Genomic DNA, 288,358 nt, shown 5'->3' on the forward strand with positions numbered 1-288,358 from the left:
TTTTACACATTATTACATTAATGTTGTTTCGATACCGATACCCGATACCACAAAAGTATCGGATCTCGGTATCGGAATTCCGATACCCGCAAGTATCGGCCGATACCCGATACTTGCGGTATCGGAATGCTCAACACTACTGATGACAAGCCCACAGCATCATCCTCCTCCGCCATCTGTACAGGGAGCACAAAGCAGTCAGGGGGTAACGTCCTCCAAGAGTCACCAAACCCAGACTCCTCCATCAGACGCGGATAGAGAAGTGCGGTGGTCACTTTTCTGCCCTCTGCTCCTCAACACTCGGCCCCCCTCTCTCTGTAATGTTACTGCAGTGCCCCAGAGTCCTGGTCGTTGCAGTAATGTCGTTCATCCACCAGGGGGAGTGATATTACGCCTGAAGGCAAAAAAGGAGATCTTTTTACCAGATATCACAAACCACACAACACACTTCACACTCCAGGCCGCCAGGGGGAGCTACGCTACTATCTATTAGGGCACTCCTCACAATTAGGTAAAACTGGTGGTCTGGACAGGAAGTTAAGGCAGAAGCGAGCTGGGCTTCACCCAGCGAGCTGCTATCTGAGCTCCTCTCAGGTAGTGGGTCCCTGACAGGGGTGGGATCCTGTCAGAGGCCTAGACAGAAGGCCACGGAGCTGCACCTGCCCCACATGGGGCAGCATCCTAAGGAAGAGCCATTAGAAGGGAATTGCATTGCGGAGGGTGAGAAACGAAGTCATAGCAAAAGGAGAGGAATCCAGGAGTTCTGCCCTGCAAAAGGCTGCCTCCTTTTTGAGGCGCAGGAATCCGGTAGCCAGAATACCGAGGGAGTAAGGATCTCTACGCTTTACTTCAGAGACTGGAAGGAGAGTTAATTCCACATTAGCTGCCCGACCTTATACCCAGGAGGCACGGTGGCAACTTGTGGCGGCTGGGGCATGATAGAGTCCCTGTAAAAAGCATCAGGCCATCAGTCACACGGGTTTGTCCTATCCTATCCATCAGGGGGACAGAGAGAAAGAGAAATAACATCTACAATAGTTGTGAGGACCTTACCGAGAAGCTTAGCAGGGAGGTACTACAACACCCAGGCGCTAGAGGAAGGCTACTGATTTCCACCTGGATAAGGGGACTCTGGATTTGCCTTCAGACCGGCCGGACTCTGCCTGCCCTGTGGTCCGTACCCTGGAGTGCGTATACTGAAGCCTTCAGTAACGGTAAAGAGACTGCAACCTTGTGTCCTCGTTCTTCACTGCGCCTCACACCATTCACCATCTACACTCTGGGAAGCCCTGGGGATACACTTCACCTGTGGGAAGGTATACCATCTAACTGCCATTACATCACCCCAGCGGACCCCTAAGCAGCATCGGTCATCCTGACCAAATACCACAAGTGGCGTCATGAACATTATCCCTTTAAAGACCTTTCCCCCATTAACAACGGACGTTCCTAGGGCCACGGACCGGGTCAGCCACGGTAACATCCCCGCTGAGAACCGAAGGACCCGGTACCGAGTACCCCACGGTCCTACGGAGGCGCTCCATTACGTGGTCTCCACTTCATGGCTGAGTTTCTACAGTTCCTTCCACTTGACAATAATATCACTCTACAGATTATCTACAGATGATGGAAGAAGATTCAGGAAGAAATGTCATGGACGGACTTGTTACCCTGGTGACTCCTATTACAGGACTGCGCTGGTATCCTTGAGCTCTGTACCACCGGCCGCCCTGTCACATTGGAGTAAAGGCAGACGGCAATGGGGGGGCACAGGTTATACACGAAAAACCATTAAATTCTTGTACATAGGGGCAGTATTATAGTAGTTATATTCTTGTACATAGGGGCAGTATTATAGTAGTTATATTCTTGTACATAGGAGCAGTATTATAGTAGTTATACTCTTGTACATAGGGGCAGTATAATAGTAGTTATATTCTTGTACATAGGGGCAGTATTATAGTAGTTATACTCTTGTACATAGGAGCAGTATTATAGTATTTATACTCTTGTACATAGGGGCAGTATAATAGTAGTTATATTCTTGTACATAGGAGCAGTATTATAGTAGTTATATTCTTGTACATAGGAGCAGTATTATAGTAGTTATATTTTTGTACATAGCAGCAGTATTATAGTAGTTGTATTCTTGTACATAGGAGGCAGTATTATAGCAGTTGTATTCTTGTACATAGGAGGCAGTAATATAAACTGCTAAAAAAATAAACAAAGGGAACACTAAAATACCACATCCTAGATATCTCTGAATGAAATATTCCAGTTGCAAATTGTTATTCACTGCATAGTGGAATGTATTCAGAATAATTAAACACAACAATTATCAATGTAAATCAAAATTAATATCCCATGGAGGTCTGGATTTGGAATGATGCTCAAAATCAAAGTGGAAAATCAAATTACAGGCTGATCCAACTTCAGTGGAAGTGCCTCATGACTAGGAAAAGATGCTCAGTAGTGTGTGTGGCCTCCAAGTGCTTGTATGACCTCCCTACTGTACAACGCCTGGGAATGCTCATGATGAAGCGGAGGATGTTCTCCTGAGGGGTCTCCTCCCAGACCTGGACTAAAGCATCCGCCAACTCCTGGACAATCTGTGGTGCAACAGGACGTTGGTGGATGGAGCGAGACATGATGTCCCAGATGTGCTCAATCGGATTCAGGTCTGGGGAACGGCCGGGCCAGTCCATAGCTTCAAAGCCTTCATCTTGCATGAACTGCTGACACACTCCAGCCACATGAGGTCTGGCATTGTCCTGCATTAGGAGGAACCCAGGGCCAACCACACCAGCATATGGTCTCACAAGTGGTCTGAAGATCTCATCTCGGTACCTAATGGCAGTCAGGCTTCCACTGGTGAACACATGGAGGGCTGTGCGTCCCTCCAAAGAAATGCCACCTGTGAAGGAAGCCCCTGTTCCTCCCACGTCACCAATCTGTGACGTCACTACACAGGCACAGCTCTCCGGCGCCCCCTTTGTCTCTCAGGTCAGTAAGGGAACTGCACCTAGAGCAAATGTCCGCCGGGGAGACTGCCCTGTCACCCACACTGGGTATTCTAGGATTCGCAATCAGAGTAAAAGGATCAGCCCAAAATTAATTTATGATTTAATTGCCTTAAGGGCGCACTAGGTAATTACAAGAAATATACAATCACAATATATCAAGAGTTACAGTCAGAGTACAATACAACAACAATGATACAAGGCTTAAGGTATAAAGCTGGAGGTCACTTTACCAGGTTAGAGGTCGCTTGTGAAAGCCGGGGGGTGCAGCGTTCCGCAGGTCCAAAACTTTAGTTGCCGGGCAGCCCCCAGAAAGCGTGTGCTTGCTCCCCTCTGGCTGGCATGCCCTGTTTCTTAGCTGGTCATCTTCTGTGTGTGCCACTCTCCACATGTTCCAGCTCTTAACCCTGCCGTGTCCCTCCCCCTGTAGCTGGGTGGGCTTAGCAATCTCCACCCCTCTGCCTCCCTGCAAGATTTATTCCAATATCTAATAAATGGGATAACTTCTCTCAGGATGATCGGATCAGTACCCGGGCAGTACCAGCGCCTGTGGTTTGTTCTGCCGGTCGGACAGGAATCAAACCTGGACCCATTCGGTCCCCGTGGGAGGCTGATCTCTATATCTCGGGTTTCAGACCCCCCCACGGACACAGGAGTCACACTATTAGATGCACAATTTCTTTAGGACAAGGGGAATATTTTTATGAGCCGGTACCTCGGATTATGCGTCCATAATTCATGATTCCCTGTTGTAGACGGTTTGACTGGACAGCCATAAGAGATGTGTATCCAGTGGCCACTTGACATGCGTGGTTTAATTAAGCCCCCAGGCATTTCCAAGCCCCCTGCTGGTGTGGCTTCCTCCCTGAGCTTTGAAGTACCTTCTGCAATCTACACTGAGCTCAGCCGATTACCATACTAATAGGCACTATGTTCATTAGAAAAGGTGGGGGCCAGGAGCACTCCTCTCTGCAGACCTGTGACCAGGAGACAAAATGGAGTCACGCCAATCTGTGTTAGTATGCCCGTCCAAGATGGCGGCTGTTCCCTCATCACACCTCCCTGCTTTAGAGGGCGCTAGGGGGCATCACATTCCTGTGTTCCTCCGTGCGCCCTTCCGCACCTTCTCCTTGCCGGGACAACCCATCAGCGTTACCATGGTCTCTGCCACTTCTGTGGCGAATGCTGAAGTGATACTGCCAGGCTCCAGCGTAGCAACCTCCCATTCGTCCCAGAGACCGAGTGTAACCAGCTGAGGGGGTTGTGGTCTGTTTCCACAGTGAAGTGGCGTCCGTACAAGTACGGCTGCAGACGCTGCAGGGCCCATACAATTGCCAGACATTCCTTCTCCATCGTGGAATAGGCCACTTCCCTTGGCAGGAGCTTCCGGCTCAGGTACAAAACAGGGTGTTCATGTCCCGTAGTGTCGACCTGGCTGAGCACAGCACCGAGGCCAAAGTCACTGGCGTCAGTCTGTACTACGAACGGCCGCGTGAAGTCGGCTGCCTGTAGTACCGGAGAGCTAGACAAGGCGGTTTTGAGCGCCTGGAAACCTGTCTCACAGGCGACTGTCCAGTCGACTGCGACGGGCAGCTTCTTCTTGGTGAGGTCCGTCAGGGGCTTGGCCAGGGTGCTATAGTGTGGAACAAACCTCCTATAGTACCCGGCAGTCCCCAAGAAGGACATCACCTGCTTCTTGGTCCTAAGGGAGGGCCAGGAGGTGATGGCATCCACCTTCCCGGGCTCTGGCTTCAGAGCTCCCCCACCTACCCGGTGTCCCAGGTACTGGACCTCACTCATACCCACCTGGCACTTTTCCGGCTTAATGGTCAACCCTGCCCTCTGGATCCTCCCCAACACCTGCGCCAGGTGCTGTAGGTGATCCTCCCAGGTGGGACTGAAGATGGCAATGTCATCCAGGTACGCGGTCGCATACCCTTCCAGTCCCTTGAGCAGCGTGTTGACCATCCGCTGAAAAGTGGCAGGGGCATTCTTCATGCCGAAGGGCATCACCGTGGACTCATACAGTCCAAATGGGGTGATAAAGGCAGAGCGTTCCCGTGCCTTAGGGGTCAGGGGAATCTGCCAATATCCCCTGCTCAGATCCATGATGGTCAGGTACTTGGCCCCGGCCAGTTGATCGAGCAGGTCATCGATGCGCGGCATTGGGTATGCATCGGTGACCGTCACAGCGTTGAGCCCCCGGTAGTCCACGCAGAACCGCGTAGTTCGGTCCTTTTTTGGGACGAGGACTACCGGCGAAGCCCACGCGCTGTTAGAAGCTTGGATCACCCCCAGCTTCAGCATCTCGTCTATCTCTTGGCGCATGTGCTGCTGCACCTCGAGAGAGACCCGATATGCTGAACGCCGGATCGGGGGGTGATTGCCAGTGTCCACATCATGGACGGCTGCCTCAGTCCTTCCGGGCAGGCTGCTGAACAGCTCCCAAAAGGGGTGTAGGGTGACCCCCAGCTGGGAACGTTGGTCCTCCGAGAGCTGGTGGCCAACCCCCACATCCTCGATGGATCCACCCGCCTTGGCTTGGGTGAGCAGATCCAGGAGGGTCTCTACCTCCCCTTCCTCCGGGAGGTTGCACACTGGGTGGGCACAAGCCTCCCGCTCATGATGTGCCTTCATCATGTTCACGTGGAAGGCCTTCCTCCTTCCACGGGCGTGGTCCAGGGTGACCAGATAGGTGACGGCGTTGAGCTGCTGGTGCACAAGGTATGGACCCTCCCAGGCTGCCTGAAGCTTGTTTTGTGGGACGGGGACCAGTACCCACACCTTTTGACCCACCTGGTAGGTCCTCTCACAAGCATTCTGGTCGTACCACCGCTTCTGGTCAGCTTGGGCCTGGGCCATATTGTCATGCACCAGCCGTGTCAAGGCCGTCATTCTGTCCCGGAAGCGCACAACATACTCAATGGCCGACACTCCAGGGGTGGCCAAATCTCCTTCCCACGCTTCCTTCACCAGAGCAAGGGGCCCCCGTACACGTCGCCCGTACAGGAGCTCAGAGGGGAGAACCCCGTTGAGGCCTGTGGAACCTCCCGGTAGGCAAATAGAAGGTGTGGGAGATACCGCTCCCAGTCTCTCCCGTGGGAGTCGACCAACATCTTAAGCATCTGCTTTAAGGTGCCGTTGAACCGCTCACACAGGCCATTGGTCTGTGGGTGATACGGGCTGGCTACCAGATGTTGCACCTGGATCTGCTTACAGAGAGACTCCATCAGCTGTGACATGAACTGGGTCCCTCGGTCGGTGAGCATTTCCTGGGGAAACCCCACTCTGGAGAAGATCTCCAGTAAGGCAGTGGCCACTTTGTCAGCCCGAATGGATGACAAAGCGACCGCCTCCGGGTACCGAGTGGCATAGTCCACTACCGTTAATATGAAGCATTTCCCGGAGCGACTGGGAGTGGACAGAGGTCCAATGAGATCCACAGCCACCCTCGAGAAAGGCTCTTCAATGATGGGCAGAGTTACCAGTGAGGCTTTGGGGCGTCGCCCCGCCTTCCCCACCCTCTGACAGGTGTCACACGAACGGCAGTAGGCAATTACCTCAGTCCTCATTCCAGGCCAGTAGAAATGCTGCGCTAGCCTGGCCCTGGTTTTAGCGATCCCTAGGTGTCCGGCCATGGGAATCTCGTGTGCTATCCGCAACAATTCCGCCCTGAATGGATAGGGTACCACTAACTGTCGGTCCCTGGGCCACGCCTCCGGTGAACCCTGATGGACCGATACCCGGTACAGCCGTCCCTGGTCCCAGACCAACCGCTCGCGGTCTGACTCCCCAGGAGGCTGTGCCGCCTGCTCCTTGAGAGCTTTCAGGCTAGCGTCAGCTTCCAACGCTGCCTGAAATCCCTGACTCGATGTGGCGAGAATGGACGACACTGCCACATCCGCTGTCAGCTCCCCGGGATCTGTCTCCTGGCCGCTGTCTGACTCGGCCGCCACTTGGTCAGAGAGGGGGAAGCCTTCGGACCTCTGCAAGGCTCCTTGGGCTCCGGCGCTCCCACTCCTGGTGACAGCGGCCACGACCGCTGTGCCCATGGGTAGCGCCTGCTTCCCCCCGACTCCTGACCAAGTCGCCGGGTCAGGCAGACTTCCCTGCCCTCCTGACATCCCAGGTGTGGGGAACTCCTGCCCTGGGGTCTTACCTGGTGGCTCCTCTCCTGGGACGCCTCCTCCCCCCATGGCCTGTTCCTCTTCCTGCAGGGGCCCTAGGCTCAGCAGGCTGGATTCACTTAGGGGCCCTACACTGCCCATAGCAGCCCCTCCCTCCACCTCTGAGCTCTCCCCTAAAGTCTCCTCACCTGTCCTCTCTGTGAGCCCTGTGTGTGTGGTGTCAGTGTATGGATTACCCTCAGGTTTCAATCCCTCCTCCACTGTTGGAGGCACATTCAACACATCAACATTCACAGTAGAGTCATGACATTCTTGGGGAGCCGAACTTGGGGGTTCAGTGGCCACATACTGAGACACTATCCGCCCCAAATCGGTCCCAAGTAATACATTGGCAGGAATATTTGACGTTACTCCCACCTCCCGCACTCCCCTCCCGGCGCCCCAGTCCAAAAACACCTTGGCGACAGGCAGCGCCGGTTCCACGCCTCCAATTCCGGAGACGGAAAGGGTTTTTCCCGGTACCAAGTCTTGAGGGGACACCACCTCAGGACGTACCAGGGTTCGTTCAGCGCCTGTGTCCCGCAGTCCCATGACCGCTGTGCGGCCGATAGTGACGGGTTGGTAATTGTCCAGGGACCTCCCACCACCCCCTCCCACACATAAAACAGTGGACGGTTTTGGGGACAGGGATGGGGCCTTAAGACGCTGGGGACATGCAGACTTGAAGTGTCCCAGCTGGTTGCAGTGGTGACAACGTCTGGGTTCTGCGCCTGGCCTGGAGAGGGCAGCAGGGGGGTACACCCCTTGCACTCTGGGGGCTGGGAAAACAGGGGCAGGATTGGGCTTACCCCCTCTCCAGGTGCTGCTGGCAGGCTTCTTCGGCTCAGGCACCCTGTTATTGGCATACTCATCTGCCAGGGCGGCTGTAGCAGAAGCCCCCTTCGGTTTCCGGTCACGAAGGAACTGCTGGAGGTCCTCTGAGCAGTTCCACAAGAACTGCTCCGTGACGAACAGTTCCTGGACCTCCTGACGGGTGGTGAGCGCTAGACACGAGGTCCAGTGCTCTGCAGCTCTCAGCAACGCCCGCATGTGGTCGGTCCAGGTGTCCTTTGGGCCCCGCTGCAGGCTCCGGAACTTCTTGCGGTAGGACTCCGGGGTGAGGTTGTAGTGTTGGATCAGGGCCCGCTTGATGCTGCTGTAGTCCTGCTCCGCCCCGGCAGGTTAGGCCCCCCAAAACTTCCAGGGACTTACCCCTCAAACGGGGGGTCAGGTATCTTGCCCACTGATCCGGGGCCAGATGGTGTTGAAGGCAGGTCCTTTCAAATGCCAGCAAGAAGGAATCCAGGTCTCCATCCTTCTCAAGCAGAGGGAAGTCCTCGGCCCGGACTTTGGAAACCCTGGACTCTGGTGGTGCTGGGGCGTCCAGCGGGAGCCCGTGTTGAGCCATCTCCAGTCGGTGCTGGCGCTCCGCTGCTCTCTCCGCCACTGCTCTCTCTGCCGCTGCTTGCTCCGCTGCCCGCTCTGCAGCTTTTTTGGCCCGCTCCGCTGCCTCACGGCGTTCTGCACGCTCTTGCTCCGCCGCTTCACGGCGTTCTGCACGCTTGGCCTCCGCTGCCTTCTCTGCAGCTGCCATGAGTCTCATATAAGCATCTTCATTACCCGCCTCGAGACGTGCCACTGCCGCTGCAACAAGGGCCTCTGATGTGGACAGGCTGGGGCGGGTAGGTGGTGGGTAGTCCCTTGCCGGACTAAGCACGGGTGGCTGGCTCCTTGGGGAGTCTGGGCTGAGCTCCCCCTCGCCTTGAACAGTAAAGTCCACCACCACCTCCTCATCGACCATAGCACTGGCCTGCGCCCTCACTGCACTCCTGGTGCCCTCTGCCATCTTTGGAACCTCTGGTTACTGACACAGCTGTAACCCTGATTTTGCACACAACTTATTATATTTACACTCTGACCGTCTAGTGCTGGGCTGACCTTAAGACCCCAGCAGTGAAAGTTACCACTGGTAGTCTTTAGTGTCTGGGAGTAGGAGTCCCACGCACACTATTACTCTGATTCCACGTACGCTGCCACCACTGTGAAGGAAGCCCCTGTTCCTCCCACGTCACCAATCTGTGACGTCACTACACAGGCACAGCTCTCCGGCGCCCCCTTTGTCTCTCAGGTCAGTAAGGGAACTGCACCTAGAGCAAATGGCCGCCGGGGAGACTGCCCTGTCACCCACACTGGGTATTCTAGGATTCGCAATCAGAGTAAAAGGATCAGCCCAAAATTAATTTATGATTTAATTGCCTTAAGGGCGCACTAGGTAATTACAAGAAATATACAATCACAATATATCAAGAGTTACAGTCAGAGTACAATACAACAACAATGATACAAGGCTTAAGGTATAAAGCTGGAGGTCACTTTACCAGGTTAGAGGTCGCTTGTGGAAGCCGGGGGGCGCAGCGTTCCGCAGGTCCAAAACTTTAGTTGCCGGGCAGCCCCCAGAAAGCGTGTGCTTGCTCCCCTCTGGCTGGCATGCCCTGTTTCTTAGCTGGTCATCTTCTGTGTGTGCCACTCTCCACATGTTCCAGCTCTTAACCCTGCCGTGTCCCTCCCCCTGATGCTAGGTGGGCTTAGCAATCTCCACCCCTCTGCCTCCCTGCAAGATTTATTCCAATATCTAATAAATGGGATAACTTCTCTCAGGATGATCGGATCAGTACCCGGGCAGTACCAGCGCCTGTGGTTTGTTCTGCCGGTCGGACAGGGATCAAACCTGGACCCATTCGGTCCCCGTGGGAGGCTGATCTCTATATCTCGGGTTTCAGACCCCCCCACGGACACAGGAGTCGCACTATTAGATGCACAATTTCTTTAGGACGAGGGGAATATTTTTATGAGCCGGTACCTCGGATTATGCGTCCATAATTCATGATTCCCTGTTGTAGACGGTTTGACTGGACAGCCATAAGAGATGTGTATCCAGTGGCCACTTGACATGCGTGGTTTAATTAAGCCCCCAGGCATTTCCAAGCCCCCTGCTGGTGTGGCTTCCTCCCTGAGCTTTGAAGTACCTTCTGCAATCTACACTGAGCTCAGCCGATTACCATACTAATAGGCACTATGTTCATTAGAAAAGGTGGGGGCCAGGAGCACTCCTCTCTGCAGACCTGTGACCAGGAGACAAAATGGAGTCACGCCAATCTGTGTTAGTATGCCCGTCCAAGATGGCGGCTGTTCCCTCATCACACCACCCCACACCATTACTGATCCACTGCCAAACCGGTCATGCTGAAGGATGTTGCAGGCAGCAGATAGCTCTCCACGGCGTCTCCAGACTCTGCTACGTCAGTCATATGTGCTCAGTGTGAACCTGCTTTCAGGGTGCCAGTGGCAAATTTGCCAATCCTGGTATTCTGTGGCAAATGCCAAGCATCCTGTATGGTGAGCACAACCCCCATCTGTGGACGTCGGGCCCTTTGACCATCCTCATGGAGTCAGTTTCTAATAATTTGTGCAGAAACATGCACATTTGTAGCCTGCTGGAGGTCATTTTGCAGGGCTCTGGCAGTGCTCCTCCTGTTCCTCCTTGCACAAAGGCAGAGGTAGTGGTCCTGCTGCTGGGTTGTTGCCCACGGCCCCCTCCACATCTCCTGGTGTACTGTCCTGTCTCCTGGTAGTGCCTCCATCCTCTGGACACTACGCTGACAGACACAGCAAACCTTTTTGCCAAAGCTCGCATTGATGTGCCATCCTGGATGAGCTGCACTACCTGAGCCACTTGTGTGGGTTGTAGAGTCCATCTCATGCTACCACGAGTGTGAAAGCACAACCAACATTCAAGAGTGACCAAAACATCAGCCAGAAAGCATTGGTACTGAGATGTGGTCTGTGGTCCCACCTGCAGAACCACTCCTTTATTGAGGATGTCTTGATAATTGCCAATAATTTCCATCTGTTGTCTATTCCATTTGCACAACAGCATGTGAAATCGATTGTCAATCAGTGTTGCTTCCTAAGTGGACAGTGTGATTTCACAGAAGTTTGATAAACTTGGAGTTATATTCTGTTTAAGTGTTCCCTTTATTTTTTGAGCAGTGTAGCAGTTGTATTCTTGTACATAGGGGGCAGTATTATAGTAGTTGAATATTTGTACATAGGGGCAGTATTACAAGTTATATTCTTGTACATTGTGGCAGTATTAAAGTAGTTGTATTCTTGTACATAGGGAGTAGTATTATAGTAGTTGTATTCTTATACATAGACAGAGTATTATAGCAGTTCAACGTAAAATAATATAGGGCAGTATTATAGTAGTTATATTCTTGTACATAAAAGTAGTATTATAGTAATTATATTCTTTTATATATAGCGGGCTGTATTATACTAGTTTTATTGGTCTACATAGGGGGCAGTGTTCTAGTAGTTCTATGCAAAAGAATATAGGGCAGTATTATAATAGTTATATTCTTGTACATAGAAAGCAGTATTACAGTAGTTTTTTTCTTGTACATAAGGGACAGTATTATAGTAGTTATATTCTTGTACATAAGGAACAGTATTATAGTAGTTATATTCTTGTACATAAGAGCAGTATTATAGTAGTTATATTCTTGTACATAAGGGACAGTATTATAGTAGTTATATTCTTGTACATAGGTGCAGCATTATATTAGTTATATTCTTGTACATAGAGGCAGTATTATACTAGTTATATTCTTGTACATAGGGGCAGTATTATAGTAGCTATATTCTTGTACATAGGGGCAGTATTATGTTAGCTGTATTCTTGTACATAGGGGCAGTACTATAATAGATATATTCTTGTACATAGTGGGCAGTATTATAGTAGTTGTATTCTTGTACATAGTGGGCAGTATTATAGTAGTTGTATTCTTGTACATAGTGGGCAGTATTATAGTAGTTGTATTCTTGTACATAGTGGGCAGTATTATAGTAGTTGTATTCTTGTACATAGTGGGCAGTATTATAGTAGTTGTATTCTTGTACATAGTGGGCAGTATTATAGTAGTTGTATTCTTGTACATAGTGGGCAGTATTATAGTAGTTGTATTCTTGTACATGGGGCAGTATTATAGTAGCTATATTCTTGTACATAGGGAGCAGTATTATATTAGTTATATTCTTGTACATAGGAGCAGTATTATAGTAGTTGTATTCTTGTACATAGGGGCAGTATTGTAGTAGTTATATTCTTGTACATAAGGGACAGTATTATAGTAGTTATATTCTTGTACATAGGGGCAGTATTATAGTAGTTATATTCTTGTACATAGGTGCAGCATTATAGTAGTTATATTCTTGTACATAGGAGCAGTATTATAGTAGTTATATTCTTGTACATAGAGGCAGTATTATTGTAGTTATATTCTTGTACATAGAGGCAGTATTATAGTAGTTATATTCTTGTACATAGGGGCAGTATTATAGTAGTTATATTCTTGTACATAGGGGCAGTATTATAGTAGTTATATTCTTGTATATAGGGGCAGTATTGTAGTAGTTATATTCTTGTACATAGGAGCAGTATTATAGTAGTTATATTCGTGTACATAGGGGGCAGTATTATAGTAGTTATATTCTTGTACATAGGGCAATATTATAGTAGTTACATTCGGGCAGTATTATAGTAGTTACATTCTTGTACATAGGGGCAGTATTATAGTAGTTATATTCTTGTATATAGGGGGCAGTATTATAGTAGTTATATTCTTGTACATAGGAGCAGTATTATAGTAGTTATATTCTTGTACATAGGGCAGTATTATAGTAGTTATATTCTTGTACATAGGAGCAGTATTATAGTAGTTAAATTTTTGTACATAGGGGCAATATTATAGTAGTTACATTCTTGTACATAGGGCCAGTATAAAAGTAGTTCTATTTTTCTAAACCGGGGGCAGTATTATAGTAATGATAACTTTAGAGAGCAGACAATTAAAATTCAGGTTTGCCATTGTCTGCCTCATATTTTGATGTATAGCATTCTGTTTGTAGTTACGTGTTGCTCTGTATCTTAGAATATTTATACATGGAATCTATTTAACATCCACATCACTTTAAACTATTTGTCATTCTTACATGATCTACAACCAGCCCCATGTACTGTAGAAGATTATACGTTCTCCCGTTTCTGAACACCCTCCACTGCTCTGTTAATTCTTGACGGTCAAATAAATATTTGTGTTGTAATTGATGACAATATGTCACAAAGGAGAAGAAATAAAAACACATTAGCACTTTGTTTTAAGTTAAATAAACTTTGCTCGGAGTCATTACTTTAGGTGTTTAACATCCAAGTATCCAGATGTCTGGCACCATCTAGTGGATGATAAGTTTATAAAGCAGAGAAGTCTAAACTTTTTGGTTATATTTTTCATTCATTTCTTTGCTTACTGTTCCTTAGTTCCCAACAAGTTCCAGAATCCAGTGGGAGAGTACAAATTTGGGTGATCTTTTCCTGGAGGTCAGGTCTACATCAGTTCACCATGCGGTGGTACGTGTGTTACTCAGTTCATTGCTCCGCTCTCTACACGCTTACATTTATTTTTAACCCATTCTTCTACTATCTTTAAGTGTGGTCTGCCCCAGGATTCGAACACACCCAACCTGTAGCATTGGAGGCAGCAGCAATAGCTATGACAAACAGGCTGCGCCAACACATGTAGGAGAATTTTCTGCACTTTAATATGTGTTGTATTTTTCTTCTTTACAGGCATATTGTACTGATACATAAGGAATGTTTTTCTCTGAAAAAGATGCGGCGTTTTAGAGTCAAACATATATGGTTAAACTCTGATGCATGCTGCCCGTGGATCAGGCAACATGGATCAGCTGTCAGGTATCTGAGAAAGGAAAGCTAAAATATAAAACCTGTTACATCACAAAAGTTTCCAGATAAAAGATTCTTTTTAAAGGACAAATTGAAAGATGTCGAGAGCCACAAGTGTCCTTGGAGCAGGAAAAGATGCACAAATTTCCTGAATTGCTACTTGTGATGAGGGAGCAGCTGCCATCTTGGATATCGGGCATAACGCTGGCCTCCTATCAGAGATCGGCCTGACTCCATTTTGTCTCATATCTCAGAATTCGCCTGGTCACAGGTCTGCAGGGACATGAGCACTCCTGGCCCCGACCTTTTCCCTACTTGAATGAAGACCCTTTAGTATGGTAATGAACTGAGACCAATGTAGGAGGCAGATGGCACTTCAAAACTTGAATGAGGAAGTCATGCCAGCAGGGGGCATGGAGGTGCCTGGGGGCTCAATTAAAGCATACATGTCAGATGGCTACAGGAGGACACGTCTATTGTCTTCCCAGCCGGACCGTCTACAAAATAAAATTATGAATTATGGACGCATCGTCCAAGGTACAGGCTCATAAAAAATATCCTCATAGCCCTGAAGAAATTGTGCATCTGACAGTGCAATTACCGGGTCAGTGAGAGTTTTGGAACCTGAGATATAGAGATCAGCCTCCCACAGCGATCGAATGGGTCCAGGTTTGATCCCTGTACGACCGGCAGAACAAATCACATGCGCTGGTACCGCCCGTGTACTGATCCGATCATCCTGAAAGAAGTTATACCATTTATTAGGTATTGGGAATAGATTCAGCAGGGAAGCTGAAGGGTGTAGATTGCTAGCCCACCCAGGTACAGGGGGGAGGGACACAGAAGGACTAAGAGCTGAGGACACATGGAGAGTCAGACACAACAGAAGAAGATGATGATGAAATAAGTTACAGGGCATATGCCAGCCAGAGGGGAGCAAGCATATCCTTTTTGGGGGCTGCCCGGCAACTAGAAGTCTTGTACCTGTGGAACGCAGCGCTGCCCGGCCTCCACATGCGACCTTCAACCTGGTAAATTGACCTCCAGCTTTATACCTCTAAGCCTTGTACTATTATTGTTATATTTTACTCTGACTGTAACTCTTGGTATATTTTTACTGTATATTTCTTGTAATTATCTAGTGCGCCCTTAAGGCAATTAAACCATAAATTAATTTTGGGCTGATCCTTTTATTCTGATTGTGAATCTTAGAATACCCAGCGTGGGTAACAGGCCAGTCTCCCCAGCAGCCATTTGCTCTAGGTGCAGTTCCCTTATTGAACTGAGAGACTAAGGGGGCGCCGGAGAGCTGTGCCTGTGTAGTTACGTCACGGATTGGTGACGTGGGAGGAACCAGTTTTCTTCACACTACTGAGCACCATTACTTACACTTTCTTGCTTTATATGCCTTACTTCCACTTCTTCTAAACCCCTTTGTGAACCTCACACATTGCAAAACCAGGAATACCCCACAAGACCTGCCATATAAAAATGACAGACAAGGTCTACCTTATTCCCGGGACAACCCATGTAACAACTGTATATTGGGAACAGTCCAAAAGATCTTACGTATACTGGGTGCACACCAAAGGAGTTCCTTATATAAGGAACACAAGAAATGACGTACACGGGAACACCCCACAAGTTATAGCTTATACAGGGGAACACCACACAAGTTGTGCCAAATACAGGGAACACCCCAAAAGACCTGCCATATAGCTGGAATAGCCAAGACTTGCTGTATCCCAGGGACATCCCACATGACTGTCGGATACCGGGAGCACACCGGGATGCCATATACAAGGAACAGAACACAAGACCTGCTGTATATCAGGGACACCTCACGTGACTGCTGTATACCGGGAACACTCCTCGAGACCTGCCATATACTGGGAACACCCCACAAGATGTAATATATACTAGGAACACACAAGACCTGCCTTATATCAAGAACACAATACAAGTCTCACAGTATACCGGGTGCACAACCCAAGACTGCATACACAAGGAACACAACACAAGACATGACGCACACTGAGAACTTAGCGTATACCTTGAACACCCAACGAGACCTGCCGTATACCGGGGCTACGTCACAAGACCTGCCTTATACCGGGGACACACCACATGACTGCCATATACCAGGAAAAGCTTACAACCTGCCGTATAATGGGGACCTTCCATATACTGGGAATATCCCATAACATCTGCTACAAGACCTAAACTTTCCAGCTGCTTCAGCCATCACAATCTGGTCCAATAATTGAAGTCGATGTGTTGGATGCAGGAAAAAAAAATGGGCAAACTCTAAATATTCTCATGATGCCTAATATATTCCATTCCTGATAGTCACAAGATCATCACTGCTACTCAGTTTACCAGTCAGTTATTTTAATGTTACGGATGGTCGGCGTATAATGTCTGGTGTTGGCATCTTACCTGATCTACAGTAGGTCTCCAGCAGTACAACACAGCTGACATTATCTCACCCACCTCCTTTTTTATTGAGATCAGAAGCAGAATTTCACATTCTTACATTATGCAAGTGGAATTCCAGTATGCATATTAATATTTGTGGTTTAAACTCTCACCCCCTCACCTACCCTTCTACACTCCGGAGAGATAAGTCCCCCAAGCCCCTGTATGAAAGACATATACATTCTAGGCAGAGGAGACATATCATTGGTGCACAGGGCCGGCCCGAACGTATAGGCGAACTAGGCGGCTGCCTAAGGCGCCGACCCTAAGGGGGCGCCAGAGAAAAAATAGAAAAAATTAAAAAAAATCTTTTCAAAAGGCAAAAGGTGTATGGAGCGGAGCTGAATGTGTATGAGGTGTATGGAGCGGAGCCATGTGTGTATGAGGTGTATGGAGCGGAGCTAAATGTGTACGAGGTGTATGGAGCGGAGTGCGTGTGTACGGAGTGCAGCCGCGTGTGTAGGAGTAGCTATGTGTGGCCATTATACGGTACGGAGTATCATGTGCAGCCAATATACAGTGTGGAGCATCATGTGTGGCCATTATACAGTATGGAGCATCATGTGCAGTCAATATACAGTATGGAGCATCATGTGTGGCCATTATACAGTATGGAGCACTGTGTGGCCATATTTTTTTGTTTACAATTATTCTTTATGAAACAGTGTGATCAGCAGTGCTAAATGGGTGTGGTTGGGATGTGGATATGGGTGTGGCTAGTTATGAATGGGTGTGGTCAGAGGCGTGGCCTAAAATTTGGCCGCGGCACGCTTTGCGTGACGCAAACTTTGTCCCTCTTTCCCATCTTCAAAAGTTTGGAGGTATGTTAAAAGTAGTAGGGGCGCAACAAAATAGTTTCGCCTAGGGCGCCGTAATCTCTCGGGCCGGCCCTGTTCGTGCAACCTGCTCAGGGGCCCAAGAGGTAAGGGGGCCACAACCACCTCCAAAGCAGGTAGAATTGTGCATTATGATGATCCATCGGTCTGCAAAGGGTCCATGTTCTGTTCTTTCACAGGGTCTCTTCTGTGTGTCCATTCCGCAAGGCCTAGACGCTTCATGTCTCCCTGATAGACACAGGAAAGATATATATCTATTGTGCCATGTTAGCCAGTAGATAGTAAAATAATTAGGACTCTAAAATCTAAAGATTTCCCTATTAGACAAGGAGTTGAAGAACCTTACCCTAGGATAGGAATAAGAACTCTTTATCTCTCAACAGGTCTCCTGAAGGGAGCCATGGAACATCTAATCTTGGTCCTCAAATTTTACAGAGCCCACCTTTTAATGATAATGATATGACTCTGCTCATTGCGTCTAAGTCTACACAGCAAAGCTAAAAAAAAGTTAGCTGCAGGAAACGCAACCTCATTGTGACTGCTCTGGGATCCAGTGTGAAAACTGCAAGTTTTCAAGTTTATATGTGGATATCACATCAAAACACAGCCAAAAATAAAAAAGATTTAGAATAAAAATAAATTATATATCCCCCCCCCCCAATCCAAAGATACAATCTCGAGGCAACATCTTTTTTTTAAAGGACTGTCCCTGGCCTTTCTGCAATTACCTTCAATACGAAGCTAGCCATTAAATAAATACAAAAGAAGCCTGTGTTTAATACTGGTGATGTTCTTTATCGGCACAAGCTGGACGGTGATGGATGTTGCCATTCACCTTACTGTATACAGTTCTATAAAACACAGCACTTGGCGCAACAGAAAACTCACCCCGACGGCTGCTCTGTTTACAGTCCGTGACCATAAAAGCTAAACCTATTCAGGAATTATCTCTTCAATTGTTTATCAAGGAACAAAACATTCACTAATTGCCGTCACAATGTTGCTATGCGGACCCTTATTCCGCCGGCCCATGTTTAATTATTATTTAAATTATTATGGAAAATTGTAGACAAAAAATACTGTCGGATTAGTGGAAGACAACACATTCCAGAGCTAAGCCGTGCAATAAAGTTATTACCCAGCTTTTAACACATCATTGTGTAAACACGGCCTTTAATTATTTCTGCTGGCGACGCAGAAAATTATTTTAGTGCAAATATTTTAGAGCACAATACATTTGATCATCTCATTTCATTTTTACTTTTTGTAATAAAAATAACTATAATGGAAAAATAATTAAAATAAAATGATGTAAAAAAAAAAAAAATTGGAGGATAATATTTCTTACTAGTGTACAGGTATGAAAGCAGTTCATAATTTGACAAAATGGCCACTTTTGGTGGCACTGGTTCTTTCACGATTGGAGCTTTTCGGATTGTAAACTGACCCCAGAATGGAGAATAAAATCATGTGATTGCTATTCTGTGGATCATTTTCAGTCTGAAGTCACATTACAATAGGAAAATGCAGCACTCAGATCAATTTTATTCAATGCATTGGAGCTGGAGAAGCCAAGGGATTGATTCAAGACAAAGCTGCCACCCTCGTCGGGTTTTCTCATGCCAACCAAAGGTCAAGGAAAGTTAAGAGTTTACCCAAGACTGACCGTACTTGAGGAAAACTGACAGAGAAAAGAACATAAAAGAAACTGGTCAATTAAAAAGAATATGTGGATGGGAGGAATCGTTCAGATGAAAGGGATCAGAGGAGGATGTGACGAATCATTGAGATGAAAAGGATCTAAGCAGGATGTAAGGAATTTTTCTAATAAAAAGGTGTAGAAAAAATGATGAAGAGGAATCTACTAATGAAAGGCATCAGAGAAAGATGTGAGGAATCATCCTGAAGAAAGAGGTCAGAGTAGGATTTGAGGAATCATTCTGATGGAAGGGGTCAGAGAAGGATATGAGAATTTGTTCTTGCAGCGCCCCAGAGTCCTGGTCGTGCAGTATTGTTGCTCTGCCGCTAAGGGGAGTGATGGTACGTCTGATGGCACTAAAGGAGTTCACCTGACCAGGTATCACAGTCACACATTACACTTCACACTCCGGCCACCAGGGGGAGCAAAAGGTTCTATTTACCAGGCCACTCACACTCTGGTAAAACTGGGGGTTGGATAGAAAGTTAGAGAGAAAGCTGACTGGGTTTTGCCCAGGCAACATCCAGTGAGAGAGGGTGTTGCGGGGAAAGATTCAGGGGGTCCCTGTCAGGGGTGGGATCCTGACAGAGGCCTAGCAAGAGACCGAGCCGTGCCTGCACTTCATTGCGGCGGTATCTTAAGAAAGGACACGAAGCGAAGTATATTGTGGAGAAGTGAGAAACGAGATCACAGCAACAAAGGAGATAATACCAGGAGGAGTCGTGCCCTAAGAAAGTGGCAACATCCTTCTGAGGCGAGTAGCCGGTGCCCGGAACACCGAGGGAGTACTGGCTCTATGCTTTACTTCAATCACGGCAGGGCAGTTGACTTTAGGTTGGCTGTCTCACCTTTTCACCTAAGCAGACAACGGAGGCAAATTGTGGGAGAGGGGCGTCTCTAGGCTCCCTATAAAAAAGCTCCAGGCCTACCCCCATCATACGGGTGCGTCCTATCCAAACTGGGGGACGGAGAGAGAGAACATCAGAAACAGATTTCAAGAGTTGTGAGGACTATCCCGTGGTGCTCAGCAGGGAAGTACTACAACACACAGGCGCTAGTAGGTAGGCTACTGATTTCCACCTGCAAAGGGAACTCTGGATGTGCCTTCGGACCGGCCGGTCTCAGCAAGCCCTGTTAGCAGTGCTCTGGATTGTGGATGCCGAAGTCTACAGTAAAAGGTAAAGAGACTGCAACCTTGTGTCCTCGTTATTTACCGCGACCTAAACCACCGCCACCTACACCTTTAATTGGACGCCCCTTAGCAGGGCCACGGACCGGGTCGGGCCACCGTGACATCCCCAGAATCCTGACAGAGGGACCCGGTACCGAGTACCCCATTGCCCTGCATCTGGGGGCGCTCCATTCTTATGAACGTGCAGGAGGAGTACAGTTAAGAAGACTGCAACTGAATATAAAGGCCATATCCAACTAACGTGTCTGAATGCACAACTCAACATTCTGTAGCACGGATGGACTGTAATGGCAGATGACAAATTCCAGAAGGGTTAGACACCAGTGGATAAAAGAGCAAAAGTAAAAAAGGAATGTAAATCATTGCCTGGTCATAAAAATCCCGATTTTTGCTATACCATGCGGATAAGAGAATAAGAATTTCGTAGAAGCAGCATGTATGTATGAATCCTTCCTATCAGATATGAACAGTTCTGACTGGAGGAGGTGGAGAAATGGTAGGGGGGAATGTTTTCTTGACAAACCTTGGGTCCACTGATACCTGCAGATACAATACCCCTTCTTTTTGGATTGGTGGATGTGGAGTATTGGTATGGGTAAGGTCCTTTTAATGCTCCCTGGCTCCTTTAATACCTGTGGATGGATGAACCAGGCTTGTGGAAGCAGAATAATAGGGTTAAGTTTGCTTTGCACATTATGACTCTTCTGATACCGGAGGATGAAGTAAATAAAGTAATAGTAATGATCGAGGAAAGTTTTTGTTGCCCATCCTGGCTCCACTCATACCTGTGGACAATATTGTAGGGCTTGCCTAATTCTTATGACCAACTACATGCATAGTAAGAGGACCTGAAACCCAGTGGTAGCAGTGGCACAGTTTGTGAATGTCCCCGCCTAATTCTTATGACCAACCACGTGCATAGTAGGAGGACCTGAAGTCCAGTGGTAGCAGTGGCACAGTTTGTGAATGTCCCCACCTAATTCTTATGACCAACCACGTGCATAGTAAGAGGACCTGAAGTCCAGTGGTAGCAGTGGCACAGTTTGTGAATGTCCCCGCCTAATTCTTATGACCAACCACGTGCATAGTAAGAGGACCTGAAGTCCAGTGGTAGCAGTGGCACAGTTTGTGAATGTCCCCTAGTTGTGAGAGGAGACCGAGAAAAAGATAGCATGACAAAGAGCAAAAACGAGGAAAGTGACAGAGTGAATTCCCGGAAGAGGACACCTAGCAGTATGGCCCAAAGTTTGCAACTCATAAAAGTTAACGCAATGGGACAGTATAGGTTACACAGAACAAAGAGAGTTCCCCGGGCAGGGAGTTCCAGAGCACCAGAAAAAGAAAGGTGGTAAGTACCAGCCATACTAACACTATAGTTCCCTAGAGAAGAAAGAAGATGCAGAATTGCTGGTTAAGTATTGGACTCTCGGTAGCAGGAATGCACTAATGAGCCGGGTGGTATCTGGGTGCAGGCTTTAGAGCACCCGTGGTGTTTGTCCAATCTCATGCAGACAGACTCGCAGGTAAATTTGTAAATATGATAATTTTACTGAAAGAGGTAACGGGGCACAGTCTCCCTTAAAAGGCAAAGTTCACAGTATATTGTGCATATGAAAGTAATGGTTCTCTCCTCATGAGACAAGCAAGGTTATGGCCTCTCAGGGCGGCTGGGGCAGAGTACTTTTCACTTGCTATTAGAGGAAATGCTTTGCGCAGTCCAAGAAATATTACACTGATGGAGGGACCTTCGCACATTGTTTCCACGGAGAGCCACAGTTTTGAGCCTTCCATTCCCTTTCGCAAGGGGATAGGTAAAGCAAAGTCAGTGGCGTGGCAGACACGTGGATCTGGTCCTGGCTAGAAGCAAACAGGATAACCAGTATGCAGGAGAGCACATGTGCAGAGTTGTCGCTCTTGGCTGGAAGAAGCTTCACTCCTTTCCGGAGGAGATTATGAGGAGAAAAATGTTCCCTCACTGTGGACTCACATGGAAAATATGCACTGGGAGCAATAGGGTTTGCTCTCTCAGGCATCTTGAACCGCCCAGAACTGGGAGTTACCTCAGGAAGCGTGCGAGCCCTGAGCTGGGAGGTTCCTCCCAGCAGTTTCTATGGCAGCTTGTTGTGAGGAGAATAATCACTTGACTTTCATATACACTCATTGGCCAGTAGAAGGCAGCAAAGTACATTTGAGTCGTTGGTATACAATGCAATGTATTCCATCTCCTAACTCACAGTGCCAAAAAGAATTCTGACACACTGGAACAAATCTACTGCCACACAACAACTGTCTCATTCAGAGGCACTAGAATGGGTACCGGGATTACCAGAGAGGTCATACCATAATGGACTGGTTCCAAGAACATGAAAGTGAGTTTTTCCCTCACTTCCCTTCCCAGCTCCAGTGTCATGACTCCAGCGTCCCAGGGGCTCCTTCGCTGTCCAAAATGCTAGGGGTGCCTTAAATCGCCCTGTTCCCTGGATCACTTCTGATGGTGAAGACACCATGACGCACTTTGCCCTCGCTCTGCAATCAGTCCTCAGTCTGTACCCTTCCCCCACCCAGGCAAGAGGAGCATTGTAATATACCATAATAAACCAGACTAACAAGGTAATACAAACAGGGATAAAGGAAAATGCTAATCATGCAAACAGCAGAGGTTACGCCAGGGAGTAGAGGATGGGGTAAAACCAAAGTAGGACAAAGAGGGGAATTAGCACACACCCAAAACCTAACAACAGTCTCAAAATAAACCCACCGAACACCTTCTCAGACATCCACCATATCCAACAATGCAACATAAGCAAACTGGGGCAATGAGTGCTGGCCAGGGCCCAGATTATATAGGAGTGGTTAACAGTGAACAGTTGAGAGCCATAATGCAGGAAAGCTTCCAAGAGCTCACAACTGAGCAGATTGAGGGTATGTTTCCACGTTCAGGAAACGCTGCGTGTTTGGCGTCAAACACGCAGCGTCCAGATGTTACAGCATAGTGGAGGGGATTTTATGAAATCCCGTCTCCACTATGCGTGGTAACACGCACCCGGCGGCCCTGCAATTCCGGACATGCTGCACGTCTTTTTAGATCTCAGCATGTCCGCATACCTTGCGGTGACGCTGCGCCGCCGCAAGGAATATCACAGGGCCCTATGTGTGGGGTGCGATGATGTCGGATGTGTGCAATGAACACATCCGGCATCATCGCGTCACAGAAGGGGGCGGGGCTTAGGGCGGAGCTGGTTTGCCGCTCCGTCCAAACCGCCGGCCATCCTGAAGGTGGACACGTACCCTGATTCCTGCACTACTAAAAGAAACCTGCATTTAATATGAAGGTGAAGTGTTTCTAACCAGTGGAGGAGAAGGAAAAATTAGACACTGCGGTTTTCTGGCTCCTCTCTATCACAGTAAACCAGTGACACCCTGATCTTAATCTTATAGAGTGGCATTCCTCAACTCAAGAACCACCAACAGATCAGGTTTTCAGACTTTCCTTATTACATGGTCCAGGTGAGAATTCCATTACCTGTGCAAAACCTAAGAAATCCTGAAAATATGATCTGTTGATGAAATAGAATGATTTTCCATATGGATCATTGAAAGAAATCCCAACACTCACAGTTTTGGTTTGTTTTATGGAGAATAGTGCATAAAAAGCATTAAGCTACTTACAGGTAGCGGCGTTTTTCGGAGGCCCATGACAGAACTACGAGAGAGGGGATCCGCCCTTCAGGAACAGGAAACCTACAGAGATACAAAAGGGCGGCACCTCTCCCTATGCATCAGTTGTATATTAGAGCCTGAGAGGACTACCGCGGTTAGTAGCACACAAATATTATATACAGTTTATATACAAAACTAATCCAATACAAATACCACACGTGAGATCTATATATATCTCATTATATACATTATAGGAAGTGCAACCCCCACGTGAATAGGGAGGGAACTAAGGGTGCTGTCATGGGCCTCCGAAAAACGCCGCTACCTGTAAGTAGCTTAATGCTTTATTCGGACTCCCATGACAGCACTACGAGAGAATTACAGAGATGTAAAACTACCTTAGGGAGGGACTATAGCTTGCAGCACCCTTAACCCGAAGGTGAGATCAGAGGAGCACCCCAAGTCCAACCGATAGTGCTTGAAAAAGGTGGAAGGGGACGACCACGTAGCTGCCTTACATATCTGGTCGATTGATACTCCAGATCTTTCCGCCCAGGATGTAGCCATGGCCCTGGTGGAATGCGCCCTCAGATTCTGCGGAGCCGGACCTCCACCTGCAGTATAAGCCAGAGAGATAGCCTCCCTAATCCACTTCGCTAGTGTGAACTTCGAAACTCTAAGCCCTTTCCTAGGACCTTGGAAGGATAAAAATAACGCATCCTCTCTCTTCCAAGCGTTAGTGACTGTGATGTATTCTAACAGGCATCTCCTAACATCTAATGTATGGAGTAGTTCTTCTTTAGCGTTAGAGGGGTTAGGGAGAAATGATGGTAACACTATCTCCTGTGATCTGTGAAAATGTGAGGCGACTTTTGGCAAATAGGCGGGGTCCGGTTTTAGGACTACTCTGTCCTGTAAAAACTCTGTATATGGGGAGAGTCTAGAGAGTGCTTGAATGTCCCCTACTCTACGAGCAGATGTTATCGCTACCAAGAACGCTGTCTTGAGGGACAATAATTTAATTGAAGCAGAATGTAAGGGCTCAAACGGTTCTCTAGTCAAGGCTGACAGGACTAGGTTGAGATCCCAAGGTACCGACCTGTTCTTGTGTATAGGTCTAGCTCTACTAGAAGCTTTTATAAACCTTGATACCCAATAGTTATTAGCAACGTTACAAGAAAACAGGGCCCCCAGGGCTGAGACTTGTACTTTTAGTGTACTTGTGGATAGGTTTAGCTCTAACCCTTTCTGCAGGAATTCTAAAATTTGGTTAATTGGTAACCCTTCTTCAATTCTGAAATCTGAAGAGGCCAAGAACTTCCTCCAGGTTCTAGAGTAGATCTTTGTTGTTATATTTTTTCTACTCTTCATAAGGGTATCAATTAAGTTTGGGGAAAAACCTCTGTTTTTTAATAATGACCTCTCAAACACCATGCCGTCAAATGGAGCCCCTTCACCTGCGGATGGGTGATCGGACCTTGATGGAGTAAATTGGGAATGTCCGGAAGTACCCAGGGGTCTTCCACCGACATGGTCCTGAGCCACGCGAACCAAGCTCTCTTGGGCCAGAAAGGGGCGACCAGTATGACCCTTGCTCGGTCCTCCCTTATTTTCCTGACCACAAGAGGTAATAGGCCCAGCGGGGGAAACGCATAAGCCAAACGGAAGTCCCATTTGATCAGGAAGGCGTCCACTGCCAACGGATTCTCCCTGGGATTCAGAGAACAGAATTTTTTTGTTTTTCTGTTGTCCCTGGTGGCAAACAGGTCCACGTCTGGATGACCCCACATGTGGACGATTTGACCGAAGATGTCTCTGTTCAGGGACCATTCCCCTTGTTTTAAGGTGTTGCGGCTTAGAAAGTCCGCTTTTATGTTTTCTTTCCCTTTTAAATGTAGAGCAGTTAAAGATAGTAAACTGCTCTCTGCTGTCTGGAGAAGGCGGTCTGCTACTTCCATCAGAGATTCGGAGTGTGTACCACCCTGGTGGTTTACGTAGGCTACTGCCACCTGGTTGTCGGAGAGGATCTTGACATGGTGACCCTGTAGATACACGAGGAGTTTTTTAACTGCTAGTTCAATAGCCATTAGCTCTCTCTGATTGGAGGAAGCTGATGTTTGAGGGTCCCATAGCCCTTGAACTACGATGTCATCCATGTGCGCCCCCCATCCCGTAGGGCTGGCGTCAGTTGTTATTACACGAGTCACATGTGTCACCCAGGGAACTCCTGCCGACAGATTGCCTTCCACTAGCCACCATCTGAGAGATGTAAGTACTACTGGATTTAACGTCACCTGACCCTGCAAGGACCCCTGTAAGGCTCTATCATTGTCCAGAACCTCAAACTGTAAAGGTCTGGTGTGGAATTGGGCCCAACGGACGGCAGGAATGCACGAAGTTAGGGATCCTAACAGTGACATAGCCTGTCTAAGGGTCATGGATGGTTTATTAATCGCCTTCAACACCTGTTGTTGAATGTGGAGTAATTTATCAGGCGGCAGACAGCATTGTTGGGTCTCTGAATTTAATAACAGTCCGAGGAATCTCTGAATTTTTAGGGGCTGTAAACAGGATTTGTCATAATTTATAATCCAGCCCAGATGTTCTAATTTGGCTATGGCTGTCTTTGCTTGTGAAAGGCAATGACCTGCTGAATTCCCCACAATAAGGAAATCATCCAGATAAGGTATTATGAGGATATCGGATTCTCGCAAATATGCCATAACCTCAGCGACTACCTTGGTAAATACCCTAGGAGCTGCAGAAATGCCGAAGGGAAGGGCTCGATATTGAAAATGACGAACAATTCCCTCTATAGACACCGCCACCCTCAGGAACCTCTGGAAGTTCTCATGGATAGGAACATGATAGTATGCGTCCTTAAGATCTACAACTACCATAAAGCAGTGTTTGAACAACATCTTTATTGTAGTACTGATAGACTCCATTTTGAAGGTTTTATTAACCAGGAATTCATTTAGAGATTTAAGATTAATGATGGTCCTAAATGACTTATCTGGTTTTTGAATCAGAAATAGAGGAGAGTAGAACCCTCTTCCTCTTTCTGAATCTGGGATCTCAATCAGCACCTTTTTAAGACATAAATTGGTGACTTCAGCTTCCAAAGCCGTTTGTTCAATAGAGGAGGAACGTAAGGGGGTTAATTTGAACTTATCCCGAGGCCAATGGTCAAACTCCAGTCTGATATAATGCCTCGGACCCAGTCACTATTAGTGATGTCAGACCATGCGGAAGAGAAGGCTGCCAATCTCCCTCCCACAGGGATTGCTAGTCATTGGTCTGACTTTTTACGTTCTTTTGAGGAACGGCGGAACATATAGCCCGTACCTCTCTTGCGTCTATCCTCCCATCTGAAATTATCTCTCGAGGGTGAGGACGCGCGTTTCCTTCCGCGACCAAACCTCCTTCTGTTGAAGGGGCGACGGTAAGATGCTGATGGCAGATTAGGGAACTTCTTCTTATCATCACCTGCTTTTTCAAGCAAGTCATCCAGAGTTGGTCCGAAGAGATATTCCCCTTTACATGGGATAGCGCAGAGCTTGGATCTTGATTGGATGTCACCAGACCAACATTTTAACCATAAGGCTCTACGAGCCGCGTTGGAAAGACCTGCTGCTCTGGCCGCCATTTTGACGGAATCCAGTGAAGCGTCCGACAGGAAGGCCGCAGCATCTTGAATCACTGGGAGCGCATTCAGGATTGTATTCCTGGATGCACCTTCCTTAAGTTGTGACTCTAACTGATCCAGCCAGACCATTAAGGATCTGCCTGTACACGTTGCGGCCACCGCTGGTCTCAGAGATCCGGCCGCCATCTCCCAGGTACCTTTAAGGAAGGTGTCTGCCTTCCTATCAAGCGGATCTTTAAGGGTCCCCATATCCTCAAAGGGTAATGAGGCTTTTTTGGACGCTTTCGCCACCGCCGCATCTAGCTTAGGGGCCTTGTCCCAGGTATCAACGGCTGCATCCTCAAAGGGATACCTGCGTTTTAAAGCTGGTGGTAACGAGCCTTTTTTCTCCGGTTTCTTCCACTCACGGAGAATTAAATCTTGAACTTTATCTATCACCGGAAAGGATCTGCGCTTCTTATGGTCTAATCCGCTGAACATTATTTCCTGCCTGGAAGGTTGTGTTTTAGGCTCTTCCAAGCCCATGGTACCCCTGACCGATTTAACTAGTTTGTCCACTCGGTCCAGCGGTAGACAAAACCGGCCAGAGTCCTCTTCCGATGACGAGGAAGAGGGAATAGAGCCATAGGAACCTTCCTCTTTTTCTTCCTCCGAAGATTCAGAGATTAAGGGAGTTTTAGGTTTTGAACTTCCCGCCTGGGATAGAGACCGCAGGGATTCCCTTACTTCCATACGGATCATCTCTTTTAAGTTAGCCGTATTTGCAGATTCTTCCGCTACCTAGGGGAGGACAATAAGGTGATACCATCTATCCGACCTGATGTCCCTTAACCCCTACCACACCTGTAGACCTCACCGTCTGTTGTATACAGGGGGCACATAATTTTTTAGGGTAAGAATCTGGTAAAGGGATTCCACACAGGGCGCACTCCTTATGTTTCGTCTTTGCACTTCTCTTCCCCTAGAATGACAAAGTATAAGGGGGCCCGCGTCACTGAGTGAACATTCACGTAGATCACTTACCAGTGTACGCCAAATCAAGGTACCGGAACACGAGGGGGTTCTTTCCCAGTCGAAGCTCTCGATCCCTGCTTGGACGAGCTTTTGCGGCTGGACTGGTCACTCCTGACATGCTCCTTCTCCAAGGGCTTCTGTCGCACCTCCAGTAGCTGAGGCTGCTCACCACCACTCTCCATGATGGAAGTGTGACCAAAAGCAGGGCTCTAAATCCGACACCTGCTTAAATCCCCCTGGGTTCCGGTCAGCAGACTGCCTGGCGTCATCCCATTGGTTTCTGCTGACCAGACCGCAGCTGGGAGGTCAGCGGTAGTTAGTGGGGAATCCGGTGTCCAGGATCGATGGGCGCCGCCATCTTGGATAGACTGCGCATGCGCAGCCATCCAGTAACCCGGAAGCGCCTGCCGACTCCGCCCCCGGCGTCACAGCATTCCGGAAACGCTCCTGAGAGCGGTGCAGGACGCCGGAGATGTGCGACAGCGCTCCGGTCGGCGCCGCTTTCCCGTCACCGCTACCCCACTCCACCACTGCACCGCCGCATCGCTGCAAGAACCAAGGGGGGCATATACTTACCAACGCCGGCATAGAATGGAGATCAGGCAATCCTCCGGACCCTGCTCCCATACGCCACCGACGTGCAGTCCAGCCAGGACCACCGTGGCGCCTCCAGGGACATCCGCACCGGCCGAGGTAGGAGACCCCCCCCGCTACCAGATTCGGCCGGCCGGCCTGGGATCCACTACGGAGAATTTCATCTGTAGGATCCTGTCCCTCCAGGAACAGGAAACCAACTGATGCATAGGGAGAGGTGCCGCCCTTTTGTATCTCTGTAGGTTTCCTGTTCCTGAAGGGCGGATCCCCTCTCTCGTAGTGCTGTCATGGGAGTCCGAATAAAAGAAGGCAGATCCTGCACCCATGCAGACGAGAACATGGAGCTGCACACAGACTGTATGCAATTTTCCAGCGACCATCTGAACCCAGCCTATTTCTGTATTGGGGAACCGACAAATTTATTGCATTTCTTTGAGATAAAGGTGCCAGAAAACTGCAGGGGTGAGGAACCTCAGGCCCGTGAACTTTTCCACAGTACAGCAGCACACTTAATTTTATTGGAATTTTCTGGGATATACCAACACAAATCAGCACGTATTTGTTCTGGTATTTTAAAAATATAAGTCTGAAAATTGTGAGGTGCATTTGTGTTCTGGCCCCTGTAGTCTGACATTACTAATTATGTGAATTCTAGAGGAGTTTAGCCGCTTAGTATTTTATTTAGCAAATTGAGCCCACCCATATGTTAATTTCTTCTCAGTATAACTACAGCTGTTCTGTGAAGGCCTCAGAGGTTTGTTTGAGAACATTGGGGATCAAACAGCATCAAGAAAACCAAGGAGCCCACCAGACCGGTCAGGGATAAAGTTGTAGAGAAAAGTACAGCAAGGTTGGGTTAGCAAAAAAAATAAAAAAAATAAAAAATCGAAGCTCAGGACATCTCACGGCGCGTTGTTCAATCCATCGTCCAAAAATGGAAGGACTGTGACAAGTGCAAACCTAATAGGACATGGCCATTTACCTATTCTGACATCGCAAGCAATGATTATAGGTGCAGCCAAGAGGTCCATTGTCACTCTTGAGGAGATGCAGAGATCCACAGCTCAGTTGGGAGAATCTGTCCTCGTGCGTGAACAGCCCAGTCACAGTCCAGGCCTAAATCCGATTGAGAATCTGTGGCAAAACTTAAAAATTGCTGTTCACAGACATCTCCAACCAATCTCCCTAAACAAAAGTGTGAGTGCACAAAGAAGAGGGGGGGGGGGGAAAAAAAGTCACCTTGTGAGAAATATGCACCGGTGTCCTTTAGAAAAGCCGGCAATTCAGTGCGGTGTACAGTAAAACACACTGACAGGTCAGACTAGATAAAATAAATTTATACACATAGTATAGGTAGAATATATGTCATTGACACGTATGTATAGGTAGAAGATATAGGTCATTGACTTTTTTTTTTTTTATAGAGTTAGTTAGCAGAATAGCCAATAATTCAATTGTCGGGTTCTGTAAAATCATTGCAGAACCCGACAGGATATGAGTCATGGTTTACATACAGTAAACCATTTCATATCCATTATATTTTTTTATATCCTTCACTAATGTTAGCATGTGTAAAATTTGGGAGCTGAAGGTGTTAAATTAAAGGATTAATTCACAGAAGAAAAAAAAACCTGGTTTGGGCTCCCGCGCAATTTTCTCTGCCAGAGAGGGAAAGCCAGTGACTGAGGGCAGATATTAATACACTAGAGGGACCATGGTTAATAGCCCTCCTTGGTTAAAAACATCTGCCCTCAGCCACCCAGAAAAGGCACTAAGCATTGGCATATTGGGTAAAAAGGGGTTAATGTCACCTTGCTATTGTAAGGTGACATTAAGCCTGGTTAATGGAGAGGTGTCAATAAGACACCTATCTATCTGTTATTAAGCCAGTAGTATGAAAGGGTTAAAAATACACACATTAAGAATAAAGTATTTTAATGAGACACAGGTTTAACATCTTTATTGCACTCATCTTCAAGCGAAGCCCTCGTTCTCCTGTAAAAAAAAAAAATCCAAAATAAAAAAGCAACAATATCCCATACCTGTCTGCCGTACAGTCATGTCCCATGCTGTATATCCATCTCAAGGGGTTAAATAGTTTACAACCCAGAGCGGAGCTAATGCGACCGGCCAGGCTGTAAGCCACGGAGGAGTGAATGAAGAGCTGCATGCGCAGCCTCCCCGCCTGACCGGACATGAACTCTGTAGCATGGGAAAGTTTCTGAATATTTTCCCACGATGTCAGTTCACCGTGGGTCAGGAGAGAAGTCTGCGCCTATATGTTTTCAAGAATATTTGAGGCCATGGATCCATTATATGTCCATTTTGCAAGCCGGTGAGAAAATCGACATACTGATGTCACACGGATGCTTACATGCGAGAAATCGCACCCTCGCATTGCACACGGATGACATACAGATCATGGAAACATTTGTGCGATTCTCATCTGTGAAAAACAGACCGATATTTTATACATTGTGTGTGACGCTGGCCTTAGTGGCAAGTCCAGGAAGTGGCAGAGCCAGTGGAGAGCAGCATGTGAAGTAGCAGGCCTAAGTCAAGAGGCTGCTAGGGGCAGCATGGGCCTAATACTTGGAGCAGTGGATTGCCAAAAATACCCTTCAGTGTGATTCTGTCTAATAGCCTGGGGCAACCTCGAGATGATGTCGGGGACCTGGGGAAATCTGAGCCTGTGAAGCTACGGGGGGGGGGGGGGGTGACTGCAATTGGAATATACAGCTAGTGTCATGGTTAGGACATGGTTAATGTCCCGTTCTCTCAGGGTTGAAATGGTTGGCCTCTCTTTCAAATGGAAGGGGCATTTATACTCACTCCTAGCTGGGTTTCTTTGTCAGCTACACGTTTTGCTTTGGTTTGTGTGCCTGAACCCTGGAGTGTGCGCTCGGTCTGCACTGTGTTTACCTTGTCCTCCGTGTGTTACTCTGTTTGCTATTCTGGATTTCTGACCTCAGGCTTGGCTTCTGATAATCCCCTGTCTCGTTCCTTTGGTACCTCGTGATCTCCTGGCTCCGATCTTTGCTTATTGGTAACTCTAGTGTTTATCCCTTCTCTGTTCCCCGGCATCTGGCTCCATCCTTTGACCTCCTCCCACTGACAAGTCTAAGGTCCTGTTGGTTACCAGGTTAGTACCTGGCATTTAGCTCATCTCCGTTGCTGCTGTGTGCAGCTCTCCCCGCAGCATTAATACCCGGGAGCTGTGACAGCTAGCAGTGGTGAAGACTCCCTAGGGCTAGAGAGAAGTCAGAGGGACATCCTACCTATACTGAGAACCAGAGCGGAGGTTGTACCCAGTACATGTGGGAAAGATGAAAACTCTTTGGGCCTTATCCTCTACATCTTCCTGTAAATGCTGCAATTCACCAAGTAAAAGTTTGGTTGTTTATATGAACCTTGTTTCTCCTGGATTAATTGCTGCCCTGGTTCTAGAACATGGATTTCTGGACTCAGAAGAGGCCTGCAGCCCTATAGTAAGTGTGATGCACCTGACAGCAGCACACCGGGACACGAGATGTCTGGAGGATGCCAACGTGAGTGGGAACCTGAACGGACCCCCAAGGGGCACATGTACATAAACAGCAACATCATAATCTGCAGTATGTTTACTTGTTCCATCCGATTCCACAATTTGTGGCAGTTAGAAAAAACAACAAGCTTCTGATTGTCTAATTGACCAAAGAGTTTAATAAATTTCATGAATATAGTATCCCAATTGGTACCGTCCAGCATTTCAACCATTCAGTGGTCAGGCCGTTATTTCGTACACCGGATCCCCAACTCTTATTTTACCCCTCTTCAAAATCTTGTAATATTGCCCAAACAATGGAGACGACTTGAACACTTTTTTGTCCTCCGTGTCACAAAGGCGATAACTGAAAGAACATTAAAAGCCTCATTAGACCATTGCATAATGTTAAAGATGAAATTGGGGGAGGGGAGAGGTGTAATTAAGATCAAACAAAAACTGGCCTTGTTGTCCATTACAACCAATCATAGCTTTAATTTTTCAGTAGCAGAATATAAAATTAAAGCAGAGCTTTGATTGGTTGCTATAGGAAACAATCAGATCTCCCGCAAGTATTTAAGATAAAAAGTTTAATTTTTTTGCAAAAACAGCCAAATATTAAAAATTATGAAACTCAGGGTGCTGCGTTTTATTTTTATTGATAAAAAAAATTAAAAAAAATGTATACCTGGCCTAAATTATATAGTTTAGGGCCTTCAAAGACATTTACATGCTTGCCAATCGTCCTAAATTTTCTGAAACTCCTAGGCCAAAATATATTATGTAAACCCCACCCAAAACTGGGTGTTTAATGGGGGTCCTGGGGTGCGCAGGAGCATTCCCACAGATGGTTAGGGGAAAACGTTGCTGATGGGATTTGTATGACTTTGTGGCCGAGTGGATGTCTACTGCCATATCAAAATGGGGATTTTCACACACATGGGGTAGAAGGAAACATTATTGTGCAGGGAGAAACCACGGGGGACATATGGCCTTTTTTGTTTTTCACAGATCGTCCATTGACTTGTGACTAGAGCTGGGCAAACCCAAACAGTAAACCCCTACTGTGAGCACAGACCCCAAACACTGACTTGACCAGGAAGTTCAGGTTACTGTGCGGATTCAGTTCTTCGAACACCGGGTGTTTCTCACACTGTCATTTACATAATCATGTGGCAAAACCTGCCTCTTGCTCGGTGGTAAAATCATTACCGCTGTTTAGAGATCCACAATTCTTAAGCTTTGATGGGAGGTATAAAGTTTACCTCCAGTCACTGGCATCGGACTGGTGGGACTACTCCTCCCATCAGCCTACACCTGCTGTCGCTAACAGCGAGAGCACGCAGCAGCTGATGGGAGCATTCAGCCAGCATCTGCACTCAATCATTTAAAAGAAAAAAAAAAAAAAGTGTGGGGTCCTCTGTATTTTTGATGACCAGCAAGGCAAAACTGACAGCTGTGGGCTGCAACCCTCAGCTGTCAAGTATAGCAAGACTGTTATTAAGAATATGAATAGAGGGGTCTCCACGCTTATTTTATTTATTTTTTTTATTTTAAAAACAGCGCAGGATTTCCTCCTTTATTTTTGACAACCAGTCAAGCTAAAGCAGGCAGCTGGGGACTGGTATTCTCAGTCTGGCAAGGGGCCAAGGATATCGGCCCTTGCCAGCTTAAAAATTGATGTGTCAATTCTGGCACTTTGCATAGTAATGGAGGTGCCAAGATGCGACTGTCCAGGGTGAGAACCACTGAGGAATGAGCTACTGCAAGCTCAGCATTGAGGTTACTGCAGGTTACTGAGGCTGTGTTCCCAGCTATGCCCCTGAACTATGGTATCCTCTGTGACATCACGACTAGCACAGTGAGAAAGTTTCATGGTGCAGTGCTGAAATCACTGCAGATCTCCCAGTGATCTCACCACAGTTCAGGTGCTGGCTGGGAATGCAGCCTCAGTGACCTGCGGTAACCTTGATGACATCACCGCTAGTCACTGAGGCCGAGCTTTCAGCAGCTCATTCCTCAGTGGTTCTCAGCCTTGACAGTCGCATTTTGGCACCATCCATGTTGAAAATGGTTTATCCCAGACATGGATTACAGTGGGGGACAGAATGATAGACAGGTGAGGGATTTAGTTTTTTTTTCCCTTTTTGTTTGTTTTTTTACAGGAGACCATGGCTTCAGTGGAATGGGAATTCGGTGAGCATAACTCTTAAATAAAGTGTGTTTTTTATTTCAAATAAAAATACTTTATTCTGGCTGTGTGTTTAATTTACAATATAACTATAGGATTAGTAATGAATAGGCATCTTCTACTTCTATTCTGGTACCCAAACTTTATTTATTTATTTATTTTAACCGTTTGGCTAAACATCCAGGGGTTTGCCTATCATTCCTTGTGACTATTTGGCAAAACATTTAAACATGGCTGCAGTCTTTCTAGACCCCAATGTGATCGTTTGGCCGAAATGATTGCTTATTAAATGTCACTGGATGAAAACATCTATTTTGGTCAACTAGACTATCATGTATGGCCAAGGTACTGCTTGGCTGTGAGATCCCCACTGGCAGGCTTGGACTGGCCCACAGGAGAGCAGGAGGATCCTCCGGTGGGCCGTTGTGCAAGAATGGGCCACCACTTTCTTATATGAGCAGTACTTGGCACAATATACCTGAATCACTATGTACAGACAAAGGCAGAATCTTATTCATTTAACAATCTACCCAGTTCATTGTTATATAAATCTGTGATAGAGGATAAAGTCACATTTGCATCAACCAGAAAAATGGGGGCCTGGATTTGGTTACTGGTGGGCCCTTGGCACCCCTGTCTGACTGCCCACTGGTGATACACCAGCGATTTCTATGGACAAAAACCACATTAGAATTCGGTATATGCCTCTTTTGTAGGCTTACTACTTAGCTACAGCATTATAGGTTTTACAATCCAGACATAGCTAGGGCCTTCAGCACAGGCAGCGACTGGTGCGGATCAAAGGGCAGAGATTTTTCTTCACTAAAAAGTGGTTATATGTGGCTCTAAAATGAAAAGGGAAGAAACTCTAAAAAATAGTTTTGCTTAGGAGTTGTGCAACTAGATTTTTTTTATTTAATGAAGATTGTCTCCATGGGAACAACTACAAACAGTAGTCTGATCCCTTCAATCTGGACTGTACTTTTCAAAGGTTAGCATGAATCCTATACACGTCCCGTTTGTGGACTGTTCCCATGGAGACATTAGCAAAAAGAGCAGTAAGCACAAAAAAAAGCCCCAAGAACTTGTCATATTTTATTGTAGGGAAATATCTCCGTTAGCACCAGTTACCAACCTGCGCAGCGTTTTCAGAGGCTCAGTCATATTAATAATTCCGGTATCAGGATCTATAGTGGTCAGGATACATCTGTCAAACAAAAAAAAGAGGAGTCCGTGATCCTATTGATACCAGCATTGGCTTACCTCGTAAGGGAACATTGGGGACACTGACCTGAAACACGGGATGACGCGCTTCATAGTCACCTGATTGCCAATCTGTATTTCCTTCCAGGTGTCCTGCAGGACAACAAGAATGAACAACAACATCTGGTGACGGCCGGCTGAATGCCAATCAGAAAAAGAAATGCGTGCACACTTTGTAGGATTTTAGAATAGAGCATCCACCCAATGCCAGGAACCCTTCAGGTCTTCAGAAGTGGGGAAGAATTTTGTCGCAGCTCTGAGTTGCATGAAAAAGTTGCCTTTTTTCACTCCCGTTTCTACCAGCTACTCCAAAAATGGGCTGAGCTGGGAGTTATCGCCATGGGTCGTCCATTTCATGACGAGCTGTGACACTACTCACTCATGAAGTCAGATTTTTGACATAAGTGTGACCACCATGCCACCAGGGCCGGTTTTAGATAAAGTGGAGACCGACAAAATGTTAAAGTGGGGCCCTCACATATTGCACCATCACACAAACATTTCGGGTGTATTTACATGCATTAGGTTGAGGCCATTAAACGAGCGTGATCAGCAATATTGTAGTAAGACACTTGTTTCTCCACCTCTTTACACCGGCTGAGGAAGAATGATGGGCACAGAATGATCACTAGTAGATCAATCTGCCCCCTTATAGTATCTTAGCAGCATATCTGAGGTTTTCAGGCGATGTGCCGCTGGGTAAAGTGATTTTTGTTCCAGCATAAACAAGCCAATCACTCGATGAATAGGCAGCATTTTGCATGTTTAGCATAATACACACCATAGTCCTCCACATAGTATAATGAACCCCCATAAATTATAATACACAGCCTATAGTCCTCAATAGATTACAATGCTCCCCCATAGAATGGTAAAGTTGGGAGGGACCTCCTGGGTCATGGTGTCCAAACCCCCCCCCCTTTCAACGCAGGATTCAGTAAACCAGAGACAGAAGTCTGTCCGGCCTCTGTTTGAAGACTTCCATTATAGGAGAACTCACCCCCTCTCATGGCAGCCGGTTCCACTCATTGCTTAGCCGACACTGTCAAAAGTTTTTCTAATAGCTAATCTGTATCTTCCATTCAGTTTCATCCCATTGCTTCTCGTGTTTCCATGTGCAAATTAGAATAAGAATGATCCCTCTACAATGTGACAGCCCTTGAGATATTTGTAGATAGCTATTAAGTCTCCTCTTAGTCTTCTCTTTTGCAAGGTAAACATTCCCAAAGTCTCTAACCGTTCCTCATAGGACATTTTTTGCAGACCGAGACCATAGCAGCCCTTGTGTCCTCTGAGACCTTCAATTTAAATATAAAAGGGTGCGTTTTTGACTCTTGTTTTGACTGATGGTTTGCAGACCAGTCACCATCCTGGTCTCTCTTCTCTGAACTTGCTCCGATTTGTTAATTTTTTTTTTTATTTATTTTTTTTTAAATGTAGTGCCCAGAACTGGACACAGTATTCCAGATAAGGCCTGACCAGAGAGGGGGATAATTACACCAAGTGATCTAGACGCTTTGCTTCTCTTAATACATCCTAGAACGGTGTTTGCCTATTCTGCTGCTTCATCACACTGTTGACTCATGTGCAGTCTGATCTATTAGTATACCCAAGTCTTTTTTCACACGTGCTGTTGCTTAGCCTGAGTCCTCCCATTCTGTATATGATTTTTTCTTGGCCAGATGTAGGACTTTGCAATTAAAACCACCGATAGTTGCTGCCCACAGTTCAATTTGTTTTAGATATTTTTGAATCCTCGCTCTTCTCTAGTATTAGCAGTCCCTCTTAGCTTTGTGTCATCAGCAAATTTAATCAGATAACTTCAATTCCTTCATCTAAATCATTGATAAAGATGAACTACACCGGCCCAGGACAGAGCCCTGTGGTACCCAATTTGAAACTCTTCCAATTAGATGCGCAGCCATTTGTGATCACTCTTTGGGTCCAATCACTGAGCCAGTTATGAATCCACCTAACTGTAGCCTTGTCCAATCCATACTTTATTTCAATAAGGATGGTATGAGATATTTGACTTTGCTGAAGTCAAGATATACTAAATCTACCACGTTACCCTGATCCACCCAGTCATTCCATCATAGAAGGAAATTAAAGTTAGTCTGACAACTTCCTAGTTTCAAACCCATGATAGCTCTTTTTTTTAAAAAAAACAAAACAAAAACAAAAGACACACACACACACACACTTCACTCTCATACATGTTTAATAACTTGGTCAAAGATCTTTCCTGGTATAGAACTTAAGGTCACTGGGTCCACCTTCTTCCCCTTCATGAAGATGGGGACAACATTTGCTCCTCTCCAGTATTCTGGAACTTCTCCTGTTCAAGAATTTTCAAATATTATGGAGAGTGGTTCAATAATTTCCTCTGCTATTCTTTCAGTACCATAGGATGCAATTCATCTGGCCCTGGAGACTTGAATTCATTTATGCTAGTTATGTATTCCCTCGCATCTCCCTGTTTATAGATCATGTGCATTCTTCTATTCTTCCAATAGCGCAGTGAAGATCAGTTGATGTTACATTTGCTTTCTGAGAGAACACAGATTGCAAAGTAGGAACTTAAAAGTTCGGCTTCAACATTTTTTTTTTTAATATAAACACTGGGGAGAGTGAAAATGGGGTCATCTCTGATTAGCAATAAAAACAAAAAGTGTATATATATATATATATATATATATATATATATATATATATATATATATATATATATATATATATATATATACACATACATACATACACACTGAAGATCCCGGCGTTGCCTGGGCATAGTAAATATCTGTGGTTAGTTATAGCACCTCACTTCTCTTATTTTCACATCACGCCTCATTTTCCCCCCTCACATCTCATTTTCTCCCTCACTCCTCTCATTCCCCCCTAACACTTGTCCACTATTTTCCCTCACTCCTCTCATTTTGCACTCACACCTTTTCATTTTCACCTCACACCTCTCATTTTCACCTCAGTATATACATGTTTGTCATCTCCCTTATATATAGTATACACCTGTATGTCATCTCCTGTATATAGTTTATCTCCCCTGTATATATTATATACCTGCTGTGTCATCTCCCCTGTATATAGTATATACCTGTATGTCATCTCCTCCTATATATAGTATATACCTGTATGTAATCTCCTCCTGTATATAATATATACCTGTGTGTCATCTCACCTATATATAGTATATATCTGTGTGTCATCTCCTCCTGTATATAGCATATACCTGTATGTCATCTCCTCCTGTATATACTATATACCTGAAGGTAATCTGCTCCTGTATATAGTATATACCTGTATGTCATCTTCTGTTATGGACCTGGTGGTTAGGAGCACCAGGAATGACCTGATGGTTAAACTAGAACTAAGGACAAGCTCTGGGGAAGTGGGAACTCTGCTGACCGCAAACCCTACTCCTATCACACACACTAGAAATAGCCGTGGAGCGTACCTAACTCTCCCTAGATGCCTCTTCACAGCCTAAGAGCTAACTACCCCTAAAGATAGAAATAGAAGCCTTACCTTGCCTCAGAGAAATTTCCCCAAAGGAAAAGGCAGCCCCCACATATATTGACTGAGTTAAGAGGAAAGTCACAAACACAGGAATGAAACAGGTTTTAGCAAAGGAGGCCAGACTTCACTAAATAGTCAGAGGATAGAAAAGGGAACTATGCGGTCAGCACAAAAAAACTACAAAAACCACGCAGAGTATGCAAAAAGACCTCCACACCGACTCACGGTGCAACTCTGCACCCCCAGAGCTTCAGGCTAGCAAGGAAATATCATGATGGCAAGCTGGACTAGAATTTAGCAGTACTAAGAAATATTTTCAGGCACCAATAACAACAAATGAACTCGCAGGGACTTAGCTTCTGCTGGAGTAGACAGGTCAGAGAAGTCCAAGAGAGATCTGAACCAATACTGAGACATTGACAGCTGGCATGAAGTAACGATCTGAGTGGAGTTAAATAGAGAAGCCAGCCTAGCAATAAATGAGGGCAGCTGAGAAAGCCAACCTCAAGGACCAGCAGTTCCACTCAAAGCCACCAGAGGGAGTCCAAGAACAGAACTCACCAAAGTACCATTCCTGACCACAGGAGGGAGTCCGAGAACGCAATTCACAACACTCCTCCTGTATGTAGTATGTACCTGTATGTCATCTCCTCCTCTATATAGTATATACCTGTGTCATCTCTCCTGTATATAGTATATACCCGTGTGTCATCTCCCCTGTAAATAGTATATACCTGTATGTCATCTCCTCCTGTATTAGACCTCGTTCACACGTTATTTGGTCAGTATTTTTACCTCAGTATTTGTAAGCTAAATTGGCAGCCTGATAAATCTCCAGCCAACAGTAAGCCCACCCCTGGCAGTATATATTAGCTCACACATACACATAATAGACTGGTCATGTGACTGACAGCTGCCGGATTCCTATATGGTACAGTTGTTGCTCTTGTAGTTTGTCTGCTTATTAATCAGATTTTTATTTTTGAAGGATAATACCAGATTTGTGTGTGTTTTAGGGCGAGTTTCGTGTGTCAAGTTGTGTGTGTTGAGTTGCGTGTGGCGACATGCATGTAACGACTTTGTGTGTCGAGTTGCATGTGACAAGTTAGTGTAGCAAGTTGTGTGCAGCAAGTTTTGCGCGTGGCGAGTTTTATGTGTGGTGCCTTTTGAGTATGTGCAAGTTTTGTGTGAGGCAACTTTTGCATGTGTTGCAACTTTTGTGCATGTGGCAATTTTTCCGCGTGTGCAAGTTTTGCGTGTGGCGAGTTTTCCATGAGGTGAGTTTTGCACGTGTGGCGAGTTTTGCATGTGGAGAGTTTTGCGCGTGGCGAGTTTTGAGCGGCGACTTTTGTGTTTCGACTTTTATGTGGCGAGGTTGGTGTATGTGTGGTGAAATGTGCGCTGAGGGTGGTATATGTGTTCGAGCACGTGGTAGTGTGTGGCACATTTTGTGTGTGTGTTCATATCCCCGTGGTGGTGAGTATCCCATGTCGGGGCCCCACCTTAGCAACTGTACAGTATATACTCTTTGGCGCCATCGCTCTCACTCTTTAAGTCCCCCTTGTTCATATCTGGCAGCAGTTAATTTGCCTCCAACACTTTTCCTTTCACTTTTTCCCCATTATGTAGATAGGGGCAAAATTGTTTGGTGAATTGGAAAGCGCGGGGTTAAAATTTCACCTCATAACATAGCCTATGACGCTCTCGGGGTCCAGACGTGTGACTGCAAAATTTTGTGGCTGTAGCTGCGACGGTTCAGATGCCAATCCTGGACATACACACATACAGCTTTATATATTAGATATTTAGAGTATATATATTTCAGATTCTGCTAACCTGATCCAGGATAATGTGCACTTTTGGTTGCGAAATTTAGCGGCTGCAGATCCACAGATTGTAGGTGAGCCACCATATCTCAGTGTCAAGAAGATTTTATGGATCTAATTTGAGCTTCTGATTTACAGAAGATGTCAATCCAGGACTGCATTAGGTTTTTTAGATATGCCTCCTCTTTCCATTTGATAGACATTTTCTTCCTTTTTAACATGTGTTTAAAGTTCTCTTCATCCATCCTGATTTCCTTAATTGCTTTCTATTCTTCCCTCTTTTAGCGATTGTTAACCCCTTCATGATGGAGCCCTTTTTCATTTTTGCGTTTGGTTTTTGCTCCCCTTCTTCCCAGAGACATAACTTTAATTTTTCCATCAATATGGCCATGTGAGGGCTTGTTTTTTTGCAGGACAAATTGTATTTTTGAATGACACCATTGGGTCCTCAAAAATAGAAAAAAAATAAAATAAAAAAAATTCCAAGTGCGGTGAAATTGCTCTGTAGAGATTGTGGCAATTGCGTCCAAAATACAAACAAACCACGAATTGATGAAAAGTGCGACTTTACCGACAGCGTAAAACGTTGTGCTACACTTCTCCCACTAGATGGCGGCACTTGAGCGATTCATAAGCAGTAGATCCTCGTCCTTCACATGAGGCGAGAAACGATTTTGTAAAAGTAATTCCCATTTCTTGTTTCAATGGACAGGAAGGTTCACGGCTTTGGGAGATCTAAGCATGTACCGATTATCCAGAATTTGCACCCATCGAGGGTGTAATCCAGACGCCCTACAAGAGTTTTCAGATTTTTATTTTTTATTTTTTTTGGGGGGGGGGGGTTGTCCATCCTTTACAGTTTCCGGTGGTTCATCTAGTAAAGAATGAATTGTGGATTTGCCATGATAGTCTGCCCTATGTAGCACAGGTGATTGGAAACTGCGATCATCCAGTCTCCCATGGAGACTATTGAAGCCAGGAGGGGGAAAAATAAAATAAAAAATAAGCCTCAAAAACGGAAATACCTCTGGTCCTTAAGGGGTTAAAGAGACATCACTAGGGGGAGCCGACTATATAAAGATTCATACATCCACCACTAGGCAGAACTCACTGCATATGGATTCAAACGGTCACCATTATAGGGGTGGACCGAGGATATGAATTATACAGTTACTAGTGAGCTCACTATAAACCGAATTATACAGCCACCACTAGGGGGAGCTCATGACATACAGATCTATACAGCCACCAACAGTGGGAGCTCACTACATACAGATTTATACAGCCACCACTAGAGTGAGATCACTACATATAGATTTATACAGTCACCACTAGGAGGAGCTCACTACATATAGATTTATACAGTCACCACTAGAGGGAGATCATTACATACAGATTTATACAGACACCACTAGGAGGAGCTCACTACATATAGATTTATACAGTCACCACTAGAGGGAGATCATTACATACAGATTTATACAGACACCACTAGGAGGAGCTCACTATGTACAGGTTTATACAGCCACCACTAGGGGGAGCTCACTACGTACAGGTTTATACAGCCACCACTAGGGGGAGCTCACTACATATAGATTTATACAGCCACCACTAGGAGGAGCTCACTACATATAGATTTATACAGTCACCACTAGAGGGAGATCATTACATACAGATTTATACAGACACCACTAGGAGGAGCTCACTACGTACAGGTTTATACAGCCACCACTAGGGGGAGCTCACTACGTACAGGTTTATACAGCCACCACTAGGGGGAGCTCACTACGTACAGGTTTATACAGCCACCACATACAAGTTTACACAGGCACCACTAGGGGGAGCTCACTATATACAGATTTATACAGCCGTCATTAGGGGGAGCTTACTGCAATGAATTCAAGCAGAATAGTAGAAATCAAGTGCATTGAGCTCCCCCTTGTGGTAGCAGCCGGTAAAGGCTGGACTGGCTATAGAAGTACACCACTGGTAATGGAGGAGTATCAAGATGGAACAACAACAACAACAAAAAAAAAAAAAATGAAACAAAAATAAATGAAAAGCTTACCTCAGCAAATGCCTCACATCCAGAGAACACTACATTAGGGCGGAAATTTCTCATGGATACTTTATTTTCTAGCTTGGCGTTTAGGTTTTCAAGGGATGCTTCAGAAAGTACCAGATAAGGGGCAAGATCAGGATACGCCACCTGCAGGACCAGGATGGAAAAAAGCCAGGGCATTGCTGAAACTCAATAATTGATCATGATTACGAAGATTAACACAGATGCTGGGGGAAGATAACAGGAGGAACTCTGCAGCACCAAAGTCTATAGCAAGATGCCTGGTGTTACCCTTACCACTCCCTCCATGCACTACATGAAGTTATCTGTACCAATAGTATCAGAAGCAGAAAGTCCTGGTGACCAGAGTCAAAGTGAAGTTTTTACCCAATTCACCAGTCTGGTATGGTGGAGGACTGGCATTTTTTTGAGTCTCTCCCCCCCCCCCCCCCCCCCAATAGGTCAGTAGTGATAAAAGCAGGTGAACTCTGCCCAGGCTCCCTTATAAATCAGAAAGTGAGAAAACACTAGATATATGTCACTGTATTTGACTGCATCACTTGTTTTTTTTACCCAGAGTTCACCTTTAACATCAACCATGACACCGACTCACCTGACCGCTCTCGGTATACAGTGGAAACTCATTTTTTGGATTCCTGGTCTTCATATGTTCTTCAAAATAAACAAGACGATAGGTCTGGACGTTCTTTAAGTAGTTGGTTGCCCAGTCTGAGGCTTCATTTCCACAGTCTCTGCCCTGAACCTCATTGCCATGAACTCTGAAAGAAAAAAAAACATAATGGAGTCGTGTGCTGAAAACACGCAGTCAACTTGAATCTCAGGGTCCCAAGTCTGATCTTATACCTGGGAGCAGAATATTGTCTTGGCCCATGTAATGTCTCATAAATGAGCTTAAGGAGGCACTGTATACACCAAGCTCCCCTAATGCGGACTACAGACCGACAAATTCATCTTTTAAGGAGCAGTCCCATTTTCTACTTTTATGGCCTGTGTCATCCAAGCAATGTATGAAAGATGCTGGTCCAAGATCAGCTTGCGCTTTGGGAATGGACCCCACCACTAAGTGGAGAGGTGGTTCTTTAACTTGAGTGAAAGTTTGGAAAATTGTACACGATGGATGTGAGGCAAACGTACAGTATGGGAGCAACCTTCTATCACATACTTGCATGTAAAGACTGCATTTGTTTTCGGCAGTTCTAGCGGGATTTGGAGGACACCAATTTCTGGGGCACAGAGAGTTAAGTGATCCTTGTCAGCAGTCGCAGTTATCAGCAGCAGTCGTGGCTCTTGTCGGGCTGTAACGTGAACCTTGTCCTCCTTTACAACAAGCCAATGTCTGGAATGAAAGATTATTCAGGTGTCAGGTCATAATCATTTCATACACATCCATTTACTCACCCCCCTAGTCAACCTTATGTGCATCTCAAATCCAAGACTCTCAGGAGAATGGTCTTCAACTGCAAACATGGTCCCATGGCTGGGCCCACAAGCAAAGCAGGAACATAGATTCTCCTCGCGCACAACCACTGGAAGATGCAGGGAAAGGTTACATTGGCTCTACAAGAAGGATCGGCTTTATTCAACCCCGCCCCCCCAAAAAAAGAAGAAAAAAAAACACCACTTGTCCATGTCTGGTGTTGCAGCTCAACCCCATTCATATGAGGGGAAAAAAAAAAAAAAAAAAAAAAACACCATCTAGCAATGGAGTGGATGTTTGCTTTTCAAGACATCATGGGTTAAAAAAAAAAAATAATAATTATAATGATATGGCCACCCACGATACACAATACCCTTTCAGATGCCCAAAAAGTAGTGTATGGTGACATTTCCTCTCACTCAAAGAAGAGGTTCTGTAGGAGCCAACTAGGGGTGACCCGGGGTTGGTGATAGACCAGAGACTATACATTCCTGGAAAAGTTCTGGTTTCCATTGCTTGACTTCTCATCTGGGAGCCAGTATATGGTCAGCTCACAATTTGGAGGGCTCCGTGCCCTCCGGATCATATACATATATACATATCTATCCAGTTTAGGGGTGTTCCCAGTCATGGCTGGAGGGCAGTGGCTCAAGTTTAGGTGGCCAGCCGGCATCTCCTCTACTTTAAGGTCACAAAACTCAAAAACCCAACACAATATAGAAATCCTGGACATTGTTCTATAGCGGGGTTCAGTTGGCATCGGCCAGACATTTTGTGAGAGAATCATGGACTTGTTGGGAATCCTCTCGCAAGCCGATGCATGAAACATTAAAAGCAAAGGTCTTAGAATTGCTAGAACGGCCATGTTATATCATGAGTTACTGAGCCTGCCAGGGTTTATCTTAGCAACTGTATATTTGTTATGTGACATGAGTCAGAGTCACCTAATCTGACCCCACTATTGGCATTAACCCTTCATATGACTACACCTATAAACTCCCCTCGTACATCGAGACCCGAGGCTGTATTTTCAGTATAGGAAGCCTTGTGACCACACGTGGCTTCAGTCTGACAGTCAGGTCATTTGATTATTGCAAGAGTACCCAAATCCATCCTCAAACCCCTCATGTGTGTATATATATATGTGTGTATATATATATCCTTCAGAATGTTCAGAATGGAGAACTTTTTAATTAATTATGACAATGCATCTAAAATAGTAATAAAGGAAAAATACAAGCTTTGTTTTAAATGTTTTACCATTTCGTGTTTGCATCTTCTACACAGACCTATGCATTTCCATGGCTACAGACTACAAACAAACCTTGTGTAGTCTGATCCTACAGTCATACCCTGCATTTATACACTATATGGAAATAAAGGACAGGGTCCTACTTAGGTTATGGGGCCGTTATTTGGTGTCAGGGTAGGCCCCTCAGCTCCAATATAGAGAAATCTTAATTCTTTAGCACAAGACATTGTGGACAATTGTAGCATCCAGCTTCGTCGGAACAGTTTGGGGAAAGACCTTTACTGTTCCCCAGCGCACAAGGTCCATACAGACATGGAGGGAGAACATGACCGGCTTGACAGAGCCCAGACCTCAGCCCCAAACAACAGCTAGACAGGCGATTGTGATCCTGGCCTCTCCCCATCATCAGGGTCTGTGATCCCGGCCTTTCCCCATCATTAGGGTCTGACCTCACAAATGATTTTCTGGATAAAGGGGCAAAAATTCCAACAGACCCCTCCAAAATCTTGAACATGGGCCCATAATGTCACATAACTGGCTCCATACTTAGTCTTACTCAGTCCTGCTATGGGCACATTACACAGGAATAATCCAAGTAATTTCCATCAGTGGTCTGCCCCCATGACTGAATACTGGCGGGGAGAATAAAGATCATTTTCTCCCCACTGTATTTGGCTGCGCTGTTAACCTGCAGATTAACCCCATATGTGCAGGTTAACAGCGTTATTACTGGTGACAGGTTCCCTTTAAAGCATACAAGGTGGATTTCCACCTTAAATGGGTTGTCCTCTAAACAACATTAATATCCTATGCACCAGATTGATAACTATATGGCATCTCCGGGACCCTGTATCAGTGGACGAGTGGTCCCACATGTGCCTTACTCCTCCATTCCTGTGATCAGTGGGGTGGGTTTCTGGCTGTCGGCACTCTTGCGTTGATCATCTGTCTTGTTAGATATGGAAAAACCCCTACAGCCCCTTAAAGGGAACCTATCACCCCGTTTTTTAAAGATTAGATAAAAATAGTGTGAAATAGGGGCAGAGCTGGGCTTTACATTAGTGCCTTTTTGGTGCCTTTACAGCCCCGTTAGGCTGCCGAAATACCTTTGTGAAGTGGCCTTTTTGTCCTGTCACTCAAGTTGGTCAGGTCGGATGGGCGTGGTCACAGCGCTGTTTGTCCCCCAGGATCCTGCTCATCATTACGTTGGTGGCGTAGTGGTGTGCGCATGTCCAGCAGGCGAATCCACTGCCCAGGAGATGAATAACAGCGCGGTCTTCACTATTCAGCCGTTTACCGGTGGGCGCGGCCATCTTTCCTGTGGCCGCGCCTGCGCAGATGGAGCGCTCTGCTGCCCGGGGCTTCAGGAAAATGGCCGCCGCGATCTCCATCTGCACACGTGCGGAATCCCGCGGCCATTTTCCTGAAGCCCCGGGCAGCAGAGCGCTCCATCTGCGCAGGCGCGGCCACAGGAAAGATGGCCGCGCCCACCGGTAAACGGCTGAATAGCGAAGACCGCGCTTTTATTCATCTCCTGGGCAGTGGATTCGCCTGCTGGACATGCGCACACCACTACACCACCAACGTAATGATGAGCAGGATCCTGGGGGACAAACAGCGCTGTGATCACGCCCATCCGACCTGACCAACTTGAGTGACAGGACAAAACGGCCACTTCACAAAGGTATTTCGGCAGCCTAACGGGGGTGTAAAGGCACCAAAAAGGCACTAATGTAAAGCCCAGCTCTGCCCCTATTTCACACTATTTTTATCTAATCTTTAAAAAACGGGATGATAGGTTCCCTTTAAATGATGACCACCATACATGTATGGGAAAAACCAATATAATAGCAGCCTATCTCTGCATACATCGGAGCGCTTACAGAGTGCTGCTCCATGCGCATGTTTGGATCTGCAGTCAGAGCCGCTTGCACCTGTTCACACTAGCTTTATTCTGCTCACAGGTGCTGGTCAGGTTTTCTGTGGCTTAGTAATGGAGGTTGTGACTCCTGTTTTCTGATGCTGCATCCCTTCACATGCCCGTATAAAACCGCGGTATGGCTAAAGAAGCTAGAGATCTTCTCCTGTACTTTGCAATGTTAAACACCTACAGCACACGGATGTCATCGGTCTGCTGCATGCATTTTCTACAGACTTTCTTTGGCCCTTTTATCTAAGCTGCTAAAAAATCACGGGCATCTGTTTTAAAAAAAAAATAAAAAATGTCATAGGGATAACAAAATTGTACCAATAAAAGTTACAGCTAGGTTACTTAAAAAAAAAAAAAATTTACAGGAATTTCCATTTCACCCCACTTCACTTTTTTCCAGTATATTATATGGTAAATTGAAATGTGACACTCAAGACCCAACTGAAAAAAGGAAAAAAAAAAAAAAAAAAATTTTGCTGGGCTCTACTGTCCTGTTAGACCACATTCACACGTTCAGTATTTGGTCAGTATTTTACATCAGTATTTCTAAGCCAAATCCAGGACTGGGTGATAAGTGGTGACGTGTTTCTATTATACTTTTTCTCCACTCCTGATTTTGGCTACAAATAATAATGGAAAATACTGAATGTGTGAACGTGACCTATAATAAGCCGTTATTTTCACAGAAAAAAAAAAAAAAAAAAAAAAGTTCCTTTCACTACTAGAAATAAAATTGAACCCAACATAAGTCACTAGAATGGGGTTGTTGAGGGCGGTCAACCCTGGCACAGCCGCGGATCTCAGTGACGCCAAAACACAGGGTCTGGAACCGCAGCGGTGACCCACGGAGGGTGAATACCTGGAGAGTTTCCCATTTTTTTGTCATTTTACAGTTTGGGCCTCACTTTCCTGACAGTGGACAATCCCTTTTACGAACAGTGTGTGCGGTCACGGTGGTCCCCAGGTAACTGGTCTTCTATTTGAAGCTCCGCAGGGGTTGGGACACTCCAACTCCAAACACATCCCGACAGGACGCGACTACCAAAGTGTACAAGGAGTCGTAGTCGGACCACAGTGAGAGAGCCACCGGCTGGAGATCACGGTCCCAGGCCACGGTGCTGTGCAGGTGGCGACATCCCCCGTACCTGTCTCGGAGGGGTCCGTTTTTCAGCCCGTACTCTCTACACTCCGCTTCTTCAAGGGCGTTTCCTCTACACGACTTCACAGGATAGAGGAACAGTTGGGACACCTCGCCAACCTTCCGCAGCTGCTTCTTTTTCCTTCTAACTAGAAAGAGCCAGGTGACCGCCACCAGCCCGGCCGCGCACACCAGGAGACTGCGCTGCTTGCGGACGGCCTCCATGACAAAAAAAAAAAATGCTACAACTAAAGGAAGGGTTCAATTCCTCCCAACTGACCTCTGAGCCAGCGCTGAAAAAACAAGTGTTCACCTCTTCATAAAGCTTGGCTCCAGGCCCAGGCGGAGGCCGCCACTGATCGCTTATTTAACTATTTCCAATCATTAATTTAGTCCATCAGGTCATTTCCTCCAGCCACTCTTCCCTCTCGTTCTGGAACGGATAGAGTTAAAAAAAAAAACCTCTGCGGCTCATCAGTGATTCGGGATCGTTAACCTCATTATTAGGCCGTTTTAACTATTTCCTTTCCAGGTTACTCAGGGAACATCACCTATAAAGTCTCCTTCAGACATCAAGGATTTTCCACATACGAAAAAAACTGGCCGAGTGTTCGTTTGTTTTTATCATCAGTGTTTTTCATAAAGGATGAAAATATATTGCAAATCTCCTATCCAGATCACAGATTGTACACTCAGGCCGTTTTATATAAAAAAGATTTGAAAAGTTGCAAAATTTTGGTGCAACTCAAGACTTGTGCCATTTTTGTCCGGCTCTGACAAAGTTGTCAGGGGTCAAGGCGGGAGTGACATTCATCAAATTCACAAAGAGCTGCAGCGTTCACAAAACCACAAATCTTACTCCATCCAGCAGGGACTGGAGTAGGATCTGCGATGAGGCGCACACAGAGACCCATTGATTACAATGGGGGAGTTTGATCTGCAATTTGGATGAAAAATAGAGATTTCTTTTTTTTTTTTTTAGACGTTTCTAAAAAAAAAACCACCACGGACATGTGAACGGCTCCATAGACTATGTTGGGTGTGTTCTATCTGCGGAAAGAATGAATAGAACAAGGTAAAGGACTAAGGCTACGTTCACACGATCCTTTTTTCACTGCGGATTTTTCAAGTCCTTTTTTGGAAAATCCGCAGTGAAAACCGCGGTGCTTTTTTTCTGCGGATTTGTGTCCTTTTTCTACTGCGGATTCCACTGCAGGTTTCCAACTGCAGTTTCCTATTGGTGCTGTTGGAAACCCGCAGCGGAATCCGCAGAAAGAAGTGACATGCTACTTCTTTTTTCTGCAGGCAAATCCGCGCGGATTTTCCTGGGGAAAAAAGGATCGTCGGCACAGCGGGTTTTGTTTTCCATTGGGTTACATTGTACTGTAACCTACATGGAAAACTGCTGCGGATCCGCAGCTGCAATTCCGCTGCGGATCCGCACCAAAAACCGCACCGTGTGAACATAGCCTAACAGAAACCTGAGGGAGACCTGGCGTGAACTAACGGCCCAATTCATCATCGCATTTTTTGCAGCGTTTTGCCGTGAGTCCCAGTCAGTGACTTTTTTTATTTACAACAAGTTCATCAGCAGATTGTCGCTTTTTTATTGTCGTCTTTTGTTGTTTCACTTTCTGATTTTTACATCAATGTGGCTTTTCCAGATGTTTTCAGCTCATCCAATGCGACTATTTGTAAAGGTGTTGAATTTTTGCACAAATGTAGTCTAGTCCCCTACTAAAGTATTTTATTTTTGTACATTCCAAACAGGGCGCTAATCGTGCACGCTCCAAACAGGGCGCTAATCGTGCACGCTCCAAACAGGGCGCTAATTGTGCATGCTCCAAACAGGGCGCTAATCGAGCACATTCAAAACAGGGCGCTAATCGAGCACGTTCCAAACAGGGCACTAATCGAGCACGCTCCAAACACAGTGCTAATTGTGCACGCTCCAAACACGGTGCTAATCGTGCACGCTCTAAACAGTGCACTAATCGTGCACGCTCCAAACATTGCACTAATCGCACACGCTCCAAACATTGCACTAATCGTGCACACTCCAGTGCGCTAATTATGCACGCCCGAAACACGGTGCTAATCGTGCATGCTCCAAACATGGTGCTAATTGTGTACGCTCCAAACAGTGCGCTAATCGTGCACATTCCAAACAGTACCCTAATCGTGCACACTCCAGTGCGCTAATCATGCACGCTCCAGTGTTAATCGTGCACGCTCCAGTGCACTAATCGAGTACGCTACAAATAGTGCGCTAATTGTGCACACTCCAAACAGTGCACTAATCGTGCACACCCCAAACAGTGCGCTAATCATGCACGCTCCAAATACGGTGCTAATCGTGCGCGCTCCAGACATTGCACTAATCGCGCACGCTCCAAACAATGCACTAATCGTGCACACTCTAAACAGTACACTAATCCTGCACGTCCCAAACACGGTGCTAATCGTGCACGCTCCAAACAGTGTGCTTATTGTGCACACACCAAACACGGTGCTAATCGTGCACGCTCCAAACATTGCAGTAATCGCGCACGCTCCAAACATTGCACTAATCGTGCACACTCCAATCAGTACGTTAATTATGCACGCCCCAAACACGGTGCTAATCGTGCACGTTCCAAACAGTGCACTTATTATGCACACTCCAAACACAGTGCTAATCGTGCATGCTCCAAACACTGCACTAATCGCGCACGCTCCAAACGTTGCACTAATGGTGCACACTCCAAACAGTGCGCTACTCGTGCACGCTCCAAACAGTGCGCTAATCATGCACTCCAAACAGAGTGCAAATCGTGCATGCTCCAAACAGTGCGCTAATCGTGCATGCTCCAGTGCGCTAATCGTGCACACTCCAAACAGTGCGCTACTCGTGCACACTCCAGTGCGCTAATCGTGCACACTCCAAACAGTGCGCTACTCGTGCACGCTCCAAACAGTGCGCTAATCATGCACGCTCCAGAGTGCAAATCGTGCATGCTCCAAACACGGTGCTAATTGTGCACATTCCAAACAGGGCACTAATCGAGCATGCTCCAAGCAGTGCGCTAATCAAGCACGCTCCAAACACGGAGTTAATCGAGCATGCTGCACACAAGGCGCTAATCATGCACGCTCCCACAGGGTGCTAATGGAGCACACTCCAAACAGGGCGCTAATCAAGCCCTTTCCAACAGTGCACTAATTAAGCACGCTCCAAAGAGTGCGCTAATCGAGCACGATTCAAACAGTGCGCTAATCGAGCACGATTCAAACAGTGCGCTAATCGAGCATGATCCGAACAGTGCGCTTATTGAGCTTTATCCAAACAATGTACTAGATGAGGATGTGATTCAAAATGTGCACTAATCGAGCAAGCTCTGAGGGTAGGTGCACACGGTCAGCAAACGCTGCGGGTTGGAAGCTGCGTACTTCCACAACGTCAAACCCGCAGCCTCCAGATGTTACAGCATAGAGGATAGGATTTCAAGAAATCCCATGTCCACTATGCATCCAAAGACACCCGCAGAGACGGACATGCGACGCGTCGTTCCAGACTGCAGCACGTCTATTTCTCTTTTGGAGACATTCAGCCTCTGCAAGATAAATCTCACCTGTACAATGTATTGGACGCGGTGAATCCTCACGGTTCAGTGATCACATGCGGAATCACCTGCGTTCAATAGCCGGCAGCGCTTTGGACGCAGCATCTTACACACGCACACACGATACATATTCATAGTGAACACATACGCACATACACTGCACAAAGGTACACATTACACATACAGACACATTGCACGTTTCCTACATAGTTTCCTGTCATTTCTACTGAATGCCAAAAATCCCTTCATGTGTGAATGTACAATAAAAAAGAACAGATGATGCTGTTTGCCACAAATTTTATAATTTAACCTCTCTGATGTAATTTTAGGCTTCAGTTCAAGTTCTTGTTTTCCTCTTCCACCACCCAAAGCCTTAAGAACGTAACATTTTTATTTTTGCATCAACTTTTTTTTAATGAGATCTTCTTTGTCACACTTTTTTGTGTTTTTTTTTGGATGTCATTTTACCATACACGTATGTGTTACATTTCCATTAACTTTTATTATGAGTTACATGAAAAAAAAAACCACATTTGAACAATTTTTATTTACACCATTTACTAAATGTCAGAAATATTATACGCCTACCGGTACTTTATTTTAATAGTTTGGGACATAAACTGTTACATAGTGTATACAAAAAAAGTGATTATTTACATTGTTTTTCATTCTTTTTTAGTAAGATTATAAGGCAAAACAATATTTATTTTTTAATTTTCACTTTTTTTTTTTTTTATCCCTAACGTACGGTTTACCTCTATGTACCAGTACATTGTGTCACTATAGGTGAAGAAAACTATTTAGATCTTTAGGCAGAGAAGATTCTCCTATACTTGCAGCCTTTGGCTCACTGTTACTGTTTCTGCCTTCCAGGTTAGGGGTCCTGAGTTTGAATTCAGGGTACTAAAAAATTTACCAAAATCTATCTAGGGGAAGGTCAATTCCCACGCAGAGAGGGACCACTTTCCCCAGGCAACAAGGGAGATAATGAACATACTAGTGTCCTGTGTGGTAGGATGTGTATTGTGATTCCTAGGGGTCTACATAAACCATAGTAAGTAATGACACACCACCGCCTCCCTTGTTGGGCCCCACTCCCCCATGGGCCCCTGTGTAGCTGAACTTGAACGTCTGCCTCTCACCAGATCACTTCGGAGACATCTGTTATTTGATTGGTCCACACAGTCAAGAGACCTGTTTGTATTAACAATAGTTTTCCGCAAGATTCTATTTGAAAAGATTGGGGAAAAAAACTTTATTTACACAGAATGTACATTACAAAGACTACGATATACAATACTTATAGGGTTAATTATCTTCAAAATATCTTCCTACAGAACAAATATACAGAATAAACTGTGGTTGCAGGACTCATTCACTATAAAAACCATGGCATTATTTTTGCCAGTCACTGTCCTGGCTGCAGCAGGAGCCTCCCCTCTCACTGTCCTGGCTGCAGCAGGAGCCTCCCCCCTCACTGTCCTGGCTGCAGCAGGAGCCTCCCCCCTCACTTTCCTGGCTGCAGCAGGAGACTCTCCCCTCTGACCTGTGTGCTGTAGGACAAAATATTACTAAGTCTATGAGAACAGGACTTCATTCCACCAGCAGCAAAAGATGGAACTGATCATCAGCAGATTAACCCCAGGATTCCTACAAGACTGACCATACAGAAAATGACAAACAGCCAGGTCACTTCTATTTCATTTTTTTTTATTTAAAGGGTTATTCCCATCTTCATAAATGTCAGATTGTTGGATAGTGCTTGTAAATAAAAGAAAGTTTGCAATTTACTGCTTATAAAAATGTTCACCCGTTTCTGAGATATTAACATTTTTCTTTCCAGGCTGTTACCTTGGAAACCGACCACTGCTACTAGACAGCAGAACACGTGCTGTGCTTGAGCTTTTTAAAAAAAAAAAAAAAAAATTCTTGTTTTTTTGTGCTTAAGTTTTTAAAACTAGTTATTTATGCCCATGATTGCTGGTGCATGCCTTTTCCTACTAATCACATCCAGCTTCAGCCCAGTGCTTATAAGTTAAATAGCAGCGGCGGTCGGTCTCCTAGGCAACAAGGTGTAAACAAAAGAAAAATGGTAATATCTCAAGAACGGCAGCAAATTTTATGAAGCAGTAAATTGCAAAAGTGCTTGTTTTTACTAGCTCTATCCAACAATAGTCATCTAAGAAGATGGGGAAAACCCTTTAAAGGTTTGTTTAATTAATTTATAGGTGCACTGTTCCTTTGAGAAATGAGCAGCGCTCAGGAAAACATTTACATAATTCAAAATTGGTATTTGACAAGTAAAAAAAATTTTTTCATGAATTGTGAAATGTTTTAAATAGTCGCTCAGCCCATTGGTTCTCAATTTACACCTAAATCTTCATGATAATTAACCAAAATATCCAAAAGTATACAAATCTTCATCAACCTATACAATTGTTAAAAAACATCACACAAATAAGATAAAAATTAGGACAAAATGATTAAAAAAAACTGAAAAAAAAATCATCACACAAATAATAAGATTAAAATGAGGACAAAATGATTAAAATAAATCACCAAAAATTGTGGAATTTACACACATATGTAAAAAAAAGTTTTTTCCTCATTTTTGAGGAGGTCTTCATTTTGATGTGGGAGGGGCGGACTTGATTACCATAATTTCTGGTATTTTTTATTTCATGTCTGTGTTATTATTTATATTGCTTGTACATATATGATATATTAGATAAAAATACCAGTATTATTATAACAAGTATTATCTATCAACTATCATTGCTATATTTTTGGCGTTTTATGAATTGCACCTTCTCCATAATGTGAATGTCTCTATGTGAACACTATTTTGTGTTCTTAATCTTAAGGTTCGGTGCTCTGTATTGATTTATTTATTACTATATCTTTATAGTTATCATAGAATTTCCAATTCATCTGCATAGACATAGAAATAACCGATAAAATAGTGTCTCCCTCCGTCACCACTAGAGGTCACTGCACACACTGTATGCAGTAAACATCTCGGCTCCCTCTAGTGGTGACTACAGGTAACAACATTTTATGATCTTTTACAGGTGTTCCGAAACTCATAAAGGCTCATTTAAAAAAAATTAGCGTAGTGTTTTAGATGAAAATTCAACCTGTTTAAATATGAAACTTTATTTTAAAGAGATGATTCTAATATACAAATATATGCTAGAATAAATTTCATTTCACTTTAAAGGGGTTTATGTCATTAAAGCTGTTTCACTGTATAATATATATATATATATATATATATATATATATATATATATATATATATATATATATATATATATATAATTTTTTTTTTTTTTTTCATAAATAATCTTTTCTCATTTGTAATATCTCTGCTTACTTTTATTGGCTAGAAATGCTTTTATTTGCATCCAGAGGCTGAAAATCTCTTCTGATTATGTCCAACAGACTCAGGATAATGAATAGTTGCAGTGTATCTTTCTTGTAATGAGCCTTTAGCAGCAGGACATGACGGACAGGACAGTTGCTGTTTAGCATTTGGATAAAAATCAGGTTTCCATTCACTAACAGCAAGCAGCAATCTTGAATAATATTAAATCTATTTGAAATATACAGGATGTTTTTGTTTTAGATTATATTATTTCAATTTTGCTCATTTTTGCTCATTAACACATATAGGACGAGGCAGACATCCTCAATACTATCCGGTTACTCGATGGTATAACTACCATTTATATTTGTAAACAGAAGAACAATCAGTGTAATCTACATTCCCGGATGATCTGCGTCTAAAACAGGGCGCAAAACATCAGATCAGTGTATATTCACTGCTTAAAGGGGAAATGTCTCCAGGTCAGAAGTGGCCAGTTTTTGCTCTCATTTTATTCCCACTGCTCCCCTGAGTATTGGAGTTTTTTCGCTTTTCAAATCCGAGATACGGTTCTAGAGATATGGGATTTTCTATTTGCTGTTATTGTTTTTGGTGTTCTGCAAGGAGGCGTGACTCACAGGACAATATAGCCTAAAGACACGCCCCCAGAAAAATCCTGTGAGCCACGCCCCCTTAGCAGTAAACAGCAGTAAATAAAAAGATCCATATCTCTGGAACTGCTTGGCGGATTTAAAAAAAATAAAAAGCGGAAAATTCAGAGGATCAGTGGAAATAAATTGAGAGCAAAAACAAACTACTTTTCACTGGGTGACAGGTCTTTTTTTTAAAGGGTTTTCAGGTTTATACAATTTATTTTCAAGACTATCTTGAGTTAATAAAAGGGGCAGTTTAGGACCATGATGTATGACCCAGAGAGGAGATCAGCTACTACAAAGAGTGCCTCTTTCTGGAGGACCCAGCATGTCTATGTACTACATTTCAATGGGTGCTATGTAATACCTCATTTCACCTGTGGAGGCACTGCAGGGAAACTGATCACTATCACATCTGATCACCAGAGGATCACTTGTGATCAGCTTGTTTTTGAGGGGGTCTTTCTGAAATATCTCGTTGATTCTAATAAGCTTAACAGTCAAAACTTAACCCTAATTCCACATACTCCATCCTCCATCTTCCTCACCACAAGTAATAAAATCTCCTCCTTCTTCTACGCTCTACTATAACACAAACCTACGACTATCCTTCAGCCACATACCAAATCTCTCCGATCCTCTTCCTAAAATGCACATATCTCCTGCGTACCTCGGCCTATGAAGACCCTAGAAATGAATGACGTTATTGAGGCACGGGGTACTTTATGCCTCGGTGTTATCTAGGTGAATTCTAAAAACCTTCACAATAATGATGCGAAACCGCCAGAGACACATCATGAGGCTCTGGAGCTTCCACACATCTTCACCTAAACCTCACACTTTACGGGTGACTGCTTGACATTGAGCTGTCACTGATACATCATTGTTCATAGTCTCTGCATACAATGGAATCATAATGTGAAAACGCCCCATATATCAGGGTGTGTCCTTGTGCCACCACAGATAGTGCTGCTCTCCTCGTAGCAATGGGGACCCATGGACCACTCAAGAATCTGCCCGAGCTGTGACTACAGCCCCTAAAAATTCACTACAGGAAAGTTGATTGACATTGTTTTATACTTAGATCCCCATACACTCGTCTTCACATGAGCATGACAAGTCCTCTAGGCAACCCATTCAAAAAACAATTGTCCCCAATGATGGACAACCCCTTTAAGCAAGGAGCGGTTACTCATTTTCCCTACAGTGGCCTCTAAAGGTGAAATGGAGAATTACATGTCAATTGAAAGTACAAGCTTGGAACTGTTTCTGGGAACCAATATGGCCACCACGACAGCCCTTCAAGGGGTTTGCCATAGATGTTGATAGATGGCAGCATGGTCTAAGTCATGGCAGCCATAGTGGTTGTCACCCAAGGATTCATGTGACTTCATTAAAGGGTAAATGCTCAAAGTCAGTATTTCCAGTTTTAGACTTTGCCGCCATTCTTTGGAGGAGACGGCGGCTACTGTCTAGTGGTATAATGTAAGAGATGATAATGTGCCGCCATGTTCCTTCCTCGCGGTTCTTCATCGTGTCATTTTTGTAACTTCCACTGTTTGGTCCATTTTTTTCTCTTCTGCTATGAAACGCCAGAATACAGTTCTCCAAACAGATTTAGTGAGAAGACGCTGAAAGCACGACTGAGGTGACCCCGAACGGAGCCACATAGGCGTTCGCCAGTCCCTGCAGGCCAATAATCATGTAGCGGCCGGCGGCTCTCACGGCTTTTCCAAAGTTCTAAAAAAAGTATCAAGAAAAAAAATACATTACATAACAATGAAGACCTAAAATGGAGCATAAAGTCAGACTTTGGCTTCAGTGTCCCTTTAAATGACTCTTAAGAGGAGAGCTAAACGCACCAATCCGAGGCTGAGGTTTAGCGTTGCCTCCTAATGGTTCCCTGCACCCCTCTTGATCACTGATCGGGGATGAAAGTTGCATTTGCACCGACTTTTGCTCACTGGTCACATGACACCACATAAAACTTTGCTGGAGTTCTCTCCATTAATGGTGTAATCTGGTGATTATGTAATCCCTGAAATCTGCAGACAGCGCAAGTAACACAAGATACGATAATGGACATTGTAGGTAATCACAGGCGGAGTCACAGGGTGCAGAGAGCAGCCGAGAGAGACAGGCTGGAAAACGTACACCTCCCGGGACATCATACATTGCAGTGCACGTCATGGAGTCCTATTACAATAACATCCACAGTGCCCACGTCGCCACCATCAGTGTCCAAAAGGTGCCTACCACAGTGCCCCTATAATAGTGCCTTCTTATTTGTCCACAAGGTGCCTACTACAGTGCCCCTATAATAGTGCCTTCTGATGTGTCCACAAGGTGCCTACCACAGTGCCCCTATAATAGTGCCTTCTGATGTGTCCACAAGATACCTACCACAGTGCCCCTATAATAGTGCCTTCTGATGTATCCACAAGGTGCCTACCACAGTACCCCTATAATAGTGCCTTCTGATGTATCCACAAGGTGCCTACCACAGTGCCCCTATAATAGTGCCTTCTGATGTATCCACAAGGTGCCTACCACAGTGCCCCTATAATAGTGCCTTCTGATGTATCCACAAGGTGCCTACCACAGTACCCCTATAATAGTGCCTTCTGATGTATCCACAAGGTGCCTACCACAGTGCCCCTATAATAGTGCCTTCTGATGTATCCACAAGGTGCCTACCACAGTACCCCTATAATAGTGCCTTCTGATGTATCCACAAGGTGCCTACCACAGTGCCCCTATAATAGTGCCTTCTGATGTGTCCACAAGGTGCCTACCACAGTACCCCTATAATAGTGCCTTCTGATGTGTCCACAAGATACCTACCACAGTGCCCCTATAATAGTGCCTTCTGATGTGTCCACAAGGTGCCTACCACAGTACCCCTATAATAGTGCCTTCTGATGTGTCCACAAGATACCTACCACAGTGCCCCTATAATAGTGCCTTCTGATGTGTCCACAAGGTGCCTACCACAGTACCCCTATAATAGTGCCTTCTGATGTATCCACAAGGTGCCTACCACAGTGCCCCTATAATAGTGCCTTCTGATGTATCCACAAGGTGCCTACCACAGTGCCCCTATAATAGTGCCTTCTGATGTGTCCACAAGATACCTACCACAGTGCCCCTATAATAGTGCCTTCTGATGTGTCCACAAGGTGCCTACCACAGTACCCCTATAATAGTGCCTTCTGATGTATCCACAAGGTGCCTACCACAATGCCCCTATAATAGTCCCTTCTGATGTGTCCACAAGGTGCCTACCACAGTACCCCTATAATAGTGCCTTCTGATGTATCCACGAGGTGCCTACCACAGTGCCCCTATAATAGTGCCTTCTGATGTGTCCACAAGATACCTACCACAGTGCCCCTATAATAGTGCCTTCTGATGTGTCCACAAGATACCTACCACAGTGCCCCTATAATAGTGCCTTCTGATGTGTCCACAAGGTGCCTACCACAGTGCCCCTATAATAGTGCCTTCTGATGTGTCCACAAGGTGCCTACCACAGTGCCCCTATAATAGTGCCTTCTGATGTGTCCACAAGGTGCCTACCACAGTGCCCCTATAATAGTGCCTTCTGAAGTGTCCACAAGGTGTCTACCACAATGCCCCTATAATAGTGCCTTCTGATGTGTCCACAAGATACCTACCACAATGCCCCTATAATAGTGCCTTCTGATGTATCCACAAGGTGCCTACCACAGTACCCCTATAATAGTGCCTTCTGATGTATCCACAAGGTGCCTACCACAGTACCCCTATAATAGTGCCTTCTGATGTATCCACAAGGTGCCTACCACAGTGCCCCTATAATAGTGCCTTCTGATGTATCCACAAGGTGCCTACCACAGTACCCCTATAATAGTGCCTTCTGATGTATCCACAAGGTGCCTACCACAGTGCCCCTATAATAGTGCCTTCTGATGTGTCCACAAGATACCTACCACAGTGCCCCTATAATAGTGCCTTCTGATGTGTCCACAAGGTGCCTACCACAGTACCCCTATAATAGTGCCTTCTGATGTATCCACAAGGTGCCTACCACAGTGCCCCTATAATAGTGCCTTCTGATGTGTCCACAAGATACCTACCACAGTGCCCCTATAATAGTGCCTTCTGATGTGTCCACAAGATACCTACCACAGTGCCCCTATAATAGTGCCTTCTGATGTGTCCACAAGGTTCCTACCACAGTGCCCCTATAATAGTGCCTTCTGATGTGTCCACAAGGTGCCTACCACAGTGCCCCTATAATAGTGCCTTCTGATGTGTCCACAAGGTGCCTACCACAGTGCCCCTATAATAGTGCCTTCTGATGTGTCCACAAGGTGCCTACCACAGTGCCCCTATAATAGTGCCTTCTGAAGTGTCCACAAGGTGTCTACCACAATGCCCCTATAATAGTGCCTTCTGATGTGTCCACAAGGTGCCTACCACAGTGCCCCTATAATAGTGCCTTCTGATGTGTCCTTAAGGTGTCTACCACAGTGCCCCTATAATAGTGCCTTCTGAAGTGTCCACAAGGTGCCTACCACAGTGCCCCTATAATAGTGCCTTCTGATGTGTCCACAAGGTGTCTACCACAGTGCCCCTATAATAGTGCCTTCTGATGAGTCCATAAGGTGCCTACCACAGTGCCCCTATAATAGTGCCTTCTGATGTGTCCACAAGGTACCTACTACAGTGCCCCTATAATAGTGCCTTCTGAAGTGTCCACAAGGTGCCCACCACAGTGCCCCTATAATAGTGCCTTCTGATGTGTCCACAAGGTGCCTGCCACAATGCCCCTATAATAGTGCCTTCTGATGTGTCCACAAGGTACCTACTACAGTGCCCCTATAATAGTGCCTTCTGAAGTGTCCACAAGGTGCCCACCACAGTGCCCCTATAATAGTGCCTTCTGAAGTGTCCACAAGGTGCCTACCACAGTGCCCCTATAATAGTGCCTTCTGATGTGTCCACAAGGTTCCTACCACAGTGCCCCAATAATAGTGCCTTCTGATGTGTCCTCAAGGTGCCTACCACGCTGCCCCTATAATAGTGCCTTCTGATGTGTCCACAAGGTGCCTACCACAGTGCCCCTATAATAGTGCCTTCTGATGTGTCCACAAGGTGCCTACCACAGTACCCCTATAATAGTGCCTTCCGATGTGTCCTCAAGGTGCCTACCACAGTGCCCCTATAATAGTGCCTTCTGATGTGTCCACAAGGTGCCTACCACAGTGCCCCTATAATAGTGCCTTCTGATGTGTCCACAAGGTACCTACCACAGTGCCCCTATAATAGTGCCTTCTGATGTGTCCACAAGGTACCTACCACAGTGCCCCTATAATAGTGCCTTCTGATGTGTCCACAAGGTGTCTACCACAGTCCCCCTATAATAGTGCCTTCTGATGTGTCCACAAGGTGCCTACCAGTGCCCCTATAATAGTGCCTTCTGATGTGTCCTTAAGGTGTCTACCACAGTGCCCCTATAATAGTGCCTTCTGAAGTGTCCACAAGGTGCCTACCACAGTGCCCCTATAATAGTGCCTTCTGATGTGTCCACAAGGTGTCTACCACAGTGCCCCTATAATAGTGCCTTCTGATGTGTCCATAAGGTGCCTACCACAATGCCCCTATAATAGTGCCTTCTGATGTGTCCACAAGTTGCCTACCACAGTGCCCCTATAATAGTGCCTTCTGATGTGTCCACAAGGTACCTACTACAGTGCCCCTATAATAGTGCCTTCTGAAGTGTCCACAAGGTGCCCACCACAGTGCCCCTATAATAGTGCCTTCTGAAGTGTCCACAAGGTGCCTACCACAGTGCCCCTATAATAGTGCCTTCTGATGTGTCCTTAAGGTGTCTACCACAGTGCCCCTATAATAGTGCCTTCTGATGTGTCCACAAGGTTCCTACCACAGTGCCCCAATAATAGTGCCTTCTGATGTGTCCTCAAGGTGCCTACCACACTGCCCCTATAATAGTGCCTTCTGATGTGTCCACAAGGTGCCTACCACAGTGCCCCTATAATAGTGCCTTCTGATGTGTCCACAAGATACCTACCACAGTGCCCCTATAATAGTGCCTTCTGATGTGTCCACAAGGTGCCTACCTGTTATGGTTTCCAATGGCAAGGAAACATCAGAAGCATAGAATAAACGGACAAGCTCTCGGGTGATGGAAACTAGAGCTGACCGCGATGCTAAACCTACACACCACACTAGAAGTAGCCAGGGGGCATTCCTGCGTTGTCTCTAGATGCCGCGCGCCAGCCGGAGAACTAACTACCCCTGGTAGAAGAAAACACAGTCCTGGCTTGCCTCCAGAGAATGTCCCCACAGGAGATAGCAGCCCCCCACATATAATAACAGTGAGAGCAGATGAAAAGACACACGTAGTATGAAAGCAGATTTAGCACAGAGAGGCCCGCTAACTAAATAGCAGAAAGATACAACAGAGGACTTCGCGGTCAGCTGCAAAACCCTTCAAAACACCATCCTGAAATTACGTTAACTCATGTGACAACTCATGCCACTGGAGTGGTAATTTCAGCCCAACAAGAGCTTCCAGCTGCAGAGATTCACATAAGTGCAAACTGGACAAAACATACAAAAATAGACTTAAGGACTAAAGTGTCCAACTTAGCTGAGCAGAAAACTGGGAGCAGGAACATGCAACAGAATCACTCTGGATACATTGATGGCCAGCATTAGAATGACTGAGGAGCAAGGTTAAATAGGATACTCCCACATCCTGATAGGAACAGGTGAACTGAGAAGGCAAAGCTAGCAGGACACCAGTACCACAAGAGACCACCGGGGGAGCCCACAAACCGAATCACAACAGTACCCCCCCTTAAGGAGGGGGCACCGAACCCTCACAAGAACCACCAGGGCGATCTGGATGAGCCCTATGAAAGGCACGGACCAAATCAGAAGCATGAACATCAGAAGCTGTAACCCAAGAATTATCCTCTTGACCGTAGCCCTTCCATTTCACCAGATATTGAAGTCTCCGTCTGGAAACACGGGAGTCCAAGATTTTCTCCACCACGTACTCCAATTCACCCTCAACCAGCACAGGAGCAGGAGGCTCAACAGTAGGCACAAGTGGTACCTCATACCTCCGCAATAATGACCGATGGAAGACATTATGGATAGCAAAGGATGCTGGGAGGTCCAAACGAAAAGACACAGGGTTAAGAATTTCCAAAATCTTATAAGGACCGATGAACCGAGGCTTAAACTTAGGAGAAGAGACCCTCATAGGGACAAAACGGGAGGACAACCACACCAAGTCCCCAACACGAAGACGAGGACCAACACGACGATGGCGATTAGCAAAACGTTGAGTCCTCTCCTGGGACAACTCCAAATTGTCCACCACCTGCCCCCAAATACGATGCAACCTATCCACCATGGTATCCACTCCAGGACAATCCGAAGACTCCACCTGACCAGATGAAAAACGAGGATGGAACCCTGAATTGCAAAAGAAAGGGGAGACCAAAGTGGCAGAACTGGCCCGATTATTAAGGGCAAACTCAGCCAACGGCAAAAAGGAGACCCAGTCATCCTGATCAGCAGACACGAAACACCTCAAATAAGTCTCCAAGGTCTGATTAGTACGTTCCGTCTGACCATTTGTCTGGGGATGAAATGCAGACGAAAAAGACAAATCAATGCCCATCCTGGCACAAAATGCCCGCCAAAATCTGGACACAAACTGGGATCCCCTGTCGGAAACGATATTCTCCGGAATACCATGCAGCCGAACCACATTCTGAAAAAACAGGGGCACCAACTCAGATGAGGAAGGCAGCTTGGGCAAGGGCACCAAATGAACCATCTTAGAAAAGCGGTCACATACCACCCAAATGACGGACATCTTCTGAGAAACAGGGAGATCAGAAATAAAATCCATAGAGATGTGTGTCCAAGGCCTCTTAGGAACAGGCAAGGGCAACAACAACCCACTAGCCCGAGAACAACAAGGCTTGGCCCGAGCACAAACATCGCAAGACTGCACAAAAGTACGCACGTCCCGAGACAGGGAAGGCCACCAGAAGGACCTAGCCACCAAATCTCTGGTACCAAAAATTCCCGGATGACCTGCCAACGCAGAAGAATGAACCTCCGAGATGACTCTATTGGTCCACTCATCCGGCACAAACAATCTACCAGGCGGACAACGATCAGGCCGATCCGCCTGAAACTCTTGTAAAGCACGTCGCAGGTCTGGGAAGACAGCAGACAATATCACCCCATCCTTAAGTATACCCGTAGGTTTAGAATCACCAGGGGAATCAGGTTCAAAACTCCTAGAAAGGGCATCCGCCTTCACATTCTTAGTACCTGGCAGATACGAAACCACAAAATTAAACCGGGAGAAAAACAACGACCAGCGCGCCTGTCTAGGATTCAGACGTCTGGCCGACTCAAGATAAATCAAATTTTTGTGATCAGTCAAGACCACCACCTGATGTTTAGCACCCTCAAGCCAATGACGCCACTCCTCGAATGCCCACTTCATCGCCAAAAGCTCCCGATTACCGACGTCATAATTTCGCTCGGCGGGCGAAAATTTTCGAGAAAAGAACGCACAAGGTCTCATCACTGAACAATCTGAACTTTTCTGCGACAAAACCGCCCCCGCTCCGATCTCGGAAGCATCAACTTCCACCTGAAAAGGAAGAGAAACATCAGGCTGGCACAACACCGGAGCAGAAGAAAAACGGCGCTTAAGCTCCCGAAAGGCCTCCACAGCAGCAGGAGACCAATCTGCAACATCAGCACCCTTTTTAGTCAAATCAGTCAAAGGCCTGACAACGCTAGAAAAACCAGTTATGAATCGACGATAAAAGTTAGCAAAGCCCAAAAATTTCTGAAGGCCCTTAAGAGAAGTCGGTTGCGTCCAGTCACAAATAGCCCGAACCTTCACAGGATCCATCTCAATAGAAGAGGGGGAAAAAATGTACCCCAAAAAAGAAATCTTCTGAACCCCAAAAACACACTTTGAACCTTTAACAAACAGAGAATTGGTCCGCAAAACCTGAAAAAACACCATCCTGAAATTACCTTAACTCATGTGACAACTCATGCCACTGGAGTGGTAATTTCAGCCCAACAAGAGCTTCCAGCTGCAGAGATTCACATAAGTGCAAACTGGACAAAACATACAAAAATAGACTTAAGGACTAAAGTGTCCAACTTAGCTGAGCAGAAAACTGGGAGCAGGAACATGCAACAGAATCACTCTGGATACATTGATGGCCAGCATTAGAATGACTGAGGAGCAAGGTTAAATAGGATACTCCCACATCCTGATAGGAACAGGTGAACTGAGAAGGCAAAGCTAGCAGGACACCAGTACCACAAGAGACCACCGGGGGAGCCCACAAACCGAATCACAACACCTACCACAGTACCCCTATAATAGTGCCTTCCGATGTGTCCACAAGGTGCCTACCACAGTGCCCCTATAATAGTGCCTTCTGATGTGTCCACAAGGTACCTACCACAGTGCCCCTATAATAGTGCCTTCTGATGTGTCCACAAGGTACCTACCACAGTGCCCCTATAATAGTGCCTTCTGATGTGTCCACAAGGTGTCTACCACAGTCCCCCTATAATAGTGCCTTCTGATGTGTCCACAAGGTGCCTACCAGTGCCCCTATAATAGTGCCTTCTGATGTGTCCACAAGGTGCCTACCAGTGCCCCTATAATAGTGCCTTCTGATGTGTCCACAAGGTGCCTACCAGTGCCCCTATAATAGTGCCTTCTGATGTGTCCACAAGGTACCTACCACAGTGCCCCTATAATAGTGCCTTCTGATGTGTCCACAAGGTGTCTACCACAGTCCCCCTATAATAGTGCCTTCTGATGTGTCCACAAGGTGCCTACCAGTGCCCCTATAATAGTGCCTTCTGATGTGTCCTCAAGGTGCCTACCACAGTGCCCTTATAATAGTGCCTTCTGATGTGTCCACAAGGTACCTACCACAGTGCCCCTATAATAGTGCCTTCTGATGTGTCCACAAGGTGCCTACCACAGTGCCCCTATAATAGTGCCTTCTGATGTGTCCACAAGGTGTCTACCACAGTGCCCCTATAATAGTGCTTTCTGATGTGTCCATAAGGTGCCTACCACAGTGCCCCTATAATAGTGCCTTCTGATGTGTCCACAAGGTACCTACCACAGTGCCCCTATAATAGTGCCTTCTGATGTGTCCACAAGGTGTCTACCACAGTCCCCCTATAATAGTGCCTTCTGATGTGTCCACAAGGTGCCTACCAGTGCCCCTATAATAGTGCCTTCTGATGTGTCCACAAGGTGCCTACCAGTGCCCCTATAATAGTGCCTTCTGATGTGTCCTGTCCTCAAGGTGCCTACCACAGTGCCCTTATAATAGTGCCTTCTGATGTGTCCACAAGGTACCTACCACAGTGCCCCTATAATAGTGCCTTCTGATGTGTCCACAAGGTGCCTACCACAGTGCCCCTATAATAGTGCCTTCTGATGTGTCCACAAGGTGTCTACCACAGTGCCCCTATAATAGTGCTTTCTGATGTGTCCATAAGGTGCCTACCACAGTGCCCCTATAATAGTGCCTTCTGATGTGTCCACAAGGTACCTACCACAGTGCACCTATAATAGTGCTTTCTGATGTGTCCACAAGGTGCCTACCACAGTGCCCCTATAATAGTGCCTTCTGATGTGTCCATAAAATGCCCACCACAGTGCCCCTATAATAGTGCCTTCTGATGTGTCCTCAAGGTGCCTACCACAGTGCCCCTATAATAGTGCCTTCTGATGTGTCCACAAGGTGTCTACCACAGCGCCCCTATAATAGTGCCTTCCGATGTGTCCACAAGGTACCTACCACAGTGCCCCTATAATAGTGCCTTCTGATGTGTCCACAAGATACCTACCACAATGCCCCTATAATAGTGCCTTCTGATGTGTCCTCAAGGTGTCTACCACAGTGCCCCTATAATAGTGCCTTCTGATGTGTCCACAAGGTGCCTGCCACAATGCCCCTATAATAGTGCCTTCTGATGTGTCCACAAGGTACCTACCACAGTGCCCCTATAATAGTGCCTTCTGATGTGTCCACAAGGTGCCTACCACAGTGCCCCTATAATAGTGCCTTCTGATGTGTCCACAAGGTACCTACCACAGTGCCCCTATAATAGTGCCTTCTGATGTGACCACAAGGTGCCTACCACAGCTCCCCTATAATAGTGCCTTCTGATGTGTCCACAAGGTGCCTGCCACAATGCCCCTATAATAGTGCCTTCTGATGTGTCCACAAGGTGCCTACCAGTGCCCCTATAAGAGTGCCTTCTGATGTGTCCACGAGGTGCCTACTACAGTGCCCCTATAATAGTGCCTTCTGATGTGTCCACAAGATACCTACCACAGTGCCCCTATAATAGTGCCTTCTGATGTGTCCACAAGGTTCCTACCACAGTGCCCCAATAATAGTGCCTTCTGATGTGTCCTCAAGGTGCCTACCACAGTGCCCCTATAATAGTGCCTTCTGATGTGTCCACAAGGTGCCTACCACAGTGCCCCTATAATAGTGCCTTCTGATGTGACCACAAAGTGCCTACCACAGTGCCCCTATAATAGTGCCTTCTGATGTGACCACAAAGTGCCTACCACAGTGCCTATAATAGTGCCTTCTGATGTGTCCTCAAGGTGCCTACCACAGTGCCCCATATAATAGTGCCTTCTGATGTGACCACAAAGTGCCTACCACAGTGCCCCTATAATAGTGCCTTCTGATGTGTCCACAAGGTGCCTACCACAGTGCCCCTATAATAGTGCCTTCTGATGTGACCACAAAGTGCCTACCACAGTGCCCCTATAATAGTGCCTTCTGATGTGACCACAAAGTGCCTACCACAGTGCCTATAATAGTGCCTTCTGATGTGTCCTCAAGGTGCCTACCACAGTGCCCCATATAATAGTGCCTTCTGATGTGACCACAAAGTGCCTACCACAGTGCCCCTATAATAGTGCCTTCTGAAGTGTCCACAAAGTGCCTACCACAGTACCCCTATAATAGTGCCTTCTGATGTATCCACAAGGTGCCTACCACAGTACCCCTATAATAGTGCCTTCTGATGTGTCCACAAGGTACCTACCACAGTGCCCCTATAATAGTGCCTTCTGAAGTGTCCACAAGGTGCCTACCACAGTGCCCCTATAATAGTGCCTTCTGAAGTGTCCACAAGGTGCCTACCACAGTGCCCCTATAATAGTGCCTTCTGATGTGTCCACAAGGTACCTACCACAGTGCCCATATAATAATGCCTTCTGATGTGTCCACAAGGTACCTACCACAGTGCCCCTATAATAGTGCCTTCTGATGTGTCCACAAGGTGCCGACCACAGTGCCCCTATAATAGTGCCTTCTGATGTGTCCACAAGGTGCCTACCACAGTGCCCCTATAATAGTGCCTTCTGATGTGTCCACAAGGTGCCGACCACAGTGCCCCTATAATAGTGCCTTCTGATGTGTCCACAAGGTACCTACCACAGTGCCCTTATAATAGTGCCTTCTGATGTGTCCACAAGGTGCCGACCACAGTGCCCCTATAATAGTGCCTTCTGATGTGTCCACAAGGTGCCTACCACAGTGCCCCTACATTGATACTGAAATTATCAACAAAGTAACTACTAAATTTAATACAAAATAAGTTCTGTCTCAACTCTGCCACAGTAAACTTGTAATAGTGCCGCCTTCATGCAACAAAAAGTGGCTGCCAAATTCCATATAATACTGCACTCCAGAGTGGAGGACTTTATATTAGTGTCTGCCCAAGTAATGTAAGAGCCATGTAATGACTAACAGTGTTCATAAAATAGTACGTGACACAGTGCTACTATAACGTGACATCCACGATGCCAATATAATAGTGCCAATATAATACTGCCAAAGACATATTTACAGCCCAAATGTTTACACTTTGAATATTTGCTGTTATACTGTTACATAACCGATCAACCGGAATAATGGCCCAATTGTCTGAATCCCCTGGAAGAAATTCCTTATTTCTCTGCTGTTCGTTATTGGGGACAATCAAACTGCTGATCCCAAAGATCGCAAAGGGCGACTCTCACCTTGTCTCGGAACTTTTATGTGACATTCTCCACTGGACGGTAATATCTATAGTTATACCGCGATGTCTACAGCTCAGGAAAACCCATTAGGAAGTCCCGGCATTAATAATGTGTATGAGATAATGCACCACCTACTGTTATGGGATTTGTAATTATTTTCAGGTCCTAAGGGTATTTATTCTTATAACTATAGTTTTGTAAATATGAGCAGTATTATAGTAGTTTCTGTTGTGCTCAAAAGTTTACATACCCCGGCAGAATTTTTCTTTCTTGGCCTTTTTTTTCAAAGAATATGAATGATAACACCAAAACTTTTTCTCCTCTCATGGTTAATGGTTGGGTGAAGTCATTTATTGTCCAACTACTGTGTTTTCTCTTTGTAAATCATAATGACAACCCAAAATATCCAAATGACCCTGATCCAAAGTTCACACACCCTATTTCTTAATACCGTGTTTTGCCCCCTCTAACATCAATGGCAGCTTTCAGTCTTTTGTGGTAGTTGTGAATGATGTTCTTTATTTTCTCAGATGGTAAAGCTGCCCTCTCTTCTTGGGGAAAAAGCCTCCATCCAGTTCCTGTAAATTCCTGGGCTGTCTAGCATGAACTGTACGCTTGATATCTCCCCAGAGTGGCTCAATGATACTGAGGTCAGGAGACTGAGATGGCCGCTCCAGAACCTTCACTTTGTTCTGCTGTAGCCAATAACAGGTCGACTTGGCCTTGTGTTGTGGATCATTGCCATGTTGGAACGTTCAGATAAGTCCCATGCGCAGTTTCCGGGCTGATGAGTGCAAATTTGCCTTCAATATTTGCCGATAACGTGCTGCACTCTTCTTTCCTTAAATTTGACCAAGTTTCCTGTGCCTTTGTAACTCACACATGCCGAAAACATCAGTGATCCACCTTCGTGCTTTACAGTAGGAATGGTGTTCCTTTCATCATAGGCCTTCTTGATCTCTCTCCAAATGTATCGTTTATGGCTGTGTCCAAAAAGTTCAATTTTGGTCTCATCACTCCAAAAGACCTTGTTCCCGAAGTTTTAAGGCTTGTCTCTGTGCTGTTTTGCATATTGTAGGTGAGATACTTTGTGGCATTTACGCAGTAATGGCTTTTTTCTGGAGACTCGACCATGCAGCCCATTTTTCTTCAAGGGCCTCGTTATTGTGCATCTTGAAACAGCCACACCGTTAGTTGTGATGTATCATTCATATTCTCTGAAACAAAAGGCCAAGAAAGCAAAAATTCTGCTAGAGTATGTAAACTTTTGAGCACAACTTTAGGGTCAGTATTATAGCAGTTATATTCTTGTACATAGAGGGCAGTATTATAAGAGTTATATTCGTGTACATAGGGGCAGTGTTATAGTAGTTATATTCTTGTACATAGGGGCAGTATTATAGTAGTTATATTCTTGTACATAGGAGCAGTATTATAGTAGTTATATTCTTGTACATAGGGGCAGTGTTATAGTAGTTATATTCTTGTACATAGGGGCAGTATTATATTAGTTATATTCTTGTACATAAGAGCAGTATTATAGTAGTTATATTCTTGTACATAGGAGCAGTATTATAGTAGTTATATTCTTGTACACAAGAGCAGTATTATAGTAGTTATATTCTTGTACATAGGAGCAGTATTATAGTAGTTATATTCTTGTACATAGGAGCAGTATTATAGTAGTTATATTCTTGTACATAGAGGCAGTATTATAGTAGTCATATTATTGTACATAAGGGCAGTATTATAGTAGTTATATTTTTGTACATAGGAGCAGTATTATAGTAGTTATATTCTTGTACATAGGAGCAGTATTATAGTAGTTATATTCTTGTACATTGTGGCAGTATTATAGTAGTTATATTCTTGTACACAGAAGCAGTATTATAGTAGTTATATTCTTGTACATAGGAGCAGTGTTATAGTAGTTATATTCTTGAACATGGGGACAGTATTATAGTAGTTATATGCTTGTACATAGGGGCAGTATTATAGTAGTTATATTCGTGTACATAGGAGCAGTATTATAGTAGTTATATTCTTGTACATAGGACCAGTATTATGGTAGTTATATTCTTGTACATAGGGGCGGTATTATAGTAGTTATATTCTTGTACATAGGGGCAGTATTATAGTAGTTATATTCTTGTACATAGGAGCAGTATTATAGTAGTTATATTCTTGTACATAGGGGCAGTATTATAGTAGTTATATTCTTGTACATGGGGACAGTATTATAGTAGTTATATGCTTGTATATAGGGGGCAGTATTATTGTAGTTATATTCTTGTACATAGGGAGAAGTATTATGGTAGTTATATTCTTGTAAATAGGGGCAGTATTATAGTAGTTATATTCCTGTACATAGGGGGCAGTATTATAGTGGTTATATTCTTGTACATAGGATCAGTATTATAGTAGTTATATTCCTGTACATAGGGGGCAGTATTATAGTAGTTATATTATTGTACATAGGGGCAGTATTATAGTAGTTATATTCTTGTACATAGGGGCAGTATTATAGTAGTTATATTCTTGTACATAGGAGCAGTATTATAGTAGTTATATTCTTGTACATAGGAGCAGTATTATAGTAGTTATATTCCTGTACATAGGGGCAGTATTATATTAGTTATATTCTTGTGCATAGGGGCGGTATTATAGTAGTTATATTCTTGTACATAGAGGGCAGTATTATAGTAGTTATATTCTTGTACATAGGGGTGGTATTATAGTAGTTACATTCTTGTACATAGGGGCAGTATTATAGTAGTTATATTCTTGTACATAGGAGCAGTATTATAGTAGTTATATTCTTGTACATAGGGGCAGTATTATAGTAGTTATATTCTTGTACATAGGAGCAGTATTATAGTAGTTATATTCTTGTACATAGGGGCAGTATTATAGTAGTTATATTCTTGTACATAGGGGCGGTATTATAGTAGTTACATTCTTGTACATAGGGGACAGTATTATAGTTGTTATATTGTAGGGGGCAGTATTACTGTAGTTGTTCTTTTACATAGTATAGCATGTAAATTAGTTAGAAAGCTTCGGTGACTGGAAGTGCATACATACATTACGTTTTTTTTGTCATTTTACAGTCCGTTATTAAAGGGAACCTGTCACCTGAATTTGGCAGGACCAGTTTTGGGTCATATGGGCGGGGTTTTCGGGTGTTTGATTCACCCTTTCATTACCCGCTGGCTGCATGCTTGCGCAGGCGTGTACTCCGGAGGACAGAGAATGAACTTCAATCCAATATTGCGGCCAGCTTGCAGCCAGCGGGTAAGGAAGGGGTGAATCAAACACCCGAAAACCCCGCCCATATGACCCAAAACTGGTCCCGCCAAATTCAGGTGACAGGTTCCCTTTAAGGTGGATGAGTTGGGTAATGTTGATCTCACCGTTGACATAACTTAGTTGGTCATAGTCTAGAGTTCACTGATTTGTGTTTTTACGATTGTGAAACATGAGTGTTGTGACTTAATAATGAATTAATGCAACAAATAATGGAAAATGAGCATTGGACAATGATAGATCCACAATCCAATGTATCAGGAGAACAATATAGGCGACCTGATGGCCCCCCAGTCTCATTGGTCCTGGTCACCTGGAGCCCCATAACCAAGTTTACAACAAGCCCCACATTATGTCAGGTTTTGTTAAAGATCTAGGGCCCGATTCATCATTTCCGCCTCTCAATTAGTGACTTTTTGATTTGTAACAAATTCATGAAACGATTTGCTCCGTTTTTCCAGTTGTCTTATGTGGTTTAGTTACTCTTCTGATTTTTACATCAATGTGGCTCTTCCAGGTGTTTCAGACAGATTTATGAAATGCAACTTTAAAAACAAAAAATAATAATAAATAGCGATTTTACGCCAGTTAACGAAACGTCTGACTTTTCCCGCTAAAAAGTCACAAAATCAATTAGAGAGAGGAATAAAAGAAAATTTTTCCCTTTGAGCAAAATTCATGAATCACGTTTTTGCTCAAAAAACATCATTGAAAACCACAAAAAAAGTCAAAAAAGTAAAGTGACTTATCAAAAAAAAAACCTAGAAATGATGAATCGGCCCTTGGTGTTTGTTTTCCTCTCCAGGTTCTTGGGACAGTTCCTAACCTTTTTTTTTTATTATTACCTGTAAACTTGGTAAATCACAGGACATTTAAAGGGAACCTGTCACCTGAATTTGGCGGGACCAGTTTTGGGTCATATGGGCGGGGTTTTCGGGTGTTTGATTCACCCTTTCCTTACCCGCTGGCTGCATGCTGGCCGCAATATTGGATTGAAGTTCATTCTCTGTCCTCCGTAGTACATGCCTGCACAAGGCAATATTGCCCTACTGCAGTCACGGACCCCATAAATGCCCAGAAATTCACTTTCTGCTACACACTATCCAACGACAACTCCTGCATATTTTTTTGTCACAAGGGTGTCACGTACCCCTGGAAGTCCTGGAGTTAGAAGGTCACGTTGGGTAATGAATCGCAGATCTTCTTTAGAGATGGTGTGATTTGTGTCCCATATTAAAACGATTTAGTTTCCTCTAGTGCTGAAGAGGTAAATGACACTTTCTTTGCTCGTCAGAAACTTTCAGCTTTATTTCAGCTGCTTCTGATCTGGTCACTACCTCTGCCTATAAAAACTGTCCAGACCTTCTTGTCCCTGCCTGTGAAAGATTTGCCTTTCTGTGTTGTGTGCTAAAGCTAAGTGGTTGGATTGGAGTTGTTGTAGTAGTGTTCTGTGGTTTGCTGTAGTTCATGTGTGTTTATCGCCTGGTCCCTGTTCCCGTTTAGTTTATTCCTCCCTGTCCCTATCCTCCTCCCTATTGTCGGTTAGTGCTTTTGTATGATAGAGGTTTTCTTTTTTCCCTGTTTTGTCTTTCTGTCTGGTTTACATTACATTTCTGTCCCATTTCTCTTGGTGTGGGAGGTGACAGATCAGGGCTTAACTGGGGCATAGTAAGGTCGGAGACTCGGGCCTCTCTACCTTCAAGAGTACCCCTCGGACAGGGATAGTTAGGGTCCCATTTCCAGGGACAGTTTGATTCCCCCCTTCTTTACCAAGACCGTCACAGCGTGACATTTTTTATACAGGAACAGCGTCACTCATGTTTTTGTTTGATGTTAACTTTTTCCTTTCTTAGGCAAACTGATAGTCCGCATTCGTTGGACCCCACCTAACTCGCTTTTATTGCCCCCTTGAATGATGGGTCATAAAAGTAACAAGGAGGTTGTTTGGGATTAGGATTTTGTGGACAGTTCCCAGTGTCATGAGGACAAGGGGCAAACCAAGGTGTTGAGGGCAAGGACCCCGATCAGCCTCCAAACACTTTTGAACAATGGAGTTTGGGATGGTGTTTGCTGCTTTTTCAGTGACCAGGGTGCGGACTATAGCGGTCTCCTCCGGACTGTGACCCATGTGCTCCTTTCTTAGGAGGCAGAACACTGTACCCCTAAATGGTTCTACTAGGGCTGTGGTGTATTGGGGCGATATGGGAATAACTGTAACACTTTTTGGGCAAACTATGACAGTGGCGGTTTACCCCATACTCTGAGGACACCTCTGGCAGCTGCTTATCTCCTCTAAGATCAAAGAGGACTGGGCATATCAAAATGAAACAGCCCGATCCTTCTTGCCTCAGCATCTTCATTCAGACCCCAAACATTGGTGTAACTTTAAGCTTGTGAGCCCCAAAGCCAAATCTCAATCTGGGGGCCCCCAACTATCTTGAAACTTTCATGGTATCGGTCTTCTTATGTGGGTCAAAGGGATATATTGGACCCTGCCACATACCAGAGCCCCCACTATAGTTATGCCCCTGTCTATACACATTGCATGATGGGTCACATTTTCCGAAATCGAATGTTTGACTTCAACCCCACCCTTATCGGCCATTAATTGTCCCTGTGATTTGTGTAAATGGATGAACACTTTCTGCTAATCTGAGAATATTTGGGACTTTTTATCGGTTCTCAATGATCGCAGACGATGGCAAATAAAAGCATCGTTATTGTATCATGTGAACGTACCCTGATAGTCCACACTCCACGTACACAGGATATGCCTGGAAAAACAATAGATCCCAAAACCTCAGGCTGGACTTTCCTATACTAGAACATAAGTGAAAGCTAAAATGCGTCGGCACAGCGTGAAATAATCGCATTTCTCACAACAGTGTACATCTGATCTGGGTCTATTATACTAGCTGTTGGGGGACTACAAATCCAAGCTCTGTCCAGTATAGTCTTGTAAGCTAAGAGCAGAGCTAAGCAGTTACGTGTAGCAGAGCGGAGTTTGTTATGATACGGCAGTCCTATGTAAGACCATAGGTGTAGTGGAGCTGAGATCGGTGTCTCTTATGTAACACCTGTGGTCTTACATAGGACTGCTGGTTAACTGCACATGCTCCTTTCCTTGCTCCCCTCTCACCTTTGCATATTTCTTGACTTTCTGCTTCCTCTTATACTTCTTGTCCTCCTTGCACTCAGTGTCCTCCACATTCTCCTCCAGGGGTTCATACCTGTCAGGCAGGGGGGACAGGTGCACCTTCTTACTGCTCCTCTCTTTCTTTTGCTTCCTCTTCTTCTTCTTCTTGCTCTTGCATTGCTCTGGAAGCTCTTGCAGCTCCAGCTGAATTCTGCTCCCCTCTTTCTCTGCAGTCTCCCCCTGCACCTTGTCTGGGTGCATTTTTCTGTACTTGTTTTTCTTCTTGCCTCTTGCCATTCTCAGGATCAGTCTGTGCTTTCAGCTTGCTGCACCGAGCAGGTAAATGCAGCAATAACATGGACTTTGCTTCTGATTACAGCAAAGGAATGTTTGTGTGCTCCACCGCTCCCCCTAGTGGTGCCTTTAAAAAACTGCATCTTATTATTTCCTATGGCGCAGACGTGTCTGCTCTATGTCTCCATCTAGTGGTAGTTATGGAGAAATGCAGCGTCTGTTACTTCCTACAGTGCAGGAATGTGTCTGCTCTCGCACTCCACCTGGTGGTAGCTGATGAGAACTGCTGTTATTTCCTCTGTCTCCCATGTGACCCTGCCCAAGGCTGGCTCTGCAGCAGACCCTTTGTTTAGTTACACAGTGGGGGTCTTATGGCCCATTGTTCATTCATACTTGGTTTATTTACTTGTCTTCGTACAGGATGTCCCCTCCCTGTCCCAGGATTGTTATGTCAGTGACATTCTCCTAATCCCATCACTGTAAAAACAGGGAGTATGGAGCTAAAAATACTACACACTTCCTATGAAAGTCTAGTCACTGGGATATTTGCACTGATGTCATTTTGCACAAGTGATTATCACCAATTTCTTAGTGCCCGTTCCCCTTTACGGCAGCTCAGTTCCTATTGAAGTGAATGTGATCTGAGCCGCAGTACCCGGGAATGGCCACTGGATGGTGTATGGAGCTGTGCATAATATTTACATGTGAAGCTGATCGGTGGCAGCGCCGGGCGTCAGACCTCCACCAATCTGATATTACTAGGGGGAGCTGAAGATATTATTTTATACATACACTATGGACTGAAGAAGTGTTTTCATCCGCTTCTCGCAAAGTACTAAACACAGGAGGATTGAGTCGGCACGTGACCACCCCACAGGGGAATCATGACAGTACGCACATTGCAATCACATAGAAAATCCCTTTAAGTGGGCACCTTAAAGGGGTACTGTGTAGGCCATGTTCACACGATCCTTTTTTCACTGCGGATTTTTCAGGTCCTTTTTTGGAAAATCCGCAATGAAAACCGCGGTGCTTTTTTTCTGCGGATTTGTGTCCTTTTTCTACTGCGGATTCCACTGCGGGTTTCCAACTGCAGTTTCCTATTGGTGCTGTTGGAAACCCGCAGCGGAATCCGCAGAAAGAATTGACATGGTACTTCTTTTTTTCCGCAGAAAATCAGCGCGGATTTTCTAGCGGAAAAAAGGATCGTCGGCACAGCGGATTTCGTTTTCCATAGGGTAACATTGTACTGTACCCTGCATGGAAAACGTCTGCGGATCCGCAGCTGCAAATCCGCTGCGGATCCGCAGCAAAAACCGCATCGTGTGAACATAGCCTTAGAGACTGCTATACGGCAGTAATATGCGACCACTGAATATCAAAATGTGATCTTCGCACTATACGGCGGTACAATCTGAAGCCCTGTTAGAATAAACAGAGTGTAAGCTTTGGATCTCCAGGGGTTAATCCGCACATTGCTGCAGACAACACAATCCGGCTTGTGATCTGCTCTCATTATACCACTAAAGTCCTTGTGACCGACCGCATCCTGGGAGATTATCACCGCAGGATCGTCTGCCAGGATATACATCCGTCTTCTCTGAAGTTTCTTTCTTCTATAAACTATGTACACCCCTCCAGTTATCGCACAGCCCCAGGGGACGTTAATGAGGATCTCACAGAATGGAAATATCGAAGCAATATCACATATTAATACCTCATTTACTAGTTCCAAAAATCTCCTGCCCATGAAACAGAAAAAAACAGCGCTGTGCCATCTCCGGCGGTGCTATGGACAATGTATGGAGCAGGGGCATGGCCACAGCTAATGCCAATGGGGCATCCGAAACTTCCTGGGAGCGGTGCGGGTCCCAGGTGTGTTAGTCGGAATAGTTGTGTCCCCAGAAATCTGCAAGTTGTCACCTATCCTATGGATACCCAATAACTTACCCCTTTAAGGAGCACCGTATGAAGATATGTACTGTATGTGGCGTCATTATGGATACTCCTTGTATGGCGGTATTTTTTGCGGGGCTATTACCTGTAGTTGGCATTATTCAGAAGCAATGTCTGTGCTCCTCTCTTAGGGGACACGGAGTGTATTGTGATATTATTTGGGGACATTGTAGTTATTTTTACATAACTTTATTAAGCAGAGGCGGGTTGTAAGTGGGAGAAGTCGTCATGGTGGTCTGGGCCAGGTGGAGAAGATAGGGGAAGTGAATGGCCCCAGACAAGATGTCGTTTATTTGACCTTGTAAGTTGAGGTCCCATGTAAGATACACAAAATGAGAGAATCACAACAATAGCTAACCAGTGTACATGTTATTGGGGGGTCAGCCTTAACGTCTAGGGCGGCGCGAGCCGTTTACACGGCCTAACGGACCTCAGGATCGGTGAATTTATGTCAGGCTGCAATGCAGTGAAATGCCTACTGGTATAGTCAATGGCTCAGCGGCTTCTTGTAGATGAAACTAGGCTCTATCCTACTCGGACGATTTAAAGGGTGTGCAAACATATTAGAGGGGTCTTCAGATTTTAACTAATTCTAAGCATACGTTATAACTACTACCGCTGAGACCACGACCAATAGCCAAAACTAACTAGGAGTGAATGAAAAGTATTCAGTATGAAAAATAGAGTCAGAGGCTGCATCCTCCGCCTTCTTTATCTTCTCCATCTTGGTGACATGATGCACATCTCTGGTGTCACACTCCATAGCCTTATATGCTGGCTCAGGGAGCAGGAAGATGCCTGAGTATTCAGGTAGCTGACATCCACGCTGCTACCAATGATACCAAAGACTGCCTTCCTGCTCTGTCATAGACAATCAGGCAAACTCACCCAAATCTGCTACATTTCTGTGCTCTGCATTGGACTCTGTGACAAACTCAGTTCTGCTATATCTTCGAATCAACCCTGCCATTTTACTGTTTCTTCACCCAGGATAATCCCTTCTATGATGCAGGACTGTTATATCAGTGCCATTCTCCTAATCCCGATTTGGAGTTGTTCTGACTCCTTCATCAGGTGCAAAATAGGAAGGCATATGTCACACTGGTGGGTGTGGACCCGCTGCGCCACAGACAAGGCTTACCCTGGAGGGTAAATGGTCTTCACTAGAGCTTCTGATGGTGAGGTAGAGCCTCTGATGGTGAGGTTAGGCTTGAGCTGCAGGTAGCTGCCAGATACCGCTCCAGGGCAGTCCCCAGAACTGCAGCAGTTGACCCCAAGGGTCAGGGATGCAGGTACGGACTCGGAGCATCAGGCAGGACAGGATCACTGGCAGAATAGATATCAAAGTGGATTCAGACGGGAGGAGTTTATGAACAGGATTCAGGTTCAGACAGAACAGCTCATTCAGACAGGGTGGTTACAGGAACACAGGACAGAGTCTGGTACAGAGTCGCAGGATGGGTAGAGGAACACAGGACAGGGCAGGTTAAGTAACAGGGACTTAATAACATACTTGTGGGCTAAGGCACACCAAACAGCTATAAGCCGGGAGCATTTCCGGAGTATGTGTGCTGCCCCTTTAAGAAGTGGGGAGCGAACGCATGCCCTAAGCGCATTGCCAGGAGACCTGCTCACTGTGTGCAAGCCCTGAAACCTGAAAGCCACTGCGAAAGCTGGGGCAGGAGACGCCAACAAGCGGCCATGCCGATGAGCATATTAGCGTCCCTACTGGGAGGAAGGAGAGGAACCAAGCAGGGATGCCAGCGTTACAGCATATACAGTAGTTCTATTTGCCTTCCTATTTTGTACCTCACTGAGTTAGAACAAACCCGAAATGTGTTGTCAATAAATTGCCCCTCTTTCTAATCTGCTGGTCACCGTTTCCCCTGGACCCGACAGTGCCCACAAACATAGCATTTTAATTTTTCCTTGCCATGTTCTTTCATTCTTCAAGCCCTGTGCAGTGTTGCGCTTGCAATTTGCACAATCTTAGAAGGTGAGCGGCTCCCTCGAGTCTTTATTTCTCAGTTTTTTCCCACGGATTTGACACCAGGAGCACCGCTTGCTTCTTATTCTTTCATTCTCCTAATCCCATCACTGTGCTTAGCTCTGCACTGAACTCTGTGACAAATCTAGCTGTTACTTCTAATACTTTGCGGGATAACTCTTCTATACTGTTGTACAAGTCAGTTCCGCTTCAGTTCTCCTCACCAGATCTGCCTTTGTTGATCCCATGCAACTCTCCCAGATTCCTCCGCTTCTTTTGGGGTTTATAACTCTGTTTCTCTTCTTGCTCCGTCCGGTTCCGTGGTTCCCGTTTGCTCCTGTTGCTTCATCTGGATCTCCCTGCTGCACCAGCGTCATCTGTCCATGCTGCTTAACAATAGTTCATCTGGACAAAAGGTGTTGAGGATCCACTTCACAAGTTGAGACGAGACATTCTCCAACAATAAACCAAAAAGAGATCTTAGGGTACCGTCACACAGTGCCATTTTCATCGCTACGACGGCACGATTCGTGACGTTCTAGCGATATCGTTACGATATCGTTGTGTCTGACACGCTACTGCGATCCGGAACCCCGCTGAGAATCGTACGTCGTAGCAGATCGTTTGAAACTTTCTTTCGTCGTCTAGTGTCCCGCTGTGGCGGCATGATTGCATCGTGTGACACAGGTTGTACTGTATACGATGTGCGCACAGTAACCAACGGCTTCTACATCGCAAATACGTCATGAAATTATCGCTCCAGCGCCGTGTATTGCAACGTGTGACCGCAGTCTACGACGCTGGAGCGATAATCATACGACGCTGCAACGTCACGAATCGTGCCGTCGTAGCGATGAAAATGGCACTGTGTGACGGTACCCTTAGAGTTTTGCCCATCATCGGCACAGAGCAGAGCCCTCGGCTGGTTGATACCCATCAGTGGCGCTGGAGAGTTTGCAATAGAGTCAACAATTCATCCATTGACACCAATTAATTTGACCTTGAAATACCGACTCTCGTAGAGGAAGTGACAAAACACCGATTACGAGAACTGTTCAAGTAGATTTTTTAATAGAGTGCACCAGAATGTGAATATCTTGCATTAAAATGTCACTAGATAAAAGGGGGCTAGACTTTTTTTTTTCTTCTTTGTTTTCAATTCACCCTTTTTTTTTTTTTGTCTAAGGCAACAATACACGTCCATTTTAGATCGAAACATTACAAAATAAAATAAAGCTACGTCACACAGTACAGTACTTGTTTAAAGTCCATTTCAACCAGGAAGCCATTGCGGAAATCGATGGCAACTACCAAAACAAAATAGAATAATAATTAAAAAATAAAATAAAATAAAAAAACACAAAAAAATGGTTAAATTTGTAAATTTCAATTTTGCTCACAGCTTCAGTTGTGTTTTTTGTTTTGTTTGTTTTTTTTAAAAGGAAGGAAAAAATATTTTTTCAACAGCTTTCCGACAGACCGTTTCTCGTTACGAGCGTGTGCAGATGGGGGCCGAGAGCCCAAAATATCAGTTACAATCAATACAACATTAAATAACATTGCACAATCAACCTCTAAAAGGTTAGTTCAGTACAAAATAACATGTATTAAAATGTACCAGCACTAGTGGTTTCTTTTTGTCAGATTTTTTTTAAATGTTTTTACTAATTCACCCCACCCTCCTCCCCACCAAAAAAAAAAAAAAAGTTTATATATATATATTTATATTTTAGGCAATTGCCTTTGCTGAAAAGCGGCACATTACAAGCATGATGAGCTGGAATAAATATGGAGGGAGCAGGGGAAGCGGAGTGGGTCGGGCATCTGGTAAATTTCGTAAGCGATGATAAATAGAAACTTTGATGATCATGTAATCATGACAGATAAAATCAATTTTCCTGCTTAAAACACACACAAAAAAAAATGTAAAAATAATAAAAGGCTCCCTCGCAGGCCCGGCCTGGGGGCAATAAATTAACTTTTTCGCTGCCATAAAACAAACGTAAAATTTTGAATGCAAATTGAAAAAAAAAAAAAAGCAAAAAAGAGGTAAAATTTCCTGATTCCTCATAGGAAAAATAATATTTATACAGATTATATATATGTGCAGATATACATATTGGCGGGAAGCTTAAGTGTTGAATGTCTTCACAGACTTCCTGCGACCACTAAAAAAAAATGTGTACCTTGCACAGACTGACGGGAAGGGCAGCCATGTTTGCGAGCTGTAACCAAATTCATGTAAGTGATTGAAAAGAATTAAAAAAACAGCCAAAACTGGCAAAAATAAAAAAAAAAATAAATGGGGAGGGGGGCAGAAATTAAAAACTGCCTTTCTTTAAGTCAGCCATAGATATGTGATCAATACCAACCAAAGGTTTCACTGACATGTGGCGACATTTGAGAGTTCCGCCACTAGAATGACGTTTCAAGAGTTCCACCATTAGAACGACGGCATCAAAGTTCCGTGACTAGAACGGCACCATAGTTCCACCACTGGAATGACGGCACCAGATTTCCACCACTAAAACGATGGCTCAACAGTTCCACCATTAGAACGATGGCAATAGAATTCCGTGACTAGAACGGCACCATAGCTCCACCACTAAAATGACGGCACCAGAGCTCCACCACTAGAGCGGCACCAGAGTTCCACAACTAGAATGACGGCACCAGAGTTCCGCCACTAGAATGACGGCACCAGATTTCCACCACTAGAAAGGCACCAGAGTTCCGCCACTAGAAAGACAGCTCAACAGATCCACCATTAGAACGATGGCACCAGATTTCCACCACTAGAATGACGGGACCAGAGTTCCACCACTAGAATGACGGCACCAGAGTTCCACCACTAGAATGACGGCACCAGAGTTCCACCACTAGAATGACGGCACCAGAGTTCCGCCACTAGAATGACGGCACCAGAGTTTCGCCACTAGAATGACGGCACCAGACTTCCGCCACTAGAATGACGGCACCAGAGTTCCACCACTAGAATGACGGCATCAGAGTTCCACCACTAGAATGACGGCATCAGAGTTCCACCACTAGAATGACGGCACCAGAGTTGCATCACTAGAATGATGGCTCCAGAGTTCCGCCACTAGAATGGCGGCACCAGAGTTCCGCCACTAGAATGGCGGCACCAGAGTTCCGCCACTAGAATGACGGCACCAGAGTTCCGCCACTAGAATGACGGCACCAGAGTTCCGCCACTAGAATGACAGCTCAACAGATCTACCATTAGAGTGACGGCACCAGAGTTCCACCACTAGAATGACGGCTCAACAGTTCCACCATTAGAACGATGGCACCAGAGTTCCGTGACTAGAAGGGCACCAGAGTTCCACCACTAGAATGACGGCACCAGAGTTCCACCACTAGAATGACGGCACCAGAGTTGCATCACTAGAATGACGGCACCAGAGTTGCATCACTAGAATGATGGCTCCAGAGTTCCGCCACTAGAATGGCGGCACCAGAGTTCCGCCACTAGAATGGCGGCACCAGAGTTCCGCCACTAGAATGACGGCACCAGAGTTCCGCCACTAGAATGACGGCACCAGAGTTCCGCCACTAGAATGACGGCACCAGAGTTCCGCCACTAGAATGACAGCTCAACAGATCTACCATTAGAGTGACGGCACCAGAGTTCCACCACTAGAATGACGGCTCAACAGTTCCACCATTAGAACGATGGCACCAGAGTTCCGTGACTAGAAGGGCACCACAGTTCCACCACTAGAATGACGGCACCAGAGTTCCGCCTCTAGAATGACAGCACCAGAGTTCCACCACTAGAATGACGGCACCGGAATTTGACCACTAGAACAACAGCACCAGAGTTCTGCCTCTAGAAAGACGGCTCGACAGTTCCACCACTAGAACAACAGCACCAGAGTTCTGCCACTAGAACGACGGTACCAGATTTCTGCGACTAGAATGACAGCACCGGAGTTTCGTCACTAGAACCTCTGGTTGGTTTGGTCATAATTAGCGACATCATCCCCAAAATTTTAGATGTTTGCCATTGGAAGATAAGAGACTATTTAAAACATTAGTCCATAGGCATGGATCCTTGTAGATTTTTGTCTCCAAATACAAAGTCTCAACAAGGCCTTGTTCTTCAGCCCAAATTTCTTTCTAATGAAGGAAGTAAGGATGAGCAGGAGGGCGACACCTCTGCCACTGTTCACCTTCAATTAAAAAAAAAACCAACAACATGTCCAACCCAAAGTTCTCCAAAAATGTAGACATTTGCCATCTATTTAAAAGGTGTCATACATCCTATGGATGAGCAGAGACCGGCATGACTGAAAGTGTCACAGAAACCTCTTGAATTGTATGGATGGACATGGGCTATCCAGGATTTCCTCACGTGCGTCCGTGCCCAGAACTAGTCGTCATGCAATAATCGCACCCATTCACTAAAACTGGGCCACTATCATACTACTATTGTACGGGACCGCAACCACACTGCCGTTGATCACGATGCATGGACAGGTTTGTTTCTTGAGGACTCCTGAAGGGGAGTTCCACCACTAGAATGACGGCACCAGAGTTCCACCACTAGAATGACGGCACCAGAGTTCCGCCACTAGAATGACGGCACCAGAGTTTCGCCACTAGAATGACGGCACCAGACTTCCACCACTAGAATGACGGCACCAGAGTTCCACCACTAGAATGACGGCATCAGAGTTCCACCACTAGAATGACGGCATCAGAGTTCCACCACTAGAATGACGGCACCAGAGTTGCATCACTAGAATGATGGCTCCAGAGTTCCGCCACTAGAATGGCGGCACCAGAGTTCCGCCACTAGAATGGCGGCACCAGAGTTCCGCCACTAGAATGACGGCACCAGAGTTCCGCCACTAGAATGACGGCACCAGAGTTCCGCCACTAGAATGACAGCTCAACAGATCTACCATTAGAGTGACGGCACCAGAGTTCCACCACTAGAATGACGGCTCAACAGTTCCACCATTAGAACGATGGCACCAGAGTTCCGTGACTAGAAGGGCACCAGAGTTCCACCACTAGAATGACGGCACCAGAGTTCCACCACTAGAATGACGGCACCAGAGTTGCATCACTAGAATGACGGCACCAGAGTTGCATCACTAGAATGATGGCTCCAGAGTTCCGCCACTAGAATGGCGGCACCAGAGTTCCGCCACTAGAATGGCGGCACCAGAGTTCCGCCACTAGAATGACGGCACCAGAGTTCCGCCACTAGAATGACGGCACCAGAGTTCCGCCACTAGAATGACGGCACCAGAGTTCCGCCACTAGAATGACAGCTCAACAGATCTACCATTAGAGTGACGGCACCAGAGTTCCACCACTAGAATGACGGCTCAACAGTTCCACCATTAGAACGATGGCACCAGAGTTCCGTGACTAGAAGGGCACCACAGTTCCACCACTAGAATGACGGCACCAGAGTTCCGCCTCTAGAATGACAGCACCAGAGTTCCACCACTAGAATGACGGCACCGGAATTTGACCACTAGAACAACAGCACCAGAGTTCTGCCTCTAGAAAGACGGCTCGACAGTTCCACCACTAGAACAACAGCACCAGAGTTCTGCCACTAGAACGACGGTACCAGATTTCTGCGACTAGAATGACAGCACCGGAGTTTCGTCACTAGAACCTCTGGTTGGTTTGGTCATAATTAGTGACATCATCCCCAAAATTTTAGATGTTTGCCATTGGAAGATAAGAGACTATTTAAAACATTAGTCCATAGGCATGGATCCTTGTAGATTTTTGTCTCCAAATACAAAGTCTCAACAAGGCCTTGTTCTTCAGCCCAAATTTCTTTCTAATGAAGGAAGTAAGGATGAGCAGGAGGGCGACACCTCTGCCACTGTTCACCTTCAATTAAAAAAAAAACCAACAACATGTCCAACCCAAAGTTCTCCAAAAATGTAGACATTTGCCATCTATTTAAAAGGTGTCATACATCCTATGGATGAGCAGAGACCGGCATGACTGAAAGTGTCACAGAAACCTCTTGAATTGTATGGATGGACATGGGCTATCCAGGATTTCCTCACGTGCGTCCGTGCCCAGAACTAGTCGTCATGCAATAATCGCACCCATTCACTAAAACTGGGCCACTATCATACTACTATTGTACGGGACCGCAACCACACTGCCGTTGATCACGATGCATGGACAGGTTTGTTTCTTGAGGACTCCTGAAGGGGAACTTTGTATCTTTGATGCTTTTATAGTTGCACATAACGTCAGTCCACAAAATGCATTATTTCACACGTTGATGGGCAAAAGCTGGGATTGACAGAGTTTTACCATATTAGGATAGGCCATCAATATCTGATCAGTGGGGGTCCCAATCCAAGGGAAACCCACCAATCTGCTGACTTAAATGGGACTGAGCTCCAGTACCAGGCACAACCACTATAATAATATAGTGCTGTGTCTGGTAAATAGGAAAGGGGAACTGCGGAACCTTCCTTCAACTGATCGGCAGAAGTCCGACCCCCAATGATCGGATAGTAATGGCTTAAAGGGGGCCTCTCATTTGCTAAAAATATGTGGGGTTTTTTGCATAGTGTAAATGCTGCCATTCTCCTGAATCCGGCAATGTTTTTATTTTGTTTCTACTCCTTTCCTTTACTGAGATATAGCCTTCTTATCCTTGTATGTAAATTCTGGGGTGTGGAAATCAAGTACATGACACAGACAAGTCAGGGCCACGCCCAGTTTGCTAAAGAGATTTATATAAAGGGAAAAAGGGGCCATATCTCACTGAAGGAAAGGCGTAGGATCAGAAGAAAAACATCGCCGGATTCAGGAGAACAGCGACGTTTACACCAAATAATAAAATCACACATTTATGGCAAATGACAGGTCCTCTTTTTAAGGATGGCCCATATTAACAATCAATGTTGTCCCGCTGCAAGGACCCTCCATCCTCCAAGATCAGCCCTTTACGCCGTGGAAGCAGCAAGTCAAAGGTCAATAATTTTGAAAAGGTTCCTGAATCAACTGTTACCCCAAAATGTCCTAACAGGCGAGGATCCCATGATGAATTTCAGTGTACCTTACAAACATGGCTGCCTTTTTAAAACAGGCCCAGAGTGCAGTATATGGCGGTGTAAACAGTTGTGATTATTTTGTGAAATAGATTTGTTCAAAATTATCAAAAGAAATACAAAACATTTCATACAGAAAAGTGGAGTTAAAAAACAAAAACAAACTAATGAGTGGATCAATGGAAGAAAACCCTCTTGGTTAAAGTCACATTGTTGTCGTGTTATCAGTTCACGACAGATGGACAGTGGGTCTGCAGGGGCCGTCAGGGTACGTCTTGATGTCAGAATTCGAGCTGAATGTTGTGTTACTCCTGCTGTGAAAAGTGACGAGAGGAGGCTAAGAATGAAGTCCCGGTGAGGACAGAGCTTCCCTTAATGTCGTGCGTGTGAAGGAGGCCTTAAAACAGTTCTCTAGACTTTTTATAAATAAAGTTTATTGAAAGACGACCATGAGAGGGTTGTTTTTTTTTTACCTAAATGTTTGTATTTAAGGCTAAAAATCATTTTTGTTTCCAAGCAACATTAAACTGTGGTCATAAATCAGCTGAAAAGAGTCCAGAAAAAGACAGATAAAACAGGTGCAAACTCCCCGTGAAGCCCTAGACAGCGGCTATAGAAGGCAAACCGTGCAAAATTTTTAATAAAATCGAATTGAGAAAATGATTTGTAGCCAAAAATACAAGCATTTATGTAAAAAAAAAAAAAAAAAAACAAGGTTCCCAAAGTTGGATAATCCCTTTAAGGACAGATGGGACTGGAAGAATGGAGAGGCATGCAGCACTATAATTTATGTAAATATCTAGGACTCCCGCTATAAATTCTTTCGGAGCTGGTGGCGTCCGTCGTGTGACTGATCCCGCGTGCTTTGCTACTTTTTGATCTTCCCATGCATGTTCTCACTGTTTTGGGGGACCAAATATTACAAATTGTGAGCACATAGACTGCTCGATTCAATCAACTTTATTTATAAAAGTCCAAGAGAGCACTGTTAAATGATTTGGAACTTTTTTTTGAAAGTTCCAATATATCCATCCATGTCAGCATTGTTCACATCTCTTTTAAAGGGGTTTGTCCAGTACGTGGATAACGACGGCCTATCCTTAGGATACATCAAAATTAGTGTGGCACCCCCAGCAATCAGCTGATGTTTGGGTAGATACTGCAGCTCAAACCATTTGGAATGAGCTGCAGTACCCAAGAATGGCCACTACATGGTGTATGGAGATGCGCTGTTCTGGCTCCGTACACCACGTAGTGGTCGTTCTCAGGTACTGCAGCTCATCCCTTATTCACTTCAATGGGGCTGAGCTGCAATACCACATCCATCCTGCAGATAGGTGGGGTGCTGTTTTTTTTAAGAAATTGTTTTTCTTGTTTTTTTATCCCTGGTCTAAGGCTTTTATTTCTATATAAAGGCAAATTGACCTACATTTTTGATTGTAACGTTGAGATTTTATGAAGCTCATACTGATATCTAGACGCTGGCTCAGCTTCAAGCTCCAGTGTATTCGTATTGTCACGGGAAGTTCATTCATTACGGTCCGCGTGGGCGGAGGTATAAAATCTTTGACCCAAAAACCTACTTGATGCCACCCCTGAGGGTCCCGACTGTGAAAAATGCAAATGATTCTGCTTATCATTCTGTGATGTCATCTTGATATCGGTGTCTCGAAACCCAACACACGATGACGTTGGGGGTCCCCGGGGGGGAGGGGGGGGGGCAATAATTGGAGTTAATTGCAAAAATCTAAGAAAAAAACATAAAAGTTACGGAAGTGAATGTAACACATGATATGGGGGGAACAGGCTGCACCCTAAACTCTCAACCATACAAAGCAGAGCAGCATTTGGACCTAGGACCTCCGTTCTAGACTCAAAGAAACGTGCCGATAATCTTGACTTGAAACAAAAATATTCTCTAAGGTTTTTACATAGAAATTTCTTTTAAATTTCCTTTAACACTGACGTCATAATTGTCTTTATCTCGCTCTAAACACTGCCAGGTACATCTAATATACTGTACACATCTTTGGGTGGGTTTAAAAGGGATAAGATCATTCTCTGGTGGAGTCTGGGGCTTGTCGAGAGGTTCTCCAGTCATGAGAATTGTTGGGTTTGAATGAGTTAAAAACTAAAAAAAAAAAAATCCTCCCCCCAAGAAAGTAAAAAATAAAAATGTAGGATAATTGAAACGATAAGGAAGAAAGTGGTGATCGGAACGAAACACCGAACGCAGACGTCTGTACAGAAAACTAAACCCCAGCTATACAAGAGCCGCTTTTTTGTTTTTTTTTCTTGTTTTTTTTTTTTTGCAAAGCAATCAATCGTCTATTTTACAATGCTATCCACATAGGCCGAGTGGCGAGTGTCCTCCGGGGGTTCGCTGTACAAGCCGCCACGTGACCGGCTGCCCATGTGACCGGGCTGCGTATTTACGGAATTCGGAATTTCTCAATGTACAATTGATGGGAGAATTCAGTATAACCTTATTGCAGTAAGGGCATTATCGGTAACATAAGGGAAGGGGGGAGCGTGCCAGCCAAGAGATGTAATGCCCGTTACTGGTAGAGAAGGCCGATTCTGCCCCCCGACAGTGGAGTTTGTTTTTTTTCCCAGTTGTACATTCGGATGTTGTACGTTGCATGGAAACCGAGATTTTCACAATTTAAGCTCGTTTGCAATCTTGGACGCAATGTTCTTAAAGGCGATGGAGGTCCCGGATATTCTCTTGAAGCGCACCCCATTGAGGGACAGACGTGGCAGTTTACACACCTCCATCTCCCACTGTACCAGACTGTCCTGTCGAGCGTCGCCGTGCACGCAGAACAGCAGGAACCTCTCCTTCTGCTCGTAATCGCAATTGTTGGCATCCAAGACCTTGCGTATCTCCTTCATCATATCATTGGGGTCCATTGAACTGGTGGTCTTCATGCTCCAGGTGAAGCGCAGAGAACGAGGCTTGGAATCTTTTGGGTCTTCTTTTTGGCTCTCTCTTGGCTCCCCGGAGGTGCTCCTGAGGCAAAAAAAAAAAGACGTTCAATCATCTCATGCAGATTTATAAAGACTTTTTTTTTTCAGTGATGGGTATTAATGGATAGAGCTTGTAAAAACAAACACTTTTGCAATTTACTGCTTATTAAAATATGCAGCCGTTCTCGAGATATTAAAACTTTTCTATTGCCTACAGATGGTTGCCTAGGAGACCGACCACTGCTGCGGGCTAGGTTATAAGCGCTGCCTGCAGTTGGTCCAGGATTAGGAGGTAACCATGTGCTCCAGCGATCCGGGCAGTTTTTTTTATAGAGCAGCTCAATAGAAAAGAGCATGTAAGCAGTGCGCCTGTTCTGCCGGTGGTCGGTCTCCTAGGGAACGAGCTGTAAACAAAAGAAGTGTTAATCAGGAACGGATGAAAATGTTAACAAGCAGTAAATTGCAAAAATGCTCCCCCTAGTGGTTGCTGCAGAAGATAGAACTTTATCATTTATTAAGGGTTTTTTGGCAGAGAATTTGGAGCTCTGTATTAAATAATTAGTGAATAAAAAGTAACAGTGAAGTGATAATTTTTTTTTTAATAAACTATAGTAAAACATAAATAAATACAATTTGCACAGAAGGCAAATTTAAAGTCACACCCATTTGTCGGGGTTGTAAAGCGTAATAAAAAAAACGACTATAGTGTTACACACGGTTTAATTCTTTTTTTTTTTGCAGCAATTTTCCTTGACTTCGCCATATACACAGGGACGCTAGATTACAGACTCCTCTGGGAGTGACTTATCTCCTGGAGTTGTCAGGCCCACCCATATACATTAGACTGCCAGCCGATCCCACCCATGTCAGCAGGTTAGGCCAAAGTAAGTTTAAGGTGCATAGGTGGTAGGTGGGGGGTCTTTAAGGCAGTGAAAGGGTTACTATTCCGTTTCTTGGTGGTTTAGGGAATTGAAGAGGTCAGTGGTAAATTTGGGTTATTCCAGGGAATCCTTACCTAGGAAGCCGCAGGAAACGGAGACCCTAGGCAACTGCCTACTTTGCCAGCCCGTAAAAAAAATACATTTTCTGAGCAATATGTTAGCATATTATATCTGTAGCCTAAGTAGCCGTGGTGGCTTGTGTACGTATGTAAGCTCGGCCATGTTGACGAGGTGCAGAATGCACACACTGACGAGATAGGATGAGCAGACGGACAGCGCAGAATAGCAGCCAGAGGGGAGGGAAATAGGACAGCTCCTCACCTTGTGGTCTCCGTTCTGCCGCTCGCTTCAACTTCACTCGGATCCCTCAAAACAAAGTCAAGGTTCAGATTCAATGATGAGCCACAAACATGGAAAACAGATGTCACAAGAACCTCACACCCTCTGGCGGCCGGCCATAGACAAGTCTTGGTTTGCAATTATTGAATTAAGCGAGAAAATTGGAGCCGTTACTCAACAAGTTGAAACGTGAGGACGACCCGTCTCTCGCCTGAAATCAGCTCTAGTGCAAGCTCATAAAGGAGGAAAACCCCATTAACCCTCGCACACATCCTGAGTCCAGCCCAGTCACGTTCAGCAAGAAACAAAAGGTTCCGGATCGTGTACAAAAAGATTCCGGACTTTTGGCTTTTACGTGGCGACTGCAAAATAGCAGCAAGTCCTCGAGCTCGTAAGTATAGTGCAGCGCCCCAGTAATTGTAATAAGTAACATTACCATGACCTACAGCAGCAAAATTATACCCCACACACTAATACTCCTACATGGCGACCATTACAGGGCACATCCACATCAGACGAGAGTGGGGTAAGGTTCCTTCCTGTATTATACTCCAGAGCTGCACTCACTATTCTGCTGGTGCAGTCACTGTGTACATACATTACATTACTGATCCTGAGTTATCTCCTGTATTATACTCCAGAGCTGCACTCACTATTCTGCTGGTGCAGTCACTGTGTACATACATTACATTTCTGATCCTGAGTTACATCCTGTATTATACCCCAGAGCTGCACTCACTATTCTGCTGGTGCAGTCACTGTGTACATACATTACATTTCTGATCCTGAGTTACATCCTGTATTATACTCCAGAGCTGCACTCACTATTCTGCTGGTGCAGTCACTGTGTAACATACTGCTCATTACTCAGGATCAGTACAGGGTAAGTGATGTACACACACAATGACACAATTAGCAGAAGTATAGTATAAATAATGCCCATATGGATTAAGAACCTGGATATTCCTTCTGCTAAAAATACAATTGTCATTAGGTTTTTGCTCTGGAATCTGAGGGCAGCATGATGTAGGGGCGGGGTGGCACAGATTATCTGGACTGTCTGGCTCGTGACACCTAGTCCTGTTGTATTAATCTCCTGCTGATAAAGCACTGATTGTATTGAAACTACAGCACACAACCTAGTAAGTGACACATCACTGGACTCAGGCTCTCTGACCCTACAATATGCTGCTCTCAGATTTACACTAAATACAGATGTACACTGAGCTCACCGACTTCCACCCGAGGAGTTTGCCCCATATGTTTGTTTTATTATATCAAACCAAGTCTTGACTATGGCAATTGCAGCTAATACTAAATATTTAACCCCTTCTTGCGACTACATAATACGGAGACGGCCATGTTACCAGCTGGACCAACATTAATTTTTGTTGATTTCTTGGCACCACGGGGGCAGGAATGTGATGGTTTAGACAATAAACGGGCCGCCCCCGGGTGACTATTCCAGGTTCCCCATCGGTATCATTCATCTGCCCCTCTTAGCTATTTACCTTCGCACAAACTTGGAGGTAATCTTGCTGATAATACCAGTGGACGTTCCCCTTCTGGTGTGAGAGAACTGGGTGGTCTCGTGGGCAGGCGATGCCGGTGGTCCGTTGTATGTAGCAGTGCGACGATCCCTGAGCTGCTCTCCGTGGAAAGTGCTCCGACTGGTGCTTCCGCGAGGAAATCGAGTCCGGTCCGGGGTGGTTGTACTAATACTGTGAGCAGAAGGAGACGTGGCCGGTACTCGCTGGTTCGCACTGCTGTGAAATAATTTATAGATCTGTTAGATTCATGCGGGTGGAGTCACAGCGGCCTGCTTACTGACTGTTTCCTGTCGCTTCTTTAGTCTGCTTACTGACTGTTTCCTGTCACTTCTTTAGTCTGCTTACTGACTGTTTCCTGTCACTTCTTTAGTCTGCTTACTGAATGTTTCCTGTCGCTTCTTTAGTCTGCTTACTGACTGTTTCCTGTCGCTTCTTTAGTAAAGTGAATTACTGAAAGCGCAATGTAGCTGTGAAAAAAAAATACGACTGAGGTATCTAGACTCCTCTCAATGACAGCAGTGCAGCCTCTGCTCACTGTTAGTGTTTCTGACTCCCATACAGCAGTTCCACGGCTTGAGCCTCAGTAAAAATTTATGGAGACATCCCGCTGAAAATCACATGTTCAACAGTCTGTGAAAAGGAATAATAATGCGATATCTAGACACCTCTCTTAGGCAGCAGTGCAGCTTGTGCTCACTGTTAGTGTTTCTGACTTTCATACAGAAGGTCCTGAGTTCGAGTCTCAGTAAAAACCTCGGTAGAAGAAGCGACTGAATAAAAATATAATTTATGGAGGCATGACACTGAAACTCACATGTTCAACAGTCTGTGAAAAAGAATAATAATGCAGTATCTAGACTCCTCTCATAGACAGCAGTGCAGTCTGTGCTCACTGTTAGGAACATCTGTATGGGAGTCAGAAACACTAACAGTGAGCACAGACTGCACTACTGTCTATGAGAGGAGTCTAGATACTGCATTATTATTCTTTTTCGCAGACCGTTGAACTTGCGAGTTTCAGTGTCATGCCTCCATAAATAGGGATTTTTGTGTACTCACCATAAAATCCTTTTCTCCGAGCCACTCATTGGGGGACACAGGACCATGGTGTTATGCTGCTGTCACTAGGAGGCTGACACTAAGTTGAGACAAAAAGAGTTAGCTCCTCCCCTGCAGTATACACCCTCATGCTGGCTTCCAGAGACCCAGTTCAGTGAAAAAGCAGTAGGAGATTAATAATAATATATTACATAACATTAGAGTATAACATGTCAGAGAAAGTCAAGAACCAAAAAGGTAACGAGCCATAAGGCTAACAGGGCGGGTGCTGTGTCCCCCAATGAGTGGCTCGGAGAAAAGGATTTTACGGTGAGTACACAAAAATCCCTATTTCTCCTTCGCCACATAGGGGGACACAGGACCATGGGACGTCCCAAAGCAGTCCCTGAGTGGAAAACAATACAACCAAATAACTCCGTGTACCATCTGACTATAAATGCGCGACGGCCGCTTGAAGAATACGTTGGAACAACACAGATAACGCTGAGATCTGACCTTTGAGGGAACTGAGCACCAGGCCGGAATCCAGGCCAGACTGTAGAAAATCCAGAATGGTAGGGATTGAGAAAACAAGCGGAGGGCGACCTCGGAGCCTGCACCATGAGAAGAAGGTTTTTCAGGTGCGGTGATAGATGCAAGCGGAAGACGCTTTGCGAGCACTTATCATGGTGGGAATGACCTGCTGGGAGAAACCAGCTTGAGTTAGAATCCAGGTTTCAACAGCCACGCCATTAAGCGTAGGGCCCCTGAGCTCTGGTGGTAGATCGGCCCTTGGCGAAGCAGATCTGGACGGTCTGGTAACCGCCAGGGCACGTCAGATACGAGTTGAACGAGCTCCGCGTACCATGCGCGATGTGGCCAATCCGGGGCGACATGTATCACCGGAACCCCCTCTGTCTTGATTTTTCAAATCACCTTCGGCAGTAAGGGAAGCGGAGGAAACACGTACGGGAGTTGGAACCGATGCCACGGGGATACCAGTGCGTCCACTCCGATGGCCTGGGGATCCCGAGCACGTGCTATGAAGTTGGGAACTTTGGCGTCCAAGTCCGGAGTTCCCCAGCGAAGACAGATTTGCCGGAAAACCCCTGGATGGAGTTTCCACTCCTCCGAGGCGAGGCCCTGACGGCTGAGAAAGTCCGCCGCCCAGTTCTCGACGCCTGGAATGTGCACCGCGGAAATGGTGGAGTGGTTGGCCTCGGCCCAACGGAGAATGTGGGAGACCTCCTGCAACGCCGCCCTGCTGCGGGTACCCCCCTGATGGTTTATATATGCCACCGCTGTGATGTTGTCCGATTGAACTCGAATTGGGTGACCCGCGAGCAGGAAGTGAAATCGTCTCAGGGCGAGTCTGATCACTCGAATCTCCAGGATGTTTATAGGGAGCCTCGACTCCCGAATTGTCCAACACCCCTGGGCAGTGTGGTGTCGAAACACCGCTCCCCAACCGTGGAAACTGGCGTCGGTAGTTACCACCAGCCACCGGATCGGGAGAAAAGACCTCCCCTGGAGGAGAGATGATCCCAGAGTCCACCATGTGAGTGCTTGCCTGATCCGTGGAGACAGAGGGCATGGCCGAACGAGGGATAAGGGGCTCCTGTCCCAATTGTCCAGCAGAGCCTGTTGCAAGGGGCGGAGATGGACTTGAGCGAAGGGAACCGCTTCTATTGTGGCCACCATTTTCCCCAGGATCTTCATGGCAAACCGAATGGACCGTGGACGAGGGTGACAGAGCATCCGAACTCCCTGCTGAAGCTCTTGGGCCTTCGACCGAGGAAGCAAGACCAGTCCCTTTGACGTGTCCAGGATCATGCCTAGGAAGGAGATCCGTCGGGCAGGAACGGGGGAGGACTTGTCCAAGTTGATTAACCAGCCCAGGCGCGAAAGAGAATCCAAGGTAATGCGGACGCTTGCTTCGCAGGCCTGATAAGGCGGACCTTTTATCAGGAGGTCATCTAAGTATGGCAACACGACCACTCCGCGGGAGTGAAGGATGGCCATGACAGCCGCCATGACCTTTATGAATACCCTGGGCGCAGTGGCAAGGCCGAAGGGTAAGGCCGTGAATTGAAAGTGGTCCTCTTGGATGGCAAAACGGAGGAACTTTTGATGTGGCGGGAAGATGGGGAAGTGAAGATAAGCATCTTTGATGTCTATTGATGCTAGGAACTCGCCTGTCTCCATTGAGGAAATGACCGACCGGAGGGACTCCATCCTGATGTGCCGAACCTTTACATATTTGTTTAGGAGCTTTAGGTCCAAAATAGGGCGCACCGTCCCGTCCTTTTTCGGACTGATAAAGAAGTTTGAGTAAAAACCTCTGAATCTCTGGTGCTCTGGGACTGGAACAATGACCCCGTTGTGACGGAGGGATTCGATGGCGCGGTGCAGAGCGCTAGATTGGGCCCCCGAACTTGGGAGATGAGAGGGGAAAAAGCGTGCTGGAGGGGAGGCGGAGAATTCTATTTTGTAACCAGAAGACACCAGATCTCTGACCCATTCGTCGTGGACGACGGAGAGCCAGGCTTGTTGAAAAAGAAGCAGACGTCTGCCTACTTTGGAGGTGTCGACTGGAATAGTCCCCGAGTCATTGCGAAGGGAATCTGGCAGGCCTGGACCCTCTGGTTCTGGGTTGCCTAGGCTTTCCTCGCCAGGACTGATTCGGCCTGTATGAAGGTCGAGAATCTCTGTCTGTGCATGGGGAACGTTCTGATCTGGACGAGGCAGCGTAATTGGACCAGAATGGGCTACTGAGAAAGGGCTGAAAACGAAAATATTGTTGACGCTGAAAAACAGGTTTAGGCCTGTGTTGCGGGAGGAACTTGCTTTTCCCTCCTGTAGCATCGGAAGTAAGCTGGTCTAATTTTTCTCCAAAGAGGTGTCCGCTCTGAAAAGGAAGTGAAATGAGAGGCTTTTTTGAGGAGGAATCTGCGTGCCACTCTCTAAGCCAAATAGCTCTCCTAATGGTGATGGCATTTGAAGCCGCAGTTGCTGCACAGTCCGCTGCGTCTAAAGACGCGTACATCACATAATCTCCCGCCATGGCAATTTGTTTGGTAAGGTCTGCCGCCTTAGGCGGAAGGTCCTGTTCCTGAATGGATTTTGCAAGGGCATCTGCCCAGAAAACCATTGCTTTGGCAACCCAAGCCGCAGCGAAGGAAGGAGATAGAGAGGAACCTGAGGCTTCGTACACTGAGCGAGCTAGGGAGTCTAGCTGGCGTTCTGTGGGATTTTTAATTGAAGCACCATCAGGTACGGATAAGAGCGTTTTGGTAGCCAAGCGTGATACCGGAGGATCTACTAGTGGAGATTCCGTCCAATCTTTAACAAGATCTGCAGAAAAGGGATACTTCGATTCCAGGGCCTTTTTGCCCGTAAAACGCTTATCCGGACGCTCCCTGTGTCGCCGGACTATATCCAGGAAGTCTGGGTGGGAGGCGAATACCTTATGGGAACGCTTGGTTCTCGTAAAGGAGACAGAATGGTCCGGAGCAGAATTTGGGTCATCGTCCACTTTTAGTGCATGATTGACTGCCTCGATGAGGGAGTCAACAGTAGATCTAAACTCCGGAGCATCCGGATCTAAGGATGCATCAGACTCATACTCAGAGTCGTGGTCGCTACGGGCCCCTGGAGAGGGTGAGCGAGAAGTGGAGCTACCAGAGGCTAAATGAGAGGTAGTGCGGATCCGTTTTTTGGATGACCGTGCCTCCTTCCGGTGAGAGCGGCCCCTGTTGGCTGACGATTCCCTTGTTATGGAGGGATCTCTTAACCCATGAAAAAGAGAGCCCCGCTCCCCAGAGGGGGCATGAAGGGATTTAATCGCTTTGACTAAAGAATCCATGGACTGAGACAGTGACGCGGCCCACTCAGGGGGGCTAGATACACTGGGGTCAGTGGCGGCGGAGGGCTCCTGGGTTCCTAGGGCATCGCAGGCTCGACTTTGAGGCCGAGGGAGTGAAGCCTGGCAGGTGGTACACGCAGTGAAAAAGGTAGTATGCACCTTGGTGATCTTTTTGGCCCTTGACTGCGACATGATGTACCCCAATATAAGTAATAGTCCTCAGGGACTATACAGTATGGAAGCGAGGGAAAACGCTGCAGGGAAGCACCTAACGCGGTCTCCTTACCCGGGTCCTGTGTCCCGCAAAGAGGTCAGGCGGTGATGATGGAGGCGTCCAGAAGGAAAAAGCTGGCACGTGCAGGGAAGTGTAAGTGTAGTGTAAAAAAGATGGCCGCCGGGGGTTGGGAGGGTAATCTCGTAGAGAGCGAGAAGCGCCAGGACCGGGGGCGGAGCCGCAGGATGATGCGAACGGTGGGCGGGGCCTATCGGGATGCGGCCCGCACTAGGCCGAAGCCGGGGACTAAATTTATGGCCTCGGCCCGGTGCGCGGCCGCGGAGCGCCGGCACCTAGGAGCCCTGTGGAGACCCTGAAAAATGAGCCCTCCAGAACCGCCGGAACGACCGACCCCCCCCCAGATGGCACTTACCCCGAATGGAGGGGAATTGCAGAGCAGCTTGCAGCAGGTTAGCTGTGCCCAGGGTGGTTAGGACGGTGCAGGGTTGGGGGAGCCTCTATCCACTATCCCCATAAGAGGGGGGTGGAGAGGAACCATCTGCCTCCTTCCATCATCCGCATTCCCAGTGGTGATGCAGTGGGGGCTGCAAAGACGCCACAATTAAAAAGGAGCCTCTGAACAGCCGAGGGTAAAACCTGGTGGGCAGGGCAGATGTCCGGCAATAGGCCTGGCTGCAGAAGACGATACGTGGAGGACACTCCAGTGCTCGTCTGTAAGGAGGGGGGGGGGAGATCGGTCCCTCGAAAAGGGCCCGTCGCCCCCAAAGAATCAGCTCAGGCCGTGGCATCCCACGTCCCAGGAGAGCATACGGAGGGGTAAAACTCCCGTGCTCGCCTGTTGTTGGTTCGGGGAGATCGGAGCCTTGAAAGGTTCCGTTGCCCCTTCGTCCGGTAAAAAAGAGTGAAATCCAGTGTGCCTCCTACGGACACTAAGCTTGAACTGGGTCTCTGGAAGCCAGCATAAGGGTGTATACTGCAGGGGAGGAGCTGAGAGCCAGCAGGAGGGTGTATACTGCAGGGGAGGAGCTGAGAGCCAGCAGGAGGGTGTATACTGCAGGGGAGGAGCTGAGAGCCAGCAGGAGGGTGTATACTGCAGGGGAGGAGCTGAGAGCCAGCAGGAGGGTGTATACTGCAGGGGAGGAGCGGAGAGCCAGCAGGAGGGTGTATACTGCAGGGGAGGAGCTGAGAGCCAGCAGGAGGGTGTATACTGCAGGGGAGGAGCTGAGAGCCAGCGGGAGGGTGTATACTGCAGGGGAGGAGCTGAGAGCCAGCGGGAGGGTGTATACTGCAGGGGAGGAGCTGAGAGCCAGCGGGAGGGTGTATACTGCAGGGGAGGAGCTGAGAGCCAGCGGGAGGGTGTATACTGCAGGGGAGGAGCTGAGAGCCAGCAGGAGGGTGTATACTGCAGGGGAGGAGCTAACCTTTTTTTGTCTCAACTTAGTGTCAGCCTCCTAGTTACAGCAGCATAACACCCATGGTCCTGTGTCCCCCAATATGGCGAGGGAGAAAATTAACTTTTATTCAGTCCCTTCTTCTACCGAGGTTTTTAACTCAGGACCATCTGTATGGGAGTCAGAAACACCGAGTTAAAAACCTCGGTAGAAGAAGCGACTAATTAAAAGTTAGGTTTATGGAGGCATCCCGCTGAAAATCACAAGTTCAACGGTCTGCGAAAAAGAATAATAATGCAGTATCTAGACTCATCTTATAGATAGCAGTGCAGCCTGTGCTCACTGTTAGTGTTTCTGACTCCCATACAACAGGTCTGGAGTTCAGTAAAAACCCTGATACAAGAAGTAACTGAATAAAAATTAAGTTTATGGAGGCATCCTGCGGAAAATCAACCGACGGTGATATGTTGTTAACATCCTGCCCCGACAACAAGCATAAAATTAGTGTGCAAACCAAGTACAGGTGCTCGTTGCACTCTTGGCGTTCCCAATCAGTTCAGGGCACCTTTCCTCCTTGTTGTTTCCCATCGAACTCTGCCCCCTTCTCTGGCTTGTGTAAAACCTGAGCTGTCAATCAAAGGAAAAGAGGCGGAGATGGATGGAAAACAAGTAGGTGGGAAGTTGCGCTGAAATTCTCGGCCACACCAAGGGTGCACTGAGTGCCTGGTTTGAACAGTCGTCTTAAACCCTTAGATGCTGCTGTGAATAATAACCATGGCACATAAATTGATTGACAGAGGGATGGGTCTTCTTATGTCAATCCATAGCCCCTTCCCCTTAGGAGTCAATGGCCTGAAGATGGCCTCCATGTCTACAAACAATTCACATAGTAGGCCCTACCAGAGCGTTATCTATATCAGACACAATAGTAATAGTGGCTTTTTTCTCCAATTGTTAAAGGGGTGGTCGAGAAATAAGATATTGACAACCTTTTCTAAGGAAACGTCATCAATATCAGATCGGAGGGAGTCAGAGATCAGCTGTCACCAAAGTTAAAGAAAACTTTAAATAGGATAGTCCTTAAAGGGAATGTGTCATCACACAAATAATTATTGTTTAAATCAAACTTGTGTTAAAAGTAATTTTAAACAAATTGTTTGTCAATGTATTTGTTTCCCCTTGTCATAATCTGCATTAAAAAAAATAAAATGAACGATGTTTCACACTGATCACTGGGGCTTTAGTTTTATTATCGCAATCTACATGTACATTAGCAGCAATGAACAGATTCTGTCCTGTCTTTTGTGTTGAAGCATCTAATGAGCGTGTGCAAAAATCACTGTGAAAGGGGAAGGAGGTGAGCTGTGACATCACCTATTGTGAATGGTGGATCCTGTGTTATCTTCTGTATATAGAGGTGTCATCAGTCATTGTACAGGAGGAGGAGGTGAGCTTTGACATCATCTATTGTGAATGGTGGCGCCTGTGTTATCAACTGTATATAGAGGTGTTATCAGTCATTGTACAGGAGGAGGAGGAGAGCTGTGACATCACCTATTGTGAATGGTGGATCCTGTGTTATCTACTGTATATAGAGGTGTTATCAGTCATTGTAAAGGAGGAGGCGAGCTGTGACATCACCTATTGTTAATGGTGGATCCTGTGTTATCTACTGTATATAGAGGTGTTATCAGTCATTGTACAGGATGGGGGAGGAGGTGAGCTGTGATATCACCTATTGTGAATGATGGGTCCTGTGTTATCTACTGTATATAGAGGTGTTATCAGTAATTGTACAGGAGGAGGAGGTGAGCTTTAACATCACCTATTGTGAATGGTGGATCCTGTGCTATCTACTGTATATAGAGGTGTTATCAGTCATTGTACAGGAGGAGGAGGAGGTGAGCTGTGACATCACCTATTGTGAATGGTGGATCCTGTGTTATCTACTGTATATAGAGGTGTTATCAGTCATTGTACAGGAGGAGGAGGTGAGCTGTGACATCACCTATTGTGAATGGTGGATCCTGTGTTATCTACTGTATATAGAGGTATTATCAGTCATTGTACAGGATGGGGGAGGAGGTGAGCTGTGATATCACCTATTGTGAATGATGGGTCCTGTGTTATCTACTGTATATAGAGGTGTTATCAGTCATTGTACAGGAGGAGGTGAGCTTTGACATCACCTATTGTGAATGGTGGATCCTGTGCTATCTACTGTATATAGAGGTGTTATCAGTCATTGTACAGGAGGAGGAGGAGGTGAGCTGTGACATCACCTATTGTGAATGGTGGATCCTGTGTTATCTACTGTATATAGAGGTGTTATCAGTCATTGTACAGGAGGAGGAGGTGAGCTGTGACATTACCTATTGTGAATGGTGGATCCTGTGTTATCTACTGTATATAGAGGTGTTATCAGTTATTGTACAGGGGGAGGAGGAGGTGAGCTGTGACATCACCTATTGTGAATGGTGGATCCTGTGTTATCTACTGTATATAGAGGTGTTATCAGTCATTGTACAGGAAGAGGTGAGCTGTGATATCACCTATTGTGAATGGTGGATCCTGTGTTATCTACTGTATATAGAGGTGTTATCAGTCATTGTACAGGAGGTGGAGGTGAGCTGTGATATCACCTATTGTGAATGGTGGATCCTGTGTTATCTACTGTATATAGAGGTGTTATCAGTCATTGTACAGGAGGAGGTGAGCTGTGATATCACCTATTGTGAATGGTGGATCCTGTGTTATCTACTGTATATAGAGGTGTTATCAAGTCATTGTACAGGAGGAGGAGGTGAGCTGTGACATCACCTATTGTGAATGGTGGATCCTGTGTTATCTACTGTATATAGAGGTGTTATCAGTCATTGTACAGGAGGTGGAGGTGAGCTGTGACATCACCTATTGCGATTGGTAGATCCTGTGCTACCTACTGTATAAAGAGGTGGTATGAGATTAACAAAAAATCCCCAGAGGTCAGTGTAAAAACAATATCACTTTTTATTTTTTAATAAAGATTGTTTATATGGAAAAAAAACACCTCACAGCCTTACACAGACAGCAGTCATTTCTCAGCTCTGACACACTGTAACGCGTCTTCAGAAGTGGAAGTGAATACCTTGGCCGGAAGCCTTCTGTACCATCTTTGATAGTAGGTAAGGTGACCTTAATGGGGTGTCCTGAAGCTGACATTGACTTCTGGTGACGCGGTCGTGTGGCGGGGACTGCGGACCCCGTAGAGGATGTGCTGCCCGCAGACATCTCTGTTAAGCTGCAAAACAACCAGAACTCCCATTATCCTCAACGCTCCTTTCATCGTCATCCTAATATTGGAAATGGCCGCTGTAGTGAATAATTGCATTTTACATGAATGAATAATTCTGATGCATCTTTTCATTCTAACTCTGTGCTGAAATTCCTCTTATTATAATCCTCCGAAGAACAAACAAAATGAGTTTTGAGTAAAAGAAACGTTAAAATAACAAAGAAGAAATAGAAATAAGATGGAGAAATAGAAACTATCTGCGGTGTAAGTGACATTGATGATTATTCCTGATGGCGGCCGATGATTATCTATGAGTAATGGTGTAATTGCCGCTATTTTCAGATCGCCGTATGACCGCTCAGCTACAAGGAGACTCGGAAAAATCCTCCGCCTGACAGACCGTCATTGCCACCGCTACTCCATCAGCGCCCACAGATAAATCCACCACTGCTGAGCGACGGCGAGCATGCTCACTTCTCCTACCGGGCCCAGATCCTTGTATTACAGCAATTCCCCCCATCTGTTCATCCTGAGCCTCCTGCTTCACACAGATCACACATGGCCACTCACCTGCTATCTTTCCCGTTCTGTACAGCGTTCAGTCTATCAGTAGTGCGTTCACAGACGTAAGTGTTTCTCCTCGTCATCCCGCTGCCGGGAAACAGGCTATTCTATAAGAGGACAAAAGACGCGGGGGGTGAAGGAACCTCAGATGTGATAACAGGCGGAAATAAGGGAGCGCTCTACATGTGGCGGAAAATGAGCTGCAGTGCGGAAGAGTTTGTCAACTCTCTAAGTGTGAACGGATCCTAAGAAGTCCATACTGGGCCAGAGAATCACATGGGAGGGAGAGGTGGATGGAAGGAAAGAGGGATGGAAGGAAAGAGGGATGGAAGGAAAGAGGGAGGGAGGAAAGAGTGATGGAAGGAAAGAGGGATGGAAGGAAAGAGGGAGGGATAGGATGGAAAGGGGGAGGGATAGGATGAAATGGGGAAGGGATGGAAGGAAAGAGTGATGGAAGGAAAGAGGGATGGAAGGAAAGAGGGAGGGATAGGATGGAAAGGGGGAGGGATAGGATGAAATGGGGAAGGGATGAAAGGAAAGAGTGATGGAAGGAAAGAGGGATGGAAGGAAAGAGGGAGGGATAGGATGGAAAGGGGGAGGGATAGGATGGAAAGGGGGAGGGATAGGATGAAATGGGGAAGGAATGGAAGGAAAGAGGGAGAGATAGGATGAAATGGGGGAGGGATGGAAGGAAAGAGGGAGGGAAGGAAAGAGGGATAGAAGGAAAGAAGGATGGAAGGAAAGAGGGATGGAAGGAAAGAGGGATGGAAGGAAAGAGGGAGGGATAGGATGGAAAGGGGGAGGGATAGGATGAAATGGGGAAGGGATGGAAGGAAAGAGTGAGGGATAGGATGGAAAGAGGGAGGGATAGGATGAAATGGGGAAGGGATGGAAGGAAAGAGGGAGGGAGGAATAGGATGAAATGGGAGGGACAGGATGAAATGGGGAGGGATAGGATGGAAAAGGGGAGAGATAGGATGAAATAGGGGAGGGATGGAAGGAAAGAGGGAGAGATAGGATGGAAAGAGGGAGGGATAGCATGAAATGGGGAAGGGATGGAAGGAAAGAGGGAGAGATAGGATGAAATGGGGGAGGGATGGAAGGAAAGAGGGAGGGAGGGAAAGGGGGTGGGATGGAAGGAAAGAGGGATGAAAGGAAAGAGGGAGCGATAGGATGGAAAGAGAGGGAGGGATAGGATGAAAAGAGAGGGATGGTAAGAGGGAGGGATAGGATGTAGTGGAGGAGTGATAGGGTGGAAGAGGAAGGGATGTGATGGAATGCGGGAGAGATAGGATGGAAAGGAGCAGGGATGGAAGGAAAGGGGCAGGGATAGGATGGAAAGGGGCAGTGATAGGATGGAACGGGGAGGGATAGGATGGAAAGGGGCAGGGATAGGATGGAACGGGGAGGGATAGGATGGAAAGGGGCAGGGATAGGATGGAAAGGGGCAGGGGTAGGATGGAAAGAGGGAGGGATGGAAAGGGAGAGGGTTAGGATGTAAAGACCGGGGATAGGATGGAAAGAGGGAGGGATGGACGGATTAATCCTGTAACTTACGCTCGGGCCAGTCGTGGACTTCTTTCTCTCTGGACCTGCAAGGGGGCTAGCTGTCACCTCGCCTTTAGACCCCACTGTGGTGCTGCTGAGCTTGCGGGAGCCATTCTTGTCCCAGTCCTCTTTCTGCTCGCTTTCCACGCTATTTGCCTGCCCTCGTTTTGTGTAGGACACGGATGGAGGGATGGACGGCCCGGCTATGGATGACATAAACTGACATCAATAATCTTTCTGGGACAATAAGATACATGTCCAATTAACATTGATGCTGGTGAAGTCCTTGAGATATTTTCCTGTCAATCTTCTCCTTCCATTTCACTTTGGGGGAAAGCTGGGTGACAACCAATATGTCGGCCAATACGGTTCCTGTGAAGGTTTAAGATTACGCGGGAGCAAAGTGGATTGTGTAACTCCGCAAATTCGCCGTTTTGGGCACGGGAATAACATTTCATTTTCTTTTTTGGGAATTGCCGCATAAAATGAGCAAAGGAGAAAATTCAGATTCTTTGTCTCCAGTGAAGCAGATGACAGTGTCCCAAGCTTCACTTCTGGGGAAAGGGTTAAGTATTGATCCTCCTAATGGACATGGCAGATGCTGCAATTAAGTCCCCCCACCAGTTCTCTCCTCCACCAGAAAACATTTATATCATACATCTATTCCCGGCGGACTCCATTATTTCAGGCTTTCACATGTGGCTTTCCTGACTGGTGATAATTATGAAATAATACAAATATTCTTTCAGTTCTGCGTTATCCAAGAGGGAATGGTGGCCCGCAGGCAGTGTTCATCCTGAGCATCCTGGCTCATGACGAGAATACCAGGACTGCATTGTAGTCCTATGATTGGCTATTTTCAGGATTCCCATTAAATGGAAAGATCTGCGCAAGCAAAGGTGGGAGATTATCCATTTAAGGATTCGCTCACATCTGCGTAAAAATTGCAAAAAAAAAAAAATAAAAATTGCATTGCACTCTCACCAATGTTATTCAATGAGGCAATGCTCATCTGCAAGTTTTTCCTCACCTGGAATTGGGGTGAGGAAAAAAGTCACAGCATGTTGCGAGTGGCCACGTAAAATGTCCAAGAGTCACCAATGCAAGTCAATGGATGCAAAACGAAAAAAAAAATTGCAGGGCACACGGCCCATGCGAGTGCCATCCAATTTTTACGCATTCATCTCAAGGGAAACCGAATATTTCATGAGAAAAGTACAGTAAATTCACAGTCCGAACCGTCAGAATAGATATATAGAAATATGTCAGTGAGATATATAATCAGTGCGGTGTGTAGTTTTGTGTACTTGCATTTAGCTGATAAATAAATAAATGAATGAATGAATGAATGAATGAATGAATGAATAAAAAAAAATGGCTAACCAGCTAAGGGAAAGCTGACAGCTGGGGGCTGGTGTTATTATTCTGGGAAGAAGCCAATATCCCTGGAGCTTCCCAGACTATTAATATCATCCCGCAGCTATCTGCTTAGCTTTTACTGGTTATTAAAAAGAGGAGACCCCCCAAAAAATATGTGGGGTCCCTATTTTTAAAAACCAGCAAAGGCTAAGCAGATAGCAGTGGGCTGATATTAATAGTCTGGGAAGGGCCATGGATATTGGCCCCTTCCCATACTAACAACATCAGCCCCCAGCCAATTCTGTCTCTTAGCCTCGGCTCTTCCTGATTACCATGGTGCATTGGCAATCGGGGTAATGATTTTGGAGTTGATGTCAGCTGTGTAATGTCCATTGATATCAAGCCAAGGAGTTGGTAATGGAGAGGCGTCTATCAGACACCCCTATTACTAACCCCGTAGTCAAAAGAATCAAACCCCGACACAGAAAAGTTTTTAAATTGTAAAAAGCACTCCCAGACAATTACCCTTTTTTACCCATTTATTACCATAAAAAAATAAAATAAACCAAAGTCGTCCGCCATAAATCCATAAAAAGGAGGTCCCACGACAATCCCCTACATGGAAGCTGTGATGAGTGGTGACATCAGTAACATGACCGCAAAGACTAGCTTGAGAACCGCCAGCTGTGAACTGCGATAAACTTACTGACGTCGCAACTCATCACTGCAGTCGGCTTCTCACGCTACTCTGTGTGTTCTAGCAGACATTACACAGTTGACATTAACCCCAAAACCATTACCCTGATTGCCATGACACCAGGGCAATCGGGAAGAGCCGAGGCTAAGCGCCAGAATTGGTGGATCTAATGGATCCCCCATTTCTGGGATGGCTGAGGTCTGGTGTTACTAGTTTGGGAAAAGGTAAATATCCATGACCCTTCTCAGACTATTAATATCAGACCCTAGCTGTCTGCTTAGCCTTTGCTGGTTATTAAAAAAAAAAATGGGTGACCTCACATTTTTTTTTTCGGTTCATCCCTTTTTAAAAACCAATAAAGGTTACGCAAAGAGTTGGGGGCTGATATTAATAGGCTGGGAAGGTCCATGGATATTGGCCCCTTCCCATAATAATAAGACTAGCTCACAGCTATCTGCTTTCCCTTAGTTGGTTATTAAAAAAAAGGGGGATCCCATGCCATTTTTTTAATGAATTATTTAATAGGTTAAATAAGGCTAAACACCCTTTAGTGCCACATGAAAGGCAATAAGGGGTAGTAGTTTATTATAAGTAGGGGGTTTGTGACATTAAATATCTACGGGATATCTATCCTATCTATGTGTGTATATAAGATTGCTTTATTAGTTTGTAAAGTAGCTTTAAATTACCGTATATACTTGAGTATAAGCCGAGATTATCAGCCCATTTTTTTGGGCTGAAAGTCCCCCTCTCGGCTTGCACTCGAGTCATACCCAGGGGTCGGCAGGGGAGGGGGAACGGGGGCTGTCTAATTATACTCACCTACTCCTGGCACGGTCCCTGGCTTCCCCAGCACCGGCAGCTTCTTCCTGTAGTGAGCGGTCACATGGTACCGCTCATTACAGTAATGAATATGCGGCTCCACCTCCCATAGAGGTGGAGCCGCTTATTCATTACTGTAATGAGCGGTAACGGTGACCGCTCACTACAGGAAGAAGCTGCGGGGATGTAGGGACTTCACAGCGCCAGGAGCAGGTGAGTATAACGGGGAGGGGAGCGCTGCGCGATATTCACCTGCTCCTCGTTCCGGCGCCGCTCCATCTTCAGCAGTGACGCTCAGGTCAGAGGGCGCGGTGACGTGGTTAGTGCGTGCCCTCTGCCTCAACGTCAGTGCAGGAGACGCTGAAGACTGATCGGCGCCGGAACGAGGAGCAGGTGAATATAGCAAGTGCCGGGGGCCTGAGCGACGGAGAGGTGAGTATGTGATTTTTTATTTTTTCATCGCAGCAACAGCAAATGGGGCAAGTGTCTGTATGGAGCATCATATGGGGCCATAATGTTTGTGCAGCATTATATGGGGCCATAACGTTTGTGCAGCATTATATGGGGGCCATAACGTTTGTGGAGCACTATATGGGGCCATAACATTCCTGCAGCACTATATGGGGCCATAACGTTTGTGCAGCACTATATGGGGGCCATAACGTTTGTGTAGCACTATATGGGGGCCATAATGTTTGTGCAGCACTATATGGGGGCCATAACGTTTGTGCAGCACTATATGGGGGCCATAACGTTTGTGCAGCACTATATGGGGGCCATAACGTTTGTGCAGCACTATATGGGGCCATAACGTTTGTGGAGCACTATATGGGGCCATAACATTCCTGCAGCACTATATGGGGCCATAATGTTTGTGCAGCACTATATGGGGGCCATAACGTTTGTGCAGCACTATATGGGGGCCATAACGTTTGTGCAGCACTATATGGGGCCATAACGTTTGTGCAGCACTATATGGGGCCATAACGTTTATGCAGCACTATATGGGGGCCATAACGTTTGTACAGCACTATATGGGGCCATAACGTTTATGCAGCACTATATGGGGCAAGTGTCTGTATGGGGCCATAATCAACGTTTGTGCAGCACTATATGGGGCAAATATCTTTATGGAGCATCTTATGGGGCCATAATCAATGTTTGTGCAGCACTATATGGTCAAATATCTTTATGGAGCATCTTATGGGGCCATAATCAGCATTTGTGCAGCATTGTATGGGGCAAATGTGTCTATGAAGCATCTTATGGGGCCATTATTAACCTTTATGCAGGATTATATGGGGCATATTTTATTATGGAGCATCTTATGGGGCCATAATGAACAGTATGGAGCATTATATGGGGCTCCTGATTCAATATGGACATTCAAAAACATTAATTTTACTTTTATTGGTATCTATTTTTATTTTTGACATTTACCGGTAGCTGCTGCATTTCCCACCCTAGGCTTATACTCGAGTCATTAAGTTTTCCCAGTTTTTTGTGGCAAAATTAGGGGGTCGGCTTATACTTGGGTCGGCTTATACTCGAGTATATATGGGTACATGGATAATTACAGTATGTAAAAGATGATATTAACAACGCACAGCATACGGATGGATGTTAGAAGAGGAAAAAACGCATGGACCTCGCCAACTTTTGCGGCTGAGAATCTCAGTGAGTTTATATACGCAGATGTGAGCGAACCCTAATTGCACAAGTTTTTCTGCTGGATTTCCTTTTTTTCCAACGTGGTCTCCTAAATTCATATCAGTGGGATTAAACATTCCTCCTGATTTTGGAAAGTGACAATGGCGACAATGCTGGAAGGCAGGAGACATGCAAAAAAAATATTGATAAAATATTGGACGCTCTTAAAAAGGGACCCACCATGATCGCTGAACCGCCTCTGCTTCTGATTGGCGGAAATACTTCTCTGGACCTTCATGTGGGCAGGAGATGGCACGGAGCTATTGTTCAGGTCGCTGCTTGGCCGGGACCTCTGACACAGGTTACTACTGGAGAGAGATTCGCTGCCTTCAAACTGGGAGATAAAACGGGATTATTACAGTCTACCAAGTCCTAAAAAAATAAGTGTGAACCGCGCCGATGATCATGGTTTACAACGTCCCAAGAAAAAGTTAAAAAAGCTAAGTGGCGGCAGCTGGAATGGAGGTGTAGTACATCACAATGTCCTGCAGATGGACCCGGTATAAAGGTAATTTTTCACTTTTCTAGTATGGGAGTGCGGCCATTTTTTATTTTAAATCTATAAATAGTCCAGTGTGTCTGGTTTGTAAAAAAAAAAGTGAGGACGGACCGACGGATATTTTACCTCTGGAGGTTTTCTCCCCAGCAGGAGGTAAGTCGCCATCACTTCGTCATATTTCTGGCTGACCACAGCCTCGGTGATTTCCTCTCTAGAGAATCCCATCGTCACCATAACATCTGCAAAATGGAAAAGAAAACCCTTGTAAAGCCGATATCCCACACAACGCTGCAGATCTCTGCTCGCTCCGCCACGTCGCCCACCTATCCTCTTCGTATCATTGTTATCCGGCTCCGGCTCGGTGTACGGCTTCAGCTCGTCGTCCTCGTAGCCGACGTTCATCCATCGATCCTTCATGATTTGCTGCGGAGAAAAGAAATCGTCTTCATCACATAAAGTCGCCATTAACGTACAGCTCTGATGTGAGCGGAGACCCCTACGTGATGAAGAGTGGAGTCAGCAGACCCCCTAACATAAATACAGACCCCCAGCCAAGCCCCATACAGACTCTGGACAACCCCGTATCTACATGTAGGTGCCCAAATGTATGTAGACCCCTCAATCTGCATGTGCCAGATCCCCCCCTCATATAAAAACCCCCAAACCAGACTTCTTTATATCAGAACAGACCACCATATCGACAGACCCCCAGACTACACCCACTATTGTACAGATCCCAAAATAAACCCCATGTAAGCAAACCCCAGACTACACCTCAGCTTTTATACAATTCCTGCCTTCTACAGATCCTAAACTGGACCCCCCTATCAATATGTCCCCCCGACCAGAACCCCCCATCTATGCAGACCCCCAACTCCAAGACAAAACTCCCCACCAATCTCCAAATCCTCCAGACCAGACCCCCATCTATATACACCTTAGGTCCTCTGCATAGGCACCCCGGACCCCCATATATACATTTAGAGTTCAGACCCCCAGCTCTACTGTATAGACCCCAGAAACATGTGTACACTCTCAGGCTAGACCCCTATCAATACATTTTTGCAGACGTGAAACCCCCTTTATACCCAGATAAGAAATCCCGTTTTAATTTTTTCAAGAATGGACCCCCCTTGTACAAGCTCTCGACCAAATCCCCCATCTCTAAAGACCCAAGAATACATATATAGAGACCAAATATACCCCCAGATCCCGGAAAATGACCCTCAGCTATGTATACGCTGAGGGTGCGCCTGCTCACTTACACCACGTGCATTATGTGCCTGCTCACTTACACCACGTGCATTATGTGCCTGCTCACTTACACCCCGTGCATTATGTGCCTGCTCACTTACACCACGTGCATTATGTGCCTGCTCGCTTATACCACGTGCATTATGTGCCTGCTCCCTTACACCACGTGCATTATGTGCCTGCTCACTTACACCACGTGCATTATGTGCCTGCTCACTTACACCCCGTGCATTATGTGCCTGCTCCCTTACACCACGTGCATTATGTGCCTGCTCACTTACACCCCGTGCATTATGTGCCTGCTCCCTTACACCACGTGCATTATGTGCCTGCTCCCTTACACCACGTGCATTATGTGCCTGCTCGCTTATACCACGTGCATTATGTGCCTGCTTGCTTACACGTGCATTATGTGCCTGCTCCCTTACACCATGTGCATTATGTGCCTGCTTGCTTATACCACGTGCATTATGTGCCTGCTTGCTTACACGTGTATTATGTGCCTGCTCGCTTACACCACGGGTATTATGCGCCTGCTTGCTTACACGTGTATTATGCGCCTCCTCGCTTATACCACGTGCATTAAGTGCCTGCTCGCTTACACCCCGGGCATTATGTGCCTGCTCCCTTACACCATTACACCATGTACATTATGTGCCTTCTCCCATATACCACGTGCAGTATGCACCTGCTCGCTTACACCACGTGTACTGTGTGCCTGCTCGCTTACACCACGTGTACTGTGTGCCTGCTCGCTTACACCACGTGCATTATGTGCCTGCTCCCTTACACCCCGGGCATTATGTGCCTGCTCCCTTACACCACGTGTACTGTGTGCCTGCTCGCTTACACCACGTGTACTGTGTGCCTGCTCGCTTACACCACGTGCATTATGTGCCTGCTCCCTTACACCCCGGGCATTATGTGCCTGCTCCCTTACACCACGTGTACTGTGTGCCTGCTCGCTTACACCACGTGCATTATGTGCCTGCTCCCTTACACCCCGGGCATTATGTGCCTGCTCGCTTACACCACGTGTATTGTGCGCCTGCTCGCTTACACCATGGGCGTTATGTCTCAGGAGTTTCTGTAGTAGGAGTGATGGAGGAGTGACTTTGATTAGCAGTCGGGGTGTCTGTCGGTGACTTACTTCCAGGCTGCCTCGCTTCACAGGGTTCAGTACAAGCAGTTTCTTGAGAAGATTTTCACAGTCCGTGGACATGTAAAAGGGTATACGGTACTTCCCTCGCAGGACTCGCTCCCGTAGTTCCTAAAATACAGAAAGTGTCACGTTATCGCACATGAGGAAAACAAGGACATAGAAGACTGGGAATCTGACAGATGTCGTCTCCCTTTCCCAAGAACGGATGGCAGTTGATCACGTGCGCTGCCTCACTAGGATGGCTGGAGGGAGCTGATCAGCCATGTGCGGGTCCTTAGAGAACAGAGATACAGAGGGCCCTCCATCCATCCATCTGCCCCACTATCCGCTGAGACCCCCACTTATCCTGAGGGCACAGGAAACTCCGCACTGGTCTAGCGCTGCTTCCACGTGCATGGGCCCGGCTGCAATTCCCTGCACAGCAAAGAGGGTGGTATCACGACTGTGCAGGGACCTGTAGCCGGGCACTGGGAAGATTCCCTTTATTCCTACCACTCTGCCCCCTCTCTCTCTGAATCAGAGGGGATCCCATAAATTGAATCCCCCCCAGATTCCACAGCGATGCCATATCCTACTCATATGCCACCACTTTATACCATGATGTGGACGGACAACCCCTTTAAGAACTTGTCACTAATCCGTAGGATTCATCTTCCGATGACCAGGTAGGGTCGGCCTGCGGAGCTCCTCCATATTCTGCAGCACCAAACCCTGCTCCACCTGTCCCCCTTATTCCTCACCCGCCTCCCTCACCTTTAAGTTCTGTCCATCAAAGGGTAAAGAGCCGCTGACCAGTGTGTAGAGGATGACCCCCAGACTCCACACGTCCACCTCGGGCCCGTCGTACTTCTTTCCCTGGAAAAGTTCCGGTGCAGCATACGGGGGGCTCCCGCAAAACGTGTCCAGCTTGTTCCCGATGGTGAACTCGTTGCTGAAGCCAAAATCTGCAATCTTGATATTCATGTCCGCGTCGAGGAGGAGGTTTTCAGCCTGTCCAGAGAAGATCATTAATGTGTCAGAAACAGCGCCACTCTTGTCCACAGGCAGTGTCGGGTACTGCAGCTCCATAACCAACAATTAAACTTTTCAGGCACCAGTTTTAAAGGGGATTCCCAGATGATTAGCCAACATATAAGGGTTGGGGTCTACCGACTCCTTTTCACCTCCACCCCCCGATACCATCTGTTATGATGGGACATTTTGAATTTCTCCGTGAGTTGGTTCACTTCTCTTTCCTTGTGTGTTTAGGGGTCAGGAGCAATAGTTACTGAAGGTGTACGGGTACCGTAAAGGGTTTGTCTAGTAGTAAGCGACTGATGACCAAGCCTTAGGATAGCATCATCATCATCAGATCGATGGGGGACCGACAACCGACACCCCAACAATGATCAACTTAGTGGTACTACAGCTCAGCGCTTATTAAACTTAATTAGCTGCAGTCCCAAGAATGACCACTAGATGGTGCACTGTTCCAGTATAATTATACAAAAGGGCTGGATTGACCTGAGTGTCGGAGGCCCCAATATTGCACAGGCCTTTGTGCAGATGCCCCATCTGCCTTCCCTATAATTCGGTACTTGCACAAAGAAAAACCTCCCGCCACCAAGTATTTTACCATCTAAGCTAGACTGGATAGGGAGATATTTATACCAATGCTTCCTGCTTGGATGCAACTCGCACTATCAGGACTATACTACATGCTGCTATGGAAACTGTCATATAGCCGCATAACTGGTTATAATGTCTTTATAGAACAAAAATCATCCTACAATAATGGAAATATTCAAAGGGAAGTCCAATAATCCCGTTATTTATGCATAGGATAAATAGATTATACAACGGATGTTCTTTTTGAGTCTAAAATGAATAAAATAGGTAAAAAAAAATATATAATTTGTGTCCTGCAGTCTGAACTGTCACCACCAGAGGGAGCTCCTGCATCACGTCTCTATAATAAACAGCTAAAGACATAAAATCATTAAAAAAAACTTAATATAGTAAAAGTACAAAGAAAACACGTAAAAATCACGAGACAAAAAAATAATTACCTTTAAGTCTCGATGCACAATACACTTCTGGTGGCAATACTGCACGGCAGACACTATCTAAACAAAAGAGGTAAAGGAAACAGTCAGCATGAAGGTATTTTACCATTATCACATTCATGGGCGAGATATAATAAAACTGGAGCAATGGACAAGTGGAGTTAGTGCCAATAGCAACAACTAGATTACGTTTTCATAAGAAAAATGAGAGGGTTGTTCCAAAATCGGGATAGGTGATAAGTTTTGATTTTGGAGCAATCCCTTTAAGATGAATAGACACCCTAAGAAAAGTAGCTGCACCACCACCGCCCCTGGGCCCGGCTCTCCAGTGGCATCTTTGCCTGCAAAGACCTGTTACTACAGCTCGGGACCATCCCAGTAACAGTATTAGAAAATCTTGGCGTCCTTCTTTCAAAAACAGCGCCACTTCTGTCTACAGGCTGCATCCGGTATTGCAGCTGAACTCCACAGAAGCAAATGGGGTTTTGGTAACCCCTCATAAGTAGAAAATGTCTTGAATAAAGGGAGGAGGCCTCTGATAACGCTGTAGTCTCTTTTGATAGCGGCAACTGAGAGGTTAAACAGCCGAGATTGGAGATTTCTAAGCGCTCGGCTTTCATCTGCCGGTCGACCACCAACTCCAGGGTGGATAATGGAGTCATACTTATTCTTCGGAAAGAAAGGGGCTTTTTAATCATGCTCCAATCTCTTTTGACAGCGCCAATCAAGGGAACAAACAGCCAAGATCGGAGATTTCTCTGATCCCGGACGTTAGAGAATGAAAAAGACGGTCATCAGTCAGTCGACCGCCAACTCCAGGGTTGGTAACTGGGCAGCACTTATTCTACAGGAGGCCTCCTTTATCAAGCTCTAGTTTCTCTTAATGGCGGCAATCAGAGGGCTAGGCAGCAGAGATCGGAGATTTCTCTGGTCCCGGCCTTTAGAGAATGAACTAGGCGGTCATAAGTCAATCGACCGCCAACTCCGGGGTGGGTAACCGGGCAGTATTTATTCTACAGGAGGCCTCCTTGACCAAGCTCTAGTTTCTCTTAATGGCGGCAATAATATGACTAAGCAGCCGAGATTGAAGATTTCTCTGATCCCGGCCGTTAGAGAATGAACTAGGTGGTCATCAGTCAGTCGACCGCCAACTCCAGGGTTGGTAACTGGGCAGCACTTACTCTACAGGAGGCCTCCTTGATCAAGCTCTAGTTTCTCTTAATGGCGGCAATTAGAGGGTTAAGCATCCGAGATCGGAGATTTCTCTGATCCCTGCCAATACAGGAGACCGCCGATCACAGACTCCAGGGGGGCAAAAGAGCCGCACTTATTCTGCTTTGTCATAAGGGGGAAGTCTGTTTCATTATGCCCCAGTCTCTTTTAATGGTGGTGATTGATGGGCTAAACAGCCGAGATTAGAGATTTCTCTGACCCCCGCCATTGGAGTAGGAGCTCGGCCGTCATCTGTTGATCACCAGTTCCATGGTGTATAAATGGACAGTACTTATTCAACTCAGCCTCCAGTACGAGGCCTCTTTGACCAAGCTGCAGTCTCTCTTGATGGCATCAATCGAGGCGATAAAGAGCCGAGATTGGAGATTTCTCTGATCCCTGTCATTAGAAGAGATAAGCTGTCGGCAGATAACAGATCACAGATTCCAGGGTGGACAAACGAGCCGTCCCTATTCTACTCCGCCATAAGCAGGAAGCTCGATTCATTATCCTGCAGTCTCTCTTTAAGGAGGCAACAAAGGGGTTAAATGGCCAAGATTAGAGGGGTCTCTGATCTCCGCCATTAGAGCAGGAGCTCGGCTGCCAAGGGTGGTCGCTGGCATCAGGATCTTGTGGCACTTCCAGATATTTTCCCATAGAAGATTATCAGCGGCCTGGACAGCGTCCAAACTGTAGTAAGCGAACAAAAAGTATACGGGCAACAGAAAGCGGCTAATGATGGCGCTGATCCTGAGAGTTCACTGCGTGACGGGTATTTATAGGCTTCACCCCTGCAGAATGCCAACAGCTGCCGCTCCGCACCAGCCGAGCAGCGCCGGGATCTAGTGCACGAACCGGCCCTGCTGGAAAATAATCCACTGGAGGGAGAGAGGATTTTCCATTTATGCACGGCTGGTGAATACTGGGTTAACCTCTGCACTGCCACATGCCTAGTAGACATCAATGGCTCCGTTCACCTCCAGAGCTGCTTTGGAAAAACCTTCTATATAGTCGTCGTCAGCGTCGGATCGGTGGCGGTCCAGTTGGCAGCACCACTGACGGACTGGACGCAGGTCGACTTGATCCGAATACCTGATTAGGAGACCCGTTGGCGGTCCGGACATCGGGGTCCGTGTTCGGACATTGTTTCTGCAGCGCCCCAGAGTCCTGGTCGTTGCAGTACTGATGCTCCGCCGCTAAGGGGGGCTATGGTACGTCTGATGGCACTGAAGGAGTTCACCTGACCAGGTATCACAGACACCAATACACTTCACAGTCTGGCCTCCAGGGGGAGCTAAGGGTGCTATGTATTAGGCCACTCCTCACAGTCTGGTAAAACTGGGGGTTAGATAGGAAGTTAGAGAGAAGCTGACTGGGTTGGAACCAGGCAACATCCTGTGGCAGAGGGTGTTGCAGGGGAAGATTCAGGGGGGTCCCTGTCAGGGGTGGGATCCTGACAGAGGCCTAGCGAACAGAGAGAACGTTATGGGACCGCGCCTGCACCTGATCGCGGCGGTGCCCTAAGATAGGACAAGAAGCGAGGTTTATTGTGAAGAGTGAGAAACAAGATCAACGCAACAAGTAGAATACCAGTAGGAGTCGTGCTGTAAGACGAGGCAACATCTACTACTACTGAGGCGCGCAACCGGTGGCCGGAACGCCGAGGAAGTATAGAGCTCCAGGCCTAACTTCAAACCTACGGCAGGACAGTCAGTTATAGGCGGGCTGTCTCACTCAATTCACCTAAGAAGACATAGGGGGCAACAACAGGAGAAGGGCGACACTAGGGTCCAGGAAGAGCTCCGAGCCTACCCGTCATACGGGTGCGTCCTATCCATAGCATCTGGGGGACGAAGAAGAACATCAGAATCGAGTTGTGAGGGAACACGAGAAACAGACACAACAGTTGTGGGGACTATCCCGTAAGCACAGCAGGGAAGGACCACAACACACAAGCGCTAGAAGGTAGGCACAGATTTCCACCTGCAAAGGGAACTCTGGAGGTGCCATCGGACCGGCCGGACTTGCGCAGCCCGGTTAACCGTATTCCGGACTGAGGATCCTGAAGCCTTCAGTAAAGAGGTAAAGAGACTGCAACCTGGTGTCCTCGTTATTTACTGCGACCGGCACTTCACCGCACCATAACATCATCACCATACCTCCACCTTCATTGTACGCCCCTCAGCAGGGTCACGGACCGGGCCTAGCCACCGTGACAACCCCAGAGCAGAGACTCAGAGGCCCGGTACCGGGTACCCCTCGGCCCTGCGGCAGTGGGGGCGCTACAATTTGGCGTCACGAACAGGATCTACTTAAGCCTGAAGAATCAGGTCATGTGTGCCTTGGAACTGTGATTGAATTGTGCTTGGACTGTGACTTATTGCAAAGACTGTGTATTGCCACTTTCCGCCGAAAGTTCCCACCAAAACCGCCGCCATTGTAGTACCATGTGGCGTGCAGGAAGGATAGGGCGTGTCATCGTGGGTGTAGCCTGGAAGAGTGGCGCGAAGGTGGAACCAGCCCCTCACAGATACTACTATGTCTGGGAGATATGTCCATCAATGAGAAATGTCCGCCTCCTAGTGTGGGATGGTGAGAGAGAGAGAGGCCGCCCTCCGGACGGGGAGGAGCAAGAACCACTGGATGCCACGAGGCAGAATCCGGTTGGCAGCATGGCGAGCGGAAGTCACCCAGGAGAGGGGGAGAAGACCCGCACCAGTCCCCGCCAATGGGAGCCGAGGGAATTCCTACCAGGCTGCGCAGACCAGGAAATCCTCGGAGCGGAGGTGGAAGAGCTGTGCCGGCAGTTCCGGAGTCTGTGCCAGCGAGCGACCATCGCTAGTGAGGGACCGCGTCATCACCAGGCACTGGTACCGCAGCCGGCAGCAGAGGAGACCGGCGCCGGAGATGCTCCGGAAGCAGGTAACAGCGCCGACCCTGCCGCGGCGACCGAAGAGTCCTTGCTGGTGGATGTGGACTCACCTCCGCCACGACCACCCGGACGGGTGTGTAGTCGCATTGAATGCGAGAGGCCCTGGGAAACCCTGCAGACGGCCGACAACCCCCTGCGACCCACCAAACAGCCCGTAAATTTCCAGGGAGAATGGGTGACCTTCAAGTGGACCCATGCGGCCACCACCGATCTGATCGGGTTCCCAGGGGATGTCCAAGAGGAGGGGGAGAGTATCGAGGTCATCCGCCAGAAGGAATATCGCCAGCAGCTGCACCAGCAGGAAGAGGAGTGGGCCCGCAAGAAAGAGCTCCGGCGTCAGGCAGAGCGGGAAAAGGACCTTCAGGCTAAAGCCCGGGTTAGGCAAGCTGCTGAGGAAAACTGGGGCCCGCAGCGCTATGGAGTCATCAGCGCCTTCCGGCTGCAGGGAGGTTGGGGCTTCATCAAAGAGCCCGGTCTTGCGTTGGAGGTATTCGTGAACCGGCGGGATGTGGTGGCGCACCTCATCGAGGGACACCCAGGCCGGGATCTTTACCCGGGGGACCGAGTCCGGTACACCCGCCACTGGGGAGACAAAGGGTGGTATGCCTTGCATGTGCGCAAATACAAGCCGGAAGTGACTGTGCCACCATCCGGCGACTCCCCGGGACCAGCGGTCATTGCTCCAATCTCCCTGTGTGCCAAATGCCTGCGGATCATCACCCCGAGGAGAACTGTGAGTACGCAAACTCCTATCCAGGGTGCAGACGCCCTTTATGTTGTGGCAGGTGAGGGCCAACACGCAAGGGGGCCATCACTGGAATCCAACTAAACCTCGATACCACGAAAATGTAAATAGATAACTGTTTGTCTTCTTGCTGCTACAACCCAATGAGGGTTAACTCTTAAAGGGATCCCTTTGTTTACCCGGGATCCCTTCTTCTGCTTTTTGTTTTTTATTTCCTGTTTTATCATTGTTGAAAGAACTGCTGGATCATGAACACTGCATGATTACAAACTCATTGTAAATAGTTTGCACCTTCTTAAAGGTGTCCTCTACTGGTTTTACAAAAGAAAGGACTCTTTGCGAAGAAACTGTTCCTGGAAACAGCACCAGAGTCCTTACTGCATACGGACTTGCAGCTTGAGAAGTTGCACTACCTCATAGAGACTTGGTCCCTTCTTAAAGGGGACGTTAATCGATAGCACTTAGAGAATGATGATACTTTGACAAAAGAAGTAATAATGCTGACATGTAGCAGTTATATGTAGTTAGCTAGTTAATTGTAAGGAATGTTTAATAATGTGTTAGAGAATGAGGACAGGAAGTGAACCCGTACGGGGTTAGTCGGTGAGTCCTCCTAGGAGCCATACAGAGATGGCTCAGTGATCCTGAACTGAGAGATGGATGATACGTTCTATACTGTGTATAGTAGCAGAAAGGCAGAAGGCCCGGGCGGAAAGGGGCGGTCCTGTAACAGAACGAGAGGCAGTAGGCCTGGGGCAGATAGACAGGCGGTCCTGCAGATGTAAAGATGGAAAATGAAGAAAAGTTGATTAGCCTTATAATGTTTTATAAGAAGGTCTTTAGTGGATTCAGCGTGTACGTCCTTAAAGGCAACGTTAAATTATTGTTCAAAAATTTGCACTTAGTAGAATACCCGGTTGGGTAAGAAAAGTTATTTATAGTACGTTATTTAAAGTATTTGACCATGTTTGTAACGTTAAAGTGTCCTCACCTCCCATAAAGGGAAGCTCTGTTCAAATTTGCTTATTGTTACTGCATTTCTAAAATTGTATGTCTTTTTGCTGACATGTATTGTTGTTTTCTTCCCAGTCCAGGAGTACTGGATTTAACCGGGGGGGAGTGCAGCGCCCCAGAGTCCTGGTCGTTGCAGTACTGATGCTCCGCCGCTAAGGGGGGCTATGGTACGTCTGATGGCACTGAAGGAGTTCACCTGACCAGGTATCACAGACACCAATACACTTCACAGTCTGGCCTCCAGGGGGAGCTAAGGGTGCTATGTATTAGGCCACTCCTCACAGTCTGGTAAAACTGGGGGTTAGATAGGAAGTTAGAGGGAAGCTGACTGGGAATCGAACAGGCAACATCCTGTGGCAGAGGGTGTTGCGGGGAGAGACTCAGGGGGGTCCTTGTCAGGGGTGGGATCCTGACAGAGGCCTAGCGAACTGAGAGAACGTTACGGGACCGCGCCTGCACCTGATCGCGGCGGTGCCCTAAGAAAGGACAAGAAGCGAGGTTTATTGTGCTGAGTGAGAAACGAGATCAACGCAACAAGGAGAATACCAGTAGGAGTCGTGCTGTAAGATGAGGCAACATCCTACTGAGGCGCGCAACCGGTGGCCGGAACGCCGAGGAAGTATAGAGCTCCAGGCCTAACTTCAAACCTACAGCAGGACAGTCAGTTATAGGCGGGCTGTCTCACTCAATTCACCTAAGAAGACATAGGGGGCAACAACAGGAGAAGGGCGACACTAGGGTCCAGGAAGAGCTCCGAGCCTACCCGTCATACGGGTGCGTCCTAGCCATATCATCTGGGGGACGAAGAAGAACATCATAATCGAGTTGTGAGGGAACACGAGAAACAGACACAACAGTTGTGGGGACTATCCCGTAAGCACAGCAGGGGAGGACCACAACACACAAGCGCTAGAAGGTAGGCACAGATTTCCACCTGCAAAGGGAACTCTGGAGGTGCCATCGGACCGGCCGGACTTGCACAGCCTGGTTAACCGTATTCCGGACTGAGGATCCTGAAGCCTTCAGTAAAGAGACTGCAACCTGGTGTCCTCGTTGTTTACTGCGACCGGCACTTCACCGCACCATAACATCATCACCATACCTCCACCTTCATTGTACGCCCCTCAGCAGGGTCACGGACCGGGTCTAGCCACCGTGACAACCCCAGAGCAGAGACTCAGAGGCCCGGTACCGGGTACCCCTCGGCCCTGCGGCAGTGGGGGCGCTACATTTCACTGCGTCCTGACTTTTTTCCACCGACAGCAGATGTCAGGGATCAGGCATGTTGGATTTCATGCCCAATCCTTTGTTCATGTTGCATTCTCTGCGCCTGTCGACTCCACGGACGGGCGCGCACGCTCTGCCTGGCGGATTTTGGTCTTATTGTGCATGTTGCAAATAATTTTTTTTTATAAATTGTGCCATTGACTATCACAGGGTCCGTGTATTACAGCCGCGTGAATTGGCCCCAACGGGGATAAGAAGATGTAGTTATTAGCTCGGCTCGCAGTTATTAGCTCGGCTCAGCTACATCTGGCTTCAGTGTAGCAGTACCCAGAGATCAGAGCACAGGGGCTGAATTTCTTGGAAACGACATGAGAAGGCAATTAGCCATCCGACGTCGCTCGCGCGGCCATGTTCCCGACGTCAGTGCGGAAGCCGGAGCCGTCCTGCTAACCAGCGAAGGAAACCAAGTGCCTAAAAATAGCTCCCATCCCTGAATATCACTACCCCCCACCGCCACCTTATTATACCCAGCGAGTCATACGCCGAGGCTAAGGCAGAGCAGACCACCTGGAAAACCGCCACGCGAAAAAAGACGTCACTCACGACTATAAATAGCCGCTTCTTTTCCTTCTTTACCTGCCTAAATTTCGCCCGCGCCTCCTTCTCCTTCATCCTCCCGTGGGCCACTAAATAATCAAACACTTCGCCTGCAAGAAATAAACACATTTATTACACACGGGTCAGGACTGGGCACGCTCAGTGCAATTCATAAGGATGAAAAATACAGAGTGAACTGGTGGAGGGCAGCGTTACACCCCGAGCTGCTGCAGCAAAAAAAACCTTTTTTTTTTTTTTTTTTTTAAACCCAGCAAATTAAATTTGCACATTATTATTCCTGGATTGTTATTTAAAAATAATTACAAAAAAATAGGGTAGTTGTATATCAAACTCCCAGAATGAATAACATCAGAGAGAGGCATATTTTAGCTTTAAACAGTAATTAATATAATAATATAATATAATATATATAAAGTAATATACAGTAATAAAACATCATAAAACACAATAAGTAAAAAAAAAGCAAAAAATAAACACACGCATTTTATATATACAGCACAGACCAAAAGTTTGGACACACCTTCTCATTTAAAGATTTTTCTGTATTTTCATGACTATGAAAATTGTAAATTCACACTGAAGGCATCAAAACTATGAATTAACACATGTGGAATTATATACCTAACAAAAAAGTGTGAAACAACTGAAATTATGTCTTATATTCTAGGTTCTTCAAAGTAGCCACCTTTTGCTTTGATGACTGCTTTGCACACTCTTGGCATTCTCTTGATGAGCTTCAAGAGGTAGTCACCGGGAATGGTTTTCACTTCACAGGTGTGCCCCGTCAGGTTTAATAAGTGGGATTTCTTGCCTTATAAATGGGGTTTGGACCATCAGTTGTGTTGAGCAGAAGTCTGGTGGATACACAGCTGATAGTCCTACTGAATAGACTGTTAGAATTTGTATTATGGCAAGAAAAAAGCAGATAAGTAAAGAAAAACGAGTGGCCATCATTACTTTAAGAAATGAAGGTCAGTCAGTCCAAAAAATTGGGAAAACTTTGAAAGTGTCCCCAAGTGCAGTGGCAAAAACCATCAAGCGCTACAAAGAAACTGGCTCACATGAGGACCGCCCCAGGAAAGGAAGACCAAGAGTCACCTCTGCTTCTGAGGATAAGTTTATCCGAGTCACCAGCCTCAGAAATCGCAGGTTAACAGCAGCTCAGATTAGAGACTCAGACCAGGTCAATGCCACACAGAGTTCTATCAGCAGACACATCTCTACAACAACTGTTAAGAGGAGACTTTGTGCAGCAGGCCTTCATGGTAAAATAGCTGCAAGGAAACCACTGCTAAGGACAGGCAACAAGCAGAGGAGACTTGTTTGGGCTAAAGAACACAAGGAATGGACATTAGACCAGTGGAAATCTGTGCTTTGCACTTGTTGGCCCTTTTGCCTTCACTCTGCGGTCCAGCTCACCCCGAACCATCTCGATTGGGTTCAGGTCTGGTGACTGTGGAGGCCAGGTCATCTGGCGTAGCACCCCATCACTCTCCTTCTTGGTCAAATAGCCCTTACACAGCCTGGAGGTGTGTTTGGGGTCATTGTCCTGTTGAAAAATAAATGATGGTCCAACTAAACGCAAGCCGGATGGAATAGCATGCCGCTGCAAGATGCTGTGGTAGCCATGCTGGTTCAGTATGCCTTCAATTTTGATTAACTCCCCAACAGTGTCACCAGCAAAGCACCCCCACACCATCACACCTCCTCCTCCATGCTTCACGGTGGGAACCAGGCATGTAGAGTCCATCCGTTCAACTTTTCTGCGTCGCACAAAGACACGGTGGTTGGAACCAAAGATCTCAAATTTGGACTCATCAGACCAAAGCACAGATTTCCACTGGTCTAATGTCCATTCCTTGTGTTCTTTAGCCCAAACAAGTCTCTTCTGCTTGTTGCCTGTCCTTAGCAGTGGTTTCCTAGCAGCTATTTTTCCATGAAGGCCTGCTGCACAAAGTCTCCTCTTAACAGTTGTTGTAGAGATGTGTCTGCTGCTAGAACTCTGTGTGGCATTGACCTGGTCTCTAATCTGAGCTGCTGTTAACCTGTGATTTCTGAGGCTGGTGACTTGGATAAACTTATCCTCAGAAGCAGAGGTGACTCTTGGTCTTCCTTTCCTGGGGCGGTCCTCATGTGAGCCAGTTTCTTTGTAGCGCTTGATGGTTTTTGCCACTGCACTTGGGGACACTTTCAAAGTTTTCCCAATTTTTCGGACTGACTGACCTTCATTACTTAATGTAATGATGGCCACTCGTTTTTCTTTACTTAGCTGCTTTTTTCTTGCCATAATACAAATTCTAACAGTCTATTCAGTAGGACTATCAGCTGTGTATCCACCAGACTTCTGCACAACACAACTGATGGTCTCAACCCCATTTATAAGGCAAGAAATCCCACTTATTAAACCTGACAGGGCACACCTGTGAAGTGAAGACCATTCCCGGTGACTACCTCTTGAAGCTCATCAAGAGAATGCCAAGAGTGTGCAAAGCAGTCATCAAAGCAAAAGGTGGCTACTTTGAAGAACCTAGAATATAAGACATAATTTCAGTTGTTCCACACTTTTTTGTTAGGTATATAATTCAACATGTGTTAATTCATAGTTTTGATGCCTTCAGTGTGAATGTACAATTTTCATAGTCATGAAAATACAGAAAAATCTTTAAATGAGATGGTGTGTCCAAACTTTTGGTCTGTACTATATATATATATATATATATATATATATATATATATATATATATATATATATATATATATACATACATACAGTATATACATATAGTGTAGATAGATAGAAAACAGCCTGGTGACAACCATTTAATTTCCCTACAGCAGCCCCGCAGGAAGAATGAAGTATTACAAGTTTCCTCCAAACCAGGGGAACTTTTTGTGACTGTTCTAAATTGGTAGAGGATCTCTTTCTTTTTTATTAAAGGGATACTAGTCAGTTATAAATCATCTTTAGGATAGGTGGTAACTACATGATTAGTGGGGGTCCAGCCACTGAGACCCCAAATGGATGGAAGTGTGCATGCTTGACTGCTACGCCATTGAAACAGGGGGATTTTAGTGCCCTTTTCCAGCTTTCGGTGAAGGTCTCAGGAGTCAGATACCCCCCCCACACACACACACACTTACCAGGGAGACTTGTCGACAGTCTCATGTGTACGGGGGTCTCCAGACTCTCTTCCGAAGGATGATGTTAAGGGGAGAGGGGGAATCGACGGTTGAAATTTTGATGCCCGATCCTTCCATTTTTAAGGGGTTTCACCCCAGCCTGTGAGCGCTCTGCTGAGGGAGAGTTGAGGGAGGGAGCAGTCTGCCTATTTTATGGGTCCGGACGACTTAAAAGTGTAATTTTCCCAATGCTTGTGTATGAGTTACGTCTTAAGGGGCCACTAAAAAAGGTTTCTTATCTCTCCTTACTGTGCAGTTGAAAGCAGTCTATTGTTCCCTGTTGGCAGCCGCTCTGTTGCCTGCACAAAGTCTGTAAACATCCGGAAATATTTATATGTTCTATCGATAATATCAGCAGACCTTGTGTTATAAACTCGCGATGATGGCGTCATGTGCCGATGAACCATTAATCACCGTTCTCACGATGGAGGCGATCACCAGCAGCGGCGGGATCCAATGTCCTGGGAAACGCTGATGCAGCGGTAACGTGATAGGGGATGAAGTGATTGGCTTGGAATCCAACTTCTGGACGATTACGCAGCTGGACACAACCGCTGCCAAAATCGCCATTAAACCTATACGGTCCAATTAAGTCAAAACTCTTGATGTCACCACTATTTAAGACTTTGCCAGAACACAACGTACTTTTATCAGCTGCTTAACCCCATTAAGACCGGGTGATTTTCCATTGTTTTTTTTTATTCCTTTTCTTATACGAGACAACTTTTTAATCTTTTGACAATTTTATTTTTTTTAGAACTTTATACATGATTTTTTTTTTTTTTTTTTTGAGGAGGTGTAATTTTTTATTTTTCCGTAACTAGAGCTGTGTGAGGACTTTTTAGCCTGCCCAGCTGATGTTTTTATCAATATCTATTTTTAAGTTTTGATGTTTTTTTGGGGTGAAGTTTGGCAGTCGAAAAAATGACAATTTTGTTGTTTCTTTTTCTTTTTTTTTGGCCTTTAACATATAGTTTAATAAGGTTTTATTGTGATACAGCTGATTTTTATTTATATTTGTTATTTTTGTATTTATTTACTTCTGAACTAGAAAAGGAAGGGGGTGATACAACATTTTTATATATTTTTATTATTATTATTACTATTATTATTTTATTTTTTAGTCTTCCTAGAGGATTTGAACCTGTCATTGTTTGATCACACATTCTATATACTGCAGTATATAATAAAATAGATATTCTCCTATGAAGTCTCGCTTATTTGGAGCACTAAGATGGGGCAACTCTTCAGCCAGCCCCCACCATGGGCGCAAAAACGATTGTGCCACACAAGCAGCACTTAAATGGTTAAAAAGCAGCGATCGGTGCTAGCTCAGCTCGCTCCTGGCTCAGCCCCACCTGATGTAAGATGCACTATTAAGTTTTACATTGGGAAGGGGTTAAAGGGATATCGAATTTAGAAGACCCCTGTAACCTCTTGGTCAATTCTGTGTCAATGGAGAAAAGTCCTCTGTTCAGAATCTTCAACTCTCTCACTGGAGGACCCATCCTGTCCTGTGTTACATAGACAGAATGGAGCCAGTGTAATACCTTCATTATCCTGTGGGGGTGCTGCAGGGAAACTGAACACTTTATTTCCAGTCTTTCCCACCAATACCGGGTCCTGCTCTTTGCAAGCTCAGCTAATTTTACTGAACAAAGCCATGGACAGCCAAGGGAAAAGTAGAAGTACATGGTGGCCACCAGCTAAGGTCCTCCAGAATGGGAGACCCTCGTACAGATCTCCGGAATTCACAATGGGACCTGAATATGTAATCCCTAATTTCACCAGCGGGGGTGCTGCAGGGAAATTGAACACTTTCATTTCAGGTTATTCTATAGATAAAACTGATCTTGGGGGGGATGTTTTGTAACAATGTTTTCAAGGGACCTTTTTAACAAGTAGAGAATGTTTAAGTCAAACAATCCTGAGCAGAAATCCCCACACCCCTCTAAAATATCCACATGCCCTATCAGAGCATATGCACTGGGATTTTCTTCCCTAGACAACCCCTTTAGTGTACAGAAAAATATTAAGGGGGCTGTGTGACACTTTAGAAAAAAAAATAGTGCCCCTTCCCCTCCCCCCACACACTTAATTTGTTGTGGGGGGATTTTTTTGCAATTGTACATTTTGCACAGGCAGAATTTATAAATTTAGCCCGGCGCTATAGAATTTAACGACCGGCCGCACATTCCTCAGCAATATTACTTCTCATCTACTGAATTTCTATCGATCTGGATGACAGGACGGCAAATTATATCAGCCAATAAGAAAGCTCTTCATCCGGACCCCAGTGAATAAGCGTCTGTCTGCATCAATACCGGTGGTAGCCCACCAGCGCGCTCCTGTCAGCACAATACCTATGGTCAGGAGATAAAACAGCAAACTAACTGCTCCGATTAGAATAATCTTTAATACTGTCGGAAGACTCAGGAAATAGTCATTATGATCCCTTAAAGGGAATCTGTCGGACCTCCTGATATCCGCTTCATTAAATAATGCATGAAATAACAATTCCGGATCATCTTCTCTTATAACTCTGCGTGGATCCGTTCCCCTTTTATTCCTCCTAGAAGTTTAGGAATAAACGTATAACTGGGCGTGAATATTCCGTCCCTACAAGGGGTGTGTCCATACACAGTCTAGCATCGTCAGCTCTGATTGGTTGGTGTCAGAGCCACACCCAGCGACGCACCAGGCAGCTGTCAATTTATTCATACATTTCTAGAAAGAATAAGAGAGGAATAGTATAATGGGAGATAAAATAAGTTACTGAAACCGACATGTCAGGAGAATGGTCAGGCCTCCTCCAAAACACAAAGCCAATGAGTTTTTGGATAGATGAAAACTCCTACAACTTTCTAATAGCAGAAACTAAACTTATGGACACCATGAAGGAAACCAGGCGACTCCATTATAATCCATCCGGTCTGCTGGATGCCGTTCGGATCCGCCATCGGCATGAATTATAGAAGCGTATACAGTGAGCTCCCTCTAGTGGTCGATCCCCATAGGGAACTTTATCACTTTACAGACTTTTAAGAAATTAATCCACACTAACTTTAATAACCTGTTATGCATCTATGTCTGTTATAAAGCGGATCACTAGATTTAAAAATGCAATCTGCACATATTATTAAATAGATCTCGCAGACCTGAGGAAACGGGTGTACTTACTATTAAACAGACCTCACAGATCTGATGAAATTGGTGTACTTACTGTGAACAAACACGTTAGAATGGTTTTACAATCCTTTTTGAATGTTTATACTTAATCTATACCCACTTCGCCTGATTAATAGGTCCTTAGTGTACATACTCCGGGCCTCTGCTGAATCTATGGAATATCTGCCTATCTAGCCTGACAGCTCCTCAGTGTCCCTCCTCCCCACTTCTGCTGATTCTCTACTCATCTAGCCTAACTGACAGCTCCTCAGTGTCCCTCTTCCCTGCCTCTGCTGAATCTCTGTATATCTAGTCTCATGGACAGAGCCTCAATGTCCTTCCTCCTTGCTACTTCTGAATCTCTGCCCATCTAGTATAATGTACAGTTCCTCAGTTTTCTTCCTCCTTGCTGCTCAATCTCTTTCCATGTAGCCTGACACCTCCTCAATGACATCATCCTTGCTACTGCTGAATCTCTGCCCATGAAGCTTGACTGACAGCTCCTCAATGTCCCTCCTCCTTGCTACAGCTGAATGTCTGCCCATGAAGCCTAACTGACAGCTCCTCAATGTCCCTCCTCCTTGCTACAGCTGAATGTCTGCCCATGAAGCCTAACTGACAGCTCCTCAATGTCCCTCCTCCTTGCTACAGCTGAATGTCTGCCCATGAAGCCCTACAGCTGAATGTCTGCCATGAAGCCTAACTGACAGCTCCTCAATGTCCCTCCTCCTTGCTACAGCTGAATGTCTGCCCATGAAGCCCTACAGCTGAATGTCTGCCCATGAAGCCTAACTGACAGCTCCTCAATGTCCCTCCTCCTTGCTACAGCTGAATGTCTGCCCATGAAGCCCTACTGCTGAATGTCTGCCCATGAAGCCTTACTGACGGCTCCCCAATGCCCATGAAGCTCCCCAATGTCCCTCCTCCCTGCTACTGCTGAATGTCTGCCCATGAAGCCTAACTGACAGCTCCTCAATTTCCCTCCTCTTTGCTACAGCTGAATGTCTGCCCATGGAGCCTAACTGACAGCTCCTCAATGGCCCTCCTCCTTGCTACTGCTGAATGTCTGCCCATGAAGCCTAACTGACAGCTCCTCAATGTCCCTCCTCCCTGGTTTTGCTGATTTTCTGCCCATCTACCGTAATTAACAGCTCCCCAGTGTCCCTTCACTCTGCCTCTGCTGAATCTTTGCTCATCTAGCCAGATTCACAAGTCCTCAGGGTCTTTCTTCTCTGCAGCTGAATTTCCACCCTCATAGCCAGACAGACATCCCTCTACTGTCCCTCCCTTCCTGCCCCTGCTGAATCTTTATCTACCTAGTCTGAAGCACAACCCCTCAGTGTCCCTCCTCCCTACTGCTGATGAAGCCCTGCTCACCTAGCCTGACTGACAGCTGCTCAGTGTCCCTCGTCAAGCTGAGATGTCACACAGCTCAGTACAAGATGCAGCTGTCAGTTGCGCTGGAAGGACGAAGTCTAAATACACGTGGGGCACATTTACACTTGCCGATCACTTGGCGTTGAATGACCGCCGATTGGCTACAAGCATACCGATTGGCTGTCATTGAATAGACTGCTTAAACAGGCTGGCCACATCTCTATGCGCACTGAACGATCAGTAAAAAGATTGTTCTGTGTGCAAAGAATATCATGTCATAGTCAGCACTTGTCATGTCTACATGGGCCAACGTGCTGCCGAGAAAGATGATATTCAAGCTTGCAAGAAACTCATCACAAGCCAATAATCAACTTCCTCGATTATTCGCCATGGTCTTTGGACACATGAGTTCTTGTAGATATCTCTTGTAATATGTCGATTACACAGACATTGTGATATATATTTTCACAGTAAGTACATCAGACTCATCAGGTCTAAGAGATTGATTACCTCCTGTACTGTAGGGACTCCCCGAGGCTGGACCACCATGACCATAAAGCGATGACCTATTCTAGCGACACCATATCACCTTAGAAGGTGGAACTTCCCCTTTAATCATGAATCACGAACGTCGATTTTTACCAAATCCCGATCAATAACCTAGAGGACATCATCTCCCTACAGAACGAGGTCCCATAAATAAGTCATAGTTTTTGGAAAACAGGTCTGACGGAGCAATATGTCTGCGAAATTATATCATCTACTGGAAGTGCGGAGTCACCAGTCATTAGTCCGTCATGGCGGACACGGAGGAGGAAGCGATCAGTCAATGAGATCTTATCATCCCCTTAGGACGCGCTCCAGCCAGTCTTCAACAATACTTCAAAACCACAGGAGACAGAGAATGAGAGGAAAGCAAAACTCAACGGGAGCTATAAATATGGAGGCTGCCTGCATTATCCGCAGGGCAGTACCAGAATCTATGGTTCTGCAGGGACCCGTGTTCTGGTAGACAACACAAATGCACTGACTTATGCCACTTATCATGTATGTACAGCAAATGCTGTCTAAAGAGACATTTAGTGCTCACCACCTCCAAATGGTATAAAACCCCAAGAACCGATGGCGCATTGTGGTAAAACACACAGAATTAGGGGAGAACAGTTACAAGCTCGGGCTTGATAATTTTTAGACTTCATCTAAAAATTATTTTCACAATATGTGAATCTTTGCCTGTTTCTTAGGCAATCCATGCGTATGTTTCTGATGCCGAACAGCCGCGAGACAGGCAGCGGCAGGGACTCGAATATATTTCTTTTGAGCATGCCGAAGACACTCGGGTTAGCACACGAGCATGCTCGGATAACGCCTTATCCGAGCACGTTCGCTTATCACTAACCGCGATACCAAACTTTTATAGTTTTTCTTTTTATTCAAAGGGGATATCCACTTTCAGAAAATCACTGTAAAACAGCGCTTTGTTCACCCTCCCTGGGTCCCGAGTTGAGTCTCCGCCACTGCTCCCAAAGCCAATCAGTGAGCTCCGCAGCTGTGAGCAGGGTGTTCCCTCTACAAGGGCAGAGCCACCTCAGTGATTGGCTGTGATGTCAGTGCTGCAAACAACGGAGAATCAGCGTTGGACCCAGGGAGGGTGAGTATGGTAAGTTTTTTTTTTTAAGAGACTAATTTTATTAAAACAGCAGCTCCCAACCTGGTAAGTGATACATGGCTGGAATCTGGGTTTCTGCCCCTATATTAAGCCGTATGGTTAAATTGTCCGTTTAATAGAGGAGGGGGTGTCCTTGCTTCATCTTTTGGCCAGATCTGAAAGTCGTCTCTCAGTCTGTCTCACATTACACATACAACCCATATATTTTCATGAGCACAGTGTAATGCTTCTTTTCTCCTGTGGGGGCACTGCAGGGAAAGCGTATACTTACTGACAGATATCCCATCGATCACAGATGATCACCAGATACTTTGTGATCAGATTATTCTCAAGGGCTTTGCAACACTCCAACCACATATTTTTCAGACAAAACCATATAATCTAGAATCAAAGAAACAATAAAATAATAAACTTTTTCCCAGATTCTCAGTGTATCGTACTACTTTAACCAACCCCAGAGAGAATGATTTACTGAGTAGAGGTGACTTCACTGGAACAGCTGGCCCCAGGAAAATGTAATAAATCATATCTCATAAAAACTCCTGATTTATGTGTGCCTTAAAGGGACAGTCCTATGATTATCGTTTTGTTTTACTTGTATGTCCTGTCAATGAGACAGGCCATGAAAGTATGATTGGTGATGATCCTACCCCCAGGACGCCGTCATCGACAAATTCCTGTCAAAATCCTCTATTATAAGAATAGGATCATTGGAAACCGTAGGAATCAACCATTTTATTAAAATCCAGTTGTCATAAATATGTAATTTTTTTTTACTTGGTGTAAATGCCGCTGGTCTCCTGAATCCGGCGATGTTTTTCGTTTCTTCCTGATCCTCTCCGTTCCAGAGATATGGCCCTCTCGTCCCTGTATACTAATCTAGCTTTGTTATACAAGTGGGTGTGGTCTCCACTTCTTCTCTATGGGTGTGGCCTTGAGGACCATGCCCAGTTGGATAGAAATACCAGATCTATAGACCAGGAGAGGCGCAGAAACAAAAGAAAAACGATGCCAGATTTAAGAGAATCAGAGGCATTTAGGGGGAAAAAAAGATATTTATGGCAAGTAATAGTGATATATATACAGTATATATCGTGATCAGATAATCCCAGGGCTTATGTGACGCCTTCATGACGATAAATTGTTTAGCACTACTGGTGCCGTTACTACTAATGCTGGAACCATTGCTGGTACTGTCACTAATGCTTCAGGGAAGGTTAGTCCATCTATTTGGTACTATTGGTACTAAAGATTCCTCCCAAAATATGGCTGAGCTCACAGAGTAGACAAAATGTAAGTGGCTTATACCCGGCCTCTTCTTTTGATCTTCCTGCCTTACATGCACTAAAGGGAGGAGAAAACACGGCTTCCTTTATCCAGAAACATACTGCTTTCTGGGAGGAGACAAATCGAGATGGATTACAGGAAGAGTCGCGCTCTGCAGGAAGTGGGGCGAGTAATTGTCTTTCTCTACAGGAAGTAGGGGCAGGTCTTTATCACTCTCTACAGGAAGTGGGGGCGAGTATTTGTCCTTCTCTACAGGAAGTAGGGGCATGTCCTCTACAGGAAGTGGAGGTGAGTATTTGTCCTTCTCTACAGGAAGTAAGGGCAGGTCTTTATCACTCTCTACAGGAAGTGGGGGCGAGTATTTGTCCTTCTCTACTGGAAGTAGGGGCAGGTCTTTATCACTCTACAGGAAGTGGGGGCGAGTATTTGTCCTTCTCTACAGGAAGTAGGGGCATGCCCTCTACAGGAAGTGGGGGTGAGTATTTGTCCTTTTCTACAGGAAGTGGGGGTGAGTATTTGTCCTTTTCTACAGGAAGTGGGGGCGAGTATTTGTCCTTCTCTACAGGAAGTAGGAGAATGTCCTCTACAGTAAGTGGAGGTGAGTATTTGTCCTTCTCTACAGGAAGTAGGGGCAAGTCCTCTACAGGAAGTGGGGGCGAGTTTGTCCTTCTCTACAGGAAGTAGGGGCATGTCCTCTACAGGAAGTGCAGGTGAGTCTTTGTCACGCTCTACAGGAAACGGGGGCAGGTCTTTATCGCGCTCTACAGGAAACGGGGGCAGGTCCTTATCGTGCTCTACAGGAAGTGGGGGCGGGATTTGTCTTCTTACGGGAAGTTGGTGTGGTTCTTTTCTCTCTGCGCTTGTTCTCCTGTCCTTTCTGCTTACAGACACAACAGAGATGTTTTAAGTTAACTGTGGGAAAGCCATTGGACAACGGTAGGTTCAATACACGCTGAGAAGTGTGAGGGGAAAGGAAGTTCTAGCACCTATAGTGCCAACAGAATGTTGATCAAGAGGAACCACACATTGAAAAAAAGTGGATGGCAACTTAAAGATCATGAAACTCAGGACAATCCCTGGACATTTTACACTAGTATGTGCACCAAAAGAAAATTTAAATTGTTTTGGTGGATGTGGACAACATGACTATGTTTTACTAGTGTGAAAAGACAACTGCAATTTAAAGGGGTTGTTTAAAATAATTAATCAATATCAGATTGTCCTGTGTTAGGCTACTTTCACACTTGAGTTGGTACGGGCCCGTCGCAATGTGAAATTTCTGCAAGACGTGGGCAGCGGATGCAGTTTTACAACGCATCCGCTGCCCATTCTGCAGTCCGGAGAGGAGGGGGTGGAGTCTTGGCTGCGCATGCGCGGTCGAAAATGGCAGACGCGATGCACAAAAAAAAAAGTTACATGGAACGTGTTTTTGTGCCGACGGTCCGCCAAAACACGACACATCCAGTGCATGACGGATGCGACGTGTGGCAATGTGTTGCTAATGCAAGTCTATGGAGAAAAAACGCATCCTGCGGGCAACTTTGAAGGATGCGGTTTTTTTCTCCAAAACGATGCATTGTGACGGACGTTACCCGACGCTAGTGTGAAAGTAGCCTTAGCTCCGTTCAATGGTTGCTGAAAGCAGTTGATCAGTCGGGAGACTGAGTGTTGGATCCCTACTCATCTGATACTGATGCCCTAACCTAAGCAAAAGTCCTCAATATCATAAGCCCGGACAACCCCTTTAACTATTTATTCCTATGTACAATCAGTATGCAGTTAGCTCCTCAGCTCCCCCTGGTGGTGACTGCAGGGGATTTGGAGTCTTGTTTTAGACATTCAGAGCTTGAACTACTATAAGGTTATGTTACCGAAACATTTAGCACAAGATATTTAACCAGAAATAAAGTCATATTGATAAGCGAAAAACTTCCAGATAAAAAAAGACTAACAGATTAAAAAATAATTAAAATTATAATATTACAGTAACCTGAGTGTACCAGAAGCGATGCACGAGGACCTCGGCTCTGCACGGTCAGGCAGCGTTCACATTCACCATCTGTAGAATTCTGTACAAACTGTGACAATCGAGCTGCACAGAAATGGTGACTGATGGTGAAAAGTAACAGCACGGCCGCTGTCCATAATATACCCAAGGTGAGAAAAGTAACATGACATTAATCCTGCAATCCAGGGGTCACCATCGAGGTGCCCCAGGGTCCAGCAATATTGTCGGGAGAAAGATACATAAGGTTTGTCCAATCTGTGAACCGACACGGTGAGCACATGTATGATGAACAGACTCACCCCCGCTGGCGTATTCCATTATTAGGTACAACGTCTTCTCTGTTTCTATGACTTCAAAGAGTTTCACTGAAAGAATGAGAAACAAGAATTAGTAGGCGGAAGGAGAGATAGATAGATAGATAGATAGATAGATAGATAGATAGATAGATAGATAGATAGATAGATAGATAGATAGATAATAGATAGATAGATAGATAGATAGATAATAGATAGATAATAGATACATGATAGATAGATAGATAGATAGATAGATAGATAGATAGATAGATAGATAGATAGATAGATAGATAGATAGATAACAGATAATAGATAGATAGATAGATAATAGATACATGATAGATAGATAGATAGATAGATAGATAATAGATAGATAATAGATAGATAGATAGATAGATAACAGATAATAGATAGATAGATAGATAATAGATACATGATAGATAGATAGATAGATAGATAGATAGATAGATAGATAGATAGATAGATAGATAATAGATAGATAACAGATAGATAATAGGTGGATAATAGATAATACATACATAATAGATAGATAGATAATAGATAGATAACAGATAGATAATAGATAGATAGATAGATAATAGATACATAATAGATAGATAACAGATAGATATATAGATAGATAGAGAATAGATAGATAAGAGATAGATAGATAGATAGATAGATAGATAGAGAATAGATAGATAAGAGATAGATAGATAGATAGATAGATAGATAGATAGATAGATAGATAGATAGATAGATAGATAGATAGATAGATAGATAGATAGATAGATAATGAGGTTTGGGTTTTCATTGGCTGTAAGCCATAATCATCAATATTAACAGAAATAAACACGTGAAATAGATCACTCTTTTTGTAATGACTTTATGGATCCACATGGAAAGAAATAGAACCGGAGGATAGAAGCCGCGCAGACCACAATAAAGGTAACAGAGTTACACACACACTCTGTTTATGAGCCTACGCGTTTCGTGGCAAACAGGCCACTTCATCAGGGCATCAAGATTCATCAGTAAAACCAGGTATATATACCCACGAATACAATCAAAAAAACAAAACATGTATAAACCCCACCCTCTTACGACATCACTTCTGGTGGGAACACCCACTTTAGATCAAAAATTTGTAAATACACCCATAATATTGGATACAAAACATTAAAATACATTGAAACACAATGATCGATCTTTAAAACCATATATATTCATCAATAAATAATAAAAACAAATGTAAACATTTCTGGTATCCAGATAAACCAGGATTAGAACTCACGCTGGAAGAAACCTAAAAACTATCCTCCAGAGATTAAACTTCCGTCTTATACCACTAAACCACCAAGTGGTCTAAGGTGAGGGCAACTATTTATCTTGATTCACCAGTTTAACCCATTCAAAACACTTAAAATATCATATATTGACCCATAGCAAAAGAAACCAAGGGCCAATATGAGATAACTGACACTACATAGCGTGTCTGTAGTGTACTTCAATATCAATAGGATTAATTGGAACAAGAATCACATGTTTTGTGTTTTTTGATTGTATTCGTGGGTATATATACCTGGTTTTACTGATGAATCTTGATGCCCTGATGAAGTGGCCTGTTTGCCACGAAACGCGTAGGCTAATAAACAGAGTGTGTGTGTAACTCTGTTACCTTTATTGTGGTCTGCGCGGCTTCTATCCTCCGGTTCTATTTCTTTCCATGTGGATCCATACTGTTTGCCGGGAGCCTGCTGCGACCATACGTGCTTATCCAAGGGAGTTGTGACTTATCACAACCAGACCAGGTGAGTCTGTTTTGTGGGGGTCCAGGTGATTGCGATACCTGAAGGTATTACTCTATGTGCGCTTCTTTTTCTTGTTTTTAGTGTAATGACTTTATAGAATATATGAGTTTCACTTTTTGTATTAAAGAACTGTAATAAATTACGGTAACTTTTTGATGATATTCTAATTTTGTGAGAAGCTCCTGTAGTTATTAGATAGAAAGATAATAGATAAATAGATAGATAATACATGTACATTAAATTAAAAACTACAAATTAAAAAAAGAATTATAGAAATGAACCCTGGCAATACACAGACATCTTACCAATATTCGGGTGATTTAAGATCTTCATTATTCGGACTTCCCGAAATAACTGGAAAAAAAGGCAATATAATTATAATACAGTATATTACTAGAACACTAAGTCCTATGTTTTACAGAAACAATGTCCAGGGACTGAAACAGGTGTGGGGGTCCGGATTTAATGCATACTCCTAGAAGGAAGTAAGACTCCAGGGTCAGACTACACAGGGTTTGTTTTTAGTCTGTTACCATGGAGACACATAGGTCTGTAAAGGAGCTGTAGACAACACATGGGAGAACTGCAAAGTTGACCCATTTTATAATGTACATGCATTGAAGATCCAAAAAATACACAGGGTATTTTTGTAGTCTGTAACCAAACAGATATAAGTCTGTTTCACGGGGTTCTCCAAGAATGTGATAAGGCACCCTTCATGTAATTCAAACAACAGCCTGTCCTAGTTACGTGTGCAGCCTGAAGAAGCACAACTCCTGTGACCTGTGTCTCAATGACATAGGAGCTGAATTGTAAGCACATATACCGGTGAGCTGCCGCAGAAGGGCTATGACAGGACAAGCCATAAATCTTGGCTAGCTGCGCAGCACACAGGTGTGAGGCTGTAGAAAAATTCCTTTGTGCTCAGACAGTTGAGGAGATTTAGTTGTTCTCCCGTGACAGGCCTTATCCTCAGCTGACAGAGGTATGTGTGTGATTACGATACAGCTCCTCTGTCAGTTGTGACACAGATCTCAGCAGCTGTATTTCTTCAGATTGCAGCCCATGCTGGCATGCAACTAGGACAGGCTGCTGTTTGAAATAAGTGACGATGGCCATTTTATTACATTCTAGGAGAATCCCTTTAAGAATTGTATGCACAAAATTGTAGCTTTGCAAAGTTGCTTTATTTTTTATAGATGAATTGGAGCGATATATAGTATAATGTGGTTGGGGAGGTGGATCCTGTGTTTTGCATGAACATTACAAAATATAAAATCCTCTTCTACAGTGCTACTTTAGAGACTTAAGAGTTATGATGACCAGCAGAAGAATGATAGATTTTTGTGCTGTATTTCGGATGGGTATAATACACATACCGTACATGTGGGTTTCACACCATACATTTTCATTTTTTATGTACTTAGCTTCATTTCTTAGTACAAGAGAGGTGCTAATAGGTTTCCTCATGCGGAGACATCACAGCTCGGGATTCCACTATTTACCCACCACTCATCCATCTTTTTTTACCCACATCCTTCCAAGTGGGATGAAGGAAGCAGGGAGCAGTGATTTGCTGTGTGACTGGTGCATATGTCTCCAAGGGCTGAGACTTTATGACAGCCAATAAAAGTCCTGTCTGTCTGGATGTTTATTATGAGGGGCCCTCCTTTATGTATGGGATATAAGGCAGTCCTGATGGGGTATAAGGCAGTCCTGATGGGATATAAGGAAGTCCTGATGGGATATAGGGCAGTCCTGATGGGATATAAGGAAGTCCTGATGGGATATAGGGCAGTCCTGATGGGATATAGGGCAGTCCTGATGGGATATAGGGCAGTCCTGATGGGATATAGAGCAGTCCTGATGGGATATAGGGCAGTCCTGATGGGATAAAAGGCAGTCCTGATGGGATATAAGGAAGTCCTGATGGGATATAGGGCAGTCCTGATGGGATATAGGGCAGTCCTGATGGGATATAGGGCAGTCCTGATGGGATATAAGGCAGTCCTGATGGGATATAGGGCAGTCCTGATGGGATATAAGGCAGTCCTGATGGGATATAGGGCAGTCCTGATGGGATATAAGGAAGTCCTGATGGGATATAGGGCAGTCCTGATGGGATATAGGGCAGTCCTGATGGGATATAAGGCAGTCCTGATGGGATATAAGGAAGTCCTGATGGGATATAGGGCAGTCCTGATGGGATATAAGGCAGTCCTGATGGGATATAGGGCAGTCCTGATGGGATATAGGGCAGTCCTGATGGGATATAAGGCAGTCTTGATGGGATATAAAAGGCAGTCCTGATGGGATATAAGGCAGTCCTGATAGGGTATAAGGCAGTCCTGATGGGATATAAGGAAGTCCTGATGGGATATAGGGCAGTCCTGATGGGATATAGAGCAGTCCTGATGGGATATAGGGCAGTCCTGATGGGATATAGGGCAGTCCTGATGGGATATAAGGCAGTCCTGATGGGATATAAGGCAGTCCTGATGGGATATAAGGCAGTCCTGATGGGATATAAGGAAGTCCTGATGGGATATAGGGCAGTCCTGATGGGATATAGAGCAGTCCTGATGGGATATAGGGCAGTCCTGATGGGATATAGGGCAGTCCTGATGGGATATAGGGCAGTCCTGATGGGATATAGAGCAGTCCTGATGGGATATAGGGCAGTCCTGATGGGATAAAAGGCAGTCCTGATGGGATATAAGGCAGTCCTGATGGGATATAGGGCAGTCCTGATGGGATATAGGGCAGTCCTGATGGGATATAGGGCAGTCCTGATGGGATATAGGGCAGTCCTGATGGGATATAAGGAAGTCCTGATGGGATATAGGGCAGTCCTGATGGGATATAGGGCAGTCCTGATGGGATATAAGGCAGTCCTGATGGGATATAAGGAAGTCCTGATGGGATATAGGGCAGTCCTGATGGGATATAAGGCAGTCCTGATGGGATATAGGGCAGTCCTGATGGGATATAGGGCAGTCCTGATGGGATATAAGGCAGTCTTGATGGGATATAAAAGGCAGTCCTGATGGGATATAAGGCAGTCCTGATGGGGTATAAGGCAGTCCTGATGGGATATAAGGAAGTCCTGATGGGATATAGGGCAGTCCTGATGGGATATAGAGCAGTCCTGATGGGATATAGAGCAGTCCTGATGGGATATAGGGCAGTCCTGATGGGATATAGAGCAGTCCTGATGGGATATAGGGCAGTCCTGATGGGATAAAAGGCAGTCCTGATGGGATATAAGGCAGTCCTGATGGGATATAGGGCAGTCCTGATGGGATATAGGGCAGTCCTGATGGGATATAGGGCAGTCCTGATGGGATATAGGGCAGTCCTGATGGGATATAAGGAAGTCCTGATGGGATATAGGGCAGTCCTGATGGGATATAGGGCAGTCCTGATGGGATATAAGGCAGTCCTGATGGGATATAAGGAAGTCCTGATGGGATATAGGGCAGTCCTGATGGGATATAAGGCAGTCCTGATGGGATATAGGGCAGTCCTGATGGGATATAGGGCAGTCCTGATGGGATATAAGGCAGTCTTGATGGGATATAAAAGGCAGTCCTGATGGGATATAAGGCAGTCCTGATGGGGTATAAGGCAGTCCTGATGGGATATAAGGAAGTCCTGATGGGATATAGGGCAGTCCTGATGGGATATAGAGCAGTCCTGATGGGATATAGGGCAGTCCTGATGGGATATAGGGCAGTCCTGATGGGATATAAGGCAGTCCTGATGGGATATAAGGCAGTCCTGATGGGATATAAGGCAGTCCTGATGGGATATAGGGCAGTCCTGATGGGATATAAGGCAGTCCTGATGGGATATAGGGCAGTCCTGATGGGATATAAGGAAGTCCTGATGGGATATAGGGCAGTCCTGATGGGATATAGGGCAGTCCTGATGGGATATAAGGCAGTCCTGATGGGATATAAGGAAGTCCTGATGGGATATAGGGCAGTCCTGATGGGATATAAGGCAGTCCTGATGGGATATAGGGCAGTCCTGATGGGATATAAGGCAGTCCTGATGGGATATAGGGCAGTCCTGATGGGATATAAGGAAGTCCTGATGGGATATAGGGCAGTCCTGATGGGATATAGGGCAGTCCTGATGGGATATAGAGCAGTCCTGATGGGATATAGGGCAGTCCTGATGGGATATAAGGCAGTCCTGATGGGATATAAGGAAGTCCTGATGGGATATAAGGAAGTCCTGATGGGATATAAGGAAGTCCTGATGGGATATAAGGCAGTCCTGATGGGATATAGGGCAGTCCTGATGGGATATAGGGCAGTCCTGATGGGATATAGGGCAGTCCAGATGGGATATAGGGCAGTCCTGATGGGATATAAGGAAGTCCTGATGGGATATAAGGCAGTCCTGATGGGATATAGGGCAGTCCTGATGGGATATAAGGCAGTCCTGATGGGATATAAGGCAGTCCTGATGGGATATAAGGCAGTCCTGATGGGATATAAGGCAGTCCTGATGGGATATAAGGAAGTCCTGATGGGATATAAGGCAGTCCTGATGGGATATAAGGCAGTCCTGATGGGATATAAGGCAGTCCTGATGGGATATAAGGCAGTCCTGATGGGATATAGGGCAGTCCTGATGGGATATAAGGCAGTCCTGATGGGATATAAGGAAGTCCTGATGGGATATAAGGCAGTCCTGATGGGATATAAGGCAGTCCTGATGGGATATAGGGCAGTCCTGATGGGATATAGGGCAGTCCTGATGGGATATAAGGCAGTCCTGATGGGATATAAGGAAGTCCTGATGGGATATAGGGCAGTCCTGATGGGATATAAGACAGTCCTGATGGGATATAGGGCAGTCCTGATGGGATATAAGGCAGTCCTGATGGGATATAGGGCAGTCCTGATGGGATATAAGGAAGTCCTGATGGGATATAGGGCAGTCCTGATGGGATATAGGGCAGTCCTGATGGGATATAGGGCAGTCCTGATGGGATATAGAGCAGTCCTGATGGGATATAAGGCAGTCCTGATGGGATATAAGGCAGTCCTGATGGGATATAAGGAAGTCCTGATGGGATATAAGGCAGTCCTGATGGGATATAAGGCAGTCCTGATGGGATATAAGGCAGTCCTGATGGGATATATGGCAGTCCTGATGGGATATAGGGCAGTCCTGATGGGATATAGGGCAGTCCTGATGGGATATAAGGAAGTCCTGATGGGATATAAGGCAGTCCTGATGGGATATAGGGCAGTCCTGATGGGATATAAGGCAGTCCTGATGGGATATAAGGCAGTCCTGATGGGATATAAGGCAGTCCTGATGGGATATAAGGCAGTCCTGATGGGATATAAGGAAGTCCTGATGGGATATAAGGCAGTCCTGATGGGATATAAGGCAGTCCTGATGGGATATAAGGCAGTCCTGATGGGATATAAGGCAGTCCTGATGGGATATAAGGCAGTCCTGATGGGATAGACGGCAGTCCTGATGGGATAGACGGCAGTCCTGATGGGATATAGGGCAGTCCTGATGGGATATAAGGCAGTCCTGATGGGATAGAGGGCAGTCCTTATGGGATATAGGGCAGTCCTGATGGGATATAAGGCAGTCCTGATGGGATATAAGGCAGTCCTGATGGGATAGACGGCAGTCCTGATGGGATATAGGGCAGTCCTGATGGGATATAAGGCAGTCCTGATGGGATAGAGGGCAGTCCTGATGGGGCACAAGTTATTAATTTTTACAACTCGGATAATCATTTCTCTAATGAGAGAGAGAGGAACAAAGGCGTCCGTAAAGCTCTATTTGTAGAAGGAGGGCAGTGTGATCTATACAGGGCCATAGGCTAAATACACGCGGAATTAACACATTCAGGGCCAGTCATTAATAGCAGAGGTTAATAGGTATAGTGTGTACACACACCGCCTGTAATCCTAATGCGAAAATATTGACAGTTTACGGGAAGGACTGAGGTACAGTATACGGGAAGGACTGAGGTACAGTTTATGGCCAGAACTGAGGTACAGTTTACAGGCAAAACTGAGGTACAGTTTACGGGCAGGACTGAGGTACAGTTTACGGTCAGGACTGTGGCACAGTTTACGGGCAGGACTGAGGTACAGTTTATGGGCAGGAGTGAGGTACAGTTTATGGGCAGGACTGAGGTACAGTTTACAGGCAAAACTGAGGTAAGGTTTACGGGCAGGACAAGTACAGTTTACGGGCAGGACTGAGGTACAGTTTATGGCCAGAACTGAGGTACAGTTTATGGCCAGAACTGAGGTATAGTTTACAGGCAAAACTGAGGTACAGTTTACGGACAGGACTGAGGTACAGTTTACGGTCAGGACTGTGGCACAGTTTACGGGAAGGACTGTGGTACAGTTTATGGGCAGGACTGAGGTACAGTTTACGGGCAGGACTGAGGTACAGTTTATGGGCAGCACTGAGGTACAGTTTACTGGAAGGACTGAGGTACAGTTTATGGGCAGGACTGAGGTACAGTTTATGGGCAGGACAGGTACAGTTTACAGGCAGGACTGAGGTACAGTTTATGGGCAGGACTGAGGTACAGTTTACAGTCAGGACTGGCACAGTTTACGGGAAGGACTGAGGTACAGTTTATGGGCAGGAGTGAGGTACAGTTGATGGGCAGGACTGAGGTACAGTTTACAGGCAAAACTGAGGTAAGGTTTACGGGCAGGACAAGTACAGTTTACGGGCAGGACTGAGGTACAGTTTATGGCCAGAACTGAGCTACAGTTTATGGCCAGAACTGAGGTATAGTTTACAGGCAAAACTGAGGTACAGTTTACGGACAGGACTGAGGTACAGTTTACGGTCAGGACTGTGGCACAGTTTACGGGAAGGACTGTGGTACAGTTTATGGGCAGGACTGAGGTACAGTTTACGGGCAGGACTGAGGTACAGTTTATGGGCAGCACTGAGGTACAGTTTACTGGAAGGACTGAGGTACAGTTTATGGGCAGGACTGAGGTACAGTTTATGGGCAGGACAGGTACAGTTTACGGGCAGGACTGAGGTACAGTTTATGGGCAGGACTGAGGTACAGTTTACAGTCAGGACTGGCACAGTTTACGGGAAGGACTGAGGTACAGTTTATGGGCAGGAGTGAGGTACAGTTTATGGGCAGGACTGAGGTACAGTTTACAGGCAAAACTGAGGTAAGGTTTACGGGCAGGACAAGTACAGTTTACGGGCAGGACTGAGGTACAGTTTATGGCCAGAACTGAGGTACAGTTTATGGCCAGAACTGAGGTATAGTTTACAGGCAAAACTGAGGTACAGTTTACGGACAGGACTGAGGTACAGTTTACGGTCAGGACTGTGGCACAGTTTACGGGAAGGACTGTGGTACAGTTTATGGGCAGGACTGAGGTACAGTTTACGGGCAGGACTGAGGTACAGTTTATGGGCAGCACTGAGGTACAGTTTACTGGAAGGACTGAGGTACAGTTTATGGGCAGGACTGAGGTACAGTTTATGGGCAGGACAGGTACAGTTTACGGGCAGGACTGAGGTACAGTTTATGGGCAGGACTGAGGTACAGTTTACAGTCAGGACTGGCACAGTTTACGGGAAGGACTGAGGTACAGTTTATGGCCAGAACTGAGGTACAGTTTATGGCCAGAACTGAGGTATAGTTTACAGGCAAATCTGAGGTACAGTTTACGGACAGGACTGAGGTACAGTTTACGGTCAGGACTGTGGCACAGTTTACGGGAAGGACTGTGGTACAGTTTATGGGCAGGACTGAGGTACAGTTTACGGGCAGGACTGAGGTACAGTTTATGGGCAGCACTGAGGTACAGTTTACTGGAAGGACTGAGGTACAGTTTATGGGCAGGACTGAGGTACAGTTTATGGGCAGGACAGGTACAGTTTACGGGCAGGACTGAGGTACAGTTTATGGGCAGGACTGAGGTACAGTTTACAGTCAGGACTGGCACAGTTTACGGGAAGGACTGAGGTACAGTTTATGGGCAGGACTGAGGTACAGTTTACGGGCAGGGCTGAGGTACAGTTTACGGGAAGGACTGAGGTACAGTTTACGGGAAGGACTGAGGTACAGTTTATGGGCAGGACTGAGGTACAGTTTACGGGCAGGACTGAGGTACAGTTTATGGGCAGGACAGGTACAGTTTACGGGCAGGACTGAGGTACAGTTTATGGGCAGGACTGAGGTACAGTTTATGGGCAGGACCGAGGTACAGTTTATGGGCAGGAGTGAGGTACAGTTTATGGGCAGGACTGAGGTACAGTTTACGGGCAGGACTGAGGTACAGTTTATGGGCAGGACTGAGGTACAGTTTACGGGCAGGACTGAGGTACAGTTTACGGGCAGGACTGAGGTACAGTTTATGGGCAGGACCGAGGTACAGTTTATGGGCAGGACCGAGGTACAGTTTATGGGAAGGAATGTGGCACAGTTCATAGGCAGGATTGTGATACAATTTATGGGCAGGACCGAGGTACAGTTTACGGGCAAGACTAAGGTTTATGAGCAGCATTATGGCAATGTATATGGGCAGGAGCGTACCACAGATTAATATCACAATTATTGGGCAGTAATAAGGCACAGTTCAGAGGCAGTATTAAGCCCCCGTCACCTGGCTTATATGGTCACCATACGAGCCCATTCCATGTGACGGTTGCTTGTTGCAGGAGCTGCCACTCGCCTGCCACTGCCAGTATAAGGGATGTCTCCAAGCCCAGCACACCAACCCCTTAACTGCTGTAGGCAATAGTGACCCCAGCAACTAAACGGTTATGGTTCTTGAGTTTTAGACCTTTTGACTATATAGTAAAAACAGAATTAAAAAAAAAAAAAAGCTGATTTCCTCCATTACACCATAAAGTAATATATTATTTTATTATTATTCTTTTCCCGAAACATTGCCTACTGAATATAATGATGTAATCAAAATAAAAAATAAGACTACGCTGCCACAAAAAAATAAAGGAGGGAAGGGATGAAAAAAAAATGTAGACAAAAGAATGAAAGCTGGCAGCGGTGCCAAGGGGTTAAACCCGTCATGTAATTAGGGTGGCACAGATCGCGGGTTTGGGCAGGGTGACATTTTCTTTGCTTCTAATTAGCTGGGGTCCCCGCTGTCTAATTACTACATCCCTGACTCTGACCCTGTAAAGAAATGTGCGCGGCCTGTCAAGTGTCACCCCGTGTTATAGCAGGACTCCGCGGTGTACGGGGAACAGCTGCTACAAGTGGAGCAGGCGCCTAGGAAAAGGATCCGCCGTGAATCGAGAGATCTCAGAAATAGAGCTGAGAAGACAATTCTTCATCTTGGAGTTGGAAAACCTAAAATTCTCATGTGCTCTATGTAAGGTGTGCAGTAATACACGGCTCTCCGAGCAGGCTGAAGGCTTAACGCCGCCTCACACTCACCGGAGGCTCCGCATTGTTCTATAAAAAGCCATTACACCTACATAGGATCCATATTAAGAAAGTCACATGTGATCCTACGCTATGTATGAGGGCCGGGGCCTTTTATGTCACCATCTGCAGCGTCCCCGCGGGCAGGAACCCAACGGTCCCCTGAGAAAATCACTGGCTGATATATATGTATTTATTGCTAGAATTATCCCTGCATTTAACCCTGCGGTGCCAAAAACACAAGAACCTGCAAGATGCAAGCTGACAAAACGTAGTATAAAAGCAGAAATACTGGGCGGCAATCCGCCTGCGCTGGTGGGAAGGGGACTCAGTGATTACAGCAGCCGCACTGACCATGGAAGCAAAGCATGGAGACGGGAGAGGACGTCTATGGGAGAGTGAGGGGGCCATGCTCTGTGACCTGTGCAGAGGACACTGTGCAGAGAGGGAGAAAGTGAGCTGTCACCGATTGTGAATGGTGGATCCTGTGTTATCTACTGTATATAGAGGTGTTATCAGTCATTGTACAGGAGGAGGAGGTGAGCTGTGATATCACCTATTGTGAATGGTGGATCCTGTGTTATCTACTGTATATAGGGGTGTTATCAGTCATTGTACAGGAGGAGGAGGTGAGCTGTGATATCACCTATTGTGAATGGTGGATCCTGTGTTATCTACTGTATATAGAGGTGTCATCAGTCATTGTACAGGAGGAGGAGGTGAGCTGTGATATCACCTATTGTGAATGGTGGATCCTGTGTTATCTACTGTATATAGAGGTGTCATCAGTCATTGTACAGGAGGAGGAGGTGAGCTGTGACATCGCCTATTGTGAATGGTGGATCCTGTGTTATCTACTGTATATAGAGGTGTTATCAGTCATTGTACAGGAGGAGGAGGTGAGCTGTGACATCACCTATTGTGAATGGTGAATCCTGTGTTATCTACTGTATATAGAGGTGATATCAGTCATTGTACAGGAGGAGGAGGTGAGCTGTGACATCACCTATTGTGAATGGTGGATTCTGAGTTATATACTGTATATAGAGGTGTTATCAGTCATTGTACAGGAGGAGGAGGTGAGCTGTGACATCACCTATTGTGAAAGTACAAATTTCAAAATTCCTGGATTTATTAACGCATCAATAGTCAAACGAAAATTAAAGACATCACCAACATTTTTTTTAAAACAAATGTTAAAAACTATTGCCTTTAATTAGAGCAGCCATAATAACTCAAAAGTCCATTATCGCTGTATTCAGAAAAGGGCGAGTGTGTGTTTTTTCCTCAAGGTGCAGGAATTATTAGGCTGCCTTTATTCCCACAGTCAGATACTACAACTATCTGACTCCATACATAAATTACAGAGAGCAGCACCACAGGTAATAACTACAGTTTATTAAAGGAATAAATTATTACAATTTAACCATTTGTGACCCACTACAGATTTGGGATAAACTATCTCAGAGTCTGTGTATGAACTTTAATAGATTTCTAACAACGTCCCAGACTCACCTATACAGTTGTACTCAAAGGTTTACATACCCTGGCAGAATTTTTGTTTTCTTGGACTTTTTTCAGAGAATATGAATGATAACACAAAAACTTTTTCTCGACTCATGGTTAGTGGTTGGGTGAAGACATTTATTGTCATACTACTGTGTTTTCTCTTTTAAAATCATAATGACAACAAAAAACATCCAAAACTACTATAACACTGCTCCCTATCTACAAGAATACTGTATAGCTACTATAATACTGCCCCTATGTACAAGAATATAACTACTATAATACTGCTCCTATGTACAAGAATATAACTACTATAATACTGTCCCTATGTACAAGAATATAACTACTATAATACTGCCCCTATATACAAGAATATAACTACTCTAATACTGATCCCTATATACAAGAATATAACTACTATAATACTGCCCTCTATGTACAAGAATATAACTACTCTAATACTGCTCCTATGTACAAGAATATAACTACTCTAATACTGATCCCTATATACAAGAATATAACTACTATAATACTGCTCCTATGTACAAGAATATAACTACTATAATACTGCCCCTATGTACAAGAATATAACTACTATAATACTGCTCCTATGTACAAGAATATAACTACTATAATACTGCTCCTATGTACAAGAATATAACTACTAAAATACTGATCCCTATATACAAGAATATAACTACTATAATACTGCCCCTATGTACAAGAATATAACTACTATAATACTGCTCCTATGTACAAGAATATAACTACTATAATACTGCTCCTATGTACAAGAATATAACTACTATAATACTGCCCCTATGTACAAGAATATAACTACTATAATACTGCTCCTATGTACAAGAATATAACTACTCTAATACTGATCCCTATATACAAGAATATAACTACTATAATACTGCTCCTATGTACAAGAATATAACTACTATAATACTGCTCCTATGTACAAGAATATAACTACTATAATACTGCTCCTATATACAAGAATATAACTACTATAATACTGTTCCTATGTACAAGAATATAACTACTATAATACTGCTCCTATGTACAAGAATATAACTACTATAATACTGCTCCTATGTACAAGAATATAACTACTATAATACTGCCCCTATGTACAAGAATATAACTACTATAATACTGCTCCTATGTACAAGAATATAACTACTATAATAATGCTCCTATGTACAAGAATATAACTACTATAATACTGCTCCTATGTACAAGAATATAACTACTATAATACTGCTCCTATGTACAAGAATATAACTACTATAATAATGCTCCTATGTACAAGAATATAACTACTATAATACTGCTCCTATATACAAGAATATAACTACTATAATACTGTTCCTATGTACAAGAATATAACTACTATAAAACTGCTCCTATGCACAAGAATATAACTGCTATAATACTCCTATATACAAGAATATAACTACTATAATACTGCCCCTATGTACAAGAATATAACTACTATAATACTGCTCCTATGTACAAGAATATAACTACTATAATACTGCCCCTATGTACAAGAATATAACTACTATAATACTGCCCCCAATGTACAAGAATATACAGTGGGGCAAAAAAGTATTTAGTCAGTCAGCAATAGTGCAAGTTCCACCACTTAAAAAGATGAGAGGCGTCTGTAATTTACATCATAGGTAGACCTCAACTATGGGAGACAAACTGAGAAAAAAAAAATCCAGAAAATCACATTGTCTGTTTTTTTATCATTTTATTTGCATTTTATGGTGGAAAATAAGTATTTGGTCAGAAACAAACAATCAAGATTTCTGGCTCTCACAGACCTGTAACTTCTTCTTTAAGGGTATGTTTCCACGGTCAGTAAATGCTGCGTGTTTGACGCTGCGCAGAGCTGCAGCGTCAAACACGCAGCGTCCAGATGTTCCAGTATAGTGGAGGGGATTTTATGAAATCCCGTCTCCACTATGCGTGGAAACCCGCTTCAGTCTTCCCTGCGACTCCGGACATGCTGCGCGTCTTTTCAGATCGCAGCATGTCCGTACACCTTGCGGGGACGCAGCGTCCCCGCAAGGCATATCACAGGGCGCTATGGGACAGAGCGATGATCCCGGATGTGAACAGTTAACACATCTGGCTTCATCGCGTCCCAGAAAGGGGGCGGGGCTTAGCACCGAGCGGCTTCCCCGCTGCGGCGATACCGCCGGCCATCCTGACCGTGGAAACATACCCTAAGAGTCTCCTCTTTCCTCCACTCATTACCTGTAGTAATGGCACCTGTTTAAACTTGTTATCAGTATAAAAAGACACCTGTGCACACCCTCAAACAGTCTGACTCCAAACTCCACTATGGTGAAGACTAAAGAGCTGTCAAAGGACACCAGAAACAAAATTGTAGCCCTGCACCAGGCTGGGAAGACTGAATCTGCAATAGCCAACCAGCTTGGAGTGAAGAAATCAACAGTGGGAGCAATAATTAGAAAATGGAAGACATACAAGACCACTGATAATCTCCCTCGATCTGGGGCTCCACGCAAAATCCCACCCCGTGGGGTCAGAATGATCACAAGAACGGTGAGCAAAAATCCCAGAACCACGCGGGGGGACCTAGTGAATGAACTGCAGAGAGCTGGGACCAATGTAACAAGGCCTACCATAAGTAACACACTACGCCACCATGGACTCAGATCCTGCAGTGCCAGACGTGTCCCACTGCTTAAGCCAGTACATGTCCGGGCCCGTCTGAAGTTTGCTAGAGAGCATTTGGATGATCCAGAGGAGTTTTGGGAGAATGTCATATGGTCTGATGAAACCAAACTGGAACTGTTTGGTAGAAACACAACTTGTCGTGTTTGGAGGAAAAAGAATACTGAGTTGCATCCATCAAACACCATACCTACTGTAAAGCATGGTGGTGGAAACATCATGCTTTGGGGCTGTTTCTCTGCAAAGGGGCCAGGACGACTGATCCGGGTACATGAAAGAATGAATGGGGCCATGTATCGTGAGATTTTGAGTGCAAACCTCCTTCCATCAGCAAGGGCATTGAAGATGAAACGTGGCTGGGTCTTTCAACATGACAATGATCCAAAGCACACCGCCAGGGCAACGAAGGAGTGGCTTCGTAAGAAGCATTTCAAGGTCCTGGAGTGGCCTAGCCAGTCTCCAGATCTCAACCCTATAGAAAACCTTTGGAGGGAGTTGAAAGTCCGTGTTGCCAAGCGAAAAGCCAAAAACATCACTGCTCTAGAGGAGATTTGCATGGAGGAATGGGCCAACATACCAACAACAGTGTGTGGCAACCTTGTGAAGACTTACAGAAAACGTTTGACCTCTGTCATTGCCAACAAAGGATATATTACAAAGTATTGAGATGAAATTTTGTTTCTGACCAAATACTTATTTTCCACCATAAAATGCAAATAAAATGATAAAAAAACAGACAATGTGATTTTCTGGATTTTTTTTTCTCAGTTTGTCTCCCATAGTTGAGGTCTACCTATGATGTAAATTACAGACGCCTCTCATCTTTTTAAGTGGTGGAACTTGCACTATTGCTGACTGACTAAATACTTTTTTGCCCCACTGTAACTACTATAATACTGATCCTATGTACAAGAATATAACTACTATAATACAGCTCCTATGTACAAGAATATAACTACTATAATACTGCTCCTATGTACAAGAATATAACTACTATAATACTGCCCCTGTGTACAAGAATATAACTACTATAATACTGCTCCTATGTACAAGAATATAACTACTATAATACTGCCCCAATGTACAAGAATATAACTACTATAATACTGCCCCTATATACAGGAATATAACTACTATAATACTGCCCCTATGTACAAGAATATAACTACTATAATACTGCCCCAATGTACAGGAATATAACTACTATAATACTGCCCCTATATACAAGAATATAACTACTATAATACTGCCCCTATGTACAATAATATAACTACTATAATACTGCCCCTATGTACAAGAATATAACTACTATAATACTGCCCCTATGTACAAGAATATAACTACTATAATACTGCCCCTATGTACAAGAATATAACTACTATAATCCTGCTCCTATGTACAAGAATATAACTACTATAATACTGCCCCTATATACAAGAATATAACTACTATAATACTGCTCCTATGTACAAGAATATAACTACTATAATATTGATCCTATGTACAGGAATATACGGTAACTACTATAATACTGCTCCTATGTACAAGAATATAACTACTATAATACTGCTCCTATGTACAAGAATATAACTACTATAATACTGCTCCTATGTACAAGAATATAACTACTATAATACTGTCCCTATGTACAAAAATATAACTACTATAATACTGCTCCTATGTACAAGAATATAACTACTATAATACCGATCCTATGTACAGGAATATAACTACTATAATACTGCTCCTATGTACAAGAATATAACTACTATAATACTGCTCCAATGTACAAGAATATAACTACTATAATACTGCTCCTATGTACAAGAATATAACTACTATAATACTGCCCCATGTACAAGAATATAACTACTATAATATTGATCCTATGTACAGGAATATACGGTAACTACTATAATACTGCTCCTATGTACAAGAATATAACTACTATAATACTGCTCCTGTGTACAAGAATATAACTTCTATAATACTGCCCTCTATGTGCAAGAATATAACTACTATAATACTGCTCCTATGTACAAGAATATAACTACTATAATACTGCTCCTATGTGCAAGAATATAACTATTATAATACTGCTCCTATGTACAGGAATATAACTACTATAATACTGTCCCTATGTACAAAAATATAACTACTATAATACTGCTCCTATGTACAGGAATATAACTACTATAATACCGCTCCTATGTACAAGAATATAACTACTATAATACTGCTCCAATGTACAAGAATATAACTACTATAATACTGCCCCATGTACAAGAATATAACTACCATAATACTGCTCCTATGTACAAGACTATAACTACTATAATACTGCCCCTATGTACAAGAATATAACTACTATAATACTGCTCCTGTGTACAAGAATATAACTACTATAATACTGCTCCTATGTACAAGAATATAACTACTATAATACTGCTCCTATGTACAAGAATATAACTACTATAATACTGCCCCTATGTACAAGAATATAACTACTATAATACTGCCTCTATGTAAAAGAATATAACTACTATAATACTGCCTCTATGTACAGGAATATAACTACTATAATACTGCTCCTATGTACAAGAATATAACTACTATAATACTGCCTCTATGTACAAGAATATAACTACTATAATACTGCCCGTATGTACAAGAATATAACTACTATAATACTGCTCCCATGTACAAGAATATAACTACTATAATACTGCCCCTATGTACAAGAATATAACTACTATAATACTGCCCCTATGTGCAAGAATATAACTACTATAATACTGCCCCTATGTACAAGAATATAACTCCTATAATACTGCCCCTATGTACAATATAAATACTATAATACTGCCCCTATGTACAAGAATATAATTACCATAATACTGCTCCTATGTACAAGAATATAACTACTATAATACTGCCCCTATGTGCAAGAATATAACTACTATAATACTGCTCCTATGTACAAGAATATAACTCCTATAATACTGCCCCTATGTACAATATAAATACTATAATACTGCCCCTATGTACAAGAATATAATTACCATAATACTGCTCCTATGTACAAGAATATAACTACTATAATACTGCCCCTATGTACAAGAATATAATTACCATAATACTGCTCCTATGTACAAGGATATAACTACTATAATACTGCTCCTATGTACAAGAATATAACTCCTATAATACTGTCCATATGTACAAGAATATAACTACTATAATACTGCCCCTATGTACACGAATATAACTACTATAATACTGCTCCTATGTACAAGAATATAACTTCTATAATACTGCCCCTATGTACACGAATATAACTACTATAATACTGCCCCTATGTACACGAATATAACTACTATAATACTGCCCCTATGTACAAGAATATAACTACTATAATACTGCTCCTATGTACAATATAACTACTATAATACTGCTCATATGTACAAGAATATAACTACTATAATACTGCTCCTATGTACAAGAATATAACTACTATAATACTGCTCCTATGTACAATATAACTACTATAATACTGCTCATATGTACAAGAATATAACTACTATAATACTGCTCCTATGTACAAGAATATAACTACTATAATACTGCCCCTATGTACAAGAATATAACTACTATAATACTGCCCCTATATACAAGAATATAACTACTATAATACTGCTCCTATGTACAAGAATATAACTACTATAATATTGCCCCTATGTACAAGAATATAACTACTATAATACTGCCCCTATGTACAATAATATAACTACTATAATACTGCTCCTACGTACAAGAATATAACTACTATAATACTGCTCCTACGTACAAGAATATAACTACTATAATACTGTTCCTATGTACAAGAATATAACTACTATAATACTGCCCCTATGTACAAGAATATAACTACTATAACACTGCTCCTATGTACAAGAATATAACTACTATAATACTGCCCCTATGTACAAGAATATAACTACTATAACACTGCTCCTATGTACAAGAATATAACTACTATAATACTGCCCCTATGTACAAGAATATAGCTACTATAATACTGCCCCTATGTACGATAATAAATCTACTACAATACTATCTATCCAGTGTCCATAATCTCACAACGAGAAAGAGAAATTGGGAACAGAAGGTTTCTCCTCGTTCTTCTGGGCCGGACAACCTTGACTATCTGCAATGTCCGGACAATAGTTCCCCTGAGCACATTTACAACCACTCCACATCGCTCAATATTGCTGCTTTGCTAATGGAAGCAGAAGACGCCATGAATAATTTAGCAAGAGACAGAATGTATCCATAATTTTATTAGCAATGCTTCTCCTAAAGTCCACTATACTCGGAAGATAGAGCCCGGGACGTGAATGCACAACTGGTCAAACCCAGAAAGACACCATTGTTGTGCCATCCAATGCAGATCACTGGTACATACCATAGAGACAGATCAGGGGCCGAAATATGGACCCCTTGATTGATAAAGGGGCCAACCCCTTGACTGAATCCTATTTGTTCCTCTGTGGAAGTAACTTGTCGACGACTATTTTTTATCATAACCAAAATAAATTTTGTCTTTTCTTCTTTCCCAAGGGTTGGATGGGGTGGGGCTCTGGTTGCTTCTTTTCCCCTTCTTTTTCACACTGCCTTAATACATCACCAGTTTTTCTTTTTTAGAAACATTTTAACTACCGTATTTAATTTCAAGAATTTTTCAGATTTTTTTTTTTAGAGACATGTTAACTATTCAATTTCCTTGATTTTAAGATTTTTTCACACATTTTTATTTAGAAATACCGTATTTTAACTACCGTACTTAAAGTCCTTGTTTTTAGGAAAGTTTCTAAAAAAAAAAAAAATCCCGATTTAGAACTATTTTAAACGAATTAATTTCCTTTTTTTAGAATTTGTTTTATTTTGAAATATTCTATTTAATTTCCTTCTTTTTAAGAATGTTTCAATTTTTTTTTCTTTTTTAGAAATATTTTAAACTATTTACCATTAATCGTCTTCATTTTTAAAATTTTCCAATTTCTTTTATCGTTTTTTAGAAATATTTCAACCACCTAACTTCCTTCATTTCAAGAATTTTTTTTCAAAGAGTTTTTCCCTTTTTAGACATATTTTAACCATTTCATTTCCTTGATTTCAAGCATTTTTAAACTTTTTTCTTTTAAGAAATATTATTATTATTATATAATTTCCCTGATTTCAAGAATTCAAAATATGTATGCTTTATTGTTTAATATTTTAACTATTTATTTTCATTGACTTCAAGATTTTTTTTCAAAAAAATTTGTTCTTTTTTACAAATTTTTTTAAACATTTAATTTCATTGATTTTTTTTTTCCAACCAGAGAAATAACATTTAATAATAATAATAATAATAATAATAATAATAATAATTTTATTTATATAGCGCCAACATATTCCGCAGCGCTTTACAAATTATAAAAAAAACTTGGCACATAAATTTGAGTAAATACAGAAGAAGTAAATGTGTCTTGCACGTTGATGGTTGTAAAGAAATGTACAACCTGTATAAGACATGATATGACTTTCTCCATTACTAAAGTGGACCGGGCACGGTGCCCAGATAGATCATAAGTAAATCCCTAAGTAATGAAATTACAGGTTGGAGGATGATGAGAAGGCCGTGGCTGAGATTGAAAGATTCCATCAAGTCAGATTCTTCACAGATCCTTCAGATAAGAAGCCGGGAACAAGAACTTATAAATAGGGAAGAACGGTGGAAGAAACCTGCGGAGGTCATAATCAGGGGGATATAGGGAGACCTCTGAAACCCTACTACTCATTGGCCTAAAATTCTGAGATAATGGGGCCACAGGGCTGTTGGCAAAAGCAAAATTCCCCTAAATGGTCACAGTCCATAATACAAGCAAATATATGAAACTTATCCGATAAATCTGCTTATTTCTCCACTTATGAGCCACTTCTGAACTCTCTGAAAAGCTAAAAAATCTTTCTGGCTCAGAAAAGACAAAACACTTAAGAATCAGATTACCAATTGAAGTCTATGGGGAGATGATAAACAGAGATGGTGCTGTTAAGTGTTTTATCTCATCCCAGAGCTGGATTCACAGCTACACAGCTCAGTTTTGCTGCATAATGTCCTCCATGCTGATGCTGTTTCCAAACATGTACAATATAGAGACAGCAGAGCAGGAATCTCTCCTGTCTGTGTGGCCTGTGTTTGGGAGACGTCATATCAGTCGGTCTATACCCATTAGCTCAGAGACAACTGAAAATTAGATATAGGGCCTGCAGAGGGGAAAGCTGGTGAAGAATGCATGAGACAAGTCATACAATGGCCAGAAATACTGTTATTCCTCATGAATAAAGACATGACAGTCACCTGCAATGCTGTAAGAGTATGTTCACACATAAAGGACATAAATTTAGCAGAGGGCTACATGTAGATTTGTTTCTGTATTTTTACAGGGTTTTACCCTTGTACAGTGGCATGTAAGAGTTTGGGCACCCCTGGTAAAAATTACTGCTATTGTAAACAGTTAAGCAAGCTGAAGAGGAAATGATCTCTAAAAAGCCTAAAGTTAAAGATGACACATTTCCTTTGTATATTAGGCAAAAAAAATAAATGAATAAATAAAATATATATATATATATATATATATATATATATATATATATATATATATTCATTTTCTTTTTTCATTTGAAAAATTACAAAAAGGGTAATGGGCAGATGCGAACCTGTGGGCACCCTTGGAGATTTGTGTGCTCAGATAACTTTGACCAAAGTTTCGGACCTTAATATTATCCTGTTAGGGTTATGGATTGTTCACTATCATCGTTGGGAAAGGCCAAGTGATTTAAATCTCCCAACTTTGTAAAACCCAGCGTCCTCTAACCTTGTGCCAAAAACAGCAGCCATGGTTCTTCTAAGCAGCTGCCGAGCACTCTGAAAATGAAAAAGATGGAAGGCACAAAGTAGGAGAAGACTATAAGAAGATATCCAAGCATTTTCAAGTAATTAGCAAATGTAATTAGGAAATGGCAGTTGAGAGGAACAGTGGAGGTCAAGATAAGATCTGGAAGACCAAGAAAAACTTCAGTGAGAGCTGCTCATAGGATTGCTTGAGAAAGAAATCAGAACCCCAAATTGACTGCATAATACCTTCAGAAAGATTTAGCAGACTGTGGAGTTGTGCTACATTGTTTTACTGTTCAGAGACACCTGCACAAATATAACCTTCATGGAACAGTCATCAGAAGAAAACCTCTCTTGCGTCCTCAACACAAAATTCAGAGTTAAAAGTATGCAAAAGAACATCTAAACAAGCCTGATGCAGTTTGGAAACAAGTCCTGTAGACCGATGAGGTTAAAATAGAACTCTTTGGCCACAAAAATCAAAGGTATGCGAGGAGAAAAAAGGGCATAGAATTTCAGGAAAAGAACATCTCGCCAACCATCAACCATCCACCATGAGGGTGGATCAATTACCGTATTTTTCGGACTATAAGAAGCACTTTTCCCCAAAAAAATTTGGGAGGAAAATGGGGGGGGGGGCATCTTATAGTGCAAACGCAGGCTTACAGGGAGGTTGCGGCAGAGGTGTGTCGATGCTGCGGCGGTGGGCGGTGTTGTGAATTTGGATTCTGGGCTCCCCCGGTGGCCGCTTGTGGAATTGGACTTGTCATCCTCTTTCCTGTTTCACCTGATTCCATCAGTAGTGGGTGTCGCTATTTAAGCTCATTTCTCTGGTGGTTTCTTGCCGGTCATCAATGTTATCTGATGCCTCTCAGTGCTTGTTCCTGCTTCTAGACAACTACTAGATAAGTTGGACTTTTGTCCATGTTTTGTTTTGCCTATTTGTTCCAGTTCACAGCTGAAGTTTTGTTACTGTGTCTGGAAAGCTCTCGTTGATCAGGGATTGCTACTCTGGCGTTATGAGTTAATGCCAGAGTTTAAGGTAATCTCTGGATGGTGTTTTGTTAGTGTTTTTCTGCTGACCATGAAAGTATACTATCTGTCTTCTGCTATCTAGTAAGCGGACCTCAAATTTGCTAAGACTATTTTCCTGCTGCGTTTGTTGTTTCATCTGAACTCACCGTCATTATATGTGGGGGGCTACTGTTTTCTTTGGAATATTTCTCTAGAGGTGAGCCAGGTCTTATATTTCCCTCTGCTAGCTATTTAGGTCTTAGGCCAGAGCTGGGCATCTAGCTATAAATAGGAAATGCTACCTGGCTATTTCTAGTTGCGCGGCAGGCTTAGTTCATGGTCAGTATAGTTCCATCTTCCGAGAGCTTGTCCCTCTATAGGCTTGCTATGATCTCTGCCTGCAGAGATCATGACAGTTTGACCGGCCATTAAAGTGTTAAAGACCCAGGTTGAGAAAGGAGAGTTATAAGAAGTCTGCTGGAATTTTTTTTTTTTTTTTTTTCCTCCAGTCTGCCTTGCTGCAGTCTTTTTTCTCTCTCTCCTCCTAATCTCTGTATGCTCTGTGTGCACCTGACAATAATGGATCTCCAGAGTGTAACTGCGGGTTTGAATAATCTCATCACGAAAGTACAAAATTTACAAGATTTTGTGGTACATGCTCCGGTATCTGAGCCGAGAATTCCTTTGCCGGAGTTCTTCACAGGGAATAGAGCTAGCTTCCAGAATTTCCGAAATAATTGTAAGCTTTATTTGTCCCTGAAGTCTCGTTCAGCTGGAGACCCTGCTCAGCAGGTTAGGATTGTGATTTCCTTGCTCAGGGGTGACCCTCAAGATTGGGCCTTCTCATTGCCAGCAGGGGATCCTGCGTTACGCGATGTGGATGCGTTTTTTCTGGCCTTGGGCTTGCTTTATGAGGAACCTCATTTGGAACTTCAGGCAGAAAAAACTTTGATGGCACTATCTCAGGGGCAAGACGAAGCTGAAGTTTTCTGCCAAAAATTCCGTAATTGGTCTGTGCTTACTCAGTGGAATGAGTGCGCCTTGGCGGCAACTTTCAGAGAAGGTCTCTCTGATGCCGTTAAGGATGTTATGGTGGGGTTCCCTTTGCCTGCAGGTCTGAATGAGTCCATGACAATGGCTATTCAGATTGATAGGCGTCTGCGGGAGCGCAAACCGGTGCACCATCTGGCGGTGTCTATGGAAAAGACGCCAGAAAGTATGCAGTGTGATAGAATTCTGTCCAGGAGCGAGCGACAGAATTTTAGACGGAAGAATGGATTGTGTTTCTATTGTGGGGATTCTACTCATGTTATATCGGCATGCTCTAGGCGTACAAAGAAGCTTGATAAGTCTGTTTCCATTGGCACCATTCAGTCTAAGTTTATTTTGTCTGTAACCCTGATTTGCTCTTTGTCATCCATTGCCACGGACGCCTATGTTGACTCTGGCGCCGCTCTGAGTCTTATGGATTGGTCCTTTGCCAATCGTTGTGGTTTTGATTTAGAGCCTTTGGAGACTCTTATTCCTCTGAAGGGGATTGACTCCACCCCATTGGCTAATAATAAACCACAATACTGGACACAAGTAACCATGCGTATCAATCCGGATCACCAGGAGATTATTCGTTTCCTGGTGCTGTATAATTTACATGACGATTTGGTACTGGGATTGCCATGGTTGCAGTCTCACAACCCAGTCTTGGACTGGAGAGCAATGTCTGTGTTGAGCTGGGGATGTAAGGGTATTCATGGGGACGTACCTTTGGTTTCTATTTCGTCGTCCATTCCCTCTGAAGTCCCTGAGTTCCTCTCTGATTATCAAGACGTCTTTGACGAACCCAAGCTTGGGTCGTTACCTCCGCACCGTGAGTGCGATTGTGCCATAGATTTGATACCGGGTTGTAAATATCCAAAGGGTCGTTTGTTTAATTTGTCTGTGCCGGAACATGCTGCTATGCGGGAATATATAAAGGAGTCTTTGGAAAAGGGACATATTCGTCCATCTTCTTCTCCCTTGGGAGCTGGGTTTTTCTTTGTCTCAAAAAAAGACGGCTCTTTGAGACCATGTATTGATTATCGGCTTCTGAATAAGATCACTGTTAAGTATCAATACCCATTGCCATTGCTTACTGATTTGTTTGCTCGTATAGAGGGTGCTAAGTGGTTCTCTAAAATTGATCTTCGTGGGGCGTATAATTTGGTGCGGATCAGGCAGGGGGATGAGTGGAAGACCGCATTTAATACGCCCGAGGGCCACTTTGAGTATTTGGTCATGCCTTTTGGTCTTTCTAATGCCCCTTCAGTTTTCCAGTCTTTTATGCATGATATTTTCCGCGATTTTCTGGATAAATTTATGATAATATATCTGGATGATATTCTGATTTTTTCTGATGACTGGGACTCTCATGTCCAGCAGGTCAGGAGAGTTTTTCAGGTTCTGCGGTCTAATTCTTTATGTGTGAAGGGGTCTAAGTGCGTTTTTGGGGTCCAGAAAATTTCCTTTTTGGGGTATATTTTTTCTCCCTCTTCCATTGAGATGGATCCCGTCAAGGTGCAAGCTATTTGTGACTGGACTCAGCCCTCCTCTCTTAAGGGTCTTCAGAGATTTTTGGGCTTTGCCAACTTTTACCGCCGATTTATTGCTGGTTTTTCGGATGTCGTTAAACCACTGACTGATTTGACCAGACAAGGCGCTGATGTTGCTAATTGGTCCCCTCATGCTGTAGAGGCCTTTCAGGAGCTTAAGCGCCGTTTTGCCTCTGCCCCTGTGTTGCGTCAGCCTGATGTGAATCTGCCTTTTCAGGTTGAGGTTGACGCTTCGGAGATCGGAGCTGGGGCAGTGTTGTCGCAGAAAGGTTCCGACTGCTCCGTCATTAGGCCTTGTGCCTTCTTTTCTCGCAAATTTTCGCCCGCAGAGCGGAATTATGATGTTGGGAATCGGGAGCTTTTGGCCATGAAGTGGGCGTTTGAGGAGTGGCGCCATTGGCTCGAGGGGGCTAGGCATCAGGTGGTGGTATTGACTGACCACAAAAATTTGATTTATCTTGAGACTGCCAGACGCCTGAATCCTAGACAGGCGCGCTGGTCTTTGTTTTTTTCTCGCTTTAATTTTGTGGTGTCATACCTACCGGGTTCTAAGAATGTTAAGGCAGATGCCCTTTCTAGGAGTTTTGACCCGGACTCTCCTGGTAATTCTGAACCCACAGGTATCCTTAGGGAGGGAGTAATTTTGTCGGCCGTTTCTCCTGATCTGCGGCGGTCCTTGCAAGAGTTTCAGGCGGATAGACCGGATCGTTGTCCGCCTGATAGACTGTTTGTTCCGGATGATTGGACCAGCAGAGTCATCTCTGAGGTACATTCTTCTGCATTGGCAGGTCATCCTGGAATTTTTGGTACCAGGGATTTGGTGGCAAGATCCTTCTGGTGGCCTTCTCTGTCACGAGATGTGCGAGTCTTTGTGCAGTCATGTGACGTTTGTGCTCGGGCCAAGTCTTGTAGTTCTCGGGCTAGCGGACTGCTGTTGCCCTTGCCTATTCCTAAGAGGCCTTGGACACACATCTCGATGGATTTTATTTCAGATCTGCCTGTTTCCCAGAAGATGTCTGTCATCTGGGTGGTCTGTGACCGTTTCTCTAAAATGGTCCATTTGGTTCCTCTGCCCAAGTTGCCTTCTTCTTCTGAGTTGGTTCCTCTGTTTTTTCAGAATGTTGTCCGATTGCACGGTATTCCTGAGAATATTGTTTCTGACAGAGGTACCCAATTTGTGTCTAGATTTTGGCGGGCATTCTGTGCTAGGATGGGCATAGATTTGTCTTTTTCATCTGCTTTTCACCCTCAGACTAATGGCCAGACCGAGCGGACTAATCAGACCCTTGAGACATATCTGAGGTGTTTTGTCTCTGCTGACCAGGATGATTGGGTTGCTTTTTTGCCATTGGCAGAGTTCGCCCTCAATAATCGGGCCAGTTCTTCCACCTTGGTGTCCCCGTTTTTCTGTAATTCGGGGTTTCACCCTCGATTTTCCTCCGGTCAGGTGGAATCCTCGGATTGTCCTGGAGTGGATGCGGTGGTGGAGAGATTGCATCACATCTGGGGGCAGGTTATGGACAATTTGAAGTTGTCCCAGGAGAAGACTCAGCGTTTTGCCAACCGTCATCGTCGTGTTGGTTCTCGGCTTTGTGTTGGAGATTTAGTGTGGTTGTCTTCTCGTTTTGTCCCTATGAGGGTCTCTTCTCCTAAGTTTAAACCTCGGTTCATCGGCCCTTATAGAATATTGGAGATTCTTAATCCTGTTTCTTTCCGTTTGGACCTCCCTGCGTCCTTTTCCATTCATAACGTTTTTCATCGGTCGTTATTGCGCAGGTATGAGGTACCTGTTGTACCTTCAGTTGAGCCTCCTGCTCCGGTGTTGGTTGAGGGTGAGTTGGAGTACGTTGTGGAGAAAATTTTGGACTCTCGTGTTTCCAGACGGAAACTCCAGTATCTGGTCAACTGGAAGGGTTACGGCCAGGAGGATAATTCTTGGGTCAATGCATCTGATGTTCATGCTTCTGATCTTGTTCGTGCCTTCCATAGGGCTCATCCTGGTCGCCCTGGTGGATCTGGTGAGGGTTCGGTGCCCCCTCCTTGAGGGGGGGGTACTGTTGTGAATTTGGATTCTGGGCTCCCCCGGTGGCCGCTTGTGGAATTGGACTTGTCATCCTCTTTCCTGTTTCACCTGATTCCATCAGTAGTGGGTGTCGCTATTTAAGCTCATTTCTCTGGTGGTTTCTTGCCGGTCATCAATGTTATCTGATGCCTCTCAGTGCTTGTTCCTGCTTCTAGACAACTACTAGATAAGTTGGACTTTTGTCCATGTTTTGTTTTGCCTATTTGTTCCAGTTCACAGCTGAAGTTTTGTTACTGTGTCTGGAAAGCTCTCGTTGATCAGGGATTGCTACTCTGGCGTTATGAGTTAATGCCAGAGTTTAAGGTAATCTCTGGATGGTGTTTTGTTAGTGTTTTTCTGCTGACCATGAAAGTATACTATCTGTCTTCTGCTATCTAGTAAGCGGACCTCAAATTTGCTAAGACTATTTTCCTGCTGCGTTTGTTGTTTCATCTGAACTCACCGTCATTATATGTGGGGGGCTACTGTTTTCTTTGGAATATTTCTCTAGAGGTGAGCCAGGTCTTATATTTCCCTCTGCTAGCTATTTAGGTCTTAGGCCAGAGCTGGGCATCTAGCTATAAATAGGAAATGCTACCTGGCTATTTCTAGTTGCGCGGCAGGCTTAGTTCATGGTCAGTATAGTTCCATCTTCCGAGAGCTTGTCCCTCTATAGGCTTGCTATGATCTCTGCCTGCAGAGATCATGACAGGGCGGTGTGGAGTGCACCTGAGCAGGGTCCCTTCTTCAGGATGCCGGCGGCAGACTGAAATCTCGGCGGCACTCGCCTTCAGGAAAATGGCAGCCGAGATCTCAATCTGTACACGCGTGGCCTCTGGCGGCCATTTTTCTGAAGCCTCCGGCGGCCCACGGCTTCAGGAAGATGGCCGCAGGGAAACCGGTGATGCAGTCTGCTCACCGTGGACACCGGGCAGCGGCACCGCAACATTTCTGCCACCGGCATCCTGAAGAAGGGACCCTGCTCAGGTGCACTCCGCACTGCCCACCGCCGCAGCATCACCACCACTCTGCCGCTGCCGGCATCCTGAGGATGGGACCTTGCTCCAGCTCTGCCTCTGACACTGGACCCGCAGCATCACACCCGGGACTGCAGCACTGCCTCACTTCTACCACTGCCGGCTTCCTGAGGAAGAGACCCTGCCTTCTGTGATCCCACTGTACCACCGCTGGCTCTCAGGTAAGATACCTTAAATTCGGACAATAAGATGAACCCCCATATTATAAAAATCTTTTTTCTGCTATTTTCCACCCCAAAATTTGGAGGGCATCTTATGGTCCGGTGCGTCTTATAGTCCGAAAAATACAGTAATGCTTTGGGGTTGTGTTGCAGCCAATGGCATGGGGAACATTTCATGGGTATAGGGAAGAATGGATTCAATTAAATGTCATCAAATTCTTGATGCAAACATAACACCATATGTAAAAAAGCTTAAGTTGAAAAGAGGAAGTGGATGGCTTCTACAAGGCGCAAGCTGAAGGTTTTACAATGGCCCTCACAGTCCCCTGATCTGAACATCATTGAGAATCTGTGGCTATAAGACCGAGGAATCTCACAGAACTGGAAGAATGAATGAAAATCCCTAAAAGGAAAATTGAAAGACTCTTGTCCGGCTACAAAAAGTGTTTTCCAGTTGTGATACTTGCCAAAGGGGGTAGTAACCATGCAGGGTGCCCAAACTTTTGCATTGGCTCATTTTCCTTTTTGTAACTTTTAAAATGTAAAAGATTAAAATATATATATATTTTTTTTGGCCTAAAATACAAAGGAAATGCGTCATCTATAACTTTAGGCCCTTTAGAGATTCTTTCATCTTAACTGTTCACAGTATCATGTGGAATTTTGAGTCTTTGAGGAGGATTTGGAGAGTTTCCCATCTCCTTAAAAAAATTTCAACTTTTTCCAAATTTGTTCAAAACTTCTTCAAAGCCACTTCGGGAAAAGAAAAACTTTCCTGGGAGTACAGCGTTTCCTGAAGCAGTTTCTGCTGGAAAAACTCCTGGGTTTTTTTAGCTCCTCCAAAAACTCAGTGTGAAAATGGAAGAAAAATGAGTTTTAAGTGGGATGACTTTCATAGTACGCATCTTCTAAAGGAGTGGAGGAGCAGGTGAGTTCTCCTTCAGTTCCAAATGACTGATCATTTTATTAAAACATTGCTTAACGTTTCCCCACGGCTCAGCGTTCTGCGAGTGGTCGCGAGTCCTTAACAGATATTTATAGCCCTAAAGAAAATATCACTTCGTGCCAAGTTGTTGAAGCGGCTGATTCATCGAGCGCGGAGTTATATTAGATGGTTTGATGAATCCACCGCCCCACGCTTTAATCCTGCCTGAAGTGCTGTTTTCCCAGCATGAGACGTAACACCACCAACTGGGCCTGGAATACATGCCAACTTCATTGGGAAAAAAAAAAAAGAAATGGGTTGTGTCTCTGGGTAAACTTTGAATATGCCCTAATCTACCTGCTAAAAATAAAAATAAATAAAATAAAAAAATAAAATAAAAAGCACGATAATGAAATGTAGAAAAGAAAAGAAATAATCATAACAAAAAAAAAAGAAAAAAAAAGGAGAAATCTATGTACTAGTAAAAAGTTACAAGGTTAGGCCGGAGTCACACTAGACCGTAATACGGACGAGTGCTATGCGATAAAAAAGAAATCTCATAGCACCCGGACCAGTGTTAATCTATGGGTCAGCTCCCATCATCCGATATTTTCTTGCCCGTATTATACGTTATATATTATTGATATATAAATATACACATATATATATATATATATATATATATATATATATACAGTGTATATATATATATATATATATATATATATATATATATATATATATATATATATATATATTTCATAGAGAGTTAGATAGCAGAATAGCTGATAATTCAATTGTCGGGTTCTGTAAAATCATTGCAGAGCCCGACAGGATATGAAACATGGTTTACATACAGTAAACCATTGCATATCTGTTATATTTTTACATATCTCTCCCTAATAATGTTAGTAGTGTCTGTGTGTAAAATTTGGGATCTCTAGGTGTTAAAATAAAGGGTTAAATCACGGAAAAAAATGGCGTGGGCTCCCGTGCAATTTTCTCCACCAGAGTGGTAAAGCCAGTGACTGAGGGCAGATATTAATAGCCAGGAGAGGGTCCATGGTTATTGGCCCCCCCTGGCTACAAACATCTGCCCCCAGCCACCCCAGAAAAGGCACATCTGTAAGATACGCCTATTCTGGCACTTGGCCACTCTCTTCCCACACCCGTGTAGCGGTGGGATATGGGGTAATGAAGGGTTAATGTCACCTTGCTATTGTAAGGTGACATTAAGCCAGGTTAATAATGGAGAGATGTCAATAAGACACCTAGCCAATATTACTCCAATAGTCTGAAAGGGTTAAAAATACAAAATAAGAATAAAGTCTTTTAATGAAATAATTACACAACCAGGTTTTAACATCTTTATTGCACGCTCAATCCAAGCGTGCAATACGGACAGGTATGGGATATTGTTGCTTTTTTATTTTGGATTTTTTTTTACAGAAGAACGAGGGCTTCGCTTGGATTGAGTGTGCAATAAAGATGTTAAAACCTGTGTGTGTAATTATTTCATTAAAAGACTTTATTCTTATTGTGTATTTTTAACCCTTTCAGACTATTGGATTAATATTGGCTAGGTGTCTTATTGACATCTCTCCATTATTAACCTGGCTTAATGTCGCCTTAGGCTACTTTCACACATCCGTCGGTACGGGGCCATCACAAACCGTCGGCCCGACGTACCGACGGAGGTTGTGCACAATTGTGAGTTCCGGGGAGGAGGGGGCGGAGTTCTGGCCGCGTATCCGCGGTCAGAAATGGCGGAGCCGACGGACAAAAAAAGTTACATTGATCTTTTTTTTGTCACGACGGACCGCAAAAACACGACGCATCCGTCGATGTCAAAAAAACGGATCCTGCGGGCACATAGGGGTGGAGCCGCATATTCATCACTGTAATGAGCGGTACCACGTGACCGCTCATACAGAAAGAAGCTGCGGCGCTGAGAGGAAGCATCGAGGGAGCCGGGTGAGTATTTTATTTCCAGCGGGCGGGCGCACAGGGGGTGGGAGGGGGGGCGGTGACAAGGATCTTTATTTTACACACAAAAAAAATAAAAAAACAATGATTTTTCATTCCTTCTCTTCAGCGAACGCTGCTGGGAAGAAGGAATGAATTCCGGCTTCAGCACCAGATGCAGGGGACAGCGCTTATCTCTAGCGCTGTCTCCTGCTGTGTGGTACCCAGTCGGCACATGGGCGGCACACGGCTGCCGCACGTGTGCCACACTGATGTGCCACGTGAGCACACGGACACGGATAACTCCGGTACCGATTTTTCCGGTACCGGAAATATCTGGACATGTGGGACAGGCCTTAGGGTATGTCCACATTCAGGATTGCATCAGGATTTGGTCAGGATTTTATGCAGGTAAAATCCTGACCAAATCTGCACCTGAGGGGTATGTGTCCACGTTCAGGATTGCATCAGGATTTGGTCAGGATTTTATGCAGGTAAAATCCTGACCAAATCTGCACCTGAGGGGTATGTGTCCACGTTCAGGATTGCATCAGGATTTGGTCAGGATTTTATGCAGGTAAAATCCTGACCAAATCTGCACCTGAGGTCACTGGCAGGTCACCTGCGTTGTCCTTGCGTTGTTTCTGCATTGTAAGGACATGCTGCGTTCTGAAAAGACTTGCCGCATGTCCATTTCTGCGGGTCTGCTGCATGCGTAAGACAAAAAAAAAATGCAAATGATGACTCAGTTTCTGCTCCGAAAAACTCTGCAGAAGCACTCTGTGTGCACACGGCCTTAGTCTTGGAGAAACCCAGCGGCTGAACTGACACGTTATTTCGGTACATCAGAGAAAGATAAGCGACAGCCAGAAAATTGAGCCACTTATCATCCGTGGGAATGAATCGATCAAATAAAATCATTGCACTGGAATCTGGAATCATTCTATGTGGAAGCGGATTTTCATAAAGGGGTTTTCCAAAAACCACTTACTGATTGTGGAACTCCCAGCGATTCTGAGAACAGGGCTTTGAAGAGCTGCCCATGGTCGACCTCCGCTCTCCTATCCAAGCAATTTTGGGAAAACCCCTTTAATTTTCGATTAAAGGGTTTTCCCAAAATCTTCTAAAAAAATACAAGAAGTGAGGTGATTGGGGATGAGATGGCGACTGTCTTACCTTCTGTAGACTTGTAGGATTTAGCTGAGTCTTGTCAATTATTTTCACTGCCACCTGCAAGTTGAAGAAAGAAATGGTTAAAAAAGAAATCTATCATGTTAAAAAAAAACTTTGCATTGAATGGACAGGGATCTCAGTGCGGCCATTTACAGGGGTCCCAGCGTGTCTCATGACTTGTGTTCTCCATTAAATAATCATCTTTTCTCCAAATGTTGAATTGTGCTGTTCCTCTGTTATTACTCCTGGAAATATGTGAATGGGCCGCACCATCCCCTTTTATTAATAGATTGTGTCTCAACACGTTCTCATATTGTCAGGGCAGAAGGGAGAGTGTCGCGACCTATTCAATGATTTGGTAACACCCACTTGTCAATTTATTCTTCCATTTTCAGGAGGAATAACAGAGGAACGACACCTGTCAACAGTACTGGAACAATTAAAGGGGATGTCCAGAGGAGAAAACATGTTTATCAACTGCAGACTGGTTAGAAAAAAATGAATGAATTGATACTTGCATGAAATATACCGATCTCCTGTTACTGGACCCTCACGGTCTCTACTTCCTGACCTGTTTTTTTTTATGTTTAACCCTTTTAAAAAAAAAATGTATCCATTGGAAAACACCTTTAACAATACCGGAGCTTTTAACAGTGCCGTCCCCCTGATAATCCTCCTGTACAAAATGATGGACAACTGGGTATTACTATCAGTCCAAGAGTGTCAGGGACCCACACCACTGACAACGGGAATGGTAACGGCCAACTCTTAATGGATTGATACATTTCCAGGAGGAACAATGGAGGAACGGAACAATTCAGATACTCCGCTATCATTATTTTAGGGGACAATACAAGTATTTCCTAGCACAGGCCTATGGGGACAGCTGACGGGTCTTCTTTAAATTTACAATTCTGCCAGTTTTGCCCCCTGAATGTGCCTTGTGTGAGGCGAGGAAGTCAGAGAGAAGAAATGGAGACCAGAGCAGCTGTCAAGTCCATTAGGCTCATCTGTTGTGGAGCCCGGGGAAACTGTGAGTACGTCAGCGGCACAATGCGACCGTACAGCAGAATAACCCCCCCGCGTACAGGCAGCACAGCGCAGACAACAATAGGCCTTGACTGGGGCGCTGGCGCGCTGCCCGGTCCTATCTCATTCACGGACGGCAAACTTTGCCACATTTCTTGCAGCCGTCCGAGGTGAACAAAGCCGGACAAACAATTAGGGGAAATCTATTCTGGGGGCCTGTGCTGACATGACGCAGAATTCGCACTCACCTCTCTCCCCGTGAGGACATGTCGGGCCAGTTTCACCTTGGCAAAGTTTCCTTTACCGATGGTCTTCAGCAGGCGGTAGTTTCCGATGTGCGGCTGCTCGTCGGTGGTGGACGCTATGGAGTTGCGACATCGGGGGAGGCTTTGTCTGCTGCTCGACTTTGTGGGAGGGACGTGAGGTTCGGGGTAGCCGTCCAGTGATGTGTGCTGCGGGGAGAAAGATGGAGAACTGTCAGTATGGATGCAAAGGAAACCTAGAGGAGCAGAAGCAGTAGTAATCCACTACGTCAGGAAGAGGTGTGCGACCACATACTGCCTCGACGCGCGTCCACAAATTGCCCCGATGCGCGTCCACATAATGCCCCAACGCGCGTCCACATAATGCCCCGACGCGCGTCAACATAATGCCCCGACGCACGTCCACATAATGCCCCGACGGACGTCCACATAATGCCCCAACGCGCGTCCACATAATGCCCCGACGCACGTCCACATAATGCCCCGACGGACGTCCACATAATGCCCCGACGCGCGTCAACATAATGCCCTGACGCACGTCCACATAATGCCCCGACGCGCGTCCACATAATGCCCCGACGTGCGGCAACATAATGCCCCGACAGACATCCACATAATGCCCAGACACAGTGGATCCTATACACGGGGCGGATCTCATATACGTGTCAGATCCCATACATGCAGCAGATCCCATACACGTGGCGGCTGTGCCCCTCATACAATGGTAGGAGTGAGTAAAGGGAATCCTGTGATACTGACAAGACCCAAAGCCGTAGAATAATCAGTCTCTGGTTATCAGGAGACGGTGACATTGAGAACGAGCGGACGTCACCTCCGCAGCCATAATTATATCTCAGCTACCAATGATATCCGGAGCCGCACACTGCAGCGTAACACAACCCGCTCCGGACACACGAACACTGTACAGACTGCAAACGATGTGAAAAACAAGCCGCTGCACCCTCCACTGCACATCAGATCAGGGTGGATGTGCTCAAAGGGGTGCTCCATTCTAAGCCACCGGTGTGCACCTAAAGGGCTTCTCCACCTTGAACTGTACCTACATATTAGAAGGGTTTCTGGGACTTCCATAATCAGATGTAATCTGTATGGAAACCAGTTCAGTTTCCCTGCAGCACCCCCACAGGGGAATTGAAGTATTACACAGTGTTCATTTTAATCAATATTTGATGATCAATGAGTGGGAATGTGTCTTCAGAAAATGGCTTATTACTTACAATCAGTTTTGTGTGTTGCATGTATTTAGGAAAAAAAATTGCAACTTTTTTTTTCCTATCATGATTATATATATATATATATATATATATATATATATATATATATATATATATATATATATAAACACCTTGCAAGTTTCAAACTTCCCACCAGGCTTTTTTTTTAATAAAAAAAAAACCCTCATACTTCCTGAAGAGATTTCAGCAGGCTCATTATTATAAGAGGCAGGATTACAATGACAGTTAACATGTAAAGACTGACACTTTGTTCTCATAATCACATGCAGCTCTGCAGTGAGATCAGTGCAGCAGAACTGAGCTTTTTCTCATTACAAAGACATTTGCAGCAGCAGTTGTCCAATCATAGTGCTTCTGCTGCCATATTACCGGCAGTTAGTGTTAGTGCAGGGTGGAGAAGGGCAGGACTGCAGAGCTGACAGCACTATGAGAGGACAACTGCTGCGCGAATGTGCTTGTAATGAGACAAAGCTCATCTCTGCTGTACTGTGCTGTGCTAGTTGTAATCACACACAGCTCTGCAGTGTGATCATAGCTAACAGTGCAGCAGAACTGAGCGTTTTGTCATTACAAACACATTTGCAGCAGCAGTTGTCCTATCATAGTGCTTCTGCTGCCATATTACTGGCAGTTAGTGCTGGGGGGGGGAGGGCAGGACTGCAAAGCTGACAGCACTATGAGAGGGCAACTGCGGCTGCGAATGTGTTTGTAATGAGACAAAGCTCAACTCTGCTGTAATGTGCTGTGCTAGCTGTAATCACACACAGCAGTGAGATCAGGAGAGCGGACTGTCAGTCGTTACATGTCTCACACTGGTAAATCCCCTTTTCAGTAGAATAATCTCTGGAGGCAGATTCTCACGGAGAGTTTTGTCCGACCCATAGATCTTAACAGCTCATTTACATATTAAGAATTCTGTGGAGTTCCATGGAATAAAACATCAGATATCAAATTACCATTACATGCCCATATAGACGGCTTAGGAGGGTTGATCCTAATGACAGATGCCCTTTAATATACGTTGTGATATGGGGGAAAAACATTGCCAAAAATATCTAAAAAAAATAAAATAAAACAAATACACAAAAACAATAGTAAAAAAGTAATTAGCTGCCCATTAAAAAATCTTTTGGCAGACCACTATCTCCCTGAGTGCTCCATACACAGGAATGCTCGGCGGCATATCTTACAGGCAACAAAAGGATCAGCTGCTGGACCACCGCCAATCCCAATCTGCTATAGAAGAGGGATAGGTCAGAAATACCAAAGTGATGGAAAAACCCTTAAAAAATCAAATTAAAAAAAGAACCCAACATTTCAAAGACAGCCCAAAGATATTTTTATAGGAAATAGGTGCAGTACCTCATTTCCCCTGTGGTGGCACTGCAGGCAGATTCACCAATAGCTAGTAGATGATCACAGTAACGGGACAATCTGTGATCTGTGTATTATCAGGGAACCCTTCTTGTCCGGTGCAACCCACCATCTTGTCACCACTGTGATCGTCACCGATCACCAACATGAGCCCTAAGCCCCTCACTCGATTGTGAGGAAAACCCCTTGGAGGGTCTCAGAAGGCCCTTTCTGTAGCAAACTAGGAATTCAGACGCAGGAGAAGTAGTTGACTCCTAGGATTTCGCAGTGACAAAATAAAACAGGAAGACACGGAGCCGCGCTCGTAATTTTCAGAAATAGCCGAAACCTGCCAAATATTTCCAGAACATCATAATAGACCAAGTGCCCGGGTTTTAGCATTTTTTTTTTTACTGCTGAGCCAGTGAAGGCAGAGGAGAACATATGGAGACATTCCGGACTGTGCTGCGAGATCCGACACCTGTCACAGAATACTGCCGCCACCTCCGGCAAACGATACCCCCCACGTCTGCCCTCACAGGGGTCCGCGATCACCAACTAAAAGTAATAAGGTTAAGTAGAAAACACTTTGTAGAGTCGTCCTCAGTTATGGACATGTTTGGAAAAGTCAGATGACAACCAATATGACTGCTGCACTGGTTGACGCCCAACTGCTTGCGAAGTGTTACACCGCTATCTCCCAATTTCAAACATTACTGACTCTAAGGAAGCCCAGTACCAATTCCTAGAAGGCCCGAAATCATGGCCTCGTTGGCATCTTCGGACAAGATTAAAAATCAACGCTACCAATGAGAAATTACTCATGGCCGCCAGATGGGACCCAGCGAACCGCCTCCTACTTGCTGGAATTCTCAGCGCCACTCCTTATTTGCAAGAGTGTAAAAAGGCCATTGTTGCGGTGTGACTCAGACTTGACGTTGCACCAGGCCGACCAATCAGAAGAGGCGACGGGGAGGCCAACATGTACGTAGTGGCCACGGACTAGTGACGTGGCCCCTGGCCCAACAAATTAATTCACCAGCTCTAATTAGTACAGTTACGACTAGTCTGAAACACTGTAACAATCCTTCAGCTGAGTGGCCAGAAACAAAAAAGGACAGCTGAGTAATAAATCAGATTTCATATTAAACAATGAACACAAAAGTTTATTAAAAAGTTGAAAAACTTTTCATTCCTCCTGGAAATATGACCAAAAATTGGGTTATACCACATCCCTTCTCAATGAGGCATGTCTCTATAAATACTCTTAGGATCCCCGCCTGTAGTTTTTTGCTGGGAAACGAGGGTCTAATGATTAAGGGTCCATCTCTTCTACAAACAGTATGGGCAGAAAATATAATAAATGCAGGCTAAAATGTCATCTGGATACCAAGTTCAATCAGGGCTGGTCGGTACATGGTCACTTTTTTTTCAAAAGAATGGTAACTTTCAATTTTCCATTAAATCATACATTTCCGGGAAGAATAATTGAGGAGCAACAAAATACGAAGGCGAAGTTCTAAGAAAAGATGTGACCGAATTATTATATTATAGGGAACACCAATATTTGATAAAACGGAAAAGTGAGATAACAGGTTTTAGGATAAGGATTGGGCCATGATTCTGAAAATTAAAGGGGACTTGTCACATACCATAAATACGTTTTGTTTTTACCCGATGTAAATGCTGCTGTTCTCCTGAATCCGGTGATGTTTTTCTTTTGATCCTGCGCCTCTCCGTTCCCGTGATATGGCCCCCTTCTCTCTGTATGCAAATCAAGTCTTGTTATCAACTGGGCGTGGTCCCCAAGATGACGCCCACAGAGAAGAGTAGAAAACCACACCCACTTCACTAAAAAGACTGGATTAATACACAGATAAGAAGAGGCCATATCTCTGGAACGGAGAGGCGCAGAAACAAAAGAAAAACAACGCTGAATTCAGGAGAACAGCGGCATTTACATCAGGATAAAAAGATTATAGTGACAGGTCCAAGTTATAGGTTTCTGAAGAAGTTATTTATTTAAGCAATCTTCATATTATCTGGATCAAAAGGCGAAGTGGACTCCTCTTGGTCAGAATTATTAATAAAGCGAACTGATATATTATGTTTAGAGAAATACCAAGCTATGGATAAATCTGATCCCAAGATATCACTGTAAATGTGGAAGTGTAGGAAACTCCAAGTCTGTATCACGCAGCATCAGCTTAGATACGTTACTTCAGTAGCAACATGTCCCTAAAAGTCACATCAGAGTCTTGGCAGTTCTAAGGTTTAAGGATAAATTGCTGAGTCATCGATGCTTTATATAAGATGTCTAATGAGCCTGGAATTGTGAAACTTTCCATAAACTCAACCTCGGATTCCTGTTTTCCCCGCAGGACTGATTACAACATGGGAACACAGCATCAGTCACAAGAGCCGGAAATGGAGACCCAGAGTTACTGACCTCTGACCCTGCACCGCAAATAGGGGTAAAATACATCCAGGGCTGAAAAATATGCAACTACTACACCACCCAGGAGAGATGACTGCATACTGCACAGCACGGAACACAGCCTCTATATACTACACCACCCAGGAGAGATAACTGCATACTGCACAGCACGGAACACAGCCTCTATATACTACACCACCTAGGAGATGACTGTATACTGCACAGCACGGAACACAGCCTCTATATACTACACCACCCAGGAGAGATGACTGCATACTGCACAGCACGGAACACAGCCTCTATATACTACACCACCCAGGAGAGATGACTGTATACTGCACAGCACAGAACACAGCCTCTATATACTACACCACCCAGGAGAGATGACTGTATACTGCACAGAACGGAACACAGCCTCTATATACTACACAACCCAGAAGAGATGATTGCATACTGCACAGCACGGAACACAGCCTCTATATACTACACCACCCAGGAGAGATGACTGTATACTGCACAGCATGGAATACAGCCTCTATATACTACACCACCCAGGAGAGATGACTGTATACTACACAGCACGGAATACAGCCTCTATTTACTACACCACCCAGGAGAGATGACTATACTGCACAGCACGGAACACATGCTCTATATACTACACCACCCAGGAGAGATGACTGTATACTGCACAGCACAGAACACAGCCTCTATATACTACACCACCCAGGAGAGATGACTATACTGCACAGCACGGAACACAGGCTCTATATACTACACCACCCAGGAGAGATGACTGTATACTGCACAGCACGGAGAACAGCCTCTATATACTACACCACCCAGGAGAGATGACTGCATACTGCACAGCACGGAACACAGCCTCTATATACTACACCACCCAGGAGAGATGACTGTATACTGCACAGCACGGAGAACAGCCTCTATTTACTACACCACCCAGGAGAGATGACTGCATACTGCACAGCACGGAACACAGCCTCTATATACTACACCACCCAGGAGAGATGACTGCATACTGCACAGCACGGAACACAGCCTCTATTTACTACACCACCCAGGAGAGATGACTGCATACTGCACAGCACGGAACACAGCCTCTATATACTACACCACCCAGGAGAGATGACTGCATACTGCACAGCACGGAACACAGCCTCTATATACTACACCACCCAGAAGAGATGACTGTATACTGCACAGCACGGAACACAGCCTCTATATACTACACCACCCAGGAGAGATGACTGCATACTGCACAGCACGGAACACAGCCTCTATATACTACACCACCCAGGAGATGACTGCATACTGCACAGCACGGAACACAGGCTCTATATACTACACCACCCAGGAGAGATGACTGTATACTGCACAGCACGGAACACAGCCTCTATATACTACACCACCCAGGAGAGATGACTGCATACTGCACAGCACGGAACACAGCCTCTATATACTACACCACCCAGGAGAGATGACTGTATGCGGCACAGCATGGGACAAAGCCTCCATTTTTTTTTTATTCTGCTTTTGGGTTCCCTCCGGTGGTAGTAGGTGGTAATGCAGTTGTCCCTGGGTTGCAGTCCTGGTCAGATGTGTCTGCTGATTGCAGTTCTGACTGGGGTATTTAGGTGTGCAGGATTCATTAGTCCTTGCCAGTTGTCAATTGTTGTTGGGAGGTGTTGGACCTCGGCCTGGTTCCTCCTGCCTTTCTGCCAAATCAGCAAAGATAAGTGTCTGGTTTTTTTTTTCTGTGGCACACATGCTGTGTGCTTCACAATTCAGTGCTATTCTTTGTGTTTTCTTGTCCAGCTTAGATTGTGTCAGTATTTTCTCAGTCTTGCTGGATTCTCTGGAGTGGCAGAAATACATTCCATGTCTTTAGTTAGATTGTGGAACTTTTTGTATTATCTGCTGTGGATATTTTTGGAAGGGTTTTAATACTGACCGCCTAGTAATCTGTCCTATCCTTTCATATTTAGCTAGAGTGGCCTCTTTTGCTAAATCCTGTTTTCTACCTGCGTGTGTCTATTCTTCTCCTACTCACAGTCAATATTCGTGGGGGGCTGCCTATCCTTTGGGGGTCTGCTCTGAGGCAAGGTAGCATTCCTATTTCCATCTATACGGGTATTTAGTCCTCCGGCTGTGTCGAGGTGTCTAGGGTTTGTTAGGCACACCCCACGGCTACTTCTAGTTGCGGTGTTAGTTCAGGATTTGCGGTCAGTACAGGTTCCACCGACTCCCGAGAAAGTTTCATGCGGCTCCAAGGTCACCGGATCATAACACTCTATATACTACACTGCCCAGGAGAGATGACTGTATACTGCACAGCACGGAACACATCCTTTATATACTACATTACCCAGGAGAGATGACTGTATACTGCACAGCACGGAACACAGCCTCTATATACTACACATCACGGAACACAGCCTCTATATACTGCACCACACGGGACACATCCTCTATATAATACACAACATGGGACACATCCTCTATATACTGCACCGCACGGGACAAATCCTCTATATACTGCACCACACGGGACACATCCTCTATATACTGCACAGCACGGAACACATCCTCTATATACTACACATCACGGAACACAGCCTCTATATACTGCACCACAAGGGACACAGCCTCTATATACTACACCACACGGGACACATCCTCTATATACTACACCACATGGGACACATCCTCTATATACTACACCACACGGGACACATCCTCTATATACTACACCACACGGGACACATCCTCTATATAATACACCACACGGGACACATACTCTATATACTACACCACACGGGACACATCCTCTATATACTGCACCACACGGGACACATCCTCTATATACTGCACCACACGGGACACATCCTCTATATACTACATCACACGGGACACATCCTCTATATACTACACCACACGGGACACATCCTCTATATACTACACCACACGGGACACATCCTCTATATACTACACCACACGGGACACATCCTCTATACACTACACCACACGGGACACATCCTCTATATACTACACCACACGGGACACATCCTCTATATACTACACCACACGGGACACATCCTCTATATACTACACCACACAGGACACATCCTCTATATACTGCACCACACGGGACACATCCTCTATATACTGCACCACACGGGACACATCCTCTATATACTACACCACACGGGACACTGTTATAATCCGGTGACCGTGGAGCCGCATGAGAGACTTTCTCAGGATAGGTGGTATCTGTACTGACCACAAACCCTAAACTAACACCGCAACTAGAAGTAGCCGTGGGGTGTGCCTAACCCGTCCTAGACACCTCGACACAGCCGGAGGACTAAATACCCCTATAGGTGGAAATGAGAATACTATCTTGCCTCAGAGCAGATCCCCAAAGGATAGGCAGCCCCCCACAAATATTGACTGTGAATATAAGAGGAAAGACACACGCAGGCAGAAAAACAGAATTTAGCAAAAGAGGCACTTCTAGCTAAATAGAAAGGATAGGACAGAATTCTAAGCGGTCAGTATTAAAATCCTAAAAATATCCACAGCAGAAAATACAAACATTCTACATCTAACTAAAGACATAGCAAGTATATCTGCAACTCCTGAGAATCCAGCATGACTGAAAAATCCAAACAAAGTCTAAGCTGGACAAAAACACAAATGAATTGCACTGAATTGCAAAGCACACTGCATGTCTGCACAGAGACAAAAATCAGACACTTATCTTTAGGTGAATGGACAGCAGAGCATGAGAACCAGAGAGAGAAGAAATCCCTCCAAATACAATGGACAACTGGCACTGACTCATGGAGCCTGCACACCTAAATACCAATAGAGCTGCAATCAGCAGAAACACCTGCCCAGATTACAACCCCAAGACAACTGCACTACCACCAACAACCACCGGAGGGAGCCCAAGAGCAGAATTCACAACAGTACCCCCCCTTGAAGAGGGGTCACCGAACCCTCACCAGAGCCCCCAGGCCGATCAGGACGAGCCAGATGAAAGGCACGGACCAAATCAGCAGCATGGACATCAGAGGCAAAACCCCAAGAATTATCCTCCTGGCCACAACCCTTCCATTTGACAAGGTACTGAAGCCTCCGCCTCGAAAAGCGAGAATCCAAAATCTTCTCAACCACATACTCCAACTCCCCATCAACCAACACAGGAGCAGGAGGATCAACAGAGGGAACAACGGGCACCACATATTTCCGCAATAAAGATCTATGGAAAACATGATGGATGGCAAAAGAGGCCGGAAGGGCCAAACGAAAAGACACCGGATTGATAATCTCAGAAATCCTATAAGGACCAATAAACCGAGGCTTAAACTTAGGGGAAGAAACCTTCATAGGAACATGACGGGAAGACAACCAGACCAAATCCCCAACCCGAAGCCGGGAACCAACACACCGACGATGGTTAGCAAAACGCTGAGCCTCCTCCTGAGACAACACCAAATTGTCCACCACATGAGCCCAAATCTGCTGCAACCTGTCAACCACAGAATCCACACCAGGACAATCAGAAGGCTCAACCTGCCCCGAAGAAAAACGAGGATGAAAACCAAAATTACAAAAGAAGGGCGAAACCAAGGTAGCCGAACTAGCCCGATTATTAAGGGCGAACTCGGCCAATGGCAAGAAAGCCACCCAATCATCCTGATCAGCAGACACAAAGCATCTCAAATAAGTTTCCAAAGTCTGATTAGTTCGCTCAGTCTGGCCATTTGTCTGTGGATGAAATGCGGAAGAAAAAGACAAATCAATGCCCAGCCTAGCACAAAAGGCCCGCCAAAACCTAGAAACAAACTGGGAACCTCTGTCGGGCACAATATTCTCCGGAATACCATGCAAACGAACCACATGCTGAAAAAACAACGGAACCAAATCAGAAGAGGAAGGCAATTTAGGCAAAGGCACCAAATGAACCATCTTAGAGAACCGGTCACATACCACCCAGATAACCGACATCCTCTGGGAAACCGGAAGATCTGAAATAAAATCCATAGAAATATGCGTCCAGGGCCTCTCAGGGACCGGCAAAGGCAAAAGCAACCCACTAGCACGGGAACAACAAGGCTTGGCCCGCGCACAAGTCCCACAGGACTGCACAAAAGAACGCACATCACGCGACAAAGAAGGCCACCAAAAGGACCTACCAACCAAATCTCTGGTACCAAAAATACCAGGATGGCCTGCCAACACAGAACAATGAACCTCAGAAATCACTCTACTAGTCCATCTGTCAGGAACAAACAGTTTGCCCACTGGACAGCGGTCAGGTTTGTTACATATATAGTTACATAGTTAGTAAGGCCGAAAAAAGACATTTGTCCATCCAGTTCAGCCTATATTCCATCATAATAAATCCCCAGATCTACATCCTTCTACAGAACCTAATAATTGTATGATACAATATTGTTCTGCTCCAGGAAGACATCCAGGCCTCTCTTGAACCCCTCAACTGAGTTTGCCATCACCACCTCCTCAGGCAAGCAATTCCAGATTCTCACTGCCCTAACAGTAAAGAATCCTCTTCTATTTTGTTGGAAAAACCTTCTCTCCTCCAGACGCAAAGAATGCCCCCTTGTGCCCGTCACCTTCCTTGGTATAAACAGATCCTCAGCGAGATATTTGTATTGTCCCCTTATATACTTATACATGGTTATTAGATCGCCCCTCAGTCGTCTTTTTTCTAGACTAAATAATCCTAATTTCGCTAATCTATCTGGGTATTGTAGTTCTCCCATCCCCTTTATTAATTTTGTTGCCCTCCTTTGTACTCTCTCTAGTTCCATTATATCCTTCTTGAGCACCGGTGCCCAAAACTGGACACAGTACTCCATGTGCAGTCTAACTAGGGATTTGTACAGAGGCAGTATAATGCTCTCATCATGTGTATCCAGACCTGTTTTAATGCACCCCACGATCCTGTTTGCCTTGGCAGCTGCTGCCTGGCACTGGCTGCTCCAGGTAAGTTTATCATTAACTAGGATCCCCAAGTCCTTCTCCCTGTCAGATTTACCCAGTGGTTTCCCGTTCAGTGTGTAATGGTGACATTGATTCCTTCTTCCCATGTGTATAACCTTACATTTATCATTGTTAAACCTCATCTGCCACCTTTCAGCCCAAGTTTCCAACTTATCCAGATCCATCTGTAGCAGAATACTATCTTCTCTTGTATTAACTGCTTTACATAGTTTTGTATCATCTGCAAATATCAATATTTTACTGTGTAAACCTTCTACCAGATCATTAATGAATATGTTGAAGAGAACAGGTCCCAATACCGACCCCTGCGGTACCCCACTGGTCACAGCGACCCAGTTAGAGACTATACCATTATAACCACCCTCTGCTTTCTATCACTAAGCCAGTTACTAACCCATTTACACACATTTTCCCCCAGACCAAGCATTCTCATTTTGTGTACCAACCTCTTGTGCGGCACGGTATCAAATGCTTTGGAAAAATCGAGATATACCACGTCCAATGACTCACCGTGGTCCAGCCTATAGCTTACCTCTTCATAAAAACTGATTAGATTGGTTTGACAGGAGCGATTTCTCATAAACCCATGCTGATATGGAGTTAAACAGTTATTCTCATTGAGATAATCCAGAATAACATCCTTCAGAAACCCTTCAAATATTTTACCAACAGTAGAGGTGAGACTTACTGGCCTATAATTTCCAGGTTCACTTTTAGAGCCCTTTTTGAATATTGGCACCACATTTGCTATGCGCCAGTCCTGCGGAACAGACCCCGTCGCTATAGAGTCCCTAAAAATAAGTAATAATGGTTTATCTATTACATTACTTAGTTCTCTTAGTACTCGTGGGTGTATGCCATCCGGACCCTGAAATTCCTGCAGAACCCGTCGCAAATCAGGAGAAATGGCAGAAAGAACCACCCCTTCCTTCAGAATGCCGACCAGTTCCAGTACCTCAGGAGAATCAGGCAAAAAACTCCTAGAGAGGGCATCAGCCTTAATATTCTTAGAACCCGGAAGATACGAGACCACGAAATCAAAACGGGTGAAAAACAGGGACCATCGGGCCTGTCCAGGATTCAGCCGTTTGGCAGACTCGAGGTAAATCAGATTTTTATGATCGGTCAAGACCACAATACGGTGTTTGGCTCCCTCAAGCCAATGTCGCCATTCCTCAAATGCCCACTTCATAGCCAACAACTCCCGATTGCCGACATCATAATTGCGTTCAGCAGGCGAAAACTTACGGGAAAAGAAGGCACACGGTTTCATCATGGAACCAACAGAATTCCTCTGAGACAAAACGGCCCCTGCCCCAATCTCAGAAGCGTCAACCTCAACCTGAAACGGAAGAGAAACATCCGGCTGACGCAACACCGGGGCAGAAGTAAATCGGCGTTTAAGCTCCTGAAAAGCAGAGACAGCCACAGAGGACCAATTCGTTACATCAGCGCCTTTCTTCCTCAAATCGGTCAGGGGATTAACCACACTGGAGAAGTTAGCAATGAAACGGCGATAAAAATTAGCAAAGCCCAAAAATTTCTGAAGGCTCTTCACGGATGTGGGCTGAATCCAATCATGAATGGCCTGAACCTTAACCGGATCCATCTCCATAGATGAGGGAGAAAAAATGAAGCCCAAAAAGGAAACCTTCTGCACTCCAAAGAGACACTTAGACCCCTTCACAAACAAAGCAGTATCACGAAGGATCTGAAATACCATCCTGACCTGTTTCACATGAGACTCCCAATCATCGGAAAAAAATCAAGATATCATCCAAATATACAATCATGAATTTATCAAGATAATTCCGGAAGATATCATGCATGAAGGACTGAAAAACAGATGGAGCATTAGAGAGCCCGAATGGCATCACAAGGTATTCAAAATTGCCTTCGGGCGTATTAAACGCAGTTTTCCATTCATCACCCTGCTTAATACGAACAAGATTATATGCCCCCCGAAGGTCAATCTTAGTAAACCAACTAGCCCCCTTAATCCTGGCAAACAAATCGGAAAGCAAAGGTAAAGGGTATTGAAACTTGACCGTGATCTTATTCAAGAGGCGATAATCAATACAGGGTCTCAAGGAGCCATCCTTCTTAGCAACAAAAAAAAATCCCGCTCCCAACGGTGAAGAAGATGGCCGAATATGGCCTTTCTCCAAAGACTCCTTAACATAACTCCGCATGGCGGTATGTTCAGGCACAGACAGGTTGAAAAGTCGGCCCTTGGGAAACTTACAGCCTGGAATCAAGTCAATAGCACAATCAGTCCCTATACGGTGGAAGGGAACTGGACTTGGGCTCATCGAATACATCCTGAAAATCAGACAAAAACTCTGGAATTTCAGAAGAGGTGGAAGAGGAGATTGACATCAAAGGAACGTCATTATGAACCCCCTGACAACCCCAACTAGTCACAGACATAGACTTCCAATCCAACACCGGATTATGTACCTGTAACCATGGAAAACCCAGCACAATAGCATCATGCAAATTATGCAACACCAGAAAACGACAATCTTCCTGATGGGCTGGCGCCATGCACATGGTCACCTGTGTCCAAAACTGGGGTTTATTTTTAGCCAAAGGTGTAGCATCAATGCCCCTTAAAGGAATAGGGTTCTGCAAAGACTGCAAGAGGAAACCACAACGCCTGGCAAATTCAAAGTCCATTAAGTTCAAAGCGGCGCCTGAATCCACAAACGCCATGACAGAAAATGACGAAAATGAGCAGATCAAGGTCACAGATAACAGAAATTTAGGTTGTACAGTACTGATGGTAAATGAACTAGCGATTCTCTTTGTACGCTTAGCGCAGACTGAAATGACATGAGAAGCATCGCCACAATAAAAACACAATCTATTCTGACGTCTGAATCCTTGTTATTCCGTTCTAGACAGAATCCTATCACACTGCATTGGCTCAGGCATCTGCTCTGAGGACAATGCCACAGCGCGCACAGTTCTGCGCTCCCGCAGGCGCCGATCAATCTGAATGGCCAGAGACATAGAATCACTCAGACCAACAGGTGTGGGAAACCCCACCATAACATCTTTAACAGATTCAGAAAGACCCTTTCTGAAAATTGCCGCCAAAGCATCATCATTCCATTTAGTGAGCACAGACCATTTTCTAAATTTCTGACAATACAATTCTGCCACTTCTTGACCCTGAGACAGGGCCAACAAGGTCTTCTCCGCTTGATCCACAGAATTTGGTTCATCATATAATAATCCTAGAGCCTGAAAAAAGGCGTCTACATTAAGCAAGGCCGGGATCCCAGATTCCAGTGAAAATGCCCAATCCTGAGGGTCGCCACGCAACAGGGAGATGACAATTTTAACCTGCTGAATGGGATCCCCAGAGGAACGAGGTTTCAGAGCAAAAAACAGTTTACAGTTGTTTTTAAAACTAAAAAATTTGGACCTGTCCCCAAAAAACAAATCAGGAGTAGGAATCCTAGGCTCTAAAAGCGGAGTCTGAACAATATAATCAGAAATACCCTGTACCCTAGCAGCAAGCTGGTCTACACAAGAAACTAATCCCTGAACATCCATGCTAGCACAAGTCTCCTCAGTCACCCAGAGGAAAAGAGAGAAGGAAAGAAAAAACAGGCTACAGAAAAAAAAATGGCTCAACACTTTTCTTCCCTTCTTCTGAGATGCATTTAACTCATTGTTGGCCGTTTGTACTGTTATAATCCGGTGACCTTGGAGCCGCATGAGAGACTTTCTCAGGAGTAGGTGGTATCTGTACTGACCGCAAACCCTAAACTGACACCGCAACTAGAAGTAGCCGTGGGGTGTACCTAACACGACCTAGACACCTCGACACAGCTGGAGGACTAAATACCCCTATAGATGGAAATGGGAATTCTATCTTGCCTCAGAGCAGAACCCCAAAGGATAGGCAGCCCCCCACAAATATTGACTGTGAGTATAAGAGGAAAGACACACGCAGGCAGAAAAAAAAGAATTTAGCAAAAGAGGCACTTCTAGCTAAATAGAAAAGGATAGGACAGAATTCTAAGCGGTCAGTATTAAAATCCTAAAAATATCCACAGCAGAAAATACAAATCTTCTACATCTAACTAAAGACATAGCAAGTATATCTGCATCTCCTGAGAATCCAGCACGACTGAAAAATCCAAACAAAGTCTAAGCTGGACAAAAACACAATGAATTGCACTGAATTGCAAAGCACACTGCATGTGTGCACAGAGACAAAAAACCAGACACTTATCTTAGCTGAATTGGTAGCAGAGCATGAGGAACCAGAGAGAGATGCAATCCCTCCAAGAACAATGGGCAACTGGCCAGGAGTAATGGATCCTGCACACCTAAATACCTAGTAGAGCTGCAATCAGCAGAAACACCTGCCCGGATTACAACCCCAAGACAACTGCACTACCACTAACAACCACCGGAGGGAGCCCAAGAGCAGAATTCACAACAGGACACATCCTCTATATACTACACCACATGGGACACATCCTCTATATACTGCACCACACGGGACACATCCTCTATATACTGCACCACACGGGACACATCCTCTATATACTGCACCACACGGGACACATCCTCTATTCCTCGCTGTCATTAGAGGAATAACAGAAAATTTATAATCATTGATAAGGGGATAACCATTTTTCTGTACCAGAGTAGTTTTCCTAGAATCCTTTCTACACTTTTCTCTTTTTGATCACTAAGGCTGGTTTCACATTTGCGCTTACCTGATCTGCGGACGGCTGCGGACTTCCTCCGTGAAGCCCCGCCCTCGGCCACACCTCCACCGCTAGCTCCGCCTACTTCTGCATGTGGCCCGCATGCTGCCTGCGTACCTATCTTTAACATTAGGTACGCAGGTCGTGCGGCTGTATGCGGATGATGCCGCATGCATCGTTTTGACGATGCGGATAAAAAAAAAAAAGCTACATGCTGCGTCCTACGCTGGTCGCCGCATCGTCAAAACGACGCATGTGGCATCATCTGCATACAGCTGCACGACCTGCGTACCTAATGTTAAAGATAGGTACGCAGGCAGCATGCGGGCCGCATGCAGAAGTAGGCGGAGCTAGCGGTGGAGGTGCGGCCGAGGGCGGGGCTTCACGGAGGAAGTCCGCAGCCGTCCGCAGATCAGGTAAGCGCAAATGTGAAACCAGCCTAAGAAAGCTAATCTGACTCTCAGGCTCCGCATTTAGAGCAGGTATATAATGAAGGCCTTACTAGCACACGACGCTGCCATATACTGCACTGTGGCTCCATTTGTATGGGCATTGTGTGCAGGAACTGCCATAGTAACCAAGCACAAATCCTCCACTGAGCGCAGGTCTCAGATAAAACCAAATTATTGCTGCTAAGCAGAAGACAAGGTCATTGAATGAGAGCTTCTCCTGGAGAGACCAATTATTGCATCGTACTGCTGGCAAAATGCAACTACTCCATCCACTTTACAGATTTAAAGAACAATGCCAGACACAGAACTAACATAAATGGTACAGAAAGAGATCTCTAATAAAATGGTAGGGGCAGGATTTAAATTTGTTTTGCTTAAAACCTTTTTACACCAAGTCAATGTTCACACGTTGAGTTTTTTTCTGCAGGCAAAACCTGCTCGAAGCTGGTACAAAAAAAAGCAGGTTTTGCCTTGTTTTTGCTGTGTTTTTTGTTGTCTCTTGTGCATGCTGATAAAGTTTAATGTCCCCCAAAAAATCATAATGCAACTTCTTTGAGGTTTTATTTCTACGTTTTTGCGCTTACCCATTGTTTCCTATTAGTGAAAAAAGACTGCGAATATGCAGAAAAAACACTTAAAGAAGTGACATGCTGCAGGTTTCAAATACGCAGCAGTTTTCCAAATCAGTTAGGAAAATAAAACCAAAGTGTGTGCAGGAAATTTCTGAAATCTCATAGACTTTGCTGATACTGTAAAACGCAACATCAAATTTGCAATAAAAATCTGCAAAAACTCAATGTGTGAACATAGCCTTAATATCCTTAACATATCTTTATTCTGGGACGAACTTTCTCCAGTGCTCAATGTATACTTCTGCTGTTTGTGCAACCTGCAGAAACACCGTCTACTAAAATACTACAGTAGCTGCTCCTATGTACAAGAATATAACTACTATAATACTGCTCCTATGAACAAGAATATAACTACTATAATACTGCTCCTATGTACAGGAATATAACTACTATAATACTGCCCCTATGTACAAGAATATAACTAGTATAATACTGCCCCCTATGTACAAGAATATAAATACTATAATACTGCTCCTATGTACAAGAATATAACTACTATAATACTGCCTCTATGTACAAGAATATAACTACTATAATACTGCCCCTATGTACATTTATATAACTACTATAATACTGCTCCTATGTACAATAATATAACTACTATAATACTGCCTCCTATGTACAGGAATATAACTACTATAATACTGCCCCTATGTACAAGAATATAAATACTATAATACTGCTCCTATGTACAAGAATATAACTACTATAATACTGCCTCTATGTACAAGAATATAACTACTATAATACTGCCCCTATATACAAGAATATAACTACTATAATACTGCTCCCTATGTACAAGAATATAACTACTATAATACTGCTCCTATGTACAAGAATATAACTACTATAATACTGCCCCCTATGTACAAGAATATAACTATTATAATACTGCCTCCTATGTACAAGAATATAACTTATAATACTGCCCTCCTATGTACAAGAATATAACTATTATAATACTGCCTCCTATGTACAAGAATATAACTATTATAATACTGCCCTCCTATGTACAAGAATATAACCACTATAATACTGCCCCCTATTTACAATATAACTATTATAATACTGCCTCCTATGTACAAGAATATAACTACTATAATACTGTCCCTATGTACAAGAATATAACCACTATAATACTGCCCCCTATTTACAATATAACTATTATAATACTGCCTCCTATGTACAAGAATATAACTATTATAATACTGCCCTCCTATGTACAAGAATATAACCACTATAATACCGCCCCCTATGTACAATATAACTATTATAATACTGCCTCCTGTTATGATCCTTAGTGGTTGAGGATCACAAATTACTCCAGCTAAGTAACAAACATAGGACAAGCTCTAGGGAGGTGGCAAACTGGACTGACCGCAAATCTGAACCTATCCAAACACACTAGAAGTAGCCGGTGAACGTGCCTAAAAATCCTAGACGTCTCGAGCCAGCCTGAGGAACTAACTACCCCTAGAGAGAAAGAAAGACCTCTCTTGCCTCCAGAGAAATAATCCCCAAAGATATAGAAGCCCCCAACAAATAATAACGGTGAGGTAAGAGGAAGGCACATACACAGGGGTGAAAACAGATTCAGCAAATGAGGCCCACTAATACTAGATAGCAGAAAATAGTAAAGGGGTCTGTGCGGTCAGTAAAAAACCCTTACAAAATATCCACACTGAGATTTCAAGAACCCCCGCACCAACTAACGGTGTGGGGGGAGAAACTCAGTCCCCTAGAGCAACCAGCAAGCGTGGGAATCACATCTTAGCAAGCTGGACAAGAAACATGATGAATCCTGATAATCAAAAAATGAACGGACAAAAACTTAGCTTGTCTTGGAGAGGCTGGGAGCAAGGTAATCACAAGGAATCTGAAGAGCACTGAATACATTGATAGCAGGCAAGGAACTGAGTATCCAGGTGAGCTAAATAGGAAACCAACCAAGGATAACGAACCAGCTGATGCAGCCAACCTGCAGAAAGACAACACTACACAGTACCGCTTGTGACCACTAGAGGGAGCCTAAAAATAGAGTTCACAACAGCCTCCTATGTACAAGAATATAACTACTATAATACTGTCCCTATGTACAAGAATATAACTACTATAATACTGCCCCTATGTACAAGAATATAACTACTATAATACTGCTCCTATGTACAAGAATATAACTACTATAATACTGCCTCCTATGTACAAGAATATAACTACTATAATACTGTCCCTATGTACAAGAATATTACAATAATACTGCTCCTATGTACAAGAATATAACTACTATAATACTGCCCCTATATACAAGAATATAACTACTATAATACTACCCCCTATGTACAAGAATATAACTACTATAATACTGCCCCTATGTGCAAGAATATAACTACTATAATACTGCTCCTATGTACAAGAATATAACTACTATAATACTGCTCCTATGTACAAGAATATAACTACTATAATACTGCTCCTATTAACAAGAATATAACTACTATAATACTGCCTCCTATGTACAACAATATAACTACTATAATACTGCCCCTATGTACAAGAATATAACTACTATAATACTGCTCCTATGTACAAGAATATAACTACTATAATACTGCTCCTATGTACAAGAATATAACTATTATAATACTGCCCCTATGTACAAGAATATAACTACTATAATACTGCCTCTATGTACAAGAATATAACTACTATAATACTGCCCCTATGTACATTTATATAACTACTATAATACTGCTCCTATGTACAATAATATAACTACTATAATACTGCCTCCTATGTACAGGAATATAACTACTATAATACTGCCCCTATGTACAAGAATATAAATACTATAATACTGCTCCTATGTACAAGAATATAACTACTATAATACTGCCTCTATGTACAAGAATATAACTACTATAATACTGCCCCTATATACAAGAATATAACTACTATAATACTACCCCCTATGTACAAGAATATAACTACTATAATACTGCCCCTATGTGCAAGAATATAACTACTATAATACTGCTCCTATGTACAAGAATATAACTACTATAATACTGCTCCTATGTACAAGAATATAACTACTATAATACTGCTCCTATTAACAAGAATATAACTACTATAATACTGCCCCTATATACAAGAATATAACTACTATAATACTACCCCCTATGTACAAGAATATAACTACTATAATACTGCCCCTATGTGCAAGAATATAACTACTATAATACTGCTCCTATGTACAAGAATATAACTACTATAATACTGCTCCTATGTACAAGAATATAACTACTATAATACTGCTCCTATTAACAAGAATATAACTACTATAATACTGCCTCCTATGTACAACAATATAACTACTATAATACTGCCCCTATGTACAAGAATATAACTACTATAATACTGCTCCTATGTACAAGAATATAACTACTATAATACTGCTCCTATGTACAAGAATATAACTATTATAATACTGCCCCTATGTACAAGAATATAACTACTATAATACTGCCTCTATGTACAAGAATATAACTACTATAATACTGCCCCTATGTACATTTATATAACTACTATAATACTGCTCCTATGTACAATAATATAACTACTATAATACTGCCTCCTATGTACAGGAATATAACTACTATAATACTGCCCCTATGTACAAGAATATAAATACTATAATACTGCTCCTATGTACAAGAATATAACTACTATAATACTGCCTCTATGTACAAGAATATAACTACTATAATACTGCCCCTATATACAAGAATATAACTACTATAATACTGCTCCCTATGTACAAGAATATAACTACTATAATACTGCTCCTATGTACAAGAATATAACTACTATAATACTGCCCCCTATGTACAAGAATATAACTATTATAATACTGCCTCCTATGTACAAGAATATAACTTATAATACTGCCCTCCTATGTACAAGAATATAACTATTATAATACTGCCTCCTATGTACAAGAATATAACTATTATAATACTGCCCTCCTATGTACAAGAATATAACCACTATAATACTGCCCCCTATTTACAATATAACTATTATAATACTGCCTCCTATGTACAAGAATATAACTACTATAATACTGTCCCTATGTACAAGAATATAACCACTATAATACTGCCCCCTATTTACAATATAACTATTATAATACTGCCTCCTATGTACAAGAATATAACTATTATAATACTGCCCTCCTATGTACAAGAATATAACCACTATAATACCGCCCCCTATGTACAATATAACTATTATAATACTGCCTCCTGTTATGATCCTTAGTGGTTGAGGATCACAAATTACTCCAGCTAAGTAACAAACATAGGACAAGCTCTAGGGAGGTGGCAAACTGGACTGACCGCAAATCTGAACCTATCCAAACACACTAGAAGTAGCCGGTGAACGTGCCTAAAAATCCTAGACGTCTCGAGCCAGCCTGAGGAACTAACTACCCCTAGAGAGAAAGAAAGACCTCTCTTGCCTCCAGAGAAATAATCCCCAAAGATATAGAAGCCCCCAACAAATAATAACGGTGAGGTAAGAGGAAGGCACATACACAGGGGTGAAAACAGATTCAGCAAATGAGGCCCACTAATACTAGATAGCAGAAAATAGTAAAGGGGTCTGTGCGGTCAGTAAAAAACCCTTACAAAATATCCACACTGAGATTTCAAGAACCCCCGCACCAACTAACGGTGTGGGGGGAGAAACTCAGTCCCCTAGAGCAACCAGCAAGCGTGGGAATCACATCTTAGCAAGCTGGACAAGAAACATGATGAATCCTGATAATCAAAAAATGAACGGACAAAAACTTAGCTTGTCTTGGAGAGGCTGGGAGCAAGGTAATCACAAGGAATCTGAAGAGCACTGAATACATTGATAGCAGGCAAGGAACTGAGTATCCAGGTGAGCTAAATAGGAAACCAACCAAGGATAACGAACCAGCTGATGCAGCCAACCTGCAGAAAGACAACACTACACAGTACCGCTTGTGACCACTAGAGGGAGCCTAAAAATAGAGTTCACAACAGCCTCCTATGTACAAGAATATAACTACTATAATACTGTCCCTATGTACAAGAATATAACTACTATAATACTGCCCCTATGTACAAGAATATAACTACTATAATACTGCTCCTATGTACAAGAATATAACTACTATAATACTGCCTCCTATGTACAAGAATATAACTACTATAATACTGTCCCTATGTACAAGAATATTACAATAATACTGCTCCTATGTACAAGAATATAACTACTATAATACTGCCCCTATATACAAGAATATAACTACTATAATACTACCCCCTATGTACAAGAATATAACTACTATAATACTGCCCCTATGTGCAAGAATATAACTACTATAATACTGCTCCTATGTACAAGAATATAACTACTATAATACTGCTCCTATGTACAAGAATATAACTACTATAATACTGCTCCTATTAACAAGAATATAACTACTATAATACTGCCTCCTATGTACAACAATATAACTACTATAATACTGCCCCTATGTACAAGAATATAACTACTATAATACTGCTCCTATGTACAAGAATATAACTACTATAATACTGCTCCTATGTACAAGAATATAACTATTATAATACTGCCCCTATGTACAAGAATATAACTACTATAATACTGCTCCTATGTACAAGAATATAACTACTATAATACTGCCCCCTATGTACAAGAATATAACTACTATAATACTGCTCCTATGTACAAGAATATAACTACTATAATACTGTTCCTATGTACAAGAATATAACTACTATAATACTGCTCCTATGTACAAGAATATAACTACTATAATACTGCTCCTATGTACAAGAATATAACTACTATAATACTGCTCCTATGTACAAGAATATAACTACTATAATACTGCCCCTATGTACAAGACTATAACTACTATAATACTGCTCCTATGTACAAGAATATAACTACTATAATACTGCTCCTATGTACAAGAATATAACTGCTATAATACTGCTCCTATGTACAAGAATATAACTACTATAATACTGTCCCTATGTACAAGAATATAACTACTATAATACTGCTCCCTATGTACAAGAATATAACTACTATAATACTGCTCCTATGTACAAGAATATAACTACTATAATACTGCTCCTATGTACAAGAATATAACTACTATAATACTGCTCCTATGTACAAGAATATAACTACTATAATACTGCTCCTATGTACAAGAATATAACTACTATAATACTGCTCCTATGTACAAGAATATAACTACTATAATACTGCCCCGATGTACAAGAATATAACTACTATAATACTGCTCCTATGTACAAGAATATAACTACTATAATACTGCTCCTATGTACAAGAATATAACTACTATAATACTGCTCCTATGTACAAGAATATAACTACTATAATACTGCTCCTATGTACAAGAATATAACTACTATAATACTGCTCCTATGTACAAGAATATAACTACTATAATACTGCCCCTATGTACAAGACTATAACTACTATAATACTGCTCCTATGTACAAGAATATAACTGCTATAATACTGCTCCTATGTACAAGAATATAACTACTATAATACTGTCCCTATGTACAAGAATATAACTACTATAATACTGCTCCCTATGTACAAGAATATAACTACTATAATACTGCTCCCTATGTACAAGAATATAACTACTATAATACTGTCCCTATGTACAAGAATATAACTACTATAATACTGCTCCCTATGTACAAGAATATAACTACTATAATACTGCCCCATGTACAAGACTATAACTACTATAATACTGCTCCTATGTACAAGAATATAACTACTATAATACTGCTCCTATGTACAAGAATATAACTGCTATAATACTGCTCCTATGTACAAGAATATAACTACTATAATACTGTCCCTATGTACAAGAATATAACTACTATAATACTGCTCCCTATGTACAAGAATATAACTACTATAATACTGCTCCCTATGTACAAGAATATAACTACTATAATACTGCTCCCTATGTACAAGAATATAACTACTATAATACTGCCCCTATGTACAAGACTATAACTACTATAATACTGCTCCTATGTACAAGAATATAACTACTATAATACTGCCCCTATGTACAAGACTATAACTACTATAATACTGCTCCTATGTACAAGAATATAACTACTATAATACTGCTCCCTATGTACAAGAATATAATTACTATAATACTGCTCCTATGTACAAGAATATAACTACTATAATACTGCTCCTATGTACAAGAATATAACTACTATAATACTGCTCCCTATGTACAAGAATATAACTACTATAAGGGCTCATTTCCACATGCGAGGCACAAGTCCGTATCTCGCATGTGGAAACCAAGCTCTGGCGCCGGCACTTTGGAGCGGAGCTGTGCAGCTCCATGTGTTCCTATGCGGCCGCACGCTCCGCTCTGGAGTGCCGGCTCCACAGCTTGGTTTCCACATGCGAGATACGGACGTGTGCCTCGCATGTGGAAATGAGCCCTAATACTGTCCCTATGTACAAGAATATAACTACTATAATAGTGCCCTCTACGACAAAAGCATAACACTGGAATGCAGCAGGGGAGCTGACAGGGGTAAGACATCCGATAATTCCTTGAGAATCCTGGAGAGACCATTGGATCTGGTAACTCGGCACTTTCCTTAACATGACGCGTCAGTGGAATGAGCGATCTCTGCGCTATCAGGTCTCGGCCTGGCTGGTACATGTCCCTCTGCTTCCAGCTAATGGACTGTACATCTTTCCAGGGTTCGCCTGGCACAGTTGCCGCCATATCTACAGTTTATTACATAGCTCCTGCAGCGTGTGCCAAGCTGTAGCTTTTACAGAAGCGGCTGGGCGAGTTCCAAAATGAACACACATGGGAAGTGATCCTACTCGGATCGAATACAGGGTTAATACAAATGCTGCCAATAGGGAAAGTTACAGGGATACTGGTAACAAGGGGCTGATTTAGGACACTACTATAATGCACAGTTTATTACTCAGCTATAAAGTTGTTCCCAGGGACCCTTCCTGGATTGTACTTTGCTTCCATCTACCAAGTATGACCCTCAGGGACGGTCTCTGCAAAATCGCCTGCACTAAACTCCAGAAAACACAGTAGGAATGGTTGGGATTTTATTGGGTTCACAAGACTTTTAGAAAAACACAAAAACTACAAATAAATAGAGATTAAAATATTTTGCAAGCTCCCGAAAAACTGTGCAAATTAGCTGACCCCTGGAAGAAAACTGCCCCTGGAGCCAGGTCCCTTTCCTTGGCACCAGTTCCCTTTTTACAAGACTGCATGGCGTTTCTGCTGCGACCCGGCAACTACCTTTACGCCCCTTTAAGGCCGACTCAGATAAATATGTGCGGTCTGAGTGAGCATGGCATTTATATGTACTTCAGGAGTTTGCCTCGCCATCCAGTTCAGTCATCTGGCTTATTATCTCTTCATGGAACCACTGTTTGTTTATCATCTATCTGCATTCACTTCCTGGCTCAGACCTGAGGTCAACCATTTGTCTGCAGCAAGCAGATAAACTCTTCTCTGCTATATCGCTGCTGTTCACACTGCGACTCTGCTGCAACACTGCGTTCCATTCACTGCTATCAAGTATCCAGTTCGTCAGTTCATCACTGCTGTTGCTGACGGTTAACCAATTGTTTGCTGTCTGAATACGTCTTGCCATTGTCCATCTGTCTGCTAATAACATACAATTTTACCATTAACCATCTGTCTGCTGTGAGTCTTGGATTGACTATATACTTATATCCGTTAACTACAACTCGGTGGCAGCTGTTTAGGAGAGAGGAAATCTAGTGGTAGGTTACGATAAACTTTTGGCCTGGTACATTCCGCTTTGTTTGGGATCTGTTGAGAGGGCTGGACTTGGTCAATGACCATAATTGTAAATGGGGTAAAAAAATAGCACAAAATTGTCAGGAAGGTCGCGTTCACACATTCAGTATTTGATCAGTATTTTACTTCAGTATTTGGAGCCAAAACCAGGAGTGGGAGAAAAATACAGAAGTGGAGACTAGTGATGAGCGAATATACTCGTTACTCGAGCACGCTCGGGGGTCCTCCGAGTATTTTTTAGTGCTTGGAGTTTTTGTTTTCTTGCCGCAGCTGAATGATTTACATCTGTTAGCCAGCATAAGTACATGTGGGGATTCCCTAGCAACCAGGCAACCCCCACATGTACTTATGCTGGCTAACAGATGTAAATCATTCAGCTGCGGCGATGAAAACTAAATCTCCGAGCACTAAAAAATACTCGGAGGACCCCCGAGCGTGCTCGAGAAATCTCGAGTAACGATTATATTCGCTCATCACTAGTGGTGACGTGTTTCTATTATACTAACCTGATTGTTCCACTCCTGATTTTGGCTTACAAATACTGATGTAAAATACTGACCGTGTGAATGTGGAATCAGACGGATATAGCCCATAGCAAGCGATCGGATGCCAGATCAAACTTTAGAGGGGAGCTTTGGGAAATTAAAACAGTAACCTGATTGTTATACACAAATGCTCCTCTTGCTTTATCATTTCCCCCAATAGCACACATTTACCAAGACTGGTGTATCAGTCTGGACATATGCCATGGTATCCATCCACCATAGGGACCCAATAAAAAAAAATACAGATTATTATTTTTTTTTGTTCTATTATTTGTTGAGTTCTATACAGGTAAGCACGGTTTCTTGAAATTTTGAAAAACGAAAAATTTCACCAAGGTTTTGCACCATTTTTACTTATTCTTCTTAATATATATGGCCAAAAACATCTCCAAGTAGACCAAACCCGCTTCTCGACAATTTGGAATCACAAATGGGCCTTCCAGAACGATGACGCCCCAGTGATTTCAAAGCCACCTATGTCCTCTCTCAAGCACATAGGGGTTTATTTTGGGAGCATTACAATGGAATAAAGAGTGGGATGTTAGAAAAATGTCCTAAAAAACCTCAGAGGCATAAATATAAATATAAATATATATATATATATATATATATATATATATATATATATATATATATATATATATATGGTACATACGTATATACGGATAATACAACTATAAAGGGGAGAAAATAGTTTAGAAGTAAACTTCTTGTAAATGTTCGAGAAAGGTCTACGAAGGTCCATGATATAGATATCCAAAAAATCTCTTAACACAACTCTACAGATCAATTATCATTGGGATACATACATTAGATAGCTGTTCTTCCGATTGTTCGGCCATCAACCAAATAATTGCCTCTGTATTGGCTTGGTAATGACTGATGGTGAAGAGTGTATATACGGTGCATGGATTAGCAAGTAGGCTGGGTAGTCTTACATCTACCCTTAAAAAAATTTACAAAAATAAGATTTTTATTTTTTTTTTTTAAATAAAGGAGAGCATTAACAAGCAAATAGGATAAAGTTATATGAGAGTGGATAACCAGCCATTTTACTACTATTAAGTTTGGTAAAACGTAGGCATCATTCTCTCTTTTTTATTTATGAAAACTGGTCAAAATAGCCATGGGGTCCTTCAAGATTGCATACAACAGCTGTCATGCTTATTTCTTGTAAAAAGAAAAAAAAAACATAAACAAGAAACAAAAACAAAAAAAGCACAAGCAAATAATTGCAAATAAAAAAAGAAAAACAAAATTTCCCACTAGTAAACAAAAACGACAACCCAATGCTTTTAGAAACTCACAAGTACAGTAGCAAACGTTTTTGAAAAATTGCTGCTCCCATCTGCCTGGAACATCATCGATCCTACAAATCATGCAAATGAAGATCCGCCTTGCAAATATCCATTTACATACTATCACCGAGGTCTTCAAAACACTCATTTATGGCAGTCAATGAGGACACAACTTCCTGGCGAGGCTCATCATACTAGTTGGCGATGCACGATTACTGCGGCTGCAAGAGCACAGGACCGTCCAAGATACAGCGTCAAGACAATCCCTCTGCAATGAAACGCCTGTAAAGACTGTTCATAAAATCGCACTATACTCTTCAATCCTTCCCGTATTTTCACACATCCATAGATGCAGTTTTAATCCTGATCCAATTTCCGATTTTTCTCTTGTTGGAGTTTCCCTCTCAGTAATATAGGCTGACTGTGAGCTGTGTATGCACCCATGGTCTTGCTGTCTTCTTAAGCTCATATATCAGAAAAGTTTCCAATCTGCACTTACTTTTTTTCTTCTTGTGCTTTCCATCTTTTCTATAGCCAATTTTTCCTGTCCTCCCTAAGACTATAAATGCTTTCTCCCCTTTCCACACAGTAGACATCTGTATACAATCCCGTCCCTGCTATCTCTAAGGCCGGCGTCACACTTGGCGTAAGACAATACGCCACGTATTATACGTCCGTACTACGGCCGTAATACGGAGAAATGTTCCCAAAATAGTGATCCGTAGTCAGGGTGTTTCAGCGTATTTTGCGCATGGCATCCTCCGTATGTAATCCGTATGGCATCCGTACTGCGAGATTTTCGCGCAGGCTTGCAAAACCGACATCTAATGGATTTATGTGCTCAAATGTTCGGGAAAACATATATACAGTATATATATATATATATATGTCATTGTGACACATATATATATATTCTGTATTTAGATTTCAATCAGCGCGATATCTGTGAACAGCCGGTAATTCAATTGCCGGCTTTTCATTTCTCCTGCACAAACCCGACAGGATGTGAGACATGGTTTACATACAGTAAACCATCTCATATCCCCCTTTTTTTTGCATATTCCACACTACTAATGTTAGTAGTGTGTATGTGCAAAATTTCAGCGCTGTAGCTGCTAAAATAAAGGGTTAAATGGCGGAAAAAATTGGCGTGGGCTCCCGCACAATTTTCTCCGCCAGAGTGGTAAAGCCAGTGACTGAGGGCAGATATTAATAGCCAGGAGAGGGTCCATGGTTATTGGCCCCCCCGTGGCTAAAAACATCTGCCCCCAGCCACCCCAGAAAAGGCACATCTGGAAGATGCGCCTATTCTGGCACTTGGCCACTCTCTTCCCACTCCCTGTAGCGGTGGGATATGGGGTAATGAAGGGTTAATGCCACCTTGCTATTGGAAGGTGACATTAAGCCAGATTAATGATGGAGAGGCGTCAATTATGACACCTATCCATTATTAATCCAATTGTAGGAAAGGGTTAAAAAACACACACACACATGATTGAAAAGTATTTTAATGAAATAAACACAGCGGTTGTTGTAATAATTTATTGTTCTCTCAAATCCATTTGCAGTCCCTCGCTTGGCAACATAATAAACGCACAAGATACATACCTTCTGATGTACTGTCAGGTCCAACGATGTAATCCATCTGAAGGGGTTAACTAATATTACAGGCAGGAGCCCTGCTAAATGCAGCTGTGCTCCGTGCTTGTAATTCCCCTGCGAATGAATGAAATGTAGGTCATTGACCTACATTTCATTCATTCGCGGTGAGGCGCCCTCTGGTGGATGTTCTCATGAACTGCAGCCTGGGAACTTTTTCCCACGCTCCAGGTCATATGAGGACATCCACCAGAGGGCGCCTCACCGCGAATGAATGAAATGTAGGTCAATGACCTACATTTCATTCATTCGCAGGGGAATTACAAGCACGGAGCACAGCTGCATTTAGCAGGGCTCCTGCCTGTAATATTAGTTAACCCCTTCAGATGGATTACATCGTTGGACCTGACAGTACATCAGAAGGTATGTATCTTGTGCGTTTATTATGTTGCCAAGCGAGGGACTGCAAATGGATTTGAGAGAACAATAAATTATTACAACAACCGCTGTGTTTATTTCATTAAAATACTTTTCAATCATGTGTGTGTGTGTTTTTTAACCCTTTCCTACAATTGGATTAATAATGGATAGGTGTCATAATTGACGCCTCTCCATCATTAATCTGGCTTAATGTCACCTTCCAATAGCAAGGTGGCATTAACCCTTCATTACCCCATATCCCACCGCTACAGGGAGTGGGAAGAGAGTGGCCAAGTGCCAGAATAGGCGCATCTTCCAGATGTGCCTTTTCTGGGGTGGCTGGGGGCAGATGTTTTTAGCCACGGGGGGGCCAATATCCATGGACCCTCTCCTGGCTATTAATATCTGCCCTCAGTCACTGGCTTTACCGCTCTGGCGGAGAAAATTGCGCGGGAGCCCACGCCAATTTTTTCCGCCATTTAACCCTTTATTTTAGCAGCTACAGCGCTGAAATTTTGCACATACACACTACTAACATTAGTAGTGTGGAATATGCAAAAAAAAGGGGGATATGAGATGGTTTACTGTATGTAAACCATGTCTCATATCCTGTCGGGTTTGTGCAGGAGAAATGAAAAGCCGGCAATTGAATTACCGACTTTTCACTAACACCGCTGCGTATTTCTCGCAAGTCACACTGCTGGTCCGTGTGGAATCCGTATTTTTCTCGCCCCCATAGACTTTCATTGGCGATTTTTTTGCGCAATACGCTGACAAACGCAGCATGCTGCGATTTTGTACGGCCGTAGAAAGCCGTATAATACTGAACCGTAATATACGGCTAATAGGAGCAGCCCCATTGAGAATAATTGTGCCGTATGTTATGCGAGTTTTACGGACGTAGTTTCTGCGCTCTTACGTCCGTAAAACTCGCCAGTGTGACGCCGGCCTAACACTGAGAGAAGGGAGTGAGGAGCATAGAGAGCTGTCAGAACTGAGCAGGAGTTCAGATGGATTTTAACATTTTATCAGGTACCAAGATATTTATCTTTCCTCTTCCAACTTTTTTTCCAACACTCAACTAGAAAAAAAAGGCTTACAAACAATCTGCAGAATTTATTTGTTAATTCAGGCTATTTAGAAAGTTGCTTAAAGGGAAATCTGTAGGCAGGCTTGTTCTATGTAATCTGACAGCAGCATGAAGTAGGGACAGAGACCCTGATTCCAGCGTGGTCTCGCTTAGTTTACTGGAAGCAGCAATTGTGACAATAATCACAGTTTTCTCTGCTGCAGATCCAGCAGAGTTCAGCAGATTGGCAGCTTTCTGGATATAATTTGTACACTAAAACTACCAAATCAGTGGTGGGGGAATAATTGGACCAAGAGGCACGAGGCACCTAGTAATATAGGGATAATCTCCTCCTGATAAAATACTGATTTTATTGAAACAACAAAACACAGCCTAGTAAGTAACACTGGAATCAGGGTCTCATCCCACACATCATACTGCTCTCAGATTACATGGCAAAATCTGTGGGAAGATGTACGTAACCTTAGAAAAGGAACAGATTCCAAATTTCAGAATGCCCTTTAGGCTTTGTTCACACATTGCATTTTTGCTTTTTTTTTTTTAATGCAAATTAAAAGCTACTTTTTACAAAACCAGGAAAAGCGATGAGAATTCTGAAATCTCACGCGCATACTTTCTTTTCTTTTTTTCTCCTGACTGAAAACCGCTGATTTTCATTAAATCCGCGGCATGTCTGTTCTATCAGCGTTTTTACAGCTTTTTTGTTGCATTTTTGGTGTATAAAACTAACTTTATTAAACATTAGCTAATTTTTTTATCACACATTTAAAAAACACGACCATTTTTTTAATTACACACAGAATAAAAACTTGATTTAAATATTGCATTTTTTTCTGCTGATACATTCCCTTTTCCTAAAACCTATTTTTTCTTTATTAATAATACTAGATGATGCCACGTTCGGTGCTCGGCAACGACAAGGACTATACAGAACAGCGCCGAGAAATGAATGGGTTCTGTCCTTGACAAACGAGATCAAAGAGACTGCAAAGAAACAGGAAGGGGGAGAGATTCGGGGCAGACACTACAGTGCGTCACTTTGCATTTATCCAGGCGCGCAGCTAGGAATATTGCTCCTGTCAAACGAGAAAATTCCCTCTGTTCCATTGACGTATGCAGTCAAAAATAGAAAGAAGAAAAAAAAAATGAAAATCACCAACTTCACTTGCTTCGTAGGAGTGATCTGGGCTACGGGTTATCCCATCAGACGCTGCAGCCAATAACAAGAACGTCATCAAAGTGGTTAGGCCTCCTGTCACCCTATGGTCTCCCGGAGGGGCGTAATAACATTTACTCATCTAGTTAGGTGCTACCTCTTCCTTTATGTGAGTGTACGCGTCAACCTAATGATCTGAGTGCTGGTGGAAAAACAAGCTCAATTACTCTCTCCAACCATCAGTACTCTGCATTGTGACCCCCCAAGTATCAGAGAGGGAAGAAGACTCCTTCTCCAGGAGAGGTGAGATACTATTAGCTGCCAGAGGGGGAAGAAGGCTCCTTCTCCAGGAGAGGTGAGATATTATTAGCTGTCAGAGTGGGAAGAAGACTCCTTCTCCAGGAGAGGTGTTACTGTTAGCTTTCAGAGGGGGAAAAAGACTCCTTATGCAGGAGAGGTGAGATATTAATAGCTGTCAGAGGGGGAAGAAGGCTCCTTATGCAGGAGAGGTGAGATATTATTAGCTGTCAGAGGGGGAAAAAGACTCCTTATGCAGGAGAGGTGAGATATTATTAGCTGTCAGAGGGGGAAGAAGACTCCTCCTCCAGGAGAGGTGTTACTGTTAGCTTTCAGAGGGGGAAAAAGACTCCTTATGCAGGAGAGGTGAGATAGTATTAGCTGTCAGAGGGGGAAGAAGGCTCCTTCTGCAGGAGAGGTGAGATATTAATAGCTGTCAGAGTGGGAAGAAGACTCCTTCTGCAGGAGAGGTGAGATATTATTAGCTGTCAGAGGGGGAAGAAGACTCATTCTGCAGGAGAGGTGAGTTACTGTTAGCTGTCAGAGGGGGAAGAAGACTCTGTTAGGGCTAGCAGAACGCACCAAATGATTAGGAAGATGGTATAAGGTGCCTTCGCAGCCCCGGGTCCACCGTGCACAGATGGAACTTGCTGCTGAGCAATGACGGACTATATGGCGGTATATTGTGGATACACACACGGGTTAGCTTAATCCGGCATGAAGAAAGCGAACCCTGTTGCGTCACAGGGCTGCAGTACCGCACAAGCAAGGAGTCACATAACTCTATCCCAAGACTGAGGGAAAGAGTTCCTCTAGACCTCTTGCGCTCGACCCCGCTACTGTGGTGCCAGAGATTAACAGAAATAATAATTAAATGCACAAGAGTGCATGCAGTGCCGCTCTGGCGGACGCCACTAACCACCCAGACTTGGGTCAGGAAAGCGCTCTAATAGCGCACGGCACCGCACTGGCGGTCACTGCTATAAGACGCTGTATCGTGTGTTAGGTGCAGATAGCACTGTCGGGCGCTAGATAGCAAATATCCACCAATCACGAGCAATCAACAACACTAGGAAGGGGGATAATTAAAGAGCGACAATCACACATCCACACACACACGTTTTCAAGCATACACTAGCGCATGGCCGAGCAGCCATGCGAACCTTTTATAGCAGCAGTGCTACGGGACCTTCCAGATGGTCCAATAGGAGCCGCAACAGGACCTGAGCATGTGACCCCCAACCTCCAATGGGAGGTCGTCCCGTGGGCATGCTCAGTATGGGAAAAGCAGGACTTAGTCCCAGAAAGACCTGCTCACTGCTGACCAGAACTGGCTACAAAGGCAGAGCCTGGGAGGGCAGCTGTAACCAGCTTGAGCCAGACGCTGGGACCGACGTCTCTGCTGAGCAGGCTCCACTGTAGCTGGAGAAGAATGGGAGACCGCAGCGGAGATGGTTCGAGATTGCCCCCTGTGCAGAGGCGGGAACTCGACACCTAACAGACTCATTCTGCAAGAGAGGCAAGCTATTGTTTGCTGTCAGAGGGGGAAGAAGACTCCCTCTCCAGGAGAGGTGAGATATTATTAGCTGTCATAGAGGGAAGAAGACTCCTTCTGCAGGAGAGGTTAGATGCTGTCAGAGGGGGAAGAAGACTCCCTCTCCAGGAGACATGAGATATTATTAGCTGCCAGAGGGGGAAGAATACTCATTCTGTCCAAAGCTCAAGTATTACAAATAATCCTAGCTGCACATTAGACATAGCCATGCTTATTGAATGTATTGAAATAGAAGGAAAACAGAGAGACACAGACATGATCCCTCTTCTCTGAAGACAGAAAAACTGTGCAAGTCACATTTCCCTGCACAGGGAGAGCCAACAGAAAATAAAAGTGCAGGATCAACTGCACATGGCTGACTAACGTTCTTGTGTGGTGTCAATGTAAGAAAAACACAGGGCTGAGATGGTAAAATGAGAAGCGAACACAGCCTTGGTCCGACTGCCATGATGCTCACCGCTAGTAAATACAGTATAAGGTAGCATGTAATTTATAAAAAAAAAATTACTGTAGGGCATTACATAAAAATCCAATTTGTTATATTGTTAAATAGAGGGCATAACTTTATAATCAGGTCATGACATTGATATTGACTGCACACGTGTTTTATATGTTCATTTTACTTTGATTCGATTAATTATATAAAATAAACGTTTACAAAATATGGTGTTTTTTTGTATCTTTTTAAATTGCAGTGTGATTTATGGGATTTTTATAGCTTTTTCTGTATTGCAGTGTGATTTATGAGTTTTTTTATTTCTTTTTGCATTGCAGTGTGATTTATGTTTTTTTTAATCTTTTTGCATTGCAGTGTGATTTATGGGGTTTTTGTATATTTTTGCGGTATTGGTAGAGAAAGCTGTCTCGTCTGCCGAGTAAACATTAAGTCGAAGGCTACGTCATTTAATCTAGAACTAGCACATCACAGCCGAAAAGTAGTCATTGGTAGATATGGAAGATTTTGGAGTCATACTGTATCTCTTCGCATTGCATATCAAGTATGTATAAAACAGTCTCTGCCAGAAATTTAGCGTAAAGTAGCTTTAAAACTAGTAGTTGTGCAAACATTTTTTGGTATTTTCACACCAGATTCGACAACTTTTTAAAAAAAGTGGATAAAGCCAGACAAACGCATCATTTTCGGTCACAAAAGTGGTGTAAATGAATGAAGTTGTCCATTATTAGACAGCCCACTTTGAATAGCACAAAAAAAAATATAGAAAAGCACATACTCATTTTTTTTCATAGCAATCAGATGATATTGTTCCATCCCGTAAGCATTGCAGCCTATCAGCAGTGCTGCAGTCCTCACACAAGTTTGAAGGTATGCAGTCGATCAGCGGCCCCTGATTGGCTGCAGCGGTTTCATGACATAATTATGTAACATGACCGCCTGCAGACACAGCGCCAACATCACTGAAACAGTGCCGGTCTGGAAAGTGGAGTACAATATTGAGGCTACTTTAGCAATTCTCGTGCTGTACACCCCCTCTAAGACAGAACTGTATTCTAGTCCATGGATTACTTAATGGACTTAGCGCATCTTACTCCGGCAGACTCTTTATCAAGACCAAAGTAGAAAACACTTGATTAATTGCATCATTGTGGTGCAACATTTTCCATTTCAAAAAATATCACAGAAGCTCTCTAGTTTGGCGGGAATTTTTTCTTTTTCGTAAAAATTATTTGGAAAATAATTAAAAAAAAGCTTATAAATGTGGGTGCGCAATTATCAGCTAAAACACACAGCCAATGCCCCGAGGAAAGGTAAAGCGCCAGGTACATGACGATGCAATCACAATTATAATAATAATGTCTATAAATACTACCGCTATCAGACTCACAATTTATACAACTTATAGAACAGTTTCCACAACTTCATCTGAAGATCATCAGAACGGATTCGGCCTCTTCTGTCGGTTGCAATAGTTTCTAGGAAAATTACAAATATGTTGGGCTTAATGGCTCCCACATGGTGCTAGCTCCTACCTCTCCCAAACAACTCAATAGAAAAAAACATCTAGACGTATAGAAATGCAGAAACGGGATAGAATTACAGTTTGAGGGCTCTTTCAGACGTCCATGATCATTGGTCCAATCTCGGATTGCAATATGAGGACTGTCCGCGCGTTTCCCGACCCAAGAGTGACAGCCCCATAGAAATATGTGAGGCCTTCACACTCGGGTCGGGAGATGGACGGCCAGTCCACGCGTTGAGATCCGACGTCGGACTGATGGCCACGGACGTCTGAAAGAGACCTAAAAGTCTGTGCAATGGCCACCATATCGGTTGTAACTAATGTGGAGCAGGACCCGGGTCAAGATGTTTGGACTAAACATCATTCGTTTACTACGACCCTTCTTAGATTGCCAATCGGACTACGGGTAGAAATCAGCCAAATTTTTTTTTACTACTATTTTTTAGTGCACCATTTATAAATACCCGTCGATGTACACGATATCTAAACATTGGAACCAACAAGAATTTATTATCTCCTATTACTTGAACGCCTGCCAGATCTTGAGACAAAACTGCATTATGGTGTCTTGTTACACAACCCATAGCTGACCTTGAAAGCCTCTCAGCTTTTACCCTTCTCTACTGATCCAATTTTTAGTGGTCCTTCAGGGGTTACTGTCCTTCCGAGCAATCAAATCAATCCATAGCGGAATACAGGGATGAAAAAAAATAGATATCTAAAAAAAAATGTTAATGTATGTATCTTAGCAGAGATGGAAGACAATATCTAAAACTTACTGACAGGGATGTATTCGTAGATACACACTCCTCAACATTGAAATCACAACACCAAGATGGAAAAGGATGGAGACATATTACTGATCTGTAAATGAGCGTCACCTGCAGAAATCCCCGCACGTACAGCCTTGGCTGCTATAAATGAGGTCATTAATGGTCGTCTGAGGTTGTCTTGGGCAAATCATCAAAATCCGCAGCTGGCAGATCCCAGTGCAATCACCAACCAGTGACATCCCGATGTGTTTGATGGGAGACAAGTCAGGAGACTCTGTAGTCGTAGTAGCACGTTTAGCCCACACAGGTTGGCCACTGCAGCACGAGCAACGAGGCCTGGTGTTGTCATGATGAAGAACAGCTCCCGGTACACTTGGGAGAAATGCCCGCACCAATGGTTCAACAATCGATCCATTCTGTACTGCAAGTGAAATTGGACGTCAAATACCAAGCGTAAGGCATCAAACAGTGGCTACACAAGTCATCAGGAGGGGTTTGCAAGACATTGGGCTACAAGGCAAATGTTCAGCTAGAGGTGGTTCACTGACCTCACACCACCAATCTCATAGGCTATCATGGTGAACAGCAAGATGTTAATGGTGGCTTCTATGGAGGTCTTCGTCTCTTTAGTGATAAGTCCACTTTTGTCTTCCATGCAATGGTAGCAGGAGATTTTTTGCAGACCACATGGGTAACACCATGAAGTAGCCTTCACGACGGAACTTCACACCGGTCCTACTCCCTGGATTATGGTGTGGGATGGCATAATGTATGGTAGCCGGACCCCTTAAGTCTTCATTCCAAGTGGACTAACAGCTCAGTGTTACATTGATTTGGTGGTAGAACTAGTGGTGTTTCTGTTTCTCCAAAGTGTCCCAGGGGACGGTTTTCAACATATCAATGCCAGGCTGCATGTTGCTCGCGCTAATGTGAGCAGCTAAATGTGCTACCATGGCCTGCAGCGTCTCCGGACTTGTCTCCCATCAAGGATAACTGGAACGTCATTGGTCTATCTATCCTCGGATTTCCTTAATTCACCAATTTTTCTTTCTTGGTGGGATTCCGACAGGTAAATGGCGGTTTGCAGAGCTCTCATCAAACAAACTGATAAATACATGCATTTGCCGGCAACTGCCTATGTTCCCTGAAAACAAAAGTATCGGCCGTTTAAATTGCAATTGCCGATCCTCCAACAGCCTTGACGAAGATCGTCTGGAAGTCCCAAGACATGATAGCCACAAGTCGGCAGACTCAAGGGGTTGTTTTCTTTAAATTTTATCTTTGAGGATATGCTATTTAGGACTTGCATTGACTCCTTCAAGTCTTCAGATGTGCGCACATACTGTAGACATAGCATTGCTGCTATAGGTATAGAGTCTGCTGAGATCTTACAGAAATGCGAGAGAAGAAAAGCAACGTAGCTCCAAGGAGCACAGGACGAAAAATGACAGCGCACAGGAGCTGTCACAACATGTTTCGTGTCTGGCGTGCAAGCGAGAAGCCGAATTCTTAACATACCCATCCTGCACCTCCGCTGCAGACTACATATTATGATCTGCCCCATAAACTTGTAACACCCCTCAGGGAAAAACTAGTCATATTTGGTCTGTATCAAAGATCTGGTCCAAAAGACGTTAAAGGAAGAGGAGGTTTTTTACAAAACCTGCTGTGACACATCTAATGCCGACACTAGAAGGTGAAAGGAGACAAATATCATAAAAGCATTTGTTTACAAAACTGTAAGTAAAGCAGCAATCCAGCAAACAGGGTTTGTTTTGTTTCTAAAATGGGCTATTATTAAAGAAAAATGCACAGGTTTACTTGATCTGTCATTTCAGGGTTCTGGGTTTCCCCTTTGATAAATTTCCCTAAGATCCCTTCATTTCCCACAATTCTTGTTTTTATAGAGGGGGGGGGGGGGTTCTCATCATATGACTCTTGTCAGCCAGTGATAAATCTGCTGTCCCCTAAGGTATACTACAACCTCAGCATGTGATGCAGCTTCAGTCTTTCTCCCCTGCCTCCTACTTGTGATAAGCGTCACCCTGTCAACTGTTGGCTATGTGAAGATAAATCTTAAAAAAATATACTGGGTCTAAGTTGTAAGGTAACGCCTCTCCTTATGGAGAGTGACATGCCAGGGGAAGGAGACTTATAGGCCATGCAATGCTCCTCTGGAAAATTTAATACGTAATTTCTCTCTTCAGGGAGAAGTGGCACTTGAACTCTAGTGCCACCTATCGGAAGTAGCAATTCTAAAAGTCAATATCGACCCTTTTAACGAGCCTCGCCACAAGACACAAGCCAAACCAGCATCTCAGTTTGCACACAAGTGTTTCGAAGTGTTTGCTCCTCCTCAGTGCTAAGCAGGACATCAAACTTGGTTGTATGAGAGGCCTCTAATTGGAGTGGCAAGGCTCATTAACGGTTCAATATTGACTTTTAGGACTGCTACTTTCAATAGGTGGCACTATTTAAAGTAACTATCTAAAGAGGCAAATTGTTTAAATTTCCCAGAGGAGAGTTGCATGACCTTTAAGTCTCCTTACAGTGGCATGTCAATCTCCACAAGGAGAGATGTTACCCCGTAGTCAATATTGCCTTTTAGGATTGTTGCTTCCAATAGGTGGCACAAGAGTTCAAGTCCTCTTCCTCTCTGAAGAGGCAATTTCCATAGACATATACCGGTACTAGAATTTATGAACATAATATTATGTATAGACAGAATCTTACCAATCTGCGACTCACCTACTATGTCACTTTAAGCCTCTGCACCACTCATAAAAATAGATTAGCAGCGAAACACTAACAATTATGGTTGATTAGTTCCTCGGTTAAATTTTAGCAATCTAGATAGTGTTGGGTAGATCCCATTTTCATTTTAAGTAAGACATTTTAATATGGTTAGCAGATATTGTGGAAGAAGGTTAAAAAATGTTCCAGCCCATTTGGACCACTTTATACAGTCACGGCAGAAAGTGCTGGCACCCTTGAAATTGTTCCAGAAAATGTATTTACCCCATAAAATGAATGCAATAACACATTTTATTACACGTGTTTATTTCCTTTGCGTATATTGGAACACAAAGAAAAGAAAAAAAACAAACAGCAAACTGGACATAATTTCACACAAAACTCCAAAAATGGGCCCGAAAAAAAGGGTTGGCCCCTATTCCAAAAAAAGTGGGTAAACAACTCTGTTTCAAGCATGTGATGCTCATTCAAACTCATCTGTGCCAAGTATCACGTGTGGACCACCTGAAACCAGATAAAAGGGGAGAAGTTGACTCAATCTTGGCATTGTGTGTCACACTAAGGCTACTTTCACACATCAGGTTATTGCCGTCAGGCACAATCCGGCCAATTTTGAAAAAAACGGATCCGGCAAAAGTTGCCGCCGGATCCGTTTTTTTCTCATAGACTTGTATTGGTGCCAGATTGCGATGGATGGTCTCACGTTTCATCCATTTTTTGCCGGATCCATTGAAAATTCATTTTCAGATGGATTCCGTTTTTTATTTTTTTAAAAATCATGCATTTCCCATACAAATCATGCATTTTACATTCTGGGGTTGTCTCTCTCTCTCACTCTCCTCTCTCTCTCCTCCCCAGAATCCAAAATAGCTGGCAGATCCACATACTCGGATCTGGCGAAAAAAAGGAACTGTTGCATCAGTTTTTCACAATTTGCAACGGATCTGTTTTTTTTTTAATTCGCCAGATTGTGCCTGACGCCAAAAACCTTGATGTGTGAAAGTAGCCTAAGTATGGAGAACAGAAGAGAAGAGAACTGCCTGAGGACTTGAGAACCAAAATTGTTAAAAATATCAACAATCTCAATTATACAAGTCCATCTCCAGAGATCTTCATGTTTCTTTTTCTACGATGTGCAACATAATGAAGAAGCTTTCAACCCATGGAACTGTAGCTAATCTCCCTGGACGTGGACGTCAATGAAAAATTAAGGAAAGGTTGCAACGCACGATAGTCCAGATGGTGGGTAAGCAGCCCCAATCACGTCCCAAAGAAATTCAAGCTGTCCTGCAGGCTCAGGGTGTATCAGTGTCAGCACGAACTATCTGTTGACATTTAAATGAAATGAAATGCTATGGCAAAGGACCCAGAAAGACCCCACTGCGGACACAGAGACATAAAAAAGCTAGACTGCATTTTGCCAAAATGCACATGAGCCAAAATCCTTCTGGTAAAGCTTCTTGTGGACAGATTAGATCAAGATAGAGCTTTTTGGTAAAGCACATTATTCTACTGTTTACCGAAAACAGAATGAGACCTATAAAGAAAAGAACACAGTACCTACAGTCAAATATGGTGGAGGTTCAAAGAAGTTTTGGGGTTGTTTTGCTGCCTCAGGCACTGGGTGCCTTGACTTACCTTGAATGAGTTTGAATCTAAATCCCATTGAACACCTGTGGAGAGATCTTAAAATTGCTGTTGGGAGAAGGTGCCTTCAAATATGAGAAATCAGGAGCAGTTTGCGAAAGAAGAGTGGTCCAAAATTCCAGTTGAGAGGTGTAAGAAGCTTGTTGATGGTTACAGGAAGTGATTGATTAGTTATTTATTCCAAAGGGTGTGCAATCCTTAAATTGAGGGTGCCAACAATTTTGTCTGGCCCATTTATGGATATTTGTGTGAAATTACAGTGAAATTACAGTGCAAAAATTAATTAATGGGATCAAATAATTAAAAATTGACATGTGCATTTGTATTCACCCACTTTTTCTATGAAGCCCCTAAAAAAATGTATGATGCAAGCATTTACCTTCATAAGTCACATGCTTAGTGAAAGGAAGTCTACCTGTGTGCAATCTAAGTGTCATGTGGTCGATCATTATTTACACTTTACCTTTTCTGAAAGGCCAGAAGGGCTGCAACGCCATTAAGGAAGAGGCACCACTAACCAAACAACACCATGAAGACCAAAGAGATCTCAAAACAAGTCAGGGACAATGTTGTTGAGAAGTAAAAGTTAGGGTTGGGTTATAAAAAAAAAATATCCCAATCTCTGATGATCCCCCAAAGCACCATCAAATCCTTTATCATCAAATGAAAAAAAATGGTACCATGACAAACCTGCCATGAGAGGGCCACGCACCAAAACACTCAGCCCAAGAAAGGAGGGCAGTAATCACAGAGGCAGCAGCACATAGACCAAAGGTAACCCTGAAGGAGCTGCAGAGTTCCCAAGAGACGGGAGTATCTGTCCATACGACCACAATAAGCCGTACACGCCTTAGAGGTGGCCTTTATAGAAGAGTGGGCAGAAAAAAGCCTTTACTTACACACAAAATTTGTAAAGCTCGTTTTAAGTTTGCCAAAAGACTCCTCAAATGTGTAGAGGAAGGAGCTGTGGTCAGATGAGACCAAAATTAAACTTTTTGGGCAAAAGGTAAACACTATCTCTGAACCAAACCAGCACAGCTCATCACCCCAAGAGCACCATCCCCACAGTGAAACATGGTGGTGGCAGCATCATGCTGTGGGGATGTTTTTCGGCAGCAGGGATATGGAAAATGGTCGGAGGTAAAGATAGATGGTGAGAATTGTGGGGATATTCTTGAGCAAAACTTGTTTCAGTCTGTCAGTGATTTGAGACTGGGACGGAGGTTTACCTTCCAACAAGACAATGACCCAAAGCTACTGCTAAATTACTACTCGAGTGGTGTAAGGGGAAAGATGTAAATGTTTTGGAGTGGCTTAGTCAAAGACCAGACTTTAATCCAATTGAAAATCTGTGCTCAGACTTAAAGATTGCTGTTCACCAGAGGAAACATCTAACTTGAAGGCGCTGGAGCAGTTTTGCTTTGAGAAATGGGCAAAAATATCAGTGGCCAGATGTGGAAAGCTCAGAGACTTATCCAAAGCAAGTTGCAGCTGTAATTGCTGCAAAATGAGGCTCTACAAAGTACTGACTTTAGGAAGAGGTGAATAGTTATGCAAGTTTTCAGGTACTTTTTCCTATTTGTTGTTTGCTTCACAATAACAAGAAAACCAAATGTTCACAGTTGGAGGCATGTTCTTTACATGAACTGATGAAAACCCTAAAAAAAAACAGTGAAATTCTAAGTTGTGAGGTAGCAAAACACAAAAACTGCTGGGGCTGGGGGGTTGGTGAATACCTTTCGCAAGTCACTGTATGTCCAATTTTTTGGTCTAGTTGTCTTGTGTTGTTCCAATACACACAAAGGGAATAAACATGTGTATCACAAAACGTGTAATTGAAATAATTTTCCGGTAGAAATACTTCATTTTCTCGAACAATTTCAAGGGAGCCAACACTTTTGGCCATGACTGTATGTAATTACCCGATCTCCACATATTGCGTAGCTCCAATGTAATCACTTAAGGTACCGTCACACTAAGCAACGTCGCCAGCGATCCGTGACGTTGCAGCGACCTGGATAGCGATATCGCTGTATTTGACACGCAGCAGCGATCAGAATCCCGCTGTGAAATTGCTGGTCGCTGCTAGAAGGTCTGCACATTATTTGGTCGCTAGGTCGCCGTGTATCGCCGTGTTTGACAGCAAAAGCAAGGATACCAGCGATATTTTACACTGGTAACCAGGGTAAACATCGGGTTACTAAGCGCAGGGCCGCGCTTAGTAACCCGATGTTTACCCTGGTTACCAGCGTAAAAGTTAAAAAAACAAACAGCACATACTCACCAGCGCGTCCCCCAGCCTCTGCTTCCGGACACTGACTGAGATCCGGCCCTAAACTGAAAGTGAAAGCACAGCGGTGACGTCACCGCTGTGCTGTTAGGGCCGGAGCTCAGTCAGTGTCAGGAAGCAGAGGCTGGGGGACGCGCTGGTGAGTATGTACTGTTTGTTTTTTTAACTTTTACGCTGGTAACCAGGGTAAACATCGGGTTACTAAGCGCGGCCCTGCGCTTAGTAACCCGATGTTTACCCTGGTTACCCGGGGACCTCGGCATCGTTGGTCGCTGGAGAGCAGTCTGTGTGACAGCTCTCCAGCGACCAAACAGCGACGCTGCAGCGATCGGCATCGCTGTCGCTATCGCTGCAGCGTCGCTTAATGTGACGGTACCTTTAGTCACAGTCACTAGTTATTCACAGTCACAGAGTTATCTGGCAGGTGATTGACCAATTGCAAACACATGCAAAGCTCAGTCAGAAGTTGGAAGGAAATGCTTTCGAATGAACAGACGTTTGGCCAACATGTTAAGTCTATGGCCACCCTAACACATCCAAGTGCAATCTGTAGACCCCCATAACTATCATGTAGACACATTCTAACTGGTCTATAAATACCCTACAGCTGTTTGTGAAAACTGAGCCAGGAAGGGGGTCCTAACAGCCCTGACCTCAGGATGGACTGAGCATGGCAACGTCTGTAGCCTCTAAAAGATTGCTCCATTATTATCCCAAAAGAGGATATTACTGGCGCTGCTTTATTTTTTCTTAGTTATATCTATATATCTCACTTTAGCTTCTGCGAGAGACATCCAGCTTTCCCTCATCATGGTGGGGCAGGTAATGGGGGGACAGGGAATTGGGGTCCTCTGGTGAAACAATTGGTAAGAGTCACCACAGCGAGGTCCTATGTGGCCCGCAAATGTGAAGAGCCACAAACACAAAGCGCAGAAGCAAAATATCAGGGTCTGTCAGGAGATTGAAGCCAAATGAAGCTAAGGGGGAGGTAATAGGTGGGGTTACATAAGGTGGGCTGAAGCACCTTGTTGGGTTGGGGACTTCCCTTTGGGTACTAGCGAGCGTGAATGCATATACAAGCAAAGTCAAAGTTGGATGATGGCTGGTGCTCGACCACTGCTCAGTTCTTTTCTGGGGGACTGTCAGAGATAGTTTGTCAGTCCCATATAACTGAATGAAGTACAGAGGTCTATCGTAGACATTTGGGGTTGTCCATCTTTGAGGTCATGTTATTTGCTTATTTTTTTACTAAAATGTATATATTTGGGGCTAACTGTTGGGTTTTATTAAAAATTTCACCCAGTTTTACATTTACGGGGTAGATTCTGATGTGCTCTGTGGTCAGAAGAGCTCAGAACAAAAAACAAAAGATAAAAAAGTTACACATTCTCCACCCAACTGTCTTGACTTGACAGATTCTCCATTAACTCATCATAATAGACAGTGCAACACAGAGGCTATAGAAAGGCAAACGATGAACTTTTTTTTATTGTAAAAATGATCTTTAGAACCAACTACGTAGACTTAAAGGCAATCTGTCAATAGGTTCAACCCTCCTAAGCCGTCTATATGGGCATGTAGGGCATAGAAGGTTGAACAAATCGATATCTTTCTATCTGTGATCCAATGTCTTATTCCAGAGAATGCCATGTTTTTCTAAATACATAAATGAGATGTTAAGATCTATGGGTGGGAATTAGATCTCCCTGAGAATCTGCCTCTAGATTATTGTAAATGAAAGGGAGAGTAACCAGTGTGAGACATGTAATGACTGACAGTCGCTCCCATGATCTACAGGAAATTCTCAGGGAGATCTATGTCCAACCCACAGATCTTAACAGCTAATTTACGTATTAAGAAAAATGCTGATTTCTCTGGCATAAGACATTGGATAGCAGATATCAATGTATCATTTTATTCAACTTTTTATTACCTGAATGCCCATACAGATGGCTTAGGAGGATAGATACTACTATTACTACTTTTCTCTAAATTGGCCTTAAAGATGGACAATCCTTCTGATTTAGTTCGTCCGTGTTTCTTTTTTTCCCATCATCATTATTATTATTATTATGGACCTCTGTGCAAAGCTAATATGTCACACCGATGTACAGAACCCACCATACGATGACATTTGCTGTATTCCAGGTTCACTGGTGGATGCTGACCAGTACAAGAAGAGGTCAATCACAGACCAGTACGTAAAGGGTTTGTGCTAAGTTCAGTTATGACCTGACTTCAGATAGGTGATAATTTACCACATAGCCACCAAGAACAGTGATGGCCATACCCGACCACCACACCATCCAGGCACGGCTCTGCAGAGTCCCATTCTTGTGATCATTGGGGTCGAAAACCTGTAAGTTATCAACTATTAACTTGAAGCAAACCCTTTAAAATACTTTACGCGTTCTCAGCTTCTCGCCCGTACGGACTGCTTCTCCTTCGGTTCCAGACACCTTCACACAGGTCAGGGACCGGTTCTGAGAACGTACGCTGGGTCGTTGCCGTTATTTATACAGGATGCTGAGTGAGAGATCAGCTCTGGGAGTCTACTTGACATGTCTGTCTGGATACCCTCCCCCCTTTAAAATACTTTCAAGTGAGCAATATGGCAGCAGAATTGTGCCCAATCCATGCCTAGTTAACACGAAACAGAAGACCAGCCTATAAGGCGCTTCCACTCAGATGCATAGAGGAGCCAGAGGTATGGATGGAAATTTTTAATTTTAAAAACCTAAAGGGTTGCAAGATGACTTAAAAATCTTAATAAAACATGAACACAACGCGTTTCGGCTGTCTAGCCTTCATCAGGTGTCACAGTTTTGCAATGCATTTTTGTAGACATGGCTTTGAAATGTATGGGATACAGATACTGCTGCTATTTAGGGGAGTTTGGAACTTTAATGAAAATTCACTAACAGTTTTTACAGGGGGGATTCAGGCAATCATTGGTGTTAGTAGCAATGCCTTAATGTACGGCACAAGACCTCAGAGGCATCAGTGCAGAACAACCATAGGACCATCAAAGTGTCCGCACTGCACGATTTATCAGGCAATTAATGTATCGTTTATTTTATGCCATTTCCTGCCTTTAGCCTATCTGTTTCCCCACCCCTGCAAAGCCCCTTTAAATTAAAGGGTAGAGCAAAATAAAGAATTTACAACCACGCAATTAAGTAACAATTAATTGTAAGCTTGCATCCAATTAATAGCCTACCCTGAAGAAAACTATTAAATAAGACCCTTCTGGTATTCAATATTCTGTTTCATTAAAGCCGGGATTTCCTACACACATGGGACCCACGATTAATTCAGTTTTCTATTAAAAATCTAAGTATGCAAATAAGAGCTTTGTGTGTTGCGTAACGCAACTTAATTTGCTGTAGCGCGCATTTCAGATAGACTGAAGGGGTTAATGGAGCGGTATATTATTTCTATACGTCAGGACCTGCCTGCATATTTCATAGCCCTGAATCACAGTCTTCACAATAGAACGAGACAGGGGAATATAAAATAATAAGTGCCGTCATTTCAGCCCTGTAAGCTGTATTCACATGGAAGATGGACTACACAAAAGAGAAGTGTAAGAAAACATCGGTGACTTATCATGAATGCAGCGGTCTATAAAGAATGTAGGAAGTCATTACTGATCTGTCCTGAATGTATAAACTCAAAGACAATATGTGTCTGTTTTTGCGTACAAGAATAAACACAGATGTCTGAATGAGGCCTTATATAGTAACTAGTGATGAGCGAATATGCTCGTTTCTTGGGCACCTCCGAGCACGCTCGGGCGGTCTCCGAGTATTTCAGCGTGCTCGTAGATTGTGTTTCTGTCGACGCAGCTGCATGATTTGCGGCTGCTAGACAGCTTGAATACATGTGGGGGTTGCTTAACAAACAGACAACCCCCACATATATTCAGGCTGTCTAGCAGCCGCAATTCATGCAGCTATGTCAACAAAAACTAATTCTCCGAGCACGCTGAAATTATTTTAACAGGGGATTTTGTCTTCTTTCCTGTAAAAAAAAAAAAAAAAAAAGTCTATTCAGGCCCCCACCCCTCGACCCGAGTCAATATTTTGTAGGACCACCTTTCACTTCAATTACTGCTTGCTGCAAGTCTTTTGAGGTCTGTCTCCACCAGCTTTGCACTAGAGGTGACATTTTTGCCACTTCTTCATTGAAAAATAGCTCTAAGGGAACGTGCACACGGTCAGTAAACGCTGCCTGTTGGACACTGAGTACATCCACAGCGTCCAACCCGCAGCGGCCAGATGTTACAGCATAGAGGATGGGATTTCAAGAAATCCCATGTCCACTATGCGCATGCACCGACGCCTGCGGCTTTCCTGCAGAGACGGACATGTGGCGCATCTTTCCAGACCGCAGCATGTTAATTTATCTTGCGGAGACGCAGTGATTCCACACGGTTCAATGAACACAGGCGGAATCACCTGCGTTCAAAATCCAGCAGCCCTTTGGATGCAGCAGACATGTGCTGCGTCCAAAGCGCTGCCTAATACTGAACGCCTGCACATACCCTAACTCAGTGAGACTGGATGAGGCATCTGTGAACAGCAATTTTCAAAGTCTTGCCACAGATTCTCAGTAGGATTCTGGGCCGTTCACACACATGCATATGCTTTGATCCAAACCATCCATTGTAACTCTGGCAGGATGTTTAGGGTCGTTGTCCTGCAGGAAGGTGAACATACGCCCCAGTCTAAAGTTTTTTGCAGCCTATAACAGGTTTTCCTCCACGATTGCCCTGTATTTAGCTCCCACAATCTACCCATCAACTGTGACCAGAAACACTGTCCCTTCGGAAGAAAAGCCTCCCCACAGCAGGTTGCTGCCACCACCATGTGTAACGGTGGGGATGGGGTTTTCAGCGTGATGTGCAGTGTGAGTTTTCTGCCACACATAGCATTTTAAATTTAGTAGAAAAAATTCTACTTTGGCTTCATCTGACCAGGGCACCTTCTTCCATAAACTCGCTGTATCTCCTACATGGCTTCTTGCAATCTTCAAACGTAAATTATTATGACTTGCTTTCAAAAATGTCTTTCTTATTGCCAGTCTTCCATAAAGACCAGGTTTGTAGAGTATACGAATAATAGTTGTCCTGTGGACAGATTCTCCCACCTGAGCTGTGGATCTTTGCAGCTCCTCCAGAGTGAGCAAGGGCTTCTTGGCTACTTCTCTAATTAGTGCTCTCCTTGCATGGGATGTTAGTTTAGGTGAACGGCCATGTCTTGGCAGGTTTACAGTAGTGCCATACTCCTTCAATTTGGACGATGGATTGAACAGTGCTACGTGAGATGCTCAGAGCTTAGAATTTTTTTTTTATAACCTAACCCTGCTTTACTCTTCTCCACAACTTTATCCCTGACCTGTCTGATGCGGTCCTTGTTTTTTTTACACTATTTCATGCCTAATGTTCTCAAACAAACCTCTGAGGCCTTCACAGAACAGCTGTAGTTATATTGAAAATAAATTACAAAGGGGTGGACTTAATTTACTAATTAGGTGGACTTCTGAAGGTAATTGGTCACTCAGAATTTTATTTATAGGTATTAGAGTTAGGCTGAATACAAATTTTCAGATTAATGTTTTTAAAATATGTTGAAAACCTTGGAACATTTCCTTTATACTTTATAAATACTTGCTTTTTGTTTATATATCACATAAAATATCAATAACATGCATTGAAGTTTGGGGGTGTAACATGAAAAAATGTAGAAAAGTTCACTAGATAGGAATAATTTTCGAGGCATTGCTTGTGGAACCAAATCTAATATTTCTATTACAGTATACTAAATAGGGAGCGGGCGAGGCTCTGAGAAGGTGCTGCAGGAGATTACTGCCATCATCTGTACTCCAAAGGAGACTGGGTGAAAGCCTGTGTTTGGAAGACAGTAACATGCAATTTTTTTACAGAAATAAAAACAAATCCCCTAATAAAGCAATCATATCTTTTCCTGTTTGACAAAATTATTAAAAATAAAATTAAAAGTTTACTTACCGTTTAAGAATATAGAAAATCAGTGCACTAGTAGACAGAGAGGGTCTGGCCTGGTTTTATAGGAAGAGTTAACGACCAGATCAGAAGCTGCATGGTTCTGACCACCATAGAAAGGGTCATTAACCTCTTCAGCGCCAAAGGACAACAAATTAATTTAATGTGGGATCCAAACACACAGACTAAATGGAAGATGACAAATACACAATACGCAGTGATCTTCTACCCCCAGATCTCCCACACATTCGTGACAGATCAATCATGAATGTAGCCAATCAACAGTGGCAATAGGTAATTAATGTAGGAAATCGGACATAATCTACTATGAATGTAGGAAATCAGTGGTGATAGATCTTTAATGATGTAAATCAGTGGACACCAATCATGAATGTAGGAAATGTACAACGGTGCTCTATGAAGAATGTAGAATATCGGTGGTGATCTATCATGAATATAGGAAAACTGAAGCCGCGATCAATCATGAATGTGGCCAATGTACAGAGGAAATCAGTAATTAATGTAGGGAACGAGTGCTGATCTATCATGAGTGTTGGAAATCAGAGGCAATCTTTTCAAGAATGTAGGAAATCAGTGTCAATTCATCATGAATGTTCTCACAGAAATATCTAAAGATCAGAACTCCAAAGACAAAAACAGACCGAATTTCCAGTGGTCCCCAACCTCTTGAAGCTGTTGTATTATTTTCCAATATAATAGAGGATGAGAAGAATCCCATTAAAAGGTAACTGTATGATCAACAAACTTTGCATAAAACAATAGTACGAGCAAATGTGAAGAACTTTTTAATGTATATAATGATAAAAATGCTTCTTTGCTCATTTATGAGCCACCTGTTCCTGAACTCACATACAAGCTGAAAAAAAGAAAAAAACTCAACTCTGACTGCCAGCACAGTGAAATCAGGGGAGGAGGAGTGAGGAGCAGAGTGAGAAAACAAGCAGAGACGGACAGAGAAAGATCACATTGAGCTTTCTAACAAGTCTTTTACCTCACGTCTTAGCTGGATCCACATCTATACTGCTCAGTCCTGCTTTACATTGTCATCTATGCTACTATGTGCTAACTTAGGAATGAGGAGCAGGAATCCTTCTTCATTTGTTCATTTTGTTTGGAAATTATTACATTAGTTAATCTGCAAATAACAAACAAATAAAGTTGCACTCTGTAGTGCTAAAGCATGTAAATATGTAATATATGAAATATGAATAGCATTACTGCTCTAGATAGTCACGCATGCCCAACAGCCAATGACAAGGCGGTGTCCGGTTTGCTGAGAACCTACCTGTCTAAACGTAATAGCAAAGCCACAAAAAGAAAACTAAAAATCCTCCAAAAATTCAAGAATTAATACAGGAAAAAAGGAGCAGTAGTATTTACCTGCTCAGGTCTCAAAACTAATGCACTTTCAGGATGCAACAAACCCTGGTGAGATAACGACTCACAACCTACCAATTCATGGAGGGGGTGATTGCTTAGTATTAGATTGGACAAAAGCGGCTTATGTAGGGCACACACAGGTAATGCACAGTACCTCGACCATCTTTACTACATGGGTTTGCTGCATTCTGAGAGTGCATTAGTTCTGAGACCTGGGCAGGTAAACACTGCCGCCCCTTTTTTGCTGCATTGAACCTACGTGTCTAGCGTGAATACCTCTCTTAGGCTAAATCCTGAATTTATGGGTAGGTAGGATCCTGCTGCAATTAAAACCGCCACCAGCTCCGAGTCAATTGCAAATTTAGAGTCAGAGCCTGCAAATAGGAAAACTGGTGAAATGAGCGGTATAAATCCTGTAATAGCCAAAAAATAGTGTACACACATGCACACATGACAACTTATTCTGAAAAGTTACTTCAAAGTTCAGTTACCCTGTAAATTTATGGCTTAGTGATATGACTTCAATGAGTTGGCAAGGTACCAGTTCTCCCTGTGTAGGGAGTCTTGTGAACAATTCTCCCTTGAACCAAGAAAACTGTTCTTTAGGTGCCCAACACACAACTGACTCTGAAGGCAAATCTATGGAAAGCCAAACATTTACTCTGCAGCTGCCATATCTTCCTTCTAAAAGAGGTGGGACAATGCTTTATGATATTTGCGGAACAGACCCACAAGCCATGCCAACAAAAGAGCCTAGGAAAAGCAAGCTCAAAAGTGGACATTTTGGAAGTATCACTGGGCAATTTAGGAGCATTTCCAAGCATTACTGGGAATGGGGCTTAAATTTCCCAAATTTTGCAGTGTAAACTACCACAAAAGACTTCAAGCTGTCATTGATGTTAGAGGGGGCAATACACAGCATTAAGAAATGGGGTATGTGAACTTTTGATCAGGGTCCTTTGGATGTTTTGGGTTGTCATTATGATTTAAAAAGAGAAAACACAGTAGTTTGACAATAAATGGCTTCACACAACCACTAACCATGAGTGGAGAAAAAGTTTTGGTGTTATCATTCATATTCTCGGAAAAAGGGTCAAGAAAGCAAAAATTCTGCTGGGGTATGTAAACTTTTGAGCACAACTGTATACCCCCCTATGATTTCCATATGCCCTTATGTGACTTATGAGCAAGGGTTGACTCGGGACTGCCAGTAGTTTGATTTAGACCCTATTTAAGAATGCGAGATATGCCACTGAACTCCTATCTTGGCGTCTGACCATTCTGATCTCTGTCAACTGCTCGAATGAAATGGAACCAACTTGATAGGAAAGTCGCTGGCCGACTATGCTGCCTCTGAAACTGACTTTTCTCCTGATGCTTTCATTTTTGTAATGGGTCAAAATAGGACCTCCATCTAACGAACACAAATGCCATAGCTTAATGATATGCCACTAATGAATGTCAACAGACAGCTTCCTCCCAAATCACTATGACAGACATCCAGAAAGCTGAGGCCTAAAGTGCTGTTCGTTCTTTTACGGTACCCAGTAAAACTCTGGCTACACCAAGACACTACACTAGTACCTGTGATCATATCAGATACATAGTATGGCCTATCATTTTCCATATTGGTATCTGTATTATAGCTAGACTAGTCAATGGTGCCAGAGGAAAATCATTCACATTTGCGGTTTAGTAAAAAAAGGATGTTTATAGAACTTAAAAAAATGACAAAGCTGGAAGAAAATCAATACAGATAAAATATAGATGCAAAGAGGATCAGACACACATCCCATCCCTATATTTACTTCCATATTATACCTATTTAAGGGGAGTGAATTAGTAATTAGACGTCAGCAAATAAATCTGCAGAAACCCAAGTCCAGGTCACCAATCAGTGGACAGATGTCCTAAAAACAGCCTCTTACCTTCCAGCATCCATGGTTCCTCTTGTGATTAGTCAGCCTGGCACGACGTCATGTGTTTCACACCGAAATAATGACACCATGCCAGGCTGGTTAATGAAAAGAGGGGCCATCAGAATAGAGACAGTTCATCAGCCACTGAATACAGAAATGTCTGCTGAACCAAGGCCCTACGAGTCAATTCACTCATCTCTAGATGTAATGTTTTCTTGTAACTTTACCTGAAAATGTATTCAGAGCCGCTTGTCTCAGAACACTTTATAAGAGTACAATCAGGTCCATCACTTAACCTGCCGGCGTATAATACAGCTACAAAGCCCTCCTGAGGCTAGTAATTCTGACAGATACATTAATATCTAACCCACTAGATTTAAGACCACTTCAAAAGGACTTCCAGTCTCATCATACTTACAGATAAGTGAATGTTGAACCAACATAGAAATATATTAGATTAGATAAAAATAAATAAGGCCCAGAAATATTTGGACAGTGACACAAGTTTTGGCATTTTAACTGTTAACCAAAACATATTCAAGAAAGTTATGTAATCAATATGGGCTTAAAGTGCAGACTCTCAGCTTTAATTTGAGGGTATTCACATCCTAATAGGAGTAAGGGTTTAGGAATTACAGCTCTTTAATATACATGCCTCTTTTTAAAGGGACCAAAAGAAATTGGACAATTATCTCAACATCTTTTTACTAGTCTGCATGGGCTAACCCCACATTAACTCATCAACAATTAAGCAGGTGAAAGGTCTGGAGCTGATTCCAGGTGTGGCCTTTGCATTTGGAAGCTATTGCTGTGAACCCATAACATGCAGTCAAAGGAGCTCTCAATGGAAGACAAACAGAACATCATTAGGCTGAAAAAAAAAGAAGAAATCCATCAGACAGTTAGCAGAAATGTTAGGAGTGGCCAAATCAACAGTTTGGTACATTCTGCAAAAACAAGAGCTCACTGGTGAGCGTGGGAACTCCAAAACGTCTGAACGTCCACGTAAGATGATAGTGGTCGATGATCGCAGAATCTTTTTCATGGTGAAAGAGACAAATCCCTTCACAACAGCCACCCAAATGAACAACACCCTCCAGGAAGGATCACAAGGTGCAAACTATTAATCAGCCTTAAAAAATAGAAAGGCCAGATTAGACTTTGCCAAAAAAACACCTAAAGGAGGCAACCCCGTTCTGGAAAATTGTTTGGACAGACGAATCTAAGATCAATCTGTACCAAAATGATGGGAAGAAGAAAGTATAGAGAAGGCTTGGAACAGATCATTTTCTGAAGCTCAGCATATCCTCTGTAACACATGCCAGAGGCAGTCTGATGAAAAAATATACTTTGATGATCCAGCCGGGGCCCATAATCGGAAATCGGACTAGTCTGGCTCCGCCCCAGGCCAAATTCTCTCGGCACCACAGCAGATGATTGACAAGTTCTTACCTATGTACCCACAACTGAGAAACCTGCGGTGGCACTGGGAAAAGCCTCCATGGGCTGTGCAGAAGACCAAACTAGTCCGGCTCCACCCCCCGCCATTTTCTCCTAGTGCCGCTGCAGGCGACTGACAAGTCTCTACCTAAGTACACAATATAGAAACCTGTCAATCAACTGCAGCAGCACTGGGAAGAGACGGCCAAGGGCTGACTCAAACTAGCCTTGTCGCTGGACCTTCAAAGCATATCTTCTCTGAAGAGCTACTGCAAATGTGCAGCCATGATACAATTCATATTGCCCACAGTTTCGGAAGCAAAAACCAGGTAACAAGTTCCCTTTAAACAGAGTCATAATACACATAGAAATGTATCACCCTGTATAACTCTGATTTTAAATAATCTTGCTTTTTTTCTAAAGATTCTTGCAAATTACCATGTATGCTTCATTTATATCCAGGAATTTTCCCTGGTCTGTGTACTTCATTTTCTTTTTAGTTTTATATTCCCTTACATTTATTTATCCTTCTTTCATGTATTGTGTCCATAGCTACAGTTTATAAAATTCTTTATAATTTTGGATCATTATTTTTTCACGTGATTGTAATCTTCTGCTTTGCAAAACATTTTTACCCAAAGTGCATGCGTCATTAGGGTTAGTTCCTTCTAGAATCTGCCCCGGGAATTGTCATCTATTACCATGCTTCAGTCCCGCAGAGTGACCCACGCATGCGCCACCATCGCGTTCCTATCGCAAAGCACCGATTTGTAAGAGGGGTGTGGTAGTCATACCACTGTGTACCCCCTCCTAAATGTTGTAATCATACCACTGTGTACCCCTTCCTCTTTTGTGGGGAATATTCTTCAGTATACATGATTGACATTATTTACCTAGGTATGAAGTGACTAAAGACCAGTGGGATTTTTTGGGAGGTCCTGTTTTTCCACCTTTTTTTCCTGTCTTTTAAATAATTTTAAATCTTGTTTCAATAAAGAATATTTTATTCACTTATTCTTTAGTCACTTCATACCTTCATTAGGTAAATAATGTAAGCATCAATAATTGAAGTGCTATTATCTGCCAATTTAAATTAGGATTATGAGATTAATGATTGACATTATGAAGCAATTGGTATCTGTCATCTGAGTGATCAGCTCATTTTAGTTTCTCTGCTTTTATGACAAGCAGCAAAGAACTGATCAAAACTGAACCAATTTTGTGCAAAAAGTTGCTGTTTTACAAAAATCGCAACAGTAGGGAAAAAAAATTAAAAATTCCAGAAAATACTTTCCAAAATGGCACAAGGCTACGCTATCTAATCATAGCTTAGCTTTACCGCAGTTACGACCCTGAGAGACAAAAAAATACTCTGAGACCAATAAGTGCTGCCGTATGTCATACATGACCCAGACAGATAATCATACCAGTCAGGTGTGCCCATCCTGAAGGAAGGCTGCGTTCTGGGCAAAGATCCAGTTAAATAATTAGTATCTGCCTTTGGGCAATTACAAGATAATTGTTTGATTCCACCCTTGCTACGTCTGGCAGAGTAGACTTTAGGAAACTTTGTTAATGTCTCTGTCAGAAAGTCTCTGAATGATTTAAGAACAGGGAATACTCACTGAAGCTCAAAAAACGGAAAACGTTGACATTCGTCATGTTACACTCCCATCCTCGAACCACAAAGTAGAAATGTCAGCAGTATGTGGTTATATACTCAAATTGAGTAAAGACACGGGCCAAATGGCCACCATGCATATTGAGGAAATCTCAACCAAGCCTGTAAATTTCGGTAGGACCGTTCAACAATCCAATGTGTATGGGGGTCATGTGACAGAAGAATTGGACAGTTGTACTTTCAAGTCTCCATCCATTTTTCTTTCCAGGAGAGGTAAGCACCGCCAGAGGATTTCTCCACTTTCTACTTTGAGAAGATATGAAGGATCGACTGAGTTGAGTGGCCATGTGTATGGGGTAATCAACAGAGATAGCTGGCTGTTGAATGTTTGGCCAACAGTTACCTCCTCTGTATTGCCAGCTTTACAGGTCCCAATATCTAAGTGTGAGATTTCATCAATTCCAAAGGGCAACCCAAAAAAATATATAAATTGATCTTGATGCTGTTTTTTCCGAGAATCCACATTAAAATCTGCAATCTAAAATTAGTTGCATAGTCTTTCCAACATTAATGTGGATGACTGTTTGCTTCTAACTATTTATTTTGAGTTTCCCGTAAGTCAATAGACAGTGGAAGTGAAACCTAGGCTCACCGGTTTATCTACAACATGCCAGATCCATCTATTTTCCGCGGGAATCTGCTCACCCCAAACACAGTAGATGGTTGACCGAGTTTGGCCAACATTTACCTGTGTGTATAGGTACTTTGAGTCTGCTGTCGGCTGACAACTTTTTATTCCACAATTTGTCAAAGAGTCACCAGCATTTAGAACCTTTCATTGGGTAAGAGAAAGTAAACACATGCTACAAAATAAAATTCTGGAACGATATCTTGTGGTTTGTTTAGGGATTTAAAAAAGTATTTCTAAAGCTAGAAGAACCTTTTAAAGTGTCGCAGCTACTGTTATGTCAAATGTTGGAAGACTCTAAAATAACAATCCTCTGAGCCACAGTTGTGCCAGGTCAATCAACTTGAAGGACAACCTCTTGGCCCAACGCTAATCTTTAAAGGTGTGAGGTGCAAGATCCCTGACACCAGTTTCCAGTGTGATTAATACATGTCATACCAAAACCCACAAGCGCTAAGCCTGGCATGTGTGTCATAGTCCAACATATACACCAAATGACGTTACCAGTGTGGAGATATCCTTCAAAAAGACTTTTGCAATCCAAAGGATCAGTGACCAAAGTGTCCTTTTCGTGTTTACATAGCCGCCAGGTTTAGAATGTCAGTTTTAGATACAGTAGCACCTCTATAAAAAATTTTAAGGATTTTTTTTCATTAAGATTCAATGTATTTGTCATGAAGGTCACCTTGATGGGGTCTAAGATCTTCTTAAATGGGAAAAATGAATGAATATCTGCAAATGTTTTAGTAAAGATTTTACCATGTACATGTGGTCAAGGGTCTACTGTTTATTATGGGAGTAAATAAGGAAGAGGAAAGGTTAATCAAATTCCTAAAATCTTTAATCTCTTCCATGGATGCATTCTAGCACTTAATGACTAGTACTAGAGTTGGTGCAAAATGATTTGCAGGACCCAATCCAGTGGCCAATTCATTAATCTGTGGCTTCTGGACAGAAGTCCTTCGAACCACCTCTTTCTTACCCAACGACATCTCCAGCTCTTCTTTTGAGCAGCCGGCCTGACGAGACATCATCATTGTGGTGTTATGCAGCTCTGACAACGTTCCCGGGCAGTAATCAAAAGAGGAGCCAACACGACCACAAGACTGGGTCCTGAGAATTGTTTGGCAACATCTCTAACCAGTACAATTTTTTATACTGTTGCATATACTAACCAAACAGCTCTAACTTGCTTTCAATTTTATTTTAGAGTATTAAAACGATTTTTCCATATATTTTTTTAACTTATTTTGGGCATTCATCTTTTATTATTTTTAACCAAATAGCAGTTGCAATATTTGTTCCTTTGTCCTCTTAAGTTTCCAATTCAGTGTTTTTCTGTTAAAGTATAATAAAAACCTAAAAATAAAAAAATTGTATTTATTCCTTTATTGTGTTAAACTAGCTAAGACGACTGCATCAGGTATATGACTAGAAGCGACCTATTTATCACAAGTTTTGTAGGAGTTTGTTTTACTATTTATTAGGATTCTTTACACACAATTTTTTTAATTGACTTTATTTTTGTGATATGTGACCCCCAAAAGGTCAGAAAAGACTTGTTTTGAAGGAATCAAAATTGCTGGACGAATCATCAACAATAAACGTAGACAATGCCACATTGACAGCAACAAACGTAGATAGAATGAAGGACTTATTGCCAAGCCTCAAGATGGAAAGCTCGAACATGGGACTGCTACCCAACACTAAGAAGACAAAGATATTGACTACCGTCAGGTACGACCGGGACACATTTGAGATAGATAGCGATGAACTGGAAGCTGTAAAGGACTTCAACCTACTCGGATCAATGATTACTCAAGATGTAGTGACCACACCGAAAGTCAATAGGTGAATATCAAAATCAAGGAACATTTTACTGGTAAAGAAGACACAGCTCATACATAGTCTGGCCTTTTCTAGTAACATATGGTTGCGAAAACTGGACGATAAAGAAACAAGACAAAAGAAGAATTGACCACTTCAAAATGTGGTAATAGAGAAGGATGTTATCAATACCATAGATGGCAAGACGAACAAACAAATCAGTCTTGGAACAAATCAAGCCAGACATGCCACTCAAAGCATGGATCACCAAGCTACGACTTTCTACTTTGGACACATCCTTCAAAGAGAGCAATCACTGGAGAAGGAAATCATGGTTGGAAGAATAGAAGGAATAAGGTGACGAGGCAGACCAGCAACCTGATGGCTTGATACTATCAAGATAACAGCAGAGAAGACGTTGATGGACCTACCTAAGCTGGCACAAGATGGATCTTCCTACAGATTGTTCATCCACCAAGTCACCATGGCTAGAGATCGAGCCAAAGGCCGTCAACTAAAAGAATAAATTTACCCTATTATTGGAGCTACCATAGCAGATTTACTTAGAGAAAAACAACCAAGTGATAGTTGTCTACGCTAGGGCTGTGAATAGTTTAGTTAGACCAATAATATAGTCATGTGTCATTTCAATCGGCGATCACGTGATGGCTGGGACCAATGGGGGGGGCAAGTGGCAGAACAGGGCTTCCTCCACAGCATGCACAGTGCTCAAATTAGTCTCTATCCATACAGGGACTGCAAAGGCAGAAACAGTAAATACTCTTTCTGCCTTTTCTTGTTGATGACTGGCCTGCAGTGAATTTAAATGTGTGGTCACCCCTAAATAGAAATATGTCTAAGGGGTTCTGTACATTGCTTTATTATGGTTCTGTTATGCACAGAGTTTTTAATGGATTCTAAAATAGGCCTCTATGTTAACTCTGTGTGCCTCAAATTTTGTGAAGTCATACAAGGCGTGCTCCATTGTATACCATATGTAAAGACATTTTCCCTGTTGTATTTCTCTATATATCCAATACCCCACTGAACCTGTATGGAAGCTCCGTATGAGCTCTACCTTAAGGGTCCCATAAACATTTATAAACGTTGTCCACTGAATTTAGCAGGATGAATTAACCATATAATGTAAATGAGGGCCTACCGACTCGCCTTCGAAAGAAAGTAAGGATGGGGCAGTCTGATTTTTTACCCAATTCTTTCATTCTGTAGACAGATACACTGCTGCCAGAGGAGTTTGGCAGTGGCTTACTACACTATTCCCATAGAGAATATACAGTAGGAACACTCGGCTGACTGTTGGAAGAGATAGGTCGGGGTTTCTAGGCAGAATATCCAGCTGGTAAGCAACAATCTATCACTTTGATGGCAGGTTTTACTGAGATATCTTATAGGAATATCACAAAAACTCAATTTAACAAAACGTATTAGTGTGACCTGTTCAACATTGACCTCAGTGGATCACCCAATTCCAGGACATTCAACACCATGACCTCCAACATACCCAACAGAAGTCGGAAGGATTATACCGATTTCTTTAGTCCTTATCAGAAGAAACATCAACAAGTACTCCTTCAATACATCAAGAGGTTAAAAAATGAATTGCATCATTGCAGAAATCCTATATATAGCTGGCATGATGATCTATAGAAATGTCAGGATGGACACAGAACACCAGATGAAAACCCACCGAGCCTCGTCGGCAGTATAACCATAAAGCACAACCTGAAAACAGATCTATCTCCTACAACGCACCAGAGTAAAGAGTGTAATTTGAGGATTCTTGTCAAATCCCCATTGACACCAAATCCCATAATTATCACATTGAGCCACAAAAGTACACTCCATATCACCACTCCCGTATGATGGCTGACATGAAAAGCACAAGAATGAGGCTAAACCGTCTTTGCAGGTACTTGATGGGCGAAATGAATTCAGGAATTTCAGAGATAAGCGGACTGTAGGAGGCCAATGGAGTGATGTAATTTCCTCATGATGTACGAACAAAGGGGGGACTATCTGGAAATCAGCGAAAAGGCCTTTTACATGTCTTCTGCTTCGTATTCCAACTTCTGTTGCCTAGACAGATACGTAGGTGAATGCCACGGGGCACAGTTTTTATTCTTCATGATGCAATTCTAGAGACTGCAAACGTTCTATTCTCTGATGCAATGCTGTACAGTGCAAACATCTATCTGCGCCAAGGCTGGACCACCTTAATAAACACTAGCCCAGCATACGTATCCCTCCCAACAGTAACAAAGGAACCTGCAGTAAAAATAGTGACATGAGCATTGTTTACTTTGGAAATATTCATATATATAAATGTATGTACATATACACATACACACAAAATCTGGCTCTACATGAGTTAATAAAAAAAACAAAAAACAGTAAAGCCTGGTATGGCTCATAATAAGCAGTAGGCTGTCACATTGGAGGGGGTCTTAGCTATCTTATCCATTTACCTTCACAATTAATAGTCAGAATGGATGACAATAGTTTAATCATATTTCTCCTGGTACTGGCATTAGTTAGATCACTGACGCTTAAATACCGGTAAGGTTAACCTGTTCACGTGGCAGAAAAAAACACCACAACTTGAAGAATTTCATAAAGATGATGGCACTATTACCACCAACATCCCTAATAGTGGTTGCAGATAAAAATGGATGATTGGGAACAGGTGGAAATGTAGAATGGTTTATACATTGGGAAATAAGTCGATCAGGTCATAAACGCAAGGGATCTGCAACTTGATAGGGCATATTGGATATTTGTTCAGCACAGATCGAGCGTTTTTCATTTAAAATAAAGAAACGTTTTCCTATTTTGTTTCTTTCAGAGGAACCAGTGCAATACATCTTCCCTTCAAGATGAGTTTCCATGCACGTTCCCTTTAGAACAAGAGTATGTGTCCCCTTCAGACTGAGGGTCCAGATACACGTCTCCGTCAATAAGAGAATCTATATACGAGTCCTCAACACAACGAGCATCCATCTATAAGTCACAAGTATCCAGATATGTATCCCCATCAGACCAAGTGTCCAGAAATGAGTCCCCGTCACAAAGAGCGTCCAGATACAAGTCCCTGTCATAATGAGCGTCTAGATACGGGTCCCTGTCACAATGAGCATCCAGATACGAGTTCCCATCACAACGAGCATCTAGATATTTACCCCCCATCAGAATATGTGTCCAGATGTGCGTCCCTGTCAAAACGAGCATGCAGATACTAGTCTCCGCCACAATGAGAGTCCAGAGACGTGACCCATCTGAACAAGAGTCTAGAAACGTGTCCCACTCAGAACAGGTGCACGTCCCATCAGAATGAGTGACCAAATACACGTTACCCCAATTAGAACAAACATCCTGATACAAGTCCTATTCGGAATGAGAGTCCAGGTATGCGTCCCAGACAGAATGAGCATTCCAATACACATCCCCAACAGAACAAGAGGCCAGAAACCCATCCCCATATGAAAGAACTTCCAGATTTGCATCTCTAACAGAACGATCATCCAGATACGAGTTCCCGTCAGAACAAGTGATCAGATTTGCGTCCCTTTCAGAACGAAAGTTCAGATGAGTTCTCTTTGGAACGGGCATACAGGTACAAGTTCCTTTCACAACAAGTGCTCCAATGTGTCCTCGCCCCAGACCGAGTGCTTCAATCCTTCAGAACAAGCTCTCTGATTTGTGTTCCTGTCGGGACAAGTGTTCTGATAAGCGTTCCCTCCAAAACAAGCGTTCTCATACGCGTTTACTTCGGAACGAGATTTGCGATTTGTGTTCTGATACGTGTTCCCTTCAAAGAGAGCATTCTAATACACGTTCCCTCCAAAGCAAGTTTTCTGTTATACATTCTCTCCAAAGCATGCGTTCTAATACTAGTTCCCTCTAAAGCAGGGGTGGGGAATCTTTTTTCTGCCAAGGGCCATTTGGATATTTATACCATCATTCGGAGGCCGTACAAACTCAGCCCACAAAGTACATCCTGACTCTGGCACTGATTTCAGGATATAATCTTTCATTGCATGCCCTTCAATGTTCAGTAGAAAACACTGCATGTGAGTGCTAACAGAGCAAGAAGAAATTAATGAGCTGGTGGCAATCAAAATACAGCTCCCTGCCCAAGAATGCGATCCCTAAGAATCTGCTCGGGGGCCTGATAAAAGGTCATCGAGGGCCGTAAATGGCTCTGGGGCCTGAGGTTCCCCACCCCTGCTCTAAAGCAAGTGTTCTGATACACATTCCCTCCAAAGCGAGCGTTCTAATACACGTTCCCTCCAAAGTGATCGTTGTAATACACGTTCCCTCCAAAGTGAGCATTCTAATACATATTCCCTCCAAAGAAAGCGTTCTGATACACGTTCCGTCCAAAGTGAGCGTTGTAATACATGTTCACTCCAAAACAAGCGTTCTAATACACGTTCCCTGTACAGCAAGCGTTCTGATACATGTTCCCTCCAAAGCGAGCTTTCTGATACACGTTCCTTCCAAAGCGAGCATTCTGATGCACGATCCCTCCAAACCAAGAACACACGTTCCTTCCAAAGCGAGAGTACCGATGCACATTTCCTCCAAACCGACAGTTCTACTAGACGTTCCCTCCAAAGCAAGCTTTGTGATACACGTTCCCTCCAAAAAAAAGCATTCTAATGCACGTTCCCTCTATAGCGAGTGTTCTGATACACGTTCCCTCCAAAGTGAGCTTTCTGATACACGTTCAATCCAAAACGAGCATTCCGACACTCGTTCTCTTAGAAAACGAGAGTTCTGCTACGTTCCCTTCAAAACAAGCGTTTTGACACGTGTTCACTCCAAAACAAACATTCTGCTACGTGTTCCTTCCAAAACGAGCCTTCGGATACACTTTCTCTTCACATCAAGGGTTCCCATACATGTCACCATTAGTACGGGCTTTCGAATAATGTTCCCATATGTGATTCCTTCAAGAAGAGCGTTTTCTTCGGAGCAAGGGCCCAAACATCTATTTCTTTTTCGGCAACCGTGCTTACGGTATATTTTTTTCCCATCAGAGGGAAGTGTTCTTGATATCCTCTTTCTTCAAGACGATTTTTCCTATGTTATTTTCCCTTCAGGGCAATTATTCCGACATAGCCATAAAGTGCGTAAATGTTTTAATTCAATTGAGAAGAAAAAAAATAGATTTTTTTTTTTTTTAATAAAAATGAATTAAAATTTATTTTACGTGAACTTCTTGCTACTAGTGGTGTTAAAGACTGACGACGAGGGAACGTTTCAGTCAAAAAAAAAAAAAAGTTTGGTCGAAAATTATTTTCCTCGCTCCTATCGCCAAAAATTAGATTTTTATTTTTATTTTCATCGCCAATAAATCGATTATTAGCCGCATTACTGTTGCGTTTATTTGCCTTGGTCATAACGTGAAGCATTTTCGATAGCAAGATTAATAATAAGCCGACTATTTACGGCCATTATCTTCTTTATTTTTTTCTACTTGTCGTTACGGATGGTATAATTATTAGCGATAATTATCGGACTAATCGTTAATTTGTGTCACCGCAGATGTACCAATGCTCGGTACCTGTGGAATTATGGCTAAATTTACCTCAGAGCTGTAAAGCCAGCTCTGAGGAAACCATATTGTTACACATCCAAGCTGAGGCGGCGAAACCGGAAGATTCCATTGACGCCCGGTATATGGGGGTTAATAGTTCCCCTCCCGGGTCGCCCTTTTTTTATAGGCCCCCATTGATTACTGTTTTATTTTACAAGCCCCCTCCCCTTCCTATCCCTTCATTCATTAATCCCCCAGATTTCCCTAGATGGGTTATCTCATACCCCCGCCCCCCCTCCCCTTCTTCCGGAATGGACTCGCCCGCAGGGCTACTCACGTTCTCTGTGTCCCGCTCGTTTACGGTCGGCAATGGCGTCCTGGCTGACATCTTGGAGAGGGAAGCGCCGCACCGCAGAGCTCAGTCTCTCCACCTCCTCCGCCAGGCCCCGCTTTAATAAAATTGTTCCCCCCACGTTATCACAAAAAAGCAATTGAATATAAAATGTCAGTCAGTGCAGACGTTTTCCTCCACAATCACAGCATCCCTTGAAGAACAGGGGGTTGTCCCCCTTCGACCACCACCACCTTCTCCTCCTCCACTCCTCACCCCCTTGTGCTTCAGGCTGGGGTGTCCTCATTCCCTGCAGGTGACATCCAAGGGCTGAGGTCCAATGCAATGTGAAGAAGAAGGATAAAAAGACATAAATCCAATGCAAAGCAAATCCAATGCAAAAATAAAGAGAATAATCCAATATATAAAAAAATGACAAAAAAATAATGATCTAGAAGGAGAAATGAGTCAGATCCTGCTCTGGATAGAGAGTACAGTGAGATTTCTCTCACATCTAAAGCAAAATCAGCCCTGCAGATAGATCTCCTCCTCTTCCAGGACAGCAAATCCAAGGCAGCAAGCTGTATTCTCATCCTCCTCCTCCTCCTCCTCCTCCTCCACAATCACTCCCTCCCTCCTCTGTCCAGGAAGAGAACAACTACTTCCAGTGGGATCATCATCCTTCTGAAGGGGCAGAAGGTTTAGGGGGGTCTCCCTCCTCGCTGCCCGGACCGTCACCTTTAGGATATGACCCCCAGACCCAAATCCATACATCCCTTACATCCCATCTCGTTTGTTTGGTTTTTTTTTATGGTCCCATACAATGTTTTGATCCACTTTTGATATTTTTTTTAATTTATTTATGATTTTTATTTTTAAAGAAAATTTATTTATTTTTCATATGCGGTACGTTCACACAGGGTTTTTTTCGAAACTGCTAAAATACATATATTAAAAAAAATTAAGTCGACTTCCAAGTCATTTATAAAAAAAGAATGTTTTAAAGAAATGTCAATCCTTTGCCGCATTTTCCACAAACAAATCGTGTAATTTTTGGCACTGTTTTATTGCCTGCATAAAAAAAAAAAAACGTACACAATTTGCTTGTGGAAAACGTGACAAAGAATTGACTTCTTTAAAACATTTTTTTTTTTAATCGCTTTTTTATTTTTTAATGCTTTCTGTTAACATTATAAGAAAATATAATCTGATTATTGCTTTTTTATTAAATTTTTTGTTCAGTTTTGTCCCCCCTCTATTTTATAAGTTTTTGGTGCAGATTTGAAGCAATTTTTTTTTTTTTAAACAGAATAGTTTTGATTCTGTGCTGCATATTCTCAGTCTCAACATTAAATCCAATAAAGAAAAATGCTTAAAAACAAAACCCTTTTTAATCATCTTTTATTGTTTAAGGCTAGGTTCAGATTGCGTTAGTGCAATCCGTTTAGCGCGAGCGCTAGCGGATTGCGCTAACGCAATGTCTTTTTCGGGGCCGCGTTCAGGGGTCGCGTTAACGTCCCCGCTCTCGCAGATCCCCGATCTGCGAGAGCGGGGGACGGACCTCTGGCGCGCCGCGGACGCTGCAAGCAGCGTCCGAGGCGCGCTACAAAAGACCGGCACATCGCTAGCGCGTGCCGAAAATAACATGCGCTAGCAATGCGCTCTAACATTGCCGGCAATGGGAGCGCTAACGGACGCGGTGCACGGCGTTAATTTTGCCGTGCAACGCTGTCCGTTAGCGCTATCCCATTAACGCAATGGGAACCTAGCGGGTTTTTTTGTGTGAGGAGTTATGATACTATCATGTTTTTTACATTTTTCAAATTTTTTTTAGCGATTAGAGGTAGTTTATACAAGAAAACTAAATTCTTTTTCGTTTGAGATTTTTACAACACAAGTATTATTTTGTTTGTGAGATATTATGATGATAACATGTTTTTCTTTTTAAATTTTTTTTTTTTTTAGCGATTGTAGGTAGTATTTAAAAAAATACATATTTTTTTTTGTTTGGGATTTTTCCTATACTATTGGGCGTTTTTTTTTTATACCTGTTTTTTTGTTGGTCATTATGATTCTAATATGTGGTTTCAATTTTTCTATTTTGTTTTAGCAATTGTCGGTATTCTATTATTTTTATTACTAACGGCCTTCAGCTTGATCTTGAGCCATGGCAACTTGATGGATGAACGCTCCGTATTGAGCAAGCCTAGATAGGTCCACCAGGGTCTTCTCTTCCACTATCTTGATAGTATCAAGCCATTTAGTTGCTGGTCTTCCTTTTCGTCTTGTTGCTTTTGTTCTTCTGACCATGATGTCCTTCTCCAGTGATTTCTATCTTCATATGATGTGTCCAAAGTAGAGAAGTCGTAGCTCGGTGATCCTTGCTTCGAGTGACAGGTCTAGCTTGATAGCATCCTTCTCCAGCACCACATTTAGATGGCGTCATTTCTTCTGTCTTGTTTCTTTATCGTCCATATGATACTATAGAAAAGACCAAACTATGTACGAGCCGTGTTTTCGGCAGCAGCAAGATGTTCCTGGGTTTGAAGACCTTGCCCAATTACTTCATTGTTGATTTGCCCATAGAAAGATCATTGATCTTCCAGTTCGTCACCGTCCATCTAAAATATGTCCCGGTCGTACCTGGCAGTAGTCAATATCTTTGACTACTGGTAGTTTATGCGATAAATTGATTATGATTCTAACATGTTTTATTTTTTTTAGCAATCGTAGGTAGTTTATTTGGGATGTTTAGGATTTTCCTATACCGCTATATTTTTTCCCTTTTTTTATAATTTTCGCATATTTTTTTATATATATGGGTTTTTTTTTAGCAATTGTAGGTAGTTTATGCAAGAAAAAACGTAATTTTTTATTTGGGATTTTTCCCATACTATTATGTTTTTTAACTTTTTTTTTTTTTTAACCTGATTGACCATGCAATCACTAGTACAGTGAACACACAGTGATAACTGATTTCCTACTAGGCCCGACCCCTGGCGGGGGCTTGATGAGACTGCAAAAATGGCAGATCTGGAGGCAATCATTAGGCTCGTGGCTCACATGGCCACACACTGATATGCAGAGGAAGTGCACTAAAAGAAAGCTCGGTAAAAATGACAAAGATTCTAAATTGGACTTTTCTTTGTTTTGATCAAATAGATCCAAGAGGTTCTAGATTCCGGAATTAGACAATTTATGTGAATGACACTTAGGCCGGGGTCACACTTGCGAGTGTGATGCGAGAAACTCGCGTGAGTCTCTCGCATCAATACCCAGCACTGCCGCCGGCACTTGAGGCCGGAGCGTTCGGCTGCATAGTAATACATACAGCCGCACGCTCCGGTCCGAGTGCAGGTAGCAGTGTCGGGTATTGATGCAAGAGACTCGCGCGAGTTTCTCGCATCACACTCGCAAGTGTGACCCCGGCCTTAAAGAGGAACCCTCGAAAAGAGGAACTCTCGAAGGGCATGTTCACACTGATTTTTTTTTCCTCGTTTTTCAAGATTTCTAGACGAAACTGCTACAGGAAATGCTCCTTCTTTGGGGTATGTGCACACAGAGGGTTTTTTAGGTTGTCAAAAAACACATGTTTTCAAACCGAAACCACTTTTGAAAGAGTTTTTCTTTGCCCGAAGCATTTCTGAAAAGTTTTGGATGACTTGGATTTTTTTTTCCTGAATTATTCTTTGCCATCTTTTATTTGGACAAGGCCTAGTTTGGAAAAGGTTCCTCAAGGATCAGCTGAAAGAAGTGGCGTGCATTTTCTTTTCCACCAGGTTTTTTTCAAAGCCCCTTCAGGGGAAAAAAAAGCTACAAAAACTCCTCGAATGAATAGTAAAGTTGATTCCCCATAGAAATAAATCGAAAGAATATTGGAATGACCCACCAGGGCTATATGAAGGTTCCGATATGACACACTAAATGGGCCCCTGAAGAATACAAAGCTGACTCCATCTGTCAGGGAAAAGTCAGGAGGCCTCCATATATTAGACTGTCTACTGAGCCCACCAATATTGATAGGTCTGGTGGACATTAGTTTTATATTTATTGAGGGCCTTTACATGTTCTGTAGCGATGTGAGTGCAGGATAATCTACTCTGATGAATCAGAGGACCCCGGTGTGACACTGCTCACTCCTGATACGTGCCTATAATCAATCATTATTTAGCGGAAACCTGATTTTTGTCAAGAGTTTCCCTTTAATTCACCTTAAGGTTTCGATGACATCATCAGTGAGTGTCGGGGGCATGACCTGGAAAAGTATACTTAAATGACATGGCAGGTGATTTACACAACAATGTTTGAACAGGTCTTATCGGTCTCTACGAGAGCGTTATCTTGCGTATATTGTCAATATTTGTTCTGTAAAGTACACGGCTCGGAGAAATGTGGAAGATGCCTGTAATCTACTTTGAAAGACGGGCTTCTTATCTGCATCTAATTACGAGTCTACATTTCAAAGAAACTGCCGAAAGCTGCGTTAAATCCAGTAAAGGCACATGTTACACCAGATGATTTATGCTCTTATAGAGTAACCCTCGTTCTTATTTATTTATTTATTTATTTATTTATTTATTTATTTATTTCATAAGTCAACAGTTCACATGAAAATAATAAACTTTGTGATGTGTCTTATCAGAAAAATCAGTTTCTTTTCCCTCCTGGATTGATCTTTCACTCTGTAAACTCTGTATTCTGGAGTAAAATCTGTATACAGAGTCTACAGACATTCCCATTACTGAGATCGGAGATGGCAGTTAGTGCTCATAAACTTCTACAGAGGAGGGAGGAGCTAGTGACAAACAGACATCCCACTGTAGGTTCTGCTTCTTTCTCCTACTGGGTTAAACTCTGTATTCTGCAGTAAAATCGATTTCCAGAGTCTACAGATTTTTTTCATTACTGAGATAGGAGATGACAGTTGGTGCTCATAAAGTTCTATGGAGGAGGTCGGAGGAACTAGAGACAGATATTCCACTGTAGATTCTGCTGCTTTCCATTCATGGACTGAGCTTTTACACTGTAAACTCTGTATTCTGTAGTCAAATCTGTATGCAGCGTCTACAGATTTCCCCACTACTGAGATGGGAGATGACAGTTGGTGCTCATGAAGCTCCACAGAGAAGGGAGGAGCTAGAGACAGACACAGATATTCCACTGTAAATTCTGCCTCTTTCCCCTCCTGGACTGATCTTTCACTCTGTAAGCTCTGTATTCTGCAATAAAATCTATATCCTTTGTTTACAGATTTCCCCATTACTGAGATGGGAGATCACAGTTGGTGCTCATGAAACTCTATGGAGGAGGAGGGAGGAGCTACAGACAGACACAGACCTTCCACTGTAAATTCTGCCTCTTTCCCCTCCTGGACTTACCTTTCACTCTGTAAACACTGTATTCTGCAGTAAAATCTGTATCCTTTGTCTACTTTCCCAGTACGGAGATGAGAGATAACAGTTGGTGCTCATGAAGCTCTACGGAGGAGGAGGGAGGACCTAGAGACGGACACAGACATTCCACTGTAGGTTCTATTTAAACAACTAATACACTTTATAGAGTAACTGTCATATTTGTCTCCATAAATCAGTAGTATATATGAAAATAAGAACCTTTATAATATACCTTATCAGAGGAATCTGCTTCTTTCTCCTCCTGGACTGATCTTTCATTCTCAGGATTCTCAATTCACCAGTAAAATGTATCTTCAGTGAATACAGACTTTCCCATTACTAAGAAAGGAGACGACAATTGGTGCTCATAAAGTTCTATGGAGCTTGCAGCAGAATGTCTGTTTCTGCCTCTCGCTCCTCTCTACTCCATAGAATTGTAAACGCACCAACTGTCATCTCCCAAGTTAGCAGTGGGAAAAGCTCTCTGAATGCTGATTTTATCCCTGAATTCAGAAGGAATGATCAGTTCCGGAGGAGAAAGAAGCAGATTTCTCTGACAAAATATATGACAATGTTGCTTATTTTCATGCTTATGATTTATTTTTTCTTTCTTCAAATAGCAGTATGAGGGCTTATTTTTTTGTGGGCCCAGTTGTAATTTTTGCATGGCTGCTTTCATTATTCCATATGCTGTCGATAGAGCTGTGTGGGGGCTTTGTAACAATGGATCATCAATATAAAGTCCAACAAAACCCCTTTTACTGCTTACATGTCAAAATCAAGGCTACTGGGCATCCCAAACAGAAAAGTGGATCAACATCCAGTATGTGATGGTCAATGGTATCAGTCATACAACACTCACATCAGGGGCGGACATATCACTGTTGCAACCTGTGCAGCTGCACAGGGGCCCAAGAGGTCGGGGGGCCAATATCACCTCCAAATCAGGTAGAATTGTGCATTAATGAGCTATTGGACTGCAAAGGGCATGTATGTTGTTCTTGCCCCGGGGCCTCTTCTGTCCCTGTCCTCTTCTGTATCACATGTATTTGTGATAGAACCCGGTATAAATCACTGTATTAGTATTTGCTGAGTAACAATGTGTACATCCCTTGCTAAGAGCCATTCGAGGACGGAGAGCTGCTGACCGCTGGATAATACAACAGGACGTACTGTATGCTGTTACAGCTTCATATATATATCTGCAAGTCCAGGAATTTCTAATGATCAAGGGTTATTATTAGCTCCTGTATATAAAACTTGCATCATATACAGTGGGTACGGAAAGTATTCAGACCCCTTTACATTTTTCACTCTTTGTTTCATTGTAGCCATTTGGTAAGTTCAAAAAAGTTAATTTTTGTTCTCACTAAAGTACATCCTGCACCCCATCTTGACTGAAAAAACCCAAAACAGAAATGTAGAAATTTTTGCAAATTTATTAAAAATGGAAATCTGAAATATCACATAATAATAATAATCTGTATTTTTATATAGCGCTAACATATTCCGCAGCGCTTTAGATGGTCATAAGTATTCACACCCTTTGCTCAATATTGTGCTCAGTATTTAGTAGAAGCACCTTTTGAGCTAGTACAGCCATGAGTCTTCTTGGGAATGATGCAACAAATTTTTCACCCCTGGATTTGGGGATCCTCGGCCATTCTTCCTTGCAGATTCTCTCCAGTTCCGTCAGGTTGGATGGTGAACGTTGGTGGACGCCATTTTCAGGTCTTTCCACAGATGCTCAATTGGGTTTAGGTCAGGGCTCTGGCTGGGCCAGTCAAGAATGGTCACAGAGTTGTTCTGAAGCCGCTTCTTTGTTATTTTAGCTGTGTTCTTAGGGTCATTGTGTTGTTGGAAGGTGAACCTTCTGCCAAGTCTGAGGTCCAGAGCACTCTGGAAGAGGCATTCATTCAAGATATCTCTGTACTTGGCTGCATTCATGTTTCCTTCAATGACAACCAGTCATCCAGTTCCTTCAGCTGAAAAACACCCCCATAGCATGATGCTGCCACCACCATGTTTCACTGTTGGAATTGTAATGGGCAGGTGATGAGCAGTGCCTGGTTTTCTCCACACAAACCGCTTAGAATTATCACCAAAAAGGTCTATCTTCGTCTCATCAGACCAGAGAATCTTATTTCTCATTCGTCTGGGAGTCCTTCATGTGTTTTTTAGCAAACTCTATGCGTGTTTCATATGTCTTGCACTGAGGAGAGGCTCCCGTCGGGCCTCTCTGCCATAAAGGCCCGGCTGGTGGATGGCTGCAGTGATAGTTGACTTTGTGGAACTTTCTCCCATCTCACCACTGCATCTCTGGAGCTCAGCCACAGTGATCTTGGGGTTCTTCTTTACCTCTCTCACCAAGGCTCTTCTCCCACAATTGCTCAGTTTGGCTGGATGGCCAGGTCTAGGAAGACTTCTGGTGGTCCCAAACTTCTTCCTTTTAAGGACTATGGAGGCCACTGTGCTCTTAGGAACTTTGAGTACTGCAGAAATTCTGTTGTAACCTTGGCCAGATCTGTGCCTTGCCACAATTCTGTCTCTGAGCTCCTTGGCTAGTTCCTTTGACCTCATGATTCTCATTTGGTCTGACATGCACTGTGAGCTGTGAGGTCTTATATAGACAGGTGTGCGCCTTTCCAAATCAAGTCCTATCAGATTAATGAAACACAGCTGGACTTCAATGAAGGAATAGAACCATCCCAAGGAGGATCACAAGAAAATGGACAGCATGTGACTTAAATATGAGTGTCTGAGCAAAGGGTCTGAATACTTATGACCATGTGATATTTCAGTTTTGAACTTTTTTTAATTTACCAAATGGCTGCAATGAAACAAAGAGTGAACAATTTAAAGGGGTCTGAATACTTTCCATACCCACTGTACATACTTCAATGAATTTCAGCTTTAAACAATTAGTGTAATGGGTAGTCAATACCTTTGGGTCATGCTAATTTGGTAATTTTTTTCATCAGTGTTGGCTGTTTTACTTATTTTTTAAGCTTTAAGTATTCACTCTTGCTTTGCTACCTTGCTTATTGGTGTCTAAGGGTGACCTAAAATCCACTTCCTGGACTTTGACTACTGCTGCTTTGTTCTACCCTTCTTCTTTACACTGTCCTTGATGAGATTTGATGAATCTATACAGTGTCAAAACTAATATCTTATATATTAATAACTAATATATCATAGTATGGGGAGAAACCTTTATGTTTATAGGAAGCCTAACTTATAAGTAGATCTCTGGTGCAAACGTTTAACACAACTATCCCATAACAGGTCAGGTTTAAAGAGTTGTCCTGGACTCTTAATTAATGGATTGGTTGGATACACAATAAAGGTCCTGCGGGACCCCTGCACCTACCACAACCCATTTGTTTTACTCACTGGTGAGCCTCTTGGTGGTTGGTGCCGTGCTTTATATTGGAAAAATGTGGTGACAGGTTCCCTTTAAAGGGGATTTACGGGACTTTGTGAAAAACAAACAAGCACTAGCACTAACAGGCAGGTAGTTGATAGTTGTGCCCAGCGCCGTTCATCACCGGCAGACCGCTCCTGCCAGGGATTCATCTACCTCTGCTAACATCACGTCTTTTCCCCTCTGCTCTGTCGACAGGCGTGATTGACCGTTAGCTGCTCCAGTTGGGCAGCTGTAATCCAGCTGTCAATCAAAATGACGTCAAAGTCCCGCCCCATCAACTGAGCAGAGCGGAAATGCTGCTGCTCAGTTGACATGCCATCAGGACAGGCAGCTGAATCGCCAGCAGGAGCGGTCTGTGACCATTCTGTGTCAGCGATGAACCGCTCCGGGCACAACAGTCAAGTAGGTAGCAACTACCTGCCTGTTAGTGCTTAGGCACATTTTTTGTTTTTCACAAAGTCCCGGATATCCCTTTTAATATTAGAACCATATGCCGTAGACTCTTAAGCTCCACTTAGTGGTGGCTGCACAATGTGGAGCTCTGAAAGACAAAAAGTGATCTTCTATATGTATATCAGTACAGATTTTTGGACCTAAACTTGGGTTACACTTTAAAGAGTTATTCCCACAATAATAAGGTATCCCCTATCCATACAAGATCCCGAGAACTGGACACGAGAAATTCGAGAGCCTCATCGAGAGTCTGTTAATTTTTCATGAGACTTCGAGGAAAGCCGCGTGCAGCGTTTGGTTATTTCCGTCACTTCTATAGACAATGAATGGAGCGGAGCTGAGGTGGAGCATGCAAAGCTCCGCTTCATTCAAGACTCGATCTTGGTGTCCGAGTAGCAGGTGACCATGGTTAGACTTGGGTGCCAATGACCCACCAGTAACATTGACTCTGGTGGCCCACTGTTCAGCTACATGCAAATATCACATTACCATCACTCACCAATGTGCCTATATTTCTATGTAATAATAAACAGGGTAGTTTTGTTAAATAAATGTTGAGATGATGCCCTTGTCTGTACATGGTTAAACATGTATTGTGCCAGCTTTTTCTCATATAGATGCCATTGAGATTCCATCCCTGCATGGGGGCCCACCGGAGGATTCTCCGGTCCTGCTGTGGGCCAGTCCGAGCCTAAGCAAGCCCCCAAGCAATCAGCAAGTTATCCTTTATCTTGTGGGTTAGGGGATAACTTGTTAGTTTGGGGATAACCTAGTTATACAGGGATGACATTAGTTGTCAGGGCTACTGACTATCATATCCTAAATTACTCCACTTTGAAATACTTGTTAAAAGAAATGTCAGGCAATAGACAATCCCAACACTGTCAAGTCATTCCCTGCAATGTCCTCATTAATGCTCGTCCTGTATATCTCCTCACTGGAGTCCGTGCTGGGACTGTGCTGACTCATCCCTGAACAAAGTCCCGCTCAGCGCCAGCTATACATCTGTGAGATGAAATCCCGTCCTTATGGCTCTGTCTCATAGGAAGTGATTGTAAGTGTACATGATAATTGGATGGTTCTCGTTAAACCTGCCTAGGATGAAAACCAAGAAATGCATTGGATGACATTAAAGTCAAATCTCAAGGAGACCTGTCCCGCCTGGAATTGATTGTCTCCAATAGATGAGAACCAGCCTGGGACTGGTGCAGATGCAAAAGACATTAATTTGTATTATTTCACACGTAGAATGATCCGTTCCTATTGCTGTCACCGTGACAAGAAACAACTTGTTTTTGACATTTCGAGAATTCGATTTATCCTTGATTTTCACCATCCAGTTTGTTACACTGGGAAGCAACTAGCACACTATCTCCAAGATTATATTAATCCGTCCATCCTAGGAAAAGTCTCTTCCTGCTCATTGCTGGGCTCAGAATTCCTGGTGAGCTTGTAGCGGGCAGGCAGAGCTGCAGTATAAAGCATGAGGGAGGGATAGGGCGGTAGTTTGCAAGTAAATGACAAGAGGTGAATTAAAGGGGTTCCACCATTATAGCAATTTATGGGAGCTTGACCATAGGGACCACCAATGATCCCGAAAATGTGGCGCCTTCACTATACTTAGTATCCATCATCAGTTTGGGTCACTTCATTACTCCATTCAAATAAGGGTCTCCGTAGTTTCTTGCAATCAGTGGGGGTCCCAGTGGTCGAACCTACAGCGATAAGTGTAAATGCTGCCAATCACCTGGATCTGGCCTTGTTTTTTTCTTCTGTTCCCACTCTTTTCCATTTCTGAGATATTACACCTTTCTCCCTGTACACAAATGTTGCTTTTATTTAGCCAATTGGGTGTGATGATCAGAATAAAGGACCACCCATAGAGTAAAGGACCACACCCTGTTGGCTAACAAGTCTATATTTACATGCAAAGAAGAGTGGGCCGTGTCTCAGGAATGGAGAGGTGTAGGAACAGTAGAAAAAGATCTCTAGATTCATGAAAGAAGCTGTAGCAACAAAAAGAACACACACAAAACACCAGGTTTAAAAAAAAACAACAACACATATTTATGCCAGGTAACTGTTCCGCTTTAAAATAGGTGCTAAGAGCTCCCCTATACAGCTGGTAGAACCAGAGTTTGGATTGGGATGGGTAGGGGTAACTGTATTGATTGCCTGGCAGCTGTCTGAAAAGGACAATTGGGAAGAATATTGTGAGCTAATGCCAGTAGGCTGTGATCAGCCAGAGAACATCATTGTGAGTATTCTAGGGAATACAAGTTGCAGAAAGAGATAATGCTCCCCCTCATTGTCCTCTCCAGCTGGATTCTAGGAACAGTGCACAGGCCATTCTGAATTCTCCTTGTAGGAGCTCAATGTCCTCTTCAGCTGGATGCTAGGAACAGTGCACAGCCCACCCTGAATTCTGGATGTAGAAGCTCAATGTCCCCTTCAGCTCGATGCTAGGAGCTGTGCACAGCCCATTCAGAAATCTAGATGTAGGAGCTCAATGTCCTCTTCAGCTGTATGTTAGGAACAGTGCACAGACAACCCTGAATTCTAGATGTAGAAGCACAATGTTCTCTTCAGCTGGATGCTAGGAACAGTGCACAGTCCACCCCGAATTCTGATTCTAGGAGCTCAATGTCCTCTTCAGTTGGATGCTAGGAAGACTATGAAGCCAGGCCCATCCCGAATTCTGATTGTAAGAGCTCAATGTTCTCTTCAGCTGGATGCTAGGGAACAGTGCACGGCCCACAAAACGGTGGATGTGGGGGTTGTATAGTAGGAGTTTTTTAGTATGGGCATCTTTGACATGTTCTCTAAAAAAAAAAACAGACAATAAAGATAATTTAATTTCTCTGATCTAATGAACACCTCTTCCCAATGAAAAATTCTCACAAAAAGTTTGCATTTCTCACCAAAATCATGTATCGCCAATCCACAGAATAGGTAGAATGTGGTTCTGACCCACGTCCATTCTCACCAGGATGATCGTAACTTGCAAACCCTTACTCATCGTGACTGGGTTATGAACATTGGTGGAGATCTCAGCGCTTAGAACTTTCTGTTAAAAGGTGATAAAAAAGTGTTCCACTCTGGACAAGGTATTGTTCTTAGAAGAAGTCCTTGAAAATAGCCTGTTCTGCTGCTGTGACCCTAAACAATCAGCGATAATCTGCTGAGGACACTGGCAGCAAGTGTTGCATTATCCTGCAGTGCCACCGCAGGGGGAATGAGGTATTACATGCCATCCATTGGCATTAAAGGGAACCTGTCACCCCCAAAATCGAAGGTGAGCTACGCTCACCGGCATCAGGTGATGTATCCTAAAAGATGAGAAAAAGAGGTTAGATTATACTCACCTGGGCGGGCGGTCCGATCTGATGGGCGTCGCGGTCCAGTCCGGGGCCTCCCATCTTCTTACGATGATGTCCTCTTCTTGTCTTCACGCTGCGGCTCATTAAACAACCGAGGTCAAATAAACAATTTTAGGGGGCCTCCCATCTTCTTACGATGATGTCCTCTTCTTGACTTCACACTGCGGCTCCGGCGCAGGCGTACTTTGTTGGCTCTGTTGAGGGCAGAGCAAAGTACTGCAGTGCGCAGGCGCCGGGAAAGGTCAGAGAGGCCCAGCGCCTGCGCACTGCAGTACTTTGCTCTGCCCTCAACAGGACAGACAAAGTACGCCTGCGCCGGAGCCGCAGTGTGAAGTCAAGAAGAGGACGTCATCGTAAGAAGATGGGAGGCCCCCTAAAATTGTTTATTTGACCTCGGTTGTTTAATGGGTCCTGAGCTCCTTTCTCTTATGTAGGAAATATGTTTCTCTTGGGAGTGACTCCTTTTGCTTAATGTGAATTTAAATGTTGTATGGATATCCGCTATGTCAGGTTTTGTTAATTCTCTATCTGGTGTCTGATGGACAATTCTGAGTTTGGTGATTCCAGTAGGACCTTACCCCCTGACCGCATAGTGCTTGGTGTAACATTTGGGTGAGGGGGGATAATGCTAAGGGTTTGTTTTTCAAGGATCGACCTTCCACTTAGTTCCAGTGAAGAGAAACCTTAATGCTTCAGCACAGGACATTGTGGACAATTGTAGCTTCAGCTTTGTGGGAACGGTTTGAGGAAGGTCCTTATCTGTTCCTCACGACTGTACCCAGTGCACAAGGTCTATACAGACATGGAGAGAGAAGAATATGAGCGGGCACACAACGCCCGGACCTCACCCCCATCCAACAATTTTGGGGTAAACTAGAATGGAGATTGTGAGCCTGGCCCTCTTCTCAACATCAGGGTCTGACCTCTCCAATGCACTTCTGGTATGAATGGGCAAAAGTTCCAAAGGACAACTCCAATATCTTGTGGAAAGCCTCATTATAAATGCTGGGATGTGATACCAGCACCTGTGTGACTGTGGAGGGGGCTCAATACGTTTGTCCATAAAGCTTGGCCACCATCTTGAAATCACCCTCACACCTTAGGCCCAATGTATTCTTTAGCTCACTATCTGAAGTAGTCCATATTGGATCTATAGCAGATAGCAAATAACTGATGGTTGCTCTATGTTTCTGTGGCGAGGATGGAATCCACCATAGGTTGAAAATAAATCCAATTGCACCCCAATTGGACTGGAGAGGGGCATCACTTTTTTGATTCTATAACTTTGAGAGGACACTTTGCCTCCTTCAGACGACAGCTAGGAGCTATTGACCTGGAATGTCATTCTTGAGTGCGCAACATGATCTGTATTCTATTCAGGGGCCTACAAATGCATGTCTCATGAAAAAATGATTACTGCGCACTGCAAAAGGGATGTCCATTAACCCTTTCAGTCTGGCTGACTTTTAGGTGCAGTCCTGGGGCCCGTTAGCTCATCTTCATAACAAACAGATAGCAAATACGATTGATGTGCATATTAAACGGCTGCTATTCCTGACAATTTCTACTGATTATCACAACTGTGGGGAACATCTTTATCACAACGGAGACCTAATTAATTAGTAATGCAAGGCTGACAGGACGCTAGCTTTATCAGCTGCTGCTCGTATTTTGAGTAAAGAAAGTATGTCTTTAGGCAGGCACCATAAAACTATGGAATATTGAAGGCAACCATTGTTTGGGAGCATGCTGTAACACACGTGGATAGATGATCAACTGTGCCACGATCCAGGCTTACCTAGCAGTGGCATAGCTAGCAGCTACCTGGTTTTCGCTAGAGCTTCTGATGGTGGAGTTAGACTAGAGCTTCTGATGGTGGAGTTAGACTACAGCTTCTGATGGTGGAGTTAGACTACAGCTTCTGATGGTGGAGTTAGACTTGAGCTTCTGATGGTGGAGTTAGACTTGAGCTTCTGATGGTGGAGTTAGACTTGAGCTTCTGATGGTGGAGTTAGACTTGAGCTTCTGATGGTGGAGTTAGACTAGAGCTTCTGATGGTGGAGTTAGACTTGAGCTTCTGATGGTGGAGTTAGACTAGAGCTTCTGATGGTGGAGTTAGACTAGAGCTTCTGATGGTGGAGTTAGACTAGAGCTTCTGATGGTGGAGTTAGACTAGAGCTTCTGATGGTGGAGTTAGACTAGAGCTTCTGATGGTGGAGTTAGACTTGAGCTTCTGATGGTGGAGTTAGACTTGAGCTTCTGATGGTGGAGTTAGACTAGAGCTTCTGATGGTGGAGTTAGACTTGAGCTTCTGATGGTGGAGTTAGACTAGAGCTTCTGATGGTGGAGTTAGACTTGAGCTTCTGATGGTGGAGTTAGACTAGAGCTTCTGATGGTGGAGTTAGACTAGAGCTTCTGATGGTGGAGTTAGACTTGAGCTTCTGATGGTGGAGTTAGACTAGAGCTTCTGATGGTGGAGTTAGACTTGAGCTTCCAGTAGCCGCCAGTTACCTCTCCTGGGCAGTACTGCAGCAGCTGACCCTAGGGGACAGGATAGCAGACACAGACTCGACTAGCAGGAGAGGTTTAAGACAATGTTCAGACAGCACAGATTCTGTGTCTCTGGAAAGGACGGAATTCGGATACTGGAACAGGCTCCGAATATACGGACTCTGAAATGCTTACCAGGAAGACTCTGGTGCTTGTTCAAGTACCGCTGGAACCTTTTTATTCCATGCAAGAATAAAGGCCTCAATACACAATAGAGAGAATTGGACCCACCACCAATTTTGGATCAGTCTACTCTCAGTTGATGTCAATAAGAAAGATGGATCGGGAATATTCAATTTCAAACTGGAGGGGCCCCAAATTTGCCAGGATTGTAGTACAAAAATTGCAAGGGCCCTGGCGAATTCCAGGCTGTTGGTAACAATAATTAGACAAGGGGAATTGGTGCTTTTTATCCATAAAAAAAAGCTTCTCTTAGAGGTTTTGTTACAGTTGCATGTAATATGCTACACAATTTGGTCACTCTTCTCCCGAATTAATATTACACTTCTAGATACCAGTATTTAATTGTGTCTAGGATTTTCAATTGAATTTCTATTGTGAGATGCCGAGATTTGACCATTAATGTATGATCAAGCGACAATCACATACAAATGCGACTGCAGTTAAACTCATTGAAATGGATAGGGCATAGCGCAGCAGAGCTTGAGAGAGGAGTTTATTTATTTTACTTGATAATATTGCTCCATTAATGGGGTTTTCCCACGAGTAAAATACATTTTAATAGATTTTGGAATAATAGTAAGTTCCCAATTGGATGCAGTAAAAAACATGTTCCTGTGCTGAGATAATCCTGTACATGTGCCCCTGCTAAGTACTGTCTTACCTGTTGTGTCTGACCATGAGAGCTGCTTCTGTTCATGGTCTGCACATATCACAGTTCCTGGCCAAAGGAGGAAAGCATAAGTCACTTATGATAAGAGAGTATACAGATGATAGCAGAGGCTCACAGCTACTGCTTTTTGAGGTGACACATTTCACTGGGACAGTCCTAACGCCAATATTAAAAACCTTACCGTTTGTCAAGTGACATGCATGTAGATAAGGGCAGTACATAGCAGGAGCACATAAAATAAGATTATCTCTGCACAGGAAAAAAAAAATTAAACACACCCAATTGTGGAACTTATTATTGCAAGATTCATTCATTGAAACGTACCTTTATTCTTAGGGCAATTCCTCTAATTTCCACAGCATTTTACAGACATCATCATCACTGTCTCCATTGGGGCTCACAGTCTAATTTTTGTATCAGTATGTCTTTGGAGTGTGGGAGAAAACCGCAAAATAATCAGGTTGTCCTTAGTGGATTTTGAACCCAGGACCCCAGCGCTGCAATGTAACGGTGCTAACCACTGAGCCACACAGCTGCCAGTAATTACATATTCTAGAAAGCAAGTCATTGCAAAAGGACATCAAATCCCAAAAAATGACTTACGGTAATGACATAAAGTGCAAGTGCTATAGTGACACGTAACATAACATACAACAGTCCTATTTAAACAGAATGTTTTCTCTCTGCTCAAGGTCTATATTACCCTGTTAGGGTAATATAGACCTTGGGCAGAGAGAGAGCATATTCTGTTTGAATAGGACTGTTGTATGCTATGTTATAGGTCATTCTGGCACTTGCACTTTATGTCATTAATTATTTGGGGGGGATAGTTTTAGAGTAACATTAAAAGTTATGTTTTAATAATGTACCACTAATTGCTAGCTTTTCTTTTAGGTCAGTTCCTTACACTATTTTCCTTTTATAGGGCACTAGTCACACAGTTATGTGTAGTGCACCATGCCAGCTTACAGCCTGTAGATGACTCCCATACTATTAAAAGTGCCCAGCACTATATAAGTGCACCCCATGAGGACCGACATCTATATTTCCTCCACAAACACTATTATTATTATTTATGTATGTAGCACCATTGATTCCATGGTGCTGTACATGAGAAGGGGTTACATACAAATTACAGATATCACTTACAGTAAACTAACAATGACAGACTGATACAGAGGGGCGAGGACCCTGCCCTTGTGGGCTTACATTCTACAGGATGGTGGGGAAGGAGACAATAGGTTGAGGGTTGTAGTAGCTCCGGTGTTGGTGAGGTGGTAGCTCCGGTAGTGATGAGGAGGCAGCGGGGTCAGTGCAGACTGTAGGCTGTCCTGAAGAGGTGGGATTTCAGGTTCCGTCTGAAGGATCCGAATGTGGTTGATAGTTGGATGTGTTGGGGCAAAGAATTCCAGAGGATGGGGGATATTCAGGAGAAGTCTTGGAGGCGGTTGGGTGAGGAGCGAATAAGTGTGGAGGAGAGAAGGAGGTCTTGGGAGGACCGGAGATTGCGTGAGGGAAGATATCGGGAGATTAGTTCAGAGATATATGGAGGAGATAGGTTATGGATGGCCTTGTAGGTCAGTATTACTAATTTGAACTGGATACGCTGAGGGAATGGGAGCCAGTGATGGGATTTGCAGAGGGGGGAGCAGAGGAGTAGCGAGGAGAGAGATGAATTAGTCGGGCAGCAGAGTTAAGGATGGACAGGAGAGGTGCAAGGGTGTTAGCAGGGAGGCCACAGAAAAGGATGTTGCAGAAGTCAAGGCGGGAGATGATGAGGGCATGCAGAAGCATTTTAGTAGATTGACAGTTGAGGAAAGGATGGATTCAGGACATATTTTTGACCTGGGGGTGACAGGAGGTGGAAAGAGCTTGGATGTGTGGTTTGAAGGACAGGGCAGAGTCAAGGGTTACTCCGAGGCAGCGGACTTCCGGTACGAGGGCAAGCGTGATGTAGTTAAAACACTAAAGGGCCTAGCTGAATCCAAGGGTTTTAATAAACAACGGCTTGTCTGATTCCAGCCTCAATGGTATCTGTCTGGTGTTTCTGTGGATAGGCAAAACAAATGACAACTGTTGTGCGCAACCACTTTGTGTACCAAAACGTTTGCATGTGAAGGTCCGTAGCTCTCCTGGCTTCGATGGATCATCTGACAGGAGGAACCAAATGTTAAATGGTTGTAGTTCTTCGGGACTCTCCAGGAATTGGATATTTGTGGTCGTAGCAAAGGATTGTCAAAAACTATAAACTATACTTACATTTAGAAAAAAAATCTGCAATTTTCCACTATACTTTCTGGAACAAATCCTCTGCTTGCTGTCATTCAATACCGTGACATGACCGCAATGTGTGACCGAGCACTTATTCCCGTCGTCACAATCGTTGAGTAATTTGACCGGTTATCGAAAGGCAACAGGTGATGTCAATCTAAAACAAATACGGGGCGAGACACTAACAGATGTAGTAACAGGTGTGGCCTCTGTAATGCGATATACATGATATTAGTGAGGCTTTAAATAGGAACAGGCCAAATAGAATGGCACGGTGTAGTCGGTACAGGCCGGGAACTAAGTAGGAGGTTGTAGTTAACCATGCAAAATGAGTAATCTTGCTGCAGATATGAGGACGCTGACTTCACTCGTCATTCATGTCTGTACCGTGCACAGAACGGGTAGTGTTCTCTCTACCGTGCACCTTTTGCCCTTCTTTATCCTGCCATATAATTGATGTTGAATTAGATTTCAACAAATAATACAGTGGGACAGATCTGAGAGTCTCATAGAGCAATTCCTAAATGGATAACCAATATCTGCATCTTACAGTAGATAGGCTTACTTGGTCTATGTCGTGAACCCTTAGATATGTGATATATCTCAATCTCTGAAAAAATGACACCATACAGTCTCTCCAGTCTGCAGTGTATACTGACAGTGTTGTTGGTACATCGGGTGCTACTTTTTAATGACTAGTTCTCTGCACTACAGGCTCATTCAGACATCCAAGCAAATCGGTCCAAGATTAGAGACTAGCTGTGGCTCTCCTGAGCCGAGTGGGACAGCCTCATATAAATACACTAGATGGTGGCCCGATTCTAATGTATCGGGTATTCTAGAATATGTAGGTAGTATATAGCACAGGCTACTGTTATGACCTGGTGGTTACGGAGCGGTACTGAGATGACCTGGTGGGTAAAACCAATCATGGACAAGCTCAGAGGAGGTGGCAGCTCCACAGACAGAAATCACTGATATGACCTAGTGATTACGAAGGAAGCACTGAAATGACCTGGTGGGTAAAACAAATAATGTACAAGCTCTGAGGAGGTGGTAGCTTTACTGACCGCAATCCCTACTCCTAACACCAACACTAGAAATAGCTGTGGAGCGTTCCTATCTCTTCCTAGACGCCTCTTCACAGCCTAAGAACTAGCTACCCCTGAAGATGGAAACGGAAAACTATCTCGCCTCAGAGAAACCCCCAAAGGAAGATAGCCCCCCACAAATATTGACGGTGAGTGGAGAGGGAAATGACAAACTCAGAAATGAAACTAGATTTTAGCAAAGGAGGCCAATACTATCTAAATAGACAGAGATAGAAAAGGCTACTGTGCGGTCAGTATAAAAACTAAATGTCCACGCAGAGTTTACAAAAATAACCTCCACACCGACTCACGGTGTGGAGGGGCAAATCTTCGACCCCAGAGCTTCCAACTAGCCGGAATATTTCATAATGACAAGCTGGACAAAAGAGACATAACTTAAACTGAACAGAAGGTCATAAGCAGGGAAACACCCAAAAACTAGCAGAACTTATCTTAAGCTGAAATGAACTGGCCAACAGAGAACTTCCAGGAAAGAACTGAATCCACAGGAAAAACATTGACAGCTGGCATCAACTACAGCCAAAAGCCCAGTTAAATAACAAGGCCAGGGAACCGATTAGTGAAAGCAGCTGCTAAGTTCCACTCGAAACCACCAGAGGGAGCCTGTTATGACCCCAATGGCGAGGGTCTCAGAGATATCAGCAAGTCTGCAAAGTACAAAAATCCAGCTCATAGGGCAGTGGTAACTGGGTTGACCATATATCTACTCCTAACGCCAACCCTAGAAGTAGCCGGGGAACATGCCTACGTTGGTCGCTAGATGTCTCGCGCCAGCCGGAGAGCTAACTACCCCTAGAAGAGGAAAACAAAGACCTCTCTTGCCTCCAGAGAAAGGACCCCAAAAGTAGGATACAAGCCCCCCACAAATAATAACGGTGAGGTAAGAGGAAATGACAAACACAGAGATGAACTAGGTTTAGCACAGAGAGGCCCACTTACTAATAGCAGAATATAGTAAGATAACTTATATGGTCAACAAAAACCCTATCAAAAATCCACGCTGGAGATTCAAGAACCCCCGAACCGTCTAACGGCCCGGGGGGAGAACACCAGCCGCCCTAGAGCTTCCAGCAAGGTCAGGATACAGATAATATACAAGCTGGACAAAAAATGAAAACAATAACGAATTGCAAAAAGCAAAAAAGCAGACTTAGCTTAATCAAGCAGGAACCAGGATCAGTAGACAAGAGCACTATAGATTAGCTCTGATATCAACGTTGCCAGGCATTGAACTGAAGGTCCAGGGAGCTTATATAGCAACACCCCTGACCTAACGACCCAGGTGAGCATAAAAGGAATGACTGACAAACCCAGAGTCAAATCACTAGTAGCCACTAGAGGGAGCCAAAAAGTAAATTCACAACAGTACCCCCCCCTTAGTGAGGGGTCACCGAACCCTCACCAAGACCACCAGGGCGATCAGGATGAGCGGCGTGAAAGGCACGAACTAAATCGGCCGCATGCACATCAGAGGCGACCACCCAGGAATTATCCTCCTGACCATAGCCCTTCCACTTGACCAGGTACTGAAGCCTCCGCCTGGAGAGACGAGAATCTAAGATCTTCTCCACCACGTACTCCAACTCGCCCTCAACCAACACCGGAGCAGGAGGCTCAGCAGAAGGAACCACAGGCACAACGTACCGCCGCAACAAGGACCTATGAAATACATTGTGAATGGCAAACGACACCGGAAGATCCAGGCGAAAGGATACAGGATTAAGGATCTCCAATATCTTGTAAGGACCAATGAATCGAGGCTTAAATTTGGGAGAGGAGACCTTCATAGGAACAAATCGAGAAGACAGCCATACCAAATCCCCAACACGAAGTCGGGGACCCACACCGCGGCGGCGGTTGGCAAAACGCTGAGCCTTCTCCTGTGACAACTTCAAGTTGTCCACCACATGATTCCAGATCCGCTGCAACCTATCCACCACAGAATCCACCCCAGGACAGTCAGAAGGCTCCACATGTCCCGAGGAAAAACGAGGGTGGAAACCAGAGTTGCAGAAAAATGGCGAAACCAAGGTGGCAGAACTAGCCCGATTATTAAGGGCAAATTCAGCCAACGGCAAGAAGGTCACCCAATCATCCTGATCAGAAGAGACAAAACACCTCAAATACGCCTCCAGAGTCTGATTAGTTCGTTCCGTTTGTCCGTTAGTCTGTGGATGAAAAGCGGACGAAAACGACAAATCTATGCCCATCCTACCACAAAAGGATCACCAGAACCTGGAAACAAACTGGGATCCTCTGTCCGACACAATATTCTCAGGAATGCCGTGCAAACGAACCACGTTCTGGAAGAACACAGGAACCAGATCAGAAGAGGAAGGCAGTTTGGGCAAAGGAACCAGATGGACCATCTTGGAGAAACGATCACATATCACCCAGATGACAGACATGCCCTGAGACACCGGAAGATCCGAAATGAAATCCATAGAGATGTGTGTCCAAGGTCTCTTCGGGACAGGCAAGGGCAAGAGCAACCCGCTGGCACGAGAACAGCAAGGCTTAGCTCGAGCACAAGTACCACAGGACTGCACAAATGACCGCACATCTCTTGACAAGGAAGGCCACCAAAAGGACCTGGCCACCAGATCTCTGGTGCCAAAAATTCCCGGGTGCCCTGCCAACACTGAGGAATGAACCTCGGAAATGACTCTGCTGGTCCATTTAGCAGGCACAAACAATCTGTCAGGTGGACAAGAGCCAGGCCTACCAGCCTGAAATCTCTGCAACACACGTTGCAGATCTGGAGAAATAGCTGACAGGATAACTCCTTCCTTAAGAATACCCACAGGTTCAGCGACTCCAGGAGCATCAGGCACAAAGCTCCTAGACAGAGCATCGGCCTTCACATTCTTAGAACCTGGTAAATACGAAACCACAAAGTCAAAACGGGAGAAAAACAATGACCAGCGGGCCTGTCTAGGATTCAGGCGTTTAGCAGACTCGAGGTACATCAGATTTTTGTGATCAGTCAAGACCACCACACGATGCTTAGCACCCTCGAGCCAATGACGCCACTCCTCAAATGCCCACTTCATGGCCAACAACTCCCGATTGCCCACATCATAATTTCGCTCTGCCGGCGAAAACTTCCTAGAGAAAAAGGCACAAGGTCTCATAGTAGAGCAACCAGGGCCTCTCTGCGACAAAACGGCCCCTGCCCCAATCTCCGAAGCATCCACTTCAACCTGAAAGGGAAGTGAGACATCAGGCTGGCACAAAACAGGCGCTGAAGTAAACCGGCGCTTCAACTCCTGGAAAGCCTCCACGGCAGCAGGAGCCCAGTTAGCCACATCAGAGCCTTTCTTGGTCATATCCGTCAACGGTTTAACAACGCTAGAAAAATTAGCGATAAAACGACGGTAGAAGTTAGCAAAACCCAAGAACTTCTGAAGACTCTTAACTGACGAGGGTTGAGTCCAATCACGAATAGCTCGAACCTTGACTGGGTCCATCTCCACAGCAGAAGGGGAAAAAATGAACCCTAAAAAGGGAACCTTCTGTACACCAAAGAGACACTTTGAGCCTTTAACAAACAAAGAATTTTCACGCAAAATCTTGAAAACCATCCTGACCTGTTCCACATGCGAGTCCCAATCATCAGAAAAAAACAGAATATCATCCAGATAAACGATCAAAAATTTATCCAGATACTTCCGGAAAATGTCATGCATAAAGGACTGAAAAACTGAAGGTGCATTAGAGAGCCCAAATGGCATCACCAAGTACTCAAAATGACCTTCGGGCGTATTGAATGCGGTTTTCCATTCATCTCCTTGCTTAATGCGCACAAGGTTGTACGCACCACAAAGGTCTATCTTGGTGAACCACTTGGCACCTTTAATCCGGGCAAACAAGTCTGACCACAACGGCAAAGGATACTGAAATTTGACAGTGATCTTATTTAAAAGCCGATAGTCAATACAAGGCCTCAAAGATCCGTCCTTTTTAGCCACAAAAAAGAATCCCGCACCAAGAGGGGAAGAAGAAGGACGGATATGCCCCTTCTCAAGAGACTCCTTGATATATGAACGCATCGCGGTATGTTCAGGTACTGACAGATTAAACAGTCTCCCCTTAGGAAACTTACTGCCAGGAATCAAATCTATTGCACAGTCACATTCCCTATGAGGAGGCAATGCACTTGACCTAGACTCGCTGAAGACATCCTGATAATCAGACAAATACGCCGGAACTTCTGAAGGCGTAGAAGTAGCAATAGACACGGGCAGGGAATCTCCATGAATTCCATGACAGCCCCAACTTGACACTGACATTGCCTTCCAGTCCAAGACTGGATTATGGGTCTGTAACCATGGCAACCCCAAAACAACCAAATCATGCATCTTATGCAGAACAAGAAAACGTATCACCTCCCGATGTTCAGGAGTCATGCACATGGTAACCTGTGTCCAAAACTGCGGCTTATTTTCTGCCAATGGCGTAGCGTCAATACCCCTAAGAGGGATAGGATTTTCTAATGGCTCAAGAACAAAACCGCAACGCTTGGCAAATGACAGATCCATAAGACTCAGGGCAGCACCTGAATCTACAAACGCCACGACAGGATACGATGACAGTGAGCAAATCAAAGTTACAGATAGAATGAACTTAGGTTGCAAATTACCAATGGCGACAGGACTAACAACCTTAGTAAGACGCTTAGAGCATGCTGAGATAACATGTGCAGAATCACCACAGTAGTAACACAAGCCATTCTGGCGTCTATGAATTTTCCGCTCATTTCTAGTCAGGATTCTATCACGTTGCATTAAATCAGGTGCCTGTTCAGATAACACCATGAGGGAATTTGCGGTTTTGCGCTCCCGCAACCGCCGGTCAATTTGAATCGCCAGTGCCATAGTATCATTCAGACCTGTGGGAATGGGAAAACCCACCATAACATTCTTAATGGCTTCAGAAAGGCCATTTCTAAAATTTGCAGCCAATGCACACTCGTTCCACTGGGTCAGCACGGACCATTTCCGAAATTTTTGGCAATACACCTCAGCCTCGTCCTGGCCCTGAGACATAGCCAGCAAGGCTTTTTCTGCCTGAATCTCAAGATTGGGTTCCTCATAAAGCAAACCGAGCGCCAGAAAAAACGCATCAATATCAGCCAATGCCGGATCTCCTGGCGCCAGCGAGAAAGCCCAATCCTGAGGGTCGCCCCGTAAAAAAGAAATAACAATTTTCACTTGCTGAGCGGAGTCTCCAGAGGAACAGGGTCTCAGGGACAAAAACAATTTACAATTATTCCTGAAATTTCTAAACTTAAATCGGTCTCCGGAAAACAGTTCAGGAATCGGTATCTTAGGTTCTGACATAGGATTTCTGGTAACATAATCTTGTATGCCCTGCACACGAGCAGCAAGCTGGTCCACACTTGTAATCAAGGTCTGGACATTCATGTCTGCAGCAATCACAAGCCACTCAAAGGTAAAGGGGAAAAGAAAAAAAAAAAATGAGAGAGAGAAAAAAAAAAACTCAGAACTTTCTTTCTTATAATCCCACTTCTGCAATGCATTTAACATTTAGTACTGGCCTGGCAAACTGTTATGACCCCAATGGCGAGGGTCTCAGAGATATCAGCAAGTCTGCAAAGTACAAAAATCCAGCTCATAGGGCAGTGGTAACTGGGTTGACCATATATCTACTCCTAACGCCAACCCTAGAAGTAGCCGGGGAACATGCCTACGTTGGTCGCTAGATGTCTCGCGCCAGCCGGAGAGCTAACTACCCCTAGAAGAGGAAAACAAAGACCTCTCTTGCCTCCAGAGAAAGGACCCCAAAAGTAGGATACAAGCCCCCCACAAATAATAACGGTGAGGTAAGAGGAAATGACAAACACAGAGATGAACTAGGTTTAGCACAGAGAGGCCCACTTACTAATAGCAGAATATAGTAAGATAACTTATATGGTCAACAAAAACCCTATCAAAAATCCACGCTGGAGATTCAAGAACCCCCGAACCGTCTAACGGCCCGGGGGGAGAACACCAGCCGCCCAAGAGCTTCCAGCAAGGTCAGGATACAGATAATATACAAGCTGGACAAAAAATGCAAACAATAACGAATTGCAAAAAGCAAAAAAGCAGACTTAGCTTAATCAAGCAGGAACCAGGATCAGTAGACAAGAGCACTACAGATTAGCTCTGATATCAACGTTGCCAGGCATTGAACTGAAGGTCCAGGGAGCTTATATAGCAACACCCCTGACCTAACGACCCAGGTGAGCATAAAAGGAATGACTGACAAACCCAGAGTCAAATCACTAGTAGCCACTAGAGGGAGCCAAAAAGTAAATTCACAACAGGAGCCCAAGAGCAGAACTCCCAAAAATACCATTCGTAACCACAGGATGGAGCCCAAGAACGGAATTCACAACAGGCTACGTACTATATTGCACAGTGACGTAGTATATAACACAACCTACGTAGTATATAACATAGCTACGTAGTATGTAACACAGCATATGTAGTATATAACATAGCCACATAGTGTATTGCACAGCTACGTAGTGTATAGCACAGGCCACGTAGTATATAGCAGAGCCACATAGTATATAACATAGCTACGTAGTCTATAACAGAGCTACGTAGTATGTAACACAGCGTGCGTAGTGTATAACACAGCCACGTAGAGTATTGCACAGGTATGTAGGTTATTGGTCAGCCACGTACTGTAGTATATAGCAGAGCCACGTAGTATATAACATAGCCACGTAGTATATTGTAGAGCCACATAAAGCAAGAAAGATATGGGTCAAAACAGACCCAGAAAAACGACCAAAAAACCCCAAAAATGTATTAAAAATCAGCTTTATTATTGCAAAAAATACATTAACATATATAAAACATACCAATTATAGAAAACAGGTGAGGCTCAATACCGCAGGATGTGCAAGGACACCACTGAAAGAGCATATAAGGGACGCACGGAGCCGGGATCAAAGTTTAACCCATAGTGGTACATGGTGGGCTATAAGGCCCATATTGCTTATGCTGAAAAATACTAGCACCAACAGATATCCACATAACCGGACCGAAGGCCCAAGTAAAATAGTATCATGAGTATATACACATTACCTCAAATAGGGCAAGCAGGTAAACCAGATCCAGGGTCCGTGCGCCCTCCCCAACGCACGTTTCGGTTATAAACCTTCCTCAGGGGGAATATACAGAGAGGTCGGATGTGCATCCTTATAACTGCTAAAACCGGAAGTAGAAACACCGCCGCAACCGGAAGTAAAACATGGTAACTAAGAGACCAATAAAGCAAATCACTCAGTCATTGCAAAATCAAGCGGTAATGTCACCGCCGTACCCGACACTAGCGGGTGCGCCGCACAACGCCGTACACCGGGCCGGCACAGGGCCCTGTGTCTCCCAGCGACGAGCGTGTAGCGGCGCAGCCGCAGTGCCAAGGCACAACAGAAAAAAAAGGGAGACCGCGCATGCGCAAAGGCATCCTAGGGATGAAAACTCCATGTTAGAATGGGGAAAAAAGACCCAAACCCCGGCTGAAGCGATAAGGATGTAAGTAATTATGCACAAATAAACATAGACAGATAGAGACATGTGGCAAATAGGGCTAGATATACAAATATATATTCAAGATGACAAGAAATTTCTCACAAGGACAAACCTCAAAACAAGTTGCACACATTAACAGATAAATACATATGTAAAAATAAAACTAAATACATAAATTAAGACAGAAAAATTAAGGCAGAAAAATTCTTACTAAGAAAAACCTTAGATAGAGTTACACACATGAGGCCATATATAATCAACACTATATTAGTCCATATATAGCACAAAGAACAACTACAGTATTTTCCACAGACAGATAATGCTACATATATACAAGCTAACAGCAACTTGTAATCATATCAAACATCGTGGTATTCAGTCCTTAATGTCCTTCATGCTAAACAGGGGCCATTGATGAAAGAGTCCATGCGTCTTCAATAAGAATAACCATCAGTGTAGTGAACCAAATCCAAGGACAAAAACATCCCCATGTCCGTATCAGCATATCACAGCACCAGTAAACAAAGAACAACACAACAAGACCTAAATATAAATATGTTAATAAAATAAAAAAAACAGTATTAAAAACAACAAAACTAAATTCAAGCAATGTCCCACACACATGTGCAGCAGGAGGAAATCACAGGAAGGATGAGAAATTAAAGTGCTCATTAAGGCCCCGTGGATGGACTGTACCGAGAGTCCAGATCCATCGAGATTCTAATTGAGAGAGGCGCTGAGAGATATTGCCACCCCGAATACCCAGGTCAATAGAGTCAATGCCCTTTACACGGAGTCCCCTGCTATTACAGCTATGATAGATCTTGAAATGCTTAGGAATTGTTTTCAGGAGAGATATGTCATCTTGCTCACTAGCCGCCTCAATGCCACGCACGTGCTCCCTGACTCGCACCTTAAGTTGGCGTGTGGTAAGGCCAACATAAATCAGGGAGCACGGACACGTGGCATAATAGATGACATTTCTCGATTCACATGTAATCGATTTATCAATTCCAAATCTTTTCTGCCCGGAAGAGTCGATAAAAAAGTCGCTACGCTCGATGTTACTACAGGCGACACAGCGCATACTGTTGTGAAATTGGATTTTGGGCTCCCCCGGTGGCCACTGGTGGAATTGAACTTGTGTGCATCATCCCCTCTGTTCACCTGTTCCCATCAGGATGTGGGAGTCGCTATTTAACCTTGCTCCTCTGTCACTTCCATGCCGGTCAACATTGTAATCAGAAGCCTTTCTGTGCATGTTCCTGCTACCAGACAACTTCCAGCTAAGTCGGACTTTTGTCCTTGTTTGTTTTTTGCATTTTGTTCCAGTTCACAGCTGCAGTTTCGTTTCTGTGTCTGGAAAGCTCTTGTGATCTGAAATTGCCACTCTGATGTTATGAGTTAATACTAGAGTCTTAAAGTAATTTCAGGATGGTGTATTGATAGGGTTTTCAGCTGACCATGAAAGTACCCTTTCTGTCTTCCTGCTATCTAGTAAGCGGACCTCGATTTTGCTAAACCTATTTTCATACTACGTTTGTCATTTTCATCTTAAATCACCGCCAATATATGTGGGGGCCTCTGTCTGCCTTTCGGGGAAATTTCTCTAGAGGTGAGCCAGGACTATATTTTCCTCTGCCAGGATTAGTTAGTCCTCCGGCCGGCGCTGGGCGTCTAGGGATAAAACGCAGGCTACGCTACCCGGCTACTGTTAGTTGTGCGGCAGGTTTAGTTCATGGTCAGTTTAAGTTTCCATCCTTCCAAGAGCTAGTTCCTATGTATGCTGGGCTATGTTCTCTTGCCATTCAGAACCATAACAGTTTGACCGGCCACAAAGGGTTAAATTAATTGGCAGAGAAAGGAGAGAAAACAGAAGTCTGCTGAAAATTTTTTTTTTTTTTTTTTTTTTTTCCTTCAGTTCTGAGTGTGCTTTCAATTGAATCACTTGCAAGTCTGCCTATATTGCAGCCTTCCTCTCTCTCTCTCTCCTTCTAATCCTGGAATGGCTCTGTGTTCACCTGTTTAAAATGGATATTCAGAGTTTAGCTGCAGGTTTGAATAATCTCACCACGAAAGTTCAAAATTTACAAGATTTTGTTGTTCATGTTCCTATATCTGAACCTAGAATTCCTTTGCCTGAATTTTTCTCGGGGAATAGATCTTGCTTTCAAAATTTCAAAAATAATTGCAAGTTGTTTTTGTCCCTGAAATCTCGCTCTGCTGGAGATCCTGCTCAGCAGGTCAGGATTGTGATTTCCTTGCTCCGGGGCGACCCTCAAGATTGGGCTTTTGCATTGGCTCCAGGGGATCCTGCGTTGCTCAATGTGGATGCGTTTTTTCTGGCCTTGGGGTTGCTTTATGAGGAACCTCATTTAGAGCTTCAGGCGGAAAAAGCCTTGATGTCCCTATCTCAGGGGCAAGATGAAGTTGAAATATACTGCCAAAAATTCCGTAAATGGTCTGTGCTTACTCAGTGGAATGAGTGCGCCCTGGCGGCGAATTTCAGAGAGGGTCTCTCTGATGCCGTTAAGGATGTTATGGTGGGGTTCCCTGTGCCTGCGGGTCTGAATGAGTCCATGACAATGGCTATCCAGATCGATAGACGTCTGCGGGAGCGCAAACCTGTGCACCATTTGGCGGTGTCTACTGAGAAGACGCCAGAGAATATGCAATGTGATAGAATTCTGTCCAGAAGCGAACGGCAGAATTTTAGACGAAAAAATGGGTTGTGCTTTTATTGTGGTGATTCAACTCATGTTATATCAGCATGCTCTAAGCGTACTAAGAAGCTTGATAAGTCAGTTTCAATTGGCACTTTTCAGTCTAAGTTTATTCTATCTGTGACCCTGATTTGTTCTTTATCATCTATTACCGCGGATGCCTATGTCGACTCTGGCGCCGCTTTGAGTCTTATGGATTGGTCCTTTGCCAAACGCTGTGGGTATGATTTAGAGCCTCTTGAAACTCCTATACCTCTGAAGGGGATTGACTCCACCCCATTGGCTAGTAATAAACCACAATACTGGACACAAGTAACTATGCGAATTAATCCGGATCATCAGGAGATTATTCGCTTTCTTGTGCTGTATAATCTACATGATGTGTTGGTGCTTGGATTGCCATGGCTGCAATCTCATAACCCAGTCCTCGACTGGAACGCTATGTCTGTGTTAAGCTGGGGATGTAAGGGGATGCATGGGGACATACCTTTGGTTTCCATTTCGTCATCTATTCCCTCTGAGATTCCTGAATTCTTGTCTGACTATCGTGACGTTTTTGAAGAACCTAAGCTTGGTTCATTACCTCCGCACCGGGAGTGCGATTTGTTATGGTTACCCCAATGACCATGAGAAAAAAGATACAAAACGGACTAGCTCTCGGGTGATGGAAACTAAGGTCGACCGTGACCTGAACCTGACCCAACACTTACAGTAGCCGGGGGATGTACCTACGATGCCCTAGACACCACGCGCCAGCCGGAGATCTAACTACCCCTATAAGAGGAACATACAGGCCTGCCTTACCTCCAGTGAGGAACCCCAAAAGATGATAGTAGGCCCCCACAGATATTGACGGTGAGTTCAGAGGAAATGACATACGTAGGATGAACAGCAGATTTAGCACAGTGAGGTCCGCTTACTAGATAGCAGAAGGACAGGAAAGAGTTACTTCACGGTCGACCTAAAAATCACTATTCAAAAACACCATCCAGAAATTACTTTAAACTCCAGTGACAACTCATGCCACTGGAGTAGTAATTTTCTGTCCACAAGAGCTTCCAGCACTGAAGAGTCACATTGCAGATAGCTGGACAAAAATAGCAAAACAAGAAACAAAATACAACTTAGCTGAACTGGAACTTGAGGCAGGTGAATGCAACAGAATGCTACTAGCACATTGTTGGCCGGCATGTGACTAACAGCCAAGCAGCCTTAAATAGGAAACTCCCCAAGAGGGTGGCGACAGGTAATCAGAGATGGAGGAAGGCAAATAAGCGACACTACCATAACAGACCACCGGGGGAGCCCAAAAACCAAATTCACAACAGTACCCCCCCCTTAAGGAGGGGGCACCGAACCCTCACCAGAACCACCAGGGCGACCTGGATGAGCACTATGAAATGCACGAACCAAATCGGGAGCATGAACATCGGATGCTGTCACCCAAGAATTATCCTCCTGGCCATAACCTTTCCACTTAACCAGATACTGAAGTTTCCGTCTGGAAACACGGGAGTCCAAGATCTTTTCCACCACATACTCCAATTCACCCTCAACCAACACAGGAGCAGGTGGATCAGCAGAAGGAACAACCGGTACCTCATACCTCCGCAATAATGACCGATGGAAAACATTATGGATATTAAAAGATGCTGGGAGGTCCAAACGAAAGGACACAGGATTAAGAACCTCCAGAATCCTATAAGGGCCGATAAACCGAGGCTTAAACTTAGGAGACGAGACCTTCATAGGAACAAATCGAGAAGACAGCCACACCAGGTCCCCAACACAAAGACGAGGACCAATACGCCGATGACGATTAGTGAACTGTTGAGTCTTCTCCTGGGACAACTTCAGATTGTCCACAACCTGTCCCCAAATCTGATGCATCCTATCAACCACAGCATCCACTCCAGGACAATCCGAAGACTCCAATTGACCGGACGAAAACCGAGGGTGAAACCCTGAATTACAAAAAAAAAGGAGAAACCAAAGTGGCAGAACTAGCCCGATTGTTAAGGGCAAACTCTGCCAATGGCAAAAAGTCAAGCCAATCATCCTGATCAGCGGACACAAAACACCTCAAGTAAGTCTCCAAGGTCTGATTAGTACGCTCAGTCTGGCCATTAGTCTGAGGATGGAATGCAGACGAAAAAGACAAATCGATACCCATCCTGGCACAGAACGTCCGCCAAAATCTAGACACAAACTGAGTACCCCTATCAGACACTATATTCTCAGGAATACCATGCAAACGCACCACATTCTGAAAAAATAGAGGAACCAACTCAGAGGAGGAGGGCAATTTGGGTAAAGGTACCAAATGAACCATCTTGGAAAAACGGTCACAAATCACCCAGATGACAGACATCCCCAGCTCAACACAGACATAGATTTCCAGTCCAAGACGGGATTATGAATCTGTAACCATGGTAATCCAAGCACTAAGACATCATGTAGGTTATATAATACAAGGAAACGAATAATCTCCTGATGGTCTGGGGTAAGACACATAGTCACTTGTGTCCAATATTGTGGTTTATTGCTAGCCAAAGGTGTAGAATCAATACCCTTCAGAGGAATAGAAACTTCCAACGGCTCCAAATCAAACCCACAACGCTTGGCAAAGGACCAATCCATGAGACTCAGAGCGGCGCCAGAATCCACATAAGCATTCACAGTCACAGATGATAAGGTACAAATCAATGTCACGGACAAAAGAAATTTTGACTGCAAGGTACCTGTAGAAAAAGATTTATCAACCTTTTTATCAACCTTATTTATACGTTTAGAACATGCTGATATAACATGAGCTGGATCTCCACAGTAGAAGCACAATCCATTTTTGCGCCTGTAATTTTGACGTTCGCCTCTAGACAAAACACGATCGCATTGCATATGCTCTAATGCCTTTTCAGAGGTCACCGCCAAATGGTGCACAGGTCTTTGCTCAGAAGACACCGCCATATGGTGCACAGGTTTTTGCTCAGAAGATACCGCCATATGGTGCACAGATTCTTCCTCAGAAGACCCCGCCATATGGTGCACAGATTTGCGCTCCCGCAAACGCCGATCAATCTGGATAGCCAATTTCATGGCATCATTCAGACCTGTAGGCACAGGGAACCCCACCATGACATCCTTCACGGCATCAGAGAGACCTTCTCTGAAATTAGCTGCTAAAGCGCACTCATTCCATTTAGTAAGCACCGACCATTTACGGAATTTCTGGCAGTATATCTCAGCTTCATCTTGCCCTTGGGAAAGAGCTATCAAGGCTTTCTCAGCCAAAATCTCCAAATTAGGTTCTTCATAAAGCAACCCCAAAGCCTGAAAAAACGCATCTACATTTAACAACGCAGGATCCCCTGGCGATAATGCAAATGCCCAACTTTGTGGGTCGCCGCGCAGTAGAGAGATAACAATTTTAACTTGTTGAGTCTGATCACCAGCAGAGTGAGATCTCAGAGACAAAAACAATTTGCAATTTTCTCTGAAACTCAAAAACCGGGATCTGTCTCCGGTAAAGTATTCAGGCAGAGGAATCTTAGGTTCAGACATTGGAGCACGTATAACAAAATCTTGTAGGTTCTGTACTTTTGTCGCAAGGTTATTCAAACCCGCAACTAAACTCTGTGGATCCATGTTTCAAATGGGTGTAACCCAAGCATTCAAAGGTTAAGAGGAGAGGAGAGAAAAAAAAAAAGGCTGAAGACTGCAGTTAAAGCAAGAAATACAAATGATCAAACTAAGGTGCACTTTCAAACACAGAAAAAAAAACCTTTTCTTCTCCTTCCTACTTTAGTGCATATTTTAACACATAGATTTTTTAGCGGCCGGCCAAACTGTTATGGTTACCCCAATGACCATGAGAAAAAAGATACAAAACGGACTAGCTCTCGGGTGATGGAAACTAAGGTCGACCGTGACCTGAACCTGACCCAACACTTACAGTAGCCGGGGGATGTACCTACGATGCCCTAGACACCACGCGCCAGCCGGAGATCTAACTACCCCTATAAGAGGAACATACAGGCCTGCCTTACCTCCAGTGAGGAACCCCAAAAGATGATAGTAGGCCCCCACAGATATTGACGGTGAGTTCAGAGGAAATGACATATGTAGGATGAACAGCAGATTTAGCACAGTGAGGTCCGCTTACTAGATAGCAGAAGGACAGGAAAGAGTTACTTCACGGTCGACCTAAAAATCACTATTCAAAAACACCATCCAGAAATTACTTTAAACTCCAGTGACAACTCATGCCACTGGAGTAGTAATTTTCTGTCCACAAGAGCTTCCAGCACTGAAGAGTCACATTGCAGATAGCTGGACAAAAATAGCAAAACAAGAAACAAAATACAACTTAGCTGAACTGGAACTTGAGGCAGGTGAATGCAACAGAATGCTACTAGCACATTGTTGGCCGGCATGTGACTAACAGCCAAGCAGCCTTAAATAGGAAACTCCCCAAGAGGGTGGCGACAGGTAATCAGAGATGAAGGAAGGCACATAAGAGACACTACCATAACAGACCACCGGGGGAGCCCAAAAACCAAATTCACAACAGCGATTGTGCCATAGATTTGATTCCGGGTAGTAAATACCCTAAGGGTCGTTTATTTAATCTGTCTGTGCCTGAACATGCTGCTATGCGAGAATATATAAAGGAGTCCTTGGAAAAGGGACATATTCGTCCTTCGTCATCTCCCTTAGGAGACGGTTTTTTCTTTGTGTCTAAGAAAGATGGCTCTTTGAGGCCGTGTATTGATTATCGGCTTTTGAATAAAATCACGGTTAAATATCAATATCCGTTGCCACTGCTGACTGATTTGTTTGCTCGCATAAAGGGGGCCAAGTGGTTCTCTAAGATAGATCTCCGTGGGGCGTATAATTTGGTGCGAATTAAGCAGGGGGATGAGTGGAAAACCGCATTTAATACACCCGAGGGCCACTTTGAGTATTTGGTGATGCCTTTTGGCCTTTCAAATGCCCCTTCAGTCTTTCAGTCCTTTATGCATGACATTTTCCGTGATTATTTGGATAAATTTATGATCGTGTATCTGGATGATATTCTGATTTTTTCGGATGACTGGGACTCTCATGTCCAGCAGGTCAGGAGGGTTTTTCAGGTTTTGCGGTCTAATTCCTTGTGTGTGAAGGGTTCTAAGTGCGTTTTTGGGGTTCAAAAGATTTCCTTCTTGGGATACATTTTTTCCCCCTCTTCCATCGAGATGGATCCTGTCAAGGTTCGGGCTATTTGTGATTGGACGCAACCCTCTTCTCTTAAGAGTCTTCAGAAATTTTTGGGCTTTGCTAACTTTTATCGTCGATTTATTGCTGGTTTTTCTGATGTTGTTAAACCATTGACTGATTTGACTAAGAAGGGTGCTGATGTTGCTGATTGGTCCCCTGCTGCTGTGGAGGCCTTTCGGGAGCTTAAGCGCCGCTTTTCTTCCGCCCCTGTGTTGCGTCAGCCTGATGTTGCTCTTCCTTTTCAGGTTGAGGTCGACGCTTCTGAAATCGGAGCTGGGGCGGTTTTGTCGCAAAGAAGTTCCGACTGCTCCGTGATGAAACCTTGTGCTTTTTTTTCTCGTAAATTTTCGCCCGCCGAGCGGAATTATGATATTGGGAATCGGGAGCTTTTGGCCATGAAGTGGGCTTTTGAGGAGTGGCGTCATTGGCTTGAGGGGGCTAGACATCAGGTGGTGGTATTGACCGACCACAAAAATTTAATTTATCTTGAGTCCGCCAGACGCCTGAATCCTAGACAGGCGCGCTGGTCGTTGTTTTTCTCTCGGTTTAATTTTGTGGTGTCATACCTACCGGGTTCTAAGAATGTTAAGGCGGATGCCCTTTCTAGGAGTTTTGAGCCTGACTCCCCTGGTAATTCTGAACCTACAGGTATCCTTAAGGATGGAGTGATATTGTCTGCCGTTTCTCCAGACCTGCGGCGGGCCTTGCAGGATTTTCAGGCGGATAGACCTGATCGTTGCCCACCTGGTAGACTGTTTGTTCCTGATGATTGGACCAGTAAAGTCATTTCTGAGGTTCATTCTTCTGCGTTGGCAGGTCATCCTGGAATCTTTGGTACCAGGGATTTGGTGGCAAGGTCCTTCTGGTGGCCTTCCCTGTCACGAGATGTACGAGGCTTTGTGCAGTCTTGTGACGTTTGTGCTCGGGCCAAGCCTTGTTGTTCTCGGGCTAGTGGATTGTTGTTGCCCTTGCCTATCCCGAAGAGGCCTTGAACGCACATCTCGATGGATTTTATTTCAGATCTTCCTGTTTCTCAGAAGATGTCTGTCATCTGGGTGGTGTGTGACCGTTTCTCTAAGATGGTCCATTTGGTTCCCCTGCCTAAGTTGCCTTCTTCTTCCGAGTTGGTTCCTCTGTTTTTTCAAAATGTGGTTCGTTTGCATGGTATTCCGGAGAATATCGTTTCTGACAGAGGAACCCAATTCGTGTCTAGATTTTGGCGGGCATTCTGTGCTAGGATGGGCATAGATTTGTCTTTCTCGTCTGCTTTCCATCCTCAGACTAATGGCCAGACCGAGCGGACGAATCAGACTTTGGAGACATATTTGAGGTGTTTTGTGTCTGCAGATCAGGATGATTGGGTTGCTTTTTTGCCTTTAGCGGAGTTTGCCCTCAATAATCGGGCCAGCTCTGCCACCTTGGTGTCTCCTTTTTTCTGTAATTCGGGGTTTCATCCTCGATTTTCCTCCGGTCAGGTGGAATCTTCGGATTGTCCTGGAGTGGATGCTGTGGTGGAGAGGTTGCATCAGATTTGGGGGCAGGTGGTGGACAATTTGAAGTTGTCCCAGGAGAAGACTCAGCTTTTTGCCAACCGCCGGCGTCGGGCTGGTCCTCGGCTTTGTGTCGGGGACTTGGTGTGGTTGTCTTCTCGTTTTGTCCCTATGAGGGTTTCTTCTCCTAAGTTTAAGCCTCGGTTCATCGGCCCGTACAAGATATTGGAGATTCTTAACCCTGTGTCCTTCCGTTTGGACCTCCCTGCATCTTTTTCTATTCATAATGTTTTTCATCGGTCATTGTTGCGCAGGTATGAGGTACCGGTTGTGCCTTCCGTTGAGCCTCCTGCTCCGGTGTTGGTTGAGGGCGAGTTGGAGTACGTTGTGGAAAAAATCTTGGACTCCCGTGTTTCCAGACGGAAACTCCAGTATCTGGTCAAATGGAAGGGATACGGTCAGGAGGATAATTCTTGGGTGACTGCCTCTGATGTTCATGCCTCCGATCTGGTCCGTGCCTTTCATAGGGCTCATCCTGATCGCCCTGGTGGTTCTGGTGAGGGTTCGGTGCCCCCTCCTTGAGGGGGGGTACTGTTGTGAAATTGGATTTTGGGCTCCCCCGGTGGCCACTGGTGGAATTGAACTTGTGTGCATCATCCCCTCTGTTCACCTGTTCCCATCAGGATGTGGGAGTCGCTATTTAACCTTGCTCCTCTGTCACTTCCATGCCGGTCAACATTGTAATCAGAAGCCTTTCTGTGCATGTTCCTGCTACCAGACAACTTCCAGCTAAGTCGGACTTTTGTCCTTGTTTGTTTTTTGCATTTTGTTCCAGTTCACAGCTGCAGTTTCGTTTCTGTGTCTGGAAAGCTCTTGTGATCTGAAATTGCCACTCTGATGTTATGAGTTAATACTAGAGTCTTAAAGTAATTTCAGGATGGTGTATTGATAGGGTTTTCAGCTGACCATGAAAGTACCCTTTCTGTCTTCCTGCTATCTAGTAAGCGGACCTCGATTTTGCTAAACCTATTTTCATACTACGTTTGTCATTTTCATCTTAAATCACCGCCAATATATGTGGGGGCCTCTGTCTGCCTTTCGGGGAAATTTCTCTAGAGGTGAGCCAGGACTATATTTTCCTCTGCCAGGATTAGTTAGTCCTCCGGCCGGCGCTGGGCGTCTAGGGATAAAACGCAGGCTACGCTACCCGGCTACTGTTAGTTGTGCGGCAGGTTTAGTTCATGGTCAGTTTAAGTTTCCATCCTTCCAAGAGCTAGTTCCTATGTATGCTGGGCTATGTTCTCTTGCCATTCAGAACCATAACAGCATACAGGGCCTACAGCCTCTCCTCACAGGGACATCATCAAGAAATGTCCGAGGAGGCGTACTCTCATAATGACTCCGTACAAGCCGATCACGCAGATTTTTCGCACGGCGAAATGTGATAGCGGGCTTTTTTGGAATAATTTTAGCGATGGTATTATCGGTCATCAGAATAGGCCAGGCTTTTGTAAGGGCAGCACGTACAGACTCAGATTGGGTACTAAAATTAGTGACGAACCTCATAACATTATCATTTTTGGTGTTAGTACGGGTACAGTATAGTAGAGAATCCCTATTTGCCCACTTAGCCCTATGATAGGCCCATTTAATGGCCCTACGGCTGTATCCCCTTTCCAAAAACCGCTGACTAAGCTTCTCTGCCTCCGCCTCAAACAATACTTGTGTGGAACAAATCCGCCGAAGTCTTAAGAATTGACCCACGGGTACAGCGCGGACCATATGTCCAGGATGTGAGGAGGAGGCATGCAGCAGCATATTGGTGGATGTGGGTTTACGGTATATATTCATACCAATTTTCCCGTCAGACTCCCTACTTTTAAGGGGTCCCTCTACCTCCAGCTCCAGGGCACTGCTATGGGGGCGGCTTTCGCCCCCTCATATGCTAATTTGTTCCTGGGGCTGTGGGAGAGGGACCTCTTCCTGTCAGATGAGCGGCCGTCGTCGGTGGACTGCGTCCTGCATTGGGCGTGGTACATCGACGATGTCTTTCTCATCTGGCAGGGTACCCCTTCGTCTCTGGATTTATTTTTTGAGGGAGTCAATAATAATGATCTAAATATTCGCCTTACCGTTAATCAACATCGGGATGTAATTGAATTCCTAGATGTGTCCTTGCGTAGGGAGTCTGACGGGAAAATTGGTACGAATATATACCGTAAACCCACATCCACCAATATGCTGCTGCATGCCTCCTCCTCACATCCTGGACATATGGTCCGCGCTGTACCGGTGGGTCAATTCTTAAGACTTCGGCGGATTTGTTCCACACAAGTATTGTTTGAGGCAGAGAAGCTTAGTCAGCGGTTTTTGGAAAGGGGATACAGCCATAGGGCCATTAAAAGGGCCTATCATAGGGCTAAGTGGGCAAATAGGGATTCTCTACTATACTGTACCCGTACTAACACCAAAAATGATAATGTTATGAGGTTCGTCACTAATTTTAGTACCCAATCTGAGTCTGTACGTGCTGCCCTTACAAAAGCCTGGCCTATTCTGATGACCGATAATACCATCGCTAAAATTATTCCAAAAAAGCCCGCTATCACATTTCGCCGTGCGAAAAATCTGCGTGATCGGCTTGTACGGAGTCATTATGCGAGTACGCCTCCTCGGACATTTCTTGATGATGCCCCTGTGAGGAGAGGCTGTAGGCCCTGTGGGCGCTGTGTCGCCTGTAGTAACATCGAGCGTAGCGACTTTTTTATCGACTCTTCCGGGCAGAAAAGATTTGGAATTGATAAATCGATTACATGTGAATCGAGAAATGTCATCTATTATGCCACGTGTCCGTGCTCCCTGATTTATGTTGGCCTTACCACACGCCAACTTAAGGTGCGAGTCAGGGAGCACGTGCGTGGCATTGAGGCGGCTAGTGAGCAAGATGACATATCTCTCCTGAAAACAATTCCTAAGCATTTCAAGATCTATCATAGCTGTAATAGCAGGGGACTCCGTGTAAAGGGCATTGACTCTATTGACCTGGGTATTCGGGGTGGCAATATCTCTCAGCGCCTCTCTCAATTAGAATCTCGATGGATCTGGACTCTCGGTACAGTCCATGCACGGGGCCTTAATGAGCACTTTAATTTCTCATCCTTCCTGTGATTTCCTCCTGCTGCACATGTGTGTGGGACATTGCTTGAATTTAGTTTTGTTGTTTTTAATACTGTTTTTTTTATTTTATTAACATATTTATATTTAGGTCTTGTTGTGTTGTTCTTTGTTTACTGGTGCTGTGATATGCTGATACGGACATGGGGATGTTTTTGTCCTTGGATTTGGTTCACTACACTGATGGTTATTCTTATTGAAGACGCATGGACTCTTTCATCAATGGCCCCTGTTTAGCATGAAGGACATTAAGGACTGAATACCACGATGTTTGATATGATTACAAGTTGCTGTTAGCTTGTATATATGTAGCATTATCTGTCTGTGGAAAATACTGTAGTTGTTCTTTGTGCTATATATGGACTAATATAGTGTTGATTATATATGGCCTCATGTGTGTAACTCTATCTAAGGTTTTTCTTAGTAAGAATTTTTCTGCCTTAATTTTTCTGTCTTAATTTATGTATTTAGTTTTATTTTTACATATGTATTTATCTGTTAATGTGTGCAACTTGATTTGAGGTTTGTCCTTGTGAGAAATTTCTTGTCATCTTGTATATATATTTGTATATCTAGCCCTATTTGCCACATGTCTCTATCTGTCTATGTTTATTTGTGCATAATTACTTACATCCTTATCGCTTCAGCCGGGGTTTGGGTCTTTTTTCCCCATTCTAACATGGAGTTTTCATCCCTAGGATGCCTTTGCGCATGCGCGGTCTCCCTTTTTATTCTGTTGTGCCTTGGCACTGCGGCTGCGCCGCTACACGCTCGTCGCTGGGAGACACAGGGCCCTGTGCCGGCCCGGTGTACGGCGTTGTGCGGCGCACCCGCTAGTGTTGGGTACGGCGGTGACATTACCGCTTGATTTTGCAATGACTGAGTGATTTGCTTTATTGGTCTCTTAGTTACCATGTTTTACTTCCGGTTGCGGCGGTGTTTCTACTTCCGGTTTTAGCAGTTATAAGGATGCACATCCGACCTCTCTGTATATTCCCCCTGAGGAAGGTTTATAACCGAAACGTGCGTTGGGGAGGGCGCACGGACCCTGGATCTGGTTTACCTGCTTGCCCTATTTGAGGTAATGTGTATATACTCATGATACTATTTTACTTGGGCCTTCGGTCCGGTTATGTGGATATCTGTTGGTGCTAGTATTTTTCAGCATAAGCAATATGGGCCTTATAGCCCACCATGTACCACTATGGGTTAAACTTTGATCCCGGCTCCGTGCGTCCCTTATATGCTCTTTCAGTGGTGTCCTTGCACATCCTGCGGTATTGAGCCTCACCTGTTTTCTATAATTGGTATGTTTCATATATGTTAATGTATTTTTTGCAATAATAAAGCTGATTTTTAATACATTTTTTGTTTTTTTTGGTCGTTTTTCTGGGTCTGTTTTGACCCATATCTTTCTTGCTTTATGTCTAATAGCGACTCACCCGTATTTATGCATTAGTCCTCTTGGCATGGCATCTTAATTTGGATCATTTGATTTATATATATCATTTATTGCTATGCATATTTTTGTTTTGTGCTTAATTTCTTGTAGAGCCACATAGTATATTGCACAGGCACGTAGTATATTGCACAGGCACGTAGTATATTGCACAGCCACGTAGTATATTGTAGAGCCGCGTAGTATATTGCACAGGCACGTAGTATATTGCACAGACACGTAGTATATTGCACAGGCGCGTAGTATATTGCACAGCCACGTAGGATATAACAGTCACGTAGTGTATTGCACAGCTACGTAGTATATTGGTCAGCGACGTAGTATATAGCAGAGCCATGTAGTATATAACATAGCCACGTAGTATATTGTAGAGGCACGTAGTATATTGCATAGCTACGCAGCATATTGCACAGTCGACGTAGTATACAGTATAACAGAACCGACACAGCCACATAGTATATTGCAGAGCCATGTAGTATATTGGACAGCCACGTAGTATATTGGACAGTCACGTTGTATATTGCACAGTCACATAGTATATAGCACAAAGATGTAGTATATAACAGAGCCCCTCAGTATGTAACACAGCCCACATAGTATATAGCAATGTGGCCACTATATGCGTGGTTGAAAAAGACTTAAAATAAAAAATAAACATATACTCACCTTCCGAAGGCCCCTTGAAGTCCTGGCGCCTGTGTACGGTGCACGCGGCAGCTTCCGGTCCCAGGGTTGGTATGAGCGCATGACCTGTGATGAGGTCGCGGTCACGTGACCATGACGTCATGGCAGGTTCTTCTCGCATACCATCCTTGGCACCGGAGCCTGCCGCTTGCACTGCCGAGGACAGCACGCGACATCGGAAGGTGACAATAACCTTTTTTTTTTAAATTATTATTATTATTTGTAACAGATCTTTTTACTATTGATGCTGCATAGGCAGCATCAATAGTAAAAAGTTGGTCACACAGGGTTAATAGCTGCATTAACGGAGTGCGTTACACCGCGGCATAAAGCGGTCCGTTAACACTGCCATTAACCCTGTGTGAGGGCTGACTGTAGGGGATTATGGAGCGGGCACTGACTGCGGGGAGGAAGGAGCGGCCATTTTGCCACCGGACTGTGCCGTCGTTGATTGGTCGTGGCTGTTTTGCCGCGACCAATCAGCGACTTGGATTTTCATGACAGACAGAGGCCGCGACCAATGAATATCCGTGACAGACAGACAGACAGACAGAAGGACAGAAGGAAGTGACCCTTAGATAATTACATAGTAGATGAAGCTGTCCCCCTTGGGTCGGGAGAGCCGCGAGCCAGTCCGTATATTGCTGTATGATCTAGGACCGGTTTGCACAGATCGAGATCAGACCACAATGCCCAGACTAGCTGTAGCTCTCTCGACCCCAGCGGGACAGCCTCATATAAATACATGAAGCTGTCCCCCTTGGGTCGGGAGCGCCGCGAGCCAGTCCGTGTATTGCTGTCTGATCTAGGACCGATTTGCACAGATCGAGATCGGACCACAATGCCCAGACTAGCTGTGGCTCTCCTGAGCCGAGTGGGACAGCCTCATATAATTACATGAAGCTGTCCCCCTTGGGTCGGCAGAGCCGCAAGCCAGTCCGTATATTGCTGTATGATCTAGGACCGGTTTGCACAGATCGAGATCGGACCACAATGCCCAGACTAGCTGCAGCTCTCTCGACCCCAGCGGGACAGCCTCATATAAATACATATGAAACCAATGAGAAAAAGGAGTCAATTCTGGTATACAGCAAAGTGAAAAAGCTTTATTATTATTAATAAATCACACATAAAAATATTAAAACCAAGGAGCACAGAGAACAATATAGCGCATATACAAGTGTATTTGGCGCAAGGTAGTTCATAGATGAATCCAAGCTAAGTGCTGATGCAAAAAATACCAGCACAACAAAAGGGTATTATATAGCACATGCATAGTATGTCAAATCTCCACTGCCATACAAACGTATGGAGCTACAATGAGTAACTGAATGTAGTCCCAGGTTGATATACGTCCTAGTGGACATCAGACCTCAGCAGCAACAGCTGCCCTCCCAGTATATTAGACTTAACCCACAGAACAAACTCAATCGATTTAGCTCAGTAAACACACATGGCAGCGTAAATACAAATAGAAAGACAGCACATGCTATAAAGGTGTTAGTTACCCATCATTGCCACTGGTAATTGCGCCAGCACTCGCTCCCCAACGCACGTTTCGGTATATAAATTCCTTCCTCAGGGGGCGTGGCTTAGCTGGTGACATATTCCGCCCTATATACCCGGCATCTAGCATCACATGGTCACAGAGAGCCAATAGCAGCAAGTCCCCCGCACACGTGCAGAGCCCACCGAACGCCGTCCATCTACACAGACGGATCCCTTCACTGACACAAGATCACGTGGGGCGGCCGGCGCCTGGCCGTCACCACGCAACCAAGGCAAGCAAGGGGAAACACAGCTGTGCAGTCGGAACCTCACGTAAGGCGGCTGTGCGCATGCGCAGACAGAACCGACATGTCAATATACATATAGAGGCTCCCGCAGTGATAGTCCAGCAGCCGCAAATAATGCAGCATAAATTATACGTAGAATAATTAAAGCATGTCCATCATATATTCCATACAGTACAAGGATGATCCCAGAAGATAAAGCATAATAAAAATTAAAGTCCATAAGCACTGCAACATAAGCTTCTTGATGGTAAACATCCCAGTCAGTTCCATAACATATCGCACTTCCATCATATAATCCTTATAGTGTCGGGACGATGCCGCAGTTCCTGGATAATTTATGCAGCACAAACAAACAAAAAGAAGAAAAAAAAAAAAAAATGTCCACATTGACTCCAGGGCAAGGTTCCTCTTAATGAATCCACTTGTATCTTGGACACGTCAGAACAAACGGACATCAATATCCACTCCGGACATACCAAATCTGAGTATACAATGCTGCATTACATAAGGGCACTATAGAAGCAAGAAAAAAACAACACATATTAATAAAAACACTTAAAAGCCAACCTAAAAACATCAGATGGCGGGAAAGTCAGCAAAGAGCATGAGACAAATAATTTGTAATAGGTCAGTGCAATAACCAGCTCAGAGGAATGAGGCAAAACCCTGGGATTCGTTTAATCCGTGGGGGGACATTGTGCCCAAGATAGTGATCCATTTACATTCTTTTTGGGCTAGCATCCGTTTAATGTCCCCACCACGTATCCCACTCTGGATATGCTGGATGCCTCTGACCATGAAAGACTTCGGGTTACTATGGTGGAACTGTTTGTAGTGTTTTGGTATCGTTTTCAGCAGAGTAATTTTAGCTGATGCAATGATGTCACGTACATGTTCTCGGGTACGGATTCTTAGTTGACGTGATATAAATACATGAAGCTGTCCCCCTTGGGTCGGGGGAGCCGCGAGCCAGTCCGTGGATTGCTGTTTGATGTAGGACCGATTTGCACAGATCGAGATCGAACCACAATGCACGGACTAGCGGGACAGCCTCATATAAATACATGAAGCTCACTTATATAGCGCCATTAATTCCACAGCACTTTACAAATGAGATCTTTATTATGGAGACATAGGCTGTACTCAGTATTATATTCTCTGGAGTTACAGTATGGACTGATAAATTTTACATCAGGTATTTCAGACATGTCCATGAGGGCTGGGATTGAGTGGGCCAAAATGTAGTAATAAAAAATGATCAGAGGTGACTATAAACGTTTTCGTATGTTCACAATGCGCTTTTTTATACAGTATTTGAGACGTCCTCCTTGCCCAAGACCCTGCAAGCAGAATGTGAATAATTGTCTCTAAATTCCAGGAACAGATTCAATCAGTGTCTATAATTTCAGATCGTACAATAATAGAATTATTAACTGATGCCATATAAATGACTGAAGTTGAGTCACAGGAAAAAATATATAATAAACTATAAATGAGCACAAATAAATTGACAGATAAGGAAACTATTGAATAAAAAGACAGAATGTTTGCTGGAAACACAGACCTGTACGAATGTCTGCGCCAACTGTGAGATCACGTAAAGAAGGGAGATGTGGGAGGTTGTCAGTTCTGCGTAATAACTGCAGGCAAAGCCCCACGCACAGATACTACGGAAACAGAAGCTGGTTATATCCAAGATGCGTCTACAGTACCTGCCAACCAGGAGGGGAGCAGGAAATACATGTTGTTGTTTTTTTTTAACGTGTGGGTATCATCCTAAAAAAAACCATAAAAGACTCCAGAAGAAAATAGTAATACAATTAACATTATTATCAAAAGAATAAAGTTATAAAACAGTCTAAAAAAAGAGAGACATTTTCATATACACTATTAGGGCATAATGGACAGACAACTTTTGGTTGAAAGCCCAAAATAGTGATTATCCTCACGCAAATGTAACACAAGTGCAGTGTACTGGACAAAAATGTGCACAAGGATTTGCTCTGCAAGCCCTATACAAAAGGAAAAGCATCTCCACCTTTCCCAACCATCCAAACAAATGGCATCAGCAAGGACCAGGAATCGATGGCCAACTGCAGACCTCCAGAAGGGACTTATAAGAGCACCATCCACCTGCTGATCTCCAAGAGAATCTTATTGTAAGAGCACTGTCTCCCTGCAGACCTCTAGGAAAGACTTGCCACACTTACTGCAGACCTCAGGGAGTTTTTAGGGTATAACTATCAGGGTACTGTCCCCCTTCAGACCTCCAACAAGTACTTACCATAAGAGCACTGTCACCGTGCAGACCTGCAAGAAGGACTTACCATATAGGCACTCTCCCCTTACAGACCACAAAATGACTTACCGTAAGGGCACCATCCTCCTGCAGACCTCCACGAGGAACTTCCATCTGTAGACCTCTAGCAAGGAATGATTATAAGGGCACTGTTTCTTGTAGGCCTCCAGGAGGGACTTATCATAAGGGCACTGCACCATGCAGACCTCCATCAGGGACTTATCATAAGGGTACTGTCTCTTGAAAACCTCCAGGAAGGACTTACCATAAGGGCACCATCTCCCTGCAGACCTCCAGCAAGTTATCATAAGGCCAATGTCTTCATTCACACCTTCAGAAGCGACTTATCATAATATATCATTGCCCTCTGCAGACCTTCAGCAGGGGTTTACCATAAGGGCACTGTCCCTTGTAGACCTCCAGGAGGGACTTACCATGAGGGCACAATCTACCTGCAGACCTCCCAGAGGGATTTACCATAAGTGCATTGTCCGCTGCAGACTTCCAGAAGGGATTGCTATAAGGGTACCCTACTTCTGCTGACCTCCAGAAGGGACTTACCGTAAAGGCACTGTCCCGATGTAAACCTCCAGAAGGGGCTTACTGGAAAGGCACTGTCTCCCTGCAGACCTCCAGGAGGAACTGACCATCCGAAAGGACACTTACATAAGAGCACTGTCTTCTTTCAAACCTTCAGGAGGAACTGACCATAAGGACACTGTCCCCCTGCAGTCTTCCAGGAGTGACTTACCATAAGGGCACTATCCCCCCTTGCAGACCTCCAAGAGGGACTTAACATAAAGGCACTCTCCCCTTACAGACCGCCTGGTGGGACTCACCATAAGAGCTCTGTGACAGATGTGTCTAAAAGGTAAATACATGGAGCTAAAAAAAATTATACAAAACAAATAAAGATGTGTAATGTGTGTGCGACCCAGACAGCTGACCAGAATCCTAAAAATTATTTTATCGGTCTAGCCTGATGAATTGGGGTGAATGTGCCCAAATGAGTGAACATGCTTGGGGTTCCCACACCTATGGATTTCCCGGCAGCCCACTGTCACCATTTTTGCATCTCAAACTTTTGCTCAATCCAATACTTTAATCCAAAAGGTCTGGGACACCTACAGGTTGGTACTGTATGTGCTGTTATGAGTTGTTGGCCAATACTTTTCTGGCATTTCGTTATCCCAGCTGCCTTCACATCACTTGGACTTCTACCATCAATTGGAAATTGGTCTAAAAATATATTTTTTTGCATTTGAGTTTTATTACAATTTCTGGATTGTTTACCTGTAACTCATTTATTTGTCTTTTTCTGAGCTCCTCTCAGCTGATTTATGACCACATCGAAGTTGAATTTGTAGAGAAACAAAGATCCGGTAAAATCCAAACTATGCAAATTTTTTTTAATGAAACCCATTGTTGGTTGTCTCTGACAATTACCAGGTCGCGTGACACCATGACGTCGCAGGGCCTAAAAAGTGGCAGAGGAGCCCAGAATGACGGTTTGACGATGCAAGGAGCAGAAATGAATGGGTAAAACTCCCACTTAATATGCACGGGGCCGTATGCATGGGGCAAGACCCTTTTTTAACACGTCCTCCTTATTAGTGAACGAAGAACCACTATTCTTTACTAATGCAGAAGCAAATACTGTCTCTTTCCCCAGCTACCTACTCCCACTCACTCGATAATGCTGCCCTTGTCACACACAAGCAAATATGACAAGCGCACTTATCTCCTGCTCCTGTGAACATGCCAATCATCTGCTAATTAACAGCGCACACAGGCAAGCAGAGCCTGAACACACACTTAGAAAAAGTCCATAGATTTAGGTTGGGAGAGCCTATAATATTTTTAGGAAAAATAGGAGCTGGTGAATGGGTCTTGGAAATGGCTTGGAGGGGAAAAAAATACACCAAAGCCTTTAAACCAGCAAGGGCTTATTTGTCCGATCCACATTTGTTTCTTAATTAATTATCTTGTTAATTCTCACCTGTTTCTTGTCCTTATACTTCCTTCCTGTCACCTGTTTCTTGTCCTTATACTTCCTTCCTGTCACCTGTTTCTTGTCCTTATACTTCCTTCCTGTCACCTGTTTCTTGTCCTTATACTTCCTTCCTGCTGCTCTCCCATATCAAACTGTGTCTAAGAACACACGTTGCGTTCAGCCTCTCATTGTCTATTTTATTTTATTAATGAACACAAATAAAGTTTTTTTTATTTTATTGGATGAAGCTGGATCTCTTCTTCTTCTACAAGTGATTACCCCAGTGTCTGGCAGGGATGCAATCCTGTGCTTCTTCGAGTTCACAAGGAATCAATCAAGGGTGAGCTGAAACAAACCTTTTTTTCTTCATGTATTACGAAAAATATGCATAAAAAGCAAGTTGGAAAAAAATGAAAAAAGTAATAAGTAAAAAGTTCCCACGGAAAAAAATAAACTAAAAAAAATCAGATCTTTTTTTCATATAAAGTACATTTTATGCCATACATGAAACAAAAACAAAACCTAAACATATTATTCATGTGTACAATCATATTAACCTGGAAAATGAATTGAATATGTTACTTAGTGTGAAACATGAACAGTAAAAACAAACAATAAATATCACTCTTTCCAATCAGCCAGTGAGCCGGGCAGCTCTAATTGGGCCATTCTACATGTGCAAATTCACTGAGGTCACTGAATGGTCACCACCTTACCTTATTGATGTTAGATCAGTGTAGCAGCCAATACCGGACACAGGGAGCAGTGTCAGAGACTCAGTGTTGGACCGGGGGAGGGTGAGTAAGGCGGGTTTGATATATAAGATACAATAATGGGAAGATGATTGACAACCTCCAAATACAAATTTACAACTAAAAAGAAAAAATATATTTTTTTTTTAACCAGACACCAGGCCCAGACTTTTACTCTTGACTGTAATCCTCATTTTTGCAATGATGCGTTTTAATAGACACTCCTTTTTAAATACTATTTTTAAGAAGTGGATGACCATTTGTTTGGCTTTGGTAGGAGGAATATTTAGGTGAGATAACTTAAAATGAAAAACTTTAATTGGTAAGTATTGAGAATGATAAAAAATGAACGTTTTGTTACAAGTAATTGAACAGATTTCGACAATGTGTTGCTCCTAGTGGGCCGTCCGTTCTTAGTACCCGCCCCTGCTTAGAGGACATGTGTGATAGCTCCGCCCAGGACTGTTATTTAGGGAGATGTGAATATGTAAAGGGTTTAAATGCTGTGTGACTATCCTAAGACCTTCTAAATAAAATCTTTGCAGGAGAATTATACACAATACTGTATTATCAACAAGGTAGGCGGCTGCTTGATTCATATCCTTACGGCTTACTAGGAGCTTTGCTTCCTGTGTGATATCACCCCCTGAAACATCACTTAGCAAGAGGCTTGGACCATTATTATTTATTTCTAATTGTGCTGAGATTTAAGGTGCAGGCGTTGTGTGTGATACATTTCTCTCCAGAGCCCTTAATCACAGTCCTTTGTGCTAATATGTCTGTTCTGTTGGAGACGTCATGAGAGGAGCAGAAGCCGGAACAGCATTATTATAGATGAGATGAGGTCTGATTAATCACTCGGGATTGTGGAAGTTTACCACATCTTTTTGTTCTTTATCAGAATGACATCTATTTTTATTTTTACAGACAGGCTTTCCCACGTCCTATTTGGATAGGATATGTTGAGTGATAGCCAATAGGAATGTCATTAGAGATCCTTCAGTGGTTGTTTCCCACCACTCGGAAATTGAAAAATTGCGACAAAGGATGTATGACAGTATAGCGGGGGATACCTACAGTTTGACAATCTGGGAAAGATAGGACAGCAGCTGTAATGGCAGCGAGGGGCACCATTGGGGCAATATGGGGATTGCTGCAGTCAGGCACTTGGACAAATTGGAGAGCCTGCCAGAAATTGTTTTTTCCTTACTTTAGAAATATATAAATGCCCTAACTAGAAAACTTTATTATTAAAATCAAGGCAAACTCAAAAGTGACCAAAAATACACAAAACAGGTGCTCAAACACAAAAAACAAATACCCTCAACCTAAAGGGGAATACTAGAAGACCCTAGCCAGAAACTCTGTATTAGCTCCTACCTGGCTGCGGTAGCACATCCCAGTGTCTAATAAGGATCTTCCTGATGTCCTGGTGCTGTGTATCATAGGTGCCGATGATCCTCAGAATGTCATCCGACTCCTCCCTCGTTCGTTTCTGCAGTAGGGCTTGTCTATCCGCCTTCCTTGCAGCGTCATAGGCCCTATTAAGGACATACCTGGGGTACCCCTTCTCATCAAATCTATTAAACATGTCCCCTGCCTGGCTTTTGAACATGTCATACCTAGAGCAATTCCTCCTCAACCTTAGGAATTGACCCTTAGGAATCCCTCTCTTGAGAGAGGTTGGGTGGTGGCTCTGCCAATGCAGTAAGCTGTTAGTACTCGTCGGTTTCCTATAAATATTTGTGGTGACTCCCCCACTTTCTTCTTTCACAATTATAGACTATGACACATATCATCTAAATATCGGGCCTCCTGAGGAGCCTAAGTAGGCGAAACGCGTTGAGGCGTTAATAAGCAATGGCGGGTGGCGATTTACCGTGAACACGACCAGAGATGAGTATCTGTATTCATTTATTCCACTGAGTATGATCCTTCCATGCAGGGCATGTTGTATATCAGCATTGATTCTACCTACAGGAGACATACACTCACCGGCCACTTTATTAGGTACACCATGCTAGTAACGGGTTGGACCCCCTTTTGCCTTCAGAACTGCCTCAATTCTTCATGGCATAGATTCAACAAGGTGCTGGAAGCATTCCTCAGAGATTTTGGTCCATATTGACATGATGGCATCACACAGTTGCCGCAGATTTGTCGGCTGCACATCCCAAAGATGCTCCATACAAGGCAGGATGGATCCATGCTTTCATGTTGTTTACGCCAAATTCTGACCCTACCATCCGAATGTCGCAGCAGAAATCGAGACTCATCAGACCAAGCAACGTTTTTCCAATCTTCTACTGTCCAATTTCGATGAGCTTGTACAAATTGTAGCCTCAGTTTCCTGTTCTTAGCTGAAAGGAGTGGTACCCGGTGTGGTCTTCTGCTGCTGTAGCCCATCTGCCTCAAAGTTCGACGCACTGTGCGTTCAGAGATTCTCTTAGGCCTACCTTGGTTGTAACGGGTGGCGATTTGAGTCACTGTTGCCTTTCTATCAGCTCGAACCAGTCTGCCCATTCTCCTCTGACCTCTGGCATCAACAAGGCATTTCCGCCCACAGAACTGCCGCTCACTGGATTTTTTTTCTTTTTCGGACCATTCTCTGTAAACCCTAGAGATGGTTGTGCGTGAAAATCCCAGTAGATCAGCAGTTTCTGAAATACTCAGACCAGCCCTTCTGGCACCAACAACCATGCCACGTTCAAAGGCACTCAAATCACCTTTCTTCCCCATACTGATGCTCGGTTTGAACTGCAGGAGATTGTCTTGACCATGTCTACATGCCTAAATGCACTGAGTTGCCGCCATGTGATTGGCTGATTAGAAATTAAGTGTTAACAAGAAGTTGGATAGGTGTACCTAATAAAGTGGCCAGTGAGTGTATATTGTTGAATCATTTGTTAGGATAAAGTATAAGAGAGGTCTCCTAATCATGTGGAAGGCATAGGCTTTTGATTCCTTATTTGGGTATATAAGGTGGAACATTCAGCAAATATTTGTTTGTGCAAACCACTCTGGTTGGAACAGACGTGTTCATCAACAGAACGGTATTATATCCTTCCCTAACTCGCCATGTGTTCATACTATGTTTTTACACTCACTGGGGACCTAGTCTTTCCCTAGCTTATAATTTTCTCTGTATAGTGATAGAGGACCCTTCTGTCTGTGGGTAGGGGTTCTCACTAGTGGCTGCAGGACACATCAGGGCGTGCAGGGTCAGCCATCGTTGAGCGGGGGCGCCACGTTTCCCCCTAGGGCGTCAACCTCCGCAGCCAGGTAGGAGCTAATACAGAGTTTCTGGCTAGGGTCTTCTAGTATTCCCCTTTAGGTTGAGGGTATTTGTTTTTTTGTGTTTGAGCACCTGTTTTGTGTATTTTTGGTCACTTTTGAGTTTGCCTTGATTTTAATAATAAAGTTTTCTAGTTAGGGCATTTATATATGATTATTATTTGGTTCCCCCGTGCTACTATATAGATTTTCTCTTGAGCATCCTTACTTTAGACACCACTAGGGTGAGCCCACTGCATAAGGATAAATACAGTTTCCCATCACTAGAAGGAGCTCAATGTATAAGAAATTGCATACAATAGATCTCTGCCGCTAGGGGGAGCTCACTATGGAAAGATTTCTACAGTTACCTGCTACTAGGTGGAGATCGCTGCATAAGGATTTGTACAATTCCCTACCACTAGGGGGGCTCATTGCATAAGGATTTAAAAATTTCCCAATCATTAGGTGGAGTTTATTGCAGAAGGATTTCTACTACTAAGGTGAGCACAATGCATAAGGATTTCCAGAGTCCTACAGCACTAGGGGGAGCACACTGCATAAGTTTTTTTTCACAGTTCCCCATCACAAGGGGGATCTCACTGCATAAAGATTTCTACAGTTCTCCAACACTAGGGGGAACTCACTTCATAAAAAGTACTACAGGTCCCCAGTACTAGGGGGAGCTCATTACATAAAAAGTTCTACAGTTTTCCAGCACTAGGGGGAGCTCACTACATAAAAAGTTCTACAGTTACCCAGAAATAGGGGGAGCTCACTACATAAATCGTTCTACAGTTCCCCAGCACTAGGGGGAGCTCACGGCATAAAAAGTTTTACCGTTCCCTAGAACTAGGGAGAGCTCACTACATAAATAGTTCTACAGTTCCCCAGAACTAGGGGGAGCTCACTACATAAAAAGTTCTACAGTTCCCCAGAAATAGGGGGAGCTCACTACATAAATAGTTTTACAGTTCCCCACAACTACGGGGAGCTCAATGCATAAAGTTTTCTACAGTTCCCCAGCACTAGGGGGAGCTCAATGCATAAAGTTTTCTACAGTTCCCCAGCACTAGGGGGAGCTCACTACATAAAAAGTTCTACAGTTCCCCAGCACTAGGGGGAGCCCACTACATAAAGATTTCTACAGTTCCCCAGCACTAGGGGAGCTCACTACATAAAAGTTCTACAGTTCCCCAGCACTAGGGGGAGCTCACTGCATAAAAGTTCTACAGTTCCCCAGCACTAGGGGGAGCCCACTACATAAAAAGTTCTACAGTTCCCTAGCACTAGGGGGAGCCCACTACATAAAGATTTCTACAGTTCCCCAGCACTAGGGGAGCTCACTACATAAAAATTCTACAGTTCCCCAGCACTAGGGGGAGCTCACTACATAAAAGTTCTACAGTTCCCCAGCACTAGGGGGAGCTCACTGCATAAAAGTTCTACAGTTCCCCAGCACTAGGGGGAGCCCACTACATAAAAAGTTCTACAGTTCCCCAGCACTAGGGGGAGCCCACTACATAAAGATTTCTACAGTTCCCCAGCACTAGGGGGAGCACACTGCATAAGTTTTTTTTCACAGTTCCCCAGCACAAGGGGGATCTCACTGCATAAAGATTTCTACAGTTCTCCAACACTAGGGGGAACTCACTTCATAAAAAGTACTACAGGTCCCCAGCACTAGGGGGAGCTCATTACATAAAAAGTTCTACAGTTCCCCAGCACTAGGGGGAGCTCACTGCATAAAAAGTTTTACCGTTCCCTAGAACTAGGGGGAGCTCACTACATAAATAGTTCTACAGTTCCCCAGAACTAGGGGGAGCTCACTACATAAAAAGTTCTACAGTTCCCCAGAAATAGGGGGAGCTCACTACATAAATAGTTCTACAGTTCCCCACAACTACGGGGAGCTCACTGCATAAAGATTTCTACAGTTCCCCAGCACTAGGGGGAGTTCACTACATAAAAGTTCTACA

General features: G+C 44.2%; 3 protein-coding genes across 5 annotated transcripts; all 3 read right to left on the reverse strand.

Moving 5' to 3' along the window:
• Positions 1 to 32,789: 32,789 nt before the first annotated feature.
• LOC143804289 (mitochondrial amidoxime reducing component 2-like) lies at positions 32,790 to 49,606 on the reverse strand. 2 transcript variants are annotated; one of them, XM_077282238.1, is made up of 7 exons: positions 49,281 to 49,606; positions 44,699 to 44,872; positions 44,129 to 44,294; positions 43,522 to 43,662; positions 36,122 to 36,186; positions 35,966 to 36,037; positions 32,790 to 33,006 (listed from the first exon to the last, which is right to left on the reverse strand). In XM_077282238.1, exons 1-7 carry the CDS (start codon positions 49,496 to 49,498, stop codon positions 32,880 to 32,882), a joined length of 963 nt encoding a protein of 320 aa, XP_077138353.1. In that variant the 5' UTR covers positions 49,499 to 49,606; the 3' UTR covers positions 32,790 to 32,879. The 2 variants fall into 2 exon arrangements, with proteins under 2 accessions (XP_077138353.1, XP_077138354.1); XM_077282239.1 differs by lacking the exon at positions 49,281 to 49,606 and adding an exon at positions 44,948 to 45,059.
• A 7,591-nt stretch (positions 49,607 to 57,197) lies between these two features.
• C2H1orf115 (chromosome 2 C1orf115 homolog) lies at positions 57,198 to 76,867 on the reverse strand. The gene is made up of 2 exons (XM_077282241.1): positions 76,485 to 76,867; positions 57,198 to 58,635 (listed from the first exon to the last, which is right to left on the reverse strand). Exons 1-2 carry the CDS (start codon positions 76,776 to 76,778, stop codon positions 58,513 to 58,515), a joined length of 417 nt encoding a protein of 138 aa, XP_077138356.1. The 5' UTR covers positions 76,779 to 76,867; the 3' UTR covers positions 57,198 to 58,512.
• A 12,302-nt stretch (positions 76,868 to 89,169) lies between these two features.
• On the reverse strand, positions 89,170 to 235,092 carry MARK1 (microtubule affinity regulating kinase 1). 2 transcript variants are annotated; one of them, XM_077282249.1, is made up of 18 exons: positions 234,498 to 235,092; positions 170,398 to 170,601; positions 169,124 to 169,177; positions 137,901 to 137,949; positions 135,788 to 135,853; positions 122,818 to 122,888; positions 115,055 to 115,111; positions 113,760 to 113,996; positions 112,995 to 113,114; positions 110,914 to 111,013; positions 110,717 to 110,829; positions 110,272 to 110,425; positions 105,513 to 105,706; positions 103,962 to 104,062; positions 103,245 to 103,397; positions 93,550 to 93,801; positions 92,021 to 92,065; positions 89,170 to 90,801 (listed from the first exon to the last, which is right to left on the reverse strand). In XM_077282249.1, the coding sequence occupies exons 1-18, from the start codon at positions 234,546 to 234,548 to the stop codon at positions 90,447 to 90,449; spliced, it is 2,376 nt and encodes a 791-aa protein (XP_077138364.1). In that variant the 5' UTR covers positions 234,549 to 235,092; the 3' UTR covers positions 89,170 to 90,446. The 2 variants fall into 2 exon arrangements, with proteins under 2 accessions (XP_077138364.1, XP_077138363.1); XM_077282248.1 differs by having other exon boundaries at positions 93,550 to 93,804.
• Positions 235,093 to 288,358: the final 53,266 nt, after the last annotated feature.

Source organism: Ranitomeya variabilis, chromosome 2 (genome assembly GCF_051348905.1).
Source record: "Ranitomeya variabilis isolate aRanVar5 chromosome 2, aRanVar5.hap1, whole genome shotgun sequence".
NCBI classification, from domain to species: domain Eukaryota; kingdom Metazoa; phylum Chordata; class Amphibia; order Anura; family Dendrobatidae; genus Ranitomeya; species Ranitomeya variabilis.

Coding starts and splice junctions, on each gene's coding strand:
- LOC143804289 (XM_077282238.1), bottom strand. CDS start 49,498: ATGGAGGCCGTCCGCAAGCAGCGCAGTCTCCTGGTGTGCGCGGCCGGG. Junction 44,873..49,280: donor AACGGACCCCTCCGAGACAG/GTACGGGGGATG, acceptor CTTTCATTCCAG/ACATTGGCTTGTTGTAAAGG. Junction 36,038..36,121: donor CGCGTCATCCCGTGTTTCAG/GTCAGTGTCCCC, acceptor TTTGTTTGACAG/ATGTATCCTGACCACTATAG.
- C2H1orf115 (XM_077282241.1), bottom strand. CDS start 76,778: ATGGCAAGAGGCAAGAAGAAAAACAAGTACAGAAAAATGCACCCAGAC. Junction 58,636..76,484: donor AAGTCAAGAAATATGCAAAG/GTGAGAGGGGAG, acceptor TACTTTTTTTAG/AACTTTGGAAAAGCCGTGAG.
- MARK1 (XM_077282248.1), bottom strand. CDS start 234,548: ATGTCAGCCAGGACGCCATTGCCGACCGTAAACGAGCGGGACACAGAG. Junction 135,854..137,900: donor CTTAAATCACCCGAATATTG/GTAAGATGTCTG, acceptor TCATTCTTTCAG/TGAAACTCTTTGAAGTCATA. Junction 110,830..110,913: donor CAATGATACGAAGAGGATAG/GTGGGCGACGTG, acceptor TCCATTTTGCAG/ATGTTATGGTGACGATGGGA.